The sequence below is a fragment of the Podarcis vaucheri genome (assembly GCF_965113315.1).
Source record: "Podarcis vaucheri genome assembly, chromosome: 14".
NCBI classification, from domain to species: domain Eukaryota; kingdom Metazoa; phylum Chordata; class Lepidosauria; order Squamata; family Lacertidae; genus Podarcis; species Podarcis vaucheri.
In genome coordinates this window covers 2,037,999-2,326,356 of record NC_138752.1, presented here as the reverse complement: position 1 = coordinate 2,326,356, position 288,358 = coordinate 2,037,999, and the positions used below count along the sequence as shown (strand labels likewise).

Below are 288,358 nucleotides of genomic sequence, written 5' to 3'. Positions count from 1 at the left end.
TATAAAAGGATGTCACATAGAGGAGGGAGAAAGGTTGTTTTCTGCTGCTCCGGAGAAGCGGACACGGAGCAATGGATCCAAACTACAAGAAAGAAGATTCCACCTAAACATTAGGAAGAACTTCCTGACAGTAAGAGCTGTTCGACAGTGGAATTTGCTGCCAAGGAGTGTGGTGGAGTCTCCTACTTTGGAGGTCTTTAAGCAGAGGCTTGACAACCATATGTCAGGAGTGCTCTGATGGTGTTTCCTGCTTGGCAGGGGGTTGGACTCGATGGCCCTTGTGGTCTCTTCCAACTCTATGATTCTATGATTCTAGGAAAGCAAGAGATGCTGACACTCAGGCGGAAAAGGACAAATGCGTTGCAATTCAGCTTGCTCCTTTAAAATGTGAACAAACAGCAGCTGGGGAGAGGATCAGGCCATCTACTGTCAGTATTTTGAAGGGGACTGATCTCAAGTATTATGTATTAAAATAAAGCTTTCCCACTTGCTGCAATATGTGTGAATTCTGCAGCTGGGTGTCTTTATCGTGCAAAGTGACCCAAAAAGATACAGTGTGTGCAAATAGTAGTAGTTGTAAAATTAGGGTATAGTGACATCTAGTGTTAATCTGACATCTTGTGGTCTCAGCCAGACTTGCACTGGGTTCCATGGTGGCATCTGTCTTGTTGAGAATATGGGGGTGTCGTCAGAAGTGTCAAGCTCACCCTCAAACTGCACAGGGTACTCCATCCTCTGGTTTTTTGTATCACATTCTTCATTTCCTCACCTCTCTCTCCTTCCACAGTCTAACCCAAAGGCACGTGGCGATGGGGAGCCTGGCATCATACTGAATATGTGATAATAGAACCTGCACTTATGGGTGCTATCCCTGTGCCATACACAATGTAGGATGTGATTGGAGCCAAAATGTTCACATCCCAACCTTTTAACTGCTGAGGAGAAAGGGGCAGTCAATTAATATTGACAAGCCCCTTTGTGAAAGGTGCCTGACGGCCTGTGGCCAGTCCTATAGGTCATGGGCTGGATCCTAATAAGTGTGAGCAGCATTTTACTCCCTTGCTCTGCCCTCCCTCTTGCAGCCTCCTGTTCTCCTCTGAGTTATCATTGGGAATAAATAGTGTGGTAAGATCAGGGCAGGGGGTCTGCATATAGAGGGGGCATAATTGTAAGTCACTGGTTCTCCTTGCACTATCAAAAATGTTGTTTGTTTGTGCAAGTATATTCTTGTATCCAGCTCAGTATGTTTTTAAAGAAGGATGTGAACCTTTCTTGGCTTTATTCATTTTACAGAAAAGTCTTCTTCTTTGGCGATCCCTCGTAGCTGAGTAAGATTGTCTTCCATAAACACGGTTTTAACAACGAGTCCGTAAGTGACTCAGGAGGCTAATTCTGGATTCACACGTCCTTCCACAGTGGGGACATTGGTTTCCGGATGGGAGTTGATCACGGTGTGGCTTTGCCAAGCATGCCTTCCTCCTAGCATGTTTCTCCCTTGCGTCCTGAGTTCGAGTGTCTTCAAAGCCCATTTACAGATAGGTAGCCATGTTGGTCTGCCATAGTCAAAATAAAAAAAAATTCCTTCCAGTAGCACCTTAAAGACCAACTAAGTTGGTATCTGAAGAAGTGTGCATGCACACGAAAGCTCATACCAAGAACTAACTTAGTTGGTCTTTAAGGTGCTACTGGAAGGAATTTTTTTTATTTCAAAGCCCATGACACCTTTGGTAAAGGCTGTTCTCCAATTGGAGCACTCACAGGCAAGTGTTTCCCAATTGTTGGTGTTTATACTACATTTTTAAAGATTTGCCTTGAGAAAGTCGTTGAACCTCTTTTGTTGACCACCAGCATTACACTTTCCATTTTTAAGTTTGGAATAGAGTAGTTGCTTTGGAAGGCGATCATCAGGCATCCGCACAACATGACCAGTCCAACGAAGTTGATGTTGAAGAATCATTGCTTCAACACTGGTGATCTTTGCTTCTTCCAGTACACTGGTATTGGTTTGCCTGTCTTCCCAAGTGATGTGTACAAATTTTCAGAGACACCGTTAATGGAATCTTTCGAGGAGTTGGAGATGGCATCGATAAGTGGTCCATGTTTCACAAGCATACAGTAAGGTTGGTAGTATAATAGCTTTGGAAACAAGCATTTTGGTTTCCCTGTGAATGTTCCAGTCCTCAAACACTCTGCACTTCAATTGGGAGAAAGCCGCACTCGCAGAGCTCAGGCGATGCTGGATTTCGGCATCAATGTTGACCCTTGTGGAAAGATAATGGCCTAGGTAGAAGTGCTTGACATTTTCCAGTGTTACACCATTGAGTTGGATTTGTGGCACTGCAGAGGGGTTATTTTGTACTTGTTGGTCTAGCACTTTGGTTTTTGGGATGTTGAGTGATACGTCAAGCTTTTCGTAAGCTTCTGCGAAGATATTTAGGATGGTTTGAAGGTGATCCTCTGAGCGTGCGCACACTACGTTGTCTTCAGCATACTGAAGCTCTAAGATGGAAGTTACGGTAACCTTACTCTTTGCTTTCAGCCTGCTCAGATTGAAGAGCGTTCCATCTGTTCAATATATGATTTCTACTCTGGTGGGGAGTTTCCCTTTGACAAAGTGTAGGATCATAGCAATGAAAATAATGAATAGAGTTGGGGCAATAACACAACCCTGTGTAACTCCTGATCCCACTGTGAATGGTTCATTTTGAGAGCCATTGTTATCTGCGTTTGTTGCTGGCATATTATCATGGAGGAGCCGAATTATGTTTACAAATTTATCTGGGCAGCCAATTTTCAGAAGGACAGTCCACAGGGCTTTACAATTTACGGTGTCAAAAGCCTTAGTCAGGTCAATAAACGCCATATACAGGGGTTGGTTTTGCTCTCTGCATTTTTCTTGAAGCTGTCGAGCGGTGAAAATCATGTCCACTGTCCCCTAGAAGGTCAAAAACCATTTTGGGATTCAGGAAGGGTCACCTCGGATATTGTTACGAGACGGTTTGCTAAGATCCTTGCAAGAATTTTGCCGGCTGCAGCTAATAGAGAGATGCCTTGATAGTTTCTGCAATCAGTTCTGTCACCTTTTTTAAAGAGATTGATGATTTTGGCATCTCTAAAGTCTGCTGGGATCTATTCTCTCTCCGGGATTTTTTCGATTCCACCCACTTTGAAGATTTCGGCAGGTATCCCATCAGGTCCGCTGGCTTTGTTGTTTTTCATTTGGTTAATAGCTATACACAGCTCTCCCAGATTTGGAGATACTGCAAGCTGATCTCTAACTTGGTTTTGTGGAATTTGAGAGAGGACCTCAGCAGCTACGGGGGAGTTGCGGTTAAGGAGATGTTGGTAATGTTCTTTCCAGTGCAGTGCAATAGCTTCTTTATCTTTTAGAAGCGTGGTACCGACTGCTGAGTGTAGGGGGCATATGTCATGATTTATTGGCCCATAGATGGTCTTTGTGGCTTTAAAGAAACTCTGTGCATCATGAGTGTCGGCTAAGTTCTGGATCTCTTGAGCTTTTTTTACCCACCAGGTATTTTTTAGTTCTCTGGTTCTTCTTTGAACCTCAGCCTTAGCGTTGGCATAGGTTTTTTTCTTAGTGGCGCAGTTTCTACCTCTTTGCCAGATCTGAAAGGTCTTCCTTTTCTTGTCAATCATGTGTTCAATCTCACTGTCATTCTCATCAAACCAGTCCTGGTGTTTCTTGGTTTGGTATCCAATCATTTGTTCACTGGCTGCAATAATGGATGTTTTTAGCTTGGTCCAGTGTTCCTAGATGTTATCAGGGAATTCTGAAAGCAGATGGTCCTTAAGAGTCGTTTGGAAGCAGTCCCATTTAATGGGATCTTGAAGGGCTTGAGTGCTCATTGTGCGCTTTGGTTTTTGGTCCTTGAAGCCTGCATTGAGGTATAATCTTGATAGCCATCGTGGAGCGTATTAGTCAGTGATCAGTCCAACAGTTGTCGGCGCTTGTCATAGCTCTGGTAAGGAGCACATCATGGCAATCTTTAGCACAGACAATAACATAGTCTAAGAGGTGCCAATGGTTTGACCGAGGATGCCTCCATGAAGTTTTAAATTTATTTTTCTGTCAAAAGAGTATGTTGGTAATAACAAGGTTGTGTGCTGCACATATCATTAAAAGTAAGATTTGGTTCTGGTTGCTGTTGCCAATTTCTTCTTCTCCAATTGTCCCAGGCCACAGATCACAGTGAGCTAAATTGACCTTTGGTGCCACCTGGTGGACAATCTGCTATTCCATTGCACTCGATAAAGAAAGGAATACATTATAATGACCTCTGAAAATGTGGATAGAGAATATTCTTCCCCCTGGAAATACTGCTGCTATTATTATTTTTCTAAATCGGTTCATCAATTAAATCAATCTCAAAGCAACTTACAAAAATACGTACAATGCAAAGTAACTTTCTAAAACATAAACATATCATAAAATAGATAGAACTATAAAACATAGTGTTTATCCAATAATAACATGGGAGATTCCATGCCGCACCACCCTTAAAGATAAACAGCAAAACTGGTCAAAGGTCACCTCCACCTTAAGATCCCAAACCCTGGGAGAACAGAAACATCTTTGCCTGGCACCTAAAAGGTGGCAAGGTTGATGCCAGACGGAGTTCCTTGGGGAGATAGTGGAGCCCAGTGGGGTCTTCAAATGAAGGTGAATGAAGATGCAGGAAGAACAAAAGGTAGGCCTTCTTCACACAGTGTATAGTTAAACCAGTGGCGTAGCAGGGACTGCCAGTGCCCAGGGCCACGCGGAAGGGGTGAATGGGAGGGAAGGAAATGGATGGAGTACGCATGCACATTCAACTGCCTAGCAGCATCTATGCACCTGGGAGACTGCAGCTGGTTCACACAGAGAAGCTGATAGGAAGACAGGAAAACTGGGAAAATAATTCCTAAGGCAATTTGAGGGCTCAGAAAGATGTTGTCAGCCCATAACTCCTTTCCAACCCCCAAACACATTGCCCCCTCCTTCCTTAACTCGGAGTGGTGAAAGCATTTGTGGAAGGGCCCCGAAAGGACACCCACTGCCTCATTTTTCACTTCCTCCCTCATTGCCCCCCCCCGGATGAAGCATATGATGCTTACACTGACTGGATGTGATGCCAGTTTTTGCATGGCTAAAATCTGACTTTTCACTCACCATCAGTAATGTGGTAAGGTTTCAGAACCAATTACATGGTGATTTGCCTGGGAGTGTGCATTTGCCCATATACCGTATTTTTCGCCCTATAGGACGCACTTTTTCCCCTCCAAAAATGAAGGGGAAATGTGTGTGCGTCCTATGGGGCGAATGCAGGCTTTCGCTGAAGCCTGGAGAGCGAGAGGGGTCCGTGTACACCAACCCCTCTCGCTCTCCAGGCTTCAGGAGAGCCCCGTCGCCAGCCCCGCAAACTGGGGGGACAGCGGGAGGCACAGCGCGCCTTTCCCGCTGTCCCCCGACTTGGCTAGAAGGCTGGCGGAGGGCTTTCCCCTCCTCCAGCCCCGCAAGCTCCCAGAGCGATGCCAAAGCTGCACGCAGCTTTGGCATCGCTCTGGGTCCTGTTCTGGGGGCTGGCGTGGAGGAAGCCCAAGCTTCCCCCGCCCCAGCCCCGCGCCTGGGGGGGGAAAAATAAATTTTCCACCTTTATTCCCCCCCCCAAATCTAGGTGCGTCCTATGGGCCGGTGCGCCTTATAGGGCGAAAAATACGGTAATGGTTTTTGGGTTAGCCCATTTCCCCCTGTCTCTTGGTGCTCATCTTGTTATCCTGTTTTCTTTTGTTTCTTCTCTTTTTGTTTCTTTTCTTATTTCTCTCAATTCACTGTAAAACTTTCAACTTAAAAAAATCTAAAGTTGAAGGATGGGTCCCAGGACACCTACAAGCATAACTACCCCCCCCCCATTCCCAGAAGGACGGAGAGTGTGGCAGATGGATGGGGAACCTGTGCAGTAGAGAATGGAAATGTGGGCATGCCTTCAAGTTATGCAGAATTCATTTTCATTTCACAAAGGCCACACAGTGGTGCTCCACTCTAAAGAATGAAATATACATTGTGTGTAAAACTCCAGAAGGAACAATCAGATCTGGCTGGTTCCTGATGGTTATTTTGGATTAGCAGTTTAAAAAAAACACTCTGGAAACTTGTTCAGTCTAAGACATTTTGGTGCCTGTGGCATGAAGGAGTGAATATATCTGATAATGGATATTGTTATACTTTTATTTTAAAAGGCTCAATTTGTTTTCATGTGTCTTGTGCTTTTTCTCTGCTGTAGTTGTCTTAAGGACCACATACTGTATTTGATGTTTATCATCTGTAGACCAAATAAACTGAATTTTACATATAGATGTTGTTGTTGTTCAGTCGTTTAGTCGTGTCCGACTCTTCGTGACCCCATGGACCAGAGCACGCCAGGCACTTCTGTCTTCCACTTCGATAATCACCTTTGAATGCTCATTTGAATAATCACCTTTGAATGCTCATTTTACAGTCACTACAATATACTGCAGTATTCTGCAAATAGAAAAAGAGCAATAGCAGAAATCTCCACTTTAAAGTTGATATCTTCTGTTTGAAGACTGCTATCATGTCTGCCCTTATCCTTCTCTTCTCCAGGGTTCACCTACCCAGTTCTTTCAACCACTCCCCCATAATGAAGACATCCCAGCCATCTTTGACCACACCCACAATTAATTGATTTTTAAAATTATGTTTTATGGATATTTATGGACTGGTGTTATTACATTTGGTTAGCTGCCTTGATATACTTTATGAAACTTTATGAAACTGTGGATTATAAATATTTAAACAAACAAGTTACATCCTCATCACTCTGCATGAGTTGGAGGGTAAACAGGGAAAAATTAAAGACTGCTGGTGGCGGAATAGGCTACCCACTTGATTCAGACTCACGGGCCTCCTGCTGACTGCTGCCTTTCTTCCATGGGGAGTGGCCAGGTGACGGAGGCACAATGCAAAAGGCAGAGGTGGCTGCTGTGTCCCTCTCTCTTCTCAGTTGATTATAAACGCACCAAGGAGGAGACAGCCTGCAGAGGACTTTTTACTTCTCACGATCTAGACACTATGCACCTGTTAATGCAACCTGAGTTTGCCCGAGTGTCGTTTCCAAAGCAGCGTGCAACTGAGCTGTCTTGTTTCCCAGCTTATAATTTGATTTTCCCTAATGAATGAACTTTCAGTGAGAACGTAGTTTATAGCATTTTGTCCCCCTGCTGCATAAAAGTTAAATAAAATAAATCCCCACCCAAAACCTGCATGCCAAGGAAAATGTATATCCAACACTGATCTCCAAACAGGCCTTTATGGAGAAGGAGACTCACTCAACCGTACACACAGAGTCTTGTGTGAAGGTGCTCCAAAACCCAGCAGCAAGTGGACAGATCTGCCCTCTACATCCCAGACATAAATTAGGACACTTGCCAGCTGGCAGAAGCAGAATTACGGAAAAAAGCGAATGTAATTTAAGTTACATTTTGAAAAGGGAAAGGCTATCAAAGCATACGACCAATTTCTCGACATCTGATTATAAACTACTTAGTTTCCTGGTTTACTTTTCTCCCAGCAAGCTTCTATTCCTCATTTTTGAGAAAGGATTTTGAAAACGTGAGCCCCGGCACATGATGTCATGTCACCAGGACAAAGTCCCCCACCCCCCACTTATTTTAGAACTTGGTGGCTGCTCAGTCAAATAGATGGGCAACAGACTCAGGAGCAGCAAATGGAGGATTAACTTCACACAGTGCACAGACCTGGCTATGACCAGAGGCTCAGGGTGTATTTGAAAAGGATTAAGGAAATTCATAGTGGGAAGGCTGCCAGTGGCTGTAGCCATTCTGGTTGAGATCAGCAGGTTGGGAGAGTCTGACCAACTCATTTCTGTGTAATCTGCAAGACTCTCGACTGCCTCAACTCTGGAACAACCAAGATGTGTATGTTTAAGAGAATCCAGAACATAGCCTTTTCCCTTTCAAGTCTCAAGTGTCTCTTGGGAGCTTGATTTGGTCCACTGGGGTCCAAGCAGGTCTTCCATCATTTTCAAATCTCACATGCCTGGTGTTCAAATAAATTTTAACTGTAGTGTAAAGGAATGCAGCCTAGATTGTGGCCCTGGGCAGAATTATGTCAAGTCACCACTTGGCATCTCAGCTGGCCTCCCAAAAGGAAATTTGAAATGATTTGTAAGGGTTGGGTTTAAATGAAACTTTAGACCTGATAAAAAGTCTAACAGAAAAAAATACACCTTTATAAGGCAGTAATATTCACTGGTAATGAATATTGATGCTCCTAAGCCAGCCTTTCCCAGATGCTGCAGATGTGGCTGGACTCCATTTCCCATCATCCTTGACCTTTGGTCCTGCTGGCCAAGGCTGATGGGAACTAGAGTCCAACAACATCTGGGTGGGCAGAGGCTACATATTTAACTTAAAGATACCTGCTGTCACAGCCATTTATTAGTTTCTGCATCTAATGTGAGTTGGCAGCTTTATTTGATTTGCTAATATATGCATTTTATTATGCTTACCGTGCTTCATTTATTCCTGCTTTATTTCATTCTGTGTGGCCTTTATTTTGTTTTTTAACTGATAAGGGCAGCAGCTCAACAACAAGGCCACCTCTGCCCCTAGAGCGTGAGACTCTTAATCTCAGGCTTGTGGGTTTGAGCAAGAGATTCCTGCCTTGCAGGGGGTTGGACTAGATGACTCTCGTGGTCCCTTCCAGCTCTTTGATTCAAAGAGACACAACACCAAAGGAACAAGTGGATGGTGAGGGATGAGGAATACAAGCAAACTCATTGATCTCAAATGAGAATTTATTTTGAATAGACATAAATAATGACCACGTATATTGGGCTGCATTGTTGCCTTGGCACAAAGTGGAGGGCATGGCGGAAGGGAATTTCTTATACTGCCCAGCCATGCAGTGAAGCCATTGACCTGCCTTATGAAAGAGTTTCATCTGCTCTTACTTTTAAAGAAGTCAAAACTTGTTCTCCTGAAACCCCTCTCCTCAAAACTAGTTTTAGACACACACACTGCCAGATATCAACCCAGCCTTCTTCAACAACCCTTTTCATTCTTTTAATGACGTCTTTACCTTGTAGTTTTGGGGGCTTTATGGACCCCCCCCCCACAACTTCATAGCACAAGAAAATTGGCCTGTGTGTTGGAAATCATGTTATGCCTACGGCCAGGCAGTTGCAATTGCTCCCTGGCAGTATTTTATTTTAATTAGGCTTGTCTGTAGTTTTTACAGACTCCTGTGTGGTATAAATTGGAAACATACGTTAGCCACATATATATCGCTCATAGCAAGCGGAGGACAGAGCTTGGGCTCAGGATCTGCTTTCTGTTATATCCCAAATGGAAAATGCTTGCCCAGGCATCTCTCTCTCCCTCAACAAGAATGTGCCAGTATTAGGAATGATAGCTGCAGGTTGGCAGACTTTTGGAATAATAGAAATTAGAGATGGGGGAAAAATATTTTTTGGACACACAAAAACGATTCCCTCAACAATACAGGCCTGTTCTTTATAGGCTAAAAAGGTTGCCTGTCTTTCTTTATTTCTTTCTTTATTTCTTTCTTCAGTTCCGTTTAGTCTACATTCGAGTTATGCATAAATGCTTGAGCAGGTGGGCTTCCCACAGGGAAAGTTGCTGTTTTGGAGGCTAATTTTGAAGACTGATTCTATCCCTGAGCAAAGAGAAAAAGAGAGCCAGAGAGCCTGAGATGAGGAGGGGAATGCTGCATCCCTCCAGATGTTGCTGGACTATGACCCCTATAATCCCTGGGGGAAAGGATGGGACTGTGTGGCTCAAAGAGACCAAACTTGGTGCCGCCATGCAGTGTCCTGAGAGGACCTCAGCAGAGCCCACTTTTGATGCTTTTTCAGGATCCATTTTTAGGTACTTCTCCTTGTCACTTCGTAACATTCTGAGAAGTTAAAATGGAAAATTCCTGGTGCTGATGTTGGGCACAGTGATGCTTAACAATATGTATGTATGTATGGGGGGGGGGAGTTACTTGCAGCAGACATTAAAATGACACTAGACACACTACATACACTCTTCATCCTTTGCCTCTCTGCTGGTTGCCTAGCAACCCTCTGACCGCCTCCTAACTCTTCCCCTTCTTGAGAGCTATCTGACTGTGACTTCTTTGTGAAGGGGGGCCGAACTCCCCCTTCCTGGCTCTGGCAGCCAGCTTTCATCTACGGAGCCAGCTTCTCTCTCACTTGGGTCAATTTCTGAACCTGACTCTTCCCCTGCGCACGGTTGAGCCACATTCCTGACACTTACTGAGATTTTGTTCATTTGTTCCAAACATATGTTTCCAATTAAAACTGAGCTTTAAAATAAATAACTTTCACTGTTCACTGGAATTTCTACAGGGGAATTCATACGGTAAGCTTTGCTCTTAAAAAACCTACTCCGTTATGAGTTTTTAGCATGCTGCTTTAGCTTGAAATGTTTGAAGTTTAAATCAGAGGTTCCTCTGATATTTTGATACTGTGTCATTAAGAGGACTTCATTCTTTCCCAACCTCCCCAGCTACAGAGACTGGTTTTTTGTGGCCTTTATTTCATTAGGTATCTAGCAGCTTGTTTGCTAAAGCTACTAGGATGTCTCCTGTGCTGCCCCAGTACAACCCTTGGGAAAACAGCCTGCCCTGGGCGTGGGGTGATGCTCTGGCTCAATGGTGCCCTGTCTTGCTAAGCACAGTACAGCAACCAGGTCACTCTCTCCCCTGGGGCTGCGAAAATCCGTGCTGCAGCAGTGTGCTAAGAGCCTGCCAGGGTGTTTTATGCAAACCTGTTCAATCGTTACTGCTCCTAACAACAACAACCATAGTAATCATAATCTACTATATACTTTGGAAGGTGGTTTGTCTGTCAGTCTATCTATTCTCTATGCATTTGGCCACCTCTCAAGTTTTGTTGTTGTTTAGTCATTTACTACTACTACTACTACTACTACTAATAAATTTTATTTATATCCCGCCCTCCCCAGCCGAAGCCGGGCTCAGGGCGGCTAACAACACTAAAATAGTGCAACATTAAAAAAAAATCATAAGAATTAATTAAAATCAAAATTGATGGCAACCATAAACTAAAGTATTGTAAATATTGCCAAAGGAGGGAGTCAGGCTGTGCCCTAACCATAGGCCTGGTGGAACAGCTCTGTCTTGCAGGCCCTGCGGAAAGATGTCAAGTCCTGCAGGGCCCTTGTCTCTTGTGACAGAGCGTTCCACCAGGTTGGGGCCGCAGCCGAAAAAGCATTGGCTCCCAGTACGTTTCCGAGCACGATTCAAAGTGTTGGTGTTGACCTTTAAAGCCCTAAATGGCCTCGGCCCAGTATACCTGAAGGAGCGTCTCCACCCCCATCGTTCTGCCTGGACGCTGAGGTCCAGCTCTGAGGGCCTTCTGGTGGTTCCCTCATTGCGAGAAGCAAAGCTACAGGGAACCAGGCAGAGGGCCTTCTCGGTAGTGGTGCCTCCCATCAGATGTCAAAGAGATAAACAATTACCTGTCATTCAGAAGACATCTGAAGGCAGCCCTATTCAGGGAAGTTTTTAATGTGTAACATTTTAGTGTATTTTTGGTCTTTCTTGGAAGCCACCTAGAGTGGCTGGGGAAACCCAGCCAGATGGGCGGGGTACAAAGAATAAATTATTATTATTGTTGTTGTGTCCGACTCTTTGTGACCTACCATTGACCAAACTCAGCACCAGGGTTCCCAGGTTGACATTTGGATGCCAGGTAGTATTTTGAATCAAGATGGCAGACCAAAATGTCACATTGGCATGACTTTGCCCATGTTTTCGGGGGCCATGGGTTTGGCCCCCTCTCGAGATATCATCACTAAACTCTGCATGAGGGTTCTTGAGGAAGGGGCAGCAATCTTCATCAGTGTTTGAGTGCCAGGTACCATTTTGAATCAAGATGGTGGACCAAAGAATGACTTTGGCTTGGCTTCACCCAATTTTTCTCGTGACTGATACTAGCTCCAGCTACACTATCCCCCCCCCCCATTGAATCCCCAGGTAGCAGTGGGCACTTCCTGCTAGAGATAATATTAATAAACGATGAGTTATTTATCTGCTATTTTTCTCTGTACATTTTGCATTTTGACGACCAACTTTTGCATGGTTCTTGTATTAAAGGAGCAGGTTTTCATCTATGTTGGTTCCAATGAATGAAAATGATGGGTTGGACCTTTCAAAAATGCACTGATTTTTGTTTCTTTGTTTCTTAGAATTCCCAAGCAATGACAGGTACGAGCTGCAAACAGTTGCAGGTGATGGGATGAACTCTGTTACCATTAACTTGTAAAATCATTTGATTTATGTTTGCCTTTCCATGTACAACATGAATTAGTTGGCCAAATGAGACAAAAAGTACAACTCCCACCATGCCTGTACATTGGCCAGGCTGGCTGGGGTAGATGGGAGCTGTAGTTAATATGAGGGGCACCATATTGGCTACTCCTGCTGCAGAAAATGGGAGAACAGATGGGGGAGTAGAACTTTGGGAGGAATCAACACTTCTCCGTTATTTTCCTAATCTTTACACACACACACACCAAACACTTATGGGTAACTATGAAGGAAATAGTTTTGGAAGATTTATCTTGGAGAAATGTGTGAGCAAAAGGGTGAAACAATTTCTTGATAAGATCCCCACCTGTTCTGAACTAAAAAGAAATGTCATCTAATTTCTTTAATCACTAAAATTCAACTGTAGAAATTCAGTTTACCTAATTGAAAAGGGGTTTTGCATGTCTCTTAGTTTTTTATGTAACACAACATTGGCATTGCAGAATTACAGGGTGCAGGTTAATTCCTTCTGAATTATGAATCCATTTTTACTGCCTTAATTCAGCTCCAGTTTGTAAGTTGACCTCCAACTTGGAGTTAATTAGGAGCACTGCAAGACTGGCATGCAGAGGAAATGAAAGGATTTAATATTCCTCCTAAGAGTTTCTTTCAAAAAAAGGAGGAAAAATGTATGACATTTTCTTCCTTTGCCTTTTCAGCATAATGATTAATTATGAATTTTATTTTCTGCTCATTTCCTTGCTTTTTCTGCAGGATGCTTGTGAGCGTTGAAGATTCTGAATGTGCTGAATAAGGCTGAGGCTTGGGGGGAGCATAGAGGAGGCCCATAAATTCCACCCCTTCATTTTCTGAACCCTAAGAGTTGTTGGTTTGGCCACATCTGAACATAAGGACCACCTGATGGATGAGGCCACTGGACTATCTAGTCTAGCATCCTGTTTGCACCAGATGCCTGTGGAGATCTGGCAAGCAGGAGCAGGGCAGAGGAGCAGTCTCCTGCTCCCATGGTTTCCTGCAGCTGGGATGCAGAGGCATTTATTGTCGCTGATGGTGGAGGCAGTTGGTGGCCATCCCTGCCTCCTGTGGGAGTGAGTTCCATAGTTGAACTCTGCACTGCATGAATCAGTTATTTATTGTATCTGTCCTGAGTCTTCCAACGTGCAGCTTCACTGGATGTCCAGAGAGGAAGAAAAGCTTTTCTCTACCCACTTTCTCCCTGCCATGCATAATTTTATAAACTCCCATCCTGTCACCTCTTACTTGCCTTTTCTCTAAACTAAAAAGTTTCAGATTTCTTCCCATATTTTAAATCCAACAGTATCTTTCGTGCCCTAGGTCTGGTGCAGAATAAATAATGGATCGAGTGGGTGAAACGCAAGCCATTCTAAAAACCAGGTGCTTTATAACAACACACTTTGTGTAGTACGTATTCATGGAGTTTTGTGTGACCCAACATACAGTATTTTTGTTGCCTTCTCTAAGGTGGGAAGGTTATTTGAGTAGTGAGAAGCTTCACATTTAAAAGAAACAATGGCCACACATTTGATTTCTGCTGCATCAAGTGGTGATTATTGTGTTTAACCGAGGGATGAGGGAGGTATTAGATTCAGGTTGCCTTTAAAGGAAAATCTACATAATGTGCACTTTCTGAAACAACATGAGAACCAAAAACACTTCCATCTTTTGAAATTAACATGTCTCCAAATTTTTCAGCCAAAGCAATGTGTACAAAAATGCACATACTAAGGAAAGTGCACGAATACAGGCAACTCCCAATTTACACACACACACTATTTGCACATAACCGCACATATGCATGGTGTCTGGAACCCGGAAATGGAGAACATCCAGGATAGTTCTCCTGGCTCATGAGGATAAATGCAGGCAACTCCCTATTTATGCGCTCTTTATTTGCATGCAAATGCACAGTATCAGGAACCCAAAAGTGAAACCTGGCAATTGGGAGCACCCTGGAGATTTCTCCTGTCTGACAAGGAGACCTTCCGCTGAGTCTGAAGAGGATGTCATCTTTGGGCTCTGGGGAGGGTCTCCCCACGAGCCGGAGGTGCAATGGGGCTTTGTTGAGGCCTTCCTGCCCAACAGCTGATGTGTGGGGTAGCACAGCAGCAGCTGCCACTTCCCCGCACACACACACACACTTTCCTTGTAGCATTTTCATACAATTGAAAACATAACTATGTACTTCAGTGTGTTAAAACATAGTGTGTTAGAAGCCCCGAGGGTAAGGTAGATCTTATGGCCAAAGCTTTGGAATCCCTGGATGCCATGATCTGGGAAGAATTTTCTTTCAAGCCTTGTGCATCAGTGATGTATACTTTCCCATTATTTAATATGTTTTCTTATTCATCCAATGGCAGACTGGGTTCAGAACATGTGTAGGTAGTTATATTTTGGGATTCTATACATACTGAGAAAAGGGAAAGCAAGCAAGAGTGTGCATTTCATGAAGCTTCTGTAGCAGTTCCAAAATAGCTTTGGCAATTTATTAGAAGGAAACAAAACTCTTTTATCGGTTAGGATTACAAATGAATAATTTTACAGACAATTGTTATTTGGAGAATGAAATCCAAATTTGACAACTCTCTCTTGGTTACTCATGTTAAGGCATGGGTTGAAAAGAAATAATTGTTGCATTATGGGGGGAAATCTATTTTGTAGCATGTGGGTTCCATTATTTCCTCTTTTCCCTTGACTGCCTTCAGTCATAGAAGTTTGAAGGGACTCCAAAAGTCATCTAGTGCACCCCCTGCAATGCAGACCTTCACCCTAAAAACCTTTGTTCTATGGAATATTTATAGACCACTATTTAATTAAAAGATATCAAAGTGGTTTACAACAAAAATACAAAAACCATACAGTAAAAAGCTTATTTAAAGATTTCCATTGTGGAAAGATGTATTTTCAGTCCCCTGCAAAATAATCAAGACAGAACAGAAAAGTTTTCAGCAGGCATTTAAAAGCTACAGCAGAAGGTGCCTGTTACAATTCCTGTTGCAGCATCACACATTTTACATTTTCATGGAATCTGTAATTTCGCAGTATGTTCTTGGAAATCCTTTTCTGCTAAAGTATGTGCAGTTGTGTCTACTCTTTCACTACCATGCCTTTGCGCTCAAGGTCCACTAAGGAGTGAATCTCTTGAGGACTCCAAACTTTGAGCAAATATGCATACATACCGTAGTTTGTATGGAAACAATTTCCAGAGACACCGTTGAAGTATTAGGAGGGAATCTGAGGGTCTCTGAGGATTGCGGAGGAGGACACACCATGTTTTGCTCTCTATCACCTTCAGGCCCCTTTCAGTTGCAGCCCCCAGACCTTCCCTCAAAAGTTCACCTACTTATTTCCTTTTTAATAATTGGATATCTGGTGAAGACTGCTGTGTTTTGATAGGCATTCAGCACTGGTTGCTTCCCCTTAAACTGTGTTGTTTTGATGTTTCTGGTGGCTTTGTTGCTTAGGTTCAGGTTTTTCTTGATATTACTTTGACTTTTGTTTGTTCACTATTCTTAGAACATTTGGTTGATCCTAATAAAGGTGCCGACCAACTGTGGGTCTTTGATTTTTATGTGAATGTATATCTTTAATATCTTTTAGATCTCTTTTCTGGGGTAGAGAAGTGTTTTATCAATTGTAATATATACAAGTGTATTACAACTCTGGAACCAACCTAGAAAGTACAGCTTTAGAGGACCAATATAGCACTGACAACTCACATGCCAAATCTCCAGAGCAGCAAACGATGAACAGAATGGCACTGCTAGATGCAAACCTAGGCCCAGTTGACTGACGCAAGTATCCAAAGCCCCGTAGGAAGTCACTCCTTCAACTTTCCTTATCCTGGAATATAAAGCCTGGCCAAGACATTGGAGGATTTGAAAGAAATTGAGTCTTCAAGGTAGTTCATGAGCTCTTTACGATGTTGCACTTCATCAAGGAGGTGGGGCTTTTTAAAAAAAGACATCAGGGTTGGCATAAACACTCAGTTCAGCCCTGGCAGCTGGAGGAAGGTAACATGGAGCTGCATACTGTGTTTGGCCAATCTTTTTCCTGCCATCTTGCTTTGTTCCGCAATCTGCTCTCTACTGGTTTGTCTTCCTGGTTCACCTGTTAGCCTCCACTTCCATCTCGTAATCTATCTCATGAGCCTTCAGTGACCAAGACAGAAGAACTCGGCAAAAGGGCATTGTGTTTGGTGGTGTCTCTCTGTTTTGAATAAATATGGTCCTCCTGTTTCACCTGCAACATTGTTCCTATGTCCATTGTTAACATCTCTTAAATTCCAGTAGCTACTCAGCCATTCTGGTCTCCTGTTAACTTCACCCAGAGACCAGTAAGACTGTTTCCCCCAGCAGAATTTCAGCTTGGATCAGTGGGCAAGGGAATTCTTGAATATCCATTGTGTGTGTGTGTGTGTGTGTGTGTGTGTGTGTGTGTGTTTGCTCTATATTATCTGGGAATAAATGTCCTCCTTTAAATCTCGAATTTGTAAACTGGAAAACTATTTTGGGGCTTGCACAATTATTCTGGGATTTATACCCTTTCTTGTGGTGATTATTATGATCCCCTATGTTTGTGTCTTAGTGGGGAGTCATTTTAGGAAAACAGATTGACTATTCACTTTTGTACACTTTGTTGAAAGCTGTTTGTGGGAAATTGTGATGACAGAGTTAAAATTTCTCTGATAAAGTATGTTTGGAAAACATCTTCCACATTTCAAAGGAATGTACAGCATTCTTTGAAACCAAAATTGCACTGGAATCTTAAAGCATCAACTGAGGGCATGAACAGTGTAACAAATACACCCCATTATTTTTCCCTTTTGGTTGTTTGAGAATTATCTTGCAAGAGGCCAGACACAAGCTGAGCAGCACTACTGTGATCTGGAACGATGAACACGTCAGTTTGAAACACTTCTGCCTGGGATCCAGAAGCCCGGAAGAATTGGCTTTGGTATTCTTCTTGGAGAAGAATACAGGTTGATTTCGGGGAGCTGGAGGGCACTGTGGTGTTTTTTTTGGGGGGGGAGCTGTGCATATTATACATGCTTTCAATGTGTGAAAGTTGATGCAGAGTGCAATACTGAGCACCTTCACATTTGTGGGCAACTGGAGAAGACCTAGGAAGGCCAGTTGATTCATTTTTGCAGCCTAATCCAATTATATATGAGTTGAGGGGAGCTGCCATAGCTTAGTAGTAGTAGTAGTAGTAGTAGTAGTAGTAGTAGTAGTAGTAAAAATTTTATACCCTGTAATGCAGCTTACAGATAAAAATAAGAACTGCTAAAACATCCAGAAAGCAATAATTAAACAAATATTGATAGAATTATATATGTAAATAAAATATAAAAAATTCTAGAGCATGTAGTAGACTATTCTGAAGGGTCCAAGTTCAAACTTTAGCATATCCCGTTGAAAATACCAGGTTGAGGTGGAAGACCTTGAGACCTTGTAGAATGGCTGCCAGTCAGAGTAGACAATATTGAGTTGGCTGGGCAAAAACTCTGATCTACTTTAAGATAACTTCCTAAGCCCCATTGTGTTCAATGGGACTTACTCTTGAGTAAGTGCTCATTGGAGTGCAGCCTTGGTCAAATAACCAATTAAGTTAACTGATTTAAATCATTTTATTCATTTAAAAGAACCCAAAATTGTAGTCAACCATTTTTGAAGAGACATCCCCATTTCGCAGGAAAAAATGAGTGTTTGAAAAGAATCCTGCTGTGATATATTTGCGAATCTTCACAAGGCCCTAGCAAGTGGCTGCTAATATCATCTTGGAAAAAAACATTCTGCCCTGACTGAGAGATAAGGGGTATGTGTGAGTCTTCTGTGTCGACACTGCTTCCTTCAGGCCCTAAATGTTGAAGAAGAGTCAGACAATGAAATACCTTCATGAACTCCACTACTTTCTTCTCACACTGAGAGGTTTGGGTGTGGTGATATTTTGGTGTGTGTGTGTATGACATACCTCTGGCAGTGGTAGCAATTCCAAGAGTCCCAATTGCAGACAAGTGACACCCCCCCCCCAAGGTCTCCAGAGTGAGGTCAGGGAGCATTGCCCTCACTCAGCACTGGCTTCATGAGAAGGCTTCATGGTGAGATGAGAGGGCATATGCTTCCTGCCTTCACTTTTATAGGGAATTCAAGGATGGATGGAGCTGGGAAATGGTTTCCACCACCCAGTGGGATTCCAAGGATTTCCATCCTCATTAGGGCTGCGGAGCATGCACTAGGAGCCCAGAAGGTGAGCTGGAGGAGGGTGGTTTCATGCAGGCTGCCATATGCCCTGTTCACATTATCACAGTCTTCAGCTCCATCTGCATGAGACCTTCAGTAAATCTCTTCATGGAGAAGGTAGCCAAGTTGGAACTGCCATTTGTTCGTTAAATATTTAGCGCAGCTTCTCCACTCCAGCTCGACAGCAGGGAATGGATTTAACTCCAATAGAGATACTTGATGTAGCCTTAAGAGGTTTCCCCCTCCCCATCTTTTTTTTTTTTTTTTTTGAGGTGTGGCGGCAGGGAGAGAAAGCTGAATTCCTCTTCTGGCTGTCTATACAGACCTGCTAAGTGCAAAATAAAACCATCCTGGACTGAGGGTGGGAAAAGAGGTCTTGTGGAACATTTAATTTTTGTCATGTTGCTGTGAGACCCATTTCCTCACTTTGTCCATTTTTTGAATAGATACCTTATGTGAAGTTTGGCTTCTAGGTAATGCATACAGTATTTTGGTTCTGGTGCCAAACGAGAAATAGAGAACATGTGTAGCATAAAATAAGATATCTAAGTTCCATTCACAGCATGTATGTAAAACATGTGCAGCTGTACATAGCAGAGTCTAGACAAACAAGGTTTTGGCATCAGCTTTGACATGGGGGTCTGGGCAGGGAGAATGCAGGCCAATGAGTCTTCACTCATCTATAAGGAAAAAAGATGGGATGGTTTTAAAAGTGCAAATAAGCCAAACTGTACATGATCCTGTCAATAATACACATAACCTGCCTTTTGTAAGGTGTTGGTTTACTTGTCTCTGGCTGATGTGAAGCTTGAACTAACCACAGGATAAAATACCAAATCAGCATTGCCTAAGTAACATGCCTAATAAGGGCATGGAAGCTTTAATTTCCTTGCCTTTTGGAGCCTGGGGTTTAAGGAGAGTCCTTAACAGAACATGATAAACAGCCAGGCTTTCGTTGTTGCTTGGATTCTAATGCAGACTTGCCCATGACATTTGACTCTTGATCTCCACCACCCCTGCACCTCTCAGATGACTTAGCCCCTTCTCCCTTGCTGCCCCCCATGTTCAAAACTGCCTTCCAGTATGCCTGTGTGACACCATCTTCCTGAATCAAAGTCTACCTTTTCCATGAAGCCTTTGATACAATCCCATAGTTCAGCAGTGTTGGGGAACCTATGAACCCCTAGATGTTGCTGGATTCCAACTCTCATGAGCCTCATGAGCAGTTGTCAAGGAGGATGGTGGGATTGTGAAAGATCATGAGTTTTCATCGCCCTTCTTCATCTTACTGCAATAGAAGACAAGGTGTTCTCAAGGGGAAATGAGGCATGGCCAGAAGTAAAACCACAAAGATATGAACTGGGATATTTTTGGGGGGTTGTAGAGTGTCCATTACTACTAGATTTAATTTTGCAGCTAGTGGGGTTTTGATCTCACCCACACTGCTTTCTTTTCCGAGACAATCAACATATTCTTATATGGTTCACATAATTATATTTTCTATGTTATGCTGTTATGAAGAAAGATATGCAAAACTTCAACTTTGATGTCATGTTCAGCCACCACTCATACTTGAGAATGATGTGCTGTCTCGTTGTCCTGTGTAGTGCTGGTTAAGAATCATTAAAACCAAACAGCCAGTTGCATTTTGTCTCGTAAGCGATGCTTCCACCAAATGTGTTCAATTTGCACAAACATGCCACCAGGCTTGCTGTAATCAGATTTCCTGTTTTGACCAATGATAACCTGGGATGTGTCATTTGTCTTTGCTGAGAGCCAATATGTCATGGTTGATATTTCATTGAGTTGAGATTGATTTCATCTCTTATGGCTGCCAGGAGACTCTCTGAACAGAACAATGGGGGAATTCCTCAGAATTAAGGAAAATAAAAATGGCAATAATAGGTTTGCTGTCTAGATTCAGTGCTTGGATAGAGCAATCTCATAGGAAAGTGTCTTACACAGTCAGATCCTTGGTCCACCTACCTCAGTACTGTTGGCAATGACTACCAGCCAGTTCTCCAGGTTTTCAGGCATATTCCCTCTGCGTTTGGAGGTGTAATTAGTTCAAGGTCCTCACCACAGGGACCTGCCTTCTTCTAACCTCTAAGAATATCATGCAGACTGATGGGGCAATCAATTGATAACAATACTTAGCTGGCATCCCTACAGTAGTGACTGGGCAGCTCATCTGTTTCTGTATGATAAAAGTTGCCACTTAGTCTAATTCAATAGCCACATATCAGGACTATATCGTTTAAATGAAAAACAAATGGATGTTTTCCACATTACATGGCTCATTGAACCATAACTACAAGGGTCTTCTAATTAGCTGTAAATACATCTTGGAGTGGGACGCGGGTGGCGCTGTGGGTAAAACCTCAGCGCCTTGAATTTGCCGATCGCATGGTCGGCGGTTTGAATCCCCGCGGTGGGGTGTGCTCTCATCGTTCGGTCCCAGCGCCTGCCAACCTAGCAGTTCGAAAGCACCTCCTGGTGCAAGTAGATAAATAGGGACCGCTTACCAGCAGGAAGGTAAACGGCGTTCCGTGTGCTGCGCTGGCTCGCCAGATGCAGCTTGTCATGCTGGCCATGTGACCCGGAAGTGTCTGCGGACAGCGCTGGCTCCCGGCCAATAGATGTGAGATGGGCGCACAAACCCCAGAGTCTGGCATGACTGGCCCGTATGGGCAGGGGTACCTTCACCTTTACATCTTGGAGACGAATATTAATAACCTAACATGGTTAGTGCATTCTTTTGCTAAGCCAATTTTCTCACATCTATCCAAACTCTCAGCATAATTTTGGGAGAATTAAAATTTATACCTCATAAAATGGCGGTCTCTGTTTTGTAGCAAACCATGAGGCATTTTTTAAAAAACAAGCCATGCAGCATCTGGCTGACCATGTTAGCCAAAGCACATCCTGCTGTGCTCTTCTTTTTCCTGCCCTTAATTTAGGTATGCAGAAACAATCATCATCATCATCATCATCTCTGCACTCATCTGCAGAGTGTTGATACACAGGATACAGAATCAACCTTCCTGATTAAAATTAGAGGTACCCTTAAGAACATAAGAAGAGCCTTCTGGATTAGGCCACAGCCTCATCTATTCCAGCTTCCTGTTCTTACAGTGGCCAACCAGATGGCCAAGGGAAGCGGAAAAGCAGGAGTCAAGCACAACGGCCCTCCCTCCACTTGTGATTCCCAGCCATTGGCACTGGAGGCGTTTTATCCAGTGTTAGTTCTATTCAGAGCTGACCCATTAAAAACTTTCCTTCAGGTGTCTTCCAAAGGTTGTATAGTTACTTGTCTCCTTTACATCTGATGGGAGGGCATGCAGCAGGAAGGGTGCCACTATTGAGAAGGCCCTCTGCCTGGTTGCCTGTAACCTTGCAGCGAGGGAACCACCAGAAGGCCCTCGGAGCTGGACCTCATGGGGGTGGAGACGCTCCTTCAGGTAAACAGGGCTAAGGCCATTTAGAGCTTTAAAGGTCAACACCAGCACTTTGAATTGTGCTCGGAAACATACTGGGAGCCAATGTAAGTCTTTCAGGACCAGTGTTATATGGTCTCGGCAGCTGACCCCAGTCACTAGTCTAGCTGCCGCATTCTGGATTAGTTGTAGTTTCCAGGTCACCTTCAAAGGTAGCCCCCTGTAGAGCGCATTGCAGTAGTCCAAGCGGGAGATAACCAGAACATTCACCACTCTGGCAAGACAGTGCATAGGCAGGTAGGGTCTCAGCCTGCATACCAGATGGAGCTGGTAGACAGCTGCCCAGGACACAAAATTGACCTGCACCTCCATGGACAGCTGTGAGTCCAAAATTACTCCCAGGCTGTGCACCTGGTCTTTCAGGGGCACAGTTGCCACATTCAGGACCAGGGAGTCTTCCACACCTGCCCGCCCTCTGTCCCCCCCCCCCAAACAGTACTGTTGTAGCTGCTCTCCAGGATTTGAGTGTCCTTTCTCAGTCCTACCTGGAGATGCTGGGGGTTAAACCTGGGACCTTCTGCACACAAAATTCCCCAGAGCAGGGTGGGTGTGTTTTGGCAGATTATGTGTTTTACACTGTCCCCCCTCTCCCGTTGCACTAGAACTACTGGACATCCAATGAAGCTCAGTGTAGGACGGCTCAAGACAGATAAATGAAAGTTCTTCATACAACAGACAGTTGAACCATAGAACACACTCCCAGGGGAGGCAGTGATGGCCACCAATGTGGATGGGCTTTAAAAGACAAATTCTTGGAGGACAGCGCTATTGATGGCATCTAGCCACAACGGTTGTGTTTTGCCTCCACCCTTGAAGGGGTAATGCTTTGATGAGGGGTAGACTGCTAAATCACTCTGCAGTTTGTAGCTCTGTGAGGGGTATAGGAGTCTCCCTACAGATTCTTTGGGGGAAGCCATGATGGCTTAAGGTGGTACAGTACTGCTTTGAATGTACCATGCAGGTGTGGTCTTAGCCTGGATCCAACCCAATATAATTAAGTCCTCTGTATAAATGAATGAGTGAGATCCCTGCTTTTTTAAATAAAACCTTGGAGGAATTTGTGTTCCACATGGAAGGGATCCATATTGGCCCATGTCTGACAGTTCTGGTGGTAGTAGTCATATGTGTGTATAGAGTAGGGAGGGGTGGGAGAGAGGGAGGGAAATTTACAAGAGAATATTGCTTGGCCCATGAACTTTGTTTAAAGGGGGCTGCTGCTGAGAACTTAAAAAAAAGCCCAAAGTAGTTTATAGAAATAGAAAGTTCCAAACTCAAAACAGGCAAGCTGGAGCTTAGACCCTTCTGGGACACTGCAAAAGTTGCGCTTGGCTGCTCTGTGACAAGAAAGTAATTTTATTCAGTTTTGCTCTGAGGCCAAATGAACGTCTGGATTTCTCATGGCACACATCAAGCAGGGTTGCATTTTAAAAACAAACCAACCCAGAAAACAGACAGCGTGTAGCTGAATGCCAGCATTTTTTAAACGTTATATAAAATAAAGATCAGGAGAGAATGAATTCATTTTCACTGCATATAAATTAGCATTCACTTAATTTTGCTTGTGTTAGCTCAGAGAAACATTGTTGTGTGTGACCCAGAGCCACGTGCACCTACCCAAACTAGGGAGCCAATGGCAGACAGGCATTTGCCACGCAGGCAAAGGCTGGTAGGAGTTGGGGTCCAGCAACACCTGGGGCTCCTGTTGTATGGTTGTTATTATTATTATCATTTGCTTTATTTTATTTATTAATTAATACCCTACTTATCCACCCCGAAAACTGGACTCATAGAATCATAGAATCATAGAGTTGGAAGAGACCACAAGGGCCATCGAGTCCAACCCCCTGCCAAGCAGGAAACACCATCAGAGCACTCCTGACATATGGCTGTCAAGCCTCTGCTTAAAGACCTCCAAAGTAGGAGACTCCACCACACTCCTGGGCAGCAAATTCCACTGTCAAACAGCTCTTACTGTCAGGAAGTTCTTCCTAATGTTTAGGTGGAATCTTCTTTCTTGTAGTTTGGATCCATTGCTCCGTGTCCGCTTCTCTGGAGCAGCAGAAAACAACCTTTCTCCCTCCTCTATGTGACATCCTTTTATATATTTGAACATGGCTATCATATCACACCTTAACCTCCTCTTCTCCAGGCTAAACATGCCCAGCTCCCTTAGCCGTTCCTCATAAGGCATCGTTTCCAGGCCTTTGACCATTTTGGTTGCCCTCCTCTGGACACGTTCCAGTTTGTCAGTGTCCTTCTTGAACTGTGGTGCCCAGAACTGGACACAGTACTCCAGGTGTGGTCTGACCAGAGCAGAATACAGTGGCACTATTACTTCCCTTGATCTAGATGCTATACTCCTATTGATGCAGCCCAGAATTGCATTGGCTTTTTTAGCTGCCGCGTCACACTGTTGGCTCATGTCAAGTTTGTGGTCAACCAAGACTCCTAGATCCTTTTCACATGTACTGCTCTCAAGCCAGGTGTCCCCCATCTTGTATTTGTGCCTCTCATTTTTTTTGCCCAAGTGCAATACTTTACATTTCTCCCTGTTAAAATTCATCTTGTTTGTTTTTAAAATTCATCTTGTTTGACTCAAGGAGGCACACAAATAATTTTTAAGGGATAAAACATATAATTAAAAAGTAATTAAACTATAATTAAGGCAATGTGAAATACAGATAGGAAGAACAGCAGAGCCTTTTCCAGTCAGTTCCCCAAAGCCTGCCAGAATAAAATGGTCTTCACCAGCTGGTGAAAGGCAACAAGGAGGGAGCCAGTCTAGCCTCTCTAGGAAGGGATTTCCAAAGTCTGGGAGCAGCCACCAAGAAGGCCCTCCCCTGCACCCCACCAAACACGCCGGTGAAAGTGGCAGGACTGAGCAAAAGGCCTCCCCGAAGACCTCAGATTTGGGCAGCTTCGTTTATGGGATAGCCTTTAAGTGATCTGAGCCTAAGCCATGTGGGGCTTTATAGGCCATAACCAGCATTTTGAATTGTGCCCAGAAACAGATTGGTAGCCTGCGGAGCTGTTGCAAAAAGGGACTAGAGTCAGTCAGCCGTCTAGTCTGGCTGCAGCTTTTGGGGCAAGTTGAGGTCCTGTTCAGTCTGTGTTATACTTGGCAATACCAAATTGCAATCATTTCCCAAATTCCTTGTCTTCTAGATTTCCTTATTGTGCTGGTATACAGGAGTAATACCACCTTGGTGAGCACCCAGATCTCCCCACTGTTTAATGGTTTACACAATGGCTTCTGGCCCATGGCTGAAAGCCTCAGGCCCAGCGCCTTTTGGCTAGCACCTCAAGCCAAGCTTAAGGGCCTGTTTGTGTGGATGAAGCAGACTTTGACTAGCCATCAAGCCTTCCCTCTCCCGGCCATTTCCCCAAGGGCTACTGGCATTGCTTTGAGGACTGGTTTCTGGGTGGGAGGGGGAAGGTTTGGCGGCTAGCTGGCTGGAAATCCTTTGGGCTTGGCTTGATAACAAGTGAAGCTGTTTCACAGCATTTTGGGAAATTTCCCAATGCTCATTGGTCCATTCATTCTGAGCCACCACCATTTGAACTAGGCCAGGAGATTCTGCTAATCCTTGGCCATCTCTAATCCATTGGGCCACTCGGATAAAGTTTGGGTTCCTAAAATGGGAGAGGCTGCCAAATACAGTCGGCTGTTGCTAATCTGGGGATAGGGAAGACAATTCCTGTACTCCTGATGTGTGTACACATTGTCTCTAAATCAGCTGGAAATTGACCCTACATTTTGAGGTCATGCAACACTCTCTTTTTCTCTCTGTATCTCTCCCCGCCCCCCAATCTTGCTGCACAACAGGCAAATGTCTAGTATGTTCTAGGCTGCATGAATGTGACCTGATAGATTATTTTGTTTCTTGGTTAACCATGTTGTGTGAGATGAAAAAAGAAGTCCTGAAAGCAGTGACCTGAAATAAAAAACTTAGACCTCTGGTGGCAAAATTACACCCCAGTGCACTTTTCATTGCAAAATTTCTACAGAACTCTGTGAATAAAAATAAAGAAGTGCCCAGGACAAAAGCAGATATCCCAAGGAAGCCAGCTGAATTTGGCACATGAAGTATCCCCCTCCCCCATTTTTTTGTCCTGGCCAACACTGACTTGTTAAGATAAAAAAAGAGAGTCCAATCAAAATAGATCTATTGCCACAGATTGATCTATTGCTGCAAAAAGAGCCTTGGACAAAGCAAAGCAAAGCAAAGCAAAGCAAAGCAAAGCAAAGCAAAGCAAAGCAAAGCAAAGCAAAGCAAAACAAAACAAAACAAAACAAAACAAAACATGAAATCTCTTCTTTTGCCCCAGATGATATTAGCATACTGGGATAAAAATATATAAATGTAGCCCCTGGCTTTTTGAAACAAAAAACAACCAGATCCAGGAAAGCAGACTTAAGCCCCTTCTTCCAGCACAACACACATTGCATTTCTCTGGGACAGTTAAAAACCCAAAGATGAATTGGATTTTGCTTTGGATACAAAAATGTCGTCCCCCCACCATTTGTGCTATGCTCCCCTCCCAGGGGGGGGGGGGTCTGGGTTATGAAGAACCAAATTCAAAGAAGTGAACCACTAACTGCTCATTGCCAATGAAGCCTTGGGGCTCATTTGTCTTTACATCAGTAATCCATCAGGACAGATGGGGATATGGTATAGAAGCAGAGGGGATTTTCACAAGTGGTTTGAGATTTATTTATTTTTTACTTATTTTGACCCCTTACATCACCTCTTAATAAAGAGTTGTTCATGGGTACTAAACTAATTATTCAGTGCTCAGGGATTCCAGATTCTTTGTTGAAAACTTTTGATTCCGATAACCATGTAAATTAAGCAAAGCGAGCAAATTTGCACCATGCCATTTGGTTTGCCTAATTCATTCTGGTTTTGCTAATCATAAGGAGGAGAAATGGGCCATGAACATTACTGGAGGCCCTGCCTGTCACTGGAATTACTGTGCAGTGACATCTCTGGCTTGGGAGGTCTCAGCAGGCGTCTGCGAAGCGCTTGAAGCACAGCTCTGAGGGCTAGGAACTTACATTCCATTTAAAATGAAAGCTGTAATTCCGAGGAAGATTCTGCATCCAAAGCCACAACTTTGTGTTTGATCCCCACTCACTTGCCTTTCCTCTAATAACGCCCCCCCCCCGGAATAATGGCAAACACATGTGCCTGGTTTGGGCTTCAATAATTAGAAGTTAAGAAACAAAGCCACAGGGGTGAGATTTCACAAGCACAGAGAATACAGCACAGTACATTTAAATCCTGCTCCTATTGACATGCCATTGTGAGGAGAAACTGAAGGCTCATTCCTAAGTAAAAATAGTCCTTTGAAAGCTTATGCTGCTGCATTAACAGTCTTTCAATGTAGCGTTTGTCTGCAAACTTTGCTGCTGCTGCTTCAGCTTTCCTAAAAGGATATAGTTTACTCTGGAGTTGGATGTCAACCAATCCGAGCCTACCATGTAACTCCAGGAAAAGACTGATTTTCTGCATTAAGCACATTCAGATGTACTGTATTGGAAACCATGATGCTTGTTGTTGTTGTTGTTTAGTCGTTTAGTCGTGTCCGACTCTTCGTGACCCCCTGGACCAGAGCACGCCAGGCACTTCTGTCCTCCACTGCCTCCCGCAGTTTGATCAAACTCATGCTGGTAGCTTCAAGAACACCATCCAACCATCTCATTCTCTGTCGTCCCCTTCTCCTTGCGCCCTCCATCTTTCCCAACATCAGGGTCTTTTCCAGGGAGTCTTCTCTTCTCATGAGGTGGCCAAAGTATTGGAGCCTCAGCTTCACGATCTGTCCTTCCAGTGAGCGCTCAGGGCTGATTTCCTTCAGAATGGAGAGGTTTGATCTTCTTGCAGTTCATGGGACTCTCAAGAGTCTCCTCCAGTACCAGAATTCAAAAGCAGCAATTCTTCGGCGATCAGCCTTCTTTATGGTCCAGCTCTCACTGGATGCTTGTAGGTGCCTGGAAATCTGCACTGCAGTTACCATAAAGCACTTTGTATTCAACAAGAGGCATAGTTGTTGACTGAGACTGCTTTTGAATTGTTGTGGCTTGTTCCACAAGCCTGTTTGCTAATTGTGGGCTGCTTTGCACTCATCAGTTGCCCTGCCTTGTTCACCAAAATGTTTGAAACGAGGCTCAAATGAAGAATTTATGGACAGTGCTGGTGGATCAAATTTCAGGGCTGCTGGTCAAGAAAAAAGAAGCAAGTTTTATTTTTAGGAATATTTTTCCCTATCATACCATATGTAAATAAAGGATTTCCTGACAGAGTCTACTGGTTGCCCACCCACTCTTCCTTCTGGAGAGTTGAAAAGATGTCAAAATAAAGGTAAACATCAGCCAACCTGTTAAGCTATGCTGGCAAAACGACAGTTCCGCAATCCTTTGGTTTTCCCAGTGTGCATCTACAGTTGCATTTATAATTTTTTGCAAAAAGTCAGTAGTATCAATACAACTGATAAGAATCACCAAGGTGTGGCCGAGGAAGAGAACTTTGGTCAACTGAAATGGTGTTTGCCCCAGGATCCTGTTCCAGGATAGGACTTGGGTGGGTGACATGTAGATGAAGTGTGTCAAAGTGCAGGCCAGACAGCAGAGGGCCAGGACCATGGAGAGCTCTCTGTGAAGCAAGAGTCAGGATTAGGCTACATAGCTGGAGCGTACAAGGACCACAAGATCCACTTTGCATCTCTACCTAGAGCAACCCATCTATTTCAGATCTCCTGCGTGTCAGTCTGATTCAATATGTTTTGGGGGCGCTGCAGATTTGGATTTGAAATCCAAACCTCTGTTTTGTTTTTATTTACTACAATGGGAAATATAAAAATTTCCCATTGTAATGGGGGCTGTGACTCCCCCCGCCCCCTTGTCACATAAGTGGACAAAATTTGCAGGCAATTAATTGCGTTTGTCAAAGTTCAAGTACAGCCATCCAGGGTTTTGTGAAGGGAACCTTTCAAGTCAGTATTCTTCCCCTCTGCCAGAATTGGATGCATACTGCAGGCATGGATGCCCCACCTGAAAGGATGAAACTGGCCACATTTCAAAAACATGGATGCAGTGGTTCTCATGCAAGTGCAGAGGTAGAAAATTTGAAATAATGTTCACTTGCCAAGCTTTTTTGGGATTTTTGAGGGGGGAGGGAGGGGAAATAACCAGATGGGAAACTGGAGACATGAGGGAGGCACCCCTGGGTAAGGAACCTTCCCTTTTTTCTGACCCCCCCTTTTTTAAAATTGCATTTATATCCCACCTTTTCTATCTCCAAGGAGCTCAATGTGGTCTACAAGGTTCTCCCCCCATTTACTCTTCACAACCACCCTGTGAGGGAGGTTAAGCTGAGAGGCAGTGACTGACTCCAAGGCCACCCAGGGAGCTTCATTCATGGCTAAGTAGGGATTTGAACTCTGGTCTCCCAGGTCCCAGTTCTAACCATTGCACCAGAAAACGCACATTTTTTCCCTTGCAACTCCCCCATCCTGGAAGTGCCCTCCATGAAGGAAAAAAAGAAAGTGAGCTATGTTTCTTAATTGTTTCTTAGGGGAAAGACTGGGAAAAAGCAGACCCTCCCAATAATATAAATCTGCTTCTTATGCCCAGCTCTCTTAGCCAAAATGTGGAGTAGAATAATGACCCACATGAAGAATGACCCTGTTTATTCCTCCCTCAAATCACTGTGATTGGAGTGCCCTGGGAAAGTAATTTATTGGAATTCAACGCTAGACCTGTCCCTTAAAATGAAAGTTTCTCCTATCTCCCCTCTCCACTGCTGCCCTCTTGAACTCTGAGCATTTCCCTGTTCAGCTTGGTTTTGTTTAAAGAAAAGAAGGTCTTTAGAAAAAACAACAACAATGCAACAGAGCTACTTGGAAGGCTGTGAACTCTGTGATTTACCTCAACACACCTTGCTAATGGTGTGATCCAACTTGTGAACATGAGAGCTTGCCCCAAATCATACCCATGGAATTAGGTCAGAATTAGCTGTAAGTCTGCACAGAGTGATGGGGTGAGTGTTCAAAATGTTTCCCTCCCTTTGGGAAATGACAACAGCCCTTCTTGAAGGATCAGAGCAGCTTTTGAAGCCTAGTGCCCTTCAGACTACAATTCCCATTAGACTCAGCTGGCACAATCTGATACGCCTTTCCCCTTCCACACAGTAAGTATTTTTCCCGTTGGGAAAGTGTGTGGGTGTGGATATGAACTTCCACAGAGAGCAGAGGAGTAGAGGATGCTGGGATGAAGAGCTGCCTAACAGATTTTTGTTTCACTCAGATTGAATGAGTTTGGACAAGAGTGTAGTGAGGAGGAGGAGGAGGAGGAGGAGGAGGAGGAGGAGGAGGAGGAGGAGGAGAAGAAGAAGAAGAAGAAGAAGAAGAAGAAGAAGAAGAAGAAGAAGAAGAAGAAGAAGAATTATTTATCACTTTGGGCAGCTCCCAACAGATTAAAAACAGTATAAAACATCAAATATTAAAAACTTTCCTAAACAGGGCTGCCTTCAGATGTCTTCTAAAAGTGAGATAGTTGTTTATTTCCTTGACATCTGATGGGAGGGCATTCCACAGGGTGGGCACCACCACCAAGAAGGCCCTCTGCCTGGTTCCCTCCACGATGGGGGTGGAAATGCTCCTTCAGGTATACTGGGCCTTTGAGGTCATTGAGGGGTTTAAAGGTCAGCACCAACACTTTGAATTGTGCTCGGAAAAATACTGGGAGCCAATGTAGGCTTTTCAGGACCGGTGTTACATGGTCTTGGTGGCCACTCCCAGTCACCAGTCTAGCTGCCGCATTCTGGATTAGTTGTAGTTTCTGGGTCACCTTCAAAGGTAGCTCTACGCAGAGCGCATTGCAGTAGTCCAAGCGGGAGATAACTAGAGCATGCACCACTCTGGTGAGACAGTCTGTGGGCAGGTAGGATCTCAGCCTGCTTACTAGATGGAGCTGGTAAACAGCTGCCCTGGACACAGAATTGACCTGCACCTCCATGGACAGCTGAGAGTCCAAAATGACTCCCAGGCTGCGCACCTGGTCTTACAGGGGCACAGTGACCCCATTCAGGACCCCCACACCTGCCCACCCCCTGTCCCCCAACTACAGGACTTCTGTCTTGTTGGGATTCAACCTCAATCTGTTCGCTGCCATGCCAAGGTTGCAGGTTCAGTCCCTGTATGGGGCAGCTGCATATGCAGGGGGTTGGACTAAATGATCTTTGGGTTCCCTTCCAATGCTGCCCTTCAATGACTCTATGAACACTGTTCCCTACTCCGTCTGGTGCAGCCTGAGTAGGCCCCTCCACCACTGATAGGAGAAGGGCTGGCAGAGGAATGTGTTTGATCTACTTTCCCAGAAGATCAACCCGCTCCTGTAGTCCCAGATTTTCTCGTAGTTCAGAACTCACCTTCCAGTTTGATTATGCATTCCTGTCAGGATGCTGTCAGCGGCTCCCGTTTGGTTGTCCAGGAAAGTATAAAGACAAGGAAAAGTTTCTTACCATCCTTTTTTTTATTTCAGTCTTTACAGAGAGAGGCTATAGAACCCAGCCTCTTGGATAATGGCATTGTCCGAAGTGAATCTCCACCCCCCCTCTCCCTCTTCCTTTGTCATTCTCATCATCTACTCTACGGGTGCTGCTACGTGCCCTCTGTCCTCAAGCTCTTTGCTTTCCTACCTTTAAGGCTTGCTGGGTTCTGGGAGATGGAGGGTCTGGAATACTTTCTAATGACAACATGTCATCCGGGTGTTGCTCTGGCTCACCCATGATTTCCCAACTTTTCCCCTCATCTGCCTCTGAGCTGTGACCTTCCTCAAACCCCTGTTGTAAATCTATACTGTCTTCCTCTTCCTCTTCCTCCTCCCTGGAAGGGTCAGGGTGGGCAGGCGGTCTCTACCATTCCTCCTCCTCTGCCCAGTCCCTGACAACTCCTCTGCAATTTGTGACACTGCTTTTTTGTGCAAAAAGTACACACAAAAATAGATACATTGCATGAAGGGTGGATGCAAAATGTTTATCTGTGATGCACTGAAAAGTGTACATTTTACTTACCGTATTTTTCGCCCTATAGGACGCACCGTCCCATAAGACGCACCTAGTTTTTTTGGGGGGAAATAAAGGGAAAAAATGATTTCCCCCCCAGGTGCGGGGCCGGGGCAGCCCGAGCTTCCCCCGACCCCAGCCCCCAAACAGGCAGCTCTCTGCAAGCCGTGGGAGCCCAGCGGTGGTTCCCACTGCTTGAGGAGAGATCCATGAAGCCTGGACGCGCTGAGATCAGCGTGCGCAGGCTTCGGGATGCCGGCAACTCTCCCCAAGCATCGGGAACGTTCCTGCTGCTTGGGGAGAGATCCGCAAAGCTGAGATCAGCGTGCGCAGGCTTCGGGATGCCGGCAACTCTCCCCAAGCATCGGGAACGTTCCTGCTGCTTGCGGAGAGATCCGCAAAGCCTGGACGCGCTGAGATCAGCGCACGCAGGCTTCGGGATGCCGGCAACTCTCCCCAAGCAGAGGGGAACGTTCCCGCTGCTTGGGGAGAGATCCGTGAAGCCTGGACGTGCTGAGATCAGCGCACGCAGGCTTCGGGATGCCGGCAACTCTCCCCAAGCAGCGGGAACGTTCCCGCTGCTTGGGGAGAGATCCGCGAAGCCTGGAGAGCGAGAGGGGTCGGTGCGCACCTACCGCTCTCGCTCTCCAGGCTTCAGCGAAAGCCTGCATTCGCCCCATAGGACGCACCCACATTTCCCCTTCATTTTTGGAGGGGGAAAGTGCATCTTATAGGGCGAAAAATACGGTAATGAATGTGTACAATTTAAATGGGAACTTTTTGTGCATTCTGTCCAAACAAATTTGCACAAAATGGGACAAAATGAAGCCATGACTGAAGGTTGTGGCTGTGTGGTGGAGCATCTGCTTTGCATCCATAAGATCCCAGGTTCCATTGCCAACATCTCCTGGTACGGCTAGGAGAGACCCCTCTCTGAAATCCCGGAGAGTCTCTGCCTGTCAGTGTAGACAACACAGAGCTAGATCAACCAATGGTCTGACTCAGTAAAAGGTAGTTCCCCGTATTCCTGTGTCCCCGTCTGTCATCCATACAAAGCTACATTTACATTTTAGCAGTGCAAGTTTGCTTACAATTGCAAGAAGGTGGGTTTCAATTGCATTAAAATCTTGCAGCATAATCTCCCCAAAAGATATAAATGGTCTTAAAGAAAATAACAAAGAACATCAAAGATGTATGTGTTGTTTTGCTAAGCAACAAGACAGTGTCACTCTTTAATTTATGAAATGACAAAGGAATCTGGTATTTGGTTTTCTGTTAACATTGTATGTTGAAAGGTCTTCTCATCCATTCCAAAGTTTGAGGGACAAGACGCACCTTTTTTTAATTGTCTTGGCTTTGAAAAGAATGATTTTCAGGGGAGGAGAATTATTGGCTCTCATTGGTTGTCGGAAATCCTCGCCTCTCCGACCTGTTTGAAGATATGATTTGCTGCACACAGAGAGTGAATGCAGAGCCCGGAACAACAATACCCTCATGGAAAGAGTCAGACCCAGCTGGGGAGATTGCAAATCTCAGCTTGTTACAGGAGGCCTTAAGACGATTGTCTGCCTTTATAAGTGTGTGTGGGAAAACAAACATGGCTTAATTATTCTCAGATTAGCATGTTTCTCCAATGAATTTGATAGCAGCTGCTGAAATTCATTGAGATGTCTCCCTGGAGTCTTTTCATGAAAGATGTCGGCGGAAGAACACAGTGCGCCAATCAACTTTGGTTTGCCTTTGCGGAAACCAGTTAAGGTCAAGGAGTTTGTACTTCTATTAAACTGAAAAGCCAGCCTTGAGAAATAGGTGGTGTAGCCAGAGCTCTGAGGCAGGCTGAAATCAGACTTGTGAGACCAAAGAAGGTTTTTCTTTGCCAGAAGACACTTCCATTCAGTGAGCTTTCACCACAATTGTTCAGGATGAAAAGTAACTGATTATCCTGACTATGTTCATTAATGGATAGAATAATTTGAGGTTTCATTATGCAGGATGGGTGATGGTTGAGCTCCTTATGCTGGGGAGGTTTGCTGTCTTGATGGCATGTGGTGGGAACATTGTGCTGCTGTTGTACAGTGCATGCAGAGAGTTCTTGGGTGGAATGGAGGGCTTTGTCTGTATGCAACAGGTGGCCTGTGACTCCACTTGGCTAAAAAGAATGGATTTCTGTTCAGAGAAATGGCACTTGCAACTCTGTAAGTCTTCAGTATTGTTTTCTTTCTTGGTGTGATAGTAGCTTAGTGGTAGAGCACATGCTTTGCATGCAAAAGCTCCCAGGTTTAATCTCCAAGTGGAGCTGGAAAAGACTCATCAGTCTGTGTTGATGCTGTTGACCTAGATGGATAGCTGGTCTGACTCACTATAACTCCCTATGTTCCTGTGGTGTGCACAGAGGACAGATAGCTAACATGTTGCACTCCCAGAATTGCTGAGCTCCAACAGCCCTAGCCAGCATGACCAATGGCCAGGAATGATGGGAGCTGTAATCCAACAACTATCTGGTAGGTACCACATTGGCTACCTCAGCTTACAGACCGGGAGAATGGCCTTCAGTGGGTGTGTGTTTCCTCTAGCCCATGCTATTTCAAACTTGGGTCCCCAGATGTTGTTGGACTACAATGCCATCATCCCTAGCTACCAGGACCAATGGTCAGAGATAATGGGAGTTGTAATCCAGTAACATTTGGAGACCCAAGTTTGAGAAAGGCTGCTCTAGCCCCGTGGAAACCTACAACATAGCATCACTCCATATGATATTCTTGGTAAAAATGAATGGCTGCCCCAAATGACCAGTCATGACATAGCATCATTCCCACAGGGTCATTCTCAATGAGGAATGCCGCGGGGCTTCCCTACTGTTGCACTGTCTTCACTTTAAGTGGCAGCAAAGCTTTTAAACTATCATCAACTCAAATAGGCATTTACTTACTAAATTTGGAATTTATTGGAAGCAGGAAGTCTTGTTAATTCATTACAGCAAGGCTGAAGCTGTTGTGTTTGCCAAGAAGCATGAGCAATGTAAATCGGCTCTGGCTGTTCACAGGATTGAACAGTGCCATCCATTCAAACATTTTGGGCTCTATTTCTCTGAAAATAACTTATGGCATACCCACATGGAGGCAATTTCAGCCTCAGCAGCCTGCTCACTGTAGTCTATAATGAAGCTCACCTTTACTGAGGGCCATCATTTGATAGAAGCACCATTGTGTCCCATCATTTATATGGTGCAGCAATTTGGGGGGTAGCCATTGCAGAGATTTAACTTCTACATAATTAAAAGTGAGGTCTTGCACATGGTCTTGGCAGTATCACACAGCACACCTGGCACATTATTAAGGATTTTCTTCTATAAAAGCACACATGCATAAATCCATCATATTGCACTGGCGAAAGCCATCTTTGATGTCAGATCAACATTTAACAGTATTGTGCTTTTAGATGTACAGAATAGTAAAATAAAAAAAGACTTCAACCCTCTGCCACCTCATATCTTATCATGGAAAACCATTCATCCCAATATGTGAATTTCTCCCAACCCTCCAAAAGCTTAGTGGGTGGGCATGCCAACCCATTGGGACAGCTCTGTTCCTACCATGCAGTTCTGACCCCCCCTGCCTTGACCCCCCCACCTTGATCTTAGACTCCTTAAACTTGGACTGCTGGTTTCACCTTACCTAACTAGCCTGAGCGTAATTACGGATGCTGTGACTCATTAACCGATGTTGAATATGAGTCTCTTATCTTCCATAATAAAAACATCTTCCTTACTCTCTATCAAAAACAAAACAAAAGACAAAACAAAAGTCTCCCCAAAGTCCCTGACCCTTTAATGTGAAACTAATGGCCCCATGAAAGGAGTGATTTTCAGCTAGATATCCAAAGCAGAACACCTGGTGGGGAAGGAAATGGACCCTTTGCATGCCCATTTTCCATCCCAAGGTCTTAAAAGCTCACCTGTAGATTGCAGCTCTGCTTTGAGGGACACCATTTCCATTCATTAATGTAATACACTTGCTAATGAACTACCATTTAGGTTTTAATGGGCCATAAATCAGAATGATCCCTTGAAATGACAAGGGCATTGGACCTCGTTATTCATAGTGTCTCCCCTGGGACAACAGTCTGCTGGGTCAGTGACTTAGCATAGGACAGCTGCAACTGCTCTTGAAAGAAAAATAAAATTAATAATTATAGTTTTGTTTTTGGCATTTGGGAAGCCTTGGTTTCTTGAATTGCCCATTACAGTGGTGCCTCACAAGATGAAATTAATTCGTTCCGTGAGTTTTTTCGTCTAGCGAATTTTTTGTCTTGCGAAGCACGGTGTCGGAAAAGTTTTGGAAAAGCTTCAAAAATCGCCAAAAACCTCAAAAAAGGCTACCACACCGCGTTCTATGAGTTGCTCCTCGAAGTCAAGTCGCAACTGTATTAACAGTGTTAAGAAAAAGGAAACAAACTTGCAAAAAACGCAAGACGTTTTCGTCTTGCGAAGCAAGCCCATAGGGAAATTCGTCTTGTGAAGGAGCTCAAAAACCACAAAACCCTTTCGTCTAGCAAGTTTTTCGTCTTGCGAGGCATTTGTCTTGCGGGGCACCATTGTACAGTGGTACCTCGGGTTACAGATGTTTCGGGTTACAAACTCTGCTAACCAGGAAGTGGTTGCTCCAGGTTAAGAACTTTGTCCCAGGATAAGAACGGAAATCACGTGCTAGCGGCGCAGCGGCAGCGGGAGGCCCCATTAGCTAAAGTGGTACTTCAAGTTAATAACCGTTTCAGGTTAAGAACGGACCTATGGAACGAATTACTGTATTTTTTGCTCTATAAGACACACCCGACCATAGGACGCACCTTGTTTTAGAGGGGGAGAACAAGAACAAAAAAACTCTCCCCCCCCCCCGCTTCAGTGAAGCGGCAGGAGAAACAGAGCCCCTTCCATTTCTCCTCCTGTTTGGCTGAAGGGGCTCTGCACAGCTCTCCCTCTCTGCTGAAGCCAGGAGAGTCTTGCTCTCCCGGCTTCAGCAAAAGGAACCCAAAGCCTCCGGAGCGCAGCGGGAACTCGTGCTGCGCCCCAAAGGCTTCAGGAGGCTATCCCTGAAGCCTGGAGAGCGAGAGGGGTCGGTGCACACTGACGCCTCTCGCTCTCCAGGCTTCAGAGAAAGCAACCCAAAGCCTCCGGAGTGCAGCGGGAACTCGTGCTGCGCTCCAAAGGCTTCAGGAGGCTATCCCTGAAGCCTGGAGAGCGAGAGGGGTCGGTGCACACTGACGCCTCTCGCTCTCCAGGCTTCAGAGAAAGCAACCCAAAGCCTCCGGAGTGCAGCGGGAACTCGTGCTGCGCCCCAAAGGCTTCAGGAGGCTATCCCTGAAGCCTGGAGAGCGAGAGGGGTCGGTGCACACTGACGCCTCTCGCTCTCCAGGCTTCAGAGAAAGCAACCCAAAGCCTCCGGAGTGCAGCGGGAACTCGTGCTGCGCTCCAAAGGCTTCAGGAGGCTATCCCTGAAGCCTGGAGAGCGAGAGGGGTCGGTGCACACTGACGCCTCTCGCTCTCCAGGCTTCAGAGAAAGCAACCCAAAGCCTCCGGAGTGCAGCGGGAACTCGTGCTGCGCCCCAAAGGCTTCAGGAGGCTATCCCTGAAGCCTGGAGAGCGAGAGGGGTCGGTGCACACTGACGCCTCTCGCTCTCCAGGCTTCAGAGAAAGCAACCCAAAGCCTCCGGAGTGCAGCGGGAACTCGTGCTGCGCTCCAAAGGCTTCAGGAGGCTATCTCTGAAGCCTCTGGAGCACGGAGGGAGCGCTCCCTCTGCGCTTCGGAGGCTTCGTGTTGCTATCGCTGAAGCCAAGGAGCCAGTGTGGTGTAGTGGTTAAGAACGGTAGTCACGTAATCTGGGAAACCGGGTTCGTGTCTCCGCTCCTCCACATGCAGCTGCTGGGTGACCTTGGGCCAGTCACACTTCTGTGAAGTCTCTCAGCCCCACTCACCTCACAGAGTGTTTGTTGTGGGGGAGGAAGGGAAAGGAGAATGTTAGCCGCTTTGAGACTCCTTAAAGGGAGTGAAAGGCGGGATATCAAATCCAAACTCTTCTTCTTCTTCTTCTGCATTCGCTCCATAGGATGCACACACATTTCCCCTTAATTTTTGGAGGGGAAATGTGCATCCCATAGAGCGAAAAATACGGTAAGTTCTTAACCAGAGGTACCACTAATGTTCAATGGGTTGGATTGAAATATTCTCTTCCTCCCAAGGAAGGATTTTTCTTCCAACCTGTCCTGACTCCCACTTCAAACACTAGAGCTGGGCAATACTTTGATAAATTATCTGAAACCAGTATGTCATTCAGATCGTGTGACCAGTTTCAGACGTTTTGAGTTTGCAATACACCTCAGTTCCCCAGCCACCGCCAGCCTAATGCACCTCGCTCCTGCCTGCCTGCCTGCGCTATGCTGGCAGTGGCCAGGGAACTGAGATGTATTGCCCTCTTAAATTGCTTGCAGATGGCAAAAGGGCAGGCAGGCAGACGGAGCCCAAGAAGGTGCTTGCCCGGAACCATCAGGCTCCATTCACCTGCCTGTCTTTGTCTCCACCTTCACTTGGGCAGGCAGGCTGCCTCTTCCTCCTGTTTGGTCACTCCTAGAGGAAAGAGGCAGCCAACCCACTCAGGCAAAAGCAGGTGCGAAGGCAGGTGCATGGAGCCTGAGAGGGGCAAGCACCTCCTCAGGGTCTCTCTGCCTGCGTGCATGTGCCTCTGAGGAAGCCCACTTGCTTGAACCAAAGTGGTATGGGGGCTTGCTCCGCTGTAGGGTTGGGCAATATATGGCAGGCACTGATACCTTGGGGGAGAGAACTGATTGGTACCACAGCAGGAAGAAGAAACCAGCTAAGCAGGTGGAAGAGAGGAAGGGGATTCCTTTGAAATTCACACTTTACTCTCCAGCAGAGTAATGTGCACAAAGTTGTGTATACTGGAGGGTGAGATGTGCACAAGTTAGTGAAAATAACATACCAAAGTGTGTTAGGGAAATTCTTTACAAAAAAGCGTAAATTAGGTGAAACTGCTGCTGATAATATTATGGATTATTCAGCTCAGAATAAACAGAACCATTTCTCATGTTTTGTAGGAAATAATTTGGTTTCCCTGGTGTAATTCTGACCTGATTAAGGATTTTGTCCCATTCCTACTTTGGATTTGTGTTTTGATGATTGATGCTGAGAAATGTCACCCTCGCTGTGGACCATCCAAGTGGTGTTTTTTTTTTTAATGTTGCATGTAAAACTCCCCCCCATTTATTTATTTAGGCAATTTCTTAGAAGAAATGTTCTTTGGGTGGTCTTTTCATGAACATAAGGGGTAACCAAAAAGTGGGAGCTTTCCCTGCAATTCCATTTCTCACAGGATGACCTCAGTTTTGATTTGTTTTCATTCCATTTAAGGCTTTAATTATAATGTTTCCAACCCAAAATAAAGCTGCTGAACGATGTATTCCTTTATGCTCTGTATTGGAGGACAAGGGAGGAGGCCTTAATTTCAGCAAATAGATAGCTAGATGGATTGATATCCCACTGCATTAAAAAAATAAGTGGTTAGTTTTTCAAGTACTTAATATACAGTACGTTTTATTCTGTAATTTGATTTTTTTTGGGGGAAGAACAGCATGTCTTTACTAGGTTAGTACATTAGTTAGCAGGGGGAGAACCTCCTCTCCCCTCTCCATTCATTCCATCGCAAGATTGGACTAGATGATCCCTGGGGTTCTTTTCAACTGCACAGTTCTGTGATTTGTCATTAATTAACTCAGGTCAGGTCAAGATATTTCATAGAATCATAGACTTGTAGAGTTGGAAGGGACCACAAAGGTCATTTGTCCAACCCCCTTCGATGCAGGAATCTCAGCTAAAGCATCCATGACAGATGGCCGTCAAAAACTCTCTACCCTCCACCCCCACCTGGCCACAGAGCTCCCTTCTTTTTTTAAAAAGAAAGGTGATTAGAAGCTTAATTAAAGTTTGGGAGTGCTTAGAGATTCTGGGAAGGTTCTGTAATTAACCATTGGCAATAACAGCAAAAGCCTTTGTGGGAGGGGGATTGGCTCTCCACAGGCTTCCATGCATTAATTCATACTCGGAACCAAACAACTATTTTAGATGGACAACATTCAATGATGTCTGCTTGCTTGTGCAAGAATCATAGACTCATAGAATTGTAGAGTTGCAAGTAACCCCAAGGGTCATCTAGTCCAACCCCATGCAAAGCAGGAATTTCACCCATGACAGATGGCCATCCAACCTCTGCTTAAAAAACTTCCAAGGAAGGAGAGTCCACATCCTCCCAAAGGAGACTGTTCCACTATCAAACAGCTCTTTCTGTCAGAAAGTTTTTTCCTTTTGTTGAGTCGGAATCTCCTTTCTTGTAACTTGAAGCCATTGGTTCACGTCCTACCCTCGGAGCAGCAGAAAACAAGCTTGTTCCCACTTCCATGTGACAGCCCTTGAGATATTGGAAGATAGCTATCCTATCTCCTCTCAGTCTCCTCTTTTCCAGGCTAAACATACGCAGTTCCTTCAACCCAGGTGTGGTCTGACCAAGGCAGAAGAGAGTGGGACTATTACTTCCTTTGACCTGGACACTAAATTTCTGTGGATGCAGTCTTCAGTTTTTTTTGTTGTTTTTTTTTGCTGTGGCATCACACTATTGACCCATGCTAAGCTTGTGGTCCACTAAGACCCCTAGATCCTTTTCATACGGATCTCTAGTAAGCCAGGTGTCCCCCATCCTATATTTGTGCATCTGGTTCTTCCTGCCTAAGTGCAGAACTTTACATTTGCCCCTACTGAAATTCATTTTGTTAGCTTGGGCTCAGTTCCCCAATCTGTTAAGGTCATTTTGAATCCCAAGTCTGTCCTTTGAGGCATTAGCTACCCCTCTCAAGTTGGTTTCATCCGCAAATTGGATGAGCAGCCTCTCAATCCTTTATCCAAGTCATTTATAAAGACGTTGAACAACAATGGGCTGGGAATAGAGCCCTGTGGCCCCCCCACTTTGCCACTTCTTTCCAGGATGATGAGGAACCATTAGTGAGCACTGGGGGGTTGCAGGGGGAAGGAAAAGCCCCACGGCTTGAGAGGATGCCTCCTTGCACTACAACTTGCTGCCCATCCCTGCCTCCTGTGGGAGGGAGTTCCATAGTTTAGCTATGCTCTGCATGATGAAGGACTTTCTTTTCTCTGTCCTGAATCTTCCAACCTTCAGCTTCATTGGAGGTCCATGAGTTCTAATGTCATGAGACGGGGAGGAAAACTTTTCTCTATCCACTTTCTTCACACCATGCAAAGTTTTATAAACTTTTATCATGTCACCTCTTCCTTGCCTTTTCTATAAGCTAAAAAGTCCCAGCAATTTGCAACCTTTCCTCATAGGAGGGTTGCTCCATCCCTTTGATCATTTTGATTGAGCTTCTCTCCCCATTTATTTGCTCCTCATTACTCCCATTCGAGGGCCACCCCATGCAGAGTGCAATACCGTAATCCAACCAAAATGCAGCCTGCTAGAGTTCTTACATTTGGAGTAAGGAGCAGCAAAAAAGACAAAGAAAGACCTTGAGCTATTTTTTTATTTTTCAAAGCCCTGTTAATGGAGCGGATAGGGATTTTTAAATCTTTCTTTATTTGCTCCTCGCTGCCACAAGGCTCCCTGCTACTGCATCTACAATGCTCACTGTCACTCTCTCGTCACTTCCCATCTTCCCATCTTGTCCTTTGCCTGCTCCAGATCGGAAATATAATCTGGTGGACATCAGGTTTGGGAAGGCTGGCATACTTCAGAGGCTGCATACCTTCTGCCTTCTTTGTTGCGCTGAGCTGAGAATACTCAGCAAATTTTATTTCTTATTTTAATCAAGCTTGTTTTAATTACTTAGCAGCTTGCTGAAATGCTGGAGGGTCAACTGCTATGGATTCATGCATAAATTTGATGTGTAGCATTTAAATGCCACAGAATCTTCACTTAGCTGCATTAATTGCCTAGTTTTCAGGTTACTTTTATTTCTGCCTCTCCTCCAACTACCCCTCCTCCACCAAACAGTGCTTCAGTGCTGTACACACTGGTGCCGATGAAATGCAGCTCCTAGCCCAGTTCAGCGCATAGTGATATAGTTTTATAGTGTTGGCTGTGGTTTAATTAAAACGTCAGTACCATGGGAGCAGAGGCCAGGCAGAAAAAGTGGTGCGGGTAGAGGCAAACCTGAAAGAAAATAATTTGATAAATGGATTCAGACCCCACATCTGATGTTATTGCTTCTCCTGTAAGCACAGATGGAGTGCAAAAATGCAAAACATTCCCAAATATTTTTAATGGAACTCTTTAAACAGTGGGAATGTTATTGGTAGCCTGAATTGGCCACAAGCTAATCAAAATTTAGCATTTTAATTAGGTGCAACCTAATCACCTTTCACTACTCCAGCAGCAAGGCAAATATTCCTTTCTTTCCATCTACAGCATAATTTAAGGGAGGTTTCAAATTGTTTCCACAGTCTCCCTCCCTCCCTCCTGTTCTCCCTTAAATTAGGTTGTCCAAACTGGCCATAAATATTTCTTTACATAATGCAATTGACTAGGCCTAGTTTGAGTCAATCTTTGGAGGGAGTACCGTATTGGCCCGAATATAAGATGTACCCGCAAATAAACAACAGCTTTAAAATTCAAGGCTTATTTGCAGGTGCGGCCTGCCTCCTGGCACTACTGGCCTGAATGGTGTGTGTGTGTGTGTGTGTGTGTGTGTGTGTGTGTGTGTGTGTAGTGCCAGTGCTCAGTTCCAAGTGCACTTCCTGATACAGGGCTGCCTTCAGATTTCTTCTAAAAGTCAGTTAGTTGTTTATTTCCTTGACATCTGATGGGAGGGCGTGCCATAGGGCGGGCACCACTACTGAAAAGGCCCTTTGTCAGGTTCTCTGTAACCTCACTTCTCGCAGGGAGGGAACAGCCAGAAGGCCCTCGGAGCTGGACCTCACTGTCTGGGCTGAATGATGGGGTGGAGACGCTCCTTGAGGTATACTGGGCTGAGGCCATCTAGGGCTTTCAAGGTCAGCACCAACACTTTGAACTGTGCTCGGAAACATACTGGGAGCCGATGTAGGCCTTTCAGGACTGGTGTTATGTGGTCTCGGCAGCCACTCCCAGTCACCAGTCTAGCTGCCGCGTTCTGGATTAGTTGTAGTTTCCAGGTCACCTTCAAAGGTAGCCCCCTGTAGAGCGCATTGCAGTAGTCCAAGCAGGAGATGCACCACTCTGGCGAGACAGTCTGCGGGCAGGTAGGGTCTCAGCCTGCGTACCAGATGGAGCTGGTAGACAGCTGCCCTGGACACAGAATTGACATGTGCCTCCATGGACAGCTGAGAGTCCAAAATGACTCCAATGCTGCACACCTGGTCCTTCAGTAGCACAGTTACCCCATTCAGGACCAGGGGGCCCCCACCTGAAAGAATCTGCTGCTGTTTTCTGCAGGGCATCAGCAGAAAGGCCATCAACATGGGATAAAACATCCCCTACCACTCTCTGGAAACCATTTGATAATAATACCTTTACAGTGGTACCTTGGGTTAAGTACTTAATTTGTTCCGGAGGTCCGTTCTTAACCTGAAACTGTTCTTAACCTGAAGCACCACTTTAGCTAATGGGGCCTCCTGCTGCCATCGCGCCACCGGAGCACGATTTCTGTTCTCATCCTGAAGCAAAGTTCTTAACCCGAGGTACTATTTCTGGGTTAGCGGAGTCTGTAACCTGAAGCGTATGTAACCCGAAGTACCACTGTATTGTCAATGTACAACCTGTGCACAACGAAATTAAATGAGCCCCCCCCCCAACACTCATAGAATCATAGAGTTGGAAGAGACCACAAGGGCCATCAAGTCCAACCCCCTGCCAAGCAGGAAACACCATCAGAGCACTCCTGACATATGGTTGTCAAGCCTCTGCTTAAAGACCTCCAAAGTAGGAGACTCCACCACACTCCTTGGAAGGAAATTCCACTGTCGAACAGCTCTTACTGTCAGGAAGTTCTTCCTAATGTTTAGGTGGAATCTTCTTTCTTGACCGAATTGGTCCCACCTCCCTGCAGAGGGGAAGGGTCGCAGAGAAGTCCAGTTGCACCAGGAAGTGATCTGACCATGGCACTTCTTTTGTTTCACTTTTACTTAGTGTCAGATCACCAACATCCGTAGAAGTGAAGACCAGGTCTAAGGCATGTCCGTGGCTATGAGTTGGGCCAAACTTACTCAGGGACAGCACCATTGGAGGCCATGCTTTCCATGAAGTCCTGAGCAGCATTTGCACTCAGAAAACTGGGTCTTCCCAACAGGACACCTGGTGCAAGCTAATGACTTCCTAAAGATCACTGCAACCCCCCCTCCCCACCCAAAGGACCTGGGTTGCTGTGCGTAAGATAAACCTGGTGGACAAGCAGTGGCAAGGACAGGCCCATCTGCTTCATCCAACTAAGTCTCTGTCACATGAGTCCGGCAACAACTGGAGGGGCCCTGGGTTAGTGGAAGGCGGCAATAAGCTTTTGGTGTGATTTTCCTGCCTCCTGACTTTAGCCCATTTTCCACAGGTAGATGAATAAAGAAAGGAAAATGGGGTGACTTTATGTGTTTTGTCTCCTGCCCTGTTTTTCTGTTGTTGTTTTGTGTTGTTGTTGTTGTTGTTTTGATAAGCCACCTTGAAATGTAGGTATATGACGGGAAATGTAGGTATATGATGGGATAAAATAATACTTAAAGAGGATGAACTAGCACATGAGAAGCATCCAGGAGAAGAGAAAGACGGGTGGAAAAGCCCTACATCTGGAAGTCATTTATTATGTATTGGAACAGTTTAAATGAGGAATGTAAAATCTGAGACTGTGATGTCAATGTCTTGACTGATTGTATCATTTGGTCATTGACATTGCCTATTAAATTGCAAAAAATATGTTGTAGGAATGAATAAATGTGCTGCAGAAAAGTTTCATCCTGTTTACACTGGAATATATAGTAGGTAGGTACTTTCAACATGCTTTCAAAACACATGTAGAAACTTATTTTAATCTTAAAACAGTGGTTCTCAAAGGGTGTGGCAGGAGAGGATGGCAAGTGTGGCAGGAAGATTCAAGGGCAAACAAAGAAACCTTTAAACATTTCAGTGTAGTATAATATAGTATCAAAACAATATTATTTGCAGAATATGGTGAGATACCTTTCTAAAATGAGGAGAGCATCAAGTGATACTGCAAACCATAGGAGCCAACTCCTGGGGGCTATGGGGGCTTTGGCCCCCCAATAAAATATTTGAGGGGTCCAGGACCCCACAAAGTTGATTGGCATCCCCATTCAAACGGTGTGTATGCACTGCATAATGTGATCAATTTTGTGGGGTGGAGTTTACCTGGGCCTCCACAATCTCTTATTCAAGTTGGCACCCCTGCTGCAAACTCCCACCTCACTTTGAGTCTGCATACATACTTAAGATACATATGTAAGGGACTGCATTTCTGGATGTCCTGTGATAATATTGTAAAGTAGTTGTGTTCTGTGTTGTAAATCAAGCACTGTTGGGACTTGTTTCTTTTTGTTTTCCAATGTACCGGTATTTCTTATAAACAAAATACGGTTTCCTGTGCTGGTTTGTATCCTCGCATAGGACTTACAATATGATGCTGTTCAGCAGCTTTCAGAGTTTTGAATAGCTCTGTTTTATTTTGTTTGTTTGTTTGTTTGTTTGTTTTTTTAAATCAGAGCAACATGTTTGTTTGTATGTTACAAATTTAAATGAAGCTTCTTACCATTAAAAAATCACTCACTGCTGCCCTTTAACAACAACAAAAGACAGAGGTCTTCAGTGCTGCACAAGCAGAATTTTGGACAGCCTCATATCTTGCAAAACCCATGAGCCCAGGCAAATTTTGAGATATCAGACAACATCAAGCTATACTTTACCAAAAAGTTCAAATGCAAAATGACATGGGGCTTTGTGGGGCCCCCATCTGACTCACGGAGATTTACTGACTTTGTTATGGCACAAGGAGGTGGGGGAGCACCCCACCCACCCCATTTCATGCCTATTATTTATAATGTTGACTGATATCGCTCTCCAAGGTTTCTGGTAGAGAGCTCTTGCCTACCTTATGCAGTTGGAACCTGGGACTTTCTGCATGCAAAGCAATTGCTTTATCCCTGACCTTCAGCCCCTTTCCCATACCTTTAAGAAGACATTTTCCAACTTGTATAGGAGAGGGAATCTTGGCTTGCTACAAAAAAGTTGTATTTGACAAAACGGCTGCATGAAAACTGGGAGAGAACACTCAGTCATGTGAACAATTGCCCAGTGCAGATACTATAGAAAGAAAATTAGTTTGTGTTTTTTTGACAAGGAAAACTTGCCCTTGTCTCACTTTACCAGATCCCTGCATCTGTGTCCAGCACTTCAATGGTTCCAGTGTCAGTGAGAATCTCACATATTTCAAGGAGTCCAAATGGACTGCCAAACACCCTTTGGGAAAGATCAGCCAAAAACTAGCTGAAATGTGAGGATAAGCAGAGTTTTAAACGGCCCTAAGGTGTTGATGTAATTAAATGTAATTAATTCCAGATAGAGATTTATTACACACACACACACACACACACACACACACACACACACAAATTCCTGAAGATTTGCTAAAAGCTAAAGATAATTTTGGACTTGCAAAGGATATCCAGGACCATCGGTATTCTGGCTGTACAACCTGCCATTTTATAAGCAAAACGCATCCCGTTTCTTTGTGTACCATAAGTGATGCAGATTTGCACATATTGACTTGTCATTTCACCTTGCCCTGACAATTTTTAACTTTTGGGTTATTAATTTGGGGCATTAAATGGGAGAAGGAGATATGCAAATGGATATTAGTAGCCATAGAATAAAGTTAATGAACTGGTTCAAAATGGGATTGCCAGGATATTAACTGAAGCAGGGAGAGTGGAACATATAACACCAAAAGTTCTATGGACCGAGGCTGCCGCCAAGCCTAGGCTTCGGGTGTGTGTGTAATTTTTTTTAATTTTTTTTGTAATCAGGAAATGCACCTGGCAAGAAAACATTTATTGACATTGGAATGGTAGACTCCAGGAGCTGCCCCTTTACAAGAGCTGCCCTTTTACATATCTGTACTCCACAGCATAGAGGCAGACCCTGAGAGGCTTATTCAGAAGTATAAGAAAGCACCATTGAGACTGAATCCTATCAGAGCAACTTAGCTGCTCTCTGGTCTCTGTCCAGGGTCCTTAAAACCTCCCTTTGACTGCCCAGGATTGAACTCTCCCTGTCCCCTTTCTCTGCCACAGACTACTTGGTGCATCTGTATCCTCCTGGCTGACCTATGGCCTCTGTTTCCCCAAGACTGAATTGAGGATGCGTGAGATTTAGATTGCACCCATGGCACTAGCAGAAGGATCTATTCTCCCTCTCCCCTGCTTTTAAATTATTACTACATTTAAGGTCAAACCTACCACCCCGAGCACAGTAGCTAAGCAAACATTATGTGTGACCTAATAAGGGATCTTGTGGTTTTCTCCAAGCTCAACTACATTTACAGAGATAACAAAGCACCTGTCTTGGAACAGATTCAGAATTCACCTGCTGTTCCTAACTAGAGAATAATTGAAAAATGTAGCATGTATGGCAAATTGTACTTTGGTTTTTAGCTAATATTTACTCAGAAAAAGTGTGTACTTAAAAAAGTAAACTGGTTCCAAATATTGGTTCAGGCAGTTAAAAAATAATCCTTTTCTCTTACCAGCTTCAGCTTTGACTTTAATCCAGAAAAAGCATGATGTCAGAGTAAATAGCCTAGCCTCATTTGCCGGATGAGTGGGTGGAGGTTTCAGTATGACTACCAACATTTCACAAGGGAATTCTGCCCAAGCCTAAAGCCATTCACTATTGTGGCTTTATGAACCAGGAGATAACTACCTAGAGAAGGTAGGTGGCAGAGCTAAACTTTCCCCTTTTCCCTAATGGGACTCAGACCTGGTTTATACAGTTCCTGCACACTTGAGGGAGAAAATAATATGCATTCAGCCATAGTACAAGATAGCACCACCTCCCAAATGCCATGCACAAAAGCCAATAAGGCTGGCAGCTGAATCTTATTTCAGCACTGGCAATAGGATGGTCTTCAGAGAGCAGAAGACTTGGTTAGGGGCTGCAGAGCAAGCCACCCCTGGGGCACACAGCTCTGTCCTCCAACACCTTGCCCCCGCTCCTGCTCCCCAGTATCTGCTGACTGAGGCAGCCCCTTCACTCTGCCTACAGGTAGAGCCAGACCTGCACTTAAAAGCCTCTCCATGGAGCACCCGCCTTATTGACACGGAGCAATGGATCCAAACTACAAGAAAGAAGATTCCACCTAAACATTAGGAAGAACTTCCTGACAGTAAGAGCTGTTCGACAGTGGAATTTGCTGCCAAGGAGTGTGGTGGAGTCTCCTTCTTTGGAGGTCTTTAAGCAGAGGCTTGACAACCATATGTCAGGAGTGCTCTGATGGTGTTTCCTGCTTGGCAGGGGGTTGGACTTGATGGCCCTTGTGGTCTCTTCCAACTCTATGATTCTATGTGTGAAATTCTGTGCCTGTTGGAAGAGGGGAGCTCCTGTCTCTTGTCTCACAAATGTAGGCATGCTAGATCAGTGGTGCTGTGCATGAGTTGCCCACAAAAGGTTCCAAGTTCAACCCCCAAGCCAGCATCTCCTGCTAGAAAATGTTTTGTGTAGCTGCTGACAGAAAAGACACCTCTCTGCCCAAGTCCCTGTGGAGCTGTTCCAGTACTGGATTAGTCAGGGAAATAGTACGACTAGAAGTCAGGCAGGCTGCTGTGCCCCCACTTTTCTTTTGGAATAGGGATCAGGAGTAGATTACATGCCTGCAGTCAGAAGGCCCCAGGTTCAGTCTCCAGGAAGCGCTAGGAAAGACCCCTGTTTGAAAACATGGGAAGTTATTACCAGTAAGAGCAGGCAGAAATGTGTATATTAGGCGAAATTGCATACAACAATGTGTGAAGTAAGAGAGATTGGCACCAAAATACTGATGAATTTTCATAAGGACTTGAAAAACCCCCATCACAAACTGATGTAGAAGATTGGGAAAATGAGAAAATAAGAGAAACTAAAATGGAAATAAATTCACCCCTTCCTCACCACCGCTGAAATGGCCGTCCTCTGGGGAGCAGGGCTACCTGGAGAAGGATCTGCAGGGAAGTTCTTAAAGCCTTAGCAGGTTTGCTTGGGAGCAGATTGTCATTTAGATAATAATATCACTGTGACGAAGAAATAAGGGATTTTGTTAGGAACAGGCTGAGTGAGTGGGGGAATGCGCAGCCTCCTGTGAAAGCTGAGTATGTCTGCATATTTGACTCAGTGTAGACATCTAACAGATGTTAAAGACATTGTATAGAAGCCCTGTCTAGCCTTGTAAATCTGCATCTTCAGCCCATTTCAAAAACAACTTGTGTGGGCAACCTGGCGGGGAGAGTCCAATTTAAAAAGACCAATCTGGCTTTTGTATACTCAAAAAGCTGTAAATTCAATATACCTTTGTTCCTGGGGCATATAATACAGATGTTTTGTAGAAGATCTGCTGTGTTGAGTAAAAGTTGTGTCAATTTAAACTTCCAGCAATTCCCCCCCTCCCCATACTACACTCACAGAAGACTTCTGGCAAGGTCTGCTAAGGTTGTACAGTATCAATTTGAAATACTTTTCCTGTTACATTCCATTCCATTTGCCTTTTGGTCCATTTTCTTCCTTACTGGGAGCATCTTTTTATTTTTCTCTTTCACTGGGTAGACAATTGGATATGCTACAGAGACACACACACACACATTTCTATCTCACACTTCCTTCAAGGGTGTGTCAAGTGGCACCACTGGCGTGCGCGTCTTATTTTATTCTCCCAGCAACTCTGTGAGGCAGGTTGGAGTGAGAGAGACTGGCTGGCTGAAAGTCACCCAGTGAGCTTCATGGGTGAGGGGGGATTTGAACCCCGATCTCTGAGGTCCTAGCGGTACACTCTAATCACTCTGCCACACTGGCTCTCCCCAGCAATCTCCAGAAATCATTTCCAGGGTTCTTAATTTTAATTGCTAGGTGCAAGATGCGGGAAGTTCTGGAGTGGATGCATAGGATTGTAACTAGAATTGCATTTTGCTGATTTCAGCTCCAGAAATGCCTTCCAAAAGCTTTGCATTGCTTTATGGCATCTTACGGAGCAGGACTTAGACAGACCTTTTAATCGAAGAGAGAGTTGTATCAGAGAGACTATTAGGAAGGCCCCAGTGAGCGCTGAGTTCACCTCATGAATGGAGAGTCTCAGCAGGGCTTTCCCAGTGCAACTTAGAAGACCAGAGGGCTCAGAGAGGGAGAGGTCCTCAGTGGAGCATTATGCACACAGGGGACAATATAATGTTTGTCCAGGCAAAAAATAAAATAAAATAAACAGAACAAAACAAAACAAAACAGAGGCAAACAGAAGACAAATACTGTGTTGGAATAGATAATCACAATAACCCCCCCCCCCCAAACAAAGATGTGATGGAGTGGTTTCCAAATTATTATTTTCATTAGGTGAATTGCCCCATCTTTGTTTCCTTTGTTAATTAAAACAAGGGTCATTCTGGGCATTTGTTCTGGCATTTGAGTCAGAATTATAATTTGTAACAGGCATGTAACAGACCTGCTGTTTGGCCACACTCCCCACCCTGACCCTTGTTCTGGCTGTCATTGTATCTGTATTTGACTCAACCTAATTGTGCTTTGTTTCTTAAATATGTGACAAGAGGTAGCTTACTATTAATACACTGCTGCTTCTGGGCTAGCTTGTACTTCAGCAAGAAGCAATATGTACTCATCAGCTTTTGTGCTTCTGGAAGTTATTTTAACATTTCTTTAAAGAAGCATGAGAACACAACTACAACAAAATGGCAGCCAAATCATCTCCCTCCCACTGGGTTACTGCCCAAGACTGAAGGCTCATGGTTGAGCAGGTCTCTCTGTGTCTGTGCTGAGCTTAGGAACTACTTAAGAGAGAGCCAGGTGCCATGAGCTGGGAGCCAGAGCCAGCTACAGCTATGGCCTGAAGACACATGAGGCCATCACTCTGCTGAAAGGATGGAGGATGAAGAACTCAAATTCAGAGTACAAAATCTTGAATGCTGAATTCTTGAATGCTTACATAGCAAAATGGGGTTCAAATGCACAACAGGGTTTATACATGCCTAAGAAAGCTAAGAGTTTGATCCAACAAGCTAAGAATCATAGCATATTAGAATTGTAAAGTTGGAAAGGACCCCAAGGATTATCCAGTCCAACCCCCTGCAATGCAGGAATCTCAACTAAAGCATCCATGACAGATGGCCATCCAACCTCCACTTAAAAACCTCTAAGGAAGGAGAGTCCACAATCTCCCAAGGGAGAGAATTCCACTGTCAAACAGCTCTTACCACCAGAAAGTTCTTCCTGATGTTTAGTCAGAATCTCCTTTCTGGAAACTTGAAGCCATTCTGGAGTCCTACTCTACAGAGCAGGAGAAAACAAGCTTGCTCCATCTTCCATGTGACAGCCTTTGAGATACTGAAAATGGTTAGCATATCTCCTCTCAGTCTCCTCTTTTCCAGGCTAAATATACCCAGCTCCCTCAACCGTTCCTCATAAGGCTTGGTTTTCATCTTTGTTTCCTTGCTCTGCACACCTTTCAGCTTGTCAACATCCTTCTAAAATTGTGGTGCTCTCAGGGATTGGCTTGATGAGGAGGAGTGATGGAAGCCTGGCCTGGCCAAGAGCCCCCCAGGGAAAGCACAGAGGGAGAGGACTGGGATGCTGGCTCCTGGTGGTGGAAAACCGGCCACGCCCTAGAGGAGGGGATGGCCTGGGAAGCACTGGAGGCGGGGAGCTTGAGAGATAGCGAAGAAGAGAAACAGGCAAGTGCTCCAGCACAGGGCAGGGACAGGAGTCAGACTTGGCACTTCTCTCACAGAGCCAATCTGATAGCTTCACTGCTGACAGCTTGCAAGCTCCCCGAGCAAGACATTCATTGCATGTTGCCAAGCAAAGATCCAGGCAGACAGAGAGGGTCCCTTGGAGCTGGCCGTAGGCAGACAGAGGGGCCTGACCCAGAGGGCTAGGGAGTGAAGGAGGAGCTACAAGCCAGTCCAAACAACTGCTTCATCAAGACAGGAGCAACCTTTAGAAGTCGCTGGGTGTTGTTTATTTTGCTTCCTTAATAAAGAAACTAACTGTAAGTTAGCCAAGTGTTCCACTCTCTTTCTCTGATCTGAAAACGACCTGTTCTCCTTGTCGGCTCCCTGACAGGTGCCCAGAATTAGACACAGTATTCCAGATGTGGTTGATCCAACAAACAACACACACCTTTAGGAAATGGGGTGCCACAGGGTGGCAAGCGCTGCTGTCCTTTGGAATGGGCAGTCAAACAGGAACTACTTCTGGAGGGCTGAGGCATCTGTTCAGTCCTGTGCTGGTGTCTCCTTTGCCCAGGCGATGGGGAAAGTGGCTGCAGCAGCTCCAAATCAGACAGAGTGGCCGACCTTTCCTGAGAGGATAGGCTAGGGGCAGGATCCAGCAGTGCCAGAGGGTGTTGGGATTGGAGGAGAGACTGGCATGGGAGCCGGGGGTTGAAGTAGGCACAGGATATCTGGGTGACAGAAGAGGGGACAAAGCAGAGCTCTGGAGGGGGACTGTGCCATTGGGACCCTCCCTGGGATCTGACTCCTAAACTGTAATTCCCTCCTGGGGTGATTCCTCTGTCTCTCAAAGCCCTAATGCATCCTGTTCAAACCCACTGGGACACCCCCTAGGGCATCCCTTTTTAAAAGGGAGATTCCCTTATTCTGAATAGGATTCCTTGCAAGAAAAATGCAAAGTTGACAGCTATGCCCTAGGGTCATCAATGGGCAACTCCTCCCATCCCCTGTCCTCATCCAACCAGCCCCTCCGCAGTGTCTCTTTGGGATTTATGACAGTCTGTTCAGTTGTTGGATGGGTAATTGGCCACAAACCACGTGCACACTGCCAGGCTACATGATGGAAGAAACGTGGGATATGCTGTAAATGTAAGAAAAGAAATAAGAATAGGTCTGATGCAGTGAAGGCAGTTGTTACCCAGTCCCTGCCTGACCTGGATATCTTCCACACCAGAGGTTCCCAACTGTTGGCTTTAGTGAGGTCACTCTGGAACTTGGGAGCAGTTGACCAGCCAGGTAACACTGTGACCTACAGCCTGGAAGGCTTGACACAAAGAACAGCAGCAGCAGCAGCAGCAGCAGCAGCAGCAGCAGCAGCAGCCTATGCCAACTATTGTGTCCTGGTTGGTAGTCCCAACACCTCCTGACACCTTGGCCAGCATTACGGCCACTTCTGCTATGCAAGAAACAAAGCTAACCATGCATGAATCACGCAGATTTCAATAGTCTGTATACATCCAGGGAAGGACAGAAAATGGACACCTTATGAAATAGTTGTGGCTCTTTCAGTGATTCCAGAACTTTGTAGGAAAGGACCACGAACCCCCTGAGGCGCTGCCTGATGTATTAGTAATATAAGAACAGGATTAGTTCTCCTTGGACTGCTCTCTTTGGGTCCTTGCAGTGTGGGGAATGCCTTAGGAATTTGCTTTGTTGTTGGTTCTTATTTTTTAATGTTTCCTTTTGGGATGTAGGGGCATTCGTGTTCTTTTACACCAGCTGTGCAAAGTTTAATCCAGTGTGTTTTGATCTTGCTTTCAATTAAGGCTCATGATTTCAGCCAAAGGGCTCGTTTGGTGATTGGTTTGCAGTTCTGTAGTTCCTCTCAGCAGCATTTGCAAGTACAGGGGTCTGAAACCTGGCATTTCTCCAACAAATTGATATTAAAATGTATCTGGAGATAAAACTTTATTATCTGTAGCATGTTCTATGCATACATGATTTTGGATTCTGGATGTTGTTGAAGAATGGGCATCTCTAGAGGAATAAATGTTGCTGGTGGCATCACAGATTTGTTTATCTCTTTTTCATGTTTTCTCATTGCTGATATGATACACAAAATACAGCCTGTCACTTCTTATGTTAGGAGAGTAAACTCTTCAATGGTATATGCCAAAGGCATATTTTATCGTGTTCACACTGGATTTCTGTTGTGATACACCCTCCTGTCCTGCAGAGGGTCTAGCATGACAGTCTAGCATGACAGTGGACATAAACCTTTAAGAGGGAAGGTATAGATACCTCATGGCAATATGAATGGCTTTGTGACTTTTTCTCTGTTGTGAGAGAGTGCAGGAGCACTCTGCTGTAATAACCTGTCAGGAGAACACGCCAGGATGTGCGGGTTTCTTCCTCTGCGCACGCGGCATCTCACCTTCTCTGAAACCAGAGTATGCTCTCAGGGACGCGGACTTAGAAAAAATATTGGGGGGGCCCGGGAAAGCTCATGAATAATAAATAAGCTCATGAATATGCAAATAGAGTGGCTCCGGCCCTAAATAGGGCAAGCCACGCCCCCCCAGCCAGCCGATTGGCTGGCTGGGAGGTGTGGCCAGTCGGGATTCCCCTGTTCTCGCGGGATTTCCGGATTTCCGGCAGTGCCTTGGCAGCCGGGGCTCTCCGATTAGGGCGCGCGGCTGGCTGGCTGGCGAAGGAGCAGGTGCGGAGGAGGCGGGGGACGGCGGCGGCGCTCTACTGGAAGGGCGCCCGCCCGAGATTATTGGGGGGGCTGAGCCCCCCCAAAAATTTTTTTGAGGGGGCTCGAGCCCCCTCAAGCCCCATGGAGTCGGCGCCTATGTATGCTCTGTTATAATGAAGAGCCCTTTGCTAGAATATTGTTGTAGACCAGCATTAGAAATTGAAACTGTGGAGCATGCCCCACCCACTTCCCATGAAAGCCTGGAGCCAGTCCTGGTCAGAGCTGCAGCATTCAGATCAGAATAAGCAAAGTGAGGAACTTGCATAGAATGCTTCTAAAGGCTAGAAGAGCTTGCTAAAGTTCTTCCTGGTTTGTTTTGAGAAGAGATGGGTTCAAAAGAGACCATTCCATGATGACAATACATTGGTCTGCACAAGGCAGGTTTTTAATCATATGAAAAGTAATTTCAGCATGAGGTTGTCCCTTGTTTGCAGTCAAATTGGAGGGTTGGGAGGGATACCAGTGTCTTATAAATGGGCTTTTGTTCTTCATACACTGCCTCACTGCTGTCAGGAATGAGAGAGAAGGTTGGAGGTTTTTTTCTTTTTGAATCGGGGAACCTGGGATGGAGACCAGGAATCTGTCATCAGAACACAGAAGATTGAAGTCAGGCCAGACAAAATAAATGCTTGAGCTCAAGTCTAGGCAGGTGGCAACTGAGGACCTCTTGCTTGCTTGCTTTCTCCCTAAGCATCTAAACCATATTTCCGGGCAAGGAAAGAAGATAATGATTTTAGCACAATGAAAAGCCAATGAAGTCATAAATACTTTGTGACATTTTGGAAGAATTTGAGCAAATCTAAGCCCCTCCTAGGGGACGTGGGTAACCACAGAGCCTAGGGCTTGCCGATCAGAAGGTCGGCGGTTTGAATCCCCGTGACGGGGTGAGCTCCCGTTGCTTGGTCCCTGCTCCTGCCCACCTAGCAGTTTGAAAGCATGTCAAAGTGCAAGTAGATAAATAGGTACCGCTCTGGCGGGAAGGTAAACGGTGTTTCTGTACCATCAAATTCAGCAAATCCCTATTCTCTTTCAAATCTCGTAATCTATTAAAATAAGTAAGTCTTATTTCCAAACTTTCATCCCTATTACATTCCTTATTACATAATCACAACTTAAACACTAATGCCATATTATTTTATATCTCACATCATTTTAACATTCATGGATTTTGCAATGTATCTGCAGGTAGTCTTTAAATTTCTTCCAGTCCTTTTCCACCAAGTCTTCTCCCTGGTCTCGGATACTCCCTGGTGTATACCTATTTTCAAACCATGTCATTTGGGGGATTTGAGTCTCAGAGGTCATAGAATCATAGAATCATAGAATTGGAAGAGTCCAACCCCCTCCAAGCAGGAAACACCAGGTCTGACTGGTTGACATCCACTTTCCCTCTCCCTCAAAAATTCCCAGTTCTGGGAGGCATATTGGGAGAAAATGGGGCAGCTGCTATTTCCTCCAAGAATCTGTTGGAACTGAGTATATATTTTGGGGTGTTGGTGATGAAAAGGGTGTGTGCCTGCTGATAAAGTGCTATAAGAGAACTCTGGTGAGTCTCAGCGCCACCCCCAAAATGAAAGGGCCCTGCCCAAAATGAGAAGGGGAGAAGGCAGTTTCCTCGCCCTTTCACTCCAAACGTGTCATGATCCCAGAATCCAGCAATGATCATGACACGGAGTTTGAAGCAGGCCTGGATCACCCATGAGGTGACCCGACGTGAGGTGCCCTTTGGGCAGCAGAATCCACAGGATCTGGCCTCCAATGAATGCATCTCCTGCTGCGGCTGTGGTGGTAGCAGTGGCAGCTGCAGCATGCGCATTGGAGTCCAGAGGCCACCTCCTCTGCTGCTCTGTGCCGTGCGCCAGCATGCTGGCAATACAGTGGCTGGCCCACGGCACCAGAGTCAGGACGAGGAGAGGGACAATGTCCCGCAAGGGACAATGACAATAAAGATATCGTAAAAAATAAAAATAAAATACAGGCACACGGAGTCTTTGGCTAGTACTGGAGCAAGGCAAAGGTTCCTACTGTGAAGGATGAGGGGGCTACTGGAGCCATCGGTGGAAAACTTTAAATACGCAAGTTGATCTAATCAGGCTTCCATGCCAGATATCTTGGTGCTGCTAAATAACATAGAAGGGACCCAAGTTCCAGTAAACGGCCGTAGCCAGAGGTTGTGTGTTTTGCAAATTGGAAGGACTACGACAATCTGCAGAGTGGGGAGGTGAAGAAAATTAGTCTGGAACAGACTAGCGAAATAACCATGCGGTCCGTATTATAGACTGCGAGGCTCTGGGCATGGGCAGTCCCTGGGAATTTATCTTGAAGGAAAGAGTCTCAGGTCTTCAACTAGCCCCAGATCCAGGAAAGCACTTAAACATATGCATCCCTTTCCTTTTTTCTTTCTTTTTCTTTTTTTTTAAGAGCATGAGTAATCCATTTGCTAAGCTACTCACCCTTGGATTTCCTGAAGTAAACTGAAACCTGATTGGGTTGAGACAAGGAAAGCCCATGTGGCTTCCTCCTCAGCCCTGTGCATTCTTGGGACTGTTGCACACGGTTGTCCACACCTGGCTATTTTGCCAAAGGGGGGGGGGTGTTAATGAAATACAAATGGAGACCATGCAATGCAGGTTCAAGACGTTTAACTATTGAACCACAGTGTGGCTTGTTTAAACTGTACTAATAAGTGCACAAGTCACACCCACCCACACCAACACCCCGTACTTTTTCTCTGTATAAGATGAGATTTTTTTACTCTAAAATAATGTTCAAAATCAGGGATTGTCTTATACATGGATATAAGAGGGTGCGGGCGATTCATTGCAGCTGCGAGCAGGAAGTTGTCAGCGGCGATTTTGGTGGGTGATTGGTGGCTGTGGCAAGGGCTGCTGTGGATTGGCTTCCACTGCAGCAATTATGCGTGTGCTTGCTGGCTACTGGTGGCAATCGGGCAGACGCTTTGTGGCTTTATTGATGCGGGCGATTGTCAGCTTTTGTCAGTCTGGTGAGTGATTTTTGGCATCCCCCCCCAAGCTAAAGAACTCTGGGCCATCTCCCCTCATTTTCTTAAATTGGAGTCCCCTAAAATAGTCTTATACATGGGGGCGTCTTATACACAGAAAAATATGGTATATCACACCAATATGGATCGTGACCTCATTCTATTATGCTGGGTTCCTCGGGGTCCATTAGTGTCTTTCGGTGACCTCGTAAAATATTGTGGTTTTCAGTTCCATCTGCATCACTTCCTCCAGGCCGGGCTACACATCATGCCTGCTGCCAACTCTCCCCCCCCCCATTCTTCCCATCAAGAGCTGTGTTGTGCACCACATGGTGCCATGCTGTCCACTTCCTCCCCTTCCACAATCCTGTTAGATTCATCGCCTTTGAAGGGGACTCCGAGGGCCAGCTAGTCCAATGCCCTGCAGCGCATGAATCCCTGGCAGGTGGCCCCCCTCCTTTCCCAAGTAGCCCATTCCACTATCAAACAGCTCTTATCTTCAGAAGGTGCTTCCTAATATTTAGTTGGAATCTCCTTTCTTGCAACTTGAAAGCACTGGTTTGGGTCCTTTCCTCTGAAGCAGGAGAAAACAAGCTTGCTCATCATCCATGTGGCAGCCCTTCAGGTGTTTGAAGGTGGCTGCCATATCCCCTCTCAGTCTCCTCTTCTCCAAGCAAAGCATACTCAGCTCCCTCAGCCATTCCTCATAAAGCTCGGTTTCCAGTAGATAGATATATGGTCTAGCATTATAAATCTGCGTTTTACTGTTGTATCAATGTGTACTTTTAGTAATTGTCGGTTGCTATAAAATGTTAGAATGGCCTGTTGCTTGCATATAAAGATGATGTTCTAATGGTAAAAAGAAGTCCTTGGGAGGTTGTGGCCTCTCCTTCCTTGGAGGTTTTTAAGCAGAGCTTGGATGGCCATCTGCCAGGGATGCTTTAGCTGTTGATTCCTGCATTGCTGGGGTTGGACTAGATGACCCTCAAAGGTCTCTTCCAGCTCTACAATTCTAGGATTATATGTTCCAGCTGCTGCAAAGCACTGGTTTCCCACAGGCATCTGGTCGGCCATCATAAGAACAGCTAGATGGGCCATTGGCTTGATCTAGGAGGCTGTTATTATGATCTTAAGAAGAGGTGGGTGAATTTGTCAATTTTGATTTCTTTCAGTCCCCCCCCCCCCATTTTAAGTTCAGTTCTTCACAGTACCACATTGGCTTGTGAATTTTTTAAAGCCCTCAAGAAAATTAATCAGCATTTTAGTGCGAGTTTCTCATAATATGCAGATTATTGTATGCAATTTCACCCAATAAATGCATTTTGGCAAAACAGTTCCCCCTTATGTAGCACATTTTTGCTTGCTGTTCTCAATAATACATGCATTTATAAGTTCATAGTGTATGGGGGGTTTGTACACATTCCTTGGCTGCAGAACTGCCTTTCAACAGTTGGAGAAGTGCAGATGTTAAAGAATGGTTGTGTTTCAGTTTGTGTATTGTTTTGGAATTAGGTTGGTTTGCCTTTAAATGCAAATTGAATCAATAAATGCAGCAATACGGTCATTTAGCTTTTGCACTGAAGGCGTGGGTCCCCATCTTACCCTGCCTCTTCCAATGCTAGTATGGCAAGACTTTCTCACACCTCAGAATCTATAAGCATATTGAACCACTTATAGGTGCATACAGTGTAATGCTGTGTCCACAGACCTCAAGAGACCAAAGGTTGGGCATCTGCCCTCAGAGGTTCACTCTAATGTACTGCAGACAATAAAAGGAAATAATTCTGGTGGGTCAAAAATGAAGCATGCGAGTCCTCGCTTTGGCAGCACATATACTAAAAATGAAGCGCATCAAAACATCCCGTTTTAGTTACATCCCGTTTGGATTACTGTAGCATGCTCTACATGGGGCTGCCTTTGAAAAGGGGTCAGAAATATCAGCTGTCTCAAAGGGCTGCAGTGAGTTTGTTAACCAGGGCTGGTTATAGGGAGAAGACAACTCCCTTGGTACAACAGCTCCATGGGCTACCAGTCTGTTTCCAGGCACAAATCAAAGTGCTAGTTCTCACCTGTGAAGTCCTACATGGCTTAGATCTAAGCTATTGGAAAGACGTGTTCCTTCCTTTGAACCTGCCAGGGTTTGAGTTCTTCAGGGGAGGCCCTCCACCCTTCCAGGTACGCTTGGTGGGGACGTGGGAGAGGGCCTTCTTGGTGGATGCTCCCAGACTTTGAAACTCCCTCCCTAGGGAAGCCACACCTTGTTGTCATTTTGCTGTACTCTTTCCAAGCATAGCTCTGTGCTTTAAAGGTCCCTGTCTGAGCGCCCCCTCCTCGTGACGTACCTCACATACAGCTAGCTGAAGAAGGGTGGTAGCAAGGGCGTGTTTGTCTTTTCCATTGGCCCTGGGGAAGATGAGGAACTGGCTGTTCTTTTTCTATTATTATTGAAATTTTATAACACAATTGAACAAATCAGCAATGGTATGAATACACATCAGATAATAGTCAGCCAGTGCAGCACAGTGGGTAGACCTGGGAGACCAGGGTACAAATCCAGCGTTGCTGCTGCTTTTGCTTGTTGCTTGGTATAGTCTAATTGGTTATTCAGCATTGTGCTGTGTTATGTAGCTTGCTTGCTGTTTTAAGCTGTATGTTACCCACCTTGAGAGTGGAGAGAAATCCATATCAATAAATAAAAGGGAGCTGGGCACTTGGGGTTGGTGGCCCCATCAGATGCTGAGATCCCCACAACTTATAGGTGCTGACATTGACCCTACTGGCTTTCTTAGCCCCTATGTAGAGTATGTGCTAATGTTACCAACAAGCAACTGGGAATATGGGGCTTATGGGGCTGTTGCAGAACTGCTTTCCATCATGTGGTTACAGCCTTGGTCAGTGGCTGGCTTGGGCCAGTTCAAGAATGGAGTGGATGTGGTAGGCCTCAGCCTGTTCCCCACCCTGCCCAAGTTCATTACTGCCAAGTTCCAATTCCACATCTGTCTTTTTATTATGGAGTTGGCAGTTGGGACAAGTGGAAGCTAGGCAAGATATTGCACAGGAGCTGCTAATTGATGACTCTCCTAAGCTGTCTGCTTAGGATGCATAACCATTGACGCAGGTATATATCTTGCAGCATTTAGTATTACTGTAGAGAAATGTTAGGTTTTCAGGGTATCTGTAAACTGGGGTTTTCTGCATTTTCTCCCAATAAGTTATACATGATTATTTCCTAGAAATGTTGGGGAGGGGAGATAGCAAGGAATTGGAGCAGTGGCAGCTGCTTGAAAAGCTTTCACTGTTTAATTGTCCAGAGGCACCTTCAGCCTCCAATCCTCCAGTCATGCCTGCCTAACTTAATAAGGCACTGGTGAGATTCCTTTTGCAGGGGTGGGGGAGTTACTGTAGCTTCTTAAAAGTTTTATAAATCGGAGCAGATGCCAGACTTGTTGTTGCCCATTTCCTGGTGCCTCCCCTTCTTAATACTAAGTGCGCGCACACACACACGCACACACGCACACTCACTCACTCACTCACTCACCCACAACCCAACCCCTTTCCTTAGCTCACTGCCGCTATGAGCCCCCTCCCCAAGCAGAGAGAAGTCATTACATGAAAAGATCAGCTTACCACTTGTCTTCAGAGCAGAGTGGCTGAGCTCAGAAGCTCCCGGTAGTTAGCAGAGTGAGTGAGGCAGCAGAGAGAGACATGCGCTGAGCAACAGCACAGGACCAGGATAAACTTTGGAGAGACCAGTCCATCTGTTAGCTGTTAGTGCTTGATGAAAAGAGATCCCAACCCTGTGAGACTTGTCAGGTTCGGTTATCATGTTTTCCAGCTACCTGCTATTGACATTGCTTCACTTTCAAGCTGTGAGGCTAGCGAGACCTGAAGAAGAGGTAAGCTGAGTGTAACATTTTGTCAGAAATCATCTCTGTTCTCAGGGTCCTTCTTCTGTCCCACCTTGTCCTGCCAAAAAGACAGCAGGTTGCTTTGCATGGTGGCTGTGCTACATGCCATCAGTGCAAAGGAAGGGACAGGACCAGCTGCCAAAAAGTTAGTTCACCTTGCTTTGTTTGAGGAAGAGGTGTGTTGTGTTTTCTGCTTTGCAGAACAGGAGGAATAACTTTAAATGCTGGACTGTGAAAGTTGTGCACTTAGAGGGTTCTGTAGGAAGAAGTGTGTGTGGTGGAAGTTGCTGATGACTACTTTTTGTTACCTTGTTTTGGGGAAATATCCCAACCCTTCTAGTTATGAGCATGTCCTTGCCACATGTTTTGAGAAGTCTTGGATTCACTAGCAAAGGAATTGTGAAAGCTGCCTGTGTTTTGGAATGCATGTTTGTGGTTTTATTTAGAATGTGTTTGGTTACATTCATATTGAAATGAATATCTGAAGTTGGATTCTTGTTACTTTTGATAGTTACTGTTACTGTTGTTGATTGTTACGGTTTCTTATGGAAGTTGTAATCCTACATACCTGGAAGTAAGTTCTCTTGTACTCAGCAGGACTTACTTTTGAGTAGACATGCTGTGATTTATTTAATTTAAGACAACATGATTTGAAATCATTGGGGCGTCCTTCTTTGTGTTTAATATCCAAGCTTTCCATGCCAAATGTTCTCGTACTTAAATGAAAAATCTCAGAGATCTAGTACATGGATTTGGAAAACCACACACCACAAAAAATGGTTCGATTATTCTAAGTACTACCATGAAAATGCTGGTTGTAGTTGTCCAATTAAAGTACACATTTATGTCTGCTTATAATGACCAGTGGACAGAAGTCGTCTTGTGTGCAGAAAAACTAGTGAAAAAGTGTCAGTCTTGGGAGGAACAGAGACTCTGTTTTCAAGCTCTGCCTTTTGTTAGTCTTGTCAGACATTTCCAGCAGCTTTATAGGCTCCTCTCAGCTACTTTCACTGCTGCTGGAGTGAGCTGAGCTGACATCTGTGCCTCCGGCAGCTGGCTTGAGGCTGAAGATCACTTTCACTCCTAGCCATATACTGTGTGCCTGTGGAGGAGATGCAGGATGAATCAGTCCAGCAATTTCTGAAACCAGAGCTTTATTTGGAAGTCCTTCTGGGTTGGCAATTGCCTTGGCTGATGTACCAGTAATTAAATATAAATGCATAGGTCACCTGGGAGCAGAGTCTGAACTAATTTCGAGTACATAGAAGTTCATGATGCCAGGAGGTTACCCATTGCCCCAGGATTGCTCTTAAAGAGCTTTAAACTTATTGCACTGGTTTTTTTCTTACTGAATTTGTAGATGGACTTGGAACAAAGGAAGCTGCCTGATGCTGAATCAAGTGGCTCTCTTGTCTACCTCATTATAGTTCACATTGATCAAAAGTGGCTCTCCAGGATTTCACATGGGGTCTCTCCCAGAAATACTGAGGAATGAACCGGGAACCTTCTGCATGCAGAGCAGATGCTCTACCACTGAGCTGTGGCTTTATCCCACAAGAGCACAATGGGATTTATACCGTAACAGCCATGGGTGACAAACAGTGAAATATGACTGACATAAGAACATGGGAAGCAGCCTTTAGCAGTGTCAGGTCATTGATCCAGGTGCCTCATGATTGCATGCACTGACTGCAGCATCTTTCCAGGGTTCCAGGCTGTGTGTCTCTTTCTCAGCCCTCACCCTGGAGATACCGGGGGTTTTGCATGAGAAGCATGTGCTCTATCACTTAGCTGGAGCCCCCCCCCCCAACTTACCTTGCCCTGGCTAGAGAGAGACTGTGGCTGCTCATATGGAAAGTATTTCTGTCACCGCAGAGCACACATGTGGTCTTGAGAAAACCATGTAAAGCTCAAATCCAGAACGGCAGAGCAGAGTTGGGCTGCCAGTTCCCCTTATTACCCGTTAAAGCGAGGGCTGTGCTCTTACCTGGAAATGAATTGCCAGAGGAGGAGGTGCAACTTGGAATGTTTTCACACTGGAAATCGGCTGCCACATGCTTTAGACTTTCCCCAGTCCATTTAGCTCTCTGGCCCCAGAGCATGCAGAATGTGAAAACAGGCTCTGCTTTATTGTCTCTGAAATAGGGGCGGGGGTGGGAGGGGGGAGCAGAATCTGCTTTGCTTTAAAAAAGAAAAGAAAGTAAACATACCTGTGATAAAAGTTGCAGAAGAGCTAAGGCATTGCTTGAATGGAAGGAGAGAGTGCATTTTGTGAACATTTGTGTCTCCCATCCTACCCACAAAACATGCCTCTCTTGTTGGGGATTCAATTTATTGATTTTATTTATTTAGAGCGTTTCTATCCCGCTCTTTGGCCCAAAGGGATCTCAGAGCAGCTTTCATACAACCAACTATAGCAAGACAGTCCCTGCCTGCTGGCTTACAGTCCAATAAAACACCCCCCCCCCCAACACACAAGGGGAAAGGGACAGGCAGAGAAGAGGGAGGGGGACACCTCAGTTCTGCTTATAATGAGCAGCTGGCACAGTTCAGAGATAGGTGATGCCTGATGCAGCTGGTCTTTCAGCAAAGCTGGTGGCGTGAACCCTTCTTGCCACATCTCACACTGAGGCACTCCGATGAAATGGCTGCCCCCAGGGGACGGGGAGGAAGAGGAGGCCCGAGGGAGCTGTCCCTTCACAGCAGAGCAGATATTGTTGGTACCCTTTAGTGAATGGATGTGGAAATGAGAAGATAAGAAGCGCCTGCTGGATCAAGCCCATCTAGTCAGCATCCTGTTTTCACAGGGGCCAACCATGACCAGATCTGCTATAGCATAACTATCATGGCTCGTAAGCATCAGTAGCCTCCTCCTCCTCCTCCTCCTCCCCCTCCTTGAATTTGCCCAATCCTCTTTTAAAGCCATCCAAGGAGGTGGCCACCTCTGCCCTAGGTTAGCAGTCCTTGCAAGCTGTGTGTGTGCCTGAGGGGTGGTGAGGACAAGAGGGAGCACATCCTCGTTGTCGAGGCCACCCAGCCAATCCTCACTCGGTGGAACTGGCTCTTTCACACCAACCCCGTCAGCCAGTCACACACAACTAGCCAGCTGGAGCAGTTAGGGGGGAAATCTTGGTGCCTGGTGGCAGCAGGCTGTGGAGCTGCCACAACATGGAAAGACACCCACCAGCAATGTGCAGGGATCACTTAAGACTCTGCACTTAATGCTCTTAATGGTCACAGAGGGGCAGGGATTTAAGTGCTAATGTGTTTAACTTTGTTTACTTCAAATATGATTATGCCCTCCTCTTTAATTGATTTCAAAATGGGGCAAACGATCCCTGCTGCATTTGGGGAGCCTGCTGCTCATTTTGCTGAGTGCAGCTCTGGACCTCTGCCCCAAAGTCCTTTCCTGGTGGTGCCAGCTGAGCATCAGAGATGTGGTTCCCTCTTTCCCTCTGTACCAGCACTCAGGACAATGGGAAGTTTTCTATATTTGCTTGAACTTTTTATTTTCCAGCTTTGAATGTATATGAATGCTGTGTATGGGGTGTTAGGGGAAGGGTAGTACCTCTGGTGGGGACATGTGCTCTTTCTAGGGTCGTTTTCCCCCCTTTGGTCCCCACCCTGCATTTAGCTCTCACCTGTGGCTCCTAGGAGCTGTCATCACGTGACAGCAGCCACACCCCAGGAAATGGTTTCCACTGACCAGCTACAGTAGGTGAGGTGAGGGTAGGGTGGCTGATGGGTCTCAAACCCTTAGTGAGTTAGGGTCTTCCCCTGCTTGCAAAGACAGGCTCCAGCGGATGGAGCAGGTAAGACCAAGAATGGGTCAGACAGTCAAGAAGGCTGTTTCTGCCCGTGCTGTGGAGGGAAGTGAGGGGAAGATGGGGCTCGTCAACCTGGGAATGTAGCCCATCTAGAAGAAGGAAAACCCTGGTTCTAAACCTCTGCTGCTTTGCAGGCATGGGTGCCAACTTGAAAAAAATATTGGGGAGGGGGGCAGCTAACCTCTGCTCCACATAATCAGTCACAAGATGCAGTGCAATACACCATCTGAATAGCAATGCCCATCAACTTTGGGGTGCTTGTGGGATATCTTTGGGAGAAGAAAAAGCTACACAAATTGAGAGTGTATGCAAAACACATCAAAATATGTACATACACACAAACCAGAGCCAGCAGAAAACATAAATGAAAAGTAAATAAAAACTTCACTTCACAGAGTTAAAAAAAATCACTGCAATTTCCTGAGAAAACATCACAGAAACATCCCTGTTGGGGCAGGGAATTCCACAGCCTGGGTGTCAATCTTGAGAAGTCCTGGTTCTTTTGTCATTGCTAGCTGAGATTCTGAAGACAGCTGGATGTGGAGAACGGCATCTGCTGATGCACACAGTGTGTAGGCAAGTCCACACGGGATGGTGGTCCTTCAATTCACCTTATTCCAAACTCTTCACTCTGAGTGATGTTGTCACATAGTCAGATCTGATTGGCTAGAGGGCGCTGTCGGGTGATTGTGCCAATGGCACTTAAGCAGCAGCAAAAGAGAACAATGGTTGTGAGCAGGTGTGAAAAATGTGCAAAGCAGAAGGTGAGGAAGTTGTTGGCTTTGATCTCCAGATCTTCTCAGTGCCAAATTTTACAAGCTAAATCAAATGCCATAAAAACTTGTGAAATCTCAATAACTGTGAAATATCTACTTGCATGTTATGATGTCCTAAGATAGAGCAATGTTTAAGGCTGTGTTGTTGTTTTTTACAAGAACCCAAACTGTTGTTATTAGTATTTCCTATTAAGTCAACATCATACAAGCTGCATTAGTTACATATGTTCTGTGGCAGTACTTGACTGTATATTTTTAGAAATATCATCCCTAACACACCTTCAAGACAGCTCACTTTAGATCAAATGAAATTTCCCTCCTTTCCTAGAGTCTTATAATATTAAAAGGAAGGCTGGGGAGTTTCAGGTGCTGAGGTGCCCAGGTACGCAGGCAAATGATTTCCCCAGAATCTGAAACAGTTGTCTATCCCTGTGCACAAATGACACCTTGAAATTTTATACCAACCCCCAGGAATTTAAAATATTTTCCCCAAGCCCTGCTGAAAGCAAGGCACATTTCTGCGAAAATGCCAAAATAATTGACCAACTCTTTTCCCCATAGTGGAAACGATATGCATCTTATTCAAACAGCTCTTTAAAAAGATGGTGCTTGTGATTTCCCCCTCTATCAACCCGGAAATGCTTTTTTTGCCATGAAGCTCTCAGATACCATGGGACATAATGAGACACACAAATGGCTTTCAAGGCTCACAATACATGTTAATTAGATGTTCTTGTGAAACTCTGGTCTACCATTTCTATTAAAAAACCTCTCACACACACACCCTTCAGCACGTTGGCTGTACAATGATTTTGGCTCATTCCTATGTGGAGCACTCTTTTGGCAAGTTGTTCTTCTGAGTGTGCGCAGCTCTGTCTGGGAGAGACAGGTGGAATTATTCTGCATCTCCACCAGAAAGCCATCAGGAAATGGACCTGGCTCATTATTTGCTGAGTAATTGTGTGGCCTTTTGGCTGTTAGCATCAGGACACCCACCCTTCCTTTCGGGTTCTCTGCTGTAGCTGGATTACGGACTATGCTTCCTGGCAGAGGCAGTGCATTGCGCCAAAGATTGGGGAGGGGGGCAGAGGCGCATTGTGCGTGTGACGTCGGGAGGAGGCGCGGCATCGGGAGGCTGCTTTGCCCAGTTCCATGTAGCTTCAATGGTAATGGCTTCTCTCTAGCGCTCAGGAGGAGCCTGCCTCTGATTCTGCACTGCCCTCAGCTCAGCAGTTTGGCCTCCTCTGCCCCAATAATATTGGGGGGGGGGGGTTGGATCCCCCTGCTAATATTGAGGGGGCTGACAACGCTTCCACCCTCTAGAATTGGTGTGGCTGTTTCCTGGGTTGTGGGACAATGCTCTTTTGAATCACTGAATTCAACAGTGATAGCATGCTATGGTGGTCAGAGACTCGGACCTGGGAGTCTGGGGTTCTAGCCTCCACTCAGCCCTGAAGCTCCCTGGGCCAGTCACCATTTCTTAGCCTAACATACCTCACAGGGTTGTTGTGGGGATTAAATGAAGAGGGGGAGAACCATGTGTGACACCTTGGAAAAGGAGGTGGGATATAAATGCAGAATTTGTTTCTTTGCCTGGGTTAAAGACAGGAGGCCTGGGATACACAAAGTGCAGATTCCCAAGGAAGGTCAGTCTGTGTGAGCTCAACCTCAGGCCTAGCCTAAATCCAGGCATATTTTTTATCTTGACCATGAGCTCTGTTCAAACAGAAGCACAAACTGGAAGAGCTAACTCTTCGAAATGTGTGGGATGGATTGTTGCTGGCCCAGCAACCTTTGCCACCCATGCCTTCCCCAGATCCGGGCCCATGAAGGCCAGTGGCAATGCCCCTCTTCGGCAGAGAGTCTTGGTGAAAAGGGGGCGTTCTGTCAGGTGTTGCCTCTGCTCTCCCTGGCTTTGGCTTTCATCTATGTCTTTGGTTTACCTGAAGCTGAATCCGGATCAAGATCTCTTGCCCCATGTGGAGCATGCTGCCTAAGGCGGGTCACCTCACACCTTCTCACTGGTGCGCTGGCCATGCTGGGGCGGGAAGCTGGCCTCAGGGTTGCAGGACACACCACAAGGCATGCCTTTCTAGCCCCTTTCTGTCCTTCAGGATTTGTCACCAGAGGCAGCTGGCTCATACTGCCTCATGGTAGAGCTGGCCCTGCACCACAGTAAATTTGGAGGGGACGAAACTCACCCAGCCCAGAGCAAGGTTGAGCAAGGCTGCCTAGAGATATAGTGTTGCTCTGACAGAGCATTCTGGGGGCCCTGTTTGTCCAACTCATTGCTAATGCCCTTCTGTCACAGCCAAAACTCAGAGGTTAAGGATGACCCATGTGTTTCCTTCAACATAGAATCATAGAATCATAGAATCATAGAATCATAGAGTTGGAAGAGACCACAAGGGCCATCGAGTCCAACCCCCTGCCAAGCAGGAAACACCATCAGAGCACTCCTGACATATGGTTGTCAAGCCTCTGCTTAAAGACCTCCAAAGTAGGAGACTCCACCACACTCCTTGGCAGCAAATTCCACTGTCAAACAGCTCTTACTGTCAGGAAGTTCTTCCTGATGTTTAGGTGGAATCTTCTTTCTTGTAGTTTGGATCCATTGCTCCGTGTCCGCTTCTCTGGAGCAGCAGAAAACAACCTTTCTCCCTCCTCTATGTGACATCCTTTTATATATTTGAACATGGCTATCATATCACCCCTTAACCTCCTCTTCTGCAGGCTAAACATGCCCAGCTCCCTTAGCCGTTCCTCATAAGGCATCGTTTCCAGGCCTTTGACCATTTTGGTTGCCCTCCTCTGGACACGTAGGCTACATCCACTGCGTTCCCTTCATCTACCAGGCTTGTAATTCTGTCAAAAAACGAGATCAGGTTAGTCTGACATGACTTATTTTTCAGAAATCCATGCTGACTATTGGTGATCACAGCATTCCTTTCTAGGTGCTCACAGACTGTTTGCTTAATGATCTGTTCCAGAATCTTCCCTGGTATTGATGTCAGACTGACTGGGCGGTAATTATTTGGGTCCTCTCTTTTCCCCTTTTTGAAAATAGGGACAACATTTGCCCTCCTCCAGTCTGCCGGGACTTCGCCTGTTCTCCAGGAATTCTCAAAGATGACTGCCAGTGGTTCTGAGATCACATCTGCCAGTTCTTTTAATACTCTTGGAGAAGGCAGCGAGGCGAAGGGAGTCGGTGGAGAGACAGGAGGTCATCTTTCATTTTGACAGACAGGTCTAACCTTTAATTACAGCAAATTATTTCCCCTATAGACACCAATCAGTGATTTGGGAACAGGAAGGAGAGATGTTAATGAAGATGATCATCCAAATGTCATAGACCAAATGGAGCAAACAGCACGCGGACCTAGTGGAGGGAGGAAAAAATCCTTAAATAAGAGACACGGGGAATGATTAATGGACTTCAATGTCTGTACACTAATGCGCAAAGCATGGGAAATAAACAAGATGAGCTTGAGCTCTTGGTACAGCAAACTAAATATGACATAATAGGCATCACTGAAACCTGGTGGGATAAGTCCCACGATTGGAATGTAATAATGGAGGGATACAATCTATTTCAGAGAAACAGACCAGACAAGAAAGGAGGAGGAGTGGCGTTATATGTCAGGGGTGTGTATACCTGTGAAGAGCTCCAAGATTTAGAACCTCAAAGCCAAAGTGAGAGCATTTGGGTCAAAATTAAGGGAGAGAAGAATAACAGAGACCTCATTGTGGGAGTTTACTATAGATCCCCAAGCCAAACGGAGGACATAGATGATGCCTTCCTGGAACAGATGGCCAAGCATGCAAAAGGAAGGGAGATAGTAGTAATGGGGGACTTCAATTACCCGGATATTTGTTGGACGTCAAACTCAGCCAAGAGCATAAGGTCAAACAGATTCCTCACTGGCCTTGCAGACAACTTCATTGTCCAGAAAGTGGGAGAAGCAACAAGAGGAACAGCCATTTTAGACCTGGTCCTAACCAATGTTGATGACCTGGTTAGTGGGGTAGATGTGGAAGGATCATTAGGCGCGAGTGATCATGCTCTTCTGAAGTTTACTATACAGCGGACAGTAGCAGCCAAGCATACTAGGACTCAATTTCTTGACTTTAAGAAAGCCGACTTCATAAAACTTAGGGAAGTGCTGGGTGAGATCCCATGGACAGCAATACTAAAAGGAAAGGGAGTTCATGATGGCTGGGAGTTTGTTAAGACGGAGATAGTAAAAGCACAACGTCAGGCAATACCAATGAGACGAAAACATGGAAGGTGCCTAAAGAAACCAGGGTGGCTATCTAAAGAACTTTTAACTGAATTAAGATTAAAAAAGGATGTGTACAAAAAATGGAAAAGGGGGGAAACCACCAAAGAGGAATTCAAACAAATAGCCAGCACGTGTAGACACAAAGTCAGAAAAGCTAAAGCACAGAATGAACTCAGGCTTGCTAGAGAGGTTAAAAGCAACAAAAAAGGCTTTTATGGGTATGTTCGTAGCAAAAGGAAGAACAAAGAAACAGTGGGGTCACTCAGAGGAGAAGATGGTGAAATGCAAACAGGGGACACAGAAAGGGCTGAACTCCTCAATGCCTTCTTTGCCTCAGTCTTCTCCGATAAAGAAGACAATGCCCGACCTGAAGAATTTGAAGCAAATGATTCAGCAAAGGAAACACAGCCCAGAATAACTAAGGAGATAGTACAAGAATATTTGGCTAGATTAGATGTATTCAAGTCTCCAGGGCCAGATGAACTGCATCCAAGAGTATTAAAAGAACTGGCAGATGTGATCTCAGAACCACTGGCAGTCATCTTTGAGAATTCCTGGAGAACAGGCGAAGTCCCGCAGACTGGAGGAGGGCAAATGTTGTTCCTATTTTCAAAAAGGGGAAAAGAGAGGACCCAAATAATTACCGCCCAGTCAGTCTGACATCAATAGCAGGGAAGATTCTGGAGCAGATCATTAAGCAAACAGTCTGTGAGCACCTAGAAAGGAATGCTGTGATCACCAATAGTCAGCATGGATTTCTGAAAAATAAGTCATGTCAGACTAACCTGATCTCGTTTTTTGACAGAATTACAAGCCTGGTAGATGAAGGGAACGCAGTGGATGTAGCCTACCTTGATTTCAGCAAAGCATTTGACAAGGTGCCCCATGATATTCTTGTAAAGAAGCTGGTAAAATGCGGTCTTGACTATGCTACCACTCAGTGGATTTGTAACTGGCTGACTGACCGAACCCAAAGGGTGCTCATCAATGGTTCCTCTTCATCCTGGAGAAGAGTGACTAGTGGGGTGCCACAGGGTTCTGTCTTGGGCCCGGTCTTATTCAACATCTTTATCAACGACTTGGATGATGGACTCAAGGGCATCCTGATCAAATTTGCAGATGACACCAAACTGGGAGGGGTGGCTAACACCCCAGAGGACAGGATCACACTTCAAAACGACCTTGACAGATTAGAGAACTGGGCAAAAACAAACAAGATGAATTTTAACAGGGAGAAATGTAAAGTATTGCACTTGGGCAAAAAAAATGAGAGGCACAAATACAAGATGGGTGACACCTGGCTTGAGAGCAGTACATGTGAAAAGGATCTAGGAGTCTTGGTTGACCACAAACTTGACATGAGCCAACAGTGTGACGCGGCAGCTAAAAAAGCCAATGCAATTCTGGGCTGCATCAATAGGAGTATAGCATCTAGATCGAGGGAAGTAATAGTGCCACAGTATTCTGCTCTGGTCAGGCCACACCTGGAGTACTGTGTCCAGTTCTGGGCACCACAATTCAAGAAGGACACTGACAAACTGGAACGTGTCCAGAAGAGGGCAACCAAAATGGTCAAAGGCCTGGAAACGATGCCTTATGAGGAACGGCTAAGGGAGCTGGGCATGTTTAGCCTGCAGAAGAGGAGGTTAAGGGGTGATATGATAGCCATGTTCAAATATATAAAAGGATGTCACATAGAGGAGGGAGAAAGGTTGTTTTCTACTGCTCCAGAGAAGCGGACACGGAGCAATGGATCCAAACTACAAGAAAGAAGATTCCACCTAAACATTAGGAAGAACTTCCTGACAGTAAGAGCTGTTCGACAGTGGAATTTGCTGCCAAGGAGTGTGGTGGAGTCTCCTACTTTGGAGGTCTTTAAGCAGAGGCTTGACAACCATATGTCAGGAGTGCTCTGATGGTGTTTCCTGCTTGGCAGGGGGTTGGACTCGATGGCCCTTGTGGTCTCTTCCAACTCTATGATTCTATGATTCTATGATTCCCCCCTTGAACGCTGAGTGTTTGTTCAGTCAGTCTGGTTCTGGTTCTGGTTCTCAGAGAAATAAAGAGAAAGGTGAGGATGTTGGTCATGCATTTACCTTTATGGAAAAACTGAGCTAGTTAGAAGATGGGTGAATCTCTGATCCACCTTGACATGCCTTGTGGTGCAGTCTGTGTTGGTAGTACTCCAATCCACCTCATTATTCAGATAAGAGTCAATGCATAGTGCTATTACATCGTACAATGTTTTTAATATTTTATTTTTGTTTGAATTTTTTGCTTACCTGTACCTGTCCTAGGTGCCAAAGAGAGGACGGGCAGTGTATAAATATAATAAATAAATCATAAAAATTGAAACTGTAGAATGTTTTATGCAATTCCATGTGTAAACTTCAATCTTTTTTGGCAGATTCAGTTGAATAAAGTTTTTCTTCTTCTTCCCCGGTGTATGTAATTTAATTACTACCCTTCAGGATAAATTATGCTAACTCATTCCCAAAGAAACTCAAACACTTGGTGGTGATACTTGTGTGTGATCAAGGTGATAAAAGGTCTGGAAACCAAGCCTTAGAAGGGACAGATGAGAGAGCTGGGTATGGAGAAGAGGAGATAGGGAGGTGGTAGGAGAGCTATATTCAAGTACCTGAAGGGTTGTCACATGGAAGATTGAGTAAGCTTGTTTATTGCTGTACCAGGCCGTAGGCCCCAAACCAATGAATTCAAATGACAAAGAAGAACTTTCTGATTTGAAGAGGTGTTTGACAGTGGAACAGACTACTTCAGAATGTGGTGGACTCTTCTTCCTTGGAAGTTTTTAAGCAGAGGTTGGATGGCCATCTGCCAGGGATTCATAGTTGTGATTCCTGCATAATGGGGGATTGGACTTGATGACCCTTTGGATCCCTTTGAATGATTCTATGCATATACAATGATTGTGCTTTTCTTTTGGAAACTAAAATGATAGAATCCTAGCAAGCGAAAAAGGATAACTTAGTACAGAAACTCTGAGAGCAACTCTGTTTATACACAGGGTGCTGAACCTGTTTGAAAATTCAGAATGCTCTTCTGCAATCCCATCAATGGATCAAGGTCACCGTTTTGCCAGTGTTGGATCCTGGGTTCCAATTTCTTGTTCTGCTCTCATAGCGAGGGCTGTTCTTTTTTTACTCATTAGCATTGTTAGCCACCTCTCCCTCTCTCTTAATTAGCATGATAATAAGAAGCGCTTGTAAAAAGTAAACTGGTAGGAAAATCTAGCATAACATGAACAAAGCAGTGCTGTGCTGAAATTTTCTTCTATATGTTTACCACTCCCCATCAATTCATGAAAAAAGAAACTACATTTGAAAATTATTAAAGGGGAGGGAAATAATTTAGTGAAATTCTCATGGGTGGGGTTTCTTTCTTTCTTTCTTTCTTTCTTTCTTTCTTTCTTTCTTTCACAGTTAAGTTATTTTTCAGATGACCAAGTAATTTCTGCCAGTGTTGGAACTAGGGATGGTCAACTCTGTCAATTTCAGTTTCAGTTTCTCACTTTCTAAATTTTCAGTCTGAGTGTCTGCATTTCCATATCTGTTTGCAATGTCCTCATGAAAATTCATCAGCCTCCAAATGTGATTTTCTTCTGTTATGCACACTGCTGTATGCAATTTTGCTGAATACGCATTTTTTTTTGCAAAACAATTTCCTCTTATACAGTGGTACCTTGGGTTAAGTACTTAATTCATTCCGGAGGTCCGTTCTTAACCTGAAACTGTTCTTAACCTGAAGCACCACTTTAGCTAATGGGGCCTCCTGCTGCTGGCACGCCGCCGGAGTATGATTTCTGTTCTCATCCTGAAGCAAAGTTCTTAACCCGAGGTATTATTTCTGGGTTCACAGAGTCTGTAACCTGAAGCGTATGTAACCCAAGGTACCACTGTATAGTATATTGCATACATTATTTTCACTCAATTTTGTGTTTTAATGTAGAGTATATTCATTTTTGGACATATTACTTGACCAGATGACTTCATTGTGAAGTTTGGAGAAGTGCAAATGTCAAACGGTGGCTGTGTTTTGCTTCACATATTGTTTTGGAAAGGATGAATTAGGTATAATTGCAAACTGAATTGCATTTCTTCCCCATCCCTAGGACTTCCTTCCCTTACTGTTGGAGAGATAATGCAGAGGGCTACACTGTAAATCTGTGTGCTGCATTCTAAACTGCCTGGGCCCAATATGCCTGAAGGAGTGTCTTCACCCCCATCATTCACTGATGTCCAGCTCCAAGTGTCTTCTGGTGGCTCCCTCACTGTGAGAAGTGAGGTTATAGGGAACCAAGCAGAGGGCCTTTTCAGTGGTGGCACCCGCCCTGTAGAACGCCCTCCCATCAGATGTCAAGGAGATAAGTAACTATAAAACCTTTAGAAGACATCTGAAGGCAGCCCTGTTTAGTGAAGTTTTTAATGTTTGTTGTTTTGTTATGTTTCTGTATATGCTGTAAACCGCTCAGAGTGGCTGGGGAGACCCAGTCAGATGGGTGGGGTACTATCATTATCATCATCATCAAGTTTACAATGAGTAATAATTACAGACATTCATTGTGACTCCTATTACCACATATCTGGAAGTGATAGGTAAAGGGACCCCTGACTGTTAAGTCACGAATGACTCTGAGGTTGCGGTGCTCATCTCGTTTTACTGGCTGAGGGAGCCGGTGTTTATCCACAGACAGCTTCTGGGTCATGGCCAGCATGACTAAGACGTTTCTGGTGAACCAGAGCAGTGCACGGAAACGCCATTTACCTTCCTGCCAGAGGAACCTATTTATCTACTTGCACTTTGATGTGCTTTTGAACTGCTAGGTTGGACAGGAGCAGGGACCGAGCAATGGGAGCTCACCCTGTTGCGGGGATTCTGGAAGTAGTACATCAGCATTAATATATTTTGTTTCTGTCTCTCTCTGAAGCTAAACTGCTGCAATCTTTTTTCAGTCAGTCTATTTGCATTATTTTGAACAGCTTATAATATATCTACAGTAGTTCAAAACTTTAATTAAGTAATGGCTTGCAGCCCACTTGTTCGTTCAAGCACCCAACCAATGAAGATTGATTTAGTACAAAAGACAAGTAAGAATAACATCTGTACATTCTAACAAAGGAGACATCATTTATCAAAGGTTTTCATCTTCCTATGTGTGCCTGTTACTTGCAGACTTCTTACATACAGCTAAAATTCTGAGTGGATGGGGCTAATCCGGTACACCCACTTTCCAGTGATGCAAATCAAACCTTCCAGCTGTATAGAAACACTCACATGAGGCAGATAGGCAGCCGATAGCAAGTGGTTCAATGCCTTGTGTGGTTTTGCCTTACCACTGGTGGTGTGCCATCTTATCCATGCAATGCACCTCTATGGTTAGAACTACCGTTAGTCACCACTGTGATGCATATGAAACCCACCTGCCTCATCATTATTGAAAATTGTAGAAGAAATGCCCTTATGGCAACTGCAACTTGATATTTGTCTGGTTGTTTTGGAACCTGCCTACATAAAATGGATACATGAAGCTATGAAGCTTCTGCAATTCCCCCCCCCCTGCCCTTGTGCTGCCACCACACAGAAGCGCTCTGTCCCTTTTGGGGGGGGGGCGGGGGGTGTCACAACCATAGCTGGGAAATTTAGTGAAACTGTTTGTTTAAAAGAGAGTTTTATGTCTGGTTGTTGTGGGTTATTTGGTTATGAAACAGCTGGATGTGGTTGCAGATGACACATGATTAAACGCTGCTGAGAGATTTATGTCAAAGAATAACAGGACCACAGAGATTTGAGGGGATTTCTGCTCTTGCTTTGAAGACTTCTGCTTTGGATGGCACTTCACAAGCACAAATTTCCCCTGTTGCTTATATCCTCACCATTAATCACTGGATATGGTCAGGAATGACACAGGGAAATTGCTGCATCACCACTCACACGCTATGGCTAATGACTGAAATGTCGGCAGCTGCCTTACGCTGAGTCGGACTATCTAGGCCAGGATTGTCAACTCTTGATTTCATTAGCAGCAGCTCTGCAAAAGTTTTGGCAGTGTTGTTGCCTTCTTGGTCGCCTTGCTCTGTGCACTTTCCAGCTTGTCAACATCCTCCTTAAATTGTGGTGCCCAGAACTGGACACAGGATTCCAGGTGTGGTCTGACCAAAGCAGAATAGAGTGGTACTATTACTTCCTTTGATCTGGACACTAGACAGCCGTAGCTTTTTCTGCTGCTACATCACACTGCTGACTCATGTTAAGCCTGTGGTCTACCAAGATCCCTAGATCCTTTTCACATGCACTTACGTCACAAGTAAGCCAGGTGTCCCCCACCTTATGTTAGGAACGTGGCTCACCAGAGCGTAAGGAAAGAGTCAGATTCAGAAACTGAACTAAGTGAAAGAGGCACCGACTCTGCAGATGAGAGCTGACTGACAAACTCAAGATGGGCAGTTCGGACCCCCCCCCCTTCCAGAGGAAGACACTGTTAGCTCTCAAGAAGAGGAAGAGTCGGAAGTCAGCCAGAGCGCTGCTAGGCAATCAGCAGATAAGCAGAGGTCTGAGACTGTGTCAAGTGAAAGGGGGGCAGGGGGAAGGCCAGCCTTTCAGTCCCCATTCTAGGAGACTGGATAAGATCAGAGGGCAACAGAAGGGCAAGAGGGGAAAGGTGGGAGTTTGGTGTCCTTTCTGCTGTGGGAGGAGCGAAATTTCAGGCTGGCCAACTATCGTCAATGCGAGCAGGTGAGAAGCCATGCTTTAGATGTGTTTTGTTGTAAATAAATGTACATAAAACTGCCGGAGAGTGATTGCTTCTTATCGGTGCTTGCTTGCCTGCCAGAGATCATTACAGCTTATATTTTTGCAGCTGGTTCTTCCTGCCTAAGTTCCCATTGTTCCCATTGAAATTCATTTCGTTAGCTTGGGTCCAGTTCTCCAATCTGTTGAAGTCATTTTGAGTTCTAATTCTGCCTTCTACAGTTTGATGTCATCTGCAGATTGGATGAGCATCCTCTCAGTTCCTTCAGCCAAGTTATTTATAAAGCTTCTCCACAAGAATATCATGGGGTATGTTGTCAAAAGGCTTACTGAAGTCAAGATACACTATGTCCACAGCATTCCCCTGATCCACCAAGCTTGTAATTTAATAATAATAATAATAATAATAATAATAATAATAATAATAATAATTTATTATTTATACCCCACCAATCGGGCTGGGCTTCCCAAGCCACTCTGGGCAGCTTCCAACAAAATACTAAAATACAGTAATCCATCAAACATTAAAAGCTTCCCTAAACAGGGCTGCGTTCAAAAAAGAAAAGAAAAAAAGAAATGAGATTTCATAGAATCATAGAGTTGGAAGAGACCACAAGGGCCATCGAGTCCAACCCCCTGCCAAGCAGGAAACGATTTGTCTGGCATGACTTGCTTTTGAGAAACCCATGCTGGACATCAGTAATCACAGCATCCTTTTCTAAGTGTTCAAAGACCGACTGTTGAATTATCTGTTCTATGACTTTCCTGGTATCAATGTCAAGCTCACCGGTTGGTAGTTACCTGGGTCTTCTTTTGTGACTATGAGCTGATCTTAATAAAATGCAATTATGCTATGTGCTGCTGTGTGATTGCATCACATTTTTTTGACTCTCCTTGGGGGCATGGCAATGTCTGCTGCTCACCAATGTGGTATGGGAACTGTCGTGATGACCTACATGTCCAAATTTGCCCCTGAAACTAGCAGCTTCAGCATGCTCTAATTCAGGTTGCAACCCAAGTCTTCAGCCTCCAGCAGCTGACCTTAGGGACCCTGGGTGTCGAGAATCTAGTTTGGATTTGGGTCCAGTTGATCCCCCAGGCCAGCCCTGATATTATCCTATCAATGCTGTCTCTTGTCATGTATTCTGCGGTGTAGTCTTACCATTTGATAAATTACTTATGACAAGGCACATCAATGAAATGTCCAGTTTTGTTTTCAATCCTAAATTTCAGATTCACAAGTTGTGACATCATTTGTGAGATGATTTTGAGCTGTGTCATGTCAATTATCTTAGAACTGGCTGGTGAAATGAAGACCTTTTAAACTGTTTGGGAATTTTCCCTAAAGGCAACTGCAGATGGGAGCAAAGGGAAAGAAAGGTTGACCAAGAGTTAACGCACATGCTACTTTGGAACACAGTAATATCGTCATTGTGAGTTGTAGTCAAAGTCAGGCAGATGGTCACATTTCAAAAGGTAGTAGCGCAGGCAAGGTGGGGCACAGAAGTCTCCAAAGCATCTACCCCATCTAGGAAGTTCCTCAGACTGAGGAATCCAGACTCAGGCAGCAATTATAGAAGGCCAGGCAGACCTTTGGCTCCCACTCCACAAATTGGTTCATCCAGTTGACCCCTCTGTGGCCATAATCTGGATGGCACTGCAGACTGAGACCATAAGAAGAACCTGCTGGACCACACCTGAGGCCCATCAAGTAGAGCATCCTGTTCTCACAGGGGCCAACCCAATGCTTATGGGAAGCCTGTGAACAGAATGTGAGTGTGACTGCACTCTCTTCGCTCATGATTCCCAGCATACTGCCTCTGACAGCTTAGTTAGCTGCTCCGTCTCCATCATAGCTGCAGCCATTTTGTTCACTTTGCTCTCCATGAATTTTTCTAATCCCCTTTCAGAGGGACCCACTATATCTTGTGGGAGCAGGTTCCATAGTTTTAACTGTGCACTGAATAGCAACGGCCACTGTGCCTGAGAGTTGCCCCAATGGCAAAGGGAGTAAGGAATGCAGCCTCTACTGTTGTATGCTTGGGGGTGAGCCTGTCTGCTCCCTACATAGACTCTCATTCCTTTGCCTGGTTGCCTTTGCCCTCATAGCCGTAGGCATCTTCTTCCAATTCTCCTCTGCTTGACCTCATTTCTTCTTTGCTTTTCTTACTTCCCCACTTCTTTATTAATTTGCTCCCTTCCTTTAATAAATTCCACCACTTTCCCAGTATTTGTATGTTGCAATTTAAGAGTAACAGCAGAAAGTGCTCAAAGTGGTTAACAGACAACACTGTTTTTAGTTATTTTATTTCCCTTTCATTTATAAAGTGCTTCCTTTAAAACATCTCAAAGCAATTTAACGATCAAAAACAGCAATACATAATGTGATTTTTAAAAATTAGAATCAATGGCATACTTAAACAGTTTGAATGAAAAATGAAGGTCTTCAATAGGTGCCCAAAAGACCAGAGAGGCAGCGCCTGCTGTATTGGTTGGAAAGCAGTTTTAGGGATTCAAAATAAAGCAGCATGAGGCTATAAAACAATGAAGCAGTCTAAGTCCATAGCATGAGCAAGCAAAACCCCAAAATCACCAGAGTTCCTGGTTGATTCCGGTTTATATCTGAAGAGCTTGCAGAATTAAAACATGGAACTCTGTTGTAACACAATGTAGATGGAACCACATGGGCAATAAAAATAATAAGTGCAGCATAGTTTAAAGGAGGTGAAATGAAAGGCTGCCCTCTCAGGGCTGCAAGAGGGGATGTTGCTGTGCCAAGGCTTGCACACGTCATTTCCCCCCTGCACTTTGCAGGGACACCCCCCCTTGTAAACTGGAGTCCTCATCCTGTTGCCTTTGTCACAGCTAAACAAGACCCTCTGCCGGGCACTCATGAGATCACTTTCGGACTGACCAATGTCAGAGCAGGGGTTTCCGTAGCAGCAGGGTTTCTTCCACCTGAGCTAGGCTTCTCCTCAAAGCCATTGGATTTCAATTTCAACAGGCTTTGCTACATCTAACTGCTCATGGAATCAGGCTTTTAGTGCTCTTCTGAAAATCCAGATGTTGTCTTACATGCTTTGTATTAGTTTACCGAAACAGAACAGTTCTGCATTAAGTTCTCAGTGACTTGGGAGGTCTCTGGGCACATCTTCATCTGAGAGGAGACATGCTAGCCATCTTCAAATATCTCAAAAGCTGCTGTATGGAAGATGGAGCAAGCTGGTTTTCTCCTGCTCCAGAGAGTAGGCTTCAAGTTACAAGAAAGGACATTCTGACTAAACACCAGGAAGAACTTTCCGACAGTAAACATTGTTCTACAGGGGAACAGACTCCCTCAGGAGGTGGTGGACTCTCTTTCCTTGGAGGTTTTGAAGCAGAGGTTGGGTGTCCATCTGCCAGGGATGCTTTATTTGTGATTCCTACATTGCAGGGGGTTGGACTAGATGACCCTTGGGTTCCCTTCCAACTCTACAGTGCTATGATTCTGTGATTCCTTTCAGCCCTGAATCCCAGCATTTCAGTTTGAAGAAGAATTGTGCTTCCCCCTCTGTGTTAAATCTTGACACATGATCCATTCTTCATGACAGGAGGGGGGGGGGAGCGGAGAGAGGGAGAGAACACAGGAAGGAGTTAAAATGAGTAACTCAAGTTTCTCTCTTTCTCTCTTGAAACAGGGTTTTTTCCTGTATTTCTTTGGTGGAATAGTACAGACTCTCTTTTGGTATTTTGAAAGCCTTGAAACTTTAGGATAATATGAAACACATGAAAAGCAGCACTGACTCTGGGCCTTTTCCAAAGCCCATTGGCAAGTCTTCAGCAAACTTCAGTGGGTTTGGATCGAGCCCTTAGAACTATTTATGGCTCATGGCTCAATGGAGATTATCATAGAGAGTGTCAAATTCTCCTTAAAGAGATGGGGAGAGCAGATATATACTCTTAAAATGAAGTGCTTTGCATTTATCAGGGAGTGATTAGGTAGCCATATGCTGAACAAACGCAGCGTCAGGGCTTCACCTGCATGTATGAAGGAGTCTATTTTTTTAAAAAAATGATATTTATTGAATTTTTTTTTAAAATTGCAAAAGAATAAAAAGACAAAATTACAAAGAAAAAAGACAAAAATAGAAAAAGAAAAAAGAAAACCATCATTTTCAAATTCTCCAATTTCATTACCTTCTTTCCATGACCTCCTCCTCCTCCCATCTCTTGTATCTTGATTAATAATTGTCACAGCAAATCCTTTCATAGTATTCATAGTATTCTGTCATTGCATTACCTTACTCTATTTTCATCTTATCTTATAAAAAACCTTAAAACTTAAGACTTAAGTCTTATTTTTACCAGCTTCTCATAACCATAACCTTTTTACCTGATTCTTTAAACATTTTTACAAGAGCCAAGTAATTTCATTTCAACATTTTTCCAACGTTCATAAAACATTTCTGATAATAAAAAGAAAAAAAAGAATAAAAACAATCCAATCTTCTTCCAGCGTCCCCTCTCCCCGGTCCCGGGATTGTCAGTCCTTTTTTTAAATCCCATTAGTCTGGCACATTAACCTGGTGTGCATGTATGGAGGAGTCTAGGACAGCTAGTCAATATATCTGTTTACCTCCTGGAGTATCAGAAGAAATATTCCTCAGAAAAGCAGTTAGTGAGCATCATAAGTGAGAGAGGTGATATTTTGTTCATGCCCTTGTTTCTAGGTTTCCCATAAGCATCTGGTTGGCTGCTCTGGTCAAAGGTTGCTGGACTAGAGGGGCTCCCTTTGGCCGGATCCAGCAGTCAGATTCTTCTTCTTCTTCTTCTTCTTCTTCTTCTTCTTCTTCTTCTTCTTCTTCTTCTTCTTATCATTTTTATTGATTTTCCAATTAATATATCCAATCATAATACTCCAATTAAAAAATAAAAAATAAAATAAAAAAGACCAAATTATGGTCCAAATTATAATTATTAATTTTTTGGAGCTCCCCATGGTCTGGATCTCTGAAGCATATCTCCACATCTTAGTCCTGCTTCTCCTCGTTGTTTCCATATTTTCCACATCTCGATTTTGATGCTTCATAATTCTTTGTCCCTGAGTCCACAATTCTCAGTCATGTCAAACATCATAAACATCAGTCAAATACAGCTTTGTTAATATATATTTTTCCAACTGTCTTTTTATCAGCTCTTCCTCTGACTCCGTTCCAATCCGGGATGTTGTCCAAGTCTGTTATCTGCAGTTTAATGACGCAGCAGCTCATTAATTGTCCAAACCTTCCTTTTGAGCTTTATTGAACCAGTACCTTCCAAATGAAATTGTTAGGCAAAACTGTTTGCAATATTAAACTGTGTTCCACAAATATCAGTCATTTGGCGATCGATCGGCTTTTGGAGACCGCACCCCCTCCCTCCGGGCCCTAGAGGGGGGCTGCTAGACACCACTTAGCCTTCTCTTACACTGATAATTAATATAAAAACTTCTGCAAACAGCTGCACTGTATATTGTTCCAAGTTGTTATCATTGCAAAATCAGCCAACACATAACGCCTGCTGCCCTCAAAGAAAGGGAGGAATATATTTTTCCTTGCTGCGTCATTAGTGAGCATCATCTTGCCTCCTGTCCCATCTTTATCAAATCTTTCAAGTCTTAAGTAAAGCTGTGTGATTAAATGCCTATTTATAAATAGAAGCCCATCTGTACTTCTTCTTCTTATTATTATTCTTATTATTATTAAAGTTTTAATGATGCTTGACATTGAAAACTGATTGTAGATTTTAATTTTTTTCAAAATGAATTTTATTAGTATTTCCACACAACAACAACAATACGAAAGATATCAAAAGATAACAATACACAACACACAAAAATCAACATTCGAAAACTAAAAAAGACAAAAAACAAACAAACAAACAAACAAACAAAACAAAACAAAACCACAAATCCATATCTTACAAGTTAATATTATAAACACTAAAACAACAAGACATTGACTTCCACCAATCCCACAGCACCTCCTTTATCTCTCATTTTGTCTTCCTGTTTTCCTGTTTTCTTTATCCTCTCTATCCTAACATCTAGATATAAATCTTTCTTTCATGTCCTTTCACTTCACAAGGTTATTCCAGACTCAGCCAGATTTCTGCCCTCGAACCTTGGCTTTTGAGGTATTAATTTAGGCACTCCCATTCTTTTTTTACTTCACTTTTTGGTTTTTGTCTTATTATATCTGTCAATTTGGCTAATTCTAAGTACCGTATTCTGAGAGCTTACATAGCCACTCTCCCCTAGTGGGTAACTGATTCCCTTTCCAGTATTTAGCCACCAGGATTCTTGCTGCAGACGTTGCGTATAAGAAAAAAATAGTTTTGTCTTTTGGAATATCGTCATTTAAAATTCCTAAAAGGAATGCCTCTGGCCTTTTACTATATGATATTCTTAATATTTTCTTAATTTCTTCGTGGATCATGCTCTAAAATTTCCCAATTTCGGGGCATGTCCACCACATATGGTAGAAGGTTCCTTTTTGTATCTTGCATTTGTATCTGACAAACTGGAACGTGTCCAGAGGAGGGCAACCAAAATGGTCAAAGGCCTGGAAACGATGCCTTATGAGGAACGGCTAAGGGAGCTGGGCATGTTTAGCCTGGAGAAGAGGAGGTTAAGGGGTGATATGATAGCCATGTTCAAATATATAAAAGGATGTCATATAGAGGAGGGAGAAACGTTCCTATACCAATAGTTCTAGGAATGTTTGCCATTTCGTAACTAAGCTATTTGTAACTAAGCCCGTGCAGCTTTTCTGAATGATGTATGGAAAAGCACACAAATCTGACCTTTGGAGAGTTTGAGGACCGCTGTAGCCACCCCCAACGACACATTCTCAAGATGGAGGGGGAGGGAACAGCTGCTGTCGCCTGCGGTTCCTGCGCAATGTTTGCCATCTTGCCAAAGGTTGCAGGCAGCTTTACCTGCAGCAATTGCATGTTGATTGCCCTCTTAAAAGACAAAGTCCAGCAACTGGAGGAACGTGTAGCTACGCTCCAAAGAATGAGAGAGCTGGAGCTCTTCTTGGAAGCAACAGACCACACCGTCTCCATCGAGGAGGAGACAGGGGACTCCCCTGAGAAGGAGGCTAGTTCACCAACACAGGAGCCAGATATATGGAGAAACATGACTCAGAGAAGTAGGAGGCCCCGGGTTCGTTCTGATTGTTTAGAAATACACAATCGCTTTGTGGTCCTCTCCCCTAGCATGGAAGACGAAGAGCAGACTCCATTTGAGGATCTCTCCCTCATTTCAGTCGATCAGGTAAATGAAGACGAGCAGCAAAGTCAGTCCTCAGGGAATGTGCAGGCGACCTTGGAACGGACAGCTCATGGAAGAACCCCGACCAAACCTAAGAGGAGGCGTGTAGTGGTGATAGGGGATTCCTTACTGAGGGGAACAGAAGCAGTGATTTGTGGGCCTGACAAGATGTCTCGGGAAGTGTGCTGTCTCCCCGGGGCTAAGATCCAAGATGTAACTGAACGACTGCAAAGAATCATAAAACCCACTGACGAATACCCCTTCCTCTTGGTTCATGTGGGAACCAATGACACTGCAAGCAATAGCCTCCAGAAGATCAAAAGAGACTACGAGGCTCTGGGCAGGAAATTGAAGCAATTAAATGCACAAATTGTCATCTCATCTGTCCTCCCAGTTGAACGACGTGGCCCAGGGAGAGAGGGAATAATAGTGGAAGTGAACAGCTGGCTTCACAAATGGTGTAAACAGGAACGGTTTGGATTCTTAGATCACGGACTGCAGTTTCTTGAAGATGGACTTCTGGCAAGCGATGGGCTGCACCTCACAACGGTTGGGAGGAACGTTTTTGCCAAAAATCTCAGAAACCTCATCAGGAGGGCTTTAAACTGACTAATGTGGGGGAGGGAGACAGTGCTCCTGAAGGTAGGAGTCTATCAATTGATGAAGATGATCATCCAAATGTCATAGACCAAATGGAGCAAACAGCATGCAGACCTAGTGGTGGGAGGAAAAAATCCTTAAATAAGAGACACGGGGGAATGATTAATGGACTTCAATGTCTGTACACTAATGCGCAAAGCATGGGAAATAAACAAGATGAGCTTGAGCTCTTGGTACAGCAAACTAAATATGACATAATAGGCATCACTGAAACCTGGTGGGATAAGTCCCACGATTGGAATGTAATAATGGAGGGATACAATCTATTTCAGAGAAACAGACCAGACAAGAAAGGAGGAGGAGTGGCATTATATGTCAGGGATGTGTATACCTGTGAAGAGATCCAAGATTTAGAACCTCAAAGCCAAAGTGAGAGCATTTGGGTCAAAATTAAGGGAGAGAAGAATAACAGAGACCTCATTGTGGGAGTTTACTATAGATCCCCAAGCCAAACGGAGGACATAGATGATGCCTTCCTGGAACAGATGGCCAAGTATGCAAAAGGAAGGGAGATAGTAGTAATGGGGGACTTCAATTACCCAGACATTTGTTGGATGTCAAACTCAGCCAAGAGCATAAGGTCAAACAGATTCCTCACTGGCCTTGCAGACAACTTCATTGTCCAGAAAGTGGGAGAAGCAACAAGAGGAACAGCCATTTTAGATCTGGTCCTAACCAATGTTGATGACCTGGTTAGTGGGGTAGAAGTGGAAGGATCATTAGGCGCGAGTGATCATGCTCTTCTGAAGTTTACTATACAGCGGAAAGGAGCAGCCAAGCATACTAGGACTCAATTTCTTGACTTTAAGAAAGCCGACTTCATAAAACTTAGGGAAGTGCTGGGTGAGATCCCATGGACAACAATACTAAAAGGAAAGGGAGTTGATGATGGCTGGGAGTTTGTTAAGAGGGAGATAGTAAAAGCACAACGTCAGGCAATACCAATGAGACGAAAACATGGAAGGTGCCTAAAGAAGCCAGGGTGGCTATCTAAAGAACTTTTAACTGAATTAAGATTTAAAAAGGATGTGTACAAAAAATGGAAAAGGGGGGAAACCACCAAAGAGGAATTCAAACAAATAGCCAGCACATGTAGACACAAAGTCAGAAAAGCTAAAGCACAGAATGAACTCAGGCTTGCTAGAGAGGTTAAAAGCAACAAAAAAGCTTCTATGGGTATGTTCGTAGCAAAAGGAAGAACAAAGAAACAGTGGGGTCACTCAGAGGAGAAGATGGTGAAATGCAAACAGGGGACACAGAAAGGGCTGAACTCCTCAATGCCTTCTTTGCCTCAGTCTTCTCCGATAAAGAAAACAATGCCTGACCTGAAGAATTTGGAGCAAATGATTCAGCAGAGGAAACACAGCCCAGAATAACTAAGGAGATAGTACAAGAATACTTGGCTAGTTTAGATGTATTCAGGTCTCCAGGGCCAGATGAACTGCATCCAAGAGTATTAAAAGAACTGGCAGATGTGATCTCAGAACCACTGACAGTTATCTTTGAGAATTCCTGGAGAACAGGCGAAGTCCCGGCAGACTGGAGGAGGGCAAATGTTGTCCCTATTTTCAAAAAGGGGGGAAGAGAGGACCCAAATAATTACCGCCCAGTCAGTCTGACATCAATAGCAGGGAAGATTCTGGAGCAGATCATTAAGCAAACAGTCTGTGCGCACCTAGAAAGGAATGCTGTGATCACCAATAGTCAGCATGGATTTCTGAAAAATAAGTCATGTCAGACTAACCTGATCTCGTTTTTTGACAGAATTACAAGCCTGGTAGATGAAGGGAACGCAGTGGATGTAGCCTACCTTGATTTCAGCAAGGCATTTGACAAGGTGCCCCATGATATTCTTGTAAAGAAGCTGGTAAAATGCGGTCTTGACTATGCTACCACTCAGTGGATTTGTAACTGGCTGACTGACCGAACCCAAAGAGTTCTCATCAATGGTTCCTCTTCATCCTGGAGAAGAGTGACTAGTGGGGTGCCACAGGGTTCTGTCTTGGGCCCGGTCTTATTCAACATCTTTATCAACGACTTGGATGATGGACTCAAGGGCATCCTGATCAAATTTGCAGATGACACCAAACTGGGAGGGGTGACTAACACCCCAGAGGACAGGATCACACTTCAAAACGACCTTGACAGATTAGAAAACTGGGCCAAAACAAACAAGATGAACTTTAACAGGGAGAAATGTAAAGTATTGCACTTGGGCAAAAAAAATGAGAGGCACAAATACAAGATGGGTGACACCTGGCTTGGGAGCAGTACATGTGAAAAGGATCTACTAGGAGTCTTGGTTGACCACAAACTTGACATGAGCCAACAGTGTGATGCGGCAGCTAAAAAAGCCTATGCAATTCTGGGCTGCATCAATAGGAGTATAGCATCTAGATCAAGGGAAGTAATAGTGCCACTGTATTCTGCTCTGGTCAGACCTCACCTGGAGTACTGTGTCCAGTTCTGGGCACCACAATTCAAGAAGGACACTGACAAACTGGAACGTGTCCAGAGGAGGGCAACCAAAATGGTCAAAGGCCTGGAAACGATGCCTTATGAGGAACGGCTAAGGGAGCTGGGCATGTTTTGCCTGGAGAAGAGGAGGTTAAGGGGTGATATGATAGCCATGTTCAAATATATAAAAGGATGTCACATAGAGGAGGGAGAAAGGTTGTTTTCTGCTGCTCCAGAGAAGCGGACATGGAGCAATGGATCCAAACTACAAGAAAGAAGATTCCACCTAAACATGAGGAAGAACTTCCTGACAGTAAGAGCTGTTCGACAGTGGAATTTGCTGCCAAGGAGTGTGGTGGAGTCTCCTACTTTGGAGGTCTTTAAGCAGAGGCTTGACAACCATATGTCAGGAGTGCTCTGATGGTGTTTCCTGCTTGGCAGGGGGTTGGACTCGATGGCCCTTGTGGTCTCTTCCCACTCTAGGATTCTATGATTTCCAGCACTTATTATTATATGTTTTATTCATTTTTGCAAGCCTTTCTGGTGCCAGGTACCACCTGTGATACTTTTTCATATAGTTCTCTCTTATTAGGTAACATGCTGTAAAATTTATATTTTTTGTCCATAGTCTTTCCCATTCATCATATTCAATTGGGTGGCCCAGATCTTGTTCCCATTTTTTAATAGCGTCTCCTTTTTCCTCCTTTTCTACTTTCCCATTTTGTAACAGTTTATATATATATTTGAGACAGTCTGTTGGTTGTTATATAAAATTTCTTTTTCCCATGCCGAGATTTTTTTTATCAAACCCCTTAAGCTTACTATCCTTCTCAAATATTGTTTTTAATTGAAAATATTCTAACCAATTCACCCCCCTCTCTTTTAATTCTTCAAATTTATTTACTGTTGGGCAATCTTTTATCTCTTCTATGAGTTCCCTATATGTTTGCCAGCTATCTTTCATATTGCTTCTATGCAAGGCTGATGACTCTATAGGTGATAGCCACCAGGGAGTTTTGGCTGTTACTGTTGTTTTATTTCTTTCCCAGACTTTGATTAGGGCCTTTCTCACCAAATAATTAGTGAATCCTCTATGTGCTTTTATTTTATTGTGACCCAGATCTGGGTCCCGATTGTAGATATTAAGTAGGTGTGTGTGTGTGTGTGTGGGGGAACATGCCAAGCACCTCCATTATCCAAACTCCATGAAGTCTGAGCTCAACCCCCAGGGACTGTACACTTCTGCAGGTTTTTCCTCAAGCTTCTTCGATCCAGTCCATGTCTGTTTATTGTCCAAATCTATTCATTTTCCCAGGCAGATGTTCCTGGCTATGAGAATGGCATCGGAGAGTGCCAGCCACCCAGTGCTCTTTGACCCAGTGTCCTGCCGCCTGCACCTTGATGCAGGTCAGCAATCTCGGACAATCCTCCCCCACCCTGCGAGACAGTCCTCCCCCACCCTGGGGAGGTTCTCAGGGCTAATTATCCCCATATCAGCCCTGAATTACTGGCACGTCTGGGGTCCAGTCATGTGGTAGTCAGCCATTTCCCACCGCTGGAAACAGGAAGCTCGTCAGATTCTTTTTACCATCTCATGAATTACCACAAATCAACTGGAGTCCATTCACATATCTTTTCACTCATGTGCTGGAGAATTAGTGTGGTTGCTCTTCTGTATTGCACAGATTTGCAACAGGAGGTTTGCACAATTATTTGTGTTCAGGTAAATAAATTTACCCAAATGTTTCATATTCCACTTTTCAGAGGAGATTTCAGGGCAGTTTACAGAAACAAGGTTGAATGCACAAATAAAAATTAAATAAATAAATAAATAAATAAATAAATAAATAAATAAATAAATAAGACCCTGCTCATCTGACTGGGTTGCCCCAACCACTCTGTCTGGCTTCCAGCATATATAAAAATACAGCAAAACCTTAACCCTTAAAACGCTTCCCTATACAGGGCTGCCTGAAGATCCTGAAAGCATTTTGTTACATTATTTTAAATAAGATATATCTTAAATATATATTAAACTCTTGGAGTGATTAAAAAAAAATGCCTTTGCCTGCCCCTGTGTAGGGAATTCCACAAATGAGGTGCCACCACTGAGAAGACTTTCTATCCGGTCACTTCCTGCCTTACCTCAGTCTCCATGCTGGTTGAGATGGGTGTCATTTGGGTTGGCCCAGGTATGAACAAATTGGGCTATAGATGTGTGAAACATTCTGGTGTTCTCCTGACCGACATTATTACTAGCTATGCTGGAGGGGAAAGGAGGGGAGGAGAGAGTGAGGAGAGTTTGCATCATGCCAACCTCCCCACTGCCTCACCCCTAGGTGGCTTTAGAAGAGGAATAGACAAATTCATGGAGGAGGAGAGGGCTACCACTGGCTATTAACCACAATGGCTATGCTCTGCCGCCACAGTTCAGAAGTAATGACAGAATTACAAGCCTGGTAGATGAAGGGAACGCAGTGGATGTAGCCTACCTTGATTTCAGCAAGGCATTTGACAAGGTGCCCCATGATATTCTTGTAAAGAAGCTGGTAAAATGCGGTCTTGACTATGCTACCACTCAGTGGATTTGTAACTGGCTGACTGCCCGAACCCAAAGGGTGCTCATCAATGGTTCCTCTTCATCCTGGAGAAGAGTGACTAGTGGGGTGCCACAGGGTTCTGTCTTGGGCCCGGTCTTATTCAACATCTTTATCAACGACTTGGATGATGGACTCAAGGGCATCCTGATCAAATTTGCAGATGACACCAAACTGGGAGGGGTGGCTAACACCCCAGAGGACAGGATCACACTTCAAAACGACCTTGACAGATTAGAGAACTGGGCAAAAATAAACAAGATGAATTTTAACAGGGAGAAATGTAAAGTATTGCACTTGGGCAAAAAAAATGAGAGGCACAAATACAAGATGGGTGACACCTGGCTTGAGAGCAGTACATGTGAAAAGGATCTAGGAGTCTTGGTTGACCACAAGCTTGACATGAGCCAACAGTGTGACGCGGCAGCTAAAAAAGCCAATGCAATTCTGGGCTGCATCAATAGGAGTATAGCATCTAGATCAAGGGAAGTAATAGTGCCACTGTATTCTGCTCTGGTCAGACCACACCTGGAGTACTGTGTCCAGTTCTGGGCACCACAGTTCAAGAAGGACACTGACAAACTGGAACGTGTCCAGAGGAGGGCAACCAAAATGGTCAAAGGCCTGGAAACGATGCCTTATGAGGAACGGCTAAGGGAGCTGGGCATGTTTAGCCTGGAGAAGAGGAGGTTAAGGGGTGATATGATAGCCATGTTCAAATATATAAAAGGATGTCACATAGAGGAGGGAGAAAGGTTGTTTTCTGCTGCTCCGGAGAAGCGGACACGGAGCAATGGATCCAAACTACAAGAAAGAAGATTCCACCTAAACATTAGGAAGAACTTCCTGACAGTAAGAGCTGTTCGACAGTGGAATTTGCTGCCAAGGAGTGTGGTGGAGTCTCCTACTTTGGAGGTCTTTAAGCAGAGGCTTGACAACCATATGTCAGGAGTGCTCTGATGGTGTTTCCTGCTTGGCAGGGGGTTGGACTCGATGGCCCTTGTGGTCTCTTCCAACTCTATGATTCTATGATTCTATGATTCTAATGCTTCTGAATTCCAGTTGCTGGAACCACAGGAATGGAGAGCGCTTTTATGCTTGGGTTCGGCTTCTGGGTTTCCCATTGGGGCATCTGGGTAGCCTCTGTGAGAAAAGGACGCTGGATTAGATGGGCCGCCTTTGGCCTGACCCAGCAAGCTCGTCTTGTGTTCTTACCTTCCAAGAGGAGAGGATAGTCTGCTTGCTCCTCCTGGCCTGCGATCCCTTTCAGGAACACGGGTCTCCAGCAGCCCCAGAGGAAGGTCGGGGAGGAGCTGCCCCAACATCTCTCTCAGGCCAATAGTGGTCCTGTCAGGAGCTGATAGTAAACATGCCCCCCGGCCAGGGCTGCCTAGGCTGAAAAACGTGTGCACAAAATATTTCAGCCTCAAGTTACTTCACTCTCTCCTACCCACACTCTCCTACCATGTGGGGAAACGAAAGAGAAATATTTATTGATCTGATTTCTTAGCCTCCCTTCCCCATAAGGTCCCAGGGTTACAACAACAGAATATACCACTCTAAAAACAAAACCATTGAAGTTGTAAAGCACATAAGAAGAAACAACCACAACATTCCAAATAGAACATAAAAATATAAATTCAGCTAAAAGAAGATGGGCTCTACAAAACAAAATAACCGTCCAAAGGTCAGGTTAAATATGACATCTGTCATGGCACAACCGCCTGCTTGTCTGCTGAGAGGTCAGCCCCACAGAGTCCAGATGCTCACGGGGCAGCCTAGGCAGGATTGCAGCCTCCCTGCTTCTTGCTGGGTGGGGACCTTCTCTTCCTGATGCCCCTTCTGGGGCTCTGAGCAAGGTCAACAGCCGGTGTTGGGACAGGCAGCCCAAACTGTCATTGGAGAACATAACTCTTCTCTCCCTGCTCACCACAAAAGTATTTAGTGTAGATCATTCCTCACTTTGTGAGACTTTAGTGGTGAAAAATGATGACTATATGAGGACTTTCCCCCCTGCTGTGGCCCTAGAAGGTTCCAGCGGTGTTAGAGTATTTCAGGCAAGTGGATGTTTGTGGCCGCAGGACCTTCTTCTCTAGAGGAAGGTTTTCATCCATAATATTTCAGAGGTCAGGGTCAGCCCCCCCCCATAGCAACCCATAGCAACCCAGTGCTGGGGGTGTCTGTTTTCCAGCATCTCTAAGGGAGGATAATGTTTATGCCAGAGGTGGGCAGAAGGAGGAAAGAAAAGCGTTACTAGTAGGCACTGCCAACAAAAGAACATAGGAAGCTGCCTTCTATTGACTCAGACCCAGTGGTCCATCTAACTCTGTACTGCCTACACTGACTGGCAGCGACCGTTTTCCTATCTTACCTGGAAACACCAAGAATTGAACCTGGGACCTTCTGCATGCAAATGAGATGGTCCACCACAGCACTATGGCCTGAAACTCAAATGGACTGAAGGACACTTGCTATCTAGAAAGACAGTTATTGGGGTGGGAAGAGATGCAAGAGAAGGAAAGTATTCATCTGGTCTTGTGCACATGTCAACACAGATGCAAAATTTTGCAAAAGAATTTCATTGAATCTCCCTGAAAGGCAACTTAGGGGCAGTGATTGCTTGAAAAGCACTGGTCAATATGGGCAACTGGAACACATAGTAGGCTTCTCTCTATTTCCGCTCTTCCCTCATAATTCAGACTGTAGGTTCTCCTGTCCAGGGACCTGATATCTGTTTGCCTATGTATGTAACTCCATCAAGTGCCATGTGCACTGGCGATGCTATATAAATAAAAATATAAAGCAAGTCCTTCCTTGGAGCTTTCTAAGCAGAGATTGGATAGCCATCTGTCATGGGTGATCTAGTTGAGGTTCCTGGACTGCAGGGGGTTGGACCAGATACCCCTTGGGGTCCTTTCTAGCTCTGATTCTAAGTCAGTTGAAGGATGTAAATTTACACCTCTGTACCTGTGGCGCTGTGGGTAAAAGCCTCAGCGCCTAGGGCTTGCCGATCGAAAGGTCGGCGGTTCGAATCCCCGCGGCGGGGTGCGCTCCCGCTGCTCGGTCCCAGCGCCTGCCAACCTAGCAGTTCGAAAGCACCCCCGGGTGCAAGTAGATAAATAGGTACCGCTTACCAGCGGGAAGGTAAACGGCGTTCCGTGTGCTGCGCTGGCTCGCCAGATGCAGCTTTGTCACGCTGGCCACGTGACCCGGAAGTGTCTCCGGACAGCGCTGGCCCCCGGCCTCTTGAGTGAGATGGGCGCACAAACCCCAGAGTCTGTCAAGACTGGCCCGTTCGGGCAGGGGTACCTTTACCTTTACCTTTACCTGTATTTCTATGTTTGGTTTGGACGGATGTGCCAGGGCCTATGTCACGCACGCACGCACGCACGCACGCACACACACACGCACACACCCCTTGCCAAGAACTGAACACTTGGTACAAACTTATTAAATTACTCCAGAAAGAAACTCTCCCTGTTTTTTTCCCTTCTTGGTCCTCAAGGTAGGAGATTAATAGTTATTCTTATATATAAAACATAGTCCAGATTTTCCCATATATTTCTCTGGCTGTTTTCTTACATCCTTTGGCTGTTTTTCTTAAGTGAGGAAGAGGGGGGGCAATCCCTTGCCATGCCTAGAGAAATGTATAGCCCCCCTGCTATAAATTGAAAACTCAGTTGTGGTTGCTGGTTTTGTCCAGCACTGTGCAAGAAAAAATAGACCTTAAATTGCTGCTTTTTGTTTTGCTAAGTTATTACAGGCACCTGGCAGAGCTGAAAAAAGGAAATGACTCAGGATTTCTCTCCCCCCCCCCCGTGCTTGTATGCATTTGTGTGGGCAGAACTTGGACCTTCAGACTCCTTTTACATGAGTTATTTATTAAGTGGTTATGAAATGCAAAGGCAAGAGGCCATGCAGATAGATTCCAGTTGAGCAAATCATTTCATCTGGCAAGCAAGCATGACCTAATGAGATGGACCTGAAAAAGTACAAGAATGGGGTCATCTCCTCCATTGATGCATCCCATGGCCAGCAGTTGTACACTTGAAACATCTCCAGAAGGTCCCCGTCAAACTGTTTGTTAAAACCTTTCAAAGTGTTGTTGATACTTATTACAGGGGAACCAAACACTTAGAAGACAGAATCGGGCTTCAGGATGATCTTACAGTAACTGCAGGAGGAACTGGGCCAAAATCAGTTTCAATGCAGATAAATGTCTAGTTCTACATTTAGGCAGGGAGGATCAGGTGCAGAAATATAGGATAGCTGATTCCTGGCTTGACAGCAGTAGATGTAAAAGAGATCTAGGGGCTTTGATATACCAGGAGGAAAGAAAGAAAGAAAGAAAGAAAGAAAGAAAGAAAGAAAGAAAGAAAGAAAGAAAGAAAGAAAGACATCAATAATAATAGCATCCAGATGACAAGAAGTAATTCTGTTATGCTTTGGTCAAATCTGATTTGAAGTATTGTGTCTGGTTCTCAGCACTGCAGTTTAAGGGGTATATCAACAAACTGGAAAATGTTCAGAGGAGGGTGACAAAAATGGTGAGGGGCCTGGAGACCAAGTCTTAGGAGGAAAGGCTGAAGAAGATGGGTTGAAGGAGATGACCCTTATGATCCCTTCCAATAATAATAATAGTAGTAGTAGTAGTAAATTAAATAATTATGATCCCCCCATATTGATTGCATTCATCCTTCAACCAAGGAGATTCTATAACTTGCCTAAGGAGACTGTTTCGTGGCCATGATGCTTTGGGATTTTCTGGAAACAATTGGCAATGTTTAAGATAAATCTCTATAAGTTTTGAAACAATTATCTCCTCACCCTACCTTCAGTAGGTAACGTGAACAGTTCTTCCCCTATCTTCTAAGAGTCATTTAAATATTGGAAACCAGTCAGAACACCCTCCATTTAATTTCCATGCATCTCGCTTTAGGATACATTGCTCCTTCAGTCATTCCATGAATGATTCCCCTATTTTCTTTTCAGATGCTCACCATCCTTCTGAAACTGTGCCTAGTATTGAACAGCATGCACCAATATCTTAAAGCTGAATAGCAGTTCGAAAGCACTCAAATGGATAACCCAGGTTGCTACAAAATTCTGATTATTAGCTCCAGCACCCAGGACAGTGACATTTCTGTGTTCCAATCAATTGCTGACTCTGGTACTGTGCACTAATGGTTTGCTTCTTTGCATCTTGGGGCATAGGGAACCTGTGTTTTGGACTCGCACACCCATCAGGCCTGCCCCAGCATGGTCAATGGGTCTTGGATCCCATTGCATCCAAGGATGGTGGGACTTGTCATCTATCCCTTTTTTAGATTATCACTTTTATCCTGGTCCTAGAGACTCTAGAGACTCAAGATGATGGATTAGATGGGTCTTTGGCCTGATCCATCAAAACTCTTATGCTCTTATGGTATCTTCTTAGTGAGGCATTATCCTAGCCATGTGCAGTGTTCCACTGCTAAAGACCACCTTCCACCTGGAAGCTGCCTTACTACAACTCAAAGGAATCAAGGCCTTCTTTGGCACAGCTGGTCTTATACAAACTGCTGTTGCTTTTCACTATTGACCCGCTTTGGCTAACCATCCATCTCCTTTCCCTCTTTCTCCATGAACCCTTGTTCTTTTGCTCTCATCCTTCCCACTTGTCCAGACTCTCTCATCCTTGCCCTCATTTGACTCATGGAAATATTATTTATCTTTCAGGTTATGTTTGAAGGAAGCTTGGCATGAAAGGTGGAGGAAACATTAGCCAGCAGAACAGAAATGGATTAGGAGCCTTTGCTATAAAGCATGCTGTGGGGTCTTCTACAGGCTCAAGTTCCCAGAATATTGTGGTTTCACTCTTGATAGGAAGATGGATAGATCTGATTGGATTCCAAGCTTTTAAGCTGTGACGTCCTGCACTCAGAGCAAAGGCAGCATATTGCTGCATGAGACAGCGGTTTCCATAAGTGCCTAGAGAATGTGGATCATTCATTTTCTGAGTGGCATTTGGGGTCACATTATAAGGGCATAAAATCCACTGCAACTTGTATTTCAAAGCAATTGCAGGTTATACAATACCAGCTTATAGTAAATTGAAACAATGGGAAATTTCCCATGAATTGTTTCCTAATCTTTTCACCAAGTTCACCTGTTACTATCCCTAATGAAATAAAAAACGATGTGTGTGGAAATTGGAATGCGTAAAGCCCCTAAACATCTCTCCCCACTTATCCCACAAGTGTGTTTTGACTTATTTCTGTGCCAGGCCCTGTGCCTTGTTACCCTCGTGCCCATGAAACCCTGACTCTATTCCTTCCCTCATAGTACTTGCAGTACTATTGCTGTGTCAGTTGCTGTTGAAGAACTATGTTTTCCAAGGGCCAATGGAGCCTTGGGCTCTGTTTCACGGGTTCCCTCTCCCCATGGCCAGAGTGCAGTTGCCACTAACTCACTTGGGTAAAAGGACTTAAAAGGAAGGGGTGGGAGTAAACCAGGAATTCTTCCCTAGCTCAGATTTTATGTAGACGTTAATATTCCAGTCCCTGAGAAGAAGAGGTTAGCATTATGAACCCCAAGGAGGTTATATCTGAGTTAATATACAATGAGGATTTTGAAAAGTGATTGTGAATTTTCTTAGATTCTGTTCACACAGCAATGCAGCCACAGTGTGGTTTTAGTGGATGGTTTTAGACTTACCAAGACATATTTCCCCTCACCTCTTTCATGCCTTTGCAACCATCATGTGGAATCTCAAAGGGGTTGGGTGGCTCTGAAGGATTTGTAGTAGAGAACAGAGATGTTTGGGATAAAGTAGGTACAGCATGGATAGGGAGCCCATGACCCTACAGGCTCTACAATTCCCATCTTCCCTGAACAATGACCATGCTGGCTAGGCAAAATTTCAGAGACCAACAACATCTGGAAGACCACAAATCCCCATCCCCTAGGGTGTAACAGCCTGTAGATTTCCCGTCTAATGAGCCATTCTTTACATTTTGCCACCTTAACATTTGCTGCAGAGAGTAATAGTAGCTGTTTCAGAACTCGACAATACATATAGTGTTTATTACACAGATATATTCTTGTAATGTTATCTGCCATTACAAGATTCGACATCTGTCCTTTAAAATGTTTTACTGCTTGAAGGAGGTCCTCCCCCTCCATTTGCCTTGAAAGGCAGCCAAGCATTTTCTTCATAAAAGAGAACACTTGAATCAACAGAACTTGAATCAGGCTGGAGCTAGTTTATTGGCAATGGTAAGATTTCCCACCTATCTTGTACTGGAGGTGGGTGGGAATCGTGGGGACACATTTAAACTGCCCAGTTTATTTCTCCCAAACTTCTGCTGAAAACTCAGCATTGGAAATGACACCCAAACATGCAAAGCATGCTCTGCCGATAACGTTATCACCTTTAATTCTAGTCGAAATTTGTTGGGAATCACAAACATTCTGTGCTTCAAAGCCACAAACGCAGAAGATGTGTCTTGAGGGATTCTTCTTCAGTTTTGCATGTGTTGCTTTGTTCGAGTCAGGGAGAAGCTTTCTGTGGGCCACAGTCTGACCTGTGGGGTTACTGACACTGGACTTCTACTTGGGAGGTGACCACCCCAATTCTCTTCAGTATTTGGTGCCCGTACAGAGCCAGTGAACATTCCTAGTATATTAGAAGAAATGCACACTAAAATGTCAGCAGATTTCCATGACAACTTGTAAAAAATAAATAAATCACAAACCAATGTGGTGAACTAAACTTAAGGCTAGATAGCAGAAGGTATCAAAACCTGACAGATTTGTCCTTCCATCCCTGCTTGCTAGATTCCTGCAAAGCAAGCTAGACAAGGAGGACTGGTCTGATCCACCAAGGACACCTCTTACATCATCTGATAAGATTTTCAAAAAAGGGATGCTTGAGAATTGTGATCTTTGCAAATTCTGCTGTGAACTGAAGTGACCCACACCCACCTGGACTCATGTACAGATCAGAACTGCATTCTGCACTGGATTCATGCTTCCTGAGTGTTCCAGGACACTTCTTGGCAAAGAAATGCATTTTTTAAAAATGTACATTTTGGAAGACAATACATCTAGGAATGTGTATTTCGTGAGAAAATACGCTCATAAATACATATTTTCATGCAAATATTGCTATAGAAAGACACTTTTTTAAAAAATTGATTAATGCGGAAATGGAACAGACTTTGGAGTGAACACATTCAAAAGTGACTCAGACAGTGAATAGATTGATTAGTTCACCTGTACTGCAGACTCTGGCCACATTCACACGATACATTTAAAGTGCTATGATATCACTTGAAAGAGCAATGGCTTCCCCCAAAGAATTCTGAGATTCAAGGTTTGTTAAGGTTTCTACAGCCACAGCAGGTGCTGTACCTCTCCCAGTTTGGCATTACCCCAAAGGAACACACTTCCACTGCCTCTCGAGCCAACAAAGAGTTTGTTCAAGATGCTGAGAGTTGTCAGGAGACCTCTAGTCCCCTCACAGAGCTAGAATTCAAAATGTTCCGCATGAAAAGGGATTGACTGTTAAACCTTACTGGTAATTGTACCTCTGTGAGGGGAATAAGGGTCTCATGACAACTCCCAGCACCCTTAACAAACTACAGCTCCCAGATAATCCTTGGGGGGAAACCATGGCTGTTTAAAGTGGTATCATAGTGCTAAAATGTGATAGAAGATACTAAAATGTGGACTGGACAAGATAACCATTGTGTTGTTGTTTAGTCGTTTAGTCGTGTCCGACTCTTCGTGACCCCATGGACCAGAGCACGCCAGGCACTTCTGTCCTCCACTGCCTCCCGCAGTTTGATCAAACTCATGCTAGTAGCTTCAAGGACACCATCCAACCATCTCATTCTCTGTCGTCCCCTTCTCCTTGTGCCCTCCATCTTTCCCATAACCATTAGGTGGATTTTATTGACCAGTTGGCTGGCTGAACCAAAAAAGTAGGGGGCCGTAGGGTTCTGTGCTGGACCCATTGTTGTTCAACGACTTTATAAATGAAGGAATTGAGGGAATTTGCAGATGGCACCAAACTGGGAGGGGTAGCTAATGCTGCAGAAGACTGAATCAGAATTCAAGACCCTAGCAGGTGGGAGAACTGCATGGTGTGAATGTGGCATCAGGATCACAAATTAGCAATGCCTTTACTATTAGGTGTTTCTTGACTCTTGCAGGCTGTTTAACTTCTTACCTTGTAGTATTCCTTACCTTTTGTATGTAGCTATGGTTATACAGTATATTATAAACTGTTTTGAGCTTAGAAGATGATTTTTTAAAAAGAAGTTGGTCACCCATCCCTGTTCTATATGTATCAGAAGAAATAAATTTTCTTTCCTTTTTTTTTGCTTTCATAGTACTAAGCTTGATATATTACCCAGTTAAGACTGAGGGAACCAGCAAAATGTAAAGAAAATCTTCCAAACATAATTACAATTATCCCTTCATTTTAAGCAGTCACTGTTAAGCACCGCTAATGTTTACTGTAAACAGGAATCTAAATGCAATACAAATTAAAAGATTAGAGACATGCCATAATTATGAGATTACAGCTACTTTAAGATTCTTTAGTGCACTGCATAATCCAGTATAATTTTAAATCCCCTGCTTTTGTTTTCGGTATCAAGTTCAGGTTTCAAAGAAGATCCAGCTACCAACTCTTGAAAGACTCTTGTGATTCATGAAAGTGCAGCCTGATTCTGGCACAACCAGAGCTAGCCAGTATTGTCACAAACCATGGGAAGGCCTGTGAAATGTGAAGGGCAGTTTAGGCCCATTGGGAAGCAGGTGGGGAAGACACCAACCCCCTTTCCCCATTCTTTCCATCCTCTCACCTCTTACCCACAACTTCTTCCTATAGAGCTATCGATCAAAGGAAATGGCTGAGCTACTTATGAAATAAAAGCAATAAAAAATAGATTATGTTTGCATTTGTAAGACTGTAAATGCACATTTAAAAGCTGACTACCATGGTAAACTTCACTACCACACAGTAGGAATTGTGTGGCTCATACAGAACCTCACACTTCGTAGGCTTGTGTATGAGAGGGGAGGAAGGGGCCAGGGGAATTCATTCCTGTTTTCCCCCAGGATGTTTTTTGTGTAACAGAAGCCTGGGGAAAGTAAGAAAAGAGGAGTTAACAAAATGAACATGATTTTAAGAAGTTCCTTGCTTCTGAAATGGAAGGGGTCTTGAAATAGGAGTTGATAATACAGCTCTTTAACTTCACTTAATTTTTGACAGGAATGCCCCGCAGTTGTTTCTTGTGCAATGTTCCATTAATGCCCTGGCAATGCGGTGCATCGTGGGTGGGATTTGATTTAATTCCTAATTTTTCTCCCTTTGGGGAAAAATAGAGCCTTTCCAAACAAGCAGGTACAGGCTTTGAGTTCCTTCCTTAATCCGTATTAGTGCTATGGAGGGTTTTGTTCCCCTTGATCTTTTTGAGCCTGTGCATATGAAGGGGCATTGGGGGCATGTGTATCGAAATAATCATGCCTTGGAAGCTGTCTTGCATGGCATTATGAGTTGGCATCAGGTTTTCCATTTCTGATTGATGTGTGCCAGGAAAGCAAAATTAATTAGCTAATATATTCACCATTTGCCATCACTGGCAGAGGAAGCCAGATGTTGAGTTTCCAAACCTAAAACAACCTGTTATTGTGTTCAGATATTTTTTAAATGAAACAACTGTGTTTACATAGCTGGAGGCAGGAGCAAACACAGGTGTGGACTGAAAAATGACCAAGCGGAGTATGACCAAAGTGATGGGGGTGGAATTAAGGAACACAAGGGAGGCTGGCTCTGGACGAGGTGTCTCCACTTGGATAATAAATGAACGAGAAGGCTCTTGAAACCCCAACCCAGGATTAGCTTAGAGTTGGGAAAGAAATTCAATTCACATTTAAAGGCAAACCTCCCCAATTCGCACTGCCTGACACAATGTGCAAACCAAAACACAGCTGTCCTTTGAAATTTGCATCACAGCTCTCTAGCCAGGTAATGTGTGCAAAAATGCATGTGGGTTGTGCATTGTTTTAGGGGAAATTGCTTTGCAAAAAAAGTTTATAATGGCCAAAAAACAACAACCAGATGAATGTGTACATTATGAGACATTCACACTAAAATCCTGGTGAGCTAAATAAGAATCATTGCAAACTGATGTGGAAATGTCAAGAAGTGAATTGAACTGAGCATAAGGTTGGGAAAATGAGAAACCAGCATTGGCAGATTTGCCCATCCATAGGCCTTGGCTACAAGGTTGCTGTCTTCATTATGGAAGCATTTGGGCAATGTGGACCCTGAACTTTCATTAAACAAATAATCATTTATTGATGCTGTTCTTTTCCACACAAGTTGCCCAGGACACCAGACAGCCTTCCAAAGCCAGAGTGGAGGTGAATCTAGTACCCCAGAGAAATTCTGCTGAGTCTTCTGGATTCCCTCAAAATTACCGTATTTTTTGCTCCATAACACTCACTTTTTTCCTCCTAGAAAGTAAGGGGAAATGTCTGTGCGTGTTATGGAGCGAATGCCTACGGATGGCGGGGGGATCTGCTGCAGTCGTGAGCAGAGGATCCATGGTTCCCCTTCCTTCCCTCCTCCGTGGCTCGCTTTGGTCGCTTTGAAACAGCAAAGCGGGAGAAGAGCCGCTGAGTGGAGAGGAGAGAGGGACAGAGAGCCTGGTTACAAAGCACGGATCCACATGGATCCTCAGGATTTTTGCACTGGGTCACCCCAAATTCACCATCCGATCACATAGCATGTCCATGGCTACATTTTGCACCAAAAAAATCACGCACCCACTGTTGCCTGGAGCCGCAGTGGTGCAAAAACGTGGTTACAAAGCATGGATCCACATGGATCCTCAGGATTTTTGCATTGGGCTACCCCAAACTCACCGTCAGATCACATGTCTGTGGCCACAGCATGAACCACAAAAATCATACATCCACTGTTTCGTTTAGAATATTTTCTTTTCTTGTTTTCCTCCTCTAAAAACTATGTGCGTGTTGACTTCCGGGTTGGTGCCTCCGGCAATGGCGGAGTTCCTCTGATCGGGAGGAACTTGCCCCGTGGGAATTTGGGTCTGTAGCGCCGTGGCGAAGGCGGAGACCCATAAAAATCACAGGCGGGAGAAGCCTGTGAACGTGGGATTCGGCGGGCACCTTTTGCGCCTCCCCTACTCGCGGGGAAACCCGATTTCAGGGACCCGGAGCAACGTGGGGTGAGTGGCGCGGTGCTTCGAATCGTCTGCTTCTTCCATGGAGCGAAGCCACATAGCTGTTGCCGGAGAGCAATGACTTTTTCCTGTGGACAATTTGACTCCAAAGTAATTACCCGTGAGTAGAGCTGATACGGGAGAATCGGATTTTAAACGTTTAATCGGGCATCGAAACGGGGAGGTTCAAAACAGGAAGTCCGCCTTCCCTATTTGTAAACAGACTGAGGCAAGGAGTCTGTAAGCTGAAGTCTTGGAAAGCCTTTTGTAAAAGATTAAATCTCCATCGGCAAAGAGTATAAAATCCTCCTTGCAGGCAGGAGAAGAGGGGGGGGGGAAATTGTGGACTGAGTATGCCTGCAGGAGAGAGTAAAGAGAGTTAAAATACTGCCGCTCTGACCCTGGAAACGGGCTGCTAGTAGGACTGACGTTTTGGAATGTCCATTGACAGCACTTAGAATGTTCCTTGACAGCTAGCAAAATAAGAGAGATATATTGTTTCTACTGTCTCCGGCTGCTTCTAAAAAGGAGTAATAAAGTAACTGAAAACTGAAACTAACTTTGGATTGTACAAGTTGCGCTTAAAGGTGACATTCTTAATTATTATAAATAGAAACTGTTTCCCCCTAGTGGAAGTTTCTGAAATTGGTTACTTTATAAGACCTGGGCTAGGGGAGTTTCCAGCTGCAAGATAAAAACTGTGTGACTCTGGGATTGACCTTGAAACTCTTAAGTGTTATGGCAAATGGAAAGGAAAGAACAGATGAAATGTCAATAGAAGAGGCCTTAGTGGTCGCATTATTGAAAATAAATGACTCACTGGAACAGCTTCACAAGAAAACAGAAGTGATGAATGTGAAAGCGGACGCTGCAAATAATAAAATTGATTTAATTGTAGAACGTTTAAATAATCTTGGACAAAAGGTGAACACCAACACAGAAACCACCCAGAAATTGACACAGCAATCTACTTTAATACGGCAAACTGCGGATGAAGTCAGGGAGAAAACCTTTGTTGCTGAATGTAAACCAACACAATTGGAGTGTGAGAGAGCCCCATACATTCAAAAGCAACTTGACGAATATAAGCTGACATTTGCTATGATGGAGCTTAAAGAAAAACAGATGGATTTGAGGATCAGAACCCCACCAGAACTGGGAAAGGAAAGTTCGACAGAGCTTCAGGAGGAGACAGGATCAACATCGGCTGAGAAAGAGAGATTTTGGGGGGTCAGTAGGACCGCCAAAAATGTGAATTTACTTAAGGGTAACTGTGAAGGACGTTGGATTGAAGAGAAGGGGGATTGGGAAATATGGACAAATCTGAAGTTGTTATGGTTGGGCCGAGCTATTGTGGTGGGATGAGGGTTGCTGTGTTGCCGTGGATGTTGCTTTTGTGTCAAAAAGTGCAAGTTTTGGATGGGAGGGATTGTTTCAGGAGGTGGCAGAGGGATGTTCCTGGATTGGTTTGGCAGGGCAGGAAGCCTCGAGTAAAACTTAAGATATTGACGGATGCTAAAGAAGGAGGTGGACCTGCCCTGCCAGACACCTAAATTTTGTTGTGAATTTTGTTGTTGTTTTTGCTGGCTGAGAGAATGGCTGTCTCTTAAAAGCACTGAAGTGTTGGATAATGGCAGATGAAGTTGATGGACTAGACGGAATTGGCGGAAAAGACTGGCAAGATCCGAGACCAGGGAGAAGAGTCGGTGGAAGAAGACTGGGAAAAGTTTAAAGACTATTTATAGAAATATTGTAAAATTAATGAATGTTAGAAGAATGTTGGAATGAAATTATATGGCTTCAGTAGAAATGTTATAAGGAATTAAGCATAAATAGATTAATAGAGTATTAAAGGAAAATAAGGTTAAAAGGTGTTAAGATAATTATAGGATAGAAAACAGGAGAAGATGGTAAGGAATTGCTGAAATAATTAATAGAAGTGGAATACAAAAAGGGAGGTGTGAGGAGGCCGTGGAAATATGGGAAAGAAAGATAAGATATTGGAAGTTTTTTCTCTTTTCTTTTTCTTTTTTCCCCTTCTTCTTTCTTTTGATGTGTTTTTAAATTGTTTTTGTTTTGTTTCGTTAATTTTTATGTAGGGTTTTTGTATTATAATGTCTTGTTTTTTCTTTGTTTTTTCTTTTGTGAGTGTTTAAATCGTTGTAAAAGCAATAAATATTATTACAAAAAAAATAAAAATAAAAACTATGTGCGTGTTATGGTCGGGTGCATGTTATAGAGCGAAAAATACGGTAGGTGAGAGTTTTGCACAGAAAAAAAGGGGAAAGGCTAAGTCGAAAGGCACCAAAATAAATCTTGATGACTTGCTAGGTTTCTCTACATTTAGAACAAAAAGAGCAACTTGGCTTCATTTTGAACCATGTTGAAATGAAAGGTAGCCTCTCCCTTAAAACCCCCAAGAATGCTAGTTTGGCTGCTGCCGAGGGTGATGCTCCTGCAGACAGCCTGATAACCTGCTCTCCCTGAATGCCCCAACAAAGGCCCTCCAGATGCTGTTGGACTATAGCCATACCTCATCCCTGACCATTGGCCATGCTGGTTGGGGCTGATGAGAATGGTACTCCAACACCTCTGGAGGGAACCACACTGGTATGCATTGCTCCAAGGGGGGGGGGCTTGTGACAAACCGGTGCACCTAACGGATTCCTGTGATGACAGCAGAAGGAAGTAAATGAGGGAGAAACAGCTGTCATAGACACCAAAGATAAGACTCTCACCAAAGTCCACCCCCTGTGAAATGGCACACACACACACACACACACACACACACACACATTTTCACCACACATGACCAGAGTGGCAAATTTTGTTTCAGCTTTAGTTACGAAAGTTCTCTATCTGTCTCTGTGTTTAATTGTTAGTGCTGTGTTAAAAACCATCAGGTTTCTAACACAGCAGTAACAATTAAACACAGAGACAGATAGAGATGTGAAATGGGGGATTAAGGAACCGGAAAATATAGCAACTATTCTTTGATGTTGCTTTCTGATTTTACATCATGTTAATCTAAATAGTTCAGCCAGAAAAACAGCAGAGGCCTATTACTTTAAACATCCATCTGTGGGATTGTACTGGAATGACAACAAGGCTCCCCCCCCCTTTTAGTCTTAAGCCTTCTCAGCCTTTTTATTTATTTATTTTTTATTGTTGCCTGACATCTGCTCTCCAAATGTGGGCCTGTCATTTTTCTTGTTGGATTTGCTTCCCTGCCTGGTTTAGAAAGAGCAACCAACCATGGATGGGGCTGGGGAACGGGGGTTGGAAAGAAGGCCAAGCACTCAACACCTCCTAAGTCCATCTCCTTTCCTCCTTTTCTCCTGATCCTTGACAATAAACAGTATAACAAAATGCTGGTCGCTTATGTTACTGGGGTAATTTTAAGAGACTGTTTTCTTCATGGTCTTTAGCTGTTTTTTAAGAAAGGTTTTCCTGAGGAGATGCACTTCTGGAAGAGATGGTGGGCCCTGATCCTTCTTTAAAGCACACTTAAGTAATTGCATAGAGAATAAACAAGAGGCTTGGCAGGTTCTCTTGAAGACTGTAGCCCCCCTGAAGCATTCCAAAGAGGACTTCAAACAAGGGTGGGGAACCAATGGCGCACCAGATGTTGTTGGACTACAACTTCCATCATCCCTGACCAATGATAAGGTCTACTGTCTAAACAAGCCATGCTCTGCGTTACAATATTCCCAGTACAGGAACCATGAAGAGGCCTGGGAGAGTCGCGGGGACTCTCTTCTTCCCCACTGATACTGTTGGTACTTCAGTTGGTATCACTGACACCAACTCTTGACAGATTATTTTTTTACTTAGTGGTGGCAGGGGTGGGGGTGGCACACAATTTTTAAATATTTCAGAGCATTGTTGAACTGTAGAATTCATCATCCTGCTCAGCTGCATTGGCTGCCAATGAGCTTCTGGGCCCATTGCAAAGTGCTGGCTTTGACCTATGAAGCCTTATGAGGCACAGGACCCTAATACCTCAAGGACCACTTTTCTTCATAGGAATCAGCCTGGACCCCGTGATCATCATCTGAGGCCCGTGGAAGGTCTGGAGGGCAGCAACAGGAGAATGAGCCTACTCAGTGGTGGCTCCCCACTTGTCGAATGCTCTCCCCAGGGAGACTTGCCTAGTGCCATCATTACATATGACTTTTCTGCCAGGCAAAAGTATTTAGTCTTCATTTTGCCTTTACCTTTTAATTATCTATTGTAATAATAATAATAATAATAATAATAATAATAATAATAATAATATAATAATAATAATAATAATTTATTATTTGTACCCTGCTCATCTGGCTGGGTTTCCCCAGCCACTCTGGGCGGCTTCCAACAAAGATTAAAAATACATTAAAATATTTATGGTCTTTTTGTGTGGGTGGAATGTTTTAATCTAGTTTTTAATAGTAGAATGGTCTTTTAGATTTTTTTAAATGTTGATTTTAATGTTTGTATGTGTGACAAAAAGGTGACTAATAAATTTAATTAATAATAATGATGATGATACTTTAAGAACGCAATGGCTACAAACCTATAGTGGATTTGAGGCTTCGTGGAAGGCCAGGCTATCAACGGCAGCCTGTCTCCATGGCTATGCAAACTCTGGGATCAGACACACAAAGGATGTCTCTGAAGGGCAGTTTCTGGGGAGCAACAGTTGTTCTTGTAGTGCTGTGTTGCTTTTATTATCAGCATGTACATTTTAAATATTCTTTTAATTCTGTTAATTGCTTTTTAACCATTATGTTTTTAGCTTTGAGGTAAATTGGGTAAGTCACTTTGAGTCCCAATCTGGTGAAAAGGTGGGACGGTGATGATGATATGCCTTGCATTTAAGGTGAGCATGAGGAGTCACTGAGGTTCACTTGGGAACTTTGGCAACATTCTTAATCAGAACCCAGCTATCTTACATCCAATTTCAGAACGTTAAATTTCAATATGCCTGCCTTGGTGAAAAGGCAACTAACACACAAATTTGCTCCACTGGACCACACTAGTGCCCAAACACATGCAGTCAAGGAAAATTGTGTTTGTTTCTTTATCCCTGCTATGCTGAATAAAAATGAAGAAATCATACAAAATAAAATATTCCTAGTACAGGAGATCTGTTAGCTGAGTAATTATTTTTTGGGGGACATTTTATCATGACATATTAATACTAAATTGCCATTTTAGGCAGCAGTCCTGAGAATAAGCCCTATTGAATTCAGTAGGCCTGGGTGGGTGTGGCTACGATTGTCCTATAGTGTTTAATATGTAGGTGAGGAGGGAGGGTGGATCTCAAGGTTACCAACAGGCCTTGAATTCCAGGTGTACAAAGACAGGTGCTTAGAGGCTCTCAGTTCATATGTTCTAAGGCAGGGGCTCCTAGGGGCTGGGGCCCCTGTGTCTCAAAAGGAGAGAGCCGGAGAGCTGAGCTGAGCGCCGCATGCCTCCAACACCTGGCTCCTCCTTCCTCCTCCGGCACCAAGAGGAGGAGGAGGAGGAGGAGCTGCCGGCTGCCGTGTTTGACTCCGCCCTGACTCCTCCCAACACCCTGACATCATGCATGCAACGTTAGCTCCTCCCCCTCGCCTTCGCAAGCTGGCGCCTCTGTTCTAAGGCAAGGCATTGTTACTGATTGCAGATTCTCAGAAATATTTACACCAGCAGATATCATTTGTTTTCCTCTAGATTAATGCACACTGAAGATATATATCTATTAAAAATCGCTGCCACTAGTTCAGGCATCAGCTGCAAAGGTGATAACTGCATAAGTTGAATTCCTTGACTTAATGGCATATTTTAACCTACTTACAAAAATGTCAAAGCTGGCAGTAAAAGCTTGGTATGCACGGTGACTGGATTTTTCTAACCCCTGAATTTAGCCATTTAAACCCCATGGGAGCAGTCCTTTCCAGATGACAGCGTGGAAGAACAAAACAATAGATAAACCAGGCTTTATTTTCAGTGTTGTGTTAGACAGGCTCCAGTGGCCGTTATATTCTGCTACTTGGCCCTGGCAAATCACTGGGATGGATCCTGATTTAGGCATGCTTATAGCAGATTCTTTGAAATCTGTGGGAATTAAGATAATTCTGATGGGCCTGCTCTAAGTGCGACGAAGGATGCACTCCACTGTCACTATGTTTATGTGTGAAATATTTTTATTTAGTTGATGAATTAAGATATAACAAAATACAAAAAAATACAGCTAATGTCTTTGTATATATTTTGGCAATAATTTACAAACTACAAAAATATTCCTCTCTCTCTATATATATATATTCATAACAACATAGGAACATAAGGGACGTCTGCTGAGTCAGGCTGGATTCATAAATAAAAGTCTCTGTGTTTAAATTAACGGATCATTAATGGTCCCTCCACCCTCTCCTGTTCTCTCTTTCCTCCTCTAACATATAAGACATTTGACCCTATTTTAGTCCTTTATCTAACAACAACAACAACAACATTATGCACCCCTAATTAAATGTCCCCGGAGATGAAAGTGACTCAGAAATATCAATGGATAATCATTTTTTCCCCATAGCTGGGCTTGAGCACAAGTCTGCCCAACCTTCCTTCCAAACCACTCCCCCTAAGAAACCTAGATTAAGTGGTGTTGTAAATAAAAATATGCCCTTTTCCCTTATGGGGTATCCAAGAGCCCATATAGAGTCCTTATATAGGTTCCCTATTGGTAGGAGAAAATAACAGAGGCCAACCAGAGAATATTGAGAAGCAAAGCAGCTAGTAAGCTTGATCTTTATTGATCTGTTGCAACAGGGTACCCCCCTCACACGCAGGAGAGGAAGAGGACCTAGAACAATGGCCTGCAAGGCCTTATAAAGACTTTTGAAATTCCCCTTCTCTAGATCAGGACCACCCCCAGAAACATTATGCATACATCACAGAAGGGGTGTAACCTAAGACCACCCCTCAGATACATCCCACCTACATCACAGAAATTTAAATGTTGTTTTTCTCTTCTCCTTGTTTATCTCCTGTCTAGCAGGTTACTTGATTGGATTTTCTGGGGAGCCTGGCCATTCTTTTGTAATGCTAAAATACTTGATTTCCTGGGCCAGGTCACAGGCTCACACCTTATTCAAACACCGATTAAAGGAAGAGACAATGGGGAGGCTTTTCCATTTTTAACCTTGCAGAGAAAGGATTTGGTCAGTTTAGGAATCAAAATGGTTCCAGGTTTGCCTTCCTGTACTGATCTATGTATGTGCAGTTATGAACATTACTATATATCTAAAACCATAAAATTCCTATCACAATATTCCCCCCTTTGGGGCTAGAATTTTTCTTAAAAATTTTTGCCCCACAAATAATAACATCGTATGTTGTAAATGGATGTCTTTGTATGAATATATCATATAAAAATAACACATGTTGCGTTTTGCTACTAAATTACTTGTGGCATTCTAACACTTTGGGAGAGACCATTTACTCAATAGTGTTCTATGCTTTACACCTAGCAGGAAGGTAAGGTCCACTAATGACTGAAAAGTGCAGTTTGCTTCCCCCCCCCCCGCCATTTTTGTGTTCTCAGGTGTCAAGGTAGCTTTTCTGTGGTCTCACACTGACATAGTGCTACAGCAACACATCCTGTCTATTGAATCCCCTCAGGGCTTTCATTTAACCATGTTGCCTAGCATTCACCATAGCTGGCACTGGTTTGGGCATCTCGTGAGGGAGAGGTCTTCGCCTTGGCCTTTAGCTATGGGATTTTATTATAGGCTGTGGTCTTGGGCTCATGAGAAGTTGCTCACTTGCACTTAAAGGACCAAAAAGCTAATTGCAGCCTGGATACACTTGCCCAATTCAAACTGAGTCCAATTTGAATTTATCTTGCCCCATGGTTCTCAAGTCTTCAAACCAATCTGTTAAAAGAAAACCATTCTTAACAAGGGCAGTTGTCCAAATAAGTCAATTTAAGTCTATAAGGGATCATTCCTGCTAAACCAAAGCATATCCACCTTCATGTTTCTTAGAAGCTTCTCCTTGGTAAAGCAAGTTTTAGCACATTTTAAAATGGATAGGGAAAGTTGGCAGAGTGCCAGGTGGAACAATGAAATGTGGTTATAAATTGAGCTAAACATTGGACTACACAATAGTGTGAGCTATTAGAAAGTATAAAATGCATGAGAATTCTCCATTGGTGTGTAAGCAATAAGACATTAAACATAAAAAACAGTTACACACAATAAATTGCCCCCCTTTGTGGAAATCACACTGTCAGACACATTTCAACATTCTTACATAATAACACATAATACAAAACAAAATAATTAAATATCTGTTGCATATCTTGACACAATTGTGATCTTTTACGCATGTATCTTTTGAATCCTGGAGCAGAGGCTTGAGGTTCAAAAGTGGGAAAATGTCCTTGCAATTCAACTCCTCCCCCCTTTGTCAGCCCCACTCCCCATCAGTCTATAGCCTTTGAAAGAGATAACTGTGGGCACTTTGAAAACTCTGGTGTTGCAGGTCTTGTGAGTTGAGGGGTTGTTGCTACTTTTCATCATTGCACATCTGTAGAAGTGATATCCTGTAAGGGGGCAGGGTTTTGGGGAGACTTAAACACAGTTAGACAAGAAAGGGGCAAAAGGCAAAAAGGATGTCCTCCAGTTTCCATGGGAAGCTGCAAATAATAACAATCTTAGCACATTAAGCATTTTATCCATTTCAATATTATTATCACATTTCCACATAATTACTGTTATTATCTGCTAAGTTTGTTTGCTTTCCTTCACTTAGTTTTTGTTGTTGTTCTTTTCATATTATAAAATAAAAAATTACTCCACATGTATAGAAAGAGAACTGTAAAAAATACAAAGGTTAAAAAATAAAAAGAAAGCAAAAAATTAGATTACCAGTTAGATGAAAATGGACTTGACACAAAGACATCAGATTCAGAAAAGAACTATTATTAAATATATTATCAAAACCACGCAGATTACTACTAGACTGAAAAAAAAATACAAAGGTTAAAAAATACAAAAGAAAGCAAAAAATTAGATTACCAGTTAGATGAAAACAGACTTGACACAAAGACATCAGATTTAGAAAAGAATTATTATTAAATAATACAAAGATATTATCAAAAACCGCACAGATTACTCCTGGACTGAAAAAATGGGAAAACAATGGGGAAAAACTTAAAATTCACCATGTGCTATCTGATAAAAGAACTTCATGAAACTGACTTTCAACATGTGATGAACATGTCCCCAAAGTAAAACACACACACAAAATGAGCTATGAGGAACCAAAAATAAATAAATGCTAAGGCACACAATAAGTAACCTGAAGTAATCTGTTTTGGCATTCTAACATCCCAAATGAAAATAAAAGTGTTTCTTGATGTGACATCAGCTGTAATGTTAATAGCGGAATACTGGGAAATGAGTTAATACCAATAAAAAATGAATGGCAATTTTAAAGTTGTGCAAATAACTTGCACTAGCCAAAATGACAGAATTAATAAGAAATGCTCAGGCAAAAAGGTAAACAAATACCATTCCACAAACAATGTTTGGTTGTGCTTCGATTAATTTCATATATATAATGGAAGAACTGATAAAACGAACTTAATAAACGAAACAAATTATTTGTAACCTAAAAAAAATGTCAAAGCCACAAAGAGATAGATGGAAATCAACTAATATAGCAGGGATTCAGACTTGTTTTGCTGAACAGAAAGAAAGTGACTGTTTGCCTTTAAGGGAAGAAAGACAAAAAGAAAAACAAATGCAATTACTTTTTATAGAGTATTTAAATCACTGTTTGCATCCCCTCAGAAAGGACACTCTGTTAAAAGGGAAAATTATTTCATGTGAGAGGTCTGTCAGGAAATGCTGTTCCTAAAATGCATAGGCATATACACACCTGTTGAAAGGGAAAATTATTTCATGTGAGAGGTCTGTCAGGAAATGCTGTTCCTAAAATGCATAGGCATACACACACACACACACAAAAAAAAACTGTTATAAAATTTAAATCCCATGGGGGGGGAACTACTCAAGAGAGGAACTCACAGTGGGAGTGCTTTGATATTTACCTGTGAAAAGAATTTGGCATGTCCAGTACTTCACTCTTTTGTATTAAGTAGCCCCTGGAGCAAAACACATTAAGGGTGATTTCCCTCAATGGTTCAAAGTTTTACATAAGGAAATTTGTATAGGTTTCAGGCTCTCCAAACCTTCTCTCTCCCCCCCTCCTTTCTCTCTCTCTCTCTCTCTCTTTTTAAGCTGATCTAGCCTCTGTGCATGTGCAGAGTTCATGCCTCAGCAAACCTTTTATACCATTGAAAATGTTGCATCTTTTGGCTCAATTAGAATAAGGAAGGGAAAGGTAAGGAGTAGATTTTAAAAATAGGGTTAGATTTTAAAACAAAAAAGAGAAACTCAGCAATTCAAGTATTCACCATTCAGCCCAAGCAAAGGAGTGCTTCCTTTATGTACAGGAAAGGGCTATCAACCGCTCTCTTATTTATGAGTAAAAACGGCCAGGTAAGGAGTAGATTTTAAAAATAGGGTTAGATTTTAAAACAAAAAAGAGAAACTCAGCAATTCAAGTATTCACCATTCAGCCCAAGCAAAGGAGTGCTTCCTTTATGTACAGGAAAGGGCTAATATCCCTCTGGCCATTCGCGGAACAATCAACCGCTCTCTTATTTATGAGTAAAAATGGCCAGAGCGTTAGAATTCATAGGATTTTTTAACATTCTCAGTCATTTCAGCCTTACCATTTGCAGACAAAAAATTATTATTATTATTATTAATATTATTATTTTCTGCGCCTTAATTTACAGGAATGGCCAAGGCTAATTGTACTTGATTATTCATTTGTATGTGCTTAAACTTTGAATTGACTTTTAAGTTTGATTTTAAAAAAAAAATAGTAGACAAAATGATAAATACTGTAATCACTCAAATGCTTGATATTACCAGTTGTGCTTCAAAACATCATGGCTTTTACCTCTCACCTTTTAAAACTAAAAAGCAAAGCTAGGCTGAATTTCAACTCCATTACCACACCAGAATTTAAGAATTACCCTCCAATGCTTGCAGACACATGGTCTTCCACACAGCCACAAATTGGGAGAGTTGAAAGGGACCCTGGGGTCATCTAGTCCAACCCTCCAAAATATAGGGTTCACAGCAAGATTTCGCAGCAAGATTTGTACTACCAGAAACACACACATTCACCTCTCACCTTTAAAAACAAAGAGCAATCTGGGCTGGATTTCAACTCATCAGCCACAAATTGGGAAAGTTGAAAGGGACTTGGGGTCATCTAGTCCAACCCTAAAATACAGGGTTCATAGCAAGATTTTTACTACCAGAAACACACACATACTTATGTACACAGACACAACTGAGGAAGAGATCACAAGCCATGCGCCTATCACAAACCATGCGCCTATCATGTACTAAGGAAAAGGAAAATAAAAGTACCCAACCCTTTTAGCAGATCTTGAAGCTAGTTTGAGTGAGAGTTTACTTCCTTAGACTAAAGAGTGCAAATTCCTATAGAAATTATCTTTAAAAGAAGATTGAAGTTAACATTTTCCCCAAGATAGGGAGAGGATCTTTTATAAAGCAAAGTTTAAACAGCCATAGATTTGATTTAAAAGGAATAAAAGAGTGAACAATTTTTCCTGAACTTGCAGAGGAATAGTAAGCCTAATCTATGCCCCCCCCTTTGCAGTTTCCTTTAAAGGAAGCTTACTCGGGAGTAAATTTACCTGACACAGAATAAGAAGGAGAAGGGGAAAAAACCCTGAAAGAGACAGAATGAAACAAGGGGGGGCATTTTCTAAGAAAAGAGGCCAGGACGTCTTATAGAGACTGATACCAGGAGCCTTACAATAACTCTTCTGTCCAACCAGATCAAAGTTAAAACTGGACTCAGATATTTTTCTTAGAAGGAACACCATACTTTCATAGGCATATGCTTAATGAAATACATACACTGCATTTTAGCTTGAGAGAGCAGTTGGCTCAACTAGGCTTTTGCAGCAGAAACATTAGGTTAACTTAGACTGGAACACAGGTGTACTCTCAAACTCAAAAGTTCATTTACCATTAGACTTAAAATCAACCCCCCCCCCACTGAAACTAGAGAAAGGAGGTGGGGTAATCCTCCTTTCAGAACACAAGTAGCACGTATACAGGAATTTACCACTTGGGAGAAAAACTCTCTTTTAGAGCCTCTCTCAAATAACAAACATTTGCACACTTCATTCTCCATTTTGTCTTGTTTTTAAGACTGATAAGGTTCAACATGGCTTCCTTAGATTTAGAATTTGGAGCAAGCTTGCATTTTTATTTTAGATGGCACATTTAAGATAAGCAGCTGCTGGATGTTACCTAAGTACAATTTAAACACAGGAAAAACGTTTCTTAAACACAAATTGAAGGGGACTGTCAGAGTCCAGGCAGGAAGTAAGCACCAACTGGGCTTCTTTCACGCCAGGGGTCTGGGGACTATTTTTCTTTTGACTGAGGTGCACCCATTTTCAATTAAAAGGGTTTTGGACCTGGGCAAAACTCCGAAGGGTCCGGAAAAGGGGAAACCTGGACAAAAAAAAACTTGGGGATACCTGGACAAATCTCCGATGGGAAAAACCTGGGGATACCTGGACAAATCTCCGAGGGGGAAAACCTGGGGATCCGAGGGGAAAACTTGGGGATACCTGGACAAATCTCCGAGGGGAAAACTTGGGGATCCAAGGGAAAAAACCTGGGGATACCTGGACAAATCTCCGAGGGGAAAAACCTGGGGATCCGAGGGGAAAACTTGGGGATACCTGGACAAATCTCCGAGGGGAAAACTTGGGGATCCAAGGGAAAAAACCTGGGGATACCTGGACAAATCTCCGAGGGGAAAAACCTGGGGATCCGAGGGGAAAACTTGGGGATACCTGGACAAATCTCCGAGGGGAAAACTTGGGGATCCAAGGGAAAAAACCTGGGGATACCTCACTTAATCTCTATTCTACAACTCACAGCAACCTCCCTGCCTTTTACAATCTAACTCAAGAGTCCCTACTGAACGCTTGCACACTTGCAATGCCAGATTGAGACTCTGGAATATGAAAGATGGAAAGGAATTCAGCGCCCTTGCGTTCTCTGTTCACAGGTCATTTCTAACAAAGATCGCCATGGCAGAGGTGCGGCTGCGCTGGAAGTTAGTTTTCAGTGCAGAAGAAATTGCACAACCTTTCTGGGCAAAACTCCGAAGGAATAGGTTGGCATAAAGAATTAAGTGGAAGAAATCACACACAACCTTTGCCTGGGCATACTCCGAAGGGCTAAGGCTGGTGTTGAGATCGAGAGGACAGAAAGGAGTAGAAGGCAATTTTTTCAAGAGTTAAAGTGAGGAAAGAAGTAAGGATTTGAGAAGTATAGGTTTGCTGTGGTTTGCAGAATCCCACCCCACTACCCATTTTTCCTACTCATACTCACTTCGCAAACGCTGTCCTGGTGATTCTGGGATCTCTTGACTGGTTGTTTAAGGCCGGCCTGATCAAGATTTGCTTCCTCTGGTTAGCCCCGCTGAAACTCCAAGTTATTGCCAGACCCTGGGACCGATGGAAGACTGGTTATTCCTCCTGGCAAACTGCCTGGTGCGCGCTGGATAACCAGTCCTTCCTCGCTTCCAGAATCCGGGTAACCAAAAGTCCCTTCGTGCGTGGTCGCCATCTGTTGTAAATAAAAATATGCCCTTTTCCCTTATGGGGTATCCAAGAGCCCATATAGAGTCCTTATATAGGTTCCCTATTGGTAGGAGAAAATAACAGAGGCCAACCAGAGAATATTGAGAAGCAAAGCAGCTAGTAAGCTTGATCTTTATTGATCTGTTGCAACAGGGTACCCCCCTCACACGCAGGAGAGGAAGAGGACCTAGAACAATGGCCTGCAAGGCCTTATAAAGACTTTTGAAATTCCCCTTCTCTAGATCAGGACCACCCCCAGAAACATTATGCATACATCACAGAAGGGGTGTAACCTAAGACCACCCCTCAGATACATCCCACCTACATCACAGAAATTTAAATGTTGTTTTTCTCTTCTCCTTGTTTATCTCCTGTCTAGCAGGTTACTTGATTGGATTTTCTGGGGAGCCTGGCCATTCTTTTGTAATGCTAAAATACTTGATTTCCTGGGCCAGGTCACAGGCTCACACCTTATTCAAACACCGATTAAAGGAAGAGACAATGGGGAGGCTTTTCCATTTTTAACCTTGCAGAGAAAGGATTTGGTCAGTTTAGGAATCAAAATGGTTCCAGGTTTGCCTTCCTGTACTGATCTATGTATGTGCAGTTATGAACATTACTATATATCTAAAACCATAAAATTCCTATCACAGTGGGCCTGAACATGTCCAGGGGGTAGGTTGGCTGGTTTTATTTTAATTTCTAAAATTTTATATATTGTGTTGGAGTCCAGCATCATCAGGATAGATAAAATAAAGTATTTATTCACTACCACAGGAAGCAGTGGCAGCCACCAACCTGGATGGCTTTCAAAGAGGATTGTGCAAATTGATGGAGTGCTGCCAGCCAGGGTGGCTCTGCCCTGCTTCCACAATCTTTCTGAATACCAGTTTCTGGGAGTCACAGGAGGGGAGGGCTCTTGTTTTCAGGTCTTGCAGGCACCTGGCTGGCCACTGTGAGAACAGGAGGCAGGTCTAAAATCATAGAATTATAAAGTTGGAAGGGACTCCCAGGGTCATCTGGTCCAACCCCCTTGGCCTGATCCGGCAGGGTTTGTTCTATAGTAGCGTCTGGAAGCCACCAGGTTCTCCATCTCTGATTTAAGCTAAAGTCTACTTCTGAAATGAGAAGAGAATAAGCATCTAACTCCCATGCCAGCCATTCAGAGCTTTGAAGCACATTACTCTGTAGTTCATAAGCAGAGGAGAAAACATTGGATCTGTTATCTGGCTCTTCTTTTGAGGAGCTCAGGCAAATATGGAGAGTCCTGCTTGGGTAAATAGTTGGAGGGATTTCAAGAAAACAATAAGACTATCAAAATGTGTTAGAGGGTTTATGCACATGTGTAATGAGCTTAAGCACAGGCTATTTTAAAGCAATGGGAGAGACTGAAAAGATGTGGCGACACGGGGAACGTGGAGTGCCCTTCATCTACATTGCGTTTCCACCAGACACATCAGAACGCCTAGCAGTGCAGCCTCTTTTGCCCTCAACCGGATCTCTGCCTGCATCAATAACTCTGTAAAGTCCCACTGCAACACTATTGTATGTTTCTGGGGAGGAAAGAATTTTAAGCCAATGAAGATTTAGCCACCATTGTGCGCCTGTGAGGCGTGTGAGCTCATTTGAAGCTCATTGGAGGCCCACCTGCCTTTCGGGGGGGGGGGGGGATGGCAGAGGGCAGAATGCGAAAACTGGAGGAAGAATGGCCTTAGTGGCTAGTAATACTGGTGCATCTTTGGGAAATGGGGTCTCTAATGAGAAACACCTTTTGTGTTGCTATTGTCATTGACGCTGAAAGGGGATCAAGATCTTTTGAAAAGGAAAGCAATGGATGCACTCTGATTTGCGATAGGTTTTCAATAGCTAAATGAGTAGCAGATTCAGTTAAGCATCCTTGATGGGTGACCCCCATTGGCCACTGCCTCCCCTATTTCTTATTGAATAGGTGGCCAAATCAAAAGGTTGTTTCAAGTTGTTCCAGCAAAATTAAAACAAACCGTGCCGTGCCTTTAGATGTAGGAGATCTGCACACTCACAGAAAAGGAAGGTGACTTTCTCTGGTTATAAGACCACATGTGTTTATTTGTGAGAAATGACCCCTCTTTATTTTTTGCTGTGTATTCAAACATGTATATTTGCAAATGGTGAACATCTGCCACCTAGCTGATATGGGTTTGCTATGGCTATTAAAAAGGGTAGAAGAACACTAAGGTTTTGCTAAGCTGTTGTTGTGTTACAGTGTGGGAATGAAGTAGACGAAGAGCTTTCTGCAGAGATGTTTAATGTCCTTGAAGTTTTATGGCTGAAATGTACCTTACTAAGAAATGTGGACCAGATTTGGAAGGGTTCTTCAATGCACATTTACAGTGCACAGCGTGAGATTTGTGCCTGTGGGTCTGCTTGTATTAAAAGAGACATGTTGTTGTTGCTGTTTTCCCCCTAGGCAGTGAATGGCACAATATACAAAGTGGTAATTCTAATCAAGAGGACTGGAAATCAGCGGGAGATTGGTGTGCAAGAACCTTCTAAAAACTTAGCTGTTTGTATTTAGCAGGCTGAGTGCCCAGTTAGCAACCCCGTCAAGCGCCAGTACTTGGGTTTAAGCTGATTTATGGCTAGGTACTATGAGCTCTTGGACTGTGAAAGCCAGGGCTGGCCAATTTAAGCTTTAATGCATGGGAGAGGGAGAGGATAAGATTCACAGGAGGGCTCAAAGGAATGCTCCTGGGTCTTTTGTAAGAAGGCAGCATGTCTTTAAAATACTTGTTCTGATTCTTTTTTACCCTTCACAATAACCAGAGATGTAGCTGTGGAAATAGATTATGGCCTCGCTAATTGACTGCCTAGTACAGGCTGAGAGGACATATGGCCTTCTAAATATTGTTGGGCCACAGATCCCATCAAGCCCAGCCAAGCATGGTCAGGGATGATGGGCGTTGCAGTCCAATAACTTTTGGGTGCCCCCAACCTTTAGATGCTCACTAGCAAAAACCAGATCAAGGATGTGGCTCACTCTGTGGGTTAGATCCAAGGTGTAGTGAGGCAACCCCATGGTTTTAATGATGGTTGTGAATTCCTGAGCCAGACCTGACACAGCAATCCCAATTTGGACATGGAATTTCTCCAAGACTAAAGTCCTTGGGTTCTCTGAAACAGTGTCTGAGACCCCTTCCAGTAGCTCAGACAGAAGTGTATCTACCTACTCAGACTGGCCATTATCCCATCCTGTACAGCAGCAGGCGGGAACTTCCTACCCATGGGGGGTTGAATTTGTCACACCAGGGTGTTTTCCCCAAACCATGCCCACCTACCCACCAGCTGATGTCACTGGTCACGTATGCTGATGATGAGGAGGAAAAGGTTTAACTCATCATTGGATGCATCGTGTCAGTGGGATTTAATCTGTAATCAACTGTTGAGCAAAGATTAATACATGACTGGAAATTTAAAAGGGAATGGGGGGAGATTTCTTGACATGCTCTCCTCTGCTTCAGCCTCAGAGCCTGAATTGCTCCCTGTCACAGGTTCTTCCTGCTACTAAACTCTGTTTCTCCTTAACTTCCACCACCTCCTCCCACCAATCTTCTCCCTCTGACTCTTCCTCTTTGTCCCACCACCATTGCCATGGCTCTGAGCCTTCCTCCTGCGGGTTTTCCCTTTCGGATTCCCTGGCTGGTGGCTCCCACCACTCCTCTTCATCCAGGCTTTTCTGAAACTGGTTGAATGAGCAATATAAAATATAAAGCACCCCACCCCTCAGATTGAGACAATATCATGCTGTATTGTTGTTGTTTTCTCAGTTTAATGGTAAGCTTTAACATCAGGCCATTTTCATTTTGACCTCCTGAAGCCCTTCTTTCAAAATATTATGTAAACTTGACAGTGTATTTTTATTTAAAAGAGGTCAGATCATACTTTACTTATTTAAGCATGCACAACAATCTGTAGCTCATTTGGAAGTTCAAGGATCTCTGTTGTCATAATGAATCCATTTGTTCACCACATGTTCTTTGAGAATAAATTAGCAATGTATTTACATAATCAGAGTCTACCAACCACTACTTAATGGATTCAGTCACAAGATCTAAATGAACCCATGTTATGAATGGGTCTGTTCTCAATTCCTTATAGCCGTTATTCCTGCCCAGGTAGGTGCTTTCTTTGTTATGTAAAAAGTAATGCTGGATATTCTATATGTGTGCAGAAGAGAGTGACCAAGATGGATGCCAAGCCTTATGAAGAATGGTTGAGGAAGCTGGGTTTGTTTAGCCAGGAAAAGAGGTGATATAATAGCTATCACATGGAAGATGGAGCAAGCTTGTCTTTTGCTGCTCAAGGGCAGGATCCAAACTAACAGATTCAAATCTGTTAGATTCTGGCTCAACAGTTAAAAGAACTGATGATAAGAGCTGTTGGACTGCTTCAGAAGGTGATGGACTTTCCTTTACTGGAGGTTTCCAAACAGAGGTTGGATGGCCATCTGTCAGGGATTCTTTAGCTGCTATTTCTGCATTGCAGCAGGTTGGACTAGATTTGCTGGATTTGCTTTTTTAAGACATTAAGGAGGTGTGTACATTCTAGGATAAGGGACGTGGGTGGCGCTGTGGGTTAAACCACAGAGCCTAGGACTTGCCGATCAGAAGGTCGCGGTTCGAATCCCTGCGATGGGGTGAGCTCCTGTTGCTCGGTCCCTGCTCCTGCCAACCTAGCAGTTTGAAAGCACGTCAAAGTGCAAGTAGATAAATAGGTAACGCTCCAGCAGGAAGGTAAACGGCATTTCCGTGCGCTGCTCTGGTTCACCAGAAAGTGGCTTAGTCATGCTGGCCACATGACCCGGAAGCTGTACGCTGGCTCCCTCGGCCAATAAAGCGAGATGAGCGCCGCAACCCCAGAGTCGGTCACGACTGGACCTAATGGTCAGGGGTCCCTTTACCTTTACCTTTACATTCTAGGATTGCCATGTTCCATCCCCACAATTCAGAAAACCTAATGGGTTTATAGTGCAAACCAACGTTGTAACAAGGCTTTCACCTTCTTTATTTGAAGAGAGCTCTGAGGTCAAAATACACATAATCTGCAGTTAGCTTACAATGTTAGGTGCCAACCATGAAGTTCTGTGTTTGAATCTGCTGGTTGGTCTTTTAAACTCAGCCTTTCCCAGCTTCATATCCCCAGATGCTGTTTGGCTGCAGCCCCTGCCATCTTTGACCATTTGCCGTGCTGGCTAGAGCCAAAGATAGCTGTACTCCAACAACATCTGTAGACCCAGGGTTTCTTTTAGAAGGCTGTTTTAGCCTATGATGTGCAGGATTGAACCAAGGGACTTCTACAAGCAAGGCGCAGGCTCCACCACTGAACTGTGATCATAGAATCATGGAATTGTAAGGTACCTGAAAGGTCATCTGGTCTAAATCCCTGCTGACACAGAAGAACTTAGAGGCAACCATCCAGGCTCCACTTAAAAACCTCTAACAAAGGAGTTCCAAAACACTCCGTCCCATTTTCAAACAGCTCCTTCCATTGGGAAGACTTCCTAGTCTAAATCCTCTTTCTTGTCATTCTTTTAACCCCATTGGTTTGGGTCCTACCCTCTGGAAAATAGGAAACAAATTTGTCCCATCATCTATGTCCCATCATTTTGTGACAACTCTTCAAATATTTAAAGATTGGTGTCATGTTTTCTTTTAATCATTGCCTCTCCCATTTAAACATGCTCAACTTATCAAACCTTTCTTCACAGTCATACTTTATTTCTTCCCTGTAAGTTTCTGGTATAATTTTAAGTGCTGAACCTCTTAAGTTTTAATGAAATCAAGTTCCCACCATCACTGTAAATGTTTCTTTTCTTTTAAAATCCACATGAAGCAGGTTTTGGCATTGAAAAGGTGTGTGTGTGTGTGTGTGCGTTTGTTTGCCTTAGAAAATCACTAAGAAGGTGAACCTGAAGGAAATAGCCGCATGTGCACATTTGTTTTGGTTTAAACGGTTTATGGTTTCCAGCATGGGTGCAGAATGAAGGGACTCCAGATACCTTCACTTTTGGAGACGTAAAGCTGCCCTTATAGCTTTAGCCAGTTTTAATCAAGTTTACTACCTGCTCTAAACTGCTTTCACCTCATAAAGCTGACACGGAGGGGATAAAAATGGTGATGATGAGAAAATCCATTGTTGGTACATCCATGGAGACAAATGGAAAACATTCTAAGAGATGAAACACAGATTCTTTTCCCCAAGATATCTGATTGGAAACATTTGATAACTTGTTTGGTATTACTTTAGGGGGTGGGAGGAATCCATCCGACTGTCCTTCTGCAGCTCACTACTTGGTGTGTTTAGAAATAGCACAGAGATGTGAAATGTTTTTCTTTCTTCCTGTTTTTCAAAGATAATGGCTGAGATGGTGTGGTGAATTGGTTAGGAAAACTTTTCTAAACCTAAGGGAGCTTTGTTTTCGCAAGCAGAAAACTAGGAGGTTCCTTAAGCCTTTGATTAGCCACCACTGCATAGCCTGTAGGCCATGTTCAACCAGCGGACACGGAGCAATGGATCCAAACTACAAGAAAGAAGATTCCACCTAAACATTAGGAAGAACTTCCTGACAGTAAGAGCTGTTTGACAGTGGAATTTGCTGCCAAGGAGTGTGGTGGAGTCTCCTTCTTTGGAGGTCTTTAAGCAGAGGCTTGACAACCATATGCCAGGAGTGCTCTGATGGTGTTTCCTGCTTGGCAGGGGGTTGGACTCGATGGCCCTTGTGGTCTCTTCCAACTCTATGATTCTATGATTCTAGGTGGCAAACCAGCTTGACCCCAAAGCAAAGTTTAAGGATGATTCGGAATTCACACAAACTCATTTTTCTACATTCCACATTACAGGAAGTTGGACTAGACAATCCTTTGGGTCCCTTCTAGCTCTACAATTCTGTGATTCAATGATTACAAAAACAATGGGTCCTGGTGTTATGAGAGAGGGAGAAAAACTTTTCTCTACCCAGTTTCTCCTTGTAAAGTGTATATTTTATACACTTTTGTCATGTCACCTCTTACCCTTTCTCTGAACTAAAAGGGCCCAAACGCATAGTCCTCAACTGCCCCCAATGAAATCAGGACATCCCATTCTTGGGTGCGTGAGATCACAATCTTGCATGAGATTACGGAGCCCCAAAACACACATATTTGGGCTCAGTGCTCTCATGCAGGTCGTGAGACTCACACGGAGGCATGGCCAGGAAGACGCACACCCCAGTTTTAGCCCTCAACAAGTTGGAGGGTATTCAGATGCTGCAACTTTTCTTCATAGGAGAGTCACTCCATCACAGTCTTCCCATTCACCACAGTTACCTGGTTTCTCCCTTGTGCAGGTGTGGGGCTGGGGGCAGAAGCAGCGGACACAATCCTGTTCCCTTCCTTCACATGTTGATTTTGCATCGGGGTGGGGAACCTATGGCTCTCTGGAAGTCATTGGACTACAATTCCCATCATCTCTGATAATTGGCCTTGCTGACTAGGGCAGATGGCCTCCAACAGCAACTGTCGGGTCACAGATTCTGTATGTTCTGTGTGCTTTCAGTATGTCTGGAAAGGGCTAGTATGAGATGAAGAAAAATGTTTTTGGTAGCAAAATTGGATAGAGAAAGAGCGAGGTGGATTATGGGATTGTGGATGGGATGCTGTGAGAAGGTCCGGAAAGGGAAATGCTGAATTAAACTTCCAAAGTGCCACCAATTGAAATGTTGACACAAATCCTATCTGTCTTGCTAAGAAAAAACAAACAGTAGATTAATCAAAGCTAATACACTGGCATGATGCCCAGAATTCTGGTAAGATGAAATCTGGTGCAGCAGATCAGAAATAATTGGGTGAAGAATTTGCACTGTGGATTATACTTGAATGAGAGAACTATCCTGCTTTGGATTTGGCTTGAAGTGTAGACTCCAAATCAATATTAGTCTTGGGATTATATGATGGTGTGCTCAGAGCAGAGACAACCTATGTAGTGCCCTCCGGGTGTTGCTTGGCTAAATCTCCTGTCATCCCTGACCATTGTGCATGTGGGGTGACGTTGATGGAAACTGGAGCCAACCACATCTGGAGCGCGTCATGCTGGTTACTCTTGGTGCAGAGGAGTGCCATTGTTATCACATCACCAGCATCATCAATTTATTAATGACCTTCTGCACAATCATCTCAAGGTACTATAAAAAATAAAAAATTAAGTACACACACAAACCAGCCAATACATTAAAAAACAAGCAAACCTAAATGCAAAGCAGACACTCATGGGAAAGACCCAGGTACACAGTGGGGGAAGGTTCCAGTTGTAATCCCTAGACACTCCCAGCGAAGGCTAGGAGAGAACCCATAAACCCATCCAGAAAATATTGAGCTAGGTGGACCAAAAGTGTCTGACTTGGTATAAAGGCGCTTTCTATGACTGGGGTTTGCATCCTCATACATAAGCCATCTGAGGTGAGCTTTGGTTTGGTCAGCTGTGTAAAGTGGACCTTATTATCCCCCCCCCATCCCTGAACTCAAGTTCACCCACCGAGCTCTGTGGCTGAGACCTGAATCCAGCTCTCCACAGGCTAAGCCCGGCTGTGTAGCCACAACACTAGACTGGCTCTTTGCTTTTCCGTTCTTTCATCCCTAGCATGTACCACTCTGGGTGAGCTGCGGCTGGATCATTTTTTTCAGCTAATCACCAGCTGCCACCGTGCCAGTCCTAATGCTTCAGAATTGGAGTCCATCATCAACGCATAATTCTTGTTATCATTCACAATCTGGTGCCACTGGATCAGTGAAAACAAATGATTGTCACTTTCCATTATGTACACGGCTGTTGCTGCACCTATTTAAATACATTCACTTAGCAATGAAATGTTAACATCTGTTTTCCATTTGGAGAATCAGCACTTCATCTCCGTGAATGGCTGGCAAGTAGTCCTTCCCATTGTGTACACTGCCTTAAATCCCTGTGAAGTCCACCACTGAATGTTTCATCCAGATTGCCCCTTGTTTTTCTCTAGGGTTTTCATCGAAATTAAATTTGGCACACAATTGGGCGTAAGTCTTGAACAGTTTCTGTAGCAGGAATCTGCAACTTATAAAGGTTTTGGAAATGTGTTGCTGGATATATTTGTGAATCTGAAAGATGTTTGGCATGTAGCATGGATTTTTTTAAAGAGTAGAGTTAAATCTTTAGTGTAAATCATATTGTTACAAAATATATTTTAGGAGGACAGATGTTCATGGGGCTCTGATTTAGTATTCTGTGAAGTCCAGACTATGCAGAACATAAGAATTAAATTTAGAGCTGCAGAGTTTCAATGACTGATCAGAGCTTCTTTAACTGACTAAAAAGCTGACCCGGATTTAGTGGGCAGCAGCTCATCCATCCCATCCATTACTTCTGCAAACCTTGGTGCACTCCTAAGAATAAGAAAGTCAGAAGCCCCTGCTGGATCCGGCCAGTGACCTCTCTAGTCCAGCATCGCCCTGCTCTCACCACATGGGCCAACCAGAAGCAGGACAGAGCACTTTCTTTGGTCTGCACTCATTACTAATCAGTTTTTTCTGGATGATCATCATAGAATCGTAGAATCATAGAAGAGTTGGAAGAGACCACAAGGGCCATCGAGTCCAACCCCCTGCCAAGCAGGAATCCTAGAGGGATTCAAGTATCATAGGGGAGAGAGAAATCTCAAGCAACTTTCTTCACACTTCACTTATCTTTTTATGCTTCTATCTTGTCCTCTTGTACCATGCTTCTTTTCTAAACTAAAACAGTAATAATAATAAAAAATGTATAAAAACTTCTGTATACAGAGCTACTTGCTGCCTTCTGGTGTCCTCTAAAAGTCAGATAGTTGTTTATTTCCTTGACATCTGATGGGAGGGCGTTCCACAGGGCGGGTGCCACTACCGAGAAGGCCCTCTGCCTGGTTCCCTGTAACCTCACTTCTCGAAGTGAGGGAGCCGCCAGAAGGCCCTTGGAGCTGGACCTCAGTGTCCGGGCAGAACGATGGGGGCGGAGACGCTCCTTCGGGTCTGAAGCCCTTTAGGGCTTTAAAGGTCAGCACCAACACTTTGAATTGTGTTCGGAAACATCCTGGGAGCCAATGAAAAGCTTTCAGGACCAGAGTTATATGGTCCTGGCAACCACACCCAGTCACCAGTCTAGCATTCTGGATTAGTTTTCTGTAGTTTCCGAGTCATCTTCAAAGGTAGCCCCACGCAGAACATTGTATCCTCTGTTTATGTGCCTTGAAAAAAGAACAGTCCTCAAAACATAACTCATGTAGGACAACCACCCCCAAAAAAGTACCGAGCTCAGAGTCTTACTCCTCATGTGTGTGTGTGTTTAACATCAGTTTGATCTGGTTGCAGTTTCTAGCTTGCTTACTCACTTTCCCTTTCACTTCTCAGCGTCTCACTTCACATGGCTGTGATTTTGATGCAAAATTTTCAAACAGTTGCTCTCTCTTGAAAAGCAAGAAGGTTTAGCACCCACTTTCCAGTGCCTCAGTGGCCTTCTCTAAGAAGCTACCTTGTGGCCTTAACTCACCTAAGTTAATATGTGAGTTATGCAAATTGCAAATTGCAAAGTTATGCAATATGCAAATGATGCTTCCCAAAAGGGTATGGGAGAATGTGAGCGCTGAGGTTCTCCCTTCCTCCATCACTTTTAATTCCATAAATTGGAATTAAACTAAATTAAAACTACAACTACTGCTTTTCAACAACAAAGAACAAGTTATGCATAACGGAGGTACGTGAAATGAAAAGCAATAATTTGGAACTAAAAATTAAAGCGCGAGTGAAGGAAAAAAGGAGGTCCACCTCAGCACAGTTTTAATAACTGTGGAAAAGAACTTTGTGAAAGAGAAACTCAAAAGTGAAAATTTATTACATATTTTTAAAAAGTATAAAATTTGGCTAGCCTAAAAGCATTTTGAGAGGGAAAACAGACTTATGTGCAGCCCGACCCTTGTCAGAGACAGCAGCTGAGCAAGAAAAGAAGGGGGCGAGGAGCATTTACCCCAGCAAAAAGAAGGGGCCGGATTGGAGCGGACAAGGGGACCGAGGAGAGGACAAGATGGGTGGCTGACTTTGCCGCTTGGAGCGGGTTTGTTGGTGGGACCCCCAGCAGCAGAGGAGGGCCGACGTGGGACAGCAAATGGATGGAGAGTGAGGCGAGGGATGACGTGGGGCAGCATCGGGACGGAGAGCGGGGCAAGGGGACAGCTTGGGAACAGAAAAGAGAAGGAGGAAAGGACGGAAAGGGCAGACAAAATGGGGATCTACAGGACATGAGTCAGCTTCTTCATTGATATTAATAGGGGAAGTAAGTGGATGGAAGAGGAAGCAAAGAGAGCTGAGTTGGAACTGAACAGGTGAAGACTGAGACTACCGAGAAAAGGGAACAACCACACCACCAGCCGTCTCAGGGAGATAAGCGAAACTGGACACAATTAGATCTTTCTCTGCTCCCCTTATTTTTTAAGAACTCTTCTATTATATATTGATAAATCCTTAATGAATTGACTGTGTGTATAGACAAGCAATAATAATTTGTGATAGAGATAACTGTGGGTAATAAATTGTATATAATTGAGGTTTGCAAATCAAAAATTTGGTATAAGGGGTAATAGTTGAAGCAAAGAAATTAGGGGAAAAGTAAAATAAAATAAGAAGAGGATAGAGAATGAATTAGAGAGTCGGGAAAAATAAGAAAAGTATATTAATTGAATTGAGAGAGGAAATAAAAATTAATATGAAAAATTAAAAAATCAATTACCCGCAGGGAATAACCAATTGAAGTAAAATTCTAGAAAATGGAATAAATGCAAGAGGAAGACATAAAAAGAAGTTGTGGTGGAGTCTCCTTCTTTGGAGGTCTTTAAGCAGAGGCTTGACAACCATATGTCAGGAGTGCTCTGATGGTGTTTCCTGCTTGGCAGGGGGTTGGACTCGATGGCCCTTGTGGTCTCTTCCAACTCTATGATTCTATGATTCTAAGTTATTGGAAAGCTTGAATATACGTGGCACAGATATATAAGGAATCCAAAATGACTACCAAAAAATAAAATAAAAAATACAAGCCATGATAGGATTGATGTCTGCCTCTGGAACACAAATTAGAAGACAATCAATAGTAGAGGTAGACCCTAATGCTGACATAAAGGAGCTGATCTTAGGAATGTAAGAGACCTAAGCGATAACATTAAACCTCGGGATAAAAAACTAGATGAAATGGGGAATACAGTGGTACCTCGAGTTACATACGCTTCAGGTTACATACGCTTCAGGTTACACACTCCGCTAACCCAGAAATAGTGCTTCAGGTTAAGAACTTTGCTTCAGGATAAGATTAGAAATCGGGCTCCGGCGGCGCAGCGGCAGCAGGAGGCTCCATTAGCTAAAGTGGTGCTTCAGGTTAAGAACAGTTTCAGGTTAAGAACGGACCTCTAGAACAAATTAAGTTCTTAACCCGAGGTACCACTGTAAAATAGAACACAACTCCAAACTGATAATAGATCTCTCAGGTCAGATTAAAGACTTGACTGTCAAAAATAAAGAGCTGGATAAGTCAGTGCAGGAGCTTAAAAGTAAAACCTCTAAACAAGAAGAGGTGGTCAAGAAGATCCAAAGTGATCATAAGGATATAAAGAGAAGCCAAGGAAAAGTCAAGGAAGAAATTACAGATCTGCAAAAAATACAGGAAGAAACTTGGGATGCAATTACTACACTGGAAATTCACCAACGAAAGATGACATTGTAGGATTGGGAAAGATGTAGGATTGGGAAAGATTGTGGCAAAAAGATTTAAAATTTACGGCCTGCTATACAATAAAAGAAAACTTTATGAAAATGCTATATAGGTGGTACATGATCCCCAGCAAATTGGCTAAAATATATAAATCAAAATCACATGTATGCTGGAGGTGTAATCAAGGGGAAGTGAAGGAATGGGTTTCCCAAACCCCAAAACTGACTGTGCAGGCAGTTTTTAAACTGCACCAAAATCCCCATTTCTCCTTAGCTAAAATGCATAAACTTTAGCCGTTGAGCAAATGCAAAACAAGAACACAGCTCTCTCCCTTATCAGTTTGACAGCAAGACTGGCCTTGACTTTACCAGTAGAACAGACACAAACATATCTTATGTCCTGACCACAAATGACGCAGAGACCCAAGTCTGGGACTAACGCCAAAGCATGTTCTCGGAATTAGTGACCTCTTGCTCCAAGATAGGAGTAGGAACAGGAATATCCTTTTATGGTCAGAAGTACAGGAAGGAAGATCCTTTTATGGTTGAGAGTACCAGAGCAGGAACATATGTGATGTCAACCTGTGTGCGTACGCCAACGTGGTTGGGCTTCTCATGCCAGGAGAGGTCTTAGGCAAAATAACTTTTATTTCCCTGTTCACATTAGGCTGTGGAAAGTGTCCAATGTTTTGAAATTTTCCTGTTCTGAGACACACATATACTCAGGGTAGTTGCCAGAATCAAAAGTTGTCAAATGCATTAGTGACAGCAGAATTAAGATGTTGATAGACAAATACCTCGATGCTTATTGATACAGTTACCCAGTAGGTGATTCCTCCTAGGTTTCCCTTGGGTGAAAGGCAATATTGAACAAAGTTACCTTATGTATGGTTCCTTTGAAGGAAAAGTGATTTTTAATGTGTGCATGCAAATTGATGTATTAAAGTAAATGGAGAAAGTATGTACAATGAACTAATCACTGGTATGCTACTGAACCATGGTGAATAATTGGAAGAGGAAGAATTTTGTGTTCTGATTGTAACTGCACTTTTCCAGAACCATTTGTATCTGAAGTATGTAAGGTGTAAATGAACTTTTATATGAATGTATCAAAAGACTTTCAAGTTTATATTTGCGACCACCCAGGGAGAAAAGATATGAATTATCTGGGCATTAATTTTGAAATTTCTGAGTAATATCTGCCAGTTTCTGATGCCTGGTGGGGATTATATGCAACTCCAATACATATGTTCTCTTGGGAAATTGTGCCTTTTATTGTTTAATAATATACAATCTTGCAGGAAGTGCAGAGAAAGTGGAACTTGGGTTTTCAAACCAAAATGCTAAGTAAAACAGAATGTTGTGAACACTGGCCCAACTGAATGCAAAAGTGCATTATAATTTGTATGTCTGAATTACATAAATGTGCAGAATTTTATTAATACCAAACATGGTTACACTGACGCAAATTCAGGCACACTCCAGTTTAATATTCCTGTAACTACATGATAAGAATTCTGTGTGTGTGAATCCATGTAGGAAGAGTGTTGGGGTGAATAGCAAGTGTGTGTATTGAGAAACTGGAACCTTAATTCATAAAGCAAATAACACCAAGCAAGAGGCCCCACTGCATGTTCGTTTGTGGTTTGTGCCTTTCTTTTTGGTTTCAAGTATGGAAGTTATCAGGCACTTCTTATCAGGGCTGCTTGTATGCTGTCGTAGCCTTCTAGTGCACTAGGTCAGATATTTAGTTTCACATTATAGAATCATAGAATCATAGAGTTGGAAGAGACCACAAGGGCCATCGAGTCCAACCCCCTGCCAAGCAGGAAACACCATCAGAGCACTCCTGACATATGGTTGTCAAGCCTCTGCTTAAAGACCTCCAAAGTAGGAGACTCCACCACACTCCTTGGCAGCAAATTCCACTGTCGAACAGCTCTTATTTTCAGGAAGTTCTTCCTAATGTTTAGGTGGAATCTTCTTTCTTGTAGTTTGGATCCATTGCTCCGTGTCCGCTTCTCTGGAACAGCAGAAAACAACCTTTCCCCCTCCTCTATGTGACATCCTTTTATATATTTGAACATGGCTATCATATCACCCCTTAACCTCCTCTTCTCCAGGCTAAACATGCCCAGCTCCCTTAGCCGTTCCTCATAAGGCATCGTTTCCAGGCCTTTGACCATTTTGGTTGCCCTCCTCTGGACACGTTCCAGTTTGTCAGTGTCCTTCTTGAATTGTGGTGCCCAGAACTGGACACAGTACTCCAGGTGTGGTCTGACCAGAGCAGAATACAGTGGCACTATTACTTCCCTTGATCTAGATGCTATACTCCTATTGATGCAGCCCAGAATTGCATTGGCTTTTTTAGCTGCTGCGTCACACTGTTGGCTCATGTCAAGTTTGTGGTCAACCAAGACTCCTAGATCCTTTTCACATGTACTGCTCCCAAGCCAGGTGTCACCCATCTTGTATTTGTGCCTCTCATTTTTTTTGCCCAAGTGCAATACTTTACATTTCTCCCTGTTAAAGTTCATCTTGTTTGTTTTGGCCCAGTTTTCTAATCTGTCAAGGTCGTTTTGAAGTGTGATCCTGTCCTCTGGGGTGTTAGCCACCCCTCCCAGTTTGGTGTCATCTGCAAATTTGATCAGGATGCCCTTGAGTCCATCATCCAAGTCGTTGATAAAGATGTTGAATAAGACCGGGCCCAAGACAGAACCCTGTGGCACCCCACTAGTCACTCTTCTCCAGGATGAAGAGGAACCATTGATGAGCACCCTTTGGGTTCGGTCAGTCAGCCAGTTACAAATCCACTGAATGGTAGCATAGTCAAGACCGCATTTTACCAGCTTCTTTACAAGAATATCATGGGGCACCTTGTCAAATGCCTTGCTGAAATCAAGGTAGGCTACATCCACTGCGTTCCCTTCATCTACCAGGCTTGTAATTCTGTCAAAAAACGAGATCAGGTTAGTCTGACATGACTTATTTTTCAGAAATCCATGCTGACTATTGGTGATCACAGCATTCCTTTCTAGGTGCGCACAGACTGTTTGCTTAATGATCTGCTCCAGAATCTTCCCTGGTATTGATGTCAGACTGACTGGGCGGTAATTATTTGGGTCCTCTCTTTTCCCCTTTTTGAAAATAGGGACAACATTTGCCCTCCTCCAGTCTGCCGGGACTTCGCCTGTTCTCCAGGAATTCTCAAAGATGACTGCCAGTGGTTCTGAGATCACATCTGCAAGTTCTTTTAATACTCTTGGATGCAGTTCATCTGGCCCTGGAGACTTGAATACATCTAAACTGGCCAAGTATTCTTGTACTATCTCCTTAGTTATTCTGGGCTGTGTTTCCTTTGCTGAATCATTTGCTCCAAATTCTTCAGGTCGGGCATTGTTTTCCTTATCGGAGAAGACTGAGGCAAAGAAGGCATTGAGGAGTTCAGCCCTTTCTGTGTCCCCTGTTTGCATTTCACCATCTTCTCCTCAGAGTGACCCCACTGTTTCTTTGTTCTTCCTTTTGCTACGAACATACCCATAGAAGCCTTTTTTGTTGCTTTTAACCTCTCTAGCAAGCCTGAGTTCATTCTGTGCTTTAGCTTTTCTGACTTTGTGTCTACACATGCTGGCTATTTGTTTGAATTCCTCTTTGGTGGTTTCCCCCCTTTTCCATTTTTTGTACACATCCTTTTTTAATCTTAATTCAGTTAAAAGTTCTTTAGATAGCCACCCTGGCTTCTTTAGACACCTTCCATGTTTCCGTCTCATTGGTATTGCCTGACGTTGTGCTTTTACTATCTCCCTCTTAACAAACTCCCAGCCATCATGAACTCCCTTTCCTTTTAGTATTGTTGTCCATGGGATCTCACCCAGCACTTCCCTAAGTTTTATGAAGTCGGCTTTCTTAAAGTCAAGAAATTGAGTCCTAGTATGCTTGGCTGCTCCTTTCCGCTGTATAGTAAACTTCAGAAGAGCATGATCACTCGCGCCTAATGATCCTTCCACTTCTACCCCACTAACCAGATCATCAACATTGGTTAGGACCAGATCTAAAATGGCTGTTCCTCTTGTCGCTTCTCCCACTTTCTGGACAATGAAGTTGTCTGCAAGGCCAGTGAGGAATCTGTTTGACCTTATGCTCTTGGCTGAGTTTGACGTCCAACAAATATCCGGGTAATTGAAGTCCCCCATTACTACTATCTCCCTTCCTTTTGCATGCTTGGCCATCTGTTCCAGGAAGGCATCATCTATGTCCTCCGTTTGGCTTGGGGATCTATAGTAAACTCCCACAATGAGGTCTCTGTTATTCTTCTCTCCCTTAATTTTGACCCAAATGCTCTCACTTTGGCTTTGAGGTTCTAAATCTTGGATCTCTTCACAGGTATACACATCCCTGACATATAATGCCACTCCTCCTCCTTTCTTGTCTGGTCTGTTTCTCTGAAATAGATTGTATCCCCCCATTTTTACATTCCAATCGTGGGACTTATCCCACCAGGTTTCAGTGATGCCTATTATGTCATATTTAGTTTGCTGTACCAAGAGCTCAAGCTCATCTTGTTTATTTCCCATGCTTAGCGCATTAGTGTACAGACATTGAAGTCCATTAATCATTCCCCCGTGTCTCTTATTTAAGGATTTTTTCCTCCCACCACTAGGTCTGCGTGCTGTTTGCTCCATTTGGTCTATGACATGGTCATCCAAGACTCCTAGATCCTTTTCACATGTACTGCTCTCAAGCCAGGTGTCACCCATCTTGTATTTGTGCCTCTCATTTTTTTTGCCCAAGTGCAATACTTTACATTTCTCCCTGTAAAAATTCATCTTGTTTGTTTTTGCCCAGTTCTCTAATCTGTCAAGGTCGTTTTGAAGTGTGATCCTGTCCTCTGGGGTGTTAGCCACCCCTCCCAGTTTGGTGTCATCTGCAAATTTGATCAGGATGCCCTTGAGTTCATCATCCAAGTCGTTGATAAAGATGTTGAATAAGACCGGGCCCAAGACAGAACCCTGTGGCACCCCACTAGTCACTCTTCTCCAGGATGAAGAGGAACCATTGATGAGCACCCTTTGGGTTCGGTCAGTCAGCCAGTTACAAATCCACTGAGTGGTAGCATAGTCAAGACCGCATTTTACCAGCTTCTTTACAAGAATATCATGGGGCACCTTGTCAAATGCCTTGCTGAAATCAAGGTAGGCTACATGCCCAGCTCCCTTAGCCGTTCCTCATAAGGCATCGTTTCCAGGCCTTTGACCATTTTGGTTGCCCTCCTCTGGACACGTTCCAGTTTGTCAGTGTCCTTCTTGAATTGTGGTGCCCAGAACTGGACACAATACTTCAGGTGAGGTCTGACCAGAGCAGAATACAGTAGGTATGAAAAGGAACAAGCAGGAACCTTTCCCCTAAACAGTGTCTTGGTACCTGCTCACCCCATTTCTCCTTAGCTGTCATTTCTTTGGACATTTCTTCTGCTATCTGGAGAGCAGAATAAACTCTTTCTTTGAACCAACCTCGGTGTCATTTTGACTTCCTTCCTCCTGTCCCGGAGCAACGCAGACCCAATCGGTGAACTCCAATAAGGCTTCAGAAGGAACGATGTACCACATGTGGTGGGGTTGTGATAAAATAAAAAAATTCTGGAACACTGTCTATGACAAATAAAAAAAAAATGTTTTGACAAACATTCGAGAAGAAACCTGAAGCCTTTCTTCTTGGCATTATGACAATTGATATACCCAATGACAAAAAAAAAGTGTTTCTATATGCTACAACTGCAGCAGCAATGTTAATTGCTAGGAATTGGAAGGGGGATAAGACACCGACAAAGGAAGAATGGCGTATCAAATTATGTGAGTATTTGGAATTGGCAAAAATGACAGAAGCAATTAGGAACCAACCAAAACAAAACTTTAAAAAAGAGTAGGAATGTGTAAAAGACTATTTAGGAAAACATTGCTCTCAAATAAAATCCTTGATGTGTTTCGAATAAATTTCGCAAAGTTAAGAACAGATAGATAAGTTATATTATGTAATAGAAATGTAATAAAGACAAACAACATAGTCGAAAAGAGAAAGAAGATAGAAGAAGCTGCAATGAGGTGATGTGAAGTCACTTGTGAAGAAATATTGATATTGTCTGGTTTATATATAAAGTATATGTGAAAACAGTATTGGAATATGTGTATGAATAACCAATGAAAAATTTAATAGATTTAATAAAAGCATTTTTTTAAAAAAAGAAATGAATGGGGTAGAATAACACAATTACATAACTAATGTGTAACTTGTGTTACATAATTTCTCCACATGGAAAGTAAGACGAATCCTGCGTTTTTGGGGGGAGATGGACTGCAGTGAATTGGAAAAGGTGCTGCGTGCAAGGAGTATGGGCAGAATGGAAACAGTGCCTTCTTACACCTTTGATGATGGTGTTAGGGATCATTATTAGAAGGACTGATAATAAAACTGTCAATATCATGATGCCATTACAGTGGTACCTTGGTTCTCAAACTTAATCCGTTCTGGGAGTCTATTTGACTCCCCAAACCATTTGAAAACCAAGGTGCAGCTTTTGATTGGCTGCAGGAGCTTCCTTCAATTGGAAGCTGCAGAAGCCATGTTGGACGTTCGGCTTCTGAAAAACGTTCGCAGACTGGAACACTTACTTCCACGTTTGTGGCATTTGGGAGCCGATTTGTTCGGGTGCTAAGCCGTTTGAGTACCAAGGTACAAATCAATGGTGCAACTGCACTTGGAATACTGTGCACATTTCTAGTGGTCTCACCTCAAATGGGACAGGAAGGAGCTGGAGCAACTTCTCTACATTAGGGATGTTTTCGTTTAGAGAAGAGGCTCGTGGGGGAATCAAATAGACATGTATAAAAATTATGCATGGATTTGAGAAAGGGGATCAAGAAAAGTTTTCTCATAATACTAGAATTTAGGAATATCCAATGAAGCTGAATGTTGGAAGATTCAGGACAGATGAAGTGTTTTTTCATGCAGTTCATAGTTAAACCACAGAACTTGCTCCTGCGGGAGTCAATGAAGGCCACCAAACTGGATGCCTTTAAAAGACGACTGGAAAAATTCATGGAGGATCAGGCTAGTGGCTGCTAACCACAAGGGAATTGATGCTTTTGAATTATGGTGCTGGAGGAGACTCTTGAGAGTCCCATGGACTGCAAGAAGATCAAACATATCCATTCTTCAGGAAATGAGCCCTGAGTGCTCACTGGAAGGACAGATTGTGAAGCTGAGGCTCCAATACTTTGGCTACCTCATGAGAAGAGAAGACTCCCTGGAAAAGACCCTGATGTTGGGAAAGATGGAGGGCCCAAGGAGAAGGGGACGACAGAGGATGAGATGATGGGACAGTGTTCTCGAAGCTACAAACATGATTCTGACCAAACTGCGGGAGGCAGTGGAAGACAGGAGTGCCTGGCGTGCTCTGGTCCAGGGGGTCACGAAGAGTCGGACACGATTAAACGACTAAACAACAACAACCACAAGGGCTCTGTCCTGCCTTCGGGGCTGGAGGTGGGGGAAGACCTGCTTGTGGGCTTCTCAGGGGGATTTAGCCACCATGAGAGCAGAGAACTAGATAGGCTTTTGGCCTGAACCTGCAGCACTCCTCATATTTTATCATACCTGTGATGGGACAATGAGCTGCTTGTGCGTAAAATCCAAGTCCCTCAGAGTTTGGTCAAACTTGCAAACCTCTGTCTGTAACGGAGCCCCTTAAACATGGCTCCGTCAGTTGCTAGCAGATTCCGACAGTGGCTGCTTTCGGAATCGTTTCCAACATAAAAGCTCCTTAATGGAAACACGTCTTCTGGACTCTCTGCGTGACAGTTTCCGGCGAGGAGTGGGTGTCCCTACAGGAGGTCCTGAAACCTCCCCACTGTTCTCGCTGGAGGTGTCTCTGAGCCATCCCTCCAGCTCCCTTTCTCTCAGCTCACCTCCTCTCCCCCTGCTGGTTCCCTCTTCAGCTGCTGAGTCTCTCCCAACCTGTGTGAGCCCTTTCACCTCCCTTCCTTCCGATGGCAGTTCCCTGACAATACCATTCCGTAGTAATGGATTGTACCATTTTAGATTGCAAATGGGGAGGTTGTGGGGCTAAAAAAATATTAAGAAAAAGAAAAACTCTATCCAAACAGAAAAGGCTTACTTAGATATTTTCTCATTGATGTCCCACTCTTTGCCTGAAACGTTTGTACACAGGGAAGCATTGAAAATGACACCCCTCACCCATAGCTCCAACAGGCACCACTTTGAGCTATGCAAGTTGTAGGCCCAACCTGCGAGGGAATGGATGGCATTGAAGATCCCTTGAAATTAATGAGCATGACTAAGTGGGAGCCATTAATTTCAATAGGTCTACTCTGAGCAAAACTTAATTGAATACCACCCCATGTCTTAGGATGTTATTTGAACCTTTCCCAGCACTCTATGGAAAGTGATGTCCTCCTTATATTGTCTCGGCTTGCATTCTTTACCTATTCCTGTTGTTTTGTTTTTCTTCTTTCTTCTTCTAATCATCTGGTCACAATTTATCCTGATGAAGGATGGAACAAAACAGGTTGCCAGCATTGCTCCATCTCCCATTAATAACTCACCTTTCCTGTTGAGCTGCAAGACTGAAAATTTTCTCCATCCTTGCTAAACATTCCAAAGCTATGATCACCACTGAGCAGCTGCCTTTAAAACAAACAGAAACTGGGGGGGGGGGGGGAGGGAATAACCTGCCAGAAAAATTGCTTTTTTCTTCACCCCTAAAATTAGTTTGGCCCAAGACCAGTAATATTAAGTTTTGGACCAATTACTGGTGTCTGGTCCAATATGCCATAACTCATCAGTATTATAAATATCTGCTTCCTGCTATTGGAAGGGGGAGACTCCTGGTAATCCAACAGAATACAGAAGTTCTCTGTATGCCAATGTCTGGCAGAGCACGTCTGATTCTCCCCCCCCCCAAAAAAAAAGATAGTTGAATTCAGAAGCTGCTGTTAAAGAATATGATGGCAACTCTGGTAAATTATGCTGAGTTAAAATGGGTGAGCAACTCAAGGCTTGGGTCAAATCAGTTTGTAAATTACACTGGTCAACAACAAATTTGCTGTCTGCATTTTTTCAGCTGATTTAGGAGGAATCTGATGCTCTGAATCCCAAAATCACATTGGTTTTGCTCAATCGGGTCAAGTTTTTGAGTTATGGTCACATGTCTTTTTTTACGTTTTTGTTCACATGTACCCTTGTGTGGTGGCGGTGTGGCGGGTGGCGCTGTGGGTTAAAGCCTCAGCGCCTAGGACTTGCCAATCGAAAGGTCGGTGGTTCGAATCCCCGCAGCGGGGTGCGCTCCCATTGCTCGGTCCCAGTGCCTGCCAACCTGGCAGTTCGAAAGCACCCTCGGGTGCAAGTAGATAAATAGGGACTGCTTACTAGCGGGAAGGTAAACGGCATTCCGTGTGCTGCGCTGGCTCACCAGATGCAGCTTGTCACGCTGGCCACGTGACCCGGAGGTGTCTGCGGACAGCGCTGGCTCCCGGCCTATAGAGTGAGATGAGCGCACAACCCTAGAGTCTGGCAAGACTGGCCCGTACGGGCAGGGGTACCTTTACCTTTTTTACCCTTGTGTGGAGCATTTTAGAAGAAGTTGGTGGGGGTAAAATGCCATGTCGAATAATTGTTTTGATTGGAAATGATTATTTTAATGACAAGAAGTATTCAGGTCCGATAGTTCTGGGTGATTATGTCAAAAATGGATCAATTTGAAGTCATAAAACCTCAAAATCTTCCATAAATTGGTGCGGCAAAGCATAAAGTTGGGGGATCAAAACTAAGTTAATGGGGCAGTCGTCCCACGAAGAATTGTCAAAGGACTCTGCCAAACTGTTGGCATCCAGATTGAAGGAAAAAAAACCTCCTCTCTGACAGTGCTTGCATCAGCTTCTTCCGCAACAGGCATCAAGAGTACCTCCGTTTTTTCTCGGAAGAGAAGGACTTGGTGTACTGTGCAGATATTGCGCAGCTTCTGCTCAAGCTTGGAGTGCCACAGTACGAACCCAAAGATTGGAGACTGTTCATTGACAGCAGCAAGCGATCACTGAAATGTGTTCTGCTACACAACGGCAACCAGTTTGCCTCTATACCCCTGGCTCACTCAAGTGCACTGAAGGAGAACTATGAAGCGGTGAAGTATGTGCTGGAGAAAATTGGTTATGATCAGCATAAGTGGTTTATTTGTGTTGACCTGAAGATGGTGAGCTTTTTGTTGGGACAACAGTCTGGCTTCACCAAGTACCCATGTTATCTGTGCATGTGGGATAGCAGGGACCGTGCTCAGCATTACACGAAGAAGGACTGGCCTGTGCGGGAGGAATTGGTGCCTTGCAAAGAAAGGAACGTCATCAACGACCCTCTGGTGGACAGAGACAGAATACTCTTCCCACCGCTACACATCAAGCTCGGCTTAATCAAGCAGTTCACCAAGGCTCTGGACAAGGATGGTGACTGCTTCACTTACTTGTGCCAGGCTTTTCCAGGATTGACCATGGAGAAGTTGAAAGCTGGCATCTTTCACGGTCCTCAGATCCGTCAGCTCTTCAGAGATCCAGAGTTTGGAAACTCAGTGAACGAAGTGGAACTGGAAGCGTGGAAGGCATTTGTTCTGGTAGTGAAGAGCTTTCTTGGCAACAATAAGGCCAGAAACTACACAGAACTTGTCAACAACATGCTGACTGCTTTCAGAAACCTGGGCTGCAACATGAGCATCAAGATGCACTACCTATTTTCACATATGGACCGGTTTCCTGAGAACCTGGCTTCAATGAGTGACGAGCAGGGGGAGAGATTCCATCAGGACATGAAAGAGATGGAGACCAGGTATCAGGGTCGCTGGGACGCAGTCATGATGGCTGACTACTGTTGGACTCTGAAGAGAGACCTCCCTGCCGCTGAGCATTCCAGGAGTTCCAAGAAACGGAAGTTCAAGCCCTGAAGTTTGAAAAATGGTGAAGCAACATGCAATTTACATGTACCTTTATCAATGCCCACCATTCAGTTTACAGTAATCAATGTTTCTATCAGGTAATCAATAGATGTTGTTGGAAAAACATTTTTTTCTCTTAAAAATATATTTAGGATGATATGTGTTGACAAAAATCAGCTGATAATGCCACAAAAATGTAATCGATTTTGTCACAAGATCTGATTTTTTTCAAATCAACATAGCACAAAAACCTGACCTGATGGAGAGAAACGGATACCATTTCCTGATTCGGCAGTGCAAAAATACCCTAAAGCAGTTGTAGAAATCTAGACAACATTCAAAAAGTAAAAAATTGTTGCCCAGTGTTAGTTGAGCCATTTCCTCCAATCATAATTCCATTGGGTTGCATAAATCCATGTGCTACATCCCTGAGAGCCAGTGAAACACAGTCTCCACTGAAGATCCTTGAAGCAAGAGGGTCCTTAGTATATGTGGGGTTTGCAGCCTTGTTTTGTCCCCAGGTTTTGGGGCCCAGGTTGTGGTGGTGGTTGATAAACCACAGATTCTTCTCTTGCATTCAGAGGCACCTTGCCCCAGCAACAGTGGGTGCCCAGGGCATACTGAGGTCACATTGTATGGCCATGCCAATGTCATGTGTGCATGCTGTGTGGCATGTATGCATGGCCAAATAGAATATCAGGGGTGCCTTTCACTGAAAATGTGTGGGTGCCTGGGACCCCACGGCCTGCATAGATGCCAGCTATGCTAGGAAGATGGTGGCCTCTCCTTCCTTGGAGATTTTTAAGCAGAGGTTGGATGGCCATCTTTCAGAGATTATTTAGTTGTGATTCCTGCATTGCAGGGGGTTGGGTTAGATGACCCTTGGGGTCCCTTCCAGTTCTACAGTTCTGTGATTCTATGATTCCTTTCAGCCCTGAGTCTAAAGATCAAGGGGTCACTCCTCAGAATAAGGTATTTTATGTGAGGTAGCTGAGAGAGCATCTAAGAGGTGACATCATAGAAGTTGTTAAAATTATGCATGGCAAGGAGAAAGTAGAGAAAGTTTTTTCTTTCCTGCCCATAACTCTAGAATTCATGGATGTCCAATGAAGCTGAGTGAAATAGATGAAGGTAAAGAAAGGACTGTTTCATGTAGTGCATAGTTAACTATTGCTGTTGTTTAGTCGTTTAGTCGTGTCCGACTCTTCGTGACCCCGTGGACCAGAGCAGAGTTAACTATAGCACTCGATTAAGGCTGCCTTGGACGGCTTTAAAAGAGGGCTGGGCAAATTAAAAGAGGAGAAGGCTTTCAGTGGCTACTAGGCAGGGTGTCAAGCAGAGACAATGATGCTTTTAAATACCATTTGCTGGAAACTGCGGGAGGGGAGAGGGCTCTTGTGCCTGAGTGCTGCTTGGGGGTCTCCAAGGGGGCAGCAGACTAGCTGCTGTGAGCCCAGGATGCTGATCTAGAGGGGCCCCTGGTCTGATCCCGAAGGCTGTTCTCATGTTCTTATTTGCTGCCATTGCAGTTTGCAGCCATGACTAGAAAAGCTCTTTAAACTTAGAGAAAACACTTACCATTACCTGGTTCTTTAATTACCCCCCATGTTTAAAGAGCATTTTGTACCACTTTATCAATGCACGGTGTAGGCACTTTCCGCCAGGCTCAGAGTGCTCCACTTGGAGGAAAGACCCCTTGGCCATTCTGAGAGTGAGGCAGGGAGAGGGATGGTGAACAACAGCAGGGTCTCCCTGTTTGCCTTCATTGAATAGATTTGACTCATAGCACAGTTCGGAGGTAACTATTGGCTAATGACAGAGGTTGTGCTGGGACACACATCACAATGAGGGAAGCCTTCTTGGAAGACTAGGGCAATAATTACGCTGAGTTTTCTAAGTCAGTGCCAACACCTCACATTGTGCCCAGAATAAGCTATGTAAATATCAAGATGCAATAAATTATTATAAGAATATTATTTTTCTCATGCATACATAGTTTCTATATTGCCATAGTATTCTCTCTTTCTCCAGCTGTATGAACCGTACATTAAAAATATTTAAAGCCAGTTGCTCCAAACAAGAACTCAGCTGTTTCTAAAATGACAAGAGGTTGAAATCTTTCTTGGGGTTTCCTCTTGATCATGTTTTGAGGGAATGTAGGTTTTAGCCAATGCTACTTCTGGTCAGAGTAAATCCATTGAAATGAATGAATTTAATTCCCAGTGATGTCAGTGTACCTTCTCTGAATGGGGCTAATATTGGGAACAACCTGCTGTCCTGGTCATTCCCTTGATCCAGTGCAATGAGAATGGAAGAAGGACTGTGGTTCGGGGGGAACACCTGCTTTGCATGCAGAAGTTCCCACGTTCAGTCGCTGGCATCTCCAGACTGGAGCAGAGCCCCGCCTAAAACCATGGAGAGCACTTCCAGTCAGATAGACCATTGGTGGCAAACATCTTCCCATGCTTCTCTCTAAAGAATTCCCACTCCCTCCACTTGTTGGTTCTTGACTGCAGACAGCTTTGGTCTACCTGCTACATTTTTTATTTGTCCTGCATTAATTCACAGTCATATCTGCTGTGATAAGTAATATCTATTGACTAGTGTTGGTTCCACAAATCAAGGTGGTTGGGCGAACATGGTCTAAACCCATCACAGGTGAAGAAAGCAGATGATTTCCTCATGCCATTTATTGCCTGGACCTGAGAAGCCTCACTCATGTAGTGCCATTAAAAAGTCCAATTGTATAGCATTCTGTATGCATAGCTGCCTTTACTCATGGTAGCACTATGCTAGTTAGTTGCTGCCCTCTCCCACCTTGATTCTCTTGAAACTAACAAGAGGCCTACACAGCTCAGACTCAGGGGCCACAGACTGGATCTTCTAACCCTCAAGAAACCAACCCATATACTCGCAGCCCTTGTTTTATGTAGCCCCCTCACCTCCTGAAACTGGAGTATCCTCCCATCCCATCAGAGTTCTTTTCTTCCTGTTTGTTCCCTCCTTGAGTTTCATTGATTTTAAAAGTGTTTCCTCTTGATTTTAGGTAGTTTCACAACAAACAAAAGAGGAAATGTTTTGAAAAAGTTAAATTTATTTTTCAAAACTTTTTATTCGTAATCATATGGCTTGAGAGAATAAGTCACCCCAGCCTCAAGGCATCTGAAAACAAATTAGTAGACTGTGTGTGTGTGTGTGTGTGTGTGTGAGAGAGAGAGAGAGAGAGAGAGAGAGAGAGAGAGAGAGAGACTAAAACGGGTTAGTTTCTAATATCTGAATTGGTCTGTTGTACTAAAATCCTCCTCCTCCTCCTCCTTCTTATTTCAGAGTAACCCCATCAAACACAGTGGGGTTTGCTTCTGAGTACATATGTGTAAGATTGGAAATTCTAATTCAAGGTAACTATGGTGAAAACCTGGAGCAAGGTGATCTTCATCCCAGATCAATTAATCCAAAGCACTTTTGTCTCTGGCTCCATCCATAATAATCTCTGGTTCTTCCCACCACCAATGCGTGGCCCTCAACAGATTGCTCTTAAGAGAGTACAGCTCTCCACAGAAAAAAGGATGCCCACCCCTACTCAAACCCATGTGGCCCTTTCGATAAGGAGGCATAAGAAGGGGCATAAGAAGCTGCCTTGTCCTCATCCAGACCCTTGCACTATCTAGCCCTGTGCTGCCTATTCTTGTTCCTCAGGTGTGGTTTTCCTGCTCCAGTTCCACTACCTGCTTTGCAAGAGTGGAGATCCTGGAAATTCTGCAAGCCAAGCATGTGTTCTTCCAGTGATCTGTGAGAACTCCCTATTAGTTTTGCTGATTTTTTTTTTAAACCAAATGCCAAGGCATTGCATAGAAGCTTTTCAGTTATCCTTGTCACTGATTTATACTTTTTGTCTCTTCTTGGCAGAGCATTGGCTGTGATGACTATCTGGGCTCAGACAAAGTGGTCGACAAATGTGGGATATGCGGAGGGGACAACACAGCTTGTCAAGTGGTCTCAGGGGTCTTCAAGCACACCCTGACCAACCTTGGCTACCACAAGATAGTAGAAATCCCAGAGGGGGCCACAAAAATCAACATTACAGAAATGTCCAAGAGCAACAATTACTTAGGTAAGTCAAGTTTCATTTAAACTAAAAACTTGATGTTAGGAGGTCAGAAGAGGGATAGATTGGGATCGACCAGCCTGGCTTTGTTCCATAGTTTCAAATGCACTCAGTCTTTAAGTCCATTTTCTTTTACACTCAAGTGGTCTATAAATGTTGTGAGATAAATACATACTGACCCATTGCCTACTGATTTAAATTATATACAAAGCCCATTTAAATTGCATACAATTTGTACACACAAATACATGTATCCACATGCTTGTATTTTGCATCTTACTTAGTGAAAGTTTGGCTGAAAACAGAAGCCTGGGCTCTCTGTCTCCATCTCCTGCAGCCCTGTGTGATGCCCTGGCTTTGATTTTATCTTATCTGCTTTGCATCTGAAATGCAGATGTGACTTCTCAGAGTCTCTCATCAGCTGTTTGCAACTTGTGAAAAGAGGAAAGACCTTTGCCTTTATGGTGTATGCAGAGTGTCTGGTAGCGCTGGGTGGAAGGGCAGTCATGGGAACCTTCCTTCTTCGGAGAGGGAAAGATTGATTTACTGCACCAAGAGGCCTGACAGCCAGACCCTCTGCTTTAAAGTGAACCATGTGTGACAGGTTTTTAAAAGCATCCACCTTGGGGTTGGCACAGGCAAAGCCACAGGGGCTCTAGGGACTGTGTGAGGCCTGAGAAACCAGGGGCTGGTTCTGTTCCCATACTCGCCAATCACCCCGATTCCTTTTTAGAGCAGAAATGTTGCAATTTTATGCCAGTGCTCTTTCTGTGAAATGCTGCTGAGTGGTCACATGGGTTTTAATGTTTCTCTCTTTTTAAAGCCATCTTCCTCCCACCCCTTTCTTTAACTATTTGTTCTCTCTTATATTCAGTAGCCTTTCCACCAATGCACTTGTCTGGAATCCTGAGTTTTCCATTTCCTTCCACTTACTGCTGCCACTATAAGCTCTGCATGAACTTGGTTTTCCATTCTGTCCCCTCAGAGCTAGCAGCCATCTCTTTTCATGCTATGGAAGGGCTCTATCCTCATGGGCCAATGAGCCTTTATCTATGCCATCACAGCTCCGTCCTCAAACCTTTTAGGCCCAAGTTTCCACCTTTCTGCCAGAATTGAACCTGGTTTCTGATTTCATCATTTTCTTGGGGGTAGCCAATGTGGTGCTCTCCAGATTTTGTTGGACTGTCACTTCCATCATGCCTGTCCATTGGCCACGCTGGTTGGGGCTGATGGGAGCTGTAGTCAAATGACACTTGGAGGATATCATGTGGACTACTCCTGTGTTGTTTGTTTGTTTGTTTGTTAGCTGCCTTTTGCCTTAAGGTCCCACGGCAGGTTACAATGTTAAAACAGAATATTAAACACAGTTTAAAACAATTTGCAATCCTAAAAATAAGGTAGGTCCTAAAAATATACACCTCAAGCATCCAGAGCCACAGTCAAGAGGTATATCTTCAGCATCCTCTGGAAGCTACATAATGAGGGTGTCTGGTGCACTTCTGTGGATTGCTGGCTCCCTACACATTTCCCCAAAAGCTTGCTGGAGGAGGAGGAGGAGGAGGAAGCTTATAACTGGGCATTTATGACCTGTTTGGACCAGGCTGATCTTCCTTTCCTGGTGTTCTGGCTTGAATAGAAATTGATGCCTCTTGCTCCTCCAGTGAACAGATGGGACAAAAATGCCCTTTCCCCTTGCGTCTGTACTCCTGGTGCTGGCATATGAAGCCCTTCCTATAACTTTGAAGGAAAAGGTCACCAATCCACTTTAAATTAGTTAATTGCAATGCTTCAGCAGTCAGCCCATTTCTTAGGAAATGCTCAGAGTGCTTATTCCTTTATTGTAAATGGAGCCTTACACTGTCTACTCAGAAGTAAGTTCCACTGTATTCAATGGCGCTTACTCCTAGGTAACTGGGTCAAGATTGGCCAACCTTACATTGCAATTCTAAGCATTTTTACTCAGAAGTAAGTCCCACTGAATTCAATAGCATTTACTCAACATTTATGTTCCTGATCATTCTCACAGTTTCTCTCCTCCTCCTCCTCCTCTTTTTCCCTGACAGGGACTCAAGGCAGCTTACAGCTAAAATTTTATTCCATTTATCTGTGGAACATGTTGTACACGATCCCTTCACTCACACATTTTTTCTTTACAACAATCCTGTGAGGTACTGTAGGTTTGGCAGAGAGGGTGCCATTGGCTCAAGGTGACCAATGTAGATGTGTATATGGCATCTATGTGTGCAGGAGATAAAACACAGGAGAAGCTTCCTGGTGTAGAAAAGGATATCTCTATTTCCATCTGAGAAATGTTGGAGGATGTGGGCACCAGGTTTGCCACTGCGTAGACAGGAAGCTGGATGAGACGGGCCTTTGCCTAATCTGGCAGCCAGGGTCTTCTTCCCTTCTTCTTTTAAAAAAGCATTAACTTTTTATTGAATGTTATCATATATCCACAAGTGTATCTACAACCCAATTACAAAGGTATTACAAAGGTATAGCCAGTGCTTTTTTTCTGGGGAGACGCGGGGGTACGCATTCCCTGAAACATTTTGTGAATCTAAGTTTGCCCTCATTGAGGGGCACTATTTCAATATGAGTTGGAAAATGAGAGCACGCCTAAACATTTTTTAAAGCACTGGGTGCAGCCACAAGTAAACATGGATCAACAGAAAATAATAATGGGCAGCTCTCAATAGAATATTAAAAACATGATAAAACATCAACCGTTAAAAACTTCCCAAAACAGGGCTGCCTTCAGATGTTTTCTAAAAGTCTGGTAGTTGTTTATTTCCTTGACATCTGACAGGAGGGCATTCCACAGTCCAGGCGCCACTACCGAGAAGGCTTTCTGCCTGGTTCCCTGTAGGTTCACTTCTCACAGTGAGGAAACTGCCAGAAGGCCCTTGGAGCTGGACCTCACTGTCTGGGCTGAATGATGGGGTGGAGACGCTCCTTGAGGTGTACTGGACTGAGGCTATTTAGGGCTTTAAAGGTCAGCACCAACACTTTGAACTGTGCTTGGAAACGTACTGGGAACCAATGTAAATCCATTAGGACCAGTGTTATATGGTCTCAGCAGCCACTCCCAGTCACTAGTCTAGCTGCCACATTCTGGGTTAGTTGTAGTCTCTGGGTCACCTTCAGAGGTAGCCCCATGTAGAGTGCATTGCAGTAGTCGAAGCGGGAGATAACTAGAGCATGCACCACTCTGGCAAGACAGTCTGCGGGCAGGTAGGGTCTCAGCCAGTGTACCAGATGGAGCTGGTAGACAGCTGCCCTGGACACAGAATTGACCTGCGCCTCCATGGACATCTGTGAGTCCAAAATGACTCCAAGGCTGCGCACCTGGTCCTTCAGTGGCACAGTTACACCATTCAGAACCAGGGAGTCCCCCACACCTGCCCAACTCTGTCCCCCAAGAACAGGACTTCTGTCTTGTCAAGATTCAACCTCAATCTGTTAGCCGCCATCCATCCTCCAACCGTCTCCAGACACACAGGACCTTCACCACCTTCACTGGTTCTGATTTAAAAGAGATGTAGAGCTGGGTATCATCTGCATACTGATGAACACCCAGCCCAAACCCCCTGATGTCTCTCCCAGCGGCTGCATGTAGATGTTGAAAAGCACAGGGGAGAGGACAGAACCCTGAGGTACCCCACAAGTGAGAGCCCAGGGGTCTGAACACTCATCCCCCCCCATTGCTGGACACGGCCCAGGAGGAAGGAGCGGAACCACTGTATAACAGTGCCCCCACCTCCCAGCCCCTCTAGACCATGGGTAGACAAACTAAGGCCTGGGGGTCGGATCTGGCCCGATCGCCTTCTAAATCCAGCCCACTGACGGTCCGGGAATCAGCATGTTTTTTACATGAGTAGAATGTGTGCTGTTTTTTAAAATGCATCTCTGGATTATTTGTGGGGCGTAGGAATTAGTTCATTATTTTTTTAAAAAAATATAGTCTGGCCCCCCACAAGGTCTGAGGGATAGTGGACCGCCCCCCTGCTGAAAAGGTTTGCTGACCCATGCTTTAGATGGTCCAGAAGGATGTTATGGTTGATGGTATCAAAGGCTGCTGAGAGATCCAGCAGAACTAGGAAACAGCTTTCAGCCTTGTCCCTAGCCCGCCGGAGATCATTGACCAATGTGACCATGGCAGTTTCAGTCCCATGATGAGGCCTGAATCTCGATTGGAAGGGATCCAAATGGTCCGCATCCTCCAGACTTGGACTTGTTCAGCAATCACCCATTCAATCACCTTGCCCAAGAATGGAAGATTTGAGACTGGGTGATAGTTGGCCATATTGGCTGGGTCCAAAGATGTTTTTTAATGACTGCCTCTTTCAGTGGGCCTGGGAAGGCTCCCTCACAGAGGGAAGCATTCACCACCCCGCAGTCCATCGCTCAGACCTTCCCTGCTCGCTTTTATGAGCCAGGATGGGGGAGGATCAAGGAGACAGGTGATTGGTTTCACTCATCCAAGCAGCCTGTTCACATCCTTGGAGGTAACAGATTGGAATTGATCCCACACAACTCGTCTAGACAGAACTCTAGCACTCTCCTGCCCTGGCCCTGCGCCCATGGTGGAGTCTACCTCTTTCTGAATCTGAGTGACTTTATCTGCAAAAAAACTTTGCAAAATCTTTGCAGGAGATCTTGGAGTCCTTACCAGGCCCCGATGGTAAAGGTGGTTCCATTAAATTGCAAACCACCCGAAAGAGTCTTCTGTTGCTGTTTTCTGCAGATGCAATAAAGGTGGTGAAGAAGGTCCCCTTTGCCATCGCTATCAACACTTGGTAGTCTTGATGTTGAGTTCTAACCTGTGTCCAGTGCGATTCAGAATGAGTTTTCCACCATCGGCGCTCTAGCTGTCTCAGTGATTGTTTCATTGCCCTCAGCCCTGGAGAAAACTGCAGGGCTGCCTGGGCTCCATGTAATCGGAGAGGGCACTTTGGAGCCAGACAGTAGATAGCCCTGGTTAACTCTGCATTCCAGCAGACCACCAGGGAATCAGCTGAAAGGCCATCAACATGGGATAAAGCATCCCTTACCACTCTCTGGAAACCATTTGGATCCATTAAGTGGCGGGGGCGGATCATCCGAATCGGTCCCACCTCCCTGCAGAGGGGAAGGATCACAGAGAAGTCCAGTTGCAACATTAAGTGATTCAACCATGACACTTATTTTGTTTCACTTTTACTTAGTGTCAGATCACCCACATGCGTAGAGGTGAACACCAGGTCTAAGGCATGTCTGTGGCTATGGGTTGGGCCAAACTTTTTCAGGGACAGCCCCATGGAGGCCATGCTTTCCATGAAGTCCTGAGCGGCCCCTTGTAAGGTTGTGTCAGCATGGATGTTAAAATCCCCTAGGACAACCAAACTATGTGTTTCAAGGAGAATATCTGCCATGACCTGAAGCAGCTTGGGCAGGGAATCCATGGTGCAGCAGGGAGGTCGGTACACCCAAAGAAATCCAGTACTGCCCCTATTGCCCAACTTCCAGAACATGCACTCAGAAAACTGGGTCACCAGGGGGCGCATTGGAAGATGGCCGACAATAACATCTCTCTGACCCACATGAGGTAATTAAGAGGCTGTTATGGGAGTATGCAGCCTCCCTTGCCCCCCCAAGGGAACGGGGGGGGGGACTGCCTTGCCTGCTGTGCCCATAATTCACCCCCAGATTCGAAAGAATGGGGTGAGGGCACTAGGCACGAAGACCTCGGGTGGGTCTGGCTCTCCCGGATGCTGTCTCTGATCGCGCACTGGTTGCATCAGCTCAAAATATATAATTGGAAACAGAAGCAAATGCACATACTTCAAGTGAAGATCGGGAGTAAAGACTGCTGATTAATGGGATCTCTGTGAGCGGAGCGACGGGCTGGACAATAAATCAAGTGAAGACTCATCATTAAAAGATCGGTATGTCGGAGCGATACAGAAAGGAGGGGGGAGGAAAAACTTTTCTTTTTTTGTCTTATGTGAGTACCCAATAATCCTCCCTCCCAGAGAGAAAGAATCGTTGCAAATTACTAATCACAAGCAGGAGATTAAGAACTGTGTGGAAATAAATTACTGATCAAAGAGAGGACTGGTGGGAACGTCTGATGGAAAGAAAGCTTTGTGATACAGTTTCAAATGGAGATTTGTTAAGACAGGCCTGCCCACAGGAGGACGAGGGGGAGGAGGTCATTGGAATGTGAATGTATGGTTATCGGAATGTGGGTTTGACCTGGCAGGGCCCCCGGAGAAAATGGATGACAGACTGGCAGGCCTGTGGAAATCAACGGACAGACTGTGGGAATGTTCTTTGTGGAGGTGTGGAAATGGCGTCTGTCCTTTATGTGACATGGCTCTTGGAGAGTGTAAAATCCACACAGGATATGTTTGTTTTCAACCCGCTTGTGAAGATTATCAGAGATCACAAAGAAAGGAATATATGATAACAACAAGAAGATGAGGAAAATAACAAAGAGACTATCTGGACGGAACTGGACAGAACCGTGTAATTAAAGCAGCAAGAAGAGTGATGTTTGGATCCCTTTCGGAGCTCGAAGTATGGGTACACCCAATAAAATTTTAAAAATCTGGCTGTATAATTTGGAACTAATGTGATTTGGAATTAATGTGATTTGATTGGCCTGTTAATAAAAATTATTTGAAAAAAAAGAAAGAAAACTGGGTCTTCCCAATAGGATGCCTGGTGAAAGCTAATGACTTCCTAAAAATCACTGCACTCTCTCCCCACCTATATGACCTGGGTTGCTGTGCGTAAGAGAAACTATCTGCTTCATCCAACGAAGTCTCTGTTACATATGCCAGGTTAAGTCCTCCATCCACGATCAAGTGGCATGCATTGCACAGCAGTACCTTAAGGTCATGTGGGTCAAACAACAGGGAAAATAATAAATCAACACATCATCATTGCAATACACTCTAGTATATAAAAGAGTGAAAAACATTTCAGTAAGTTATCAGAGAGTATCTTTTATCAACAGTACATAAAGGGGTGGAGGAAACAAGCAAATAATAGCTGGATATTTGCAGTAAGAAGGAATCAATCATAACTGTTTCGGTGACAAATCATACCAGAACAATTTCTGAGAGTCAGGAGGCTAAATTACTCCCACATGAACCTTTGTATATACCAAGTGGGTATCAAGCACTAAAATACATATATTTCTCCCTGCAAACCTCTGCTTATTTTACTTGCGTCTGTCAATTTTTCTGCCAAACCTTTTAAAATTACCATATTTTTCATTCTATAAGACACATTTTTTCCCTCCTAAAAAGTAAGGGGAAATGTTTGTGCGTCTTATGGAGCAAATGCAGGCTGTGCAGCTATCCCAGAAGCCAGAACAGCAAGAGGGATTGCTGTGCAGCAATCCCTCTTGCTGTTCTGGCTTCAGGAATAGCCATGCAAAGCCCCTTCAGCAACATTTGATTCAGAATATTTTTTTTTCATGTTTTCATCCTCTAAAAACTAGGTGCGTCTTATGGTCTGGTGTGTCTTATAGAGCGAAAAATACGGTATATATTCATCCATTTACCATATTTACAGAAGAATGCTTTGCTATGATCCCATTAGAAAAGATGGGCCAAGCAAACCTTACTAGACTGCTCATTCCCCCACTAACCTACAGTGGTGGGCAACCTGTGACCCTCCAGATGTTGGTTGGGACTCCAGGGCCCATAGTCCCTGGCCATTTGCCATGGGTGTGCATACACCGCACCGTGGCAGAGGTGCACCCCAAGCAACAGCTGATGTGAGCAGCAAACAGGCCTGGCTCAACTCCAGGGAGGATTCCTCTGACAATACAGGGAGGCTGCAGTGCTTCATGAGGCAACCCAGGAGCAGAGACGGTGTAGTACTCTGATAGTATCAGGTACTTCATCCTCTCCAAATGGTTTGGGTCCCAAGAAAAAAACAAGGAAAACTATGGCTGTATGGAGCTTAAGTTGTGAGCAAGCACAGTTTCTGACATTGCACAGCATTGCTGCTGATCATGGAGCATCACTTTGAAGAAATCTGTCTGAACTTTCAATTCCCTAGCTTTGTGGATCTTGAGCTAACATGGACCTTAACCTTGATCTTAACCAGGCAAGCAGTTTTTAATCATTGGATTTGGCTGTTTCTGTTGTGCCAAATGAAATACTACCCTTGGTTTCAGTGTCTTTCCCTCCCCTCCTCTGTTTAGGAAACTGTAATCTGATTGGGATTTAGTGGATTATGCATTTGTAGACTATTTTGTTAGTTAGGTTTAGTGTTTGAAAAATCCTAACCTGCCTGAAGGGTGGAGCTGGATTATTATTTTTGTTTGTTTAAAATCTCAACAGTATTTTCCCTCTCCCCACAGCAACATGTCTAACATATTTTGCATGTGGTTCTCCGTCTCTAGCAGCGATGGTTGATTAGACGCCTGGGACAACACCATGGAGTCCATTCAATTAATGCTTCATTTGTTGCAAATGGGCCATAAAATTAACATACAGGAATGTATTTTCCCCAACATTTAATCCATTCTGGCCAAATGATAGTTATTTAAAATCAAAGTGTATTTTCCAGAGCTGGAATTGAGATTTTGGCTCATCACTTTAAAGTAGCGTTCTGAATTCTGTTACAGGAAAGAATGGTTTTCAATATGTTTTTTTGCACAATAGTTTGTTGTTTATGTTGCATCATGTTATGTACACAACAGTGTTGCATATTATGGGTAGGATCAAGTTGCTGGGTTGCATCTAATAGCATCACTTAGATAATGGCAAGGTAGAATCTGTCAGCAAAACAAGGAGGAAAGCAATGCTCAGTACTTCCCTCTCCCCTAGATCAGTCACATCCTGGTAAATGTGACCCAGAGGGTTGGGGGATCCTTCAGAGCAGCTTTGGGGGGCGGGGCTGCAGGAGGGAGGGAGAATTGCTGCAAATTGCTTACCTCTCCATTCTGAGAACAGAAATCTTACTGTCATAGGAGACATCATTGGATGTAATCCTAACCACTCAAAAGTGAGCTCTATTGAATTCAGTGGGGCTGAGCCCCACATAAGTGGATTGAGAATTGAACCCTTAGAGCAGACCCACTGAAATCAGTTAGGCTGAAGTCCCATTGTTTTCAATGAGTATACTTTATCATGATTCAGGTTTCACCCACATTTCCGTTTGCCCTGTTGCTTCCCCTTAGGAAAACTCATGGCTTAGCACGGAATTGGAACAAATGGCAATGGGGTTTTGTGTGAATTGCCATTGGTTCCATTTTAGTGCTGTATTCATCACACGTGGCACTGCTTCCATTCCACTACAGATTGTCTCCTGCCAAAAATTACACTGTCTCACTGCTTGCTCTGGTGAAATTATATAACTTGCATAATTTACATCAATGACTAGGTTACGTAAGTTACATTACCAGTGGATTATTCCACCCACATTAATTTCAGAGCAAAGGGAATGCAATACAAATAGAGAGGGGGAAACAGCATAATCAATCACGTATTGAAACCAGCAACAACAGTGAATATTAATTGTATTTGTTGTATTGATTTCTAAACATGGGACAAATAAGTAATTCCACTCTCATTTCATTTGAATTCTCCAATATCCCTAGTTACCACTTCTACTACCACCACCCTACTGCAGCCAAAACAGAATTAGGCTGCCTCATGCCACAAACTGAGTATGGCTATGCCTTCCATGAATTTGGCAAAAGGTACAGTGCAAACAAACTCCTACCTTCTGTGATGGCTTAGGAAGCAAAGTAGAGAAAAATGGAAGCATATAGAGATCAGGAAAAGAAACACACATTAAGAAGGAATTGTACATTCCACAATGAAATCAGGATTCAGTAACCTGTTGGAAGACTTTACAGCTGTCAACTAGTGATGTGATTTCCCTGAAGACTTTACAATCTGCCTGGACCTGAACCTAACCATTTGGGCCTTGCTTTGAATTGTTTTGGACCTCATTGTGGATGTGGAATTATCCCACAGTCACTATGTAGTCTAGAAGGAAGTGACCACTCCCCACATCAAATGGGGGCGCCTTTTGCGTGGTCGCGTGCAGCCCCCCGGATCCCAGTGCGGCTCCTGGTAGTTTGGGCTGGCTTCATCCTCCCCAGGCTGGATACCTGGAGGTCTCTGCCTACCTCAGCCAATTGCCCAATCCCGCCTGGGGAGGCATTGCCAGGGGATCGGCCAGGTAGGGGGAGGGACCACCCTGCACACACAACAGAAGGTGAATCTTACCTGTGAAGCGTCAGTTGGGGAGTTCTTGACCCGTTTTGGCAGAGGAGATATTCCTTTATGAACTGGATTCAGTTCTGGCAGACAATCTCCCACTGTGTCCTTCAGCTTGCCAACCATGCATTTGTTTTCAATAGCATCAGCTTTGATAGAGTCAGCCAGCCCATCAAGTGGCATTTGAAGAATGCAAGATAAGGACTAGGAATAGAGAGAATGGCTATGTGCTTTGATGTGACAGAAATATTGGCATAAGACTTCAGGGTCAGTCTGGTCTTACAGTTCCCCTTGTGTAATCTTACTGCCGCTGTTACAAAGCTTGGCGCGTCTCAGTGCTTCCCCCCCAGGAAAATAGGTGCCGGTCCTCACCATGAAGTTGTTACCGTAAGTGCCCACTTCTTAACAACAACCAAAAGGAGGCGCTGGTGCTGCATCCCCCTGAAAAAAGCACTGGTGCATCACCCCCTAAGAAGCAGCTAATGCAAGACATTGACTGGCCTGTTTTCAAGAAGGAGAAGCTCAGATTTGCATAGTTGTTACAAAGTATAAGTAAAGGTTATACTACCATCCCTGTGAATCCTGTTAAATTAATTTAAATTGTGCAAATATGTTAATATCTTTGGATTAGCTCTGATTAGATCTGCAGTAAATTCAGAATCCTAATGAAACATTTTCTCAACACATACTAAGGAGAAGGCATTATACTCAAAAGCAATCATGGGGAAGGTCTTAGGAATGATTAATATGTGAGCTAACACTAACTGTGTCAAGAATTTCTTAGGAAATGTTTGAAACTTTGTCTCCTGCTGTTATGACAGTTTGTGGATCACTATGGTAAACAATTTCACTTGAACATCCATTTACAATCAGAATCATAGTATTCTAGAGCTGGAAGGGACCACGAGGGTCATCTAGTCCAGCCCCTGCAATGCAGGAATCTTTTGCTCAATGTGGGGCTTGAACCCATGACCCTGAGATTAAGAGTCTCAGGCTTTATCTCCTTGAAATGTTCCATTTGACATAGATGCAAGCTGCTTCTTTTAAATGCCTGTTGGGTGAAACTTCTCAGTCAGTCACTTTGAAGAGTGAAAAGAAGCCAGCAAGTGCTGAAGCAAAGTCTTGCCCTTCTCCCTGATGAGAGGAGAACCCTCCCTGAACTGATTAGCTGGAAAACCTGAGTGAGTGTCAGAGATCTTTCGCTGATTCTTGGCAGCATCTAATCTGTTACTCACAGCCATTATGCATTTTTGTGCAGCCAACTCATTATTTACATTGCAGCTCTTGGCTCCCCCCCCCCGCTTTTTTGTAAGAGCAGGAGAGGCTTTCATTGCAGATGTGTGCTATGATTTCATTGGCTAGCACGTAAAAGGGACTGTTGTTGTATCAGCTGGTGTTGGTTTCTTTGGATGCATTGGGTTGGAAATTTTCCTGTAGCTTTTGGGGGTGCTTGCCAGCATAAAATGGAGAAAAGAAAAGCAGGAGTGTTTAGGGAAATGGGGGCACAAAACAGCTGATTGAGAGACCACGTCTCCAACACTTACTGTATGTGGGGGATCAATATGGATCTAACTTAGTCATGTCATCCATTTCAGTGGCTCTGCTCTGAGTGGGACCCGCCTTGGGTAATACAACTCAAAATCATAACCACTTGAGTGTGCAGTGCGTTTTTTCTATTAAAAAAAGGTGCTGAAACTCACCATGAAGTTGTTACAGTAAGTGCCACACTTTTTAATAACAAAAAAAAGGAAGTGTCGGCACTGCATACCCTTGAGTACCCCCTGAAAAATAGCACTGCTTGTATGTAGTCAGTACAGAATGGTGAGAATTTTGATTTAGTTCACATTTAACAGAGTATCAACCTAATTCATACTTTCTGAAAATATGCATGAACGAAAACACACCTACCTTTAAACCTGAGCTTCGCCGTATTCTGCAATTCAGTTCTCAAGCCAAATAATGTGTACAAAAATGCATATACTAGGGGGAAATGTGCCTGAAAATGCTTACATTAATATGAAAATAGCATTTAAAATGCAATAAATTAGGGGAAATGTTTTTACAAAATTGTGTGTTCAGTGATGAATTTTCATGAGTATTTTTTAAAAAAAACTGATGCAAAAAATGTGGAGAAATGAAGGTTGAAAAAAATGAGAATTTAAGAGAAACCAAAATAGACAGATTTGCCTGTCACTTGTAGGTGACGCCCCTCACCAGTTCCTGATGAAGTTCCTGATGCTATTTATATTCCATCCAAGCTGGTTTTTAAAAGATGAGATTTCTGCAACTCCCTTCATTTCTCCTGTAACATTTAATAATGCCAGGCTATTTGTTATTAGTTCTAACCTGCCACTGCCTGAGCATCTGTTTCTAGCATAGAAGGTAGCAGTTTTATTACCCCCATCTGAGAATTCCATGCTTTATTACCACCAAGGAGAGGAGAACCTAACAAAAACATACGACTGGTGTTACATTTTGCACATGGAGAAACTTAGTCCATCTACGTGATTGCGTTTCAGCATTGTCTACAAATGGAAGATGATAATGTACAAAGCCCTCCAAGTGAAATCTGAGCCGTACATCTAACATTTATTCAGGCTCTAGCAAAAGATTGCCCCACATTTGTTTTGATTTAAAGAAGCTCAGTCTGTAGCTAATTCGTCATTATATTTATGAACAAATAATGGTATGAGCATAATGTCACTAAACTAGAAGCAGACGGTGTTCATTACTCATATACGTTTGTTTGGTACAGTGATCTGGGTGCTGAGGTTGTGGTCCAGTTCAGAGACTCCATGGTCCTTCAGTAACTGAAGGGAGTTAAAGGACCACATCTCCATGGTGAATCATCTGCTTTGCATGCAGAAGTCCTCAGCATCTCCAGGAACCACCAGGAAACCCTGGAAAGGTTTACAACCAGTGTACATTAGGGGTGGGGAACCTCCTCAGTCACATTGCCTTCTGGGCAATCTTCTGACACATCCATGGTGATCAGGGCCAGAGGCAAGAATGAGACAGAGCAACAAATGTGAATTTTACTTCTGCACAGTAGGCTAGTTTCTGCACACACTCACCTACCCAGCTCTTCCCTCCCTCCAGGCAAGCAAAAGGCATTATCAGAGATCAAGGACACTGTCCAGCCAGGCAAAAACCATTGAGCAGCAGACACACTCTCCCTGTGTGTGTGTCACCTGGGAGTGTTCCAAGAATCAGAGAGAGAGATCTGGAGGGCCACGTTTGGTCCTCAAATCAAAGATTCCGCACTCCTGGTGTTAACAGCACAGAATTAGATGGATCCATGATTTGATGCAGTATAAAGCAGCTACCTAGGGTCCTAATCCTGTGGTCTCTGGGACTGGCACCATCATGGCATTACAAACCCTTATGATCTCATGCAAGTCACAATGAGCTCCTAGCCTTGGCATGGCACTGGTTATGATGAATGGCTTGATAGAAACCCGAGAGTGCTGTGAGCCCACCTGTGGCCTGTGGCCTTAGTCGTTCCTGCAATTGAATGACTGGAAAACCTGTCCAGTGCTCTTGACTTGAAGGAAGGGAGGGAGGGAGGGAGGGAGGGAGGAAGGAAGGAAGGAAGGAAGGAAGGAAGGAAGGAAGGAAGGAATCTGTCAATGTGGAGCTCCTACGCAGCTCATTCATTGCTTCTCCCACATGCCTGTGCTGATGGAGGCTACTCAGTGTGGGACAATATTGAATCTACAGGCAAGGGCTGGGATATATTGCCATGCTTGTACCTCATCAAAACTCAGTGTGAGGAAATTGGCCCTGTGCTTCCAAGTCCTCCACTACCAGTAAAGTTTTTAAACAGAAACACCCTTGTCTAGAAGATGTACTATGCACATTCTTGGCAGTTAAACACTGGGGAAGATCCTAAATAAATTTAAGTTTATTAGGCCTAGATTTATGTCTGTTATGTCAGCCTTGATCCAAACTGAGAACAAGCTAAGAATGAAACTGTTCAGTATGAAACTGCGAAATATGGGTTTTCCTTTTTCTCTCCTTCACCTCCTTCTCCTTTTTCATACAGGATTCAGACACATGAAGCTCTGAGGCAGCCATCTCATTTGGGTCTCTGTGTAATTAATTATGCATTTCTAAAAATACTGACTTTGAATGCATACATTATCTGTCAGTTGGGAGTTGCTAATTTATCATGTACCGTACCAGCAAAACAACACAGTCTGGATTTCACATCCTTGTAACATAAGCAGGAAAAGGAAGAGAGAAAAGTCACTTCTCTTGTCAGTATATTAAATGAAACTATGATATAGGTCTGTAGGAGCCAACTCCTAGGGGCTGAGGTCCCTTCAGTCCCCACAATAAAATATTTGAGGAGGCTGCCCTCCCAAAAAGTTGATGAGCATTGCCGTTCAAGTGGTGTGTGCATCCTGTGTCTTGTGATCGTCTTGTGATGTGGGGCAAGGCTTACCTGTCCCCCCCCCCAATTTTTTTATTCAAGTTGCCACCCCTGTATAGTTCATAAACTCTGGCTGGAGCACATATGATGTCAGATGATTGACAGATGGGTGGACCTGCCCACCTATCAAATGTCTGTAGAGAGGTGGCCACTTTTTTATCTGGACCACTAGACAAAAGTGACCCCCCATCTCAAGTCTAGAGCAGGTGCCACCAACCTTTTCAGGCCCAAATATGCATGTGGGGACCCATTTCTTTGTCTTTGACCATCTATTTGCAGGGTGGCAGTGTACCTGTTGTGATACACCTTGGATTAGGCCGTGACTCGCAAGTGATCTAGAGCAAAAAGGCTCTTTGGCAGCAGAATGCCTTGGTCTGAAACTTCTACTCCATTCCTACGCACACCAGGGACAATAAATCGTTTGTTGTAATGAAGAAATAAGGGAGATGGACTCCCCTGGGCTCTTCCTTCCTGATTTCAAAGTGAGATAGGTGAGGCAGTGCTTGCCTGTGAATTCATTTGTGAAACCCCCTTTTTGAGCATGCCCACTATGTGAAGCTTTCCCTTCACCAGAGAAATGTCTTAATCTTCCTTTTGAGTTTTGTTAAGCTCTTCACCTGAATTGTATAATAAGGCACAAAGACTGATTTCAGATCAAGGGAATTAAAAGGAAAACAACTACACTAAAGGCTAAAGTAATATTGCATGTTATGGATGAAGGCTTCAATTAAATAAATCCCTTTGTTACTTAATGTAATGGCCTGATTACAGATTAAAAATAGAGCTGTGTTTAATTGGATTTGGCCATTTAGCTTCTCTCGACTGGTGCTGCTCTTTGGTCTTGACACATCTCTGCTCTATCTGGGTCATTTTCCTGGGATCCCCTCCAGATGAGTGAGTCAAGGTCTGCACATTTCCTTGATGCTAACAGGAACTAAACTTCCTGTGTAACTGTCTCCTTCAGGCTGGCAGTACAAAGAAAATGTCCTTGTCTTTAATGGAGACTTTTTTCTCCACTGTCAAACAGCTCTTACTGTCAGAAGGTTTTTCCTGATGTTATGTCAGAATCTCTTTTCTTGTAACTTGAAGCCATTGGTTCAGTTCCTAGCCTCCAGAGCAGGATAAAACAAGCTTGCTCCCTCTTCCCTGTGACAACCCTTGAGATATTTGAAGATGGCTATCATATCATATCATCATATCATATCTCCTCTCAGTCTCCTCTTTTCCAGGCTAAACATACCAAATTCCCTCAACCATTCATCATTAGGCTTCGTTTCCAGAACTTTGATAATCTTAGTTGCACTCTTCTGCACATGCTCCAGCTTGTCAATATCCTTCTTAAATTGTGGGGCCCAGAACTGGACACAGTACTACAGGTGTGGTCTGACCAAGGCACAATAGAGCAGAATTATTACTTCCCTTGATCTGGACACTAGACTTCTGTTGATGCCACCTAGAATAGCATTGCCTCCCCCCCTTTTTTTTTTTTGCTGCTGCATCACACTGTTGACTCATATCAACTATCAACTTTAACGTTGACTAATACCCCTAGATCCACATGTTCTGCTTCCAAGCCAGGTGTCTCCCATCTTATATTTATGCAGCTGGTTCTTCCTACCTAAGTGTCAAACCTTACATTTGGCCCTACAGTGGTACCTCGCAAGACGAATGCCTCGCAAGACGGAAAACCCGCAAGACGAAAGGGTTTTCTGTTTTGGAGGCGCTTCGCAAGACAAATTTCCCTATGGGCTTCCTTCGCAAGAAGAAAGCCCATAGGGAAATCTCCGGGGACCTCTTTTAAATGCTGGTGGTGGGGAGCAAAGCCTTTCCCCCCCTCCGGCCTTCAGAAGAGGTCCAGGAAGGCCGGCGGGGGCCGAAAGGCTTTGCTCCCCACCGCCAGCATTTTAAAAGCAGTCCGGGATAGCAGGGAAGCGCTTCCCGCTATCGCGGACGGCTTTTGAAGGCAGGCGGGGGGGGGGGAGCAAAGACTTTCGCCCCCCGCCCGCCTTCAGAAGAGGTCCAGGACCTCTTCTGAAGGCGGACGGGGGGGGCAAAAGTCTTTGCTCCCCCCTGCCTGCCTTCCCGGGAGAGCGGAGAAAGGCAGCACATTTCTCCGCTGTCCCGGACGGCTTTTGAAGGCAGGCGGGGGGGCAAAGACTTTCGCCCCCCGCCCGCCTTCAGAAGAGGTCCTGGACCTCTTCTGAAGGCGGGCGGGGGGGGAAGTCTTTGCTCCCCCCTGCCTGCCTTCCCGGGAGAGCGGAGAAAGGCAGCACGTTTCTCCGCTGTCCCGGACGGCTTTTGAAGGCAGGCGGGGGGGGGGGAGACTTTCGCCCCCCGCCCGCCTTCAGAAGAGGTCCAGGACCTCTTCTGAAGGCGGGCGGGGGGCAAAAGTCTTTGTCCCCCCTGCCTCCGCTGTCCTTAAAATGCCGCCCGCCAGCATTTTAAGATCGCCCCGGACAGCGGAGAAGTCCTCCGCTGTCCCAGGGTTTTGTAAAATGCTGGGGGTGGGAAGAAAAGCCCTTGTCCCCCCCCCAGCCTTCAGAAGAGGTCGGGGGACAGACTATCCCCAGACCTGATCTGAAGGCGGTTTCCATAGGAACGCATTAATTGATTTTCAATGCATTCCTATGGGAAACCGTGCATCGCAAGACGAAAAACTCGCAAGAAGAAAAAACTTGCAGTACGAATTAATTTCGTCTTGCGAGGCACCACTGTATTGAAATTCATTTTGCTAGTTTTGGCCCAGTTTTCCAATCTGTTCCCTTGATCCACCAAGCTTGTAACTCCATCAAAAAAAGGAATGAGATTCATCTGCCATGACTTGTTTTTGAGAAACCCATGTTGGGTCTTAGTGGTCACAGCATCCTTTTTTTTTTTAACTTTTATTTTGCTTTAAACAGGTACATATAAATATAAGTGCTCACAGAGCGACTGTTTTATTGTCTCTTCTAGAACCTTTCCTGGTATTGGTGCCAACCTCACTTGTTGGGTAGTTACCTGGGTCTTCTTTCCTCCCCTTTTTGAAGAGAGGAACAATATTTGCCCACATCCATTCTCACCTCTTCTCCAATAATTCTCTTTTTAAAAAAATAAATAAAAAAATAAAATAAAAAAATTCAACAATATTTTAAATTTAGCAATCAATCATTTCACCTTTGACTTCCCATCTCTCCCTTCACGGTAACAACAGCCCCATTCGCATCCTGAAGCGAACACAACCTGTGTCTGCGCGTCTGTGTGTGCGCAGGTCATGATCCACCGCTTCTGTGATTGCCCGTGACATCATTTTGAGCGTCTGCACATGCGTGAGCGGTGAAACCCAGAAGTAGCGCGCTCCGTTACTTCCGCATCGCAGCGGAGCGTAACCTGAAAACGCTCAACCTGAAGCACATTTAACCCGAGGTATGACTGTATCCCAAAGAAGGGCAGTGCCAAAGAATGCTCCAACTACCGCACAATTGCACTCATTTCACACGCTAGCAAGGTTATGCTTAAAATTCTACAAGGCAGGCTTAAGCAGTATGAGAACTCCCAGAAGTGCAAGCTGGATTTAGAAGGGGCAGAGGAACCAGAGACCAGATTGCAAACATGCGCTGGATTATGGAGAAAGCTAGAGAGTTCCAGAAAGACGTCTACTTCTGCTTCATTGACTATGCAAAAGCCTTTGACTGTGTCGACCACAGCAAACTATGGCAAGTTCTTAAAGAAATGGGAGTGCCTGATCACCTCATCTGTCTCCTGAGAAATCTCTATGTGGGACAAGAAGCTACAGTTAGAACTGGATATGGAACAACTGATTGGTTCAAAATTGGGAAAGGAGTACGGCAAGGCTGTATATTGTCTCCCTGCTTATTTAACTTATATGCAGAATTCATCATGCGAAAGGCTGGGCTGGATGAATCTGGAGCTCTCTTGCGGAGAGCTGCGCGAAGCCTGGAGAGCGAGAGGGGTCGGTGCGCACCGACCCCTCTCGCTCTCCAGGCTTCAGCAAAAGCCTGCATTCGCCCCATAGGACGCACACACATTTCCCCTTCATTTTTGGAGGGGAAAAAGTGCGTCCTTTAGGGCGAAAAATGTGGTATGTCACTTCCTACAATGCCCAGCAAAAATGCTTCTGGTTTCTTTATAAATGTATATTTCAACATTTTTTTCATCTCATTATATATCATCTCCCAGAAGCTTTTCACCTTTTTACATTCCCACCACATGTGATAAAATGTTCCTTCTTTTTCTTTACATTTCCAACAATTATTGCTAACTTTATACATTTTAGCTAACTTGACAGATGTACTATACCATCTGTACATCATTTTCATCACATTTTCTTTTAGGGCATTGCATACAGTAAATTTTAAACCTTCTTTCCATAATTTTACCCAATCACTCAGCTGTATATTATACCCAAAATCTTTAGCCCAATGAATCATAACCGACTTTACCTCCTCATCCTTCAAATGCCATTCAAGCAGCAATTTATACATTTTAGACAAAATTTTACAATCATTACTTAATATCTCTAATTCAAACTTTGACTTACTTTCATCAAATCCTTTTTCTTTAAAATCCTGTTTAAACATTTCATTGACCTGACGGTAGTGCAACCAATCATACACATATTCTTTAATTTCTTCATATGGTTTCATTTTCCATTTACTTCCTTCCTTTTGTATTAATTTCCCATAAGTTATCCAATTCATATTTACCTTTTCCCACTCACTGCTTCTAATGGAGATAACCAATGTGGTGTTTTACGTTCCAATAGGTTTTTATACCTATCCCATATTTCAATTAAAGATCTTCGAAATATATGCCTTCCAAATCCTTTATGGATTTTTGTCTTATTATACCATAAGTATGCATGCCATCCAAATCTATTATCATAACCTTCCAAATCTAACAGTTCCGAATTTTCTAATAACATCCATTCCTTTAACCAATAGAGGCAGGATGCTTCATAATACAATTTCAAATCTTGCAGGGCGAAGCCTCCTCTTTCTTTAGCATTTGTTAACAACTTAAACTGTATTCTCGGCTTCTTTCCCTGCCAGATATACCTTGAAATCGTTTTTTGCCAATCTTTAAAAATTGCTGCCCCTTTGAGCATTGGAATTGTCTGAAACAAAAATAACATATTTGGTAGCACATTCATCTTAATAGCTGAAATCCTTCCCCAAAATGATAACTTCATCCTTCCCCATATTTCTAGATCTCTTTTAATACCATTCCACACCAGCGTGTAATTATTTTGAAATAGATCAATATTTTTAGAGGTTAACCAAATTCCCAAATACTTAACTCTTTTAACAACTTCTATACCAATTTGTTGCTGTAGCACTTTCACCAGGTCCTGTTTCATATTTTCAACTATTATCTTAGTTTGCTTTTTGTTCAGTTTAAAACCTGCCTGTGATTCTTATGTCTTGTCCCTTCCCAGTTACTTAAGCAAGTGGGCCCTGAAATTTGCAGGATAAAGTCTTAAGGCAGGCTTGGAGCAATGTCATACTATTTGCTGGGTCCCATCTCTCTAAAGCAGTGTGTGCGTGTGTGATTTATGATGTCATATCCTTATGTAGACCTGTTGCCTGTCTTCTTAGTGACATCTTTAGGGAGACACACCTCACACTGAAAACCCATTTCTCAAGCCAAGGAAATCAGTAATCATATCCCATAATGATAGTGACTGCTAAAGACAAGCCTAATGACAAATAGCCATCTTCCCTCATTATCCTGCAAGATCACAGCCATTTCTGGCCCAGGTTAGCAGGCTCACTTCATAAGCATGAAAAATGACACAGACATCCCAGGCAAGTATTTCTCACTTTACAATTCAATGCTTCCCTGATAAAGGTACTAAAAAAATAACAAACTTTTTTGTGGGGAGGGGAATCAACAAATATTTACTATGCTAGCAATGTCTTCCAACCCTTTCCTGATACCTCCTTATTTCACAGCATAGGGACAATACTTCATTTGTAGCAGTGCACTCTGGCTAGCCTACACAGGGTGGGCAACCAATGGCCTCAAGATGTTGATGCTGATCTACAGCTCCCATCGTCACTTATCATTAATGGATCTGGATGGGCAGGAGGTGGAGACCACAACATCTTGAGGGCACCAGGCTAGCTACCTTGGCATAGGTAACCCAGGGCATTCGCCCTTTCTCTGGCCCATTGGATGAACTTCTCTCATGTTCGTCAAAGATTCAGTGGCAGGAGTTTCCTTCTTTCCAGTCCAGAAGCAGAGCTGTACAGTTATGGCTGATAGCTCCCAGCATTATAAAAACTTATTTCCTTCCTGTTAAATTCTTCTAATGATTTTGCCTAAACAGGAACCTCTGTTTCCCCCCTTGAAATTTCACTTTTGGTAAAACTCTGCAACAACTTCAATTTTGGCTATGCATGTGGTCTCTTCCAACTCTATGATTCTATGATTCTATGATCTTTGTAGGACAGGAAAATGCTCCACTTCTTGGTTTTGGTTGGTTGTTTTTTTTAAGTGTTCTTCCATTTTATAGTAAATTTTACATTCCACAGAAGTTATTAAGTCACCAGCATTAGAAGTTACCAGCATCACTTTGGGTGTGAATCCCAGCCAACCTATGAGCTGTTAATCTAGCAGCCAGTTTGATGCACACTAAATTAGGCTCTTTGAGCCTCTCTATTTTTTTAAAAAATAATATTATATTAAGTTTTATCAATAGAAAAGTTCAGAAAATTACAAAAACAGAAAAATACAAAATTACAAAATACAAAAATACAAACATTAAACACAAAAAAGAAGGGGAAAAACACATATAAAAGAAAACAAAACTCCCTCTTTTTTAATTTCTCGTCTTTAGTTAACTTATTTTCCTGACTTCCTCACGCCTCCCTTTTTGTATCCCTTTTAAAAATTGGTTCAGCAAATTCATATCCAATTTAGCTTATCTATTATCAATCCCATCTTACATTTTACCTTGTTGCTAGAACCCCTTCAGTTCATTTCAACGTCATCAGCATTCAAAAATTTTACAATGTTTCTGTAAATAAATTTTAAATTTCCTCCAATCTTCTTCCACAAGCTCTTCTCCCTGGTCTCGGATTCTGCCAGTCATCTCCGCCATCTCCATGTAGTCTATTAGTTGCTTTTGCCATTCTTCCAGGGTGGGTAACTCTTGTGTCTTCCAGTGCTTTGCAATAAGAATTCTTGCTGCTGCTGTAGCATACATAAAGAAAGTTCTATCCTTCTTTAACACCGATTGGCCAACTATGCCCAGGAGAAAAGCCTCTGGTTTCTTCAGGAAAGTATATTTAAATACCTTTTTCATTTCATTATAGATCATTTCCCAGAAAGCCTTAATCCTTGGGCACGTCCACCAAAGGTGAAAGAATGTGCCTTCACTTTCCTTACATTTCCTTCGCCTTTCCTTACATTTCCAGCATTTATTATCGGGCAAATGATATATTTTTGCAAGCTTGACTGGAGTCATGTACCACCTGTACATCATTTTCATAATATTCTCTCTTAGGGCATTACATACCGTAAATTTAATCCCGGTGGTCCACAACTCCCAGTCAGCAAACATGATATTGTATCCTATATCCTGTGCCCATTTTATCATTGCAGATTTTACCGTTTCTTCCTCAGTATTCCATTTCAGCAGCAAATTGTACATTCTTGATAGTATCTTAGCACTGGGTTCTGTAATGGGAATTGTAGTTGCTTGTGTGTAAGTCACCGACTTCCCTAAACTGCTTGTTGTTTAAACCTTTCCCTAACTGAAGCGCACTCCTGTGCGTCTGCTTCAGTCGCTGGCAGAATCCGTTAGTGGGTGTTTCCTAAACTTTTTCCAACATAAGAATTCCTTGACAGCCCGTCTCCGCCTAGCCTCTCTGCGCGGAAGCCTTCTGCGCAGAGTAGGCGTGCCCAGTGGTGGTCCGGCACTCTCCCCACTGATCTCACTGGAAGAGTCCCTGAGCCTTCCCTCCAAATTGCTCTCATCCCCTCCTTCCTTCTTGGTGTCACCTTGATTCCCTTCCCCCTCGTAAACCCTCTCTCTCTCCTTGCTGGTTCCCTCTCCTGCACTATCGGGGCGACTTCTCTCTCTGCTGGTCTCCGATGTCAGTTCCCTGACATCCACCTCCCTCCCAGACCCCCCTTCCTTCCCCGTCCGTTCCTGGGACGGTGAAGCTGGAAAACCTCGGAAGGAGTTGTCCTCCTCCTCAGGGGATTCAAACACCTCTCTCCACCTGCTGCCGTCTTTTTGCGCATCCTCTTCTGCCCACTCGTCTTCCTCCTCCTCGGATCTTCCCCCTTCCTCCTCTTCAGAGGGGGGGGGAATCCCATAAACTCCTCTTCCTCCTCCGTGTCTCCAAATTGCTCCTCCCAGAACCTTCCTAAAGGTTTGGGTTTTCTTGGGAACCTGCGATGGAACTCCTCCTGCAAATACTCATCCCTGATCTCTTCTGCTGGAACCCATGTGTTCTCGGATTCGGGTTCCCCCTCCCAAGCCACCAGATACTCCACCCTCTTTCCTCTCCACCTGGAATCAATGATCTCTGCTGCATGACTACTGAGTTCCCTTTCCTCCACCCATGGATGCATGGGTGTTTCTCTTTCTTGTCCCATAAACTCCCTCCCTTCCCTGTACGGTGAGAGTAAGGACCTGTGGAAAACCGGGTGCAATTTCATGTTGCTGGGCAATCTGAGTTTGAAAGCGACAGGGTTCACCTGTTGTGTTACCTCAAAAGGTCCCAAGCGTTTGGGCCGTAGTTTCTTACACCCCCCTTTGAACGGTAACCCTTGGGTAGACAACCACACTCGGTCCCCCACTCTTATGGTTTCCCCTTCTCTGCGGTGCTTGTCTGCCTGCCTCTTGTACGCCTCCTTTGCCCTCTCCAGGTTGATCCTGAGTTGTTGGTGTAACGCCTCCATTTCTCCCACAAATTGCTCGGCTGCCGGTACACTCCAGTTTCCCTCCCCCTCCCCTGGGAAAGCCCTGGGGTGACACCCGTAATTGGCCATGAAAGGGCTCATCCCCGTGGACACATGTTCCGCGTTATTGTATGCAAATTCAGCCAGTGCTAGTTTGTCCACCCAATCGTTGTCCCTTTCGTTAACGTAGCATTTCAGATACTGTTGAAGTATGCTATTGGCTCTCTCTGCTGGCCCATTGGTCTCCGGATGTCTGGCCGTCGAGAAACTCACCTCCACTTCTAACAGACTCATCAGTTTCCTCCAGAACCTGGAAGTGAATTGCCGGCCTCTGTCGGACAAAATCCTCAAGGGGGCACCATGCAACCTGAAGACATGATTAACAAACAGCCTAGCTGTTTCCTCGGCTGTCACTGTGTGCGAACACGCAATAAAATGACACATTTTGGTCATCAAGTCCACTACCACCATGACAGCCGTTTTACCCTTGGACCTAGGTAAATCGGTCATAAAGTCAATTGAGACCACCTCCCATGGTTTTTCTGGTGTTGGCAAAGGTTCCAGTAACCCTGCTAGTGCTGCCCTCTCCACCTTGGCCCTCTGGCAGCGTTCGCACCCTCTTACGTATTCTCGTACATCTTCCCTTACCCTTGGCCACCAGAACTGCCTGGTGACTAGCAACATGGTTTTGTGTTGACCAAAATGTCCCGCCGTGGGGTTGTCATGAAGCTGTTTGAGTATCTTTCCTCTCAAGTCCCCTTCGGGTATGTACAACACTCCCTTATAGTACAAAACCCCCTCCTTTACCCCCTCCTTTACCTCAAACCCCCCCTGACCTTCTGCTGCATTTCAGATCTCTCTGATTTTGGTTTGGGCGTACTGGTCATCCCTCGTCAACCCCACGAGTTCTTGCCTCCCTACCAACACTCCCCCACACACCCATTGGTTCTCTGGTATGACATGACGCACTTCCGGTACTCCCTCTCCTTCCACGTGGTGCATGAATGCTTGGAATGTGCTGGAGCCTGATTGTAATCCGAAGGGCATCACAAGGTACTCAAAGGCCCCCAGAGGGGTGAACATCGTGGTTTTCCATTCACCCCCCTCCCTCATCCTTATCAAATTGTACGCCCCTCAGAGGTCCAACTTGGTAAAAACCTTCCCTTTCCTCACTCTGGCCAGAATATCATCTATTCTAGGCATGGGGAAGGTCACTGGTTCCGACACTAGGTTTAAGGACCTGTAATCTACAACTAATCTCGGTTCTTTGGAGTCCCTTTTGTCCACAAAAAACACCAGACTGCCCCCCACCGCCCTTGATTCTCGTATGAACCCCCTCTTCAGGTTCTTGTCAATAAACTTCTGCAACTCCTGCATCTCCCTGTCTGACATGGCGTACAGCTTACCCACTGGTAACTGGGCCCCAGGGAGTAGGTTGATCTGACAGTCAAAGGGCCTGTGGGGGGTAGTCTATCCGCCTCCTTCTCACTGAATACTTCTTGCAGATCAGCATACTGAGGTGGTACCCTCCCCTTTTCCCCTGTCACCATCCCTGCCACTCTGGCCACTGCCATTCTCTAGATTTCCCCTCCGTGACAGTGCTCCATGCAATAAGCTGACCCAAAGGAGACTGTTCGCTGGTACCACCCCACCACTGGATCATGCAATGCCAACCAACTCATGCCCAGTATGATTGGAGGTCCTGATAGTGTGGCCACGTGAAAAGCAATTGTTTCTGTGTGTCTGGATACTCTCATCTTCATAGGAGGTGTCTGGTGGGTCACTTCTACCCCCAGGAGTTCCCTCCCATCGATGGTTGTTACTTGCAAGGAGTGCTCCAATGGCAATAACTGGAGCTGGTGTTCCAGGGCAAATTCCCTGCTAAAAAAGTTGCAAGAGCTCCCTGAATCCAACAATGCCTTCACCTTGATTGGGTGCCCGTTTGGGAGTTCTAGCACCACCTCTATGGCGATGGCTGCCTGGGGAGGGTCTGGCTTGGGCACTTTTACTGGGTACTTGCCTGGCTGCTGTGCCCGCTCTTCGGCAGCCAAGCATTGTCGTTTCCCTGCTCCTTTTCCTCCTCCTGCTCACCACCAACAGCCCCCACCATTCCTTGCCACGCCTTCCTCTGAGGGCAGACCCTGGCGAAATGTCCTGGCTGTTAGCAGATAAAGCATTTCTTGGCGGCTTTCCCCTCCTTCTTGTGCGCCTCGCCAGCATTGAAACCCCCCGCGCGTGCCTCCAATTTCCATTGGTTCCGCTGGCGGCTGAGGCGGCTCTGGCATCTCGGGAATCCAGTTGTCATGACAACGCTCCGCTCTCCCTTCCCACCGCGAGTGCCAACTTGGTCAGCTGGTCCATCGACTCTGGGCAGGGCGAGCGGGAAAGTTCGTCTTTTACCCAAGGGAATAACCCTTCCTCAAACAACATTTGCACTGGTTCCGAACCCAGTTCCCACCCAAGTTTATGGATCAACATGGCAAAACATGACCAGTATTCTCTCACTGATTGGTTCCCTTGTTTGCAACTCATCAGCTCCTTGCGCGTCACGCTCAGCTCCACTTGACTTGAGAACATATGGTCCATGGTGCTGAAAAACTTCCTAAGGTCCTTTAGCACGGCATTTTCGGACGCCATCAAGGGTCGAACCCATTCCCTGGCCCCGCCCTGAAGGTGTCCAATCACAAAAGCGACCCGAGCCCCATCGTCCACAAAATCATCATACTGCAGGTCCAGTGCATACTGCACCTCTGTCTTAAATGCGTTATACTCTCTGGGGTTGCCCCCAAACTTCTGCACTAGTCCCGGTACCTTCCTCGCGATGGGGGTGGGTTTCCCCTGGGCATCCTGAGTCCTCCTTTTGTCCAGTCGTGCCGCCAGAACTGCCAGCTGTTGTTCCAACTCTCTGTTTCTCTCCTCCAGAGATGGTCCGCCCCTGGCTCCTTCCTCAGCGCCTACTCCTCCAGTTAGACTCATGACGGTGCCCCTTTCTGATTGTTCTGCACAAGCAACGTGAGGGACTAACGGATAGCTGTAATGGGAATTGTAGTTGCTTGTGTGTAAGTCACCGACTTCCCTAAACTGCTTGTTGTTTAAACCTTTCCCTAACTGAAGCGCACTCCTGTGCGTCTGCTTCAGTCGCTGGCAGAATCCGTTAGTGGGTGTTTCCTAAACTTTTTCCAACATAAGAATTCCTTGACAGCCAGTCTCCGCCTAGCCTCTCTGCGCGGAAGCCTTCTGCGCAGAGTAGGCGTGCCCAGTGGTGGTCCGGCACTCTCCCCACTGATCTCACTGGAAGAGTCCCTGAGCCTTCCCTCCAAAGTGCTCTCATCCCCTCCTTCCTTCTTGGTGTCACCTTGATTCCCTTCCCCCTCGGAAACCCTCTCTCTCTCCTTGCTGGTTCCCTCTCCTGCACTATCGGGGCGACTTCTCTCTCTGCTGGTCTCCAATGTCAGTTCCCTGACAGGTTCTAACAATTCTGTTTCTAACTTTGATTTTTCCACCTGGAAACCAATTTTTTTATCCAAGTTATAAACCTCTCTTATTTGGAAATAATGTAACCAGTCTCGCACCTTCTCTTTGAGTTTGTCATAACTCTGCAATTTCAATTTGTCACCTTCCTGTTCTAAAATTTCCCAATATTTTGGCCATTTGGCCTCCATGTTAAGTTTTTTCAAAGCATTCACTTCCATAGGTGATAGCCACCTTGGGGTTTTAGTCTCCAAAAAGTTTTTGTACCTTATCCAGACATTAAACAATGCTTTCCTAACAATATGGTTTTTAAATGTCTTATGTGCTTTTACCTTGCCATACCACAAATATGCATGCCACCCAAATATGTTGTCATACCCTTCAAGGTCCAAAACATCTGTATTCTCAAGAAGTAGCCATTCCTTCAGCCAGCAAAAAACTGCTGACTCATAATAAAGTTTAAAGTCTGGCAGGGCAAACCCCCCTCTGTCTTTAGCATCAGTAAGTAGCTTAAATTTTATTCTGGGCTTTTTGCCCTGCCAGACAAATCTAGATATATCCCTTTGCCACTTCTTGAAACAGTCCATCTTGTCGATAATTTGCAATGATTGAAATAAATATAACATTCTCGGCAATACATTCATCTTAATAACAGCAATTCGACCCAGCAAGGAAAGCTTCAAATTTGACCAAATTTCTAGATCTTTTTTCACTTCTGGCCAGCATTTCTCATAGTTGTCTTTAAATAAGTTCACATTCTTAGATGTCATATTCACCCCCAGGTATTTTACCTTCTTTACTACTGTTAAATCTGTCACTTTCTGAAACCTCTCTTTCTCTATCGGCGTCAAATTTTTCTCCAAAACCTTAGTTTTCAATTTATTCAATTTAAAGCCTGCCACTTGACCAAAATCCTGGATTACTTCTAATGCCCTCTTAGTACTGGATATCGGCTCCTGTAATGTCAAAACAAGATCATCTGCAAAAGCTTTAAGTTTGTATTGTTTAACTCCGACCTGAATACCTTGAATCAAATGGTCCCTTCTAATCATGTTTAGCAAAACCTCCAGGACCAAAATGAAAAGCAGTGGGGAAATTGGGCAGCCTTGTCGTGTCCCTTTCTCTATTTTAAACTCTTCTGTAACCACATTATTTACTATCAGTTTAGCTTTTTGTTCAGAATAAATCACACCTATACCATTTTCAAAGTTTTGTCTAACCCCCATCCCCTGAAGATTTTTCTTCATAAAACTCCAGGAAATATTGTCGAAGGCTTTCTCCGCATCTACGAATACCAAAACTGCTTTTGTATTGATGTTCACCTGCAGCTTTTCTAAAATGTTAATTATATTCCTCATATTGTCCGATAGGTGCCTTCCAGGGAGAAAGCCGGCCTGGTCTTTATGTATCACTTCTGCCAATACTTTTTTCAATCTTCTAGCCAAAATGTCTGCAAAGATTTTGTAATCCACATTGAGTAGGGATATGGGGCGATAATTCTTAAGTTGTGTCTTTTCAGACTCAGTTTTCGGTATAAGTGTGATATAAGCTTCTTTCCATGTCTCAGGCACCTTTTCCCCCTCCATGATTTCATTGCAAACCTCCTTTAATGGTTGGATTAAGTAGTCTTTCAAAGTTCTGTAGTACTTGGAGGTTAATCTATCAGGCCCTGGAGATTTGCCCAGTTGCATATTCTGAATCACACCTTCCACCTCTTGTTCAGTTATTTTGTAATTCAAAAAAACTTTATTTTCTTGAGAAATTTTTTGTAATCCATTAATTTTCTAAAATTGGTCAATTCTTGACTCAGTCTGCGGCCCTTGTGTATAAAGTTGTTTAAAATATCTCTGGAAGCAGCTTCTGATCTCTTGTGGATTATGTATGTTCTTTCCATCCACTTCAAGATTGGTAACCGTGTTTAACTTTTGTCTCTTCTTCAACTGCCACGCTAGCAGCTTCCCACATTTATTGGCTGATTTGAAGGTCTTTTGTCTCATCTGTTTAATTTTCCATTCAATATCCTGATTTATCATTTTCATATATTGTACTTGATATAACTTAATTTCTCTCAAAATCTCTTGTGATTTTGGTTTAACTCTAAGTTTTTTCTCTCCTCTTATTTTCTCCAAAATCTTCTCTTTTTTCTCATTTTGGATTTTCCTTTTTATTGCATTTTGCTGTATCAAAAACCCTCTCATTACAGCTTTGCTTGCGTCCCAGATTGTTCTTTGAGCCTCTCTAATCCACATCAAGCAACTCACCCTTAAAAAAAATATTCCAGTACCATTTATCTGCAACACTGAAGATTAGGCTGGTTTTGTTCTCTAGCAGGAGATTTAATGACAGTAAAAACTCATTTGTAAGCTCTGTCTACATACATCATAAATTTGCAAAACACAGGTTCCCATGTAGCCTCTCTGTTGCAGGTCTGTTTTCAATTCAAGTACTGGTGTGCCAAACCATAGCTCCTAGCCCATGCTGCCTTCCACATCATGACAACTTGGGAACCATCTTCCTATTCACCTTAGCTCATTGCAAAATGTGGAAAATCCAAGAGCCCGTGCCTAAAACATTTGGACTCCAATTCTGCCATAGGAACAGAGTAAGCTGCCTTGTACTAAGGCTGACTTCTGATACATTTATCTGAATGTGGTCCACACTGGCAGTGTTTTCCCAGGATTTCAGACAGGGGACATTCACTTAAAGATTGAATGCAAAGCACATGTTTGTCAGCAACACACCCAGCAGAAAGGAATCTCCAGAGGAAAGAGGAATTGGCTGCACCTGAGTCGCCAAGAAGTAGGAGGCGGAGCAAGTGATTAGAGCAGAGGTGGGCCAGCAGGAGGTGGGGGAGGATGTGGCGTATATCTGGCCTTGGGAGGGGTCAGAAGCCAGTTGAGTCAACAGACTCCGATGCTGAAGGATGAGTTGTGGAAGCTGGGACTGCTGTAGGCCTGTTATTGAGAAATAAACCTCAGCTACTTAAACTGCCAGCGTTCTGTGTCTTGTGTGGGAGAAGCGCTAAACCTGACAATATTCTACCACTGAGCTGTTACCCATTTTAACCCAATGGCAAGTAATGGTCTATCTAGAGCAGCACTAGCAATGGCTAAGGATGCTACAAGGAGGTTCAGAAGGAAGTGATAATGGACACATGTTCCTCAATCAAGATGGTCAAGGGTCTGGAAACCAAGCCTTATGAGGAATGGTTGAGGGAGCTGGTTATGTTTAGCCTGGAAAAGAGGAGAGATATCATAGCCACATTCAAATATCTGAAGGGCTTTCACATGGAAGATGGAACAAGCTTGTTTTTTTGAGGGTAGGACTTGAACCAATTCATTATACACCTTGAGGTGCCAGGCAGAAATGCTCCTCTTTAACCAGGTCTTGGGTTGAGTGACATGTGACGCCCTTTTAAAATGTGTTTGGGGGAGGGGCTACTGGGCTGTTTTTGTTTTTATTATGTCTTTCGTGGTTTAATGTTCTGATTTTATCCTGTGAACCCTCCTGAGACCTGTGAGTCTAGGCGTGGTAAACAGATTTAACCATCATCATCATCAAGATTTGCAATCAGGCACATATGTGCATTGGGAGTGGGGGAGGGGGGACTGAATTTATAGAAACTGGAAGGTCAGCAAGTTGTTCATTCTCTAGTTTTAGAAATAATTTTAGGAATTCTCAGTTAAGCTTGAATTCAGGAGGAACAGAGTGAATACCACAAGCAACCAGGAGAGCAATAAAGGATCAGATTGGGGGGAAATCATCTCCATCAAACCCTCTTTAGGAATGTGGCCTTCTTGAGCATTCAGCCTGACTCCTTTTCTAATTCTGGATCTAGTTTACTCTTTTAAAATCTAGCCAGGTTTTTACAATATACTTTTATTATTGTAATGGGGAAAGCTAATACGTAATTTAACTTCACCACTTCTCCAGGATGTAAAGTTTGTCAAGGTTTTAACTTTTAAGAGTCTGAAATGCTATTTCCTTCACTCTGTAGCTTTCCTGTTTAATGTTTCAGACACATGCTGGTCTGTGATTGACACCCGAAGAAGGTGCAAAGTTCTTTGTATGTATAAAGAGGGTGCAATGCCCTTCACATCCCACAGTCTGACTCTAAACTATACAAATATTGCATTCTAAAAGTGCTTTCAACATAGGGAATAACATTTCCTAAGACATCAATTTGACATGCTTACTATTGACAATTTAGGGTGACTTACCAGATGCTGTCCAGGTTATTAGCTCTTTTGAAGGCTTAATAGATTGGATGACGGACTGGAGGGGCTTTTGGTTTGGTCCAGAAGGTCTCTCTTTCTATTCTTCTTTAGTAATCAGGGAGATAGTGCTGTTGTGTTGCAGTCCCTCAGACAGTGAGGCTTATTAAGGTGTGCCTTCCAGGCACCACATTCACCTGAGGCCTAGTTGGAAGAGTGTAGAGCAGGGGTCGGCAAGGTTTACCTCGCCTGGGCCAGTTCACTCCAGCGGAGATCCCTCCATGGGCCGGATCGCGCACACGCCCGTGATTTCCGGCATCTGCATCTGCACAGATGCGATTTCTAGCGTCTGCGTTTGTGCAGACGTGATCTTCGGTGTCTGCATCTGCACAGATGAGATTTTCAGAGCTGCAGAAGCGAGTTCCTGTGCCGCGCTGTGGTGGTTTAGCACAGCACGCGGGGACTCGTCAAGCAGGCAACTCGTTTTGGGGGCGGCTGTGGGCTGGTTAAATGACTCCCGTGGGCCGCTTATGGCCCATGGGCCTTAGGTTCCTGACAGTTTGGGGGAATAGAAAAGGCTGGCAGCAATGGGTTGTTGGGGATCCAGGACTTCTTTTAATCTAAGTCAGTGAATAAATTTGCTACTGCAAAATAACCCCTAAAAGTTCATTCCCGAGTTTTGCTCAGGAGAACTTCATTTCCGTATTGTCTCTCAACATTTTGACAGCACATTTGGTGGTGCTTTAATCACAGTATAGCATTGGCGACCCTACTTTAAGTTGATCATCTATGATGAATATCAAGCTGGAGTTTGAAAAGACCAGCTAGCTTCCAAGCACCAATCCAATCTTTGTGCAATGTCATTATAAACCACTCGGTCTTTGCCAGCATTTTTCCTATTTATTTCTGTGCTTTTGATTTAAGAAAAGAACCAGAGAACTACATTAGGAATTATCAAATAAAACTACATTTATACTTTTAATAGAAATATTCCATATTAAAAAATAGTTTAAGTCTAGGCCAAGAAAAAGCTTGCCAAAGGTCTCTGTAGCACAGGTGGTCTAATTAAATTGCACTGGCTGCATCTTGCTGACTGTCAGTTATTGTCGCAGACAGTTGAAAGTTTCCACCCTGTCCTTTTAACAAGAGGTAGACCTTGAATCCAGAAAAGCAAAGAATGCAAGTGGTGGAATCCTTCCATGTTAATCATGCACACTTCTCCCCATGTCAGGAGGGAGGTTCACATATCTCCTACATGTTGACAGAACATGTGAGGGGGGATGTGGAGCCATGCAGATTGACCATAGCACTTTGCACTGGGAACATATCCCTGTGCTAGCTCTATGCAACAGAATCCCTTCCCTGCCATCTGCACATTTAGCTAGTGCAGGGAAGAGCTCTATACAAGGAGGGATTCTGGCTCAATATGAAGGGTCCCTCTTCATACGGATGGACTTTATGTGCATACATCAGCATATGCATAGAGCACTTTCTCATGCCAGCGGGACCCACAGATGGCAAGGAAACATTCCATTCCGCATGGTGGCAAAGGAAAGAAGAGGAAAAGGTCTTGACCATTTGTGAACACCATCAAATAAAATAATATTTCAAAGGAATAATCCCCAAGTAGAGGGGCTGATGGGAGTTTGAGTCCAACAATATCAGTGTGTGCGTGTGCACGCGCACCCAGGCACTCCACTGCTAAATCAACGGGTAGATGTTCCTCATTTGTGCCAGGTGCCTATTCAAGGCTCACCCCTGTGGAGGAGCTGCTTCCCAGTAATGGAACTTTGGAAGGAACCTTCAGCCCAGGAGGTAGGTCAAATTAAGTGTCTGCAAGAAGGAAGTACATCCAAAGAACACCCAGTTCCAATGGAAAGTGACTGGCAAGGTGTCAGGACCATGGACAGATCACAGGGGAAATGGATGCATCGCTAAAGTCACTAAGCAGATCTATCTAAGGAGGAAGGATCCTGCTGTGGACAAGCACTTGCTCAGTCTGAAAAGGTTGTGGCTTAAACTCCAGCTTACAATTGGAGTGAACAGAAGAAGAGCCTTGCTGGATCAGACCAAAGGTCTATCTAGTCCAGCATCCTGGTCTCACAATAGCCAACGATGCCTTGGGGAAGTCCACCAGAAGCACCTAAGTGCAACAGCACTCCCAAGCATACTGCCTCTCATCTTGGTGAGAATATGTGACCAACTTGCATTTTTTTCAGTTTTCATTATTTAGGTGAGTCCCCCCCCCCAGTATTCTGGTTAATTTAACTGGTTTTAGGATGCATTCTGTTGTACACATTAGGAACTATTGTATTAAGCAGCACATAAATAAGTAAAGTAACAAATCTATACCAGTAGCCATTGATAGCCTTATTGTCCATAAGCCAAGAAGTTTAACTATGCACAGTGTGAAGGAATCATTGAACCCCCCCCATCTATTAAAGTTCACCTTCATTGGGTGATCTCATTGGGTTCTAGTAGTATGAGAGAGGGATAAAACCTCTCTCAATCCACTTCCTCCACACCGTATACAACCTCATAGACCCATATCATGTTCCCATTCACTTTTTTTCTACATTAGAAAGGCCTCAGTGTTATCCCTCTGGCAGTGGGTATTCTGTTGCCACTTCTGGGTGTGGTGTTGGCAATGAAGGCAGGATGCTGAGTGATGCAGGGCATTCTGGAAAGGAGCGGTTGGTACCTGAGGATTTCCTAAAGTAGGGATGGGTAGCCTGTGGCCCTCCAGATGTTGTTGAACTTTAATTCCTATCAGCCCCTGCCAATATGATCAGTGGTTGGGGGTGATGGAAGTTGTAGTTCAAAACATCTGGGAGACCACAGGTTCCCCATTCCTGCCATAAAGGAAACAGTTCCAAGAGCTCATGGTGAGTGATACACAGTCACTGGAAGCAATTCTTCCTCTTCTTTTTTGGTTAGATTTTCAGAATGACTTATTTTCTCCTGTTACTGCATCCTGGACTCGCCTAGAGATGTGTTCTAGACACCCAGGAACACAGGAAGCTGCCATATACCAAGTACTGCACAACCCTTGGTCTGTCTAGCTCAGTATTGTTGACATTGACTGGCAACAGCTTTCCAGGATTTCATGCAGGAATCATTCTCAGTCTGGAGATACCAAGGATGGAACCTGTGACACTTTGCAGATACAGCACATGTTCTGCCACCAAACAGTTACGGAATTTGTGCTCAGGTTTTATTGATGTGGACATTGCTGTGTCAATATGAACATTTATATATCATAAATACATATTTGTATAACTTAACACATGCCATCTCCCCCCTTGTTTCTTACAGCACTGCGGAGTCGATCAGGGCGGTCTATTATCAATGGGAACTGGGCAATTGATCGACCTGGGCGATATGAGGGAGGAGGAACAATGTTCACCTACAAACGCCCCAATGAAATCTCAAGTACTGCAGGGGAATCCTTTCTAGCAGATGGCCCAACAAATGAAATCTTGGATGTCTATGTAAGCTGCAAATATTAGGCATAATAATACCACTTCAGTTAACTACAAGACCATTTTGTTCTCTTTCTCTATAACCTAGAAGAACCACCCTTGATAGTTAGTAGTATGCAAACCACTGAATTTTTTTTTGGGGGGGGAAACACTGCTTTGCAGTCTTATTTGACTTGCATGCGCACTCAGAAGTACCACTGAATTTGAGTAGGGTTACTGTTGATCAAATTCCTGCCCTCGAAGGAGCTCAGGGTGGCAGTTATCCCATTTGATCCTCGCCACAATCCTGTGAGGCTTAGACATGGTGACTGAAAGGAGACCACCTGCTAAGCCTCATAGCTGTACCCAGAAGAGAATGGTGGGGCTTATCACTTCCATTTAGCCTACCTAGCTATTTTGCTGAGATGGTTCTCCCCGCCTCCCCCCTGAGATCGCCAGGGGGAACCTTCTGGCCATTCCACCAGTGAATGGTGCTTGCCATGCAGTGACACAAGGCTGGACCTTCTTTGTAGCAGCTCCCCAGCTGTGGAACTCCATCCCCTTGGAACTGTAGATGCCTGGGTTTCCTTTGACATATTTGTTCAGCCTGGTGTGGGGTAGAAATCAATTGTCTTAGTCAAGGTTTTAGTACTGCTGTTACGACAGACTGCTGCTATGTTCATCAAAATGTTTCTCTGTTATTGTTGTATTAATAATTGAACAATATTTTTATTATTGCATATTGTGTTCTCTTTCATATGATGGTTTGTAAATGGCTTAAGTATCTATTGTGATGAAGGGTGGTTTAAAAATTGAAAAGAAGGTTGGCTTTCATTTCCATCTCAGCTGCAGAAGAATTCAGGGGTCCCAGTGCTCACTTTTTATTTGAGGCAAGAACTACAAGCCCCCAAGTCTCCTATCTCTGAATCTGGGGTCTGAGCAATGTCTCTAGATTGATATGTTTGCTGTGGAGAAGCTTAAGCCCCCTATCTGCCCAGGCACTCATTTGATTCGTTTCTGCCTTAGATGATTCATCAGCAGCCCAATCCAGGTATACATTATGAGTACATCATTCCAGGGCCCAATGTCATCAGCCCTCAGGTGCCTCTTCATCGACGGCCAGGTAAGATGACTATTTTATTCTGAAAGAGTTACCTGCCATCTCTTATTCAACCAAACCATAGGCACCATCGTTATGGGGTCAAACAATATTTGTAGGCAGGGGGCCAAGCCCCTTCCCACCATGTTGAGGGGGCCTCCTCCCAAAGGTGTGCACTTGGCACCTCATGCATGTGATGGCACCCGTGACGTCATGATGTCACGCTGTGCGCACACACAACTGGTCCCCCGCAATTTGGGGCACAAGTCAGCAGCTCTGAACCAAACTATATTATAGGGAGTTGGACTAGATGGGCCTTGGGGTCTCTTCTGACTCTCTATGATTCTATGGAACTTTGTAAGTTTAGATATATCTAGTTAAGATCATGCTGTTTTGTTGCAAAAATAGTTGCTGAAGTCCATTGATTTCAATGGGTTCATTCTGCATATGACTCCATTGGGTACAACCCATTATTCAGGACTTCATTGGAACACCCCTCAAATCTCCAAATGCATGAGCAGAGAGATCCCCACTGGTAAATAACCTTTATATTTCTTTTCCCCCAATGCAATGATCTTCTAATTAATGCTCTGTGCAGGAATCATGATACCAGTAAGAGAGCTCATCAGTTTTCTGATTTGTGACAAATGAGGTGCCTTGTTCCAAAAGAACCATACAGCCTTTGTATATATGAACAAATGTTGTGTTTTCCTGTTAAAACTCGCTTCTGGACTTGCATAAACATCCCAGCTTGTCATGGGGATTTTGCCTTACTGCATTTGGAATGGCTCGTGGTCGAGAGGAACGACTATTATTTTAAGCATTTATTGTCTCCATTCCCCCAGGGGAGCCATTCAATGGCCAGTTGGATGTGACAGAGACAGTGAATTATGAGGAGGAGGATTTGCATGGGGAGACAGGCACTCACATGGGGCAGCCTGTGGGGACCTTTCCGGTGATCCAGCCAGGAAGGTTTCCCTCTCATCAGCCAGACAACCAGGTGCCTGCTGGTCAGCCAGCAAGACGCAGCCGAGAGCACAACTGGAAGCAAGTTGGAATGACCGAATGCTCTGCCACGTGTGGAAAAGGTAGGCGGTCTGGAGTGTGTGGACAGTTGACACATATATTCTACCCTGGGGGATCCTGGTCTGCCAAAGGCAAAATATGGAGTACGGGAAGAACTTAGTAACTGTGTTGTCTTTGTCTCTAACCAAGGGAAAAGCAAACATAGCCAGTGTCTGCTTGTAAAGAGCTATAAAGCATGGTGCACACATCAACTCAAGGCAAAGACAGGATGCATTCATAGAAGGAGGAAATGTCACTTGCAGGAGCAATGGAGAGAAGCAATTTTTTTTTTTTAAAAATGTAATTTTTAATTGTTTTTTTTTAACATATCATTTTCAACAGTAATTAAACATACTTTAACATCTTATTCAAATTTTTGACTTCCATCAATCCTGTCTGAAAATTTTCCAATCTAATCTCTCAGTATGCATTTCTTATCTTCTCTATTACATTTCAAACTCATAACCAATATCTCTATCTTTTCTACTTTGTTACACTTTGTATATTTCTCCTTACAAAACTTATTGTAGTCCTACTAGCGTAGTTTGTTGATTACAGTTGCTCTTCAAATAATTCATATACTTCTTCCAATCTTCTGTAAATCTCTGGTCCTGCAGGTTTCAAATCCTTCCTGTCATTTTGTCCAATTCTGCATAGTCCAGGAGAGAAGCAAGTTAAAATCCAGGGAAGGGGAAGCTGGTGCCTTCCAGGACTGCAGCTCCCATTGTACTGAGCCCTGACCATATTGGCTGGGACTGATGGGCATTGGAGCCCAACAACAACTAGTGGGGCACAGGTTCCACATCCCTGTTACAATCTGCCCTGATGGCTACCTGCTAAAGGGGGAAACAACAGCTCTGTTGCAGGTGCATGCTTTGTACAGAAGGTCTCTGATTCAACATGGCATCTCCAATTAAAATGGGAAGTGCCTGCAAAAGAACCACAGGGAGCCACACAAGTTTATACTAGTGCAGAACAAAAATGTACACCCCCACCCCCAAAATGTACCAGCCCATCTACATGTGGGGTGAAGTGGAAGCACATTTTGTTTTTTGCTTTTAATAATAATTTTTATTAGTTTTCAATTACAATCCAATAATAGCCTCATTATAATAATACCAATTTATAATACAATTAATAATAAAGGTAAAGGTAAAGGTACCCCTGCCCGAGCGGGCCAGTCTTGACAGACTCTGGGGTTTGTGCGCCCATCTCACATCTATTGGCCGGGGGCCAGCGCTGTCCGGGGACACTTCCGGGTCACGTGGCCAGCGTGACAACGCTGCTCTGGCGAGCCAGAGCCGCACACGGAACGCCGTTTACCTTCCCGCTGGTAAGCGGTACCTATTTATCTACTTGCCCCCCGGGGGTGCTTTCGAACTGCTAGGTGGGCAGGCGCTGGGACCGAACAACGGGAGCGCACCCCGCCGCGGGGATTCGAACCGCCGACCTTTCGATCGGCAAGCCCTAGGCGCTGAGGCTTTAGCCCACAGCGCCACCCGCGTCCCATGTACAATTAATAATACCAATCGTTTAAATACCAAATTATATAATTTAGATAAGGTGGGCCCCCCACATGCTAGAATTGATGGCTTGATTATTTGCTTTATTTCTGCATTCCAAAATCGTATTAATTTCCATTACATTCCAGTCGTAATAATCCCTTATACAACAACTGCAATATTAATAACTTCTATTCGTGTTGACACGTTAAGTGAGGAACTCAAACAATATCCTTGTTCTTCCTGTGTGTGGCAATTATTCTGTCCATGGTGTTTCTTCCTTTCCTTGTAAGATGTTATTCCTCCTGTTGCTGCTGTTCTCCATCATGCCTTAGGTGGAGCTGATATCCCATTGTTGTTCCAGAAATTTCTCCATTGCTCCATCCCGTGCTTGGTTATTTTGCAATTTTAACAACAACTGCAAAAGTCACTCTGTCCCAATAAATAACCTGTTTTCACCATTTTCCCTCTGAGCCTGGGAAGAAGAGCAGTCTGTCGAACTGCAGATGACTCAGTAATGAACCTTGTCAGTTCCTTGGCAAGTTCGCAGACTTCTTTCATCCTTCCATCCGACTGAAGATAAATGAGCATTTATACTTACAATTAAATTTAATTTCAAGTCCTTTTAGTGTTATTCAGTTGACTCTATAAATAATTAAGGGTGGTGAAGAGTCAGCTCTAAGTTTCCATCATAAAACTTTTGCAAAATAGAGCTTCCCTCCCTTTCCCCTTTTTTTAACACACATAGTTCCGTTTAATGTTATATTCCATATCTATAATCCAATTTCTTCCGCCCTTGCTTGTACAAAAATAATTTGAACTAACGTTCAAGGGAGGGTTGCCGAAAAGAGAAGAGAAGAAAACTTTATATAAAGAAACCGTAGGCTCCCCTCTCCCTACAGCATCTTTTGCACCCAATGAAGTCTTCTCTCAAGTTCAAACCTTAAAGACCTTGCAGTTGTTTTTGTTCCGCAGTTTGTGATCTCATCTCTTCTAGCATGCGCCTCTACTTTAGTCCAATTAAACTCTAATTAACAGGAGAACCTGCCTTCCTATTCAGCGCCTCCCTGCTTCCTATACTGGAGCGAGAGACAGGTACCAAGATGAACTGCGAGTGAAGCCCACCCACCCCAACCCTGGGGGGAACTTGCTAGGATAATTACCCTCAAGCATTCTTGTTTTTCCTTTGCCAATGACCTCCTGCTGTCATGGGGGCCTGCCTCCATTATGGCAGAGAGGAACCGGAAGCCAAGTGGGAGCACATTTTGGTCCTTTTCAAGGGTATAAATGATCTGTGGGGGCTGGCTGACCCTGGCAGTAGGATGACAGCAGGGCAGCAGAGATTTCCCCCCTCTTTCTTTTAATGTTAACAACAGTGAGGGGCATCTCCTCCTAGCAGCTGCCACCTGGTAGCCATCATGGTCCCTCCCCAATGCCCTAGAAGGAGCATTGTTTCAGGGTATTTTCTCCGTGGGGAAAATGGCATCCATCACAGGAATAGGGCATTTCGTGTGGAAATACTGAGACTGTGGGACTCCTTCTGATCGCTCTTTGGTAGGGACCCTCAGCGTTAAGTGCTAAACATCTGCTGCCTGAAAACGATATTAATGCAGTATAGGCTTTTGCAGTGACTGGCAATGGCCCTCGTGCGTTTCAGGCAGCAGCATTTCCCAGCCCTGCCTTGGAGGGGCTGGAGATGGAACCTGGGACCTTCTGCAGGCAAAGCATTTGCTCTTGCCCTGAGCTGCAGCCTGCCCCTGACGTGTGAGTCATCCATGTGAACTTTGTACACTTTGAATGCTTTTAATTATGTCTCTCATCTTCATGGGCCCATTTGTGGGGGGAGGAGCAAACTCCACCCTGTACCAAAAGTTACACCTATCCTGCAAATCCTGCGAGAAGAAAAATGCCTCTGGAAGTGAAATTACTGTAAATTAGCATATGTGATGCTGAAAGCTTTCCCGGTTGAACACACCACTGAATACATTCCATTTTGGCAGAAACTTTCATTCTCATGTCTTTTATGAGAAAACCTGCCTCTTTCCCCTCTTTCCGGCTGCCAAGCAGCCATTAGTGGTAATCGGGACAGCCAAGGTGTTTTCTCCCCCCCCCCGCCCACCCCCCGGCCATGATGAACTCTGCAGCATTTAAGTCCAGGATGAATTAAAACAAAGTGCCTTCTGGGTGTGCTGCTTTGTCAAATCACATCTCTTCATTATGTGGTCATGGACCCAAACAAGATAGAAGTAAAATATTACAACATATAAAATGGGTTGTCAGGAATATTTAAAGTATGTCTAAAACAAGATGTGCAACATGATACCGTAACATATGGAAATTAAGAACGAGCTGAAAAAATATATAACACAACCAAGTAAAAAACTGTAATGTGTGAGAGCAGTCGAAGGACACAGAGAACAAATCCATGGTTTCAGTGGCTACTGGCCATGGTTAGGAACATTGGCAGGTGCCTTATACTGAGTCAGAACATTGGTCCATCTAGCTCCATATGGTCTACACTGACTGGCAGTGGCATTCCTGGATTTCAGGCAGGAGTCTCTCCCAATCCCACCTGGAGATGCTGGGGATTGAACCTGGGACCTTCTTTTTGTGAGGCAGATGCTCTACCCCTGAGCTACAGTGGCTGGAAACCACAGAGAGGAGAGGGCTCTGGTGCTCAGCTCTTGCTTGCCAGTTTCTCCAAGCATCTGGGCAGCCACTGTGAGAACAGGAGGCTGGACTAAATGGGCCATTGGCCTGATCCAGCTAAAGGCTCTTCTTAAGTTCTTAATGTTCAGGGCCAGACTTGGAGTCAGGAATGGGTGGAGGCTCCAGTGCTAAACAGTTTTCCAGTCCATGCTGAAGAGCAGCCCTCTTCCAAGCTGGAGCCTTCATGGCCTTGGGAAACAGGCACCTGCTGATGTCCCAGGACCTCTCTTAGGATGCCATGGGGCGCTGCTGCACCTTTTTGCATTTTGTTCCCCCAAACCTGTGGGAAGTGCTGCAGCCCAGCAGCCTGCGCCCCACAGAAGCCTGACTGACTCAGCTCTTTGCCAAGCAGCCTGGCCTGTTAATGGGACCGCTCTGCTGCAGATTCCTTCTTGCCTCAAGAGAGCTGCAGTCTTGTTATCAAAATACACTTCAGAGTTGGCGCAAGTCCACCCGTGTGTCATATTTTGACTAGGAAGATTATCCAACTTGGTCCAAGTTTTAGCCTTGGAGAAATTGGCAAGACAGAGGTGCCTCTCTGGTTTGAATTCAGAAAGGGATTTATTCCAGGGCTCACAAAGAGAAATTGCAAAAATCCCCTCCTGAGCTTTGGCGGGGGGTGACGACGATGACGACGACGATCAGCTCTTCGACATGATATAATGGGCAGCCCAATCCTAAGGGTTTAGGAAACATTTCCAAGGCGGAGGAAGCTAATCCCCCTTTGTTCTGTGATTCAATTCCATATGCATTTTGTTTTAGCCACGGGCCATAACAAAGCTGCAGCATAGTTCAGGACAACAAACTTCGTAAGCAAAATAAAGATTGGCATAGTGATTGAGCTGATAGTCAAGAGCAAAGATCAAGTATGCTTTGCCCAGTGCGAAGGCCATTTACCTTTCCTTTTTGTTTATTTTAATTGGCCAATGAAACCTGATTTAAAAACAAAAAAGCTGCTGTTAGATGAAGAACTGACTGCTACCCTTGTTTTTTTGCCACCTTTAAGAACATAAGAAGAAGCAGGTGAATTAGGCCAATGGCTCAACTATGCTAGTCTATTAGTAAATAAATTGTAAAATTGTAGAGTTGAATGGGAACAGAAGGGTCATCTTGTCTAGTCCAGGGCAATACAGGAATCTTTCACCCAACATATGACCCTGAGATTTCCCCCATTGCTTCTTACTTTTCCTTCCTTGCTTTTCACCCCAGGCTCACAGTATCCCATCTTCCTCTGCGTCAACCGGAATAGCCACGAGGAGGTGTCTGAGAGCTACTGTGACACCAGCACCAAGCCCACCCCGGAAGAGGAAGCCTGCAACACCTTCCCATGCCCAGCCTTGTAAGAGGATGATGCTTATTACTTGTATGGTTAAATCAGGGTTCGTATTACTCTGCTTTCCTTTGGACCACATCAGTGAGGCTGAGAGACTAGTCTTGTCGTCTGGGCAGTCCAGGACCTCCGTATCCACTGCCCAGGCCCTCGCCCCGGGAGGTCACTTTGGTGCAGTCATTTGACTTCACCCCCTGTGGTGTGCTCCGTTAACTCTCAAGACAATGGAACAATCAATAATATTATTTATTTATTTCATAAAATTTATGCAGCACTTGATTTTAAATCATTTTACAAAAAAGATAGGATAATAACATTATCACTTAGAAAATCAACAAGAATAATTTAAGTCCATGTTAAGACTTTCTTAACATCTGAGCAGCTTTGTCTAATCAAAATTGTTTTTAGCAGGCTCTGAAGAGAGTATTGTGAAGGCGCCTGCTTGATATCGATAGGCAGGGCATATTCCAAAGCGTAGGCGTCGCCACACTTAAAGATGCAGTTCTTACAAATGTAACGACTGTAACAGTGCCCATTTCACTGATCAAATATAATATATGCTGCTTTACTCCCTGCACATTGATTTGTGCCACATCCGCACATACATTTCAAACACAGTGTGGCACAAGCAAATTTTTATTCGGAAAGTGTGGCCCGGAGAAAAATGTTGGCGAACCCCTGGGCTAGGACAGTGGCTGAGCTCAAAAACGTTTTCTGTCCAGCACGTAGATAGATGGGGTGCTAAACTTTTTTTTCCAGCATGAGGGCCACATTCCCTTCTGGGGGCCACATCCTAGTGGTGGGTGGGGCCAGAGGCAAAAGTGGGTGGGGCAATGAAGGCAAATATTGTCTTCGTACTGTGGGCTACTTTCTACCCGCACTCGAGCACCCCTCATATCCCAGGGAGGGTGTGAAGCAAGGCCAGTGGAGGGTGGAGCTGGGGAAGGCATGGCCTGGGGAGAGTTGCAAGGGCCAGACAGAGAGGTATTGAGGGCCACATTTCCCTACCAACGCCACCAGGCTTGAGGCTCCCCACCCCCAAAGAGATATAGAATGACCCCCATCTCTTCTTCCTTCCTGCATTTCTTAGCTGGGATATCGGGGAGTGGTCGGAATGCAGCAAGACCTGTGGCCTCGGGACGCAGCACCGCCAAGTCCTGTGCCGGCAGATCTATGCCAACCGCACCCTGACAGTCCAGCCACACCGCTGCCACCATCTGGAGAAACCAGAGACCACAAGTACGTGCCAGCTGAAGATCTGCAGCGAATGGCAAATTCGGACAGAATGGACATCGGTAAACAGGAATGATTCAGAGCACAGAACATGCCCCCCAACAGGCTTACCTTTCAGGAGCAGTGGCTGCAGCTGACATTGCACCAGCCCTGATCCTGCAACACTGGGGAACTTCCAGTGTTCTCACTCCGTTTGTGCAAGGGCTCCTTTCACAACTCTCCTTCCTCAACCAGAATGTCCTTCCATTCACGGAACCAAAACACTGGATGTCACCCATAACGTGGAAGTTGTCCGAATGTTTTACGAAAGGGCAGGTAGAAGAGGCTAGCAGGAAAGCCGCTCCTGTGAGCTTGGGGAACGTGGATGGCATTTTAGGGGAAAAGTATATAACTGAAAGCAGTGGATAGCTTTTTCTCAACCTGAGGGCCACATTGCACACCCTCCTCTGCCCTTCATGCAGGAAAACAAGAAGCATTAAGAGAGTTCAAGGACATATTGGAGCCTGGCAGAAACCCTCCTGGAAGCGGCAAAGCAGGGCCAGGGAAGAGTCCTGAGGGTTAAATAGAAAGGTTTGGGGGGCTGCCTTTGGCCCTCTGGCCTAAGGTTCCCAACCCCTGCCTTCAGCCTGATCCATCAGGGCTTTTCTTATGTTCTCATCAGCACCTGCTCCTTCTTGCTGAGACCATTGGAAATGCTGATAGTGAGGTTCGGAACCACGTACGGTGGCCCTCTATACTTCCTCATCTTCCATGCACCTACGTGGGATGGAGTAGAGACTTTCAGCATCAAAATCTCAAGCCATTTGTTGGATAGCTCCAAATGTTATATTAGTGTTCACAATTTAAAATATGCTTCAACTGTAAAACATAATCTGTATTCCATCCAATTTGCAACAATGACATAATAGAAAATAGTATTTTAGTCCTGGATATTTATTTGCCTGGCAGGGCAGGTTTATACAATCACTGCCACAGCCATCAATTCCTTATTTCATTGCAATGCAGTAAAAGAGCCCTGCAAGCGTGTGCATGAGCGTGCGTGCGCGCGCACACACACATATAACCTTATTATGATTTATTATGAAGAACATATGAATAACAAACTGATTTTTATCAAAACCTCAGCAAAACTCTGTTTAATTTTTAGTCATTTTTAATTGAATTATACTTCTTTATGATGCTGGACACTTTTGGAGGAAGGGCAGGGTGCAAAGGAAGTGAAACGCAATCAAAATGAATAAATGCATGCAATCCCTGTGTGCCTGCCCGACCCAGAGATCTTTCTTGTTTTAGTGCTCTGTGCCATGTGGAGTGGGTCAGAAGACACGAGATGTGAAGTGTGTCAGCAATCTTGGAGATGTCGTTGATGATGAAGAATGTAACATGAAGCTGCGCCCAAACGATATCGAGAACTGTGATATGGGGCCTTGCGCAAAAAGCTGGTTTCTTACAGAATGGAGCGACCGGGTAAGGCTTGTAATGGTCATCTTCCAGCTCAAGCTTAGTGGCGAGGCAAATATTTTGCATGCATCATTTCACTGGATAAAGATCTGAAACTCTGGAGTATGTTTTCTGTCCTAATGCTTTAATGCTCAAATCAGTACATCACCTCAGCAAAATGTGGTTCAGAGGCCGAACGGATGCTAATCAAGCGAGGATGTTGTTCCAACAGACTGTGCGCCTCCCCCATGGGTCCCATTGTGTGGTAACAGGAGAGGCAGAATTTGAGCGTGGAAAAGGGGAGGAGGCAAAAGTGAGCACCGAACTTGTTCTGAGACGATGGGCCAGGAGGGGGCTCTGGCAGTGCTGGAGGGGGCACTGGGATCCGAGGCAAGGCTGGCATGGAGCCAAGACATGAGGTGTAAGAGGGTCCCCCACTGGGACCCTCCCTGGAATCTGGCTCCTTGTCTGTCACTCTCTCCAGGGGGGACTGCTCTCTCCCTCAAGGCCCCAGCACACCCTCTCCCAACCTTCTGGGTCCCCTCTCCATAGTCGGCAGCAGGCAGCTCCCCCACCCTGTGTCTGGGTCTGACCAGCCCCTCCACTATGTCTCTTCAAGACACATCTCTTTGGGACTCATGACACCTGGGTTCGAACCTTGACACCCCCAGTTTAGAAAGAAAAGCAGGCAGCAGGTGAGGGGAACACCTCAGCCACAGGCCCTAGAGAGCTGCCTCCAGCCAGTGTAGGCCAGGAATGGCCTCTGGGTGTTTCTGGCGTCACCCTTGTCCATTTGCCATTCTGTCTGCAGCTGGCAGGAGTTGGCATCTGTTCTGCTGCATAGCCACAGGTGAGTCTGTCCTGGCACAAGCTAGCTGGACCTGGAATAAGATGGCTTCCTCCTAGGCACCAACAGGCCTCTGCAGTGCACCAGCTCTGGGGGTGGGGATTACACTGCGAATGCACTGGGTTGCACATGGGGATCTGATGAGTAGGTGCTCCTGTCTGTGGGGGAGAAGGGAAGGAACTGGGTCTTTTATCTTTTTTAAAAGTCTTCCAATCCAATCCTTTTATGATGATTCTTACCTCTTTCCCAGCAGTTGTGGAGCTCTGCCAGAATCTCCCTGCTCCTCAAAGCTTGTTTGTCAGGGCAAAGGCTCAAAGGATCTTCTTGTAATAGAGACTCGTTTTTAATTTATAATCACAAAGTATTTTTGAGTGTGTTTGCTTATTTTCTTTTACACAGAGATGAACGTCTCTTTAGAAATTTATTGGAGCGATATCTCATGTGCATAAAAGAAAAAGAATTATTCTCCAAGACAGCGAAATATAAATAAACTGACTAAAGCATTCTGGATTAGATCCAGGGTTGGTGCAAATCCACCCGGTTGAACATACAGATCAGCTACAAGTTCATTTTCCTTTCTCCCCTCCCACTGAATGTACTATTTGTTCCCACACAAGTTTAAAAATATGTCTTCATTTATTTATTTTTATGCTGGAGAATGCTTTTAGAACATTTTTTGCTGAATGCCCAAAGGATAGGTTGTGAATTTTGTATAGTTTTTTAAAGAAAGAATTATTGCATTAATTTATGTTGCAGCAAAGAAATGGAAGAACTAGGTGCCTTTATGTGTGTATGGAAGTGGGGTGAGATCTGTTTTTATGCAATGCATGCTTTTATGTACAGCAAGAGAAACACTGGGTGCATTCTTCATATTAACCATTTCCAAATGTTTGCTACTGTGTTGGGCACAATTCACCAGCTGTTCTCTCATTATTACCTTTGGAGTTTGGATTTTAAGGTGACTTCTTTCAAACACACGTACCCACAGAAATATGATTGCCTTACAGTCAAGGTCCCATGGGAGATCCATGATCAAAACTCCTTTAAAAGCAGCTGTGTGTTTGCTCTGTGTGTGTGTGTGTGTGTGTGTGTGTGTGTGAGAGAGAGAGAGAGAGAGAGAGAGAGAGAGAGAGAGAGATTTGAAATCACCCAATAAACCTGCTGTGAGTCTCAGAAGGTAGAAAGGTAGGTGACATTATGGATTGTGCGCAAACATACCACTGGCATCTTCACAGAGCACCATTTCAGTGTGGCTTTCAGGCCGCTGCTGGTTGTGGGAAAGTAATGCCAGCCAGTACCCACTGGTAAAAACTCAGTATGGACACAATTGTCAATTTCGGTTCTTCTCAGTTTCTCACCCCCCCCCCCCGCCCTGCCCTGGCAGTTCTTCCCATTTGCACATTATTTTAAAGTCTTTATTTGACTGCACAATTTCTCCTACTATACATATTTTTGCAAGCCCCTTTTCCAAATAGTCATTGTATTTTCTTCTTCTTACGCACACTCTCCCCTAATATATACATCTTTTTTCTTGTACAAATTTTTTGTTGCACAACTTTACAAGAAAATTCAGTTGTCTGTGTGTTTTAGGGATGGCTCTGATTTGTGCCTTGCTTTGGGAAGTGCACATTAGCTCAGATGGCCCAGTGGTTAGAGTGGCAGCACCAAGGTTGCAGGTTCGATCCCTATTCCTGCATTGCCGGGGGTTGGGCTGGATAATCCTCAGGGTCCCTTCCAACTCTAGGATTCTATGAGATGTAAACTGAACTAAATCCCACCGTAAGAGAGTTCCCTGTTGCTGTACAACTACAAGTGGTTCTGCTCCCACCATTTCAAGCCTAAGAACTTTTAGCACAGCAGTTGCTAAAACCCAGACGGCACACTTGCTGCTCACATGGAGTAATGATGTGCGCACCCACTGGATGCTCTGTGCTCTGGATTCCCTCAAGGGCAGGAGCAGGGGAACCATCCATGCTGCCCTGAACTCTTTGAAAGAAAAGAGGGGGCAAAAGTGTCAGAAAAATTATGCATATACACCATGCATTTAAACAAATTTGAGACACACACCCCCATTCAAAGAATCCTGAGAACTGTAGTTTACCCCTCACAGAGCTAAAATTCCCAGCACCCTTAACAAATTATAGCTCCTAGGGTTCTTTGGAGACAGAAGTGTGTTTTAAGTGTGTTGTGTGTATGCAACTGACTTCTCTCTGGCTCTGCCCCTTGTGACTTAAGGTAAAGGTAAAGGGACCCCTGATCATTAGGTCCAGTCGTGACCAACTCTGGGGTTGCGGCGCTCATCTCACTTTATTGGCCGAGGGAGCCGGCGTACAGCTTCCGGGTCATGTGGCCAGCATGACTAAGCCGCTTCTGGCGAACCAGAGCAGCGCACGGAAACGACGTTTACCTTCCCGCCAGATCAGTACCTATTCATCTACTTGCACTTTGACGTGCTTTCGAACTGCTAGGTTGGCAGGAGCAGGGACTGAGCAATGGGAGCTCACCCCGTCGCGGGGATTCGAACCGCCGACCTTCTGATCGGCAAGTCCTAGGCTCTGTGGTTTAACACACAGCACCACCCGCGTCCCACCCTTGTGACTTAGGGCGTTCTTAAAGAGCCAGCCCTCTGGCCTGAAAACTCCCACTCTGCTCTCCAGCCTCTTCCATGGTGTACTCCCTGAGCTGGCTGGCTCCTGCAGTGGTAGGGTTGCCATATTTCAAAAAATGAAAATCCGGACACAAAAGTTCTTGAGCTTTTTAGGCAAAGTTGTTGAGCCAAATACTGAATACCAGATGTATGGTGACCCTATGCAGTGGACCCCCGGTTCCTCAGGTGAAAACACCCATGAGCATCCAGGAGGTTCTTTTTAGGGGGCTCAAGTTTCTCAGGCTCCATTGTTTCATGATCTCCAGCAACAAGCTCAGAGCGTGACACCTGCCCTGGCTGCCCACAGCAGGAAAGTCTGCAGCCAGAGGCTCTTGAGTCTGAACCCATGGCTGGCCTACACAAGCCTCTTTGGTCTGAGCCAGCAGGGCTCCTCTGCTGCTTTTATGATGTCACCCAGATGTTTTCAAGAAGCTTAAGCATGCTGTTGGGTGTCTGGTTTTTGCAGAGAAATGTCTTTGTTTTAATTTTAAAAGATGGAAATAAAGCTCAAGAGCCCAACAATATCCTGGCTCCAAGTCTGCTGCTGAAGCTCTTTAATATCCTTTGCAAGCAGTTAATCTGTGCTGAAATCTCACAGCACAGAGTGGGGCAAGTCAGTATCTTCTTAGTTGGCATCTAATTTGAAATGTGATCCGTTTGTTCAGCTTACTTAGAATAGAACTCAGTTTCTGGAGAACCTCAACAAGTAATATTGCTAGCTGAGTGTGCTGAAAGCACCAGAAGCCAATTGAAATACTTTGTGGATGTGGAATGTTAATGACCCAAAATGGTACCACCAGGCTGTGAGTGTTTTGTGGGAGGAATTCAAACAAATACCAAGAAATTTAAATTAAAGCGGATTAAAATGCTCTGTCACCCCCTAGCATAACAAATCAATGGGTGTTTTTTTTAAAAAGGAACACACTTTGTGTGCACAATAAGTGAATGATTAGCAGAAAGATGTATAGACACTCTGCCAGCAAATTAGGATTTATACTGAATGAAAGGCTCATTGAATATAAGAAGAGCGTGTGAAAGAGAGAGACAGACAGACAGACAGAGACTTTCTGCTTTGGCTGTTCACAGCACCACCAATTCACCAAAGGGATTGTGGTCCTCAGTCCCAAAAGTTTGCATATCTCTTTCCAACAGAATAGGCTGCATGAGTACTATAACACTGTCTAGGGTATCACTATCAAGTACTTTTGTTGGAAACCTCAATTCAGTTACCCAGAAGGTCACACATCACCATATTATGCTATCTTGCATAGAATTTAGCACCCTGTCAATTTTTACTTATCTTCATCATCATTATCTAGAGCAGATTTCTAAGCTTCATGAATAAGTAGCAGGAGACAGATGACACCTTGGAAACGTCTCCCTGTCTTCTCTCTCTCTTTCCATTTTGCCCTTTCCCCTCTTCCAAAGCAAGATTCCTCTTTGAATATACATTCTGATTGCAGAATGTGGATTTCCTGCTGTCAGAACCTGATCTGGATTTGTGTACCTTCTTGTGCCAGAGAGCCCTTGAGTCACCTTCCAAGCATTTCACAACTGCTTTCACTAAAGCAGCAGTTGGGCTAACGGATGTCTTTGTTGTCTCCCACGATGACAGTGCTCAGCCGAATGTGGCTCTGGTGTCCGGACACGCTCCGTCATATGCATGACCAACCACATCAGCAGTTTACCACTGGAGGGCTGCGGACACAACAGACCAGCAGAGACCACACCCTGTGACAATGGGCCATGTTTGGGGAAAGTGGAATGGTTTGCTGGAAGCTGGAGCCAGGTACTGTTTATCTTCAAAATGTTTGGGGGAAGATCCAGCAAAAATTAAGAAAAACGGAGTTCAGGCGAGTTAATTATGTGGCTCTTTTTTATTAATTTACTTTATTATACTTATTGGTCTTTTTTGGGAAAATACTTTTAGCAATCATCACATTCCAGAATGTTTGGTTTTATTATTATTATTATCATTACTATTCCTGAAGAATTATCCTTTGTTGGCTCCATATGTTCTCAATGTCTTTTTACCCTACACAATTCCATTAAGAGATCTGAATGGTGTTTCTTTCTCTCTCTGCTCCTATGGTTGTATTCCTTCTGGCCACTTCCCCTCAACCAGTTAAACTGGAGAGAAACAGGTGCTGACGGATCAATTAGGGATCTGTCCCTCTCCCTAATTATTTGGCCATTTCTTCATAATGGTTAGCTAGCGATGGAAGAGCTGAGCCCAACACTCCTTGGCTGATCCATACCTGGACTTGACAAACTAAGCTAATCCCCCAAGACACCAAACCCCAAACGAAAACCAGAAGAGATCACTCAGACCAAATTGGATTCTGACATCATTGGGAATGTGTTAGGACCTGTGGTGGGTCCCTGCACCCCTCTTCCTCTGCCAGTGCCTGGGAGCTGAGTGCCCAGTGCTGAAGGGGAGCCTTTATGCCATGCAGGCCTGGCAGCACCCACTGTTGCCTCCCAAGGTAAGGTGCTGGCCTCACATTCACCTGTTAAGGCTGGGGGGAATCCTCTTCCCAGGCCCCTGTGGGGCAGTGTGAGGAAGCACCTCTCTTTGGGGCAGGGGGGGCAACTCAGAGACCAGGGGGCAGCAGTGGCTGCCCAGAGGATTCCCAAGGAGAGGGGAGAGGAGGGAGCTTGAGGGAACACTCCACAAGGGGGGGGGGGTGCTTGAAAAGGTGGTGAGGAGCTACAGGCAAGGGGTGACATAACTGGGCTCCTGAGCTCTACAGGGGTGCCACAGAAAGATTGTAGTTGGTCAGGGGAGCAATGGGTTCAAAAATGTTGAAAAACTGTGCCCTATGTGTCTCCTGCTCCCAGAGTGTGTGCTGTTCTGGGAGTTCTCAACACACTCAGCTCAACACACTCAGACTCACTCTCTCTCTCTCTCTCTCTCTCTCTCTCTCTCTCTCTCAGGGCAAAAGCTGATGCAACTTGAAAGCCCCTCTCAAACATTTACAATCAGCAACTTACAGCTTTGTTTCATATTGGGGCACTGTTAGAGTGCATCTGCTTAATAGTCCTGGAAAAGCACCCAATCCTTGTTCTTCTTGCATAGACATCTTCCTCCATCCCAGCATAGACCTTTGAATGGTGGACCAGCTCCAAGGTTCTGTTATGTTAACTGGCATCTCAAGAGTTAATTGCCTCTGGGACCAGCAATTTACAATGCTGTTAACAGGAATTATGTCTTGAACTCCGGAGCACCCATAGAGAGTTTATCCATAAATCTACCATATCGCTTCAGGCTTCTAATTTATTTCTCTAAAGTAATAAATTCTTCAGGAATATGCAGCCACGGACATTTTAAAACCCATAATATTTTAATTCTCCACTGGTCAGCTACAATATATAATATAGTGTAAAAAAATAAATATGTGTTGAAGATTGATTTGTGGTGAAAATGGTGATTGCACCGTTCAGACCGTCTGATTTGTAGTCATGTTTAGAGCAGATTATCAGTGTCTCTTCCAAATTGGTTTCATTATGAACCTCTGACAGTTTCCAAACATGCTTGCTAAAAAGTTATTCCATCATTTCTATGCTTCATATCTGCGATCTAGAGCGGCCACCCAAATTTCTATTGAAAATGATGTTTCAAGGAAATTTGGGCAACCTCTGAATTCTGGGAGATTCCAGACAGACAAAAGGAAACCCTGTTTTGCACCATAGTTAAAGGATGGGAGAGGGGGTGGAGACCACCAGTCTGGGAGGCTTTAAAGGGGGATTAGACAAATGAATGGAGGGGGGTAAAGTGATCAAGGGCGGGATGTATTTGAATGCCTGTTGGGGATCTCAAGTAGGAAAGAGCATTTGCGCTCATGTATCGCTCGTGGACTTTACCTAGTCAACCACTGTGAGGACAAGATGTGGGACTACATGGACCATTCATCTGATCCAAGAAAGATCTTAAGTTTTCATGTTAATTTAAGACAATACTTTAATGTTGTTTCACATGTTATAACTTGCCCTGGCACCTTAGGGTGAAGGGGAGGTAGTATATAGTAGTAGTAGTAATAATAATAGGAGGGGGAGGGGGAGGGGGATTAGAACATCCCACCCACTAAAGGAGGCCATAGATAATTCAAAGCCAAAGGCCTGGCAGGAAAGAATTGAAGTAAAAAACAGTTCAGAAGTCTTAGGATTTCTCTCCTGAAGACCTTTTCCAAAAAGTGCCAGGAACTGTATTGTGTATTTAACCTTTAAAGATTCAGTCAAGGGCTACCTGGGCCAAAAGTTGTTTCTGAACTGAGCCCAAGCCCCTTCCCTCAGGAGCAGGCTATGGAGATGAAAAGGAAACCCTGGTGGCATCTAAATCCCCCCATATCAAACAGAATGGGAAAGGGGGGTGGGGAGCAAGCCAAGCTGAATTCTCACCTCAAATGCTAGAGGCAGAACAAAAAAGTTAAGCCCAACAGGGTCTGTTTCACCATTCCTCACCTCCGATAAATGCACCACTTTCTCAGGAAAACAGTGCACCATTGAGGAGACTCCCGGGACACCCCCCCTTCCACCCCCCAGGCCTAATTTAGTTAGACTGCAATCCATCTGCCCCAACCGCTGCCGGTGGGACTTTGCCGAGGGGCAGAGCTCACAGTGGCCACAGCGAAAGGTGAGGGTGGCAGGGAAATTCAAGGCTGGCACAGCAGTCAGGCCTGGAGAAGGCCCAATGCCATGGCCTGATGGCAGTGAGCCCAGCTTGGGATCCAGTGGATCCCTGGCTGCCTCAGCCCCCACCCACACTCAGAATGCCCCATTTCAGGGCTTTCCTCAGAGCTCTGCCAGCAAAGAACTAATAATAATAATAATAATAATAATAATAATAAATAATGTAAACTGCTTAAAGCCCAAATTGACTTCCTTGTAATACTGAAGTGAATTCACAAATTATACAAGCACTGAAATATAACCAACCATACTATTAAAAATGCAATTAATATAATCCCATTAAATCAGGAGACAGGTTGAGAGAGCAAAGTCGATTACAGGGCAAAAAAAGTTGTTGGGAGGTAATATTTTGATAAGAAATGTGCCCATGGGAAAAAGAAACATAATCAGTCCTCACTGACTGCAGCTTTAGACAACTGCTTGGGGATTGATTGCTTAAGTAAACAAACAAACAAACAAAGTCTCATGCAACTGACTGCAAATGTGTAGTTTGACCCTTCATGTGTCCCCATCATCTTAAAGTGGAACGAGACATTTCTGTGGTGCAAGAAGAGTCCTGCCCTATTTGCCTTAATCTCATGAACTGATATAGCTGCTTTGCTAAAGGGAACAGTTATTAAACCTGAAAGGTGGAGCCTTCTGTCTGTTTTGCTTGCTGGGCAAAACCAATTAATCCTTCTGATTCAAGTCAAATGATTGCAGCATTATCTGTCTCTGGGAACAAAGTTGTGGCAAATACAACAGGCCAAGTGTAAATACCAAAGGCCAGCTGTTGCTCTCTCTCTCTCTCTCTCTCTCTCTCTCTCTCTCTCTCTCTCACACACACACACACACACACACACACACACACACACAGGAACAAACAAAAAAATATAGACAGGTTCTGGCAATATCCATCAGCAACCACTATAATAATAATAATAATAATAATAATAATAATAATAATAATAATAATACCCCACCCATCTGCCACTCTGGGCAGCTTCCAATGCATATAAAAACATAATGCAGTGTCCAACATAAAACACTTCCTGATACAGGGCTGCCTTCAGATGTCTTCTAAAAGTTCTGAGTTCTGTTTAGAATTTGCTAACGGCTGCAAAATTATTGATGGTGAAAAAAGGGTTATATTTTGCGCTCTCTTCATTGGGGGGGGAGAAAAGCTGGTTCACTGACGGAGATTGGGTGAAATATCTTAATTCATAAAATTTGCGTATTTAAAACGGTAAGCAAACAACTGAGACGGGGTGGAGTGGGGGTGGGACCTTTTATATAAGCTACCTCCATTACATTTACTGCAATACACTCTTTGTGGGGCTTCCCTTGCACCTATCCTGAATCTGTGGTTAGTGCAGAATACTGCAACATGATTGCTGGCATATATAACACCTGTGCTCAGAGATCTTCACTGGCTGCCCATTATATATATATATATAAAGTCATTAACAACTTGGGACCAGTTTTCCTGCAAGAATACCTCTTATGCCATATATGCTCACTCAACCACTTTGATCAATGGCACTGGCCCTGTTCCAGGTACCCCATAATACCTGTTCAACATCTGTAAGAAATGGATCTTTGATGTTTGGCAGCAGCTGCACTCTGGGACACGGAGCCTCTTCACGCCAGGCAAGGCCTTCACTCCACTCTTTCCAGCGCCTGCTGAAGACACTTTTGTGTAGACGAGCCCCTCCAGACATGTAGAGTGTTGCTGTATCATCTAATCTGTTTTTACTTTATTGCTGATTTTACCTTTTGAACTCATTAAAGATTTGTTTTTATCTGCTTTGACTGATAACCTTATTATTTTATTCTGTCTGTAAACCTCCTCTTTGCTTCATAAAACTTATAAACCACTTGGTTGCAGGAAACCTCAAAGTGGTTTCCAAACAGAATAGAAAAATGTGACTATTTATAAAAAAATTTAAAATTAATCAATCAACAAAAAAGACAGTCTAAAGTATGAAGTAAACATATGAGTATGTATCTCCACCTCTGTTTTCTGTTTGCTTATGTATAGTGCTCCATTGAATGTGGCCGTGGAACTCAGCAGAGAGAAGTGATTTGTATCCGAAAAACGGAAAGCAGCTTTGACCTGCTGAGCCCTGAGGAGTGCTCATTTCTGGAGACACCTCCCAACCAGCAGACCTGCTACCTCAAGCCTTGCGGTGCTAAATGGTTTAGCACCGAATGGAGCACGGTAAGTACTTGGCTGCTGCGTTTGGTTGATTCCTCTGCCCAAAACACAAGTGCTCAGCTGAAGTCTCTTCCTATGGCCAGCCCTGGAGAAGTTAAGCAGAGCTCTGCTGCATCCGGCCAAAGGCGCTCCTAGTCCAGCCTCCTCTTCTCCTAGGGGCCAACCAGAGGTGTGTGGGAAGCCCACAACTAGCAGCGGGGGGTGGAGGGGCTCCCCGTGAGGAAAGGATGCAGGGTTTGGAGCCAGGGAGAGGTGACATGATAGCTGGTGGAGGTGCAGCTTCTAGTCCTCCAAGGAGCTCCCAGGCAGACCTTTAAAGTGGCTGGTCAAACTGAAAAGAGGAATCTAGCTCACTCATGTCAGCACTGACTGGCAGTGACTAGTGTTTCAAACAAGGGGCTTTTTGCAGCCCTACCTGGAGGTGCTGGAGATTGAACCTGGGACCACACTTGGGAGCCAGCGTGGTGCAGTGGTTAAGAGCGATAGACTTGTAATCTGGGGAACCGGGTTCGCGTCTCCGCTCCTACACCTGCAGCTGCTGGGTGACCTTGGGCCAGTCACACTTCTCTGAAGTCTCTCAGCCCCACTCGCCTCACAGAGTGTTTGTTGTGAGGGAGGGAGGGAAAGGAGAATGTGAGCCGCTTTGAGACTCCTTAAAGGGAGTGAAAGGCGGGATGTCAAATCCAAACTCTTCTTCTCTCTTCTTCTTCTGCATGCAAGTCAGAGGCTCTGTCACTCAGCTGTGTCATGCAGAGTTGCTCATCGTCTGCCTTCTCGCTTGATTCCTTGTTGAACTGCTTCCCTCTCCTCTCTGCTGAACCATCTGCCTGCCTCCAGGCTACCAGACCTGACACCTTCCAAGTTTTTCAGTGTATAACAAATCCTTGTGAGGACTTGACTTAAAGAAGTAATCTGTGCAGTGACATTTAACACTGCAGGAATGCAAGTAAGGAATTGTCTGTTTAGTCTGCTTCCAAGGCGCTGATGAAAGCATCTTCAGCAAGGAACCCAGCTGCCTGGTCATCAGCATCCTGTTCGCCTAGGTAGCTGCAGTCAGCAGCCATTTCCCACTAATAAGCTTCTAGACCTCATGCCCTTGCCAGCACTCCCAGAACATCAGCTATCTTAGCTGGGGAGCTTGAATACCCTTGGTTTAGAGCAGAAGGAGGGAACCCTTTTCAAACTGAGGGCCGCATTCTCTTCTGGAGAGCATCCCAGGGGCCATTTGGTGGTGGTGGGTGGGGACAGAGGCAAAAGTGAGAAGAACAATTACCGGTAATATGAATTTTGCCTTTAACATGTAGGCTAGTTTCTAGAAAGAAAACACACACACACACACACACAGAGAGAGAGAGAGAGAGAGAGAGAGAGAGAGAGCTCTATCCTCCATCCAGGCAAGCAAGGGCAAATCCCAACTTAGCAAAAACACTCAAGGAGGGTACGGAGTAAAGCTGCTGAGAGGTGTGGCCTCGGGGAGAGATGGTGTGACTTGGTAGTGTGCGTGACCTGAGGAGAGTCAGGTGGAGAAGCTTGGAGAACCACAAGTGACTGCATGACTGGAGGTCGCCCCCCCCCAAGTTAGAGTGTTGGACACCTGGGGCACCAGGACTGCAAACCCTGCTCAGTCACTGGGTATCTTTGGGTTAGGTGGCCATGGGGATACAAAAGGGAGGAACAGGAGCCACACCTGCCACCTTTGGTTCCTTGGAAGAAAGGTGGGCTGTAAATGTTACAAGGAAAGAAGCATACAAAGGGTCTCGACAGTCACTGCTGACAGGAAAACCTGTCTCTTCTGCACAACTCAAAACATTCCTGTATCTCCTTCAACTGAGATAAAAATAGGTCTAGTGGACATCAAGTGGTTTGTGAAGAGCTCCTTCTTACTTGGGTGTCTTCAGAGGGCTGTGTGTGTGTGATGAACCTTCTCGTTCTCCTTCTTGGAACCTCCTCCCTCCCAGAGTCCTTGAAAACATGATCCCAAATTGCTTCAGACTGCTAAGTGAGGAAATTGCTTTGGCTGTCCCAGCTCTGCCCACTCTCCTACTTTGAGTGCTTTGCTTCCAGGATAGATTTTCATGACAACACAGAAGGGCAAATTACTCTTACCACTCTTGTTTTAAGGCAAGAGAACAGCATTCTGAGAAAGCAATAAACTAGAAGCTGCAAAATGACACAGCTGATGTTCTGTTGATCTTTTGATTTGGGGCTGATCCTGGGCCAACACCTGGCATGCCACTCCTGATCTGTGGAAATTCCCAAAATGACTGAGTAATGTTGGTACTGGTCACAGTGTGGTGGATTGCAGTGAGGGTTACTTCTGAGTAAACATACACAGGGCTGCACTGTGAGTGTGGCTTGCTTTGTTCATTTCATACTTTGCCAGAGCATTTATTTATTTATTTTAAATGCATTGCAGTGCTCAAAGTCCTGCGAAGGCGGCTTCCGTGTCCGAGAGGTGCGATGTCTCTCTGATGAAATGATGCCCAGCAGCAGATGTGACGCCCAGCTTAAACCTGAAGAGAAGGAGCAATGCAACTCTCAGGACTGCATACCCGAAACAGGTAGGGTAATGTTGCCATTATTCTAACTGTGGAACTCCATCTAGTGGAGGAAAAATAAAACTGACCCACTGTGCCTACTGAGGCAAGCCAATAAGGTCAGATTTTAACAAAATGTAATAGTTTGGGTGTGTGTATGTTTTTCTTTTTAACAAGACCAAAATAAGCAAGTTTCTTTTGAAAGGTATATTGGTTTTTCATTTGGTATTTAGTCTTTTTATTGGCACACACAACATTTGAGTGCCCAGGAAGTCTCTAAAAGATTCCACCAGGAACCTGTATGCTGTTACATCGGGGGGGAGGTAATGTGCTTTTCAGATGTTGTGGTATTCAACTCCCATTGACCATCATGATCAGAGACGGTGGGATGTGTGTTCTGCAGCATCTGGATGATACCACATTGGCTACCCTTGATGTACACAAAGAGAATGATGGGAACTGGAGTCCTAAAATATCTGGAAGAGCACAGATTCCCCACTTCTGATCCAACTCCTCAGAAAATGGGAGAAAAATAATTGTCAAATAGGAATTTGAATTCCCCCATTCTTCTGTCAGGTTTTCAAAGCTGAAGTCACTAAAGGGGTTCCCCATGTACAACATTCCAGGACTATGGCTCAAATTCAAGATTTGCATCTGCAACAGTGTAGGATTTGTATGAATAATAATTGCCACTGTTTCTGCAATTTCTCTTCCACTTCAAACAGCTGGGTTTTGCTGAGCAATTAACGCTTCGCTACAGTGCCTGCCAGTCAAACAAAACGGCCTGCTACCTTGTGTTTAGGTATCATGAAAATGAAATTGATTTGTACTTGACTTTGAACAAAAGTGATTGGGTGTATGTATTGTTTAAGCCGTGTGGTTTGGGGAAATGTATTATTTAAGCAAAGCTAGGTGCAGGAAGAAGAAAAAACTCCAACATACACAAACCACCAAGCAGCACCGTGAATGTTAAATGCTCATCTAGACTTCTACTTCCCCTGAAGAGCTTTAGAAACAAAATTTGATTTTAACATCTACGGTTAAAAAAAAGAAAAAGCCTTAATCCTACAGATCAGCTTAAACTGCAGCTTTGCAGGAAGAAACTTGCACCCCATTGAATGTCAAACATAATCCAAAACTTGGAAGCAGATCTGCTCTGCTTTCAAGAATAAAATGAAACAACTTTTCTAGGGTCAACTTAACAAGGCGCAGATAGACACTTAGACACTAATTTTGCTCTCTCATAAGCAGGAGACCCTGATGGGCTGGAATTTCATCTGAGGAGATCCAAGGATTTTGCCTTCACTCCAACATTGCCCAATACCTTATATCCCCATGAAATAAACAATAACTGCTTTGAGGTTTTCTTCTTACAAGCAGGCAGTATATAAATTTTATAAAATAATATAAAATAAACAGATTCATCATTTATTTATTTATTTCATAAAATTTATACACTGCTTCAATATTTTTTTAAAAGATTCTCAAAGCAGCTAACGAAAAGGTAAAAATAAGAAAATCAAGAAACAATTGGAGCCAAACATAGAGAATCATAGAATTGTCAAGGTTTGCGGGACCCCAGGGTCATCTGCTCCAGCCTCCTGCAGTGCAGCAATAGGCAGCTGTCCCTCATGGGGATTGAACCTGCAACCTTGTCCTGATCAGCACCAAACTCCAGGCCTATACGAAAACTTAAAATGCTAAAACAGATTAGAATTCACACTGGCATATCTAAGTACCTGGGAAGGGTTGCCTAGAAAAGAACGCTTGTTTCCTCCAGGTGCACAAGAGAAGAGAGTGGCGGCTCCTGCTTGCTCTTCCTAGACGGGGAGTCCCAAAGGGCAGGTGCTGCCACACTAAACAACCGAGTTCTTACCAATGCAGAATGGGCATGATGCGGGCCCTGCAGTAGTGCCAGTTCTGCTGATTGAAGTGGTCGATTGATGCAAAAACCATACAAAAATGCATTACGTCAAGGACAATTGCTTTCTAAAATTAATCAAAACTGCATATAGAAAATGTGTTTACTGTGAGAATTTCATACTAAACTTCATGGCCACTGTGAAGTCCAAAGCATCTGAAAGGCCCTGGGTTGGTGAAGACTGATTGAGGTGCTATTCTTGAAAGGAGCTCATGCCATCATGGGGACGATGCGGAGAACCTGGAGCAGAGACTTCCCTGCTGGTCTCAGTCAGTGCAAAAGTTCCTGGGGCACAAGGTCACCTCTTAGCCATTGCCTGTTTAAGGAATTATTTTGTCCTTTCCAGATGAAAACTGCAAAGACAAATATTACAACTGCAATGTTGTCGTGCAAGCCCGGCTGTGTGTCTACACATATTACAAAACAGCGTGTTGCGCTTCGTGCTTGAGAGTGGCCAACAGGCAGTCTGGGTTTCTGGGGCGCAGATAACCATGGCTCCATCGCTGGCATCGCTGGACTTCTGCCCAGTCATTTGTGGCTGCTTGGACTGAAACAGAGTCTACCTTTTAAAAAGAGAGGTTTCCCTTACTGGTGCACCCCTTGAGGGTGTGCATGCTTCTGTGATATCACTAGCACACTGTATAGGAACCCTTTTGGAAATGTACACTGTAAAACTGGGTTTTCCCAAATATCATTAAGCACAGCCAAGCAAAAGCCCATCTTGGGAGATGTAAGGAACTGTCTCAGACAGAGTCAACTAATAATCCATGCAGGGACACTAGGGGTCAACGAAGGCAGCAGTCCTGTGCCTGGAGGGAAGCCCCGTTGAACTCAGCAGAACTTACTTCCAATGCATAGGATTGTACTGAGAAAATCCCAGGACATTGAGCTTGACTGGCATCAAACTCTTCCTCAGGACCATTCTCCTTTACATAATACTTCTATGACACCTAATAAAAATGTTGGAAACTTTGCTAGTATCAAGGCAGAGCTTCTTGTTCCTGCTTGGACATAATAAATGATTTCCACCAGGATGAAACCAGGGATGGCATTTTCTTTTAAAAACCCCAGTTCTGCTTAAAAAATGAGCTATGCTCACACATCATGTTCATTATTCTAATAAATGATTATATGCATTATTATATGTATGATTTTCTATACATATACACTCCAGGTTTCCCAAAGCAACCAACTCTCAAACAGATACATACAAGAATGCATATAACTATACAGAAATACTTTTGTATTAGTGCTTATAAAATTATGCTGCAGTAATAAAGTGCCACATTGGGGCTTGACACTTTTATATGTATAATACATGTATTTTAAAATTTTGCACATACTTTTGCATATAAAATTACATATAACCAGTCAGGCCTTTTTTGTAATAAATAAATAAATAAAAACATCCCCCAAACCACAGCACTGCATAAAGGGCAGGCGGGCAGTGCTGCCCCAGTTCCCTCAAAGGATCCAGCCCACAATGCTATAAGCGCAACATACATGTTTCTCTCTCTTCAACCACTTCCCCTTTCTTTTTAGTAGTTTACATCATTCCTGAGGAAAGCTCTGAAATTTGAAGGCTAGCTCATTGTTTGTGACACATACACACTGTTGGTCCCAATAATGGTGATTATGTTGCTGTCCTTGTTCAGGGTCCCCTGCCCCATGGATGATCACAGCAGCCTACCTTTGTGTCGCTTTCTTTGTCGGTGTTGGCAAATGCCAATAGTTGTTAAATACTGGCTATCTTGATGTGTGGCAAAGTCAAAAAGGATGCACCCGACCAATTTCATGATGGCAGCGATTACTAGACGGTCCCCCTCCACTACAATTAATCTGTCCTGTGATCACTTAAAAATAAACTCAGAAAGCCACCTTATACCAGGTCAGACGCTTTCTCCACCCAGCACATCCATTGCCTTCTCTGGCCGGCAGCTAAGGTGGCCACATTCTCTGCTTTTCAGAGGACCAGCCTCTGTTTGAAATCCGGTTTAACGATGGCCATCAGAAGGGAGAGCACATGGGGCATCCAAGTTGCCCATCGACACCCAGTCAGGTGACTAAGCAAACACACAGGCCCCCTGGTCGCTGTCCCTAGTATGATGGGATGTATTGTGTTTCTACTTAAATTATAGTAATTGTTTCTAAATCTGCATCTATACATACAGATAAATCAGCATATAAAGTTATTATACAAATTTGTCTCGTCTTTTGGGATGATGCATTTGATGACATTCAACCTGTGCATTTACTTTTAATGCTCTGCACCTCAGGTGGCCTCCTTCTGAGTCAGGGGTCACCAACACAGTGCCCACAGGCAGCAGTGTGCTGGCCAATACCTCCTATGTTGCCTGCAAAAGGTCTCAGTATATATCCTCTCAAAAATCCACATTGCATGAGAAAATGTTCATTCTTCATAGTCAGTACCTGTTTGCATTGACTCAGCCTGTCCTGCATTGAGCCTGCCCCCCAACCCCCCCAACCATACCCACATTTCATTGGATGCTAGCAATGGACACCCATCCTCTTCCAATCCATTCTCCACCCAGGAGAATCACTAAGAACTTCTCTTTGAATGTGAGAACAGTGAAGCAGGTGCCTTTTTCTCACTGATCAGGGGCCATGTTGTGGTCCCAACTCATTTTCTGCTCTTTTGGAAGTGCCAGGAATTTTGTTTTATTCCACCCCTATCCCCACATGGCAGCCATTTTGTCATGGCTTCTCAAGAGTGTTCTCATCCATTTTGTTGCCTGAGGCAAAGGACAAGATAGTGCATTCTCCACTCTGTGCGCAAAATCTGACTTGACTGGAAGTTGTATCGTCCTTCCTTCCTAGTGATTCGAGCTTCATTTAACTGGCCACCCACCCAACATTTGACTCATCATTCATTTTATCTTAGCCGTCTTAAAAGACAAACACCATTAGGACTGAAGAGCAGGGGAAGGTTGTATCATAAGGACACAGACCCCAACAGTCCTGAAGAATGTTCCCCACATGAGTACGCCAGCTGATCTGTAGTAAATAAGCATGTGTTTTAAACATTCTTTTTTCTGATCTACATTCCTTTCTTTGGTGATGTGGCCACTGTAAGCCATCACAGCTAGAGCAGCCTACATATTTCATGTGTAATACTAGTAAAAGGGTAAACAACATGGTGGCCTCCAACTCCCATTATCCCTGTCCATTGGCCATGCATTGGCTGTGGCTGATAGGAGTTGTAGTCTAAAACATCTGGAGGGCACCCCTTGTGGACTACCCCGGCTCAAGTGCATGACGTACCCCTCTTCCTTTTGCTGCTGTTCAGTAATACTCATTTCTTCCTATTAGCAGTGATGGGAAAGAGTGTTTAGAGGTCTGTATTCAATGTTCAGACATGCCCATGACAGAACCAGTGTGCTGTAGGTCAATGTGGTGTCCACCAGATGACTGCTGAAATTCAACATCCATCAGCCTCAGCCACCCTGGCCAACAGTGAGGGACAAAGGGAATTGTTCTTCAGCAACATCTGGAGGCACCGTGTTGATTACCCCGATGCAACCTAACAGCTGCTTTGCTCTTTTGGTGTAGACGCCAAAAGAAGTTGTCGGCGGTAGAGATGGCACCAAGACTCGTATTTCTTAGCCTGGAAATATTAGCCTTGTGGGGCTTGCAATGCTCACCTCAAAAAGAAGGAGAATGTTATGAACCCAAGTTCTTGTTCAGCTATGATTCAATCAGAGGGGAAGAAGAATCCCACCCTCTCCCATCTCCATCCTGCCTACCCAGATCCTAAATCAGTTCAGATTGCCTCAGGGACCAGCAGAGCCATTTCCGACTTTGGGGAGAAAAAAGATTGCTCTTTTTGTGCCAGTCTGAGCCCAGGCAGGACGGAGCGTTGGCTCATCTTCAGTCAACAGGCACATACATAACACAGCCAGGTCTGCCCACGCAGTGGAGAATTGCCCACATCACCACACACCTGAAATTAACCCAGCCTGTCTGAAACAAGGAAGGATATACTTTGTTATAACTTATTTTTTATATTTGTAAATACAAGATGTTTATAGGAAAAAATGTATTCTAAGCTGTGTCTATATGGAATAAGCCACTGCATCAAAATAGTTCTATTATTTAGAATATAAATTTGTTTGTTCATTTGTTTTACAAAAAGGGACTAAAAGTGGATTTATTTATATATGCCATTGACATTTCTGTCCAGCTCTTTTGGCAATACTAACCAGTCTCTGGCCTAGAGTTTTATACCACACTGACATATATAAAAGTATTGTACTATAAATCAATAGTTCATGTTTTCTTTAATTCATGGTTAATAATCCACTTCTACAAATGGATTTTTTTTTAAAGAAAAGTGGGAGATGTATAAGTTTAAAAATACTTAAGGACTAGTTCGGGAATATATATCACCAGCAATGCACCTGAACCAGTTCTGTACAGCATCTTTTTCATATTTGTATACATTTTCTCCAATGGGGAAAAAGTTTGATATTTTTTCGTATGACTAATTTATTTTTTATTATTGTGGGGAGGAAATAAATTGAACAAACATCCCATCCTGTGAGTTGTCTTTTGTGGTTAATAATGTCAGCACAGTTCGAATCCTGCCTCTTCCATGAAGTCATGAAAAGGGCCAGTCCTACGGTTGGGCAGGGTGAAGTAGCAGCCCCAGGTGGCAGATGCTGGGGAGCAGCAGAATTTTTGCACCCCCATTGGAAGATTCAGTACAGATGAAAGAAGGCGCTTCTTCTTCACATAGTTCCAACAGTGCACTGTGTGAATAACAACTCCAGTTAGTCTCCCCGAAGTCTTTCGGCACTCAGCTTCCCTGGACGGCCATGGATTCCAGTGTTATGCGAGAGGGAGGGGGTCCCCATTTCCTTCCTCCACACCATCCATAAACTCACCTCTATCATGTCTTCCCTTAAGCAACTTTTCCCTTAAATCAAGAAGCCCAAAATGTTGCAACCTCAAAGGGAGGTCGCACTAACTCTTTAAACATTTTGGCGTTTAAAAATTAGTTTTTCTTAAAGATTTTCTCATGTAACAAGCAAACAAAGGAACAAAGAAAACTACATATAGAGTCTCCACTTTCAATTCAGAGTCTGAAAAGTTTGTTTGCATTCAGTATAAGATACTGTTATCATATGCATTATGCGGTTGGGGGGAAAGAGAGGAGAGAGTGAGGAGAATGATCTTTCAGTCTATTGCATAGTTGATTATTGATTCTGATTTTTGCTGAAGCCAAAGAGTAAATTTGTTTAAGGATATCTAGGAAGTTAGGGCCGAATTTCATGCTGGTTAATACTTCTATTAAGTATTTCCATTCCATACAATCAAAGGATATCTAGAGACATGACTGTCAGTGGAGATTTGGTTGTTTTGCTGTGTTCTATCAAATTTAGTAGTTTCCTAATGGGGTCATGTCCTGCTTTCCTCCAGGGCGCTGCCATCTTCTCTCTTTAAACATTTTGGTTGCCCTTTTCTGAACCATTTCCAACTCTATCATATTCTGTACATCATGTTCCAAGTGTGGTCTCACTATAGAGTTGTATAATCCCATTCTGACAGTGGCAGTTTTATGTTCAATTCCTTTTCTAATGATTCCTAGCATGGAATTTGCTGTTTTCAGAACTGCCGCAAAGTGGGTCAACACCTTCATCGAGCTTTCTGCTATGACCCCAAAGTCATAACAGAAAGTTTACGCACCCTGAGCATATATGTGAAAGTATTGGGTTTTTTGCCCCCACATCCATCACTTATGCTGAATTGCATCTGCCATTTTGCTTCCCATTCACTTAGTTTAGAGAAGTCCTTTTGGAGCTGAGCAGAATCCTTTTTGTTTTAACAACCCTGAACCATTTACTATCATCAACAAACCTGACCACCTGACTTCTCACCCAGACTCCAGATTGCTCACAAACAAGTTAAAAAGCACAGCTCCCAATACTGATCCTAGAAGGACTCCTTCTTTGTCACCCGCCACCTAAAGCATTAACAAACTCGGCCACCGTGTGTGTGTGTGTGTGTGTGTGTGTGAGAGAGAGAGAGAGAGAGAGAGAGAGAGAGAGAGAGAGATTTTGCAGCCTGTGAATCATGTTGCAAAGTTATTAGTTTGGTTTCAGATCTGCCCTAGATGTTCTTAAATTTGGTACAAGATGCATCTTTTAAAATGGTTGCAGTATTCTTCTGCCTCCACCAGCAGAATTGTGTTGGACTTAGCTGTCAGTTTTTGGATTCAATTTCTTGCTTTTTTCACAGTAACCAACTGAGAGACTTGAAGATTTACATCAAGAATAAAAAAATAAAGGATAAAAAGGGAACTATACTTGGCTCGTAGACTTTAAACATACCCTTCCAGATGACTGGGTAAAAATTCTCATTCCTTTAGAAAATCTTTATATGGAAACATTTATGGACATTTTAGAATCTGAGTGACAACGTTTCTGTCATGTGGTTCTCACACAAATATAATCCAAAAACAATATTTTTGAGTTATGGATATGTGCCTTGGGTTTCACTGTTTTTATTTTTCAACTGCATAGGTCAGATGTGCGGCCACAAGACTCTCTGGCTCTCATGACTCTCCCTGGATCACCCCCTCCCTGACCCTGATTAAGACACTCCTAGTGTCTGCTCTTGAACTGTGAAAATGCCTTTTGGTTATTTGGACAGAGGGTGGTGTGTGTGTGTAGAGGTCACATCTATTGCCCTCCTTCCGACAAGACAGAAGTATTGTTTCTGGGGCACAGGGAGGCAGGGGGTGGGGGGGGACTCCCTGGTCCTGAATGGGGTAAGTGTGCCCCTGAAGGACCAGGTGTGCAGCCTGGGAGTCATTTTGGACTCACAGCTGTCCATGGAGGTCAATTCTGTGTCCAGGGCAGCTGTCTACCAGCTCCACCTGGTACACAGACTGAGACCCTACCTGCCCACGGAGTGTCTCACCAGAGTGGTGCATGCTCTGGTTATCTCCCGCTTGGTCTACTGCAATGTGCTCTACGTGGGGCTACCTTTGAAACTGACCCAAAGAAACTATAACTAATCCAGAATGCGGCAGCTAGACTAGTGACTGGGACCATATAACACTGGTCCTAAAGGATTTACACTGGGTCCCAGGACATACCCGAGCACAATTCAAAGTGTTGGTGCTGACCTTGAAAGCCAGTGGCCTGAGCCTTGTATGCCCCAAGGAGCTTTTCCACCTCCATCATCCTGCCTGGACACTGAGGTCCTCCTCCAATGATGTTTCCCTCAATGTGAGAAGCAAAGTTACAGGGAACCATGCAGAGGGCCTTCTCGGTAGTGGCTCCCTCCCTGTGGAACTCTCACATGTCAAGGAAATAAAGAATTATACAACTTTTAGAAGACATCTGAAGGCAGTCCTGTAGTGGGAGGTTCTTAACACTTGGTGTTTTTATTATGTTTTTACATATGCTGTAAGCCACACAGAGTGGCTGGGAAAACCCAGCCAGATGGGTGGGGTATAAATAATATTTTTTTATCATTATTATTATACCTTTGGCCCCACCCTCCACTGGCATGTGGCCTCCAGAAAGTTGTCCATGAGGAAATGTGGCCCTTGGAATAAAAGAAGTTTTCTGTCTGGATATATTTGCTGGACTAAAATGCCTGACACAATGACTTGTGCTTTACAGCACCGTTTAATACATTTTACTCAGAAGGAAGTCTAGCTTTTCAGTGGATCCTGTTCCTTAGGACTGGAAACCTCCGATTCCTTTCTTGTCCTCAGAAATCATACATGGAGAGGCAGTGAAGAATACTAAATGGACTATCTCCGGTTCAAACATCTCTCCCCCTAAAGGCCCCGAATTGGCCTTCGGCCAGCATTTCTCAGCTGAACCTGCCTCACAGGGTCCTTATGAGGCAAAACCCCCATGAACACCACTCTGAGTTCCTTTACAGGATAATAATAAAGAATGAGTCCAATGCTGGTGCAATAGGAATAGCTGGAGTGGGAAGGCTGTGAGCTGGTGCACTTTGGAGGGCCAGCAGACAAAGAGGATCCGTGAGCAGAGAGTGGAGGCAGTCTAAGACATGTTGCTGCTTGGGGAAGACAAGAAGATGGCACCTCCCTCCATTCCAACTATAAAAGCCAACCAGATTGACAGTTGAATCCCACTTGGACTCTGGGGATGGGATATTCTCCTTCACGGAGATGACTGCCTCATTTTGCCTCATGGTAGGACTGGCCCATCAAAAGAAAAATTCTGCCAGCAGCAGCTTCTCACATCTACTTTTGTGGTAATAATTGACACTTCAAGGTAGGGCATGTCTTAAACCAGGGGTGGCTAATCCCCAGCCCAGAGCCCCCGTCCGCCCCTGCCCAGCCTTCCATCAGTTGGGTAGGGGTGGGCTTGGGGTTGGCTGGGCTTCTACGTTTTGGAGCGTCATAATGCCTTTTGATTTAAAGGGAGGGGAGGATATCTCTAAGAAGAATCACAGATCTTCATGTCACTTGTGTAGCCTAATTCAGACAAGGCATATAGAAATTCAGAATGGATTCCCTATGGGCTTCGGTATGACAGATGAAGCTGTGATAGTCACTCTTTCTCTCATCTCCACCTCTTTCTCATGTCCACTTGCAGGAACGATGGCAGGCTTCAAAAACCATCTATTATTAAACAACTACTTAGGCTGACAATGGCCCTGAGCCAGAGGACATGAGCAGTTTTGTGAAAGGCTGAAGGAGAGAGTACGAGAGATCCTTTTTAATTTTGTTTGCAATTTGCATGTTTAACAAGGCGTGACCTTAACTGTTCCAACTAGCGCCAGGTGCCAGGACTGCTGTAAAGCACAGCACTGCAAGGCTGTTCAGCAAGGACCAAGCAGAGCTGTAGCCATCTGGGACTGTGACAGGATTCAACAAGTCCCACAAGCCACTAAACAAGCCCACAAGCATCACCTCCTGGAGCTGATCTTTGCATTTTCCTGGAGGAATCACAAATCGTAGAACTGTAGAGTTGGAAGTGTGGGTTTTGGGTCCTTCCTTCCTTCATTCCATTAGATATTATGAAGGCCAGCTCCTCCCTTCACATCACCAAATGTGCTTACGATGTAGCGATCAGGGTACTTTTGATTCATATCCCAGCATGACAACCAAATTGAATCTGAAACCAGCAGGCATGAAAAATGGAAAGAGTCAGTTGGGAAATGTGACTGGTGATCTGTCACTGTCTCATAAAACATAACCAAGAGTGAATTCTCACTCTCTTTAGGGGCTGACATGTTATTTACTCATAAGCCCTTTCATTTGCCTTGTCGAAAGTAGGTTGTCACACTCCATGGCTCCGTACCATACCAGCCCATTTGTATTCAGATGCACAGAGGGTGCAGACTAAGCAACTGCCATCTGTGGCTTCTGGATTGGTACCTCTGGTTAAGAACTTAATTCGTTCTGGAGGTCCGTTCTTAACCTGAAATCGTTCTTAACCTGAGGTACCATTTTAGCTAATGGGGCCTCCTGCTGCCGTCGCACCGCCTATGTGCAATTTCTGTTCTCATCCCGAGGTAAAGTTCTTAACCCGAGGCACTACTTCTGGATTAGCAGAGTCTGTAACCCAAAGTGTTTGTAACCCGAGGTACCACTGTGCATTATATGGGATTGCCCTTGAAGACTGAACAAGGCCCTGGAATTAAGGGTGGGCAAATGAATCTATCTATGACCCTCCACACCACATTTGCTGGCTTCCACCCATAAATCAGTTCTGTCCCATTTCTGTGTGAACCTGCAGTTTTGAAAACATCTGCACAAAACATACATTTAAATAGTATTTAAATATAAATTTCTAACTGTGCAGTGGGGCCTGCTTCTGAGTAGACACATCACTATTTAAATGTGTCTGTTAATACATAGTTCCATAGGTATTTGTCAGTCTTTAGGTGCCAGGCTAAGACATTTTTGTTTACTCAGGTCTTTGGTGGTGCTCATCTTCTCACGGGGTGGGTATTTTATGTATTTTGTATTATTCATTGTTCTAAGTTTTTCTAGTTTTAATTTACTTTTATTTCTTGTATTTTATCTTATCAAGTTGCTTTGGATCCCCCCCTCTTTTGTATAAAGCAGCTGACACATCATCATCATCATCATCATCATCATCATCGAGTTTGGTATAACTGAGGGAGAGAAAGTCTGAGCAATGAAAGCACAATGCTCAGAAATACAATACCAATATTCCTGGGAAACTAGATGGTTTTGTAGAAGGGGAAATTATCTATTTTGTGTAGAATTTAGTAACAGAATACTGTGTAATGCAAGTGTGGAGAACAACATTTGGCCCTCCAGATGTAGCTGGTCTCCCATTTCCAGTTTCCTCCTCTGGCCAGCATGGTCAGTGGTTAGGGATTATGGGAGCTGCAGTGCAGCAATATCTGGAGAGCAGCAGGCTTCCTTCCTCTTGCTTCACTTAATACTTCTTGGTTTCCCAGAGGTTAAACTTCCAAGATATCTTCAAGTTGCATTGCAGGCTTCCCACCCCCTCACCCCCACTTGGTTTGCTTTCATAAATTGTCATGTGTGGAATTGTCAACTGTCTGGCCTGATGAATTAAACCATCAGCCAATTAGGTCTGAGAAGCAAGATTGTCTCCAACCATGATTTGTGATTGTGCTCCCGAGAAAATTAAGGTAAGAGTCTTTCTTTGGCTTCCATGCTCTCAACCACAAACTAATTGCTGTTCATTAATGCTTTGGGCCAGATGCAGTTTTCTGAGTGTGTCTTTGTCCATGAAATAAAGCACCAGTCCTTTTCTCCCTATAAGAAACAATCTAGTCTCTTCTGTATTAAAATGCTGTGATCCAAATATTTGTTGTTTGGGGAGATGATTTCTCTTGGCATTTCCTGTAGCAGGGAGCTTTGAGAACAAGCTGTGAGTGACAAAGATCCTGGTTTCAGTCTCTTCTCTGCCATGAACTCCCTAACAGCATAAGCCTGGTGAAAGTGGGAAAGCAGGAAGCTGACTTCTGCAGAGTAGACCTTGGCTCCATCTAGCACTGCATTGTCTACACTGACCCTCAGTGGTTTCAGACAGGGAGATTCTCTTAGCCTTACCTGGAGATTCATAGAATGAGAGTAACTTGTAGAGTTGGGAGGGACTCTGAGGGTCACCTAGTCCAAACCCCTGTAATGCAAGAATCTCAACCAAAGCATCCCTGAAAGACGGCTGCCAGATCTCTGCTTGAAAACCTCCAATGAAGGAGAGCCTACCACCCTCCAAGGGTTGAACAGCTGCTACCAGCAGGAAGTTATCCTACTGTTAGTCAGAATTTCCTTCTTTGTCATTTGAATCCATTGGTTTGGGTTGTCCCCTCTGGAGCAGCAGAAAACAAGCTTGCTCCATCTTCCATGTGAAATAGTTGAAGATGGCCATCATATCTCCTCTCAGTCTCCTCTTCTTCAGGCTGGACATACCAAACTCCTTCAACAATTCCTCATAGGGCTTTTGTTTTCAGGGTCACCCTGCAAAAAGGAAAACGCCTTCTGGCAAGTCTGGGAGAGAAACTCAGGATGGCTGAGTGGGGATCTGCTCCTGGGTCTTCCTCTGTCTAGTCCAACCCTGCACCACCCCTTACTACATCAGTTCTTTGACAGGACTAAAATAAACATCTTTATCAACGACTTGGATGATGGACTCAAGGGCATCCTGATCAAATTTGCAGATGACACCAAACTGGGAGGGGTGGCTAACACCCCTGAGGACAGGATCACACTTCAAAACGACCTTGACAGATTAGAGAACTGGGCCAAAACAAACAAGATGAACTTTAACAGGGAGAAATGTAAAGTATTGCACTTGGGCAAAAAAAATGAGAGGCACAAATACAAGATGGGGGACACCCTGCTTGAGAGCAGTACATGTGAAAAGGATCTAGGAGTCTTGGTTGACCACAAACTTGACATGAGCCAACAGTGTGACGCGGCAGCTAAAAAGGCCAATGCAATTCTGGGCTGCATCAATAGGAGTATAGCATCTAGATCAAGGGAAGTAATAGTGCCACTGTATTCTGCTCTGGTCAGACCTCACCTGGAGTACTGTGTCCAGTTCTGGGCACCACAATTCAAGAAGGACACTGACAAACTGGAACGTGTCCAGAGGAGGGCAACCCAAATGGTCAAAGGCCTGGAAACGATGCCTTATGAGGAATGGCTAAGGGAGCTGGGCATGTTTAGCCTGGAGAAGAGGAGGTTAAGGGGTGATGTGATAGCCATGTTCAAATATATAAAAGGATGTCACATAGAGGAGGGAGAAAATTTGTTTTCTGCTGCTCCAGAGAAGCGGGCACGGAGCAATGGATCCAAACTACAAGAAAGAAGATTCCACCTAAACATTAGGAAGAACTTCCTGACAGTAAGAGCTGTTTGACAGTGGAATTTGCTGCCAAGGAGTGTGGTGGAGTCTCCTACTTTGGAGGTCTTTAAGCAGAGGCTTGACAACCATATGTCAGGAGTGCTCTGATGGTGTTTCCTGCTTGGCAGGGGGTTGGACTCGATGGCCCTTGTGGTCTCTTCCAACTCTATGATTCTATGATTCTATGATCTATGATTCTAAAGTCACCCTTTGAATTTATTTCAAAACTAAAGTTATGTGGAGCTCAGTAAGGTTTACTTTCAAGTCAATGTGCACATGATTGCAAATATAAGAGGAAAAGCCCCCCCCCTTTTTAAAAAAGCATAGTCCATGACTTTCTTTTGGGAGACATGGTGGTTGCCGCCCCATCTCCTATCAGAATGTAGATGGCTTTGTTCTGACTGTTAATGCACAACATGTCATTGAACAGGAAGCGCAGCTTTAGTTCCCTGACTACTGTGAATTAAAGTATCATCAGATTGTGGCATTGTGACTTATTTACTTTTAATTATCTGTTCAATTGGAAGAGGCATAGTTTAAAGTAGTAATCTTTACCTTCCAACTAGCAGCAGTTTGAAAAAATAAAAAACCAGCTATATTGCAGGGTCCTCCCTGTAAAAACTTACACACACTCTTAACACAGTTAATGAGACTGCAGTTTGACACACCTGTATGTTGAATTGCAAGCAAACAATTGGCTTTCCTTTTCCAAAACCCACTGGAAGTTCCACTCTTCTCTAAAGTATTTTATGCCAAAAGCTCTAGACTTCTCTAAACAATTTCTTTCCTTTGGGGTGTAGATAATGAATCTGATTATAACTTGCTGTTTTTTCTTCCCATATCATCATCAAACCCATTTGCCATAGTAGCTCCACAACTTTGGAACTCCATGACTTTGGAACTATGCCCTGACTGATCCCAATTTTATGGGTCTTTAGGAAAGGGTTAAAAACCAACCTGTTTCTTTTCACTTGCTTTACCTTGTCTGGTTATTGTTCCGCCTTACTGCCAGGTGTGCCAACTTGAATACCTGGAGGAGTAAGTCCAGGTAGGTCATGCCCCGCATAATCAATCACAAGGTGTATGCACACCATTTGAATGACAATTTCCATCAATGGGGGGGGGGGAGGGCAGCCCCCTGAAATATTTTAGGGGGGAGCGAAGGGACCTTGGCCCTTAGGAGTTTGCTTCTATGCTCACTGCTGAGTTACAGCAATGTTAGGCACAAAGGAAGCTGCTTAGACTGAGCTGGTCCCTTTAACTCAGTAAGGCCTTCTCTTCCTATACACTTCTACTCAGAAAGGCAGTTCCGTTGAGTTAAATTGGTTAGATTGCTGCAGCAAAACCTATATAAAAAGTCCTGGAGGCTAGTATGTAATGCTTACATCGCTACAAATTTGTGTTTAAGGGACAGTAGGATGGATCTTTGTTTGTTTGAAGATATTTGGTTCATACATAATGGGAAGAGATAAAGAATCATTTGAGCTTTGTTGCTGTCATATAGCATGAAGGAAGACTGATAATAATGGGAAATATTTTTCTGATATTCTCTTTTGCAACCTTCCTCCTTCCCCTTTCAGATAAGCCTGTGAGAAACAATTCCCTTTCTATATAAAATTCCAGTTTGCTCAAGTATTTTACCCTTCTCTCTCTCTCTCTCTCTCTCTCTCTCTCTCTCTCTCCAGAAAGGAAAGTTCACTGCATTTTTGTTCACCTTCTTTTATAGCCAAGGTCTACACAGTACTGATGCTCAGTAAACTAATTCCATCCTATATTTACTTTTCTGCCATATGGTGTCACTGTTGCATATCAACACAAGGCCCAGCTATTTTCTGCTCCCAGGAATTTACTTGCTGTCAAAAGCCAGTTCCGAAAGGGAGGGTGAAATCCTCATTAAGGCTGCAAAACTCAACTCCAGGGTTTTTGTTCCAGCAGAGACAAGTTTGAAGAGTAACAGTGAAAGTTCTCATTTGCCTCAGTTTTTATTATCGGGTTGAAGCTGGTTCCTTTGGAGATTTATCAGTGCAAAAGATGGGGCATATACATTTAACTAAATACAATCAAAATGTTCAAATTAAGGCGGAATTCCAAGTCAATTCCCAGGCTGACATCTGCCAAGTTAATGGGAGCTGTGGAAATTTGTAGCGAGAATTGGGAGTTATGGGTGGGGCAGGGTGCTTCATCCATTTCTCCCTTGCTCTGTCTCTCCTGAAAATATACCCTTGCTGGGTTTGGTCTTCTATGTCTGCTTGGGGGAAAGAATTTACAAACAGTGTGTAAAGGGTTTTCCAGAAATGGTGTGCAAGGAAGAAAGATGCATACTCCATCCTGCCTGCTGATTCTCTCCTGCAAATGCCCCCTTCTCCCATAGCTGCATCATAAGGCAGACACCTGGCTGGGACTCCATGTCTTAGTATTACTTCATTTATCATTACATTTGTATCCCACCTTTCTTCTAAGGAATTCAAGATGGCATACATGGTCTTCTCCACCCCCCCTTATTTTGGTAAATGCTTTTTATTAACATTATTACAGCACATACACACATGACACTTGGAAAACAAACTACAAAAGAAAACACAAAATAAATGAAGAACATATACCCATAAATCTGCAAGTACTGTATCTGCACACAGACTTATGTTAGCTAATCATTAATTCTTATTCTAGTAGACTTCATTCCTCCTCAATGCAGATTTTAAACTTGAAACTTGTTTCTTTCTCATTTCGTCTTTTCTACCCTTCTCCATATGATGTATTTGTAAACCATATTTTGTTTTGCATAAATTATTCGAAGCAAGTCCAGGTTTTAATTTGAGGGCACTGTTTGTTTGTTTTTTTAAAAAATAGTCTTTGTACTTTCCCCACTCTTTTTGAAATTTTTGTTTAGACTGTCCCCTAATTTTGTTTAGACTGTCCATCAATTTTGCCATCTCAAGGTAATCAAATAACCTATCTTGCCACTCTTTTTTTGTTGGTACTGTTTCACTTTTCCAGTTTTTTTGCAATTAGTATTCTTGCTGCAGATGTTGTGTAAAGGAATATTCTTTTATTTTCATTTGAGATGTCTGAATCTACTATGCCCAATGCTTCTGTTTTGTTTTGTTTGTGTTTTTTTACAAAAGTTTGTTTAAATATTTTTTAAACTCCTCATATACTGTGTCCCAGAAGCTCTTAATTTTGTTACAGGTCCACCACATATGAAGTAGCGTCCCCTCTGATTGATTACACCTCCAGCACATTTTAGATTTTGTTTTATACATTTTGGATATTTTGGTAGGTGTTATATACCACCTATAAAACATCTTGAGAAAAGTTTCCTTTATTGAGTCACAAGCCATGAATCTCCAGTCCTTATTTCATAATTTTTCCCATGTCGATAATTGGATATTTTTGCCTAGGTCCACTGCCCACATAATCATGGGCATCTTTAACCTCCCATTCTAAAAGAATTCCATACATTCTAGAAATTACTTTTTTCTTGTTTTGTATTAATTCTTTGTCTAGTGTTGACTCTTCTCTTGCAAAACCTTATTTATTATTTATTCTATTTTTTAAATCATATTTATTAAAGTTTCCAGAAATATAGAAATACAAAGAAAAAAGAAAAAGAAAAAAAGATACTTAAAACCTTACTTTCATTGCCTACTTTCTGGGACTCCCCCCTCCCCCTCCCAACTGTATTCCCCTTTCATTAATTTGGTTCTACAAGCTCTCACTCCCAGTTTAAAACTTAATTTGTTTAACCCACTATCCAAATTGAATTATACAATCTTACCACCGTCCCACATCATTAACAGAAAAAGAAAAAAGATTTTCCCCAAGATCCACCCCAGTTCCTTCCACGAATTCCCTTTTTTAAACACGTCCAATCAAAATAAAATGATATACATAAGTTATATAAAGAAATAGAAAATAAAAGATATAAAAAGATTCAAAAGATGGTTACACAGCCTTTGGATTCCAAATCTCCCCCCCCTTCCCCGGTTTGAATTCCCCATGTCCATTAGTCTGTATGTTATCAGCCTGGAGGTCTCAAGTCATGGCCAGATTTCTCCCCAATTCCATCTTGCCGGTTTTCTTCTAATTTATTAATTTTAATAATATTTAACTTCAAACGTCCAATCTAACAGAGGCCTTTAATTTCCTTGATCTTTACCGCTCCTCCCATTGTTCTTTCCGTGTCGTAGTCAGTCCTTTGTTCTTTTTATTCCTCACTTTCTCAGGTTTCTTGTCCTGTTCAGCTGCTAAAACGTTCTAATTCAGAAATCTGGTATCTCTACAGAGGTTTGTTGTTCAGGAACAAAAACTTACGTCCAGTCCCTTCCTTTCTTCAATAGAAAATTCTGTTGTCTCCTTTAATGTAAACACCTCTGTAGACAAAATACTATTTCAGTTTTGCAGCTTTCCCAGAAGATAACAAGTCCTGTGCGAATCCAAGAGTATTTTTCCACTTACGACCGTTCTTGAAATGTCCCAAAACCCCTCTAGGGGGATTGTAATAACTTTGTATCCTCTAATCCAAAAGTCAAATTGTTGTTCCTTATTTTCCGACAGTTTATATCCATATTGTAGCAAATTGTAACAAAATTAACCAGCAAAGTCCTCATAACAAAGTCCTCTTTATATTCTCCAGCTTTGACAGCTACTTTGACAGCTGTCAAAGTCTCCGTCTCTCTTCACCAGGCTCTGCGAATCGCCCCGGTTCCCAGGGGGGGTTGCATTTTCCTTCTCACCCTCCACTTTTCTCCTCCAGCACAGTTCTTATAATTTCCCATCGTAGAATTAATGATTTTTATCAAGAGTATACTTCTCTTTCGACCTTGGTTACCCAGTCCTTGTTTTAGAATGTTTACAATGGGGGGGGGGTTGACTTCCTTTTTAGATCACCCCCGCTCGTGCCAAATCCGAAAAAAATTCCTTTTTTTCTCCTTTTAAACCCGGTTTCCGAATTACTCACGGGTTGTTGTTAATAGTCCGAATTTTCAATGGAAGAAGTCAGCGCTCTCCGTCGAATGGCATGCGGCTGCGCTCGGCAGGGAAAGCAGAGGACTCAAAGCACCACGCCGCTCCCTGGCACCCGATCCGAAGCCTTTAAAAAGGCTCCTTCACGAGTCGGGAGGGCGCTAATGGTGCCAGCCGAGTCACCCATGTCCACGGGCTCCGTGCCCGTGGTTTTTAAGGGTCCCCACGTCGCCGGCACGGTAGGACCCAGCCCCTGCCGAGCAGACTCCCTCCGGAGCTCGGAGGGAGTCCGCCATTCGGCGATGGCGCCAACCCGGAAGTCTTATTATTTATTCTAAACACCTCATTCAACTGATGGTATTGAATCCATCCTGTCAGGTGACATTTTATTTCCTCATATTTTTTCAGTTTCAGTTTATTACATTCTTCCTCTTAAGAGATCCTTATATGTGGCCCATAGCGTTTCCATGCTCTTCCTTTTGACTGCTGTAGCCTCCAGAGGGGAAAACCACCAAGGGGATTTGGGTTCTAGTAATTCTTTGTATTTCTCCCATGCTTTATATAAAGGCTTTCTTATGAAATGATTGAGGAATCCTCTGTGGACTTTCACCTTTTCATATCCTAAGCATTCATGCCACCTGTAGCGATTGTGAAACCCTTCTAAGTCCAGTAAATCTACATTCTGTAATGTCATCCACTCTTTTACCCAGTTTAGACAGGCCAAATCATAGTATAAATTCAGGTCTGGAAGTGCCATTCCACCTCTGTTTTTACTATCTAGTAATAATTTATATTTAATTCTAGGTTTTTGTACTGCCAAATGAATCTTGAAATGTCTTTTTGCCATAATTTGAAGCATCCCGTCCCTCCAATCACTGGTATCATTTGGAATAGGAACATCATTTTAGGAAACACGTTCATTTTTACTGCAGATATTCTGCTAGAGAATGATAGTTTCAGCCTACTCCAAATTTCCAAGTCCTTTTAAATTTCTTTCCAAGTTTTTAAATAATTATCATTAAATAAATTACTATTTTTATTCGTTAACCAAATTCCCAAATATTTGGCCTTATTTACTACCGTTAATCCTGAAGTTGTTTGTAATTCTTTTTCTTGTGTAGACATATTTTTTGCTAACATACTAGTTTTATTTTTGTTTAATTTAAATCCTGCCACTTTTCCAAATTCAAGAATTCTTTCTAATATTTTTTGACCACTTTCTTCTGGGTTTTCAGTAGTTATTATCAAATCATCCACAAAGGCCTTTATTTTATGTGATTTCCTTCCTACTATTATTCCTTTTATTTCTGGCTCTTTCCTTATTGTGATCGTTAGAGATTCTAGCACCATAATAAACAGTAGAGGTGACAGGGGGCAGCCTTGCTTGATCCCCTTACTTATCCTGAATTCTTCTGTTATTTTGTTATTTAAAATCAGTTTTGTTCTCTGATCTTGATATATTGCCTCGATGCCTCTGCTGAAATTTCCCCCGAGTCCTGTAAACTCTATATCCCCCCTCCCATGTAATTCCAGGTTGTGCTGTCAAAAGCCTTTTTGGCGTCTACCAGCATCAACATCACATTTTTATCAGTTCTTGTTTCCAAATATTCTCGAATATCTATTATGTTTTTGATGTTATTGCACATATATCTGCCTGGTAGAAAGCCTGCTTGGTCTTTATATATGATTTCGTTAAGTAATCTTTTTAATCTCTTGGCTATGATGTTAGCAAATATTTTTGTAATCATTATTTAATAAATGATACTAGTCTATAATTTAATTACCGTTGGATCCATTCCTTGAGTATCCATCCATGAGTATCAGAGTGATAAAAGCTTCTTCCCATGATTTTGGTAATTTCCCTTTTTTAAAAAATTCCATGCATGACTTTTTTCATCTGTTCTGACAATATGTCTTCTATTTTTTTGCAATACACTGCAGATAAAACATCTGTACCTGGTGACTTTCCTGTCTTTGCTTTGGAAATTGATTGTTGCATCTCCATCGTGGTTATTGGGGAGTTTAGTTGTTCAATTTATTTGCCTGTTATCATCAGGAGTCTGTTCTGTGCTATATATTTTTCCATGCCTTTTTGGTCCTCATCTTCAGTTTTGATATAACTTCCTATATTAATTTGTAAATTTTTCACATACTGGTATTTCTTTAGGTTCTTCTATTATCTTCCCTTCCTCTCTCAATTTCTCTATTGTTCTCTCTTTTTGCTTTTTCTTTAATTGCCAGGCAAGCATTCTGCCTGGTTTGTTGGAAAATTCAAAACTTTTAATGTTTTTATCTTTTGCTCTATTTCATAATTCAGGATCATAGAGAGCTGCATCTGTAATATCTTAATGTTTTGTTTGGGTGTTTCATTCTTTGAATATTTAGCCAATTCTTTTTCATGTTCTCTTATCTCCTTCAGAATTTTTTTCCACATTCCTTTCTTTCTCTCTGGATTATATTTTGTTGGATGTAGAAGCCTTGAATCACCGCTTTGCTTGCATCCCATACAGTATTTATATCAGTTCCCCGGTTTAAGTTGTTATCAAAGTATTCTATTGAAATCGCCCTTGCTTTTCCTAATATATTCTCATTGCTTAGGATGTTTTCATTAATTTTCCATCTTCTTGTTTTTCTTCCTTCTCTTATTTCCAGCGTAGTTGGATTGTGATCTGATAGTGTTTTTGATTGAATTTCTGCTTTTTTATCTTTAGTAATACGTTTTTTGAGATCCAAATTGTATCAGTTCTCCCCACAGAGGTTTTTTTTTATATTCTAAAACAGTGTGTGAATTGTTTCTCATTTGGGTGTTTAACTCTCCGTGCATCTTGAAAATTGAAGTTTTCTACCAGTTGGAAAAAGGTTAACGGTAATCTTCTATACTTTCTCTCTCTTGCATTGTGCTATCCATATTGAGTGAGGTAACACAGTTTAAATCTCCTAATAATATGATCTTTTCATCACAATAGTCCAGCAGTTTATCCTCCAGTTTTTGGTAAAATTCCACCTTCTTATCATTTGGTGTGTAGATTCCAACAGTAATTATTTTTTCTTTTTGATATGCCACTATTATCGCCATCATTCTCCCTTCTTCATCCTTAAACAAAGGCTCCGGGTTTAATCTTGAATTTGCATATATAACTACCCCTCTTTCTTTAACAACATCCAAAGAAATAAATTCATCACCTAGTTTTTTTATTAAACAACACTCTTTTATGTTTTCTAATTATGTGGGTCTCCTGTAAGCATATTATATCACATTTATTTTTTTAAGTAGATGTTCTACTTTATTTCTTTTGGTCTTATTAATTAGTCCATTAACATTCCATGAAATGATTTTTAAAGTTCATAAGTTATCAGTTGTTAATTCCTTTATTTCCTTCAATTAATATACTCTGTTCAATTTATGAGTTACTTCCTTCCTTGCCACCTTCTTCTTACATCTAGTTTCTCCCTCTTCTTCCCCCTTGTCACTTTCCGAGTCCTCTCTAGGTTCCCCTTTTCCCCACACTTTCCCCTCTCCTAATATCTTACAATACTTCCTCCAAAATTTCTCTACCTCGCTTTCTGTTGTAAATCTTTTTTTTACTTTACTTAAAGGTAAAGGAAACCCAGTGTGGTGTAGTGGTTAAGAGCGGTAGTCTTGTAATCTGGTGAACCCAGTTCACTTTCCGGCTCCTCCACCTGCAGCTGCTGGGTGACCTTGGGCTAGTCACACTTCTTTGAAGTCTCTCAACTTCACTCACCTCACAGAGTGTTTGTTGTGGGGGAGGAAGGGAAAGGAGAATGTTAGCCACTTTGAGACTCCTTAGGGTAGTGATAAAGCAGGATAGCAAATCCAAACTCCTTTTCCTCCCCCCTTCTTCTGGGAATTCCCATCTGAAGACGATGTCATTCGCTTTCAAGCGCCAGCTAAGTATTTATATTTTACTCTCTTCTTCAGCAATCTTGCAGGAATTTCTCTTACTATTATAGTGTACTTTTCATCAATTCTCAGCCCCCTTTTCCTGTTAGTTTGTAGGATTTTATCTTTTAGAATTCTTGAATTCAAGAACACAAGACAATCTCCTGGCCATTTATTGGACCTCACAAACCATGATTTGACCCTGAATGCTTTGTCAATGCAAATAGAGAAATATTTTACCTGGATTTCTAGCCATTTTGCCAGGTACTTTATTATCAGTTCCTCAATATTCTCTTCTTGTTGCTTTCTTATTCCTCAAAATATCAGTGTCAATTCTCTCTGTTGCATCTCCTGTGCCACAACTGCATTGTTTCTTGCATATTTTTTAATTCCACAAGATCTTCCTTCATTTCCTCTTGGCTTTTCTTCAGCTCTTTGCACTCATTCTCGTTCTTTTTCAATGCTTTGTCCTGCTTATTGGATTTAATTTTTAATCCTTGCATATCTGTGTCTAAGTCCTTACTTTTGTCAGATAATTTTTCAATATGTACAGAGAGGTCCAGAATTATTTTTGAGTTCTGCTCCATCTTATTTCCCATTAAATCTAATTTTACATCTAACGCTTTCATATTTTCATTCATCTCTTTTTTTCATGCCCAGTATCAGTTCTTTAATATCTAAATTGGGCTTGATCTCTATTGTGGAAGGTCTTCTTGCTTGTGTTCCAGGTGTTGCCGAGGTTACACCTGTTGCCAAGGTTACACCTGTTACCTGGTTTTGATATGTTGTCATGTTGCTATTTATGTATTATCTATATGTTCCCCTTGTGAATTGGTTCTTTAATACCTTATTCTTTTCGCAGTAGTTTTATAATTAAGAGTAAGAAAGTGAAAAGATTTCTTTGAGTTCTCATCCTATGTCTAATCTAGTTTTCTATGTTCTTTATGGTTTCTCCCTATTAACTTGATCTCGTTTTTTGACAGAATTACAAGCCTGGTAGATGAAGGGAACGCAGTGGATGTAGCCTACCTTGATTTCAGCAAGGCATTTGACAAGGTGTCCCATGATATTCTTGTAAAGTAGCTGGTAAAATGCGGTCTTGACTATGCTACCACTCAGTGGATTTGTAACTGGCTGACTGACCGAACCCAAAGGGTGCTCATCAATGGTTCCTCTTCATCCTGGAGAAGAGTGACTAGTGGGGTGCCACAGGGTTCTGTCTTGGGCCCGGTCTTATTCAACATCTTTATCAACGACTTGGATGATGGACTCAAGGGCATACTGATCAAATTTGCAGATGACACCAAACTGGGAGGGGTGGCTAACACCCCAGAGGACAGGATCACACTTCAAAACGACCTTGACAGATTAGAGAACTGGGCAAAAACAAACAAGATGAATTTTAACAGGGAGAAATGTAAAGTATTGCACTTGGGCAACAAAAATGAGAGGCACAAATACAAGATGGGTGACACCTGGCTTGAGAGCAGTACATGTGAAAAGGATCTAGGAGTCTTGGTTGACCAGAAACTTGACATGAGCCAACAGTGTGACGCAGCAGCTAAAAAAGCCAATGCAATTCTGGGCTGCATCAATAGGAGTATAGCATCTAGATCAAGGGAAGTAATAGTGCCACTGTATTCTGCTCTGGTCAGACCTCACCTGGAGTACTGTGTCCAGTTCTGGGCACCACAATTCAAGAAGGACACTGACAAACTGGAACGTGTCCAGAGGAGGGCAACCAAAATGGTCAAAGGCCTGGAAACGATGCCTTATGAGGAACAGCTAAGGGAGCTGGGCATGTTTAGCCTGGAGAAGAGGAGGTTAAGGGGTGATATGATAGCCATGTTCAAATATATAAAAGGATGTCACATAGAGGAGGGAGAAAGGTTGTTTTCTGCTGCTCCAGAGAAGCGGACACGGAGCAATGGATCCAAACTACAAGAAAGAAGATTCCACCTAAACATTAGGAAGAACTTCCTGACAGTAAGAGCTGTTCGCCAGTGGAATTTGCTGCCAAGGAGTGTGGTGGAGTCTCCTTCTTGGGAGGTCTTTAAGCAGAGGCTTGACAACCATATGTCAGGAGTGCTCTGATGGTGTTTCCTGCTTGGCAGGGGGTTGGACTCGATGGCCCTTGTGGTCTCTTCCAACTCTATGATTCTATGATTCTATTTTTCTCCTCCTCTTGCTCTCTTCCCTCTATTTTATAACTTTTCTTACATTTCGCCTTCTCTTTATCTAAGCCCCCTTTCCTCTTTCCCCCTCCTTCCCCATTTCCCCCTCCTCTAGCCTCTCTTTAACTGAGTATCCCCATGTAAAATTGTGCCCCTTTCTTTTCACAAACCAATAACATTCAAGCTGTACAATATTATACCGCACCAAGAAAGGGGAGAAAGGAGAAAGGGAGCAATCACAGTTCACTCTTAGCTGTAATTTCTTTCTTCCCCACCAGATGGCTCTGTCTAGGCAATTCTTCTTTTAACACAGTTCTCTTCTGTTCAAAGTTCCTTTCCCACTCCTTACTTGCTTGTTTGGTTTGCTCCTCCCTTTCCTTCTACATGGGCAGATTTGCAGAAGCGGCATGATTCAGCATTTCCTCTCCACCATGTTGCAACCTCTTGCTTTAGACTTTGCCTTCTCTGCTGTCAGTTCCCCCTCCTCCAAATATCCACCACCGGTTTTCCCGTTCTCAGGTGGTGCTGCTCTGTCGTGTGGGGCTGGCTATCAGAGCTCTTCACCAGTCCTCTCTGCGACAATGTAGCATTTCCTTTCCCTTCTCCTCCTCCTCTCTCTCTCTCCCTACCGATACTCTGCGGCCACAACAAGAATCAGCATGTCCATCGCTTCTTCCCACCTGTCCTTAAATTCTTTTTGCAATATTTAGAGTGCAGTGTCTTTTAAAACCGCATTTGAGGGTGGCCTCCTTCCTCCCCCTTTTAGCTTTAGACTCCTTTTCCGTAATGAATTATCTGCCAATCGTTGTACATACCTTCTTAGGTCTTTCTTCTTTGTTTGCCAGTCAGCAGTCTTATTATTTTAGTCTCGAATTATGGAGAGATCTGTAGCTGAATCGCTCAGGCTTTCGAGGCATCTCATAGAAAGGGAAGGCTGGGGTTCTCCCTCTCTCTCTGTCCTTTTACTAAGTGCAGGAGCCATCGAGAACCCCTTTTTGCACCGCTTGGCTCAGTCAAAGCTCAGAACCCTTTTCTGAGCCTTTTCAGGGGTATTGCATTGCCTTCGCTCCCCCTTTCACCCATTTCTATGATTGAGTCATCCCGACAAGCTCACTGGATGAACTCATGACCTGAACAAGATTGTGACCAATCCAGAAGTCCTTTTCCACCCCATTTTATCCTTGAAACAAACCTAGGTTAGGCTGTATTAATTTTTTTTAATCTTGTATTTTTCTGTTGTGAACCGCATGAGATCTATGGATGGAGAGTGGTAGTCAAATTAATTAATTAAATAAATAAATAATGGGCTGAGAGACAGTGACTGGCTCAGGTCACCCAGTGAACTTCACAGCCAAATGGGGATTTGAACTCGCATCTCCCAGGCCCAGGTCCAACACTTTAATCACTACAACACACTGTAGAGTTAGTAATGGTTGAAATCCTTTTACCTTTTTTCAGGCTCAGCTAGTAAGTGTCCTGCACAGATACAAAATCAGTTCTAAAGCCTGGTTTGCACATCTCACCAAACCAAACTATGGTTTAGTGTGAAATTGCAGGTCCTTGGAGGGAAGAGTACAATCACTGCACACTCCCCCTAGCCCTGATGCTGTGAGCTGAGCTATGGTTTGGTTTGTTTCAATATAGTATGAAGCTCAATATCAAAAAAACGAAGATCATGGCCACTGGTCCCATCACCTCCTGGCAAATTGAAGGGGAAGAAATAGAGGCAGTGAAAGGTTTTACTTTCTTGGGCTCCATGATCACTGCAGATCATAGAATCATAGAATCATAGAGTTGGAAGAGACCACAAGTGCCATCGAGTCCAACCCCCTGCCAAGCAGGAAACACCATCAGAGCACTCCTGACATATGGTTGTCAAGCCTCTGCTTAAAGACCTCCAAAGTAGGAGACTCCACCACACTCCTTGGCAGCAAATTCCACTGTCGAACAGCTCTTACTGTCAGGAAGTTCTTCCTAATGTTTAGGTGGAATCTTCTTTCTTGTAGTTTGGATCCATTGCTCCGTGTCCGCTTCTCCGGAGCAGCAGAAAACAACCTTTCTCCCTCCTCTATGTGACATCCTTTTATATATTTGAACATGGCTATCATATCACCCCTTAACCTCCTCTTCTCCAGGCTAAACATGCCCAGCTCCCTTAGCCGTTCCTCATAAGGCATCGTTTCCAGGCCTTTGACCATTTTGGTTGCCCTCCTCTGGACACGTTCCAGTTTGTCAGTGTCCTTCTTGAATTGTGGTGCCCAGAACTGGACACAGTACTCCAGGTGTGATCTGACCAGAGCAGAATACAGTGGCACTATTACTTCCCTTGATCTAGATGCTATACTCCTATTGATGCTGCCCAGAATTGCATTGGCTTTTTTAGCTGCCGCGTCACACTGTTGGCTCATGTCAAGTTTGTGGTCAACCAAGACTCCTAGATCCTTTTCACATGTACTGCTCTCAAGCCAGGTGTCACCCATCTTGTATTTGTGCCTCTCATTTTTGTTGCCCAAGTGCAATACTTTACATTTCTCCCTGTTAAAATTCATCTTGTTTGTTTTTGCCCAGTTCTCTAATCTGTCAAGGTCATTTTGAAGTGTGATCCTCTCCTCTGGGGTGTTAGCCACCCCTCCCAGTTTGGTGTCATCTGCAAATTTGATCAGGATGCCCTTGAGTCCATCATCCAAGTCGTTGATAAAGATGTTGAATAAGACCGGGCCCAAGACAGAATCCTGTGGCACCCCACTAGTCACTCTTCCCCAGGATGAAGAGGAACCATTGATGAGCACCCTTTGGGTTCGATCAGTCAGCAAGTTACAAATCCACTGAGTGGTAGCATAGTCAAGACCGCATTTTACCAGCTTCTTTACAAGAATATCATGGGGCACCTTGTCAAATGCCTTGCTGAAATCAAGGTAGGCTGCATCCACTGCGTTCCCTTCATCTACCAGGCTTGTAATTCTGTCAAAAAACGAGATCAGGTTAGTCTGAGATGACTTATTTTTCAGAAATCCATGCTGACTATTGGTGATCACAGCATTCCTTTCTAGGTGCTCACAGACTGTTTGCTTAATGATCTGCTCCAGAATCTTCCCTGCTATTGATGTCAGACTGACTGGGCGGTAATTATTTGGGTCCTCTCTTTCCCCCTTTTTGAAAATAGGGACAACATTTGCCCTCCTCCAGTCTGCCGGGACTTCGCCTGTTCTCCAGGAATTCTCAAAGATGACTGCCAGTGGTTCTGAGATCACATCTGCCAGTTCTTTTAATACTCTTGGATGCAGTTCATCTGGCCCTGGAGACTTGAATACATCTAAACTAGCCAAATATTCTTGTACTATCTCCTTAGTTATTCTGGGCTGTGTTTCCTTTGCTGAATCATTTGCTCCAAATTCTTCAGGTCGGGCATTGTTTTCTTTATCGGAGAAGACTGAGGCAAAGAAGGCATTGAGGAGTTCAGCCCTTTCTGTGTCCCCTGTTTGCATTTCACCATCTTCTCCTCTGAGTGACCCCACTGTTTCTTTGTTCTTCCTTTTGCTACGAACATACCCATAAAAGCCTGCCTGGTGACAGCAGCCACGAAATTAAAAGACGCCTGCTTCTTGGGAGAAAAGCAATGACAAACCTAGACAGCATCTTAAAAAGCAGAGACATCACCTTGCCAACAAAGGTCCGTATAATTAAAGGTATGGTTTTCCCAATACTGATGTATGGGAGAGCTGGACTATAAAGAAGGCTGGTTGCCGAAGAAAGGATGCTTTTGAATTATGGTGCTGGAGGAGATTCTTGAGAGTCCCATGGACTGCAAGAAGATCAAACCTATCCATTCATAAGGAAATCAGCCCGGAGTGCTCACTGGAAGGACAGATCCTGAAGCTGAGGCTCCAATACTTTGGCCACCTCATGAAAAGAGAAGACTCCCTGGAAAAGACCCTGATGCTGGGAAACACTGAGGCCACAAGGAGAAGAGGACGACAGAGGACAAGATGGTTGGACAGTGTTCTCGAAGCTACTAACATGAGTTTGACCAAACTGCAGGAGGCAGTGGAAGACAGGAGTGCCTAGTGTGTTCTGGTCCATGGGGTCACGAAGAGTTGGACACAACTAGACAACTAAACAAAAAGAAAAAAACAGAAGCTGTAGCTTCTTCTTGTTTTTACAGGTTATGGTTTGTTCAGAGGAGGCAAAGTACATCTCAGGTTCGGATTATGGTTTTATGCAGAGAAAGGCCCTTCACTTGTGTACCTCACTGCCAGGTGATACTTGGTCCTGTGGCTCACTTGTAGCTCTTGTTGCTCAGCCTCTCTGGTGGGGAGAGTGGTGGTGAAATGGTGATTAAGAGATGGGAAAAGAAAGCATCAGACATGCTTTCTGTCACACTCAAAATTGCTGGTTCCCATGCTGCACTGCCCCAACAAATCAAAATATTTATCAGAGCCCCTCATTGTGACTACTATCCAAGCAAAGCTGAAGTAGCTGCTGCCAGTTTCCTACAGCTGAGTCTGCAAGCCAGCCATCAAACTCACAGCACAGGCAGTCTGCACAGCCTGCCATAGACAAGAGGATCAAAGAGAGTGACTTGTCAGAGAGCAGGCAGCTGTTGTTCGAGAATTAGCACAGCAATTCCTTGGTGGCTGATATGGCGAAATGATCCCACTTCCTCATAACTTATTTAAAAAGCAAATAACCCAGGAGATCAACAAAATAACAGCTTGTTGGGAGGGCAGGAAGCTGGAGAGGTGGGTATCGCAGGGGCATTGCAGAGACACACTTTTTACAGCTCAGCTTTGCCTTTCCTTGCCTGAAAATATCTGCACACGTAGAAGATGAAACAAGAGAGCTTTCAGGAGATTTGGTGCCAAAATTGTGAATGTCCCTCCGTCTAGAACAGGGTGGTCCACTCAGGTGAATGGGGATCTGCCCTACCAACCTCATTCTGCCCCCAGTCAGCACCCACCCACCTGCCTTCACACTAACAACTAGCCCAGGAGGTAGCACTGCCTATCAGTTCCTCCTCCTTATTCTAAATAGTCTGATCGCTGTAGTCCATGCGCTGGTAGTTTCAGATGTCAGCTTCATGAGTAGATCAGATCACCCCAAAATTATCAGCTCTAACAACCTGATTCCCATGACTCTTGGTCTTTCCTATTGGCAACGAAAGACCGAGGTATTATGCCCAGTGCATTCAAGACATGGAATTGGATCCAATGTTAAATTGATTCTGACTAGACCCATTAATGCTAATGAACGTGATGAACTAAGGATTGTTGATTTCAGTGGGTCCACTGTGACTTGGACCAGGATTAATTGCAACCCATAATCATGCAAAAGTTGGAGTAGGCATTTCCAGCTGTTGTTAGGGCAACATGTATGAAACCCACAGCTGCTTCTCCTAGTCACCTGCCACCATTTTAGGTTGCCTACTACCCAGCAGGCCTCAGATAGGCCCTTCTACTATCATTCTTATTTCAGCAGATAACTATCACAGAACATGTGTTGGCATCAGTTCTGACTTCCGAAGCATCATGTCACATTCATGAGAAAATGCCCTGTCTCTGTTGGATTATGTAGGCCTTCCATACAATTTTAATTCTATGGTTAGGTGTAACTTTTGAAAACACTAGTAGAACCTGACTCAGCCATTTTAAGATTCTTGCTCCCTGCCCGCAAGGCATCAAAGGCAGCTGTTTTCATTTTATGACTTAGACCTAGAAATAACTTCTTACACTTTTGAAACAAAGAATTTTCTTCTTCCCCTTCTTTATTTTTAAAAGTAGTTTATTGCTTTTTCACATGTACTAAACATAATTTAGAATACAGTAAACAAGCCAGTGTGGTGGTGTGGTTAAGAGCGGTAGTCTTGTAATCTGGGGAACCGGGTTTGTGTCTCTCCGCTCCTCCACATGCAGCTGCTGGGGGACCTTGGGCCAGTCACACTTCTCTGAAGTCTCTCAGCCCCACTCACCTCAAAGAGTGTTTGTTGTGGCGGGAGGAAGGGAATGGAGAATGTTAGCCACTTTGAGACTCCTTAAAGGGAGTGAAAGGTGGGATATCGAATCCAAACAACAACAACAACAAAAACAAGAACATATTGACTGTCATTTCTTGGGAAAAGGCAGCTTGAAGTGGAGCTACAAAGTGAGAGCATTTGGGTCAAAATTAAGGGAGAGAAGAATAACAGAGACCTCATTGTGGGAGTTTACTATAGATCCCCAAGCCAAACGGAGGACATAGATGATGCCTTCCTGGAACAGATGGCCAAGCATGCAAAAGGAAGGGAGATAGTAGTAATGGGGGACTTCAATTACCCGGATATTTGTTGGACGTCAAACTCAGCCAAGAGCATAAGGTCAAACAGATTCCTCACTGGCCTTGCAGACAACTTCATTGTCCAGAATGTGGGAGAAGCAACAAGAGGAACGGCCATTTTAGATCTGGTCCTAACCAATGTTGATGACCTGGTTAGTGGGGTAGAAGTGGAAGGATCATTAGGCGCGAGTGATCATGCTCTTCTGAAGTTTACTATACAGCGGAAAGGAGCAGCCAAGCATACTAGGACTCAATTTCTTGACTTTAAGAAAGCCGACTTCATAAAACTTAGGGAAGTGCTGGGTGAGATCCCATGGACAACAATACTAAAAGGAAAGGGAGTTCATGATGGCTGGGAGTTTGTTAAGAGGGAGATACTAAAAGCACAACGTCAGGCAATACCAATGAGACGGAAACATGGAAGGTGCCTAAAGAAGCCAGGGTGGCTATCTAAAGAACTTTTAACTGAATTAAGATTAAAAAAGGATGTGTACAAAAAATGGAAAAGGGGGGAAACCACCAAAGAGGAATTCAACAAATAGCCAGCACGTGTAGACACAAAGTCAGAAAAGCTAAAGCACAGAATGAACTCAGGCTTGCTAGAGAGGTTAAAAGCAACAAAAAAGGCTTTTATGGGTATGTTCGCAGCAAAAGGAAGAACAAAGAAACAATGGGGTCACTCAGAGGAGAAGATGGTGAAATGCAAACAGGGGACACAGAAAGGGCTGAACTCCTCAATGCCTTCTTTGCCTCAGTCTTCTCCGATAAAGAAAACAATGCCCGACCTGAAGAATTTGGAGCAAATAATTCAGCAAAGGAAACACAGCCCAGAATAACTAAGGAGATAGTACAAGAATATTTGGCTAGTTTAGATGTATTCAAGTCTCCAGGGCCAGATGAACTGCATCCAAGAGTATTAAAAGAAGAAGAGTTTGGATTTGATATCCCGCCTTTCACTCCCTTTAAGGAGTCTCAAAGCGGCTAACATTCTCCTTTCCCTTCCTCTGGCAGATGTGATCTCAGAACCACTGGCAGTCATCTTTGAGAATTCCTGGAGAACAGGCGAAGTCCCGGCAGACTGGAGGAGGGCAAATGTTGTCCCTATTTTCAAAAAGGGGAAAAGAGAGGACCCAAATAATTACCGCCCAGTCAGTCTGACATCAATAGCAGGGAAGATTCTGGAGCAGATCATTAAGCAAACAGTCTGTGAGCACCTAGAAAGGAATGCTGTGATCACCAATAGTCAGCATGGATTTCTGAAAAATAAGTCATGTCAGACTAACCTGATCTCGTTTTTTGACAGAGTTACAAGCCTGGTAGATGAAGGGAACGCAGTGGATGTAGCCTACCTTGATTTCAGCAAGGCATTTGACAAGGTGCCCCATGATATTCTTGTAAAGAAGCTGGTAAAATGCGGTCTTGACTATGCTACCACTCAGTGGATTTGTAACTGGCTGACTGATCGAACCCAAAGGGTGCTCATCAATGGTTCCTCTTCATCCTGGAGAAGAGTGACTAGTGGGGTGCCACAGGGTTCTGTCTTGGGCCCGGTCTTATTCAACATCTTTATCAACGACTTGGATGATGGACTCAAGGGCATCCTGATCAAATTTGCAGATGACACCAAACTGGGAGGGGTGGCTAACACCCCAGAGGACAGGATCACACTTCAAAACGACCTTGACAGATTAGAGAACTGGGCCAAAATAAACAAGATGAATTTTAACAGGGAGAAATGTAAAGTATTGCACTTGGGCAAAAAAAATGAGAGGCACAAATACAAGATGGGTGACACCTGGCTTGAGAGCAGTACATGTGAAAAGGATCTAGGAGTCTTGGTTGACCACAAACTTGACATGAGCCAACAGTGTGACGTGGCAGCTAAAAAAGCCAATGCAATTCTGGGCTGCATCAATAGGAGTATAGCATCTAGGTCAAGGGAAGTAATAGTGCCACTGTATTCTGCTCTGGTCAGACCACACCTGGAGTACTGTGTCCAGTTCTGGGCACCACAATTCAAGAAGGACACTGACAAACTGGAACGTGTCCAGAGGAGGGCAACCAAAATGGTCAAAGGCCTGGAAATGATGCCTTACGAGGAACGGCTAAGGGAGCTGGGCATGTTTAGCCTGGAGAAGAGGAGGTTAAGGGGTGATATGATAGCCATGTTCAAATATATAAAAGGATGTCACATAGAGGAGGGAGAAAGGTTGTTTTCTGCTGCTCCGGAGAAGCGGACACGGAGCAATGGATCCAAACTACAAGAAAGAAGATTCCACCTAAACATTAGGAAGAACTTCCTGACAGTAAGAGCTGTTCGACAGTGGAATTTGCTGCCAAGGAGTGTGGTGGAGTCTCCTACTTTGGAGGTCTTTAAGCAGAGGCTTGACAACCATATGTCAGGAGTGCTCTGATGGTGTTTCCTGCTTGGCAGGGGGTTGGACTCGATGGCCCTTGTGGTCTCTTCCAACTCTATGATTCTATGATTCTATGATTCTATGATTCTATGATTCTATGATTCTATGATTCTAAGACTTAGACCCAGGACAGTGGTGGTGGGACACTGAAGACTGGTCTGCGGAAGGGACAAGCTGGGAGGTGATAGAAGCAGGTTTGAGTGAACATGGGGAGTTGGGAGGAGAAAGCCATTCCAGGACAGGGCTGAGTGTTGAGGGTGGCAGTGTGAGCACAGACTCTGACAGAGAGGAGCCAGACGCTGCTTCTGCTGCCCAGCAGCTGCCCAGCCCCTCTTCCACTAGCTCTCCTCCTCCGCTAACACTGAGAGCATGAAGAGCCTTGCACATTGCTGAGCAATGGGCCAGACAGGCCCACAGGAGGGTCCCTCCTTCTTGACATAGCTTATGTCTACTAGGAGAAGAGGACGAGAAAGGGAAAGAGGGGCCAAATGCCAGTCCCAGCAAGGGGCAGTTGAGCCTCTGTTGTGTTTTTACTTTTGTGAATAAAAGCTGATTTCAATTTGCACCTCGAGTCCTCTTCCTGGCCTGTGGATAAACCTGTTATCGTGACAGCCCCCTTGACATCAAGAAACTTCCTATATTCTGAATTAGAAGAAAACTAGAATAATGGGACATGGATTTCGGTTATAATATACAATTTGATGATTGGGAAAAACTATGGAAAGAAAATTTAAAATTTACTGCATGTACGGCGTTAAAGGAAAATGTGATGAAAATGTTTTATAGATGGTATATAACACCAGTAAAATTGGCAAAAATGTTTGAGATGTCTAATAAGTGTTGGAAATGCAAAGAAAAAGAAGGAACGTTTTATCATATGTGGTGGGATTGTAAGAAAGTTAAAAGCTTCTGGGAAATGATATATAATGAATTGAAAAAATGTTAAAATATACATTTGTAAAGAAACCAGAGGCTTTTTAGGGATTACAGGAAACGAGATAAGAAGAAAAGACTGTAAACTTTTTCAATATGCAGTTACAGTTGCAAGGATTCTACTGGCCCAGAAATGGAAACAAGAGGAAATGCTGACGATTGAAGATTGGAGATTGAAACTGACAGACTATGCAGAATTGGATAAGCTAACTGGGAAAATTAGATATCTTAAGGACCAAAAGTTCATCGAAGACTGGGGGAAATTTGTAGAATATCTGAAAAATACATGTGATGTGCAAACAACGTTAGTGGGATTTAAAGAAGCACTGTGAAATTTGAGATGTATTGTCAAAAATAATAGATGTGGGAGGGAAGACTAACGACAATACTAAAGAGTGGGAATGCGTAATTAAGAGGTAAAGATGGATGATTGTCAGAGAAGCTGAAGGAAGTCCAAAAAGAATTTGTTTGTTAAAAATTGGATAAAGCTTTATATTGGTGTTGTAAAACAATAAAAATTATATATAAAAAAAAAAATAGAAGAAGACTAGAATAGTAGAGGTGGACTTCCTGTTTCCAGTCATGGGAAATGGCGGACTCCCACAAGATCGGACCTCAGCCGTTCTGATAATTCAGGGCTGATAAGAGGGTAATTAGCCCTGGCAGCCTCCCCAGGGTAGGGGAGGACTGTCTCAAAGACCCGCGGATTGTCCGAGTTTGCCGGCGTGCACTAAGGTGCAGCCAGCAGGACACTGGGTCAAAGAGCAAGGAACGACTGGCACTCCTTCGATGTCACTCCCATAGCCGGACACATCTGTTTGGGAAAATATAAAGATTTGAAAAACAAACAGACATGGTCTGAATTGAAGAAGCTGGAAAAAAACCTGCAGTAAGTACAGACTCTGGTGTATGAGCTCAGACTTCAAAGAGACCCTTATCATGATGTGTGGACTGTGGAGGTGTTTGGTATGTCTTTTTTCTTCTCCTTCCTTAACATCAATAATTGGTTCTTCATGCCAAGCCTCATTAAGAACTTAAATTGCTTTTTTTAAAAATGAGTACAGATGGAGTTCTATATACAATTGGGACTTATGGGCATCCTCTTTTCTTTTAAGACTTGAAATGCTTGTTAAAGAGGAGAACAAAGATTAAGATGGCGCTCCCTTACTACGCAGTTATGGAACATTTGAAATCCCTCCCGGTGAGATCAGCCAGCTCCGTAAATTCTACCATCTTCATCTGCCATTCTTCAATTGTTGGTAGTTCTTGTGTTTTCCATTTTTTGGCTAGTAAAATCCGTGCAGCAGTTGTGGCATACAAAAATACTTTTACATCTTTTTGGGGGCAATTCAACACCTGTTATTCCAAGGAGAAAGGCCTCTGGTTTCTTCATAAAGGTATATTTCATCAATTTTTTTAGTTCATTATATATTCTTTCCCAGAAGTCTTTTACTTTGAAACAAGTCCACCACATATGATAAAAAGTACCTTCCTTTTCTTTACATTTCCAACATAAGTTATCACAATTGTGGTAGATCTTTGCCAGTTTAACAGGGGTTAAGTACCATCTATACATCATTTTCATAACATTCTCTTTTAACATTGTACATGCAGTAAACTTAACCCCTTTCTTCCAAAGTCTTCCCCAATCCTCTAGCATTATGTTATGTCCCACATCTTGTGCCCAATTGATCATAACCGATTTTACTTGCTCATTTTTTGTATGCCACTCCAATAACAAAGTATACATCTTAGAGATATTTTTAACATTAGTATCTAACAACTCTGTTTCCAGTTTGTTTGTTTTCAGTTGCAAAACCTTTTTTCTTGTCAATCTTAAATAGTTCATTAATCTGGTAATATTGGAGCCAATTTACTTTATCTTTGATTAATTCAAATGATTTTAACTTGAATCCCTCCCTGTCCTCAACCAATAAGTCTGAGTATCTCAACCACTTATTTTCCATATTGAGCTTTTTTTGTGCCTGCGCTTCCATTGGTGAGATCCATTTGGGTGTTTTTCTTACCAAAAGATCCTGATATCTAATCCAGACATTAAAAAGTGCCTTCCTAATTATATGATTTTTAAAACCACTATGGGCCTTTATTTTATCATACCAAAGATATGCATGCCAGCCAAACCTATTGTCCAATCCTTCTAGGTCCAAAATATCTTCATTTTCTAAACTGATCCAGTCTTTAATCCAGCAGAAGGCTGCAGCCTCAAAATATATCTTTAAATCGGGCAGGGAAAAGCCTCCTCTTTCTTTTGAATCTGTAAGTAGTTTATACTTGATTCTCGCTTTTTCCCCTTCCCAGATAAATTTGGACAGGGCCTTCTGCCATTCTTTAAAACATTTGACATTATCAATAATAGGTAAAGTTTGAAATAAAAACAACATTTTCGGCAATACATTCATCTTAACCACCAATATTCGACCCATAAGTGAAAATTTTAAATTTGACCAAATCTCTAAATCTCTTTTTATTTCATTCCATACTTTCTCATAATTATCTTTATACAAATTCAAGTTCTTAGCTGTTAGATTCACACCCAGATATTTAACCTTCTTCGTAAATGCTAGGCCTGTTTTTTCTATAAGGGTTTTTCTTTCGTCTTTATCTAAATTTTTATTGATTACTTTGGTTTTGCTCTTATTTAATTTAAAACCAGCCAGATGTCCGTACTCCTGTATCATCTCCAGTGCTTTTACTGCACTGGTCTCTGGATCTTGTAAAGTTAGAACCAAATCATCAGCAAAGGCTTTTAATTTATATTGCTTCAAACACACTACAAGACCAGCCTCCTGTTACACTGGTCAACCAGAGACCCCCATGGGAAGCCCAAAGGCAGGATCTGAGCACCCAAGCCCCCTCCCTGCCTGTGGTTTCCAGCAACTGTAATTCAGAAGCCTAAGGTGGCGGAATCCAGCACTCCAAGCATCCTAGCTCTGCCAATGCAATTGCAACGTTTACTATGCAGTCCTATGATATCAAAACCTCCTTTTTGAAATGCATAGATTCAGAGTGTTATTTACTGTACCACATTTGTGTTTTCATCCAGCCAGGCATTTACAAAGCATCAGGGACATCCCTACGATAAGGCGGGATGAGGCAGCTGCCTCTGGTGGCCCAAGTCTCCCCTGTGCTCACTTGTTGCCCTCAACTTCAGTGGAAGATACTGCCCTTTCCCAGGACTAGAATAATATTCCACCCCCAGTCCTTCTGGCTTCTCTCTGTGCCTCAGGGGAGGGCTCCATCTTGTCCTTTGCACCAGGCAGAAATATATACTGAGGCAGCACTGTAGCGAATAAAGGTAATATGGAAAGTAATCAGACCCCGTGTGATTTAATTCCATTCTGTTTTTCATAGCAGTTGTAAAACTTCCATTGGGAAGTTTCTGGAATGAGAGAAATTGAATAATTTTGGTTCACATGTGTATGTTCAGAGTTTTTGAATGCCTCATGCACTTCCAAGAAAAAGAAAGAAAGAAAGAAAGAAAGAAAGAAAGAAAGAAAGAAAGAAGGAAGGAAGGAAGGAAGGAAGGAAGGAAGGAAGGAAAGAAAGAAAGAAAGAAAGAAAGAAAGAAAGAAAGAAAGAAAGAAAGAAAGAAAGAAAGAAAGAAAGAAAGACAGTCTATGCACTGACAACTAAATACACACACACACACACCCCTGGAAGTTTGAAATTAGATTTCTGAAGGCTAAATCTAATGCTGACTTTATTCTGAGAGCCACAGGCAAGTGTGTCTTTCCTGGGCTTGATCAATCAAATCCAATTTCTTGTGTTCTCGAAGATTTAATGTAGTTTGTGTGTATATAGGATTTTTTCTGTCTCTAACTTACCTACTTAGAAAGCTTCTTCCACTATGATGAACAGAGAGATACATTGATTTATGTAGCCTGCTAGGAGTCTTTTGCTTACTGAATGTAATTAGCTGAAACATTACATCTCTCTTATATTATGCATGCAGAGAAAGCATTAGATGACTCATGGAATAAATGTTGTTGTTTTAATTTAGAGAAGCATTTGTGAAACAAAATTACCAGGAGGCCCAAGGGCTGGAGCTAAGGGCAACCATCCTGGTTCCCAGAAACCCTTGCCCCTCGTTTCCCCTCATTGTCAAGTTTCTCTCAGTTTCTCATTTGTTCCAATCGTCCACATCAGACTGAGCATTAAAAACAAAACTCCTAATGAAAATGCACCAGCATTTTTGTGAGAATTCCTCCCAATATTCAAATTTTTGCATGCAATTTTGGATAATATGCACATTATTTGCAACACTGTTCTCTCTGATGTAATGCATTTTTGTATCTTGTTTTCAGTAATACATGCATTTTGGTGCATGTTACTTGGCTGGAGAATTGCACTGCATTGCAAAATGTGAAGATGTGTGAATTTTGAAGGTTGTGTTTCAGTTCACATGTTGTTATGGATAGGAAAGTTCACCTTTAAATGTGAACCAAATTGAAATTATCCCCATTTGTAACAGTGAGTCTTACCTGCTATTGACAAAGGAGCACCATTTTATCTTTCAGTGCCTATATGTGTGATGAAAAAACTTTTTGCCTGTTGGTGAGAGGCCCCACAATTATGGAACTCAATTGCAAGTAATATGAGGCAAGCCATCCCTTGTTAATTTCAAATGGAACCTAAAGACTTGCTTTTTAAAACCATGGCCACTGGAGACTAATTTGGATCTGAAAACTTGATGTGCTGGAGTTTTTTTGGTTTGGTTTCTTTCTGAGCTGGTTGAGATAATTCGTTTTCTTATACATTGCACTTATTCACATAATTCTGGAATGGTATGTATGTTTTCAATGCTTCATGGTTTCAATTTGAGTTATGGGGAATATGTATCATTGTAAACTGCTTTGGGATTTTTTTGGCATAAAAATGCAGTCCAAAAATCTATACAATAAATATGCAGTCTTGGATTCACTCAAGATTTCATTGGGGGTTTGCAGAAGGGCATACTTCAGAGGCTACAGAAGGCAGAAGCTAAAAAATATTGGAAGAGGGACAGCAGGAAGAATTAGAAGCTCCAGAGGAGAGACAGCTGACAGACTCAGTGTCCTTGGAAAGCATTCCTGACCCCCCCCCCCGAACCAGGTGGGCATGGAGGGTATTAGAACAGAGAGCTCAGAGGCAGAAAGCTCAGATTAACCAATGCAGGAGTGACGTCGAACACGGGAGACGTAGGAGGTGGGACATTATTTGGAGCAAAACCATGATTAGGGAAGGCTGCATTCCTTGGTAAGAACCTTTATCTTTTCTCTGATTCTGTGCTGCCACCGTGGGAGGGATCTGATTCCACAAACCACTGTTCTAAATCTATGCTGTCCTTCTAGGGTCAGATAAGGCCAGGCAGCTTGGCAATGTTTATGCAGCATAGGAAGAAAGCAATGTAGGCACACAGGCATAATTCACTGATGCATTCTATCTAAAGGACAAAGGATGTTTTGCTAAAGAGGTAAATGTTGAGTTAGCATTTGGTGAGAACTAGCATCTCTCCTTGAAGCTGTCTGAGGCCCAGAAAAAGGAGTTGGGAGACGAATTTATTACCCTCTTCCCTTCCCACTGAAGATCTGGTTGCCAAGACAACTGTTCATAAGTTGTAAGTTGAGACCAAATGGACCAGGAGTACACCAGATAAATACAGGAAATGATATCAGAATGGAGCATGCATGTTTACCTTTCTTGATGTATGTAGAAAGATGTTTATGACTCTTTGTGTGCAGTGTTTGAAGCTGCTATATAGGCTTCGTTTCCTGATGTGCCTCATGGCAGTCTTTTCTAACTAGCAGTTCTGCTAAACATCTGGTTATCAAGGCTGTCCTATGGTAATAACTTTAATAAACTGCTTCCCTACAGGATATGCTGGGCTTCAGAGGCACCGACTTGAGCCCCAGACTGTGGGTGCCCAGCAGTGCACACAACATGATGTCATGATGTCATAGAATCATAGAATCATAGAGTTGGAAGAGACCACAAGGGCCATCGAGTCCAACCCCCTGCCAAGCAGGAAACACCATCAGAGCACTCCTGACATATGGTTGTCAAGCCTCTGCTTAAAGACCTCCCAAGAAGGAGACTCCACCACACTCCTTGGCAGCAAATTCCACTGTCAAACAGCTCTTACTGTCAGGAAGTTCTTCCTAATGTTTAGGTGGAATCTTCTTTCTTGTAGTTTGGATCCATTGCTCCGTGCCCGCTTCTCTGGAGCAGCAGAAAACAAATTTTCTCCCTCCTCTATGTGACATCCTTTTATATATTTGAACATGGCTATCACATCACCCCTTAACCTCCTCTTCTCCAGGCTAAACATGCCCAGCTCCCTTAGCCATTCCTCATAAGGCATCGTTTCCAGGCCTTTGACCATTTGGGTTGCCCTCCTCTGGACACGTTCCAGTTTGTCAGTGTCCTTCTTGAATTGTGGTGCCCAGAACTGGACACAGTACTCCAGGTGAGGTCTGACCAGAGCAGAATACAGTGGCACTATTACTTCCCTTGATCTAGATGCTATACTCCTATTGATGCAGCCCAGAATTGCATTGGCCTTTTTAGCTGCCGCGTCACACTGTTGGCTCATGTCAAGTTTGTGGTCAACCAAGACTCCTAGATCCTTTTCACATGTACTGCTCTCAAGCAGGGTGTCCCCCATCTTGTATTTGTGCCTCTCATTTTTTTTGCCCAAGTGCAATACTTTACATTTCTCCCTGTTAAAGTTCATCTTGTTTGTTTTGGCCCAGTTCTCTAATCTGTCAAGGTCGTTTTGAAGTGTGATCCTGTCCTCTGGGGTGTTAGCCACCCCTCCCAGTTTGGTGTCATCTGCAAATTTGATCAGGATGCCCTTGAGTCCATCATCCAAGTCGTTGATAAAGATGTTGAATAAGACCGGGCCCAAGACAGAACCCTGTGGCACCCCACTAGTCACTCTTCTCCAGGATGAAGAGGAACCATTGATGAGCACCCTTTGGGTTCGGTCAGTCAGCCAGTTACAAATCCACTGAGTGGTAGCATAGTCAAGACCGCATTTTACCAGCTTCTTTACAAGAATATCATGGGCCACCTGGTCAAATGCCTTGCTGAAATCAAGGTAGGCTACATCCACTGCGTTCTCTTCATCTACCAGGCTTGTAATTCTGTCAAAAAACGAGATCAGGTTAGTCTGACATGACTTATTTTTCAGAAATCCATGCTGACTATTGGTGATCACAGCATTCCTTTCTAGGTGCTCACAGACTGTTTGCTTAATGATCTGCTCCAGAATCTTCCCTGCTATTGATGTCAGACTGACTGGGCGGTAATTATTTGGGTCCTCTCTTTTCCCCTTTTTGAAAATAGGGACAACATTTGCCCTCCTCCAGTCTGCGGGACTTCGCCTGTTCTCCAGGAATTCTCAAAGATGACTGCCAGTGGTTCTGAGATCACCTCTGCCAGTTCTTTTAATACTCTTGGATGCAGTTCATCTGGCCCTGGAGACTTGAATACATCTAAACTAGCCAAGTATTCTTGTACTATCTCCTTAGTTATTCTGGGCTGTGTTTCCTCTGCTGAATCATTTGCTCCAAATTCTTCAGGTCGGGCATTGTTTTCTTTATCGGAGAAGACTGAGGCAAAGAAGGCATTGAGGAGTTCAGCCCTTTCTGTGTCCCCTGTTTGCATTTCACCATCTTCTCCTCTGAGTGACCCCACTGTTTCTTTGTTCTTCCTTTTGCTACGGACGTACCCATAAAAGCCTTTTTTGTTGCTTTTAACCTCTCTAGCAAGCCTGAGTTCATTCTGTGCTTTAGCTTTTCTGACTTTGTGTCTACACGTGCTGCCTATTTGTTTGAATTCCTCTTTGGTGGTTTCCCCCCTTTTCCATTTTTTGTACACATGCTTTTTAAATCTTAACTCAGTTAAAAGTTCTTTAGATAGCCACCCTGGCTTCTTTAGGCACCTTCCATGTTTCTGTCTCATTGGTATTGCCTGACGTTGTGCTTTTACTATCTCCCTCTTAACAAACTCCCAGCCATCATGAACTCCCTTTCCTTTTAGTATTGTTGTCCATGGGATCTCACCCAGCACTTCCCTAAGAATGTCGCACATGTGCACATGCACTGCCCGGCCTCCGCCCACCAGTGCTGCAGTGGTGATTGGGCTGGGGCCTCCACCTCTGCTGCGAGGCCCACCACAGCCACAGACGCACCCCAGAAGCATGTCCGCAGCCACAGTGGGCCCCAGCAGAGTTGGAGGTAATGCAGCGGGGGGGTGGGGTGGTGGAGGCCGGGCACCCACAGTGAAAATTTTGTGGGTGCCCGGGGCCCCCTGGAGTTGGCACCAGTGCTGGGATTGCAGTTATTCTCTTGGTTGCATGTCTTAATTGAAGGTGTTCACTCACCTGGGTAAGAACAAGTGTAAGTAAGTAAGTCTGGTAAGTAAATTCTTACCAGAGTTGCTTCTATGTACTACATGTCACAGGTTTCTTTATCAGCATTTGGAACAGCATGGGTATGGATATGTGGTCAAGAGTCTTTTACTGTCCACAAGACATTCCTGGTCATTGTGATTCAACAGCACTCAGGCCAAGAAAAGAAGTGCTACATTTTCCTAATTGGTAGATTCTGAAAGGACAGGTTACCACTTTAACAGATGACAGTCTTTAGGTGAAAGGGCTGGATTTTCTCTAAACTGCAGAAAATGCCCACTAAGAGCTATTTTCCAGCTCCCCATTCTAATCACAGAAAATTGTTTTATTGATCTGTTGTCTCACTTTGGCTAAAAACACGATTGCCTGTGTTTTATGCTTCTGCCTTGTCCTGTCAACATGAAGGCTAGTTAGCAGATCACAGGTAAAATATGTGCTCATTTTGGATTTATGAGGGGAGGCAGCAGCCAATAACCAAACTGAACTCTGACTGTCATTGTTACTTAAAAAGAAAAAAAGGAACCAAAAGAAAAAAGTTGAAATCCTCAGAACTGAGTTTTGCAAGGCTTCTGGGATGCAGGTCAAGGTTCCTTTCTAAAAAAATGGCTGACATTAAACTGTGCCAAGAATGGATGAAAGCAACTCTGCATCCATTTAATAGAATCAACATGACACCCTCCAGATGTGGCTGGTCTTACAACCCTCTTCTTCCCTGACCATTGGTCACCATGGCAGGGATTTTTTGGAGTTGTATAGTTCGTATTATCTGGATAACAGTCCCAAACATCTGGAAGGGGCTACACTGGCTACATTCTATCCAAAGGTTAAGTGCAATTAATATTGGAACAATTATAAAAAAAGTGCATCTAATATCTAATATTCAATCAAAAACCACCATTTTTACCTCACAATGCTGGTGAAGCTCTTCCAAGCTAGGCTAGGCTTGGATGCAAACTCAGAGCTGGCACATCACACAGGGCTGGGCCTCAGTGGTGGCAGCCTCTCTTCCTCCTTGCCTCTTCTCCAGAAGCCGCTATGAGCTGCCCAAGGGAGGAGGGTGGCAGCAGTGGCCACGGAGAAGCCATTCCCTCACAGCAGCCCCCACTGCCACCACCTCCATCACTCGGGACAAGTGCTGGCTCGTCCTCCTCCCTGAGCTGGATGGCAGTAGCACTGGCAAGGAAAATAGGGACCTTCTGGGATTAAATCAGAAACTGGGATGTCTTTCATAATTCCAGGACTGTCCCTGGAAAATTGGGACACTTTGAGGGAATGCCATGGGAGACAGTTTCCCCATGGGCTGCTGTAATGCAGGAGTGCAAAACCTGTGGCCCTCAGATGCCATTGGACTACAGCACCCGTCATCCCGGCCTCTCTTGACCATGCCAGCTGGAGCTGATGGGAATTTGGCATTCAACAACTTATGTGGGGTTGCCCCTGAAATTTAATCTTGTTAAAAGAGCTGTCTTTCTGTAACAGCTAATTCTGCTGAATCATTGAATCCGAGTCTTATACCAATCCTTCTCGCTTCTGCTATCCTTGATATTTAATAAAGCAATATGGATATTAATCCTGGTCCACACTCCATGCCTCTTAAATGCCAAACTGCCTGATTACTTGACATGAGCCAACAGTGTGACGCGGCAGCTAAAAAAGCCAATGCAATTCTGGGCTGCATCAATAGGAGTATAGCATCTAGATCAAGGGAAGTAATAGTGCCACTGTATTCTGCTCTGGTCAGACCACACCTGGAGTACTGTGTCCAGTTCTGGGCACCACAGTTCAAGAAGGACACTGACAAACTGGAACGTGTCCAGAGGAGGGCAACCAAAATGATCAAAGGCCTGGAAACGATGCCTTATGAGGAACGGCTAAGGGAGCTGGGCATGTTTAGCCTGGAGAAGAGGAGGTTAAGGGGTGATATGATAGCCATGTTCAAATATATAAAAGGATGTCACATAGAGGAGGGAGAAAGGTTGTTTTCTGCTGCTCCGGAGAAGCGGACACGGAGCAATGGATCCAAACTACAAGAAAGAAGTTTCCACCTAAACATTAGGAAGAACTTCCTGACAGTAAGAGCTGTTTGACAGTGGAATTTGCTGCCAAGGAGTGTGGTGGAGTCTCCTACTTTGGAGGTCTTTAAGCAGAGGCTTGACAACCATATGTCAGGAGTGCTCTGATGGTGTTTCCTGCTTGGCAGGGGGTTGGACTCGATGGCCCTTGTGGTCTCTTCCAACTCTATGATTCTATGATTCTATGATTCTATGATTCTACTTTTAGGATAACTACTTGAATTTTCTTTTTCTTCCTGTGGTGCTCGGCAAAATTCAATAGGTGTTTAAATTGAAGGCAAATGTCTTGAATGCTAAAATCACCGTTTCATGAAGTCTTAATGAGCCCATTACTTATGGAAGCATTGAAGAGAGAGAAACCTAGAGGGGATTTTTTCTTTCCTTCTTTCTCAGGAGCCAGATGTATGTTGCTCTCTCTAGGGTAAAGAAAAAGCCCTGAAAGCATTTGTTTGCAAGCTTTGCCAGAGAAAGGCAGAAGTGGCAAAGTTTACCACAGGAAGGAACTCATATGTTCTTTCTTCTCTCTCTCTCTCTCTCTCTCTCTCTCTCTCTCTCTCTCTCACACACACACACACACACACACACACACAGAGAGAGAGAGAGAGACACACGATCCCAAACTGACTTTGGTGACAGATAGAATGCATTATTATTTCTGAAAGTAGAGTAGGCTTTCTTTACCTCCTGGTAGGATTGTTCCTGGTGAAAACTCAAACTGATAGCTGGCAGAGCTCTAGTTCAGAATGGGCCCAAGCCATCCAGGTCTTCATCACCCAAGTTCCATAAGGAGATGGTGTAACAAGCCACTGATTCAAGATACAAATGCAGTTCTGGCTCAGCCTTCCTCAAGGGGTGATTACAACATGCATTTCTTTCTCTCTTCAATCTTGCCAGCTCCCCTTTACCACAGGCTATATAGACTAAGCAATCTGAGGCTTTTACGCATCATGTCGCCCACTGCAATTGTCAGCCCCGTCTTATTTAGTTTTGTAAGATGAAAGTGGGTAATGTTCTATTTCTGTCAAAGGGAAAGAAGTCAGAAGAGGCAGGGAGGGGGTTGGAACGCCAGGGATTTTTTTTTTTAATGATCTGGTTTGGAATCAGTCAGCGTAACATGCAAGGGAGCTGTTACTGTTCTTAAATAATCCCTCTTTCCTTAACCATGTGTCCAGAAAAGCCCAAAGCCTGAGTCTCTAATCCCTTGTGAAGGAACCTGGAAAAGTATGCATATTTATTAGCACATAGGACCAATGCTATCCAGGGGTATGCACTGGTGGTAAGTGATCCAGCCCAAGAAAAAGACTTGTCTATAAATTTCAGACCTCATTTTTGCAGCGACAATGACTGAAGTCAGTGACTGATAGACCTCAGGGACAAGTCTCATGTACAACCACTTGCTTCTCAATAACAATAAAACTGCATGTGACGCCACCTTATAGTCTGACTGGTGGCCTCTCTCTAGCCCAATACCATCTACTCCAGCTGGCCTCACCTCTCAGGCAGAATACTTTGTAAGCCCTTTTCTAATTGGAGATGCCATGGATCAAACCAGAGACCTTTTGCCTGTGACACATGTATTCTTCCCTTAAGCTATGTTTCCTCTCATACTACTACTACTACTAATTTATTTATTATTTATACCCTACCCATCTGTCTGGGTTTCCCCAGCCACTCTGGGTGGCTCCCAACAGAATATTCAAAACACGATAAAATAGCTCAGTGGGAGGATGCATGATTTGCATGCAGAAGGTCTCAAATGATACGTTGCCTAGTTGTGGAGCATGTCCCAGCCCCCAGCTGGTATGCGGCTCTCCACAGGTTGTTGGCCTCCTCGCTGGCCCAAATAGGACTAATTCAGCCAGCTAGCCCTGGTGACTATCTAATTGGATGGATTTCCCCCAAATTGATTTTTGAACTTTGAATTTTATTGTTATTCATGCTTTTATACTGTATTTTATGCTGCTTCTATGTTGTATTACAATTAAGTGTTTTAAAATAGTTGTTAGCTGCCCTGGGCCCATTTTACTGAATCAGGAAGGGTGGGGTATAAATAATAAAAAAATATTATTATTTCTTATTACAATGACCATCAACTCCAGACAGAATGTCCCATGAGCAGCTGTGATGGGAGCTGGAGTTTAGCAAAATTTGGAGGGCACCATCTTGGCTCTTCCTCCTCAAGGCACTTCCAGAGAGATCTTCGGAAGTGTATGCCATGTACCTTAAAGGCATGGCCTCATTCAGCAGGCTTTTCTGATGTTCTGACATTCTTAATTCCCAGCTCATAGATGACATGGGAGCATGTATGCTCAAGGAGTTAGACCAGATGTTTCAGGAGGGAGATAATGTTGTATTAACTCTAATTTGGTTGCATACAGAAGTTGGCCCAACACATAAAACTATTTTTCTTATTTTAGCAACAATAATGAGGATGATAATTTGGATTAGGCACAGATCCTGTGTGGGGAGGGATAATTCTGTCTTCCTTATCACAGAAGTGGGAAGTGCTTTTTAATCCACAATCCCTTCTTATAAAGCTTTTGAGGGCCATAGACTAGAGATGGGGGGAGGGGCAAAATGTAGGTGGGGCAAGAGGAGCAATGGGGGCTAAATTCAATTCTGGTTACATCAGAATGAAAAAACTGCCTGATTTAGACTTCTTGAAACAATAAGCGAACTGAAACACAATTATCCCTTAAAATTTGCACTTTTCTAAATTTGTGATGCCATTTCCCCAACCAATTTGTAGAAAAATGCATTGTATAAAGGAAAATTGCTTGACAAAATGTGTATATTAGGAGAAACTGCATATAAAAAGGTGCATATTAGCAGATATTGAGACTCAAATTTATCAAGGTTTTTTTTTATTTTTTTAAAGCAAACTGATACGGAAATCTGAAGAACTGAATTTAAGATTGGAAAAATGAGAAATGGAGAGAAACTGAAATTCATAGAACCATAGAATTATAGAGTTGGAAGGGACTCGGGGGGGGGGGTCATCCAGTCCAATCCCTTGCAATGCAGGGTGGGCTTGAACCACTAAAATGGACCCATTGCGCCACAGTGGTCTTGACAGATCCATCCAATTAAGATGGATCATCTTGGAATATAGAAACACAGGAAGCTGTCTTATACAAGTCGGTTCATTGGCCCATCTAGCTTTACATATTCTACTCTGACTGGCAGCTGCTCTCCCTGCTATCAGACAGGGCTCTCCCCCAACCCTACCTGGAGAGACTGGACGTGGAACCTGGGATCTTCTGCATGCAAAACATATGCTGTGCCACAGAGCCACAGCTTTTCCCCAGGCGTCAGGGATGTTAGGGGTTATGGATGTCCCCAGGTCCCCACTCTTGTCCTGCAGAGCACAGCTTCCAATGCTTTGCAGTGCTCTGGGTCTGTGTGGAGGAGTTCTGCAGCACCTGCTTACTAGGGGAAGTGTTTACCAATGGATAACAAAACTGAAAAGCAGGGTATGACCTCTCTCTGAAAGGCATCTTGTTTCTTCTTTTGAGTTTACATTTGATGCTTCTTCATTCTTTGGTGTATCTCATTCCCATTGTCATAGTGAGGAGAGAGAAAAAGGGAAATCAACCTGGAGATGCTTAAAATTAGTGCATGGGGTGAACACATTTTTGATTTCAGAGAAGACTGTTCCTGTTTAATAAAATGTAGCTGTTTTATGATCCACAGTTTACTCACTTGAAGCCCAAGGGGGGGAGGCGCTATTGTAATCAGTATTGTACAGTATTTAAACCTAGAATGAAGTGTTTTTTCTTATTGTTACTCCAATTAGGTTTTAATTAGTTGGTGGTGTGAAACAGAGAAGGCAGTTAATGAAAACGCATTATCCTTCATTTGCCTGTAACAAGTGCCCTGAAATTCTTTTAACTATTGCAATACTCAGTGTAATTACTGTCAGGAATATGAAGGCTATTTGCAAGGAACGGGTGAGGGGGAAGAACCCATCTCTCATACAAATTAGTCTGCACTAATGAACTCATTACTGAATTAGCACTGTGTAATTAGCACTGTGTAAAGTTTTGGAGAAATACAAATATCTTTTTTTAAAAAAATAATAATATTGGGGCATAATACAAGGTTCCATTATATGCCCCGCCTCCTAATTGCTGAGGCCAGGGATGCTACTGTAGTCTAGGCACCTCAATTTGCAACTCATCTTTGGCTAAGTATTAACTTTTAATAGGCTATCCATTTCAATAATTCACACTGGCACATTAAAAACTTTCTATTTTGGATGCCTGAAAAGGATTTGTGAAGGGACAGTTATATTTTTTGAATGCTTAAAGGGACCCCTGACCATTAGGTCCAGTCGTGGCCGACTCTGGGATTGCGGTGCTCATCTCGCTTTATTGGTCAAGGGAGCCGGCGTACAGCTTCTGGGTCATGTGGCCAGCATGACTAAGCCACTTCTGGTGAACCAGAGAAGCGCACGGAAATGCTGTTTACCTTCCCACTGGAGCGGTACCTATTTATCTACTTGCACTTTGACGTGCTTTCGAACTGCTAGGTTGACAGGAGCAGGGACCAAGCAACAGGAGCTCACCCCATCGCAGGGATTCGAATCTCTGACCTTCTGATCGGCAAGTCCTAGGCTCCCGCGTCCCTTTTAACCCACAAAACAACTTATATATGTGTGGTGCATCAGCTCTGATGTAACCCAAATTATGAGGTTCTGGGGTGAGGTTCTCAGGTTTCTGAATCAGATCGTGCTGTTAACAAGGTCCTTCAAGGTCCTTCAAGGGTTTCCTAAGCACCCGAGTGGCTCTGTAGCTTCAGATTTCTGTAAAATGCACACACACCCTGGAACAAAACAAAACGGACAGGTGAAACACCCAGAGCTGGAGAAGAGAGGAAAGGACATTTTGACAGGCAGGTCTAACCTTTCATCACAGTTAATTATTTTCCCCAAGGCACTCCAATCACAGTGAATTCGGGGAGGGATTTAAAACTTGTTTTCCCTGTGTAAGCAAATGGGGAGAGCTCCCTTGTACACAAAAAAATCAATGGGGGAGCAGAATCCCACCCCCGTCAATGGCTCTTGGGGTAAGAGAATTCTTGCTGAGCGTATCTCCCCTCTCCCAGTCTTTCCTAGATATTTATGCCATTTCTCCACCCCAACTTTCCCTATGCAAGCCAATGGGAGATATGGAAAAGCGTCCTCTCCTTCTCTTTCTCCCAGGGAAAAGATGATGTATCCCTCAGAAAAAAATCCAGGGAAGGGCAATGACCCTTGGGATAACAGGTTTAACTTGAAAAAGACCAACTACCATCCTGAAACTTTTACATGTTTCTGAGCGTTCCGGAATCTTGGCACCAGCCATGGTTCTTTGGTGGACCCTCTGCAAAATGGTCCAGACCCCTCGGCAAGTCAATAAGCCATCAGTGTGGCTCTGCTTCTCTCCTCTGAGAAGTGAAAGTAACTCACAGACAAAGAACTCAGCTTTCCAGATGTAGGAAGCTCCTCCCCAGATGCAGGACACACAGAGTGTTAACCCTGTAAACACCAAACCTCACAGTTTCATTCCCTCAGAAGGGGTGACCATGCCTGCAAATTGAATCCAATCCTGGCAGCAGATGAAATAGACTTTTCCTTTGTTGCTGTTTTTTTTAAACAAAACAAAACAAAAAACAGTCTTTAAATGTACCTTGCAATAAATGACATAATAGGCATCACTGAAACCTGGTGGGATAAGTCCCACGATTGGAATGTAATAATGGGGGGATACAATCTATTTCAGAGAAACAGACCGGACAAGAAAGGAGGAGGAGTGGCGTTATATGTCAGGGATGTGTATACCTGTGAAGAGATCCAAGATTTAGATCCTCAAAGCCAAAGTGAGAGCATTTGGGTCAAAATTAAGGGAGAGAAGAATAACAGAGACCTCATTGTGGGAGTTTACTATAGATCCCCAAGCCAAACGGAGGACATAGATGATGCCTTCCTGGAACAGACGGCCAAGCATGCAAAAGGAAGGGAGATAGTAGTAATGGGGGACTTCAATTACCCAGATATTTGTTGGACGTCAAACTCAGCCAAGAGCATAAGGTCAAACAGATTCCTCACTGGCCTTGCAGACAACTTCATTGTCCAGAAAGTGGGAGAAGCAACAAGAGGAACAGCCATTTTAGATCTGGTCCTAACCAATGTTGATGACCTGGTTAGTGGGGTAGAAGTGGAAGGATCATTAGGCGCGAGTGATCATGCTCTTCTGAAGTTTACTATACAGCGGAAAGGAGTAGCCAAGCATACTAGGACTCAATTTCTTGACTTTAAGAAAGCCGACTTCATAAAACTTAGGGAAGTGCTGGGTGAGATCCCATGGACAACAATAATAAAAGGAAAGGGAGTTCATGATGGCTGGGAGTTTGTTAAGAGGGAGATACTAAAAGCACAACGTCAGGCAATACCAATGAGACGGAAACATGGAAGGTGCCTAAAGAAGCCAGGGTGGCTATCTAAAGAACTTTTAACTGAATTAAGATTAAAAAAGGATGTGTACAAAAAATGGAAAAGGGGGGAAACCACCAAAGAGGAATTCAAACAAATAGCCAGCACGTGTAGACACAAAGTCAGAAAAGCTAAAGCACAGAATGAACTCAGGCTTGCTAGAGAGGTTAAAAGCAACAAAAAAGGCTTCTATGGGTATGTTCGTAGCAAAAGGAAGAACAAAGAAACAATGGGGTCACTCAGAGGAGAAGATGGTGAAATGCAAACAGGGGACACAGAAAGGGCTGAACTACTCAATGCCTTCTTTGCCTCAGTCTTCTCCGATAAAGAAAACAATGCCCGACCTGAAGAATTTGGAGCAAATGATTCAGCAAAGGAAACACAACCCAGAATAACTAAGGAGATAGTACAAGAATATTTGGCTAGTTTAGATGTATTCAAGTCTCCAGGGCCAGATGAACTGCATCCAAGAGTATTAAAAGAACTGGCAGATGTGATCTCAGAACCACTGGCAGTCATCTTTGAGAATTCCTGGAGAACAGGCGAAGTCCCGGCAGACTGGAGGAGGGCAAATGTTGTCCCTATTTTCAAAAAGGGGAAAAGAGAGGACCCAAATAATTATCGCCCAGTCAGTCTAACATCAATACCAGGGAAGATTCTGGAGCAGATCATTAAGCAAACAGTCTGTGAGCACCTAGAAAGGAATGCTGTGATCACCAATAGTCAGCATGGATTTCTGAAAAATAAGTCATGTCAGACTAACCTGATCTCGTTTTTTGACAGAATTACAAGCCTGGTAGATGAAGGGAATGCAGTGGATGTAGCCTACCTTGATTTCAGCAAGGCATTTGACAAGGTGCCCCATGATATTCTTGTAAAGAAGCTGGTAAAATGCGGTCTTGACTATGCTACCACTCAGTGGATTTGTAACTGGCTGGCTGACCGAACCCAAAGGGTGCTCATCAATGGTTCCTCTTCATCCTGGAAAAGAGTGACTAGTGGGGTGCCACAGGGTTCTGTCTTGGGCCCGGTCTTATTCAACATCTTTATCAACGACTTGGATGATGGACTCAAGGGCATCCTGATCAAATTTGCAGATGACACCAAACTGGGAGGGGTGGCTAACACCCCAGAGGACAGGATCACACTTCAAAACGACCTTGACAGATTAGAGAACTGGGCAAAAAAAAACAAGATGAATTTTAACAGGGAGAAATGTAAAGTATTGCACTTGGGCAAAACAAACGAGAGGCACAAATACAAGATGGGGGACACCTGGCTTGAGAGCAGTACATGTGAAAAGGATCTAGGAGTCTTGGTTGACCACAAACTTGACATGAGCCAACAGTGTGACGCGGCAGCTAAAAAAGCCAATGCAATTCTGGGCTGCATCAATAGGAGTATAGCATCTAGATCAAGGGAAGTAATAGTGCCACTGTATTCTGCTCTGGTCAGACCACACCTGGAGTACTGTGTCCAGTTCTGGGCACCACAATTCAAGAAGGACACTGACAAACTGGTACGTGTCCAGAGGAGGGCAACTAAAATGGTCAAAGGCCTGGAAACGATGCCTTATGAGGAACGGCTAAGGGAGCTGGGCATGTTTAGCCTGGAGAAGAGGAGGTTAAGGGGTGATATGATAGCCATGTTCAAATATATAAAAGGATGTCACATAGAGGAGGGAGAAAGGTTGTTTTCTGCTGCTCCGGAGAAGCGGACACGGAGCAATGGATCCAAACTACAAGAAAGAAGATTCCACCTAAACATTAGGAAGAACCTCCTGACAGTAAGAGCTGTTCGACAGTGGAATTTGCTGCCAAGGAGTGTGGTGGAGTCTCCTACTTTGGAGGTCTTTAAGCAGAGGCTTGACGGCCATATGTCAGGAGTGCTCTGATGGTGTTTCCTGCTTGGCAGGGGGTTGGACTCGATGGCCCTTGTGGTCTCTTCCAACTCTATGATTCTGTGATTCTGTGATTCTGTGATTCTGAAATGCCCTAGATATATCTGCCTAGATCCACTCTGAAACAGTGGTTTGACTTCACTCCTGGAGGTGCACGCCATACAGATGACAACATACAGATGACAACAACCATCAAGGTAAAGAGAAACAGTCTACAGTGGTACCTCGGGTTAAATACGCTTCAGGTTACAGACTCCACTAACTCAGAATTAGTACCTCAGCTTAAGAACTTTGCTTCAGGATGAGAACAGAAGTCGTGCAGAAGCAGCGGGCGGCCCCATTAGCTAAAGTGGTGCTTGACGTTAAGAACAGTTTCAGGTTAAGAACGGTCCTCTGGAACGAATTACCGTATTTTTTGCACCATAACACTCACTTTTTTCCTCCTAAAAAGTAAGGGGAAATGTCTGTGCGTGTTATGGAGGGAATGCCTACGGGTGGCATGCCTACGGATTTTCCTCCTCTAAAAACTATGTGCGTGTTATGGTCGGGTGCGTGTTATAGAGCGAAAAATATGGTAAGTATGTAACCCGAGGTACCACTGTATTACCAGTTTCCCCCTTGCAATGGGATCACCCTTCTGATCCTCAGAGAAATTTCCAGAATGTACTGAAGTACCTTTGTTATTTGTATGCGGGGACTTAAATAAGGCACAGAATTAGATTCATTTTGACGGAAATTATTTCTCCCCATGGATTTAAGGGGAGCGAAACCCATTTGTTTGGATAAGTTTTAATAATGTCTAGCAAAGCCTTCTTATTGAGTTTGACCAGCTTTCTAATGTTACTAATGGACCAGATTAAAATTCCCCAGATTTCAATACATAGTTGCAGAAGTAAACACAAGTAGTCCCCAAAGGTATAAAAGCTTGGGCGTTTAATGAAAAATGTGTGTTCAGCCCTCAAGAAGCTTCCAAAAATGGACTCCTTGCTTGGCTTGTCACAACATATATTTGAAATCTATGGGTTTCTCTTTCATTCTCCCATGGAGTCTTTGCAAACCATCTCACCTGCCCTGCAAACTGACTAGCCGGTACATGTTTGAATGGGCCACAGAGAACATAATAGATTTTTCTAGAAGTGGCCGCAGTGAAGACCAGGAGCTAATCTAGGCTCTTAAATGGAGGACATAGATGATGCCTTCCTGGAACAGATGGCCAAGCATGCAAAAGGAAGGGAGATAGTAGTAATGGGGGATATTTACCCGGATATTTGTTGGATGTCAAACTCAGCCAAGAGCATAAGGTCAAACAGATTCCTCACTGGCCTTGCAGACAACTTCATTGTCCAGAAAGTGGGAGAAGCGACAAGAGGAACAGCCATTTTAGATCTGGTCCTAACCAATGTTGATGATCTGGTTAGTGGGGTAGAAGTGGAAGGATCATTAGGCGCGAGTGATCATGCTCTTCTGAAGTTTACTATACAGCGGAAAGGAGCAGCCAAGCATACTAGGACTCAATTTCTTGACTTTAAGAAAGCCGACTTCATAAAACTTAGGGAAGTGCTGGGTGAGATCCCATGGACAGTAATACTAAAAGGAAAGGGAGTTCATGATGGCTGGGAGTTTGTTAAGAGGGAGATAGTAAAAGCACAACGTCAGGCAATACCAATGAGACGGAAACATGGAAGGTGTCTAAAGAAGCCAGGGTGGCTATCTAAAGAACTTTTAACTGAGTTAAGATTAAAAAAGGATGTGTACAAAAAATGGAAAAGGGGGGAAACCACCAAAGAGGAATTCAAACAAATAGCCAGCATGTGTAGACACAAAGTCAGAAAAGCTAAAGCACAGAATGAACTCAGGCTTGCTAGAGAGGTTAAAAGCAACAAAAAAGGCTTCTATGGGTATGTTCGTAGCAAAAGGAAGAACAAAGAAACAGTGGGGTCACTCTGAGGAGAAGATGGTGAAATGCAAAGAGGGGACACAGAAAGGGCTGAACTCCTCAATGCCTTCTTTGCCTCAGTCTTCTCCGATAAAGAAAACAATGCCCGACCTGAAGAATTTGGAGCAAATGATTCAGCAAAGGAAACACAGCCCAGAATAACTAAGGAGATAGTACAAGAATACTTGGCTAATTTAGATGTATTCAAGTCTCCAGGGCCAGATGAACTGCATCCAAGAGTATTAAAAGAACTGGCAGATGTGATCTCAGAACCACTGGCAGTCATCTTTGAGAATTCCTGGAGAACAGGCGAAGTCCTTGCAGACTGGAGGAGGCCAAATGTTGTCCCTATTTTCAAAAAGGGGAAAAGAGAGGACCCAAATAATTACCGCCCAGTCAGTCTGACATCAATACCAGGGAGGATTCTGGTGCAGATCATTAAGCAAACAGTCTGTGAGCACCTAGAAAGGAATGCTGTGATCACCAATAGTGCAGCAGAGAGAAGGAGGCGGAGTGGCAGAGCCCGGCGCCATGCTCTGCCACTTAGTCTCCTCCTGCCCGTGCAACATCTGGCAAGGAGGAGGAGGCGGAATGCGCCACTGGCTCTGCGCTCCATCTCCTTCTCTCTGCTGCACCTCCCACTGGGGTGTCCCACACGTGTCACGTGATGCGCCCCTCCCAAAAAAATGTGGGGTGCAAGTTCATGCCTTTGAGCTATGGCCATTAACTTACAAGGTTAGCAAAGTTACAAAGTTAGCAAGGGAATCTTCCACCCACTTTTAACCCTTACTAGGTACAGGACCCCACAAATGGGAAGGGATTCAGGGGATCATGCAGACAGACCCCACAAACACTCTCTCTCTCTCTCTCTCTCTCTCTCTCTCTCTCTCTCTCTCTCTCACACACACACACACACACACACACGGTTCAATGAATATGCATGAAGCTGGGCTGCACAGCATCTTCAGCAGATCTGGTGCCGCACTGGACAAAAGGAAGACTGACCGAACCCAAAGGGTGCTCATCAATGGTTCATCTTCATCCTGGAGAAGAGTGACTAGTGGGGTGCCACAGGGTTCTGTCTTGGGCCCGTTCTTATTCAACATTGTCAGGGGTTCAGGAGCAGAGGCGAGGGCAAGGGAGGAAACAGAGAGTGAAGGGGAGGAGTCCGAAGGAAAGATGAGCGATGACGATGACCCGAGATCTCCGAGTCTTTCCAGTGAATCGGAAGATTCACAGAAAGGAGCGCCAGTGACCAGAGCAAGGGGGGAGCTTAGGGGGACACCCCAGGAAGAAGGGACAAAAGGGGGTTCAGAGAGCAGCAGTTGGAAATCGGGGCCAACATCCTCAACAGAGCGCAGTGGGGAGGAAGGGCGCCAGGCGGCTCGCCGCAGGGAGGAGGACATGAGTCAGGAGTGGCCACACCTCCATCGGAGAGAGAAGAAACGGTCAAATGGAAAGTGGGAGGTTGGGCGCGCGCGCCAAGTTCAAATGCACAGGAAGGCGGCACAGTAAGTAGCCCGGAAAGGGAGCCAGGTCCTAAAGCCCGCCGCAAGGAGACAGAAGGGTCCGGGGGGTCAGCGTCAGAAGAGTCCTGGAAGGAAGAGACCACGGGGGGCAGAGGGACCCAGAGAAGAACGGTCAGGAGGAAAAGGTGGAGTAAGGCTAGGGTATTAAGTTGGTGTACAGGAGGCGGAGACTCAGACGGAGCTTCGCCGGTCTAGCTTATAAGACGTAGAGTTGCGCGCTACAGCTTGAAAATGGAAACTGTAAATCAATAAAGACTTTTATACAGTGAATGCTGGCTAGCGTGATCCTCTGTGAGCTTGGATCTGGAAGCAGCTCTGACAGTAAGCTCCGTCTCAAAAAAATCTTGGCACCTAAAACCTAGCAGAAAAGGGTGAAGACTGGTGCCTACTCACGAGCTCACGAACGGCAGACAAGATGACTGCCGAACAGCAGATAGCGGATCTGCAAGAAGCAGTGAGGCAAATGAATGCCGAGGTACTCGCATCCAGGAAGAGAGAGGGGGAAGCAGCCGCCGCCTACAAGGATCTCCAGGTCAGGTTGGAAATGCTTACGAAACAAGGGCAACTGACACCCAAACCGGAGGGAATTGGGTTGGGGAGAAGAGCAGGCGGTCTAGTATCTCACTTCGATGGGAATTTACAACTGTACCCCAACTTCCGAGCAGATGTACAGTGTGCGCTGCAACTGCTGGACAAGGACTTTAGAGATGAGCAAGAGAAGGTGGGGTTTATCATGTCCCATTTGCATGGAGATGCTAAAGCGTGGCTGCGCAATTTGTGGAGAGATAAGGATCCGGCGCTCCAAAGTGCGGATGCCTTCCTTAAAGCGATGGATGCGTGCTTTTTATCAAGCATAGACGTGGATCTTGCCCGGAAAGAGGTGCACGGACTGAAGCAGGGGAGGGCCAGTGTAAGGCAGTATCATGCCCGCTTTTTTGCACTGGTCAGTGCCCTGGAATGGGACAGAGATTCGGCTCCAGTCAGAGACCTGTTTTGGGAAGGCTTGAGCGGAGCGGTTAAAGACGAAATTGCGAGGGGGGAGAGACCCCGGACCACGCAGGAGGTCGTTCAGAGGGCGCTGACGGTTGGGGTGCGGCTGGAGGAACGTCCATGGAGCAGGGACGAAGGGTGTGGAGGACGCGAATCAGCGAGAGGGTTCTCCTTCGTTCCCAGAGAAGCAGCGCGTGCGCAATCCACACCTCCACCAGGAGGGGGAGCGGAACCTATGGAGGTTGGCGGTGCTAGGGCTCAGTCAGCAACCAGAGCCCTAGCACCGGGAGCAGTCAAAGCGAAGCCTCCTAGAGGGAACCGGAAATGTTACATCTGCGAAAGTCCTCAACACATGGCGAAAGAGTGTCCCCAGAGGATCCACAAGCTCAATGCAGCCTCTGCAACGGTGATTGCAGCTACTCAGCACGGAGACTCACAGCAGGGAAACGACAGAGTCTGGCTGGAGACAGAGGCACTGGGGCCCAGCCAGACGAGTCAGTGAAGCAGTCCCCAGAGATTTTGCAGCCCACAGACCCCCTCCCGCCCAAACCAGTAGTGCAGCTCACTGCATCGCTTCAGCTACCCAATGGCCTCACTCTGGACGTGCCAATCACCGTTGACTCAGGAAGCAATGCGGACTTTATAGGGCAGGACTTTGTCGATAAACACGCTATACAGCTGCTGCCTGCCACGCTGCCCCTGCAGGTCGTCACAGTGGATGGCAGGGAGCTGCTAGGGGGGCAGGTGGTGAAGCAAACGCCACCAATGGTGATGCGACTTGGAAATCACAGGGAAGTCATCAGATTTAATGTCACCCAACTGTCGGACACGCCTATTGTCTTGGGCATGAGTTGGCTGGACAGACACAGTCCGACGTTGGCGTGGTACCAGCGGCAGCTGGTCTTCGGCTCATCATATTGCGCTGAACACTGCATTCTGCCCCGGCAGGAGGGAGAGGAGGAGGAGGCACAGCTGCAGCTGGGGACGCTGCAAGCAATCCCCCACAAATACGCAGGATTTTTAGAGGTTTTCTGCGAGAAGGAGGCGGACAGGCTACCCCCCCCCCCCACAGACCATATGACTGCAAAATTGACCTACTGCCAGGGGCAGCGCTACCAAAAGGGAAGCTGTATTCCATGTCTGAGGACGAACTACAGGAACTCAAAGAGTTCATAGATCATAATTTGGAGCGCGGTTTCATCCGAGAGTCCAAGGCAGTGGGGGGCAGTCCTGTATTCTTTGTTAAGAAGAAGGACACGCCCCAAAAAAGGCTCGTAGTGGACTATCGGACCTTGAACAGCATGACCAAGCCATCGGACTTCCCCATGCCCAGGATCGACGACCTCCTTGCGACGGTGCGCAAGGGCCGCGTGTTCACCAAGTTGGACCTGCGAGGAGCGTACAACCTCATTCGCATGCGGGAAGGAGATGAGTGGAAGACAGCCATGTTCACGCCCCTAGGCACCTACGAATACAGAGTTATGCCTTTTGGACTACAAAATGGCTCCCACTGTTTTCAAGCTTTCATGCATCACGTGTTAGCGGGGCTCCTCTACAACAGTGTTTCCCAACCTTTTTTGGGCAAAGGCACACTTGTTTCATGAAAAAAATCTCGAGGCACACCACCATGCCAGATGGGGAAAGGTCACTTTTTACTTATGTAAAAAAAAAAAAAAAATAGTAACAGCATAGATGGTAATGGTTAGGCTAGCATCCCTCTTCCAAATATGCTAGGTTTTTATTTGCAGGGACTGTTCTACATGGGAAGGGGAAAGGAAAGTTAATAGAAGGAAAGGCGGGTGGGAGAGAAAGAGAAAGAAAGAGGGAAGGAAGGGGGGAAGAGAAGTGGAAAGGAGGGAGACCGAGGCGGGGGAGAAGCGTCTGGAGAGTTGCTCCGAAGTTTGGGGGGCCGCGGGGGTGGGCGCGCGTCCCAGGAGGCGGAGGCCAGCCTGGGCTGGGAGCCGCGCCACGGCCCGGGGGCGGAAAGTGGACCGCGGCTCCTAGGATGTGGAAAGGGGACGGCGGCGCAGGGGGAGGAGACCCGCACGGCTAGGGCAGCGCGCAGGGGGAGGGGAGCGGGCCGGAGGCGGGCGAGGGGGGCCGCGATCCCGCGCGCCGCGAACATGGCCTCCTTCCCCGCGGGCCCCGCCGAGCCCCCCAGCCGGGGAGGGCGGCGCACCCCCGCCGCCGGAGGAGAGCAGAGGCAGGAGGAGGAGGACGAAGGTGCTGCCGAGGAGACGCGCCAACTTCTGCCAACTTCGGCGCCCGCCCCGTCGCCGCAGGTTCCTCCCAGCCGAGAGCCAGAGGACGGCGGCGGAGCAGGAGGAGGAGGATCGGGTTTGGCGACGGCTGCTGCGTCCTCTCCAAGCGCGGGGCTGGCCTCCGCCGCGCCTGATCCTCCGCGCTTGCCGCGCTTCTCGGTGGAGCAGGTCTCGTGCGTGTGCGAGGCGCTGCTGCAGGTGGGCGACCCCGGCCGGCTGGGCCGCTTCCTGGGCTCGCTGCCGCCCGACGCCGAGGCGCCGTGCCTGGAGGCGCAGGCGGGCGAGAGCCTGGCCAAGGCGTGCGCGCTGCTGGCCTTCCAGCGCGGCGACTTCGCCGAGCTCTACCGCCTGGTGCAGAGCCGGCGATGGGATGTGGGAGGGAGCTCGCTCGCCGCCCCGCGTGTGCCTATGTGGGGCACGTTACAGCCCCGTGACGTCAGCACCACGCAGGCAGCCAGGCAGGCAGATGGCGAGAGCCCCGCGCTGGGCGGCCTCTCCTCGCTGCCGCCGCCCCGCCTCTCGCTGCCCGACTCGCCTGCCTCCCTCCCACGGCACACCAGGCAACGTCTCGCGGCACACTAGTGTGCCGCGGAACACCGGTTGGGAAACACTGCTCTACAAGACGTGTGTCTGCTTCTTGGATGACATCCTGATATTTTCTGAATCGCAGCAGGAGCATGACAGACACGTCAAGGAAGTGCTGAGCAGGCTACAGCAGCATAGGCTGTACACCAAGCTGGAAAAGTGCCAGTTCGACGTGACGGAGGTGGATTTCCTGGGCTACAAGTTGTCAGACAATCTTTTTGTAAAATCGCTTTTGTTGTGTTATTGAAGATGTATTCTGACCTTGGAAAAAAGCAATAAAAAATATTATTAAAAAAAAAATACAAGTTGTCAGACAAGGGGCTCGCCATGGACAGCGCCAAGGTTCGCGCTGTGTTGGATTGGAAAAGCCCGCACAACCGGAAGGAGGTCCAGCGGTTTGTCGGCTTTGCGAACTTCTATCGCAAGTTCATCAGGGGGTTTGCAATGCAAACGGCGGCCATCACAGACACGCTCAGCTCCAAGAAGAAGAAGTTCATCTGGACGGAACAGGCGGAGCAGTCCTTTCAGGCCCTCAAGCGTCTCTTCGCGTCGGAAGAGCAGCTGCTGCATGTCAACCCCAGCAGGCCGATGAGGGTGGAGACGGACGCTTCAGACAGAGCCGTGGGAGCAGTCCTGTTGCAGCGAGACCCGCAGGGGGCTTGGAGGCCGGGAGCGTTTTACTCCAGGAAGCTCAGCAAATCTGAACAGAACTACACCATCTGGGACAGGGAGTTGCTTGCCATTCATGCAGCATTCAAGGCGTGGAGGCACTTCCTGATTGGCGCCAAGCACACGGTGCAGGTCTGCACGGACCACAAGAATCTGGAGCACTGGCGCACGGCGCAGTTCCTGAACCAGAGGCAGATACATTGGGCTGAGTTCTTTGCGAACTTCGACTTCCGCATAGAGTATGTCCCGGGAGACACCAACGTCATGGCGGATGCCCTATCCCGTAAACCGCAGTATCTGGAGGAGGCGACGCCAGCGGCGGCCATGCGCATCTTCGCACCGACAGTGTGGGCGTGCGCTTCGGCAACAGTTGACCTGGATGCGGTACGGCGAGCGTTGCAGGATGACTACTTTGCGCAGGCAAAGATGGCAGAGGTGCACAGGGGCACGGCAGCGACCGACGAGTTCCAAGTGCGCGATGGATTGCTCATCCGTAAAGGGGCCATCTACGTACCGGGAGACGAACTTCGCGCCAAGGTGCTGCAGCAGCTGCACGACGCGCCCACTGCCGGGCACTTTGGCAAGGAGAAGACGATGGAATTAGTCGCTAGAGACTTCTGTTGGCCCAGAATGCGAGGGGAAGTCGCAGACTACGTGGCGAGGTGCGACACCTGCCAGAGGGCCAAACCAGTGCACAGACCGTCGGCCGGACTGCTGGAACCGCTGCAAACCCCGTTCGAACCGTGGGAAAGAGTGGCCCTGGACTTTGTCACGGATCTACCCAGCTCGAGGGGCAAGACAGCGGTGCTCGTGGTGGTGGACATGTTCACCAAGATGGCGCATTTCATCCCGTGTGCGAAGGTGGCCACGGCGGAACAAACTGCTAAACTGTTCATAGATCACGTGTTCAAGGTTCACGGTCTGCCGCGGTCCATACTGTCCGACTGGGGGCGACAGTTCATCTCGAACTTCTGGCAGAAGCTGATGGGCTTCCTGAACGTCAAGATCAACCTGGCGTCGGCGAGACACCCGCAGACCAACGGCCAAGCGGAGCGAGTCAATGCCATCATGCAGCAGTACCTGAGATGTTATGCAAACCAACAACCTGCAACGTGGGTGGATTACCTGCCACTCGCCGAGTTCGCCTACAACAACACGAAGCACGTGTCCACAGGGGTGACGCCGTTCTTCGCCAACAATGGAAGGCACCCCAGAACCTTCCCGGGACTGGAAAGAATGGAGGAGGGGGAGCCGCAGGCAGCAGACGCGTTCGCGTCGGAGTTGCAGGAGGTCCACGATCAGCTCAGGCGGCAGCTGGAGCTAGCTAAGCATGCATACAAGGTGCAAGCGGACAAACACAGGCGGGTCGGCGAAGAGATCCAAGTGGGAGACTGGGTCTGGTTGGCAGCCCACGCAGTGCCGGCCAGATCGTTGGCAAAGAAGAAGCTGGGGCATAAGCAACTGGGGCCCTACCAAGTCGAGGCACAGGTCAACCCGGTGGCCTTCCGGCTGACACTTCCGGAGGGATCCAGGATACATCCGGTGTTTCACAGATCACTCCATACAAGGCTCCTCACAGATTTCAGGAGCCAGGAACGGCACCGAGTCCGCTCCGGAGGGGGACCGAGCAGGGGGGAGTACCACAGGAGGAGCCCCTCAATGAGGTCACAGAGATTTTGGACTCTACATGGGGGGAAGAGGGGGTAGAATACCTTCTCGCCAGAGAGGGCACTTCAGCCAGTGCCAACAGCTGGGTGCCAGGCTACGCTTTGGAGGAACCTCTGCTCAAAGACGAGTTTCATGCCCTCTTCCCGCACAGGCCCATGCCAGCCGAGTTTTTCGACGACTGGCTTTTCACACCCACGCTTTCCGCCAGCACGTTCCTGGGGTTCGACTCGGACGAGGAACCGACACTGGAAACGCGTTCCCCGGAGGGGTCACCCTCGGGGTCTGCCTCAGAACCCTCGTATTGGTGGGATGATCGACCAGAGGAGCAGTGGCGCAGGAAGTGGCTGGAGGGTCCAGTTCGATCGATGGACCCGGGAGCGACCGACGCAGAGACGGACGTGGATGTGTTCGGGGAGGATCTTGGGTTCGAGCACGGCGGCACAGAGATGGAAGAGGAGGTGACCGTCGTCGACGAATGCAGGGAGGAAGAACCGGAAGTCTTCAGCTGGATGCCCGCCACAGGAAGCGAACTGTATCCGGCATTCGTCCCCATGACGATGGAGCACCCAGCACCCACACCTGAAGGAGGGGAGGGGGAAAGGGGGGGCTTCAAGGGGGGGATGGATGTCAGGGGTTCAGGAGCAGAGGCGAGGGCAAGGGAGGAAACAGAGAGTGAAGGGGAGGAGTCCGAAGGAAAGATGAGCGATGACGACGACCCGAGATCTCCGAGTCTTTCCAGTGAATCGGAAGATTCACAGAAAGGAGCGCCAGTGACCAGAGCAAGGGGGGAGCTTAGGGGGACACCCCAGGAAGAAGGGACAAAAGGGGGTTCAGAGAGCAGCAGTTGGAAATCGGGGCCAACATCCCCAACAGAGCGCAGTGGGGAGGAAGGGCGCCAGGTATCGGGATCAGGCGGCTCGTCGCAGGGGGGAGGACATGAGTCAGGAGTGGCCACACCTCCATCGGAGAGAGAAGAAACGGTCAAACGGAAAGTGGGAGGTTGGGCGCGCACGTCAAGTTCAAATGCACAGGAAGGCGGCACAGTAAGCAGCCCGGAAAGGGAGCCAGGTCCTAAAGCCCGCCGCAAGGAGACAGAAGGGTCCGGGGGGTCAGCGTCAGAAGAGTCCCGGAAGGAAGAGACCACGGGGGGCAGAGGGACCCAGAGGAGAACGGTCAGGAGGAAAAGGTGGAGTAAGGCTAGGGTATTAAGTTGGTGTACGGAGACTCAGACGGAGCTTCGCCGGTCTAGCTTATAAGACGTAGAGTTGCGCGCTACAGCTTGAAAATGGAAACTGTAAATCAATAAAGACTTTTATACAGTGAATGCTGGCTAGCGTGATCCTCTGTGAGCTCGGATCTGGAAGCAGCTCTGACAAACATCTTTATCAACGACTTGGATGATGGACTCGAGGGCATCCTGATCAAATTTGCAGATGACATCAAACTGGGAGGGGTGGCTAACACCCCAGAGGACAGGATCACACTTCAAAACGACCTTGACTGATTAGAGAACTGGGCAAAAACAAACAAGATGAATTTTAACAGGGGGAAATGTAAAGTATTGCACTTGGGCAAATATAAGATGGGTGACACCTGGCTTGAGAGCAGTACATGTGAAAAGGATCTAGGAGTCTTGGTTGACCACAAACTTGACATGAGCCAACAGTGTGACGTGGCAGCTAAAAAAGCCTATGCAATTCTGGGCTGCATCAATAGGAGTATAGCATCTAGATCAAGGGAAGTAATAGTGCCACTGTATTCTGCTCTGGTCAGACCTCACCTGGAGTACTGTGTCCAGTTCTGGGCACCACAATTCAAGAACGACACTGACAAACTGGAACGTGTCCAGAGGAGGGCAACCAAAATGGTCAAAGGCCTGGAAACGATGCCTTGAGAGGAACGCTTAAGGGAGCTGGGCATGTTTAGCCTGGAGAAGAGGAGGTTAAGGGGTGATATGATAGCCATGTTCAAATATATAAAAGGATGTCACATAGAGGAGGGAGAAAGGTTGTTTTCTGCTGCTCCGGAGAAGCGGACACGGAGCAATGGATCCAAACTACAAGAAAGAAGATTCCACCTAAACTTTAGGAAGAACTTCCTGACAGTAAGAGCTGTTCGACAGTGGAATTTGCTGCCAAGGAGTGTGGTGGAGTCTCCTACTTTGGAGGTCTTTAAGCAGAGGCTTGACAACCATATGTCAGGAGTGCTCTGATGGTGTTTCCTGCTTGGCAGGGGGTTGGACTCGATGGCCCTTGTGGTCTCTTCCAACTCTATGATTCTATGATTCTAATTCTATGATTCTAAATGACAGTTGTCCCCCACCCCAAAGGAAGCATGCATGTAACTAAGAGCAGCAACCTGATATGGAAGAATTTTTTTTCCAAATTTTTTTATTGGTTTTTACAAAATTAAAAAACAAACATAAATCATATCCTTATTAGAACTAATCTTCTTAACATTGTTAAGTGACTTCCTCGTATCCCCCTAGTTGAATTTCAGTGAATATCATTTTAACGATTTTCCAAATCAAAGTACTTAAAATCTTAATTTAATCACTTAACATCAGTCATTCTTCCCAATTAAGTATTAAACATAATAATTCCTCACATTATTTATTTAAATCCTAGGCCTAGCTGGTAATTGCAAGCTTTTTCTAATTAATTTAACTTGATGTATTTAGCTGAATAGTCATTAAATTTATCCCATTCTTCCTGGTACTCCTCCTCCTTCTGATCGCGGACTCTTCCGGTCAAGTCGGCCAGCTCCGAAAAGCCCATCATCTTCACCTGCCAGTCTTCCACAGTTGGCAGTTCCTGCGTTTTCCACTTCTTAGCTAGTAATATTCGAGCGGCAGTTGTGGCATACAAAAATAATTTAACATCTTTCTTGGGCAATTCCAAAACTTTTTCTTTATATTTCACACATTGGTTATCACAGTTATGATAAATCTTTGCTAATTTGACTGGGGTCAAATACCATCTATACATCATTTTCATTATATTCTCCTTTAACATTGTACATGCAGTGAACTTAACCCCTTTCTTCCGCAATCTTTCCCAATCCTCAAACATTATGTTATGTCCCACATCTCTTGCCCAATCTACCATTACTGATTTAACTTGCTCGTCCTTTGTATGCCACTCCAACAGTAACTTAAACATTTTAGGCAGATTTTTAACTTTAGAATCCAACAACTACGTCTCCAACTTGGATTTTTCAAAAGCAAAACCATTTTTCTTATCTAGTTTATACAATTCATTAATCTGGTGGTAGTGTAGCCAATTAAACTTATCTTTAACTTGGTCAAATGATTTTAGTTTGTATCCTTCATTATCCTCCAATAATAAATCTGAATATCTCAACCATTTGATTTCCATGTTTAACTTTTTCTGGGCCTTCGCCTCCATTAGTGAAAGCCATCTGGGTGTCTTCCTTTCTAAAGGATCTTTGTATTTTATCCAAACATTGTACAACAATTTCCTAATTACATGATTTTTAAATGCATTATGGGCCTTTACCTTATCATACCATAAATATGCATGCCATCCAAATACATTGTCGAATCCCTCCAGGTCTAAAGCATCGGTATCTTCTAGTAGTGTCCACTCTTTAATCCAGCAAAGCGCTGCTGCTTCAAAATAGATTTTCAAATCTGGCAGGGAAAACCCCCCCTCTTTCTTTGGAATCTGTAAGTAATTTATATTTAATTCTGGGTTTTCCCCCCTGCCAGATAAATCTAGATAAAGCTTTCTGCCATTCTTTAAAACATTTCACATTGTCTATAATTGGGAAGGCTTGAAACAAAAAAAGCATCTTTGGCAACACATTCAACTTAACCACTGAAATCCATTAATGACAATTTTAAGTTTGACCATATCTCCAAATCTCTCTTAATTTCATTCCATAATTTCTCATAATTATCTTTGTACAAGTTCAGACTTTTCTCAGACATGTTCACCCCCAAATATTTAACTTTTTTCACAAAATCTAGGCCTGTCTTTTCTTGTAGAAGTTTTCTTTCAACATTGTCCAGATTTTTCTCTAATACTTTGGTTTTCCTCTTGTTTAACTTAAATCCCGCTACCTGTCCAAATTCCTATATCAGCTCCAGTGCTTTTACTGCACTGGAGTCTGGATCTTATTATGTCAATACTAGATCATCAGCAAAGGCTTTTAATTTGTATTGTTTCGAACCTATTGTGATACCTTTGACTTGTTCATCCTTTCTAATCATACTTAGCAAGACCTCTAGGACCGAAATAAACAGCAGAGGGGAAAGTGGGCACCCTTGCCTGGTTCCCTTCTCTATTCTAATTTCCTCCGATACCACATTATTTACAATAATTTTAGCTTTTTGTTCTTGATAGATTGCTTTAATACCATTTAGAAAATCTTGACCAGCCCCCATGCTTTCAAAGTTATGTAGCATAAAACTCCAGGATACAAAGGCCTTCTCTGCATCTATAAACATTGCTTTGCAGCTCTTTCTTGCTTCCAACTTTTCCAAAATATCCACAACATTTCTAATACTATCTTTCATATGCCTTCCAGGTAAGAATCCTGCCTGGTCCTTGTGGATATGCTTAGATAAAACTTTCTTTAGCCTGTTGGCCAATATATTTGCAAAAATTTTGTAATCCACATTGAGTAGGGAGATTGGTCTGTAGTTCTTGACATTGGATCTATCTTGACCCTGCTTGGGAATCAGAGTAACATATGCTTCCTTCCAGGTTTCAGGTGCTTTGCTCCCTCATAGAATCAGATTACATACTTCTACCAAAGGTTGTGTAGTGATGTTGGGAAATCTTAGCAAGGAAAACTTTGGTTCAAGTTAAAGAAGGGCATTGCGGGAGAAACAAACACTAGAGAATTATGGGGAATGTGTATCTGTTTCTTTAAATGTAGACTTCTTGTCTCTGAAAGTGTGAATAAGTTATCTCCTCCATCTGTAGGAAGGAGGACCTTAGATGATTTGTAGTTTTGACACCTGGCTATGTAAGATACCGTTTCTGTGTGAACAGAGTCATCAAGCCTTATTACAACAAGAAGGGGGATCTGGTGTGTGTCTGAGAATAAGGGAGGATGCCCTTTCATCTTCAAGGTCTTGGGATAAACAGGATTCAGCTGCCAATTTCTCTAACAAGCTGAGTTATCGCCCTTCTGTGTATTCATTGGCAATTTCTTAATTAACCTAAAGAACTGATTGGTTTTTTAGTTGGGATACACCTGGGTTCCTAGGGGATAAAACCTTAGAGAACTGATTTGCAATTTGCAGCCGCCCGCTTCCCCTATTCTTACTGTTACTATGCAAAACCTTTGTTATGTAGAGAGGGCCTGCCCTGATGCCCGGAGGTGCGGAATCAGCCGAGAGCATTTTGAACTGTTCTAATTCTTCCTTTCATTCTCATTGTGAGTATGTTTTGTAGCAAGAGATACTATACAATGTTTTTATTTTCTGTTTGAAATTTGTAAGAGATGTGCCAACTTTTATGTTTAAATAATCTTGTTTTTTTAATAAATTCTGGAAAAAGGACTTTTTAATGTTTCTGTCTTTTGTGCCTTCTGCCGGGGATGCTAGTCCAGCACCTGACCACTTAGTCGCCTACCAGTCCAGTTGGATTTCTGTCTGTGTCATGGTAAAGGGTCACAGGGTGGGGCAGCCCAGTAATGCTGAAGAGTAATCTCCTTCCTTAGGTTACTTTTCTGGGCTGTTCTAAGATAAGGAAGTGGTGGCAGCAACTGCTGTTTCTGTTTGTTTTCTGTTCTGAAAAAAGCTTCTGCGCACCCCTCTCTCTCAGCTGGGTCTTGCCGGACTTGGAAAGCAGGTGGGGGAGCTGGGGGAGTGTGCACAAATGCTACAGGTTGGATAAGCCAGTCTTTCAATATCTTATAATATTTCACTGATAGATCATCTGGTCCCGGCCTTGCCAAGTTGCATTGAGTTTATTGCCTGTTCCACTTCCTGTTTTGTGATTAGTAGAATCTTTTTATCTTCTGAAATCTTCTGCAAGCCATTAATCCTAATAAATTGCTCAGTTTTTGCCAAGTCCTCCCTACCCTTTTTATACAGTTGTTTATAATATTTATAAAAAAAAATTCTTATGTCTGCAGGGTTCTCTAAAGAGTTTCCTTCTGTTAGAATATTTGTGATAGTACTTTGCTTTTGTCTCTTCTTTAGTTGCCAGGCCAGTAGTTTCCCTCATTTATTTGCAGATTCAAAATTTCTTTGTCTCATCCTTCCTAATTCCATTCTATTTCTTGATTTACTAACTGTCAATATTGAACCTGTAAGGCCTTAATTTCTTTTTGTATCTGCAAATTCTTTGGGTTTCGTCTGAGCTTCTTCTCTTTATCTTTTAATTGATCCATAATTTTATCTTTTCTCTCATTCTGGGACTTTCTCCTAATTGAATTTTGCTGAATAAGAAACTCATTACTGCCTTGCTGGCATCCCAAATAACCCTTGTTTCCGTTCCCTGGTTCATGTTAAGTTCAAAATAATCCTTTAGGGTTTTTTTTTTTTTTTTTTTTGCTTTATTGACAATTGATGTACTTCTCAGAAAATCACCATTCATTCTCCACCTGAAGGAACCCTGTACAAACATTTTCAGGTCCATAAAAACTGCATTATGATCAGAGCAAGTTTTAGGGCAAATTCCCATTTTTTATACTTTAGGAACCAAGTCTCTAGATATCTATAAGTAGTCTATTCTCAAAAATACTTGGTTTGCATCTGGAAGAAAAGTGAAGTCTTTTTCCATTGGATTTCTAATTCTCCATATATCTGACAAATCAAAGTTTATCAATTAGGTCAAATAAAGTCTTAGGTAGTCTGCCAGAATTCAATACCTTTAATCTGAGTCCTATCCATCAAAGTAGATGCAACTCCATTCAAGTCCCCCATCAATATTAATTTGTAATCCATATATTCCAGAAGACTTGTTTCCAAGTTCTTAAAAAAATCCGCTTTACCATCATTAGGTGCATAGATTCCTAGTAACAAATATTTTTCGCCTTGTGCTGTAACTGATATGGAAGAAATTAATTCAGTCACCAGATTTATTTCCGCTGCTCTTCTGCAAAACAGCATGGTAGCAAACAACATATCAGAAACGATAAAAAGAACATAATAAAACTATTAAAACCAACAACAAAGCCTTATTATACATGTTACAAGCAACAACACTAATATTGTCAGGGGTTCAGGAGCAGAGGCGAGGGCAAGGGAGGAAACAGAGAGCGAGGGGGAGGAGGCAGAAGAAAGGATGAGTGATGACGACGACCCGAGATCTCCGAGTCTTTCCAGTGAATCAGAAGATTCACAAAAAGGAGCACCAGTGGCCAGGGCAAGGGGGGAGACTAGGGGGACACCCCAGAAAGATAGAGCCAGAGGGGACTCAGAGGGGAGCAGTTGGAAATCGGGACCAGCGTCACCACCAGAGAGTAGGGAAGAGGAAGAGCGCCAGGGATCAAGCGCTGGCAGCTCGCAACAGGAGGGAGGGCAAGAGTCAGGAGTGGCCACACCTTCATCGGGGAGCGAAGTGACGGTTAGACGGAAAGTGGAAGGTTGGGCGCGCGCGCCAAGTTCAAATGCACAGGAAGGTGGCGCAGTAGGCAGCCCGGAAAGGGAGCCAGGTCCTAAAGCCCGGCGCAAGGAGACAGGAGGGTCCGGGGGGTCAGCGTCAGAAGAATCCCGGAAGGAAGAGACCCAGGGGGGCAGAGGGACCCAGAGGAGAACTGTCAGGCGGAAAAGGTGGAGCAGGGCTAGGATATTAAGTTGGTGCACAAGGGGCGGAGACTCAGACGGAGCTTCGCCGATCTAAGCATAAGACGTAGGGTTGCACGCAGCAGCTCGAGAATGGAGACTGTAACTCAATAAAGACTTTTATTTAACGATCGCTGGCTAGCGTGATCCTCTGTGAGCTAGGATCTGGAAGCAACCCTGACAGTAAGCTCCGTCTCATCAAATTGTGGGCATCCACGGCCTCGCGGAGAGGAGAGAAAGCGGGTGCCTACAAGCGAGCTCACGAACGGCAGACAATATGACGGCCGAACAGCAAATAACGGAACTCAGAGAAGCAGTTTCACGGCTGAATGCCGAGGCGCTGGCGTCCAGGAAGAGAGAGGAGGAAGCAGCTGCCGCCTACAGGGATCTCCAGGTCAGGTTGGACGTGCTTACGAAGCAAGGGCAACAGACACCCAAACCAGAGGGGATTGGGTTGGGGAGACGCACAGGCGGTCTGGTCTCTCACTTCGATGGGAATTTGCAACAGTACCCCAACTTTAGAGCAGACGTAATGTGTGCGCTGCAACTGCTGCACAAAGACTTTAGAGATGAACAAGAGAAAGTGGGGTTCGTCATGTCCCATTTGCATGGAGACGCTAAAGCATGGCTGCGCAATTTGTGGAGAGATAAGGATCCTGCGCTCCAAAATGCGGACGCCTTTATTAAAGCGATGGATGGGTGTTTTTTATCAAGCATGGACGTGGATCTTGCCCGAAAGGAGGTGCATGGACTAAGGCAAGGGAGGGCCAGCGTAAGGCAGTACCATGCCCGCTTTTTCGCTTTGGTCAGTGCCCTGGAATGGGACAGAGATTCGGCTCCTGTCAGAGACCTTTTTTGGGAGGGCTTGCACAACTCGGTTAAAGATGAGATTGCGAGGGGGGAGAGACCCCGGACCACGCAGGAGATCGTTCAGAGGCCGCTGGCGGTGGGGGTGCGGCTGGAAGAACGTCCGTGGAGCAGGGACGAAGGGCGCAGCGGGCGCGAACCAGCCAGGGGCTCCTCCTTCCTTCCCAGAGAAGCAGTGCGTGCGTAATCCACGCCTCCAACAGGGGGAGGGGTGGAACCGATGGAGGTTGGGAGTGCAAGGGCTCAGTCAGCAGCCAGAGCCCTAGCACCGGCGGCAGTGAAAGCGAAGCCTCCTAGAGGGAACAGGAAGTGTTATATCTGCGAGGATCCAGGGCATATGGCGAAAGAGTGTCCCCGGAGGCTCCACAAGCACACTGCAGCCTCAGCAATGGTGACTGCAGCAACGCAGCACGGAGAACCACAGCAGGGAAACGACGATGTCTGGCTGGAGGAAGAGGCACTGGGGCCCAGCCAGACGTGTCAGTGAAGCAGTCCCCAGAGATTTTACCGCCCATGGACCCCCTCCCACCCAAGCCAGTAGTGAGGCTCACCGCATCGCTCCAGCTACCCAATGGAATCACCATGGACGTGCCAATCACCGTCGACTCGGGAAGCAATGCAGACTTCATAGGGCAGGACTTTGTCGACCGGCACGCTATACAGTTGCTGCCTGCCACGCTGCCCCTGCAGGTTGTCACGGTGGATGGCAGGGAGCTGCTAGGGGGGCAAGTGGTGAAGCAGACGCCACCTATGGTGCTGCGGCTTGGAAATCACAGGGAAATCATCAGCTTCAACGTCACTCAACTGTCGGACACGCCTATTGTATTGGGCATGAGTTGGCTGGACAAGCACAGCCCGACGCTGGCTTGGTACCAGAGGCAGCTGACCTTCGGCTCTTCCTTTTGTGCGGAACACTGCATCATGCCCCAGCAGGAAGGGGAGCAAGAGGAGTCACAGCTGCTGCTAGGCGCGCTGCAAGCGATTCCCCACAAGTACGCAGAATTTTTGGAGGTTTTCTGCGAGAAGGAGGCAGACAGGCTACCCCCCCACAGACCATATGACTGCAAGATTGACCTGCTGCCGGGGGCGGCGCTGCCCAAAGGGAAGCTGTATTCCATGTCTGAAGACGAACTGCAGGAACTCAAAGAGTTCATAGATCATAATTTGGAGCGCGGTTTCATCCGAGAGTCCAGGGCAGCGGGGGGCAGTCCTGTATTCTTTGTGAAGAAGCGAGACACACCCCAAAAAAGACTCGTAGTGGACTACCGCATTTTGAACAGTGTGACCAAGCCATCGGACTTCCCCATGCCCCGAATCGACGACCTCCTCGCAAAAGTACGCAAGGGCAGCGTGTTCACCAAGTTGGACCTGCGAGGGGCGTACAACCTCATTCGCATGCGGGAAGGAGATGAGTGGAAGACAGCCATGTTCACGCCCCTGGGCACCTACGAATATAGAGTTATGCCTTTTGGATTGCAAAATGGCTCCCACGTTTTTCAAGCTTTCATGCATCACGTGTTGGCGGGGCTCCTCTACAAAACGTGCGTCTGTTTCTTGGATGACATCCTGATCTTTTCGGAATCGCAGCAGGAGCATGACAGACACTTCAGGGAAGTGCTGAGCAGGCTACAGCAACATAGGATTTACGCCAAGCTGGAGAAGTGCCAATTCGACGTGACGGAGGTGGATTTCCTGGGCTACAAGTTGTCTGACAAGGGGCTCGCCATGGACAGCGCCAAGGTTCGAGCGGTGTTGGATTGGAAAAGCCCACGCAACCGGAAGGAGGTCCAACGGTTTGTCGGCTTCGCGAACTTCTATCGCAAGTTCATCAAAGGCTTTGCTATGCAGACAGCGGCCATCACGGACACGCTCAGTTCCAAGAAAAAGAAATTCATCTGGACAGCGCAGGCGGAGCAGTCCTTTCAGGCACTCAAGCGTCTTTTCACGTCGGAAGAACAGCTGCTTCATGTCAACCCCAGCAGGCCGATGAGAGTTGAAACAGACGCCTCGGACAGGGCCGTCGGAGCAGTCCTGCTGCAGAAGGACCCGCAGGGGGTTTGGAGGCCGGGAGCGTTTTACTCCAGGAAGCTCAGCAAGTCCGAACAGAACTACACCATCTGGGACAGGGAGTTGCTGGCTATTCATGCAGCGTTCAAAGCATGGAGGCACTTCCTGATTGGAGCCAAGCACACGGTGCAGGTCTGCACGGACCACAAGAATCTGGAGCACTGGCGCATGGCACAGTTCCTGAACCAGAGGCAGATACGTTGGGCTGAGTTCTTTGCGAATTTCGACTTCCGAATAGAGTATGTCCCGGGGGACACCAACATCATGGCGGACGCGCTATCCCGTAAGCCACAGTATCTGGAGGACGCCACGCCAGCGGCCGCCATGCACATCTTCGCACCAACAGTGTGGGCGTGCGCTGCGGCGACAGTGGACCTGGAGGCGGTGTGACGAGCGTTGCAGAATGACTCCTTCGCGCAAGCAAAGATGGCAGAGATGCAAAGGGGCACGGCAGCGACCGATGGGTTCCAGCTGAGAGATGGATTGCTCATCCGTAAAGGGGCCATCTACGTGCCGGGAGACGAACTTCGCGCCAAGGTACTGCATCAGCTGCACGACGCGCCCACTGCCGGGCATTTGGCAAGGAGAAGACGGTGGAATTAGTCGCCAGGGATTTCTGGTGCCCGGAATGAGAGGGGAGGTCGCGGACTACGTGGCGAGGTGCGACACCTGCCAGAGGGCCAAACCAGTGCACAGACCGCCGGCCGGACTGTTGGAACCGCTACAAACTCCGGTCGAACCATGGGAGAGAGTCGCCCTGGACTTCGTCACGGATCTGCCCAGCTCGAGGGGCAAGACGGCCGTGCTGGTGGTGGTGGACTTGTTCTCCAAGATGGCACATTTCATCCCGTGTGCGAAGGTGGCCACGGCGGAACAAACCGCCAAACTGTTCATAGACCACGTGTTCAAGGTTCACGGTCTGCCACGGTCTATTCTGTCCGACTGCGGGCGGCAGTTCATCTCGAATTTCTGGCAGAAGCTGATGGGCTTCCTAAACGTCAAGATCAACCTGGCGTCGGCGAGACACCCGCAGACCAACGGGCAAGCGGAGCGGGTCAATGCCATCATGCAGCAGTACCTGAGATGCTATGCGAATCAACAGCCTGCGACGTGGGTGGATTACCTGCCGCTCGCCGAGTTCGCCTACAACAACACGAAGCACGTGTCCACGGGGGTCACGCCGTTCTTCGCCAACAACGGGAGGCACCCCAGAACCTTCCCGGGACTGGAAAGAATGGTGGAGGGGGAGCCGCAGACAGCAGATGCGTTCGCGTCGGAGTTGCAGGAGGTCCACGATCAGCTGCGGCGGCACCTGGAGCTGGCCAAACACGCATACAAGGTGCAGGCAGACAAACACAGAAGGGTTGGCGAAGAGATCCATGTGGGAGACTGGGTCTGGTTAGCAGCCCACGCAGTGCCGGCCAGGTCGTTGGCCAAGAAGAAACTAGGGCATAAGCAACTGGGGCCCTACCAAGTCGAAGAGCAGGTCAACCCGGTGGCTTTCAGGCTGGCGCTTCCGGAGGGTTCCAGAATGCATCCGGTGTTCCACAGATCGGTGCTCACTCCCTACAAGGCACCGCACAGGTTTCAGGAACCAGGAACGGCGCCGAGTCCGCTCCGAGAGGGAACCAGGCAACGGGGAGTGGCACAGGAGGTGCGCCTCAACGAAGTCACGGAGATTTTGGACTCCAGATGGGGGGAAGAGGGGGTAGAATACCTTCTCGCTAAGGAGGGCACCCCGGCCAGTGCCAACAGCTGGGTGCCGGGCTACGCTTTAGATGAACCTCTGCTCAAGGAAGAGTTTCATGCCCTCTTCCCACATAGGCCAATGCCAGCGGACTTTTTCGACGACTGGCTTTTCACGCCCACGCTTTCAGCCAGCACGTTCCGGGGGTTCGACTCGGATGAAGAACCGACACGAGACGCCCATTCCCCAGAGGGGTCACCCTCGGGATCTGCTTCAGAACCCTCGTATTGGTAGGATGATCGACCAGAGGAGCAGTGGCGCAGAAAGTGGCTGGAGGGTCCAGGACGAGCAACGTCTCCAGAAGGAAGCGAGGGAGAGACGGACATGGACGTTTTCGGGGACGACCAGGGTTTCGAGCACGGCGGCACAGAGATGGAAGCAGAGGTGACCGTCGTCGACGAGAGCAGGGAGGAAGAACCGGAAGACTTCAGATGGAGGCCCGCCACGGGAAGCGAACTGTACCCGACATTCGTCCCCTTGACACGGCAGCACCCAGCTCCCGCACCGGAAGGAGGGGAGGGGGGAAGAGGGGGCTTCGAGGGGGGGATGGATGTCAGGGGTTCAGGAGCAGAGGCGAGGGCAAGGGAGGAAACAGAGAGCGAGGGGGAGGAGGCAGAAGAAAGGATGAGTGATGACGACGACCCGAGATCTCCGAGTCTTTCCAGTGAATCAGAAGATTCACAAAAAGGAGCACCAGTGGCCAGGGCAAGGGGGGAGACTAGGGGGACACCCCAGGAAGATAGAGCCAGAGGGGACTCAGAGGGGAGCAGTTGGAAATCGGGACCAGCGTCACCGCCAGAGAGTAGGGAAGAGGAAGAGCGCCAGGGATCAAGCGCTGGCAGCTCGCAACAGGAGGGAGGGCACGAGTCAGGAGTGGCCACACCTTCATCGGGGAGCGAAGTGACGGTTAGACGGAAAGTGGAAGGTTGGGCGCGCGCGCCAAGTTCAAATGCACAGGAAGGTGGCGCAGTAGGCAGCCCGGAAAGGGAGCCAGGTCCTAAAGCCCGGCGCAAGGAGACAGGAGGGTCCGGGGGGTCAGCGTCAGAAGAATCCCGGAAGGAAGAGACCCAGGGGGGCAGAGGGACCCAGAGGAGAACTGTCAGGCGGAAAAGGTGGAGCAGGGCTAGGATATTAAGTTGGTGCACAAGGGGCGGAGACTCAGACGGAGCTTCGCCGATCTAAGCATAAGACGTAGGGTTGCACGCAGCAGCTCGAGAATGGAGACTGTAACTCAATAAAGACTTTTATTTAACGATCGCTGGCTAGCGTGATCCTCTGTGAGCTAGGATCTGGAAGCAACCCTGACAAATATGTTTCAAATATCAAATTAAGATGTATCTTAATACCACTTTGGGACACGGGTGGCGCTGTGGGTTAAACCACAGAGCCTAGGACTTGCTGATCAGAAGGTCGGCGGTTCGAATCCCCGCAATGGGGTGAGCTCCCATTGCTCGGTCCCTGCTCCTGCCAACCTAGCAGTTCGAAAGCACGTCAAAGTGCAAGTAGATAAATAGGTACCGCTCCAGTGGGAAGGTAAACGGAGGTTCCATGTGCTGTTCTGGTTTGCCACATGCGGTTTAGTCATGCTGGCCACATGACCCAGAAGCTCTACACCGGCTCCCTCAGCCAATAAAGCGAGATGAGTGCCACAATCCCAGAGTCAGTCACGACTGGACCTAATGGTCAGGGGTCCCTTTACCTTTAACACCCCTTTAAGGCGTTTCTGTGCACTGCTCTGGTTTGCCAGAAGCGGCTTTGTCATGCTGGCCACATGACCCGGAAGCTGTACGCTGGCTCCCTTGGCCAGTAAAGTGAGATGAATGCCACAACCCCAGAGTCAGTCACGACTGGACCTAATGGTCAGGGGTCCCTTTACTCTTAAGGTGTCTTGATAACTTTTCATGCAAGCCTACTTTGCATCTCCCACCCAGGAGCTGCTTCTGCCTGTGCATTCCAACTATTCCTTAAAGTTGGAATAATGAGAAGTGGAGAGAAACCAAAACCAACAGATTCACCCATCCTTAATACTAGGCCGGGGTTTTTCATTCATTTATTACATTTATATACCACCTTTTCCTCCTCGGCACTCCAGGGGCATACATAATTCTTCTCATCCCCACAACAACTCTGAGAGGCAGTGACTGGCCCAAGGCCACCCAGTGAGCTTCATGGCTAAGTGAAGATACAAATCTCCCAGGCCCTGGTCAGACCCCATTGGCACATGGTTGATGTCTAGTTTACCATAACTCGGTGATGATATCCCCAGACCTGATCAAAACACAGGTGCATTCCTCAAAACATCAAGGAGACAAATTAATAGAAATTATTTTTGGATAAAAGGAATACCCAATTGGATGTAAAATTCAGAGAATTGTGAGATTTTATCACTCCTGCGTAGGTCTTATGAAATTGTCTGAACAACAACAAAGGACTCCTGTCTTCCCTGGAACGTTGCCCAAACTGTGGGGGAAAGCAGTGATAAATGACAAGCCAGCCAAGTCCCAGCACAATCTAGACTCTCTCTTGCAAAGAATGAAAGAACACATTAAACCAAATTAATGAACAGCTTCTTAGTCTCTGGTGGGTGCACTTACCTACTTAAGTTCAGCGCTCACAGATGGGAAGCATTATTATTTCATGCTTTGTCTGAATTGATGCAGTTTTATATTGCACTGCCTGCATGTCACTCAGAAATCAACTTTTCTACAAATGTTGCATGAGGAAAGTGACCTCGATATGATTTCAACCAAGGCAGCAGAACTCAAGAAAGCTCTCACGTTACCTGTAAAATGCATGGACACATTATCTGGCATCATTTTTGCTTCTTTGCACCTCTAAAATTGAACCACGAGTCTATATCAATCTGTTTTGGAGAAAATATGGATGTAGAGCAAAGACCAACACATACTCTCCAGACAATACCTGCAGAATACATGTGTACTATTGGTATGTCTGCCGCCACTGAGTCTATGGAAATATGTTCTGGAAGCTGCTGGTGTACTGGGTGATGTCCCTACATCTGAGTAGAGATATCCCGTTTGAAAATAATGTGGAGTACCAAGATTTCATAGAATCATAGAATCCTAGAGTTGGAAGAGACCACAAGGGCCATCGAGTCCAACCCCCTGCCAAGCAGGAAACACCATCAGAGCACTCCTGGCATATGGTTGTCAAGCCTCTGCTTAAAGACCTCCAAAGTAGGAGACTCCACCACACTCCTTGGCAGCAAATTCCACTGTCGAACAGCTCTTACTGTCAGGACGTTCTTCCTAATGTTTAGGTGGAATCTTCTTTCTTGTAGTTTGGATCCATTGCTCCGTGTCCGCTTCTCTGGAGCAGCAGAAAACAACCTTTCTCCCTGCTCTATGTGACATCCTTTTATATATTTGAACATGGCTATCATATCACCCCTTAACCTCCTCTTCTCCAGGCTAAACATGCCCAGCTCCCTTAGCCGTTCCTCATAAGGCATCGTTTCCAGGCCTTTGACCATTTTGGTTGCCCTCCTCTGGACACGTTCCAGTTTGTCAGTGTCCCTCTTGAATTGTGGTGCCCAGAACTGGACACAGTACTCCAGGTGTGGTCTGACCAGAGCAGAATACAGTGGCACTATTACTTCCCTTGATCTAGATGCTATACTCCTATTGATGCAGCCCAGAATTGCATTGGCTTTTTTAGCTGCTGCGTCACACTGTTGGCTCATGTCAAGTTTGTGGTCAACCAAGACTCCTAGATCCTTTTCACATGTACTGCTCTCAAGCCAGGTGTCCCCCATCTTGTATTTGTGCCTCTCATTTTTTCCCCCAAGTGCAATACTTTACATTTCTCCCTGTTAAAATTCATCTTGTTTGTTTTTGCCCAATTCTCTAATTTGTCAAGGTCGTTTTGAAGTGTGATCCTGTCCTCTGGGGTGTTAGCCACCCCTCCCAGTTTGATGTCATCTGCAAATTTGATCAGGATGCCCTTGAGTCCATCATCCAAGTCGTTGATAAAGATGTTGAATAAGACCGGGCCCAAGACAGAACCCTGTGGCACCCCACTAGTCACTCTTCTCCAGGATGAAGAGGAACCATTGATGAGCACCCTTTGAGTTCGGTCACTCAGCCAGTTACAAATCACTGAGTGGTAGCAGAGTCAAGACCGCATTTTACCAGTTTCTTTACAAGAATATCATGGGGCACCTTGTCAAATGCCTTGCTGAAATCAAAGTAGGCTACATCCACTGCGTTCGATTCATCTACCAGGCTTGTAATTCTGTCAAAAAACGAGATCAGGTTAGTCTGACATGACTTATTTTTCAGAAATCCATGCTGACTATTGGTAATCACAGCATTCCTTTCTAGGTGCTCACAGACTGTTTGCTTAATGATCTGCTCCAGAATCTTCCCTGGTATTGATGTCAGACTGACTGGGCGGTAATTATTTGGGTCCTCTCTTTCCCCCTTTTTGAAAATAGGGACAACATTTGCCCTCCTCCAGTCTGCCGGGACTTCGCCTGTTCTCCAGGAATTCTCAAAGATGACTGCCAGTGGTTCTGAGATCACATCTGCCAGTTCTTTTAATACTCTTGGATGCAGTTCATCTGGCCCTGGAGACTTGAATACATCTAAACTAGCCAAGTATTCTTGTACTATCTCCTTAGTTATTCTGGGCTGTGTTTCCTCTGCTGAATCATTTGCTCCAAATTCTTCAGGTCGGGCATTGTTTTCTTTATCGGAGAAGACTGAGGCAAAGAAGGCATTGAGGCACTGCGACCCCCAAAACCTCTAGGGGGCCCCCTGGAGGGAAGCGCTACCAGCAGCGTCGGAGAGGTCTGAAGTTCTTCGGAGATTTCCCTATTTTGGGGAGGATTCTGGAGTAATGGGACCGAGAGGCGCATTCCGGTAAGCCCTGCGACCCCGTGCAGCTATGTCTCGAGCCCCCGCTGAAAAGCGGCGACAAATCTCCGAAATGTTTTAGGACTGTTACCTGTGGAGCTGACAGACAAATGCTGGATTGTAAAATCAGAAAAATAGACTCCAAGGCGTAACAGATGTTAGCGGATTAAGTTAAGGTGCCCGACCTGTATCTCGGAGTCAAGATGGCGCTGGGAAGCTAATCGGAAGAGTGAGACAAAGTAACTAAATCTCACCCGCGGTAGAACAAAGAGAGGGAAGACCCCGCTGGGAATTCCGCGGGGCAAAGTAACCAGCAAAAAAGTATATAACTGAAATGAAACTTTAGAGACTTTGTATCGACAAACGGATTATCGGGGAGCTTTAGCAGAAAGTTAAAGGGAAAACGGAGAGGAACGAATGGAGGGACGTTAGAAGCGGAAAAGACGAACTGAGGGGGAAGAGAGAGCAAGTCAGACAAAAGCATTGGTGAAGCAAATCTCCCTCCCCCCCCACAGACCCTGCGACGGGGTTAAGAGATAGCCTGACCCTCCGTACCTACCATCTTTCAGCTCTCCAATTCTTAGCTGTTGCCATACTTCCTCAACAGCGAAAAGAATACAGTGCGCAAATCCGTGTGAGTAAGACAAGGCAGTTTATCCCCACTTGGCAGACACCTAGCCGAAATCGGTCTTCCGACGGACTTAGAAATTTTGAAGGACCTTTTTGCCTCTTTCTTCTTTGAAGGACCTTTTCGCCTCTTTCTTTTTTGGATCAAGCCTGAGCCACGGAAGCGGCCTCTCCCCCTTGGCGCCTGCTTCTCTTTTTCGGAACTGGAACTAGACTCCTCCCCCCCTGAATTCAGACCCTTCCTCCCCTCCTTGAAGGAACCCATCCAAACTCTGCAGAGAAACCCCGAAACCCTTTAGACCCCCGCCCCCGCGACTGCCTCTCCTCCTCCCCTCCCGTCTGCCCCCCCACTCCTTGCTTACCCCTCCCCCCTCATCTTTTTTCTTTTTTTCCTTTTTTACACTTTTGGCCTATTGACCCTTGGCTGTACCTAAGGAAACATCAACAGGACAAGAGCCCCGCAATACGTGGGAATGGATTAAGCCAAACAAGTGGCTGAAACTCAAAAGAGAAGCCCCCGTTTTACGGGCCTCACCCAGATTGCATTACCCCTTATTGCACCTTTTTTGTGTTTTTCCTCCTTCTCTTAACCCCTCAGTATCCCCTAACCCCCCCTTTCTCCCTATTTCTGGTCTTTTTTTCCCCATTTTCTCCTGTTAACAGAAATTTATTTTGCTACTAGCTAATTGTAAGAGTTTGTGAATCAGACAGGAGGGCTTCCAGTACTGCATATGGGAATTAATTGTGTACTGACTGTGAAAATAGACGGGACAGTTGTACCTTGACCTAAAGGACAACACAAATATTACATAGACAGGGAGAAGACACAAGACGGGGAAGTTAGTAAAAGTGTATTGATTGAATCAGGGGGTAGTTTAACACAACCTTCCTCAGGATAATCAAAATATTCAAGATTGTATGTCCTTTGGGGAAAAATTACAAAAATCTTTGAATTAATTTATTGTGGGAGGTAGGGGGTGCAGGAGGGAGGGAGGTGGGCAGATGACGGGGAGAGACGGGAAGAAATCCGTGGGAACACCAATGGAGAGGAGAATTTCAAGGCAAGAGGAAATAAAAGACTTAGACGCATTATGGCTGAAAATAAAAGAGGAATTTAGACAGAATGAAACACGTATAGAAAAAAAGTTAGGAGAGATGCAGGAATTTTTTGATAAAAAGATTGAAGTTGTTGCAGGGGAACTTACAAATAAGATAAAAGACCTAACAATCAGAACAAGGTCTTTAGAAGAACTAAACAAAAAAACGCAAAAAGATCTGAGAGACCAGAAAAAAGAAGTTGAAAAAATTAAAGAAAACTTTGGAGAAATGAGTAAATCCCAAGACCAGGTCTTAGATAACTTAGCCCTGATGGAGATGAAACAAAAGCAATTAAATCTAAAATTTAGAGGAATAGGGGAAGAAAGAGAGGAAGACATCAAAGGAAAAATGATCAAAGAACTTGCGACATGGCTTGCATTGAAAGAAGAAGAGGTGGCGCAAACGATAGAAAATGCCTTCAGAATAAAAATAAGACCCAAACAAAACAGATTGAAAAAAACTCCAGGAGACTGTTTAGTGATCTTCAAATCGTTAGACATGAGAAACATGATTCTGAGAGAAAGCTACCAGAAGAAACTAGTAATTGATGGAAAACCAATTATCATTTTTAAAGAAATACCAATTAGACTCCTCCGGAAGAGAGAAGGCTACAAACAAATAGTTGGCATTTTAAGGAAAAATGGCATACAACACAGATGGGAATTCCCAGAAGGGATTTCCTTCTTTTACAAAGGGAAAAGATTTAAGATAACTGAAAACCAGGAAGTCAGTAAATTCCTACGTAGATATGAAAAAGATCTTGGGGGTGTGGAGGAAAGATATAGAGAGAGAGCTGGAGAGAGGGAAGAGAGAGGGCGGGCGGGTCTGAGGGGGAGACTGGAGAGGGAAGGGGGAGCGGGGGGAGGGGGAGAGGAAGATGAAGGGGAAGAAGTGGAGGAGGGGGAGGAGGTAGAGGTTGAAGAACAAACAGAGGACAAACCCACCCGAATTTAAACCAGTTAAACCCAAACTGGGAAATTACTGACTTATTAGTAGATAAAAGTGATAATGAATCTTAAAATCTTAACATGGAATGTAAATGGACTGAACGAAAAAGCCAAAAGGAATAAAATTGCAAATGTGTTGAAAAAGAAAAAATTGGATGTAATTTGTATTCAAGAAACCCATGTAGCCAAAAAGCATAAACATGTTTTAGTAAATAAGTATTTGGGTACGGAATTTATAAACTCTACGGAAGAGAAAAAAAGAGGGGTAGCAGTATATGTGAATGAAAAATGGGAACCAAAAATGATATATAAGGATGAGGAGGGGAGGATACTGGGGGTTCAAATTAACTTCCAGGGGGAAAAGATTAACGTAATTAATATCTATGCTCCAAATACAAACAGGCCAGAGTTTTTCAAGAAATTAGAACAAGTATTATTAGAATTAGATGATAACAAGACGATACTACTGGGAGACTTCAATGCGGTGCCGACACCAGAAATCGATAGACAAACGGAAAACAGAAAATGGAATCAAGGGAAGCTACCGAAATCATTTCAAGACCTAGAAGATAATCTAGACTTAATAGACATATGCAGATATAAACACCCAACAGAAAAGCAGTTCACATTTTTTTCGGAAGTACACAAAAGTTGGGGCAGAATAGACCAAATCTGGACCTCGAGAGCACTCACCCTGAGAGCAATAAGCTGTGAAATCCACCCAAGAATACTCTCAGACCATAACCTGATAACTTTGGAAATTAAAGGTGTAACACAGGGAAGTTTTAGATGGAGGCTAAATGAATATCTATTAGAAAATGACGACATTATTGAAAAAGCCAAAACTACTTTAAAAGAATATTTTGACTTGAATTCAAATACAGGAACAAACATAGAAGTGGTATGGGACGCCAGTAAGGCGGTAGTAAGAGGTCTATTTATCCAACAAAACAATTACAAGAGGAAGATAAGACAGCAGAAGAAGGAAGAAATACTAAAGCAGTTAAGAGAGTATGAGAAAAAATTAACAAACCACCCGAAGGACGAGCAAAGTATTCAAGCAATAAAAATGTTACAGACACAATACTCGATGCTGACGAGTCAGGAAATTGAATGGAAAATCAAACTTATGAAGCAAAGATATTTCAAGTCAGCGAACAAAACAGGAAAATTTCTAGCCTGGCAACTGAGGAAAAGACAGAAACAGAACATGATAAACAAAATAAAGGTAGAAGAAGAATTGATAGTAGACCCAATAAGAATACAAAAAAAATTTCCTCGAATTTTATGAGGAATTATATAAGAAGGGGGAAGAGGATCAATCACAAATAGAAGGATATCTAAAGAAACATAAAGGGAAGACCATTACAGAGGAAGAAAGATCTGAATTAAACAAACCCATCAACGCGGAAGAGGTCCAAAATGCCATAAAAAAAATGAAAATAGGAAAAGCTCCAGGCCCGGATGGTCTCTCGGCTAAATACTATAAAGTTCTAGGAAACCAACTATTGCCGGCGCTCTGCGATACTATGAACAACATCCTAAGAGGAGGGAAAATACCTGAGTTGTGGAGGGAAGCTTTTATAACATTAATTCCAAAACCAGATACGGACAAAATGTGCATTAAAAACTACAGGCCAATATCCCTACTGAATAACAACTACAAAATATATGCCGATATCATGGCAAATAGATTAAAAAAAGTGTCTGCTAAACTTAATCCACAAAGATCAAGCGGGCTTCCTCCCAAACAGATTCCTGAAAGATAATGTGAGGCATACTATAAATCTAATTGAATATTTGGAAATTAATAACAACATACCAGCGGCTCTGATCTTTATAGACGCAGAAAAGGCGTTCGACAATGTCTCTTGGTCATTCTTATTAAAGACCATGGAAGAAGCGGGGATAGAGGGAGAATTTTTGAAAGGAATACAGGCAATATATTCAAATCAATCTGCCAAACTGGTGATAAATAACAATCTTACAAATACATTTCAAATTGAAAAAGGAACCAGACAAGGCTGCCCCCTCTCCCCGCTCTTATTCATTATGGTCCTAGAAGTTTTGGCAAACAAAATAAGATCAATACCGGAGATCCGAGGGATCAAAATAGGGTCAAAGGAGTTTAAACTAAAAGCCTACGCAGATGACTTGATGTTATCTTTAGAAGAGCCGCAAAGAAGTATTGGAAAGGCGCTGGAAACATTAGAAGAATATGGCAGACTAGCAGGATTTAAACTGAATAGATCAAAGACCAAAATATTAACAAAGAACTTGAGAATTGACACAAAAGAAGAATTAGAGAGACAACATGGAATTAAAGTGACCAAAAAGGTAAAATATTTAGGTATTTGGCTTACACCCAAAAATATAAACTTAATTGAAGATAATTATATAACGACCTGGAATAAAGTTAAAAAAGACCTGGATGTCTGGAGCAGAACTAACCTTTCGTGGCTGGGCAGGATGGAGGCAATAAAAATGAATATTCTTCCTAAGATGCTGTTCCTTTTCCAAAATATTCCGGTTATTAGAG

The 288,358-nt window shown here is 44.5% G+C and overlaps 1 protein-coding gene and 2 long non-coding RNA genes across 3 annotated transcripts; 2 read left to right on the top strand and 1 right to left on the bottom strand.

Annotated features, from left to right (window-relative positions):
* The first annotated feature begins 61,478 nt into the window (after window positions 1-61,478).
* On the top strand, window positions 61,479-208,821 carry THSD4 (thrombospondin type 1 domain containing 4). The gene is made up of 12 exons (XM_082198062.1): window positions 61,479-61,804; window positions 144,128-144,332; window positions 178,907-179,082; window positions 180,079-180,175; window positions 180,997-181,239; window positions 186,637-186,766; window positions 187,848-188,052; window positions 189,284-189,457; window positions 194,540-194,713; window positions 199,634-199,813; window positions 202,227-202,371; window positions 204,615-208,821. Exons 1-12 carry the CDS (start codon window positions 61,733-61,735, stop codon window positions 204,755-204,757), a joined length of 1,944 nt encoding a protein of 647 aa, XP_082054188.1. The 5' UTR covers window positions 61,479-61,732; the 3' UTR covers window positions 204,758-208,821.
* Window positions 111,052-112,474, top strand: LOC309518904. Its single transcript, XR_014213641.1, has 2 exons — window positions 111,052-111,578; window positions 111,728-112,474. It is a non-coding gene; the product is annotated as an uncharacterized lncRNA (long non-coding RNA).
* LOC309518648 lies at window positions 113,639-114,177 on the bottom strand. Its single transcript, XR_014213575.1, has 2 exons — window positions 114,103-114,177; window positions 113,639-113,951 (listed from the first exon to the last, which is right to left on the bottom strand). It is a non-coding gene; the product is annotated as an uncharacterized lncRNA (long non-coding RNA).
* Window positions 208,822-288,358: the final 79,537 nt, after the last annotated feature.

Bases quoted from the DNA above. Each gene is read 5' to 3' on its own strand.
- THSD4 (XM_082198062.1), top strand. From the start codon at position 61,733: ATGTTTTCCAGCTACCTGCTATTGACATTGCTTCACTTTCAAGCTGTG. The intron at 194,714-199,633 runs GTACTGTTTATC...GCTTATGTATAG, and splicing joins TTGCTGGAAGCTGGAGCCAG to TGCTCCATTGAATGTGGCCG. The intron at 199,814-202,226 runs GTAAGTACTTGG...AATGCATTGCAG, and splicing joins TTAGCACCGAATGGAGCACG to TGCTCAAAGTCCTGCGAAGG.